The sequence below is a fragment of the Gorilla gorilla genome, chromosome 19 (genome assembly GCF_029281585.2).
Source record: "Gorilla gorilla gorilla isolate KB3781 chromosome 19, NHGRI_mGorGor1-v2.1_pri, whole genome shotgun sequence".
Lineage (NCBI taxonomy): Eukaryota > Metazoa > Chordata > Mammalia > Primates > Hominidae > Gorilla > Gorilla gorilla.
The window spans coordinates 44,401,772-44,645,564 of record NC_073243.2 but is presented as its reverse complement, the minus strand read 5'-3'; the positions used below and the strand labels follow the sequence as shown (position 1 = coordinate 44,645,564).

Genomic DNA, 243,793 nt, shown 5'->3' with positions numbered 1-243,793 from the left:
TTAAAGTTAGACATGAAAATGACTTTTCAATGTGACATTTACTGTTTCTAATTTTAGTTGTTTAGTCTTACCTACCTGGGTTTATTCATTCCTAAAAATTTAATCTAAATTTTTGGTAATATTGCCACCAAGTGGTGATGATGCCTCATTCCCCAACAAATACATTTATTTTGCTTTGAGTGAAAACCATATTTGACTAATGAATTTTTCGATTAATATCAAAAACTTAATCGGCAGACCTAAAAACATACATTGCCCATGTCTTTTTAAAAGCATGTTTTAAGTTATCAGGATATAATTTCATTCTTATTCATGAGTCCTTTTCATCCTTTATTCTTTTAGGGAAGAATACAGCTGTCTTCTTCTTTGTTACCACTTTGCCAATTGAGAAGTATCCCAGTGTTACATAAAAAGCCTTTCTCTTAGCAGTATTAGTTCTTGAGCTACCACTAAGTTTTGCAAGCCATTTTCTAAAATGGTCATTTAAAATACTATGTTTTCTTATGAAACAAGTTTACATTTAAAATTTAAAAGGCAGTAACAAAGTTTCACTTTGTTCAATGTAAAACTTTAGCTCCGCCTTCAAAACACTATGGTTATATTACTTATTTAAATGTGGCCTGCACATCACTTCTCGGCCTTTTGGCTAAGATCAGGTGTAGTTAAGATCAAGTTTAGTATCTGTTCTCATCAGTAAATGTGGCCTATGTTGCAAATTCAAAACGTTATTTCTAAAATTTTGCTGTATCAAATAAACTACATCTCAAATTTGACAGGCATGCCAACCCATACCCATTTTGTTTTATTTTCTCTCCTAACCACAGCACAAATAATGACTTCTTAAATTGGTTACGACTAGCAATAATATTAGGTAGATGGTTCAAAAAAGAGACTTTCAAGAATAATGATGGGACTTCTTAAAAATGATCTTAACATTTTATTGCTGTCTATACTTATCATATATGTAGTGCAAATAATGGCTTCTGATGGTTATAAAGCATTCCTGAATTATAGACTACAGCTATACACTTGACATACCTGCTTTATATAACATACAGTAATATTTAGACCTAATACAGAAATTCAGCTACTAGGAAAATTCTAATATACTGTATATAAAAAAGCTCTCTTCTTAGTTTCCCAGGGAAGACTAGCACAGTCTTAACTAATGATTAGTGAAATAATACAACCACAAATAGTAATAGGAGCTTGAGAAAAATATTTCTTTAAAAATGAATCACACACAAACACCTACCATTATACATACATTATAATCAGGCACAATTTTTAAATTGTGTTCAGTTATATGCTAAGAATGTGCATTACAAAGTTTAGCAAAATTAGTGAAAAGGGAAGCAAGTTCACCTTAGTGTTACACTTTTTCTTCAGTTAACTAGTAAACAGTTCAAGTTCTCACAAGCAATACAACACCTTTTTTATTTTTCACAGTTATTGAAATCAGTCAAATATTAAATAATTTAATTCAGAAGTATTATTTATGCACACAAACTACACCTGTAACAGCATGACCTTTTACCTGAAAAATAAAGGATGAAATATTACATTTACTTATTTACATATTGCCCATAATACTGATAGGCTTTTTTTTAATGCTTTGTTTTCTAAAAGTTGTATTGTTTTTAAACAAAAATAGATTTGAAAAGAATGAACCACAACAGTGCTACCAAAAAGTCACATCTTGTTACCAGACATCACTGTCCTTACAACAATTCAACTAATAAGATTTAAGATTTAACTTCATCCTAATGTATCAGAACATTAAAAAAAAACACAGTCTCAATGTACCTATTTAAATAAATCGTGCTTCCATAATAAGAGAGTATTCTTTAAAAATGAAAAACAGTAAAGAGCACACATTTTTACTCACAACACTGAATAATTAATGTAAACTTTTTGAATTTTTTTTCTTTAGACATTTTTCCTCTAGAGTAACTTTTCAAGGCCTTCTCATGAAGAGCCTTAAGTTTTATTGTCAAAATAAATGCACTTATTTTGGGAAACAGTTTGAAGTAAGTAATAAGCATTTGCCACTGTACTAACAACTTCTCTTGAAGTTCGCTTTCTATTTAGGTCACTAGCTTTTAAATAAAGCCAACCCTGGTTCTGCGTAACTTACTACATTTTACCTATAGTTATTCCCACAAAGGATGCAATATTATATTAGAAAGAAATATTACTTTAAATTTGTTGAAAAATAGAAGGACCAATTTAGAGCTCTGACCTAGGTTCAGTCCTGGAAATGGGTCTTTCATAAATTCAGATCCAATTACTTCCACAGTTTTATTATTGTTCAGTTTATTACTAACCTGACAAGCCTAATTAGGTAACATTTCACTCCCTCATTGTGTTTTATACAAAATGCTGTAGGAGAAAGTTAATAAAACACTATATAAAATATTAATTTTCTGTACCTTATAGTTCTTAGCATTAAAGGTGTTCTGTTAACTCTGAACATAAACATAAAGTAATCCTATTATCCAAATATGTAGTTTGGATTCTATTTCATTAAGCAACTGTCATTTCTACTACTAAATGCTGCCAACATTCAGTGAAAAGGCAGATTAAAAGAAGAAGCTATACTTCACTTGCTTCACACAGAAGTCTCATTAGGCACTCAATTGGCTATTCTTTTTTCACTGAAAGAATAAACCTTCACTTACCCTTTCTCTGTGACTACCTCTTTCCCAGTATATTGGTCACATATTATCTGAAAAACTTAAATAACAAATATACTTTTTAAAAGAATGTATATTCAATAAGTTTATATTTAATTCAATCTAATCTGCTCAATTAGAAATTTAATTCTGCCACAAAATTTTTTTAAAGCAATGTACTGAATTCCCAATCCAAGATTCCTTTATATATATATATATATATGCATCCTAAATTACCATCTTTTGAGATGTATAATTTCTTACAACATACTATGTGCAAAGTTACTTTTAACCACAAAACTTCAAACAACTGCTGCCTTTAAAATCAAGCAACATCCAATACTCCAGCAGCTACAAGTTGCCGTGAGAGCCAGTCCAACCCTTCATACAGTCCCATACCACTTCGAGCATCACAGCCCTGAATATACCAGCTACGGCCACAGCATAATTTATGGAGACTGAGTAGTTCAGTGATTTCTTCTACTGACAGTGCTCCAGCAACATCCTGAAAGATATATACACATATTTTTTATCGGTCCATCCAAATTATAATTTTTCTAATTATCACCATTTATAGAGAAATTTGTTGACAGTGTTCTAACAGAAGCCTGAACAAAAAACCTAGATTCATCTTTCAGTAATTATTCTGAGATTAATAAGAATAGAAAAAATTAGTTTGGTTTAACTAATTTATATGTGTGTGTATGTATATATTTTGTAAGGCTAGCTTAACAATGAAATCAATAAAGGCCTTGCAACCTAAAAGGAAACATACTGCCTAAGTAATTTTTTTATCTTTTGAGACAGAGTCTCACTCTGTCACCCAGACTGGAGTGCAGTGACATGATCTTGGCTCACTGCAACCTCTGCCTCCTGGTTCAAGCGATTCTCCTGCTTTGGCCTCCCAAGTAGCTGGGATTACAGGCATGTGCTAACATGCCCGGCTAATTTTTTTGTATTTTTAGTAGAGACGAGGTTTCACCATGTTAGTCAGGCTGGTCTCGAACTCCTGACCTCAAGTGATCCACCAACCTCAGCCTCCCAAAATGCAAGGATTGCAGGCATGAGCCACTGCGCCTGGCCTGCCTAAGTGTAAGGCATCAACTTAAAAAAAAAAAATTAACACATAGAAACCTTAATAAATGGTTTATATATAGGGTTATATATTGAAGAGTTCACTACATTCCCACTCTGAACACCCATTGCCCCAACTTCCCAGGAGCAACCACCAGTTACAACATATTTTTCCAGAAAATTTCCATGCACACTCATGCAAAGAGACACAAACAGGAACATAGTTTAGACTTTCTATAACTTGCAGGGTTTTCTGTTTGTTTTTTACGTAAACATGTTGAAGATGAGTATCTTTCCATTATCAGCACAGATGGTCTGCATTATTTTTAATATCAGAATTCCCTTCCATTGTGTGGCTGCAACATAATTTAACCAGTCCTATACTGAATGTTCAGATTGAAGTTTTGTGCTTATGTGCTATTATAAATCCATATATATACACATACATACATAAAGATACATAAACAAAAATAAGTTGACATACATTTATGTATATTTGCAAAATTATCTGTAGGATAACCTTTGGATATCTGTCTACCAGATATATAAAGGTAGAATTGCAGGGTAAAGGACTTTGATGAGTATTGCCAAATTGTCCTCCAAGAAAATGTCTCAGTTTAATAACCCACGAACAGTGTTGACCAGGCGCAGTGACTCACACCTGTAATCCCAGCACTCTGGGAGGATGAGGCGGGCAGATCACTTGAGGTCAGGAGTTTGAGACCAGCCTGACCAACACGATGAAACCCCGAATCTACTAAAAATACAAAAGTTAGCCGGGTGTGGTAGCAAGCACCTGTAATCCCAGCTACTTGGGAGGCTGAGGCAGGAGAATCGCTTGAACCTAGGAGGGGGAGGTTGCAGTGAGCAGAGGTTGTGCCACTGCACTCCAGCCTGGTGACAGAGCAAGACTCAGTCTCAAAATAATAATAGTAACAGTTGTATATAAGTCTGAGGATTATAAAACACTTTCATCTTTAACTATCTGATGAGCAGAAAACGGTATTTCACTGACTTATTTGCATGTCTTAACTATACCAGTTCTTAATAGTTTGCCTTTTTTATTAAGGGGAAAATTCTTTATTCTTCATCCTACTCTTCCCCTCCCATGACATCTCCTCTGCTCCACTTCTACTCTCCTTCTGCCTCTACTTAAAAGCATCTCATCCTCATAGAAAGGCTCAAGGTCTAGGAATCTTCAGCTACTCCCATTCCTTCATCCTCCCCATTCAGTCACCAGTTCTGCCTCAAAGTCTTTTCCATCTGCCTCTGCCTTTCTATTCCTCTAATTCAGACTCTTGTTAATGCTCACTTGAATTATTTAAGCAATTTACTGCATCTCCCTGTCTCCAGTCCTTTGCCCTGATTCATTCTACCCCTAGAATTACAGTATTGAAACACTGATATGATCTTATTACCCACTAATCCAACATTTTGATGACTCCTCCTTGCTCATAGAATAAAACCTAAATTTCTCAGTCTAGCACTGTCAGACCTTTACAGCATGGCCTTGTCTGTTATTCTAAATTCTCTTCATCCTCTACTGAGACCTGACATATAGATCTGCTTGATGTTCCCTAAACTAAAAACATTCATGCTATTATCTTCTCTGTCTATAATGTTCTTCCTTTCACATACTGACTCAGCCTCATGCATAATTTCAACTCAAATCCTACATTTTACAATCTTACAACATGCCACATTTAGAACTACTTTCCTAATTCCCGTAACACTGTGTTACTGAAGTTACTTATCAGTCTTCTTTGTATTCAGATCTCTTATGTGTTCATATGCATACACAGGAGTTTCTGGTGAGCATTAACTACCTTATTTCTATTTTGTATACTCCCAGGTACCCAGCACAGCATTTTCACATAGATTGTACTCAAAATACACAGAAGAAACTATAAATATCTATTGAACTGATTGTCTTCTGAAATATTTCCAGTTGCCTTTTGACATGCACAAAACTACTAAAATAAATATTCCAATATAAAAATGCATTACCTGTTTGTTAGCAAAAATCAGGAGCAGAGCATCTCGGAGTTCTTTTTCCGTTAACAACTTTGCAAGTTCGCTGTGTGCTTCACTAATTCTGTCTCTATGACTGCTATCTACAACAAACACAACAGCTACCCCCAAAAAAAACAAAAAACAAAAATAGTCACTTGCTAAAGTTCAGTAAATGAACCAAATATTTAATGATATCATTATTATGTTATGGTTAGAGTTTGTCTACCATCATTATTTTCACACAGAGGGTGCCTAGTATGGCAGGGGCACCTACAAATAATTAACGGTATGATTTCAAGTAGTTTACATACTTCTCAGGTTTAGTTTCCCCATCTAGGAAAGGATTTACAACACTTGCTCTATCAAATTCAAATTGGTCTGTATATCAAATAACTTTTTACATAACGAATTTCAAAATATGCCTCATGATCCTCTACCTACTGATGCTACTTGTTCTTCGAATACTACTTTTGTAATATTTAGTCTTTGAATAAAAGACTAAAAGATAAAAACCATCACCATTTTTATTTCTCCAAAGTATTATGTCTAAGTTAACTATCTCCAGACTTTCAACCATTCCTCATATTCAAAATTTCATTTTTGTAGGGCACAGTGGCTCACACCTATAATCCCAGCACTTTGGGAGGCTGAGGTGAGAAGATCACTTGAGCCCAGGAGTTCGAGACCCCTGGGCAATATAGTGAGATCTTATCTCTATAAAAAAAAAAATTAAAAATTAGCTGAATGTGGCCGGGCGCAGTGGCTCGTGCCTCTAATCCCAGCACTTTGGGAGGCCAAGACGGGCGGATCACGAGGTCAGGAGATCGAGACCATCCTGGCTAACATGGTGAAACCCCGTCTCTACTAAAAATACAAAAAAATTAGCCAGGCATGGTGGTGGGCGCCTGTAGTCCCAGCTACTCAGGAGGCTGAGGCAGGAGAATGGCGTGAACCTGGGAGGCGGAGCTTGCAGTGAGCCGAGATCACACCACTGCACTCCAGCCTGGGTGACAGAGCAAGACTCCATCTCAAAAAAAAAAAAAAAAAAATTAGCTGAATGTGGTGGCATACATCTAGTCCTAGCTACTTGGGAAGCTAAGGTGGGAAGATTGCTTGAGCCCAGGAGACAAAGGTGACAATGAAATGCAATCATGCCACTGTACTCCTGCCTGGGCAACAAAGCAAGATTCTGTCTCAAAAAAAAAAAAATACATTTTTTTCTATTAATTATGGTTCATAATAATATCAAAAATCTCAAAGTAAAAATAATTATTCAGTCTCTCATCTTGGTGGAAAGCAGAATAACATACAGAATAAGCGGCATGAGTGTAAGCATTATGTTGGGGTCTATGAGGCAGAAGTGTAGAGTAAGACCCAAATGTGACTAAAACCTATGTAGAGTATAGATATGATATAATACGGTTTGGTCAAAAGCAAGCTACTGTAAGTTCTTCTGCAGGTAATAACTATTTGTGAAAGAAATGTGGGAGTGGGGCTATAGTGAGATTATAATGGGATAAATGTTGAGTTTAACTGAATTCAGCAGAATCATACAACATAAATTCAACTCTATACCACTACGCTACCAGCAGTCACACCCATATAATACTGGTAATATACATTCTCTGTTAAGAGAAGCAAGAGTACTCTTAACTGACTATGTATCTAAGCTACGTATGGTTTTTATTCTGTAATAATGGTATATCAGGAATAAACTAAAAGTATATATCCTAATCTTTCTACTTTCATTTTTTACAAGTTAAGAAACTGGCCACAGGTACTTAAGTATACAGTCAACGACTTAATCATAAGTATCAGCTTTGCTAGTTAAATCAGTACACTGAAAACTGTCATCCTAAAAATGTGAAAAATTAAATGTCATTTTTAACTCTCACCTTGAGTATTGAGGTAATAATGTTTCCACAATGGTCTTAATTTGTGTTTTCCACCTACATCCCAAATAGTGAATTTTAGATTTTTATATTCTACAGTTTCCACGTTAAAACCTGTTTTTTAAAAAAAAGTTACTTTTATACTATATTTGTATTTACAATGAATGACACATCAAACACAGACAACCCCCAGTTTATAACTGTGACTTATCAATTATCTACATGCAGCAATATCTACTGAAGCCTAATCAACCCCATTCCTACTCCTACATGGTGAATGTATACCTGTAACAGCTCCTAGCCCTCTAAACCTCCACCAAGGTCCTTAGGACCTTGGGATCCATGTACCTTCCAGCTCTGTTCCACTACTACCCCCCACCCCACACCCTCAGCCAGGATCACCAATCCTCTATTCCTTCCAACTGTCCCACCAATACTCTGTTTCTTCTTTTTATCCCCATCCACATTTCAATCCCATAGTCATACAATCTTGCATTTTTTTCTCTGATATGCTGATATCTTAGAGCCAGAAAAGAGCCCACCACCATGACAGATCAGTATCAAATAAGACCCCAAGAACTTGGCTGTAAGCTAGGGTTTGTCTATTAAGGTAAAAACCAATATTCATACTTACCAATTGTTGGAATGGGCTGCATGAATTCATCCTGTTTTAACTTAAACAAGATAGTAGTTTTTCCAGCACCATCCAATCCTAACGTAACGACCCGAATTTCCATTTTTGGTCCAATGTGAACTCGATTATCCTATAATTTAAATATTTTTAAATATGTTTGACATGCAGTTAGAAAGTAATAGCATTTAGCACCTTTATTATTTCTACATCTCCTATTCATTCCTCAACCATTGCAATCTGAATTGTATTCCTCAAAATACTGAGTCTGATCTCAAGAATATGAACTCCTTCCCCATGGCTAAATCTTGCCTTAGTAAAACTGACCACTTTGTCTTTGTATAACAGAATACACATACCCACTTAATTTTCTCAGATTTTCTAACTCAAATGAATCCTCTAAATCTTAAACATGTTTTTATGCTATACTAAAAAAATCACAATAAGGCTAAATTAATTAAAATGAAAAAGTGCTGCTCAACTCCCAGAAATTTCTACTATGAATCTGATGTATATCCCTCCAGACACTTTCCCATGCACATACTGGCCAACATACACAAACAAAACAAATTTTTTTTTAAAAAAGTATTACCCACACATTGAAACTAATGTGTTTCACTCAACAGCGTATTATGGAATCCTGTCAATACATATTGACCAACCTTTTTCTTTTAATGGCTTCTTTACATTTCATAAACCACAATTTAACTAAACCCCCAACTGATAGATTTTAGGTAATTTCTGATTTTATGATATTACAAATAATGCTATAATGAACATTTTTATATATTACTAGCTGCATGATTTCTCTGCTTCACTTCTTTCATCTCATAAAAGGAGGATTAAAATAGTACAAAATTTACATAGGATTCTTGAAAGGATTAATTTTTAAGAATACATATAAAAGTCCTTACAACAGTTCCCAAAATATATGTGTTATTTTTGCTTACTCCTTTGAGCACTCTTTGCTTGGATTTTATGATACAAACTTTTCCTGGTTTGGTTTTATCCCATTTTTGGATGTTCCTTCTAATTTTTCTTTAATCCAGCTCTTAAATGTTGGTATTCTTGAGGGTCTATATGAGGCCTCCTTCTCATTCTACGTATTTTCATTCTCTTCATGAGCTTTAATTACCATGTATATTATGGCTCCAAATCTATACTTAAGTCCAGTTATACACCTCAGAAATAAAACAATATATGGAACAGAACTACTTCTGTGAGAACTCTAGAGAACAGTTAAGAAACTACAGCACCCAGGCCATAAAACCAAGAAGGCATTCCAGTGAAAGGGGTAATAAAATTCGGGGCATTCTGTGCACTCATCCCTGCCCTTCCCCATATCTGACATAGTGAGCATGAGGTACAACCAGGAGGAAACTACAAAATACTAGCAAACTGAATTCAACAACACATTAGGCCGGGCGCGGTGGCTCATGCCTGTAATCCCAGCACTTTGGGAGGCCGAGGTGGGGGGTGGATCACCTGAGGTTAGGAGTTCGAGACCAGCCTGACCAACATAGAGAAACCCCGTCTCTACTAAAAATACAAAATTACCCAGGCATGGTGGCGCATGCCTGTAATCTCAGCTACAAGGAGGCTGAGGCAGAAGAATCGCTTGAACCCGGAAGGTGGAGATTGCAGTGAGCCGAGATCGCGCCATTGCACTCCAGCCTGGGCAACAAGAGCGAAACTCCGCCTCAAAAAAAAAAAAAAACACACATTAAAGGGATTGTACGCCATGACCAAATGGGCTTTATACCTGGAAGGCAAGAATTATTCATCATCAATCAGCATAATACACAGAATGACAGAAAAAAAGCATGTAATCATCTCAATAGTTGCAGAAAAAGCATTTAACAAAATTCAATACCCTTTCATAATAAAAACATTCAACAAACTAGGAATAGCAGGAAACTGCCTCAGTTAACATACACCATATATGAAATGCCCACGGCTAACATCATACTCAAAAAACTGAAAGCTTTTTCTCTAATATAAAGAACAAGAAGATGCCCACAGAGCAATTAGGCAAGAAAAATAATAAAAGACATCCAAATTGTAAACGAAGATGTAAAATTATATCTCTTCACAGATGACATGATCTTGTATGTAGAAAACCCTGAAGAGTCCACACAAAAAGACCTATTAGAAAGAATAAAGTCAACAAAGTTTCAGGATATAAAATCAACATGAAAATCAGTTGCATTTCTATACATTAACGATAAAAATCCCAAAAGGAAATTAAGGAAACAATTCTACTTAAAATAGCATCAAAATTATACTTTCAGGGATCATTTTTATAGCTTATGACTAAAGAAGTTTCTCTGAACATGTACAGAAAAAAAAGTTTAAGAAACTTAGGAATAAACTCAACCAAGATGGTGAAAGACTTAAGATACTATGTTGGTGCAAAAGTAACTGCGGCTTTTGCCAGAACTTTTAATGGCAAAAACCACTATTACTTTTGCACCAACCTAATATGTAGGCATACACCTAACCAAGATGGTGAAAGACTTGTACACTAAAAACTACAAATATTGCTAAAATAAATTAAGACATAAATAGACATTCCATGTCCATGGATTGAAAGACATAAAATATTAAGATATGAATAACAGCCCAGGTAATTTATATAGATTCAATGCAATCCCTATCAAAATCCCAATCATGTTTTTTGTGGAGATAGAAAAAATTAAGCTAAAATTTATAAGGAAGCTCAAGTGACCCTGAATAGCCAAAACAATTTCGAAAAAGAAAAAAGTGGGAGGACTCACACTTCCTTACTTCAAAATATATTACAAAGCTAATGTATTGTTCTGTTTTTGCACTGCTATAAAGAAATACCTGAGACTGGGTAATTTATAAAGAAAAGTTTAATTGGCTCACAGTTCCACAGGCAGTACAGGAAGCATGATGCTGGCATCGGCTTGGCTTCAGGGAAAGCCTCAGGAAACTTACAATCATGGTGGAAAGCAAAGAGGGAGTGAGGCATTTCACATGGCAGGAGCAGAAGCAAGAGAGAGGGTGGGGGAGGTGCCACACACTTTTAAAAGACCAGATCTCATGAGAACTCACCTATTATGGCAAACACAGTACCAAGGGGGATGATACTAAACCATTCATGAGAAACTGCCCCCATGATCCAGTCACCTCCAACCAGGCCCCATTTCAACATTGGGGATTACAACTGGAAATGAGATTTGGGCAGGAACATAGATCCAAGCCATATCAGCTACAATAATGAAAACTATGTGGTACTGGCATAAAGATGAGACATACAAACCAACAGAATAGAAGAGAGAGCCCAGAAATAAACTCTCAGGAATAGGGTCACATGATCTTCAACAAGGGTGCCAGGACCACTCAATGAAAAGACAGTCTCTTCAATAAATGATGCTGGGGAAACTGGATATCTACATGCAAAAGGATGTTGTGTATCTTACACCATCTACAAAAATTAACTCAAAATGGCCATAAACTTAAGACCCCAAACCATGAAACTCCTAGAAGAAAAAACAGAGGAAAAGCCTCATGACACTGCATTTGAGAGTGACTTCATGGATACATGAAAAGCACAGTAAAAAAAAAAAAAAAAAAAAAAAAAAGCAAAAATAGACTACATCAAATTTACAATTTTTGTGCATAAAATGAAAAAATCAACAGAGTGAAAAATTGACCTATGAAATGGGAGAAAATATTTGAAAGTCACAGATCTGATAGGGAATTAATATCCAGAATATACAAAGAACTCCTACAATTCAACAACAAAAATAGTCAACCCAATCAAAAAGTGAGCGAAGGGCTGAAATAGACATATTCAAGGCAATATACAGATGGCCAACAATTATATGAAAAGATGGTTAACGGCACTAGTCATCAGAGACATGGATATCGAAACAAATAAGGTATCATTTCAAGCCAATCAGGATGGCTACTATCCAAAAACAGAAAATAACAAGTGTTGGTGAAAATGTGGAGAAACTGCACCCTTGTGCACCACTGGTGGAACTGTAATATGGTGCAACCATTATGGAAAACAGTATGGTGATTCCTCAAAAAATTAAAAACAGAACTACTATATGATCTACCAACTTCACTTCTGGGTATATATCCAAAAGACCATGAAAGCAGGGTCTTGAAGAGATATTTGCACACTCACGTGCACAGCAGCACTATTCCCAGTAAACCAAGAAGTGGAAGCTACCCAAGTTTCCATCAACAGATGAATGAACAAACAAAATGTGTTATACACATTGTATTAGTCCATTTTCATGCTGCTGATAAAGACATACCCGAGACTGGGAAGAAAAAGAGGTTTAATTAGACTTACAGTTCCACATGGCTGGGGAAGCCTCAGAATCATGACAGGAGGCAAAAAGCACTTCTTACATGGCAGCGGCAAGAGAAAAATGAGGAAGAAGCAAAAGCGGAAACCCCTGATAAACCCATCAGATCTCGTGAGACTTAATCACTATCACAAGAATAGCACAGGAAAGACCAGCTCCCATGATTCAATTACCTCACCCTGGGTCCCTCCCTAACACATGGGAATTCTGAGACATACAATTCAAGTTGAGATTTGGGTGGGGGCACACCCAAAATCTCAAGCATATCATTCTTCCCCTGGCCCCTCCAAACCCTGCCCCTACAGCAAACTTCTGCCTAGGCTTCCAGGTGTTTCCATACATCTTCTGAAATCTAAGCAGAGGTTCCCAAACCTCTATTCTTGACTTCTGTGTACCCACAGGCTCAACACCACATGGAAGCTGCCCAGGCTTGGGGATTCCACCCTCTGAAGCCACAGCCCGAGCTCTACATTGGCCCCTTTCAGCCACAGCTGGAGCAGCTGGGACTCAGGGCATCAAGTCCCCAGGCTGCACACAGCATGGGGACCCTGGGACCAGCCCATGAAACCACTTTTTCCTCCTGGACCTCCAGGCCTGTGATGGGAGGGGCTGCCATGAAGGTCTCTGACATGGCCTGGAGACATTTTCCCCTTGGTCTTAGGTATTAACATTAGGTTCCTTGCTACTTATGCAAATTTCTGCAGCCGGCTTGAATTTTTCCCCAGAAAATGGGTTTTTCTTCTCCATTGCACAATCAGGACGCAAATTTTCCAAACTTTTACGCTCTGCTTCCCTTATAAAACTGAAGGCCTTTAACAGAACCCAAGTCACCTCTTGAATGCTTTGCTGCTTAGAAATTTCTTCCACCAGATACCCTAAATCACCTCTCTCAAGTTCAAAGTTCCACAAATGTCTAGGCAAATGCCACCAGTCTCTTTGCTAAAACAGTAACAAGAGTCACCTTCGTTCCAGTTCCCAAAAAGTTCCTCGTCTCCCTCTGAGACCACCTCAGCCTGGATTTCGCCGTCCATATCATTATCAGTATTTTTGTCAAAGTCATTCAACAAGTCTCTAGGAAGTTCCAAACTTTCTCACACTTTCCTGTCTTCTTCTTAGCCCTCCAAACTGTTCCACCCGCTACCTGTTACCCAGTTCCAAAGTTGCCTGCACATTTTTGGGTATCCTTTCAGCAACGCATCACTCTACTGGTACCAATTTACTGTATTAGTCCATTTTCACGCTGCTGATAAGGACATACCCGAAACTGGGAACAAAAAGAGGTTTAATTGGACTTACAGTTCCACATGGCTCGGGAGGCCTCAGAATTATGGCAGGGGGCAAAAGGTACTTCTTACATGGTGGTGGCAAGAGAAAAATGAGGAAGAAGCAAAAGCAGAAACCCCTAATAAGCCCATCACCTCTCATAAGACTTATTCACTATCACAAGAATAGCATGGGACAGACTGGCCCCCATTATTCAATTACCTCCCCCTGGGTCCCTCCCAAAACGTGGGAATTCTGGGAGATACAATTCAAATTGAGATTTGGGTGGGGACACAGCCAAACCATATCACACATGCAATGGAATATTACTCAGCTTTAAAATGGAAGAAAATCCTTTCACATGCTACAATATGGATAAATTTTGATGACAGGCCAAGTGGAATAAGCCAGCCACAAAAAGGCAAATACTGTATGATTCCACTTATATGAGGTATCTAGTCAAATTCATAAGGGAAAAATACAATAGTGGTTACCAGGGACCAATGAGAGGGGGCAGAGGGGAACTGTTTAAAGGGTATAGAGTTTCAGTTCTACAAAATGAAAACTTTCTGGATATCTGTTTAACAATGTGAATATACTTAACAGTACTGAACTGTACATTTTTAAATGGTTGAGATAGATAGCAAATTTTTTATTATGTGTTTTTTACTACGATAAATAAATGTGGCATATCCTCACAATGAAGTACCTTGCAGCTGGAAAAAGGAACAAAAAATGTCACTTTATACTGCTACAGAGTGATGTTTAGGATGTACAGCTAAGTAAAAAGAGCAGGAAAAAAAAGTGTGTAAGGTATTCCACCTTTTAAATCCAAGTGGTGTGCATACAAATATATAAACATATGTCTCTATACTTTTTAAAATGATGACTAAAACTAAGAAAAAATTCTAAATGATTTTCTATGGGGAATGAAGTAAAAAGGGTAGAAGGACCAGGCATAAAAGCTAGATTTCTCTGAATAAACCTTGCTTTGAACATTTGACTCTGGATCACATGAACATTTCACATAATTGTGAAAACATAATTAAATTAAAAAAAAACCAGCCCCTAAAAATGGAAAGCAAAATGGTACACATGAACACTTTTTAATCAGGGAGAACCCACTTTAAAAGAGGTTTAAATATATCAACCAAATCCCAAGTATGAAACTTTGCTTGGATTGTATCTAAAATAAAGCAACCATTAAAAAAATTGTTTTGAAAACAATCTGAGAAATTTGAATACTAACAAGTTGATAATATTAGTGAAAATATCAGAGATTCATTATTAAACTTTTTTGTGTGTAATAATGATATTTTGGCTTTTTTTTTTAAGTGACGGGAATTTCACTGTATTTCCCAGGCTGGTCTTGAAGTCTTGGGCTCAAGCCATCCTCTCACCTCAGCCTCCTGAGTAACTTGGACTATAAGGTATGCCACCATGCCCAATTATGTTTGTTTTGTTTTGTTTTTGAGGCGGGGTTTTGCTCTTGTTACCCAGGCTGAAGTGCAGTGGCGTGATCTCAGCTCACTGTAACCTCTGCCTCCTGGTTTCAAGTGATTATCCTGCCTCAGCCTCCCAAGTAGCTGGGATTACAGGCATGCACCACTATGCCAAAAATTTTTGTACTTTTAGTAGAGATGGGGTTTCTCCATGTTGGTCAGGCTGGTCTCAAACTCCTGAACTCAGGTGATCCACCCGCCTCGGCCTCCCAAAGTGCTGTTATTACAGGTGTGAGCCACCGCACCCGGCCCCAATTATGTTTTTAAAAAGAGTCCTTATCTTTTGGAGATACACCCTAAAATATTTCATAGATGAAATAAGATATTGGGATGAAATAATATGATATTAGGATTTGCTTCAAAATACCCTGGGAGATTGCAGGTACGAAAAGGAGTAGGTAAAAGGGGAGATGAAATAAGTTTATAATTGCTCAAGTGGGTGATGGATACAGGAAGATTCATTATATATACCATATATATACCATTTATATTTTCTTATTTTTACTTTTTTAAATTTAAAAATATGGCACACTTCACAAATTTGTGTGTCATCCTTGCACAGGGGCCATGCTAATCTTCTTATTCCAATTTTAGTATATGTGCTGCCAAAGTGAGCACACCATTTCTATTTTCCACTGATAAAAGTTTTCTTAAAAAGCCCCTAATTCATGAATTTCATGGTTGTCTCTTTAAGGTGATTATCATGAAATGTAAATCAATTATGATTTGTCAGAAAAAATACCTAAAAATAAAGTACAGTACATTACCTTTGTAAAAGTGACAGGGATGCTGGCATCCAACTGAATGTGATCTGCAACTTCTGTAAACTGCTGCTGCTGTTTCTGCAATGTTTCCAGTAACCTTGTAATTTCCTGTTTTGCCAAGACAACTCTACAATCATCCTGTAAGAGGCAAAACAATATTTCTTATAAACTTTTTATAAGAAATAAGGAAAAGAGACTTATATTACCAACTCACAATAAAAGCAGTTTTAACATTATAGTAGTCGAAGTTAAATGTAAATTTGACAGGAATAATAATTTAGCATTAATAAATAATTTAAGGACTTAGCAACAAAAGAACGGATAAATTGTAGCATATAGATAAATGGAACACTACATCACAGTGAGAATAAACCATAGCTACACGTGATGATAGAAATTTCACAAACATAATGTGGAGTATAAGAAGACATGGCATGGAGAATTCATACTGTATGATTTCATTTAATTACCAAAACAACCAAAATTAAGATATACATTAGAAGTCAAGATAGTGGTTTATCATGGTGGGAAAGGCAGGTAGCGGCCAGAAGTGAGTATGAGGGAACTACTGGGGTACTGACAATGTTCTGGTACTTGATCTGAGTGCTAGTTACACATTAATGATCAGTCTGAAAATTCAGCCACCCCTCCCCCTCCCCCTCCCCCTCCCTCTCCCCACGGTCTCCCTCTGCCTCTCTTTCCACGGTCTCCCTCTGATGCCGAGCCAAAGCTGGACTGTACCGCTGCCATCTCGGCTCACTGCAACCTCCCTGCCTGATTCTCCCGCCTCGGCCTGCCAAGTGCCTGCGATTGCAGGTGCGCGCCGCCACGCCTGACTGGTTTTCGTATTTTTTTGGTGGAGACAGGGTTTCGCTGTGTTGGCCGGGCTGGTCTCCAGCTCCTAACCGCCAGTGATCCGCCAGCCTCGGCCTCCCGAGGTGCCGGGATTGCAGACGGAGTCTCATTCACTCAGTGCTCAATGGTGCCCAGGCTGGAGTGCAGTGGCGTGATCTCGGGATGCTACAACCTCCACCTCCCAGCCGCCTGCCTTGGCCTTCCAAAATGCCGAGATTGCAGCCTCTGCCCGGCCGCCACCCCGTCTGGGAAGTGAGGAGCGTCTCTGCCTGGCCGCCCATCGTCTGGGATGTGAGGAGCCCCTCTGCCTGGCTGCCCAGTCTGGAAAGTGAGGAGCGTCTCTGCCCGGCCACCATCCCATCTAGGAAGTGAGGAGCGTCTCTGCCCGGCCGCCCATCGTCTGAGATGTGGGGAGCGCCTCTGCCCCACCGCCCCTTATGAGAGGTGAGGAGCGTCTCTGCCCGGCCTCCCCGTCTGAGAAGTGAGGAGACAATCCACCCAGCAGCCGCCCTGTCTGAGAAGTGAGGAGCCCCTCCGCCTGGCAGCCGCCCCGTCTGAGAAGTGAGGAGCCCCTCCGCCCGGCAGCCGCCCCGTCTGGGAAGTGAGGAGCATCTCCGCCCGGCAGCCACCCCATCCGGGAGGGAGGTGGGGGGTCAGCCCCACGCCCGGCCAGCCGCCCCGTCCGGGAGGGAGGTGGGGAGGTCAGCCCCCAGCCCGGCCAGCCGCCCCGTCCGGGAGGTGAGGGGCGCCTCTGCCCGGCCACCCCTACTGGGAAGTGAGGAGCCCCTCTGCCCGGCCACCACCCCGTCTGGGAGGTGTACCCAACAGCTCATTGAGAACGGGCCATGACGACGATGGCGGTTTTGTGGAATAGAAAAGGGGGAAAGGTGGGGAAAAGATTGAGAAATCGGATGGTTGCTGTGTCTGTGTGGAAAGAAGTAGACATGGGAGACTTTTCATTTTGTTCTGTACTAAGAAAAATTCTTCTGCCTTGGGATCCTATTGATCCATGACCTTACTACCCCCAACCCTGTGCTCTCTGAAACATGTGCTGTGTCCACTCAGGGTTGAATGGATTAAGGGCAGTGCAAGATTGCTTTGTTAAACAGATGCTTGAAGGCAGCATGCTCGTTAAGAGTCGTCACCACTCCCTAATCTCAAGTACCCAGGGACACAAACACTGCGGAAGGCCACAGGGTCCTCTGCCTAGGAAAACCAGAGACCATTGTTCACTTGTTTATCTGCTGACCTTCCCTCCACTATTGTCCTATGACCCTGCCAAATCCCCCTCTGTGAGAAACACCCAAGAATGATCAATTAAAAAATAAAATAAAATAAAATAAAAAAATATATATATATAAATTAGTTCCAAAAAAAAAGAAAATTCAGCCAACTGAATACTTATGCATACATTTCTATATCTATGTTCTACGTCTATAAAAAGTTTAAAAAATAATTTCAGATATACATGTATTTGTTAAAAAAAATAAAGAATACAGGTCCACTCCTCAAAGTCAAGAACTTTCCAGTTTCTTGAATATTATTCCAGACTATCTATACATATACCAACATAGTCTTTATATGAAAGAGATCTCCCAATAATATGCAAGCTCCATAAGAACGGTAGTATTATCTGTTTTTGCTCACTGTTAGATACTCATGTTAGTTGACAGCAATTCCACTGTTTCAGTTGTTCAGGACAAACGCTGACGTCATTATTGCTTTCTCTTTCCTGCATGCCCTACGTACAATCTGTTAACAAATCCTTTTGAACATCCAGAATCTGGGCACTTCTAATCCCCATTATCCAAGCCACTATTACCTCTCACCTGGAATTCTACAACTGCTGCTTAACTGTTGAATTCCTTCCTTCCATTTTTGCCTTCTTTCAATCTATTTTAGACACATAGGCCAGAAAAATCCTTTTAACACAGAAGATTAAGTCACTCTTCTACTCAAAACTCTGCAATGGTCCTATCCCAATCAGTAAAAGTTGAAGTCCACCCAAGGATGGTGGCTCACACCTGTAGTCCCAGCACTTTGGGACGCCAAGGCAGATGGATCACTCGAGCCCAGGAGTTTTAGACCAGTCTGGGCAACATGGCGAAACTCTGTCTCTACGAAAAATACAAAAGAAGCAGCTGGATGTGGTGGCTTGCCCCTGTAGTCCAGGCTACTCAGGAGGCTGAAGCAGGAGGATCACTTGAGCCCAGGAGGCAGAAGGTATAGTGAGACGAGACTGTATCACTGCACTCTAGCTAGCCTGGGAGCAAGACCCTGTCCCCAGCCCACTCCTCCCGCCCCCGGCCAAAAAAAAAAAAAACAATTGAAGTCCTTATAATGCCTCACAGGGCCTTCCTTACATGTAATTCTCTATTAACCTCTGATTTCAGCTCCTATTACTCTGTCCTTCGCTTACTCTACTCCAGTCAAGAGGCCTATTTTCCTGTTCCTCAAACATACCAGGCATGTTGCCCTAGGGTTTTTGCTATAAACATTTCCTCAACTAGAAGGTTCTTCTCCCAGTTACGGCCTGAACGAATTCCTTCAACTTTTTACTTGAATCTTTGCTCAAATCTCACCTTCCCTCAATAATGCTTACCCTGACTACTCTACTTATTAATGCAATCTGCTGTACAAACACAAACATGTAGTTGCAGAATTCTTTTTTGATTAGCTCTCAGAACTTTCTAACATATAGTATAATTAACTTACTTAGATATGGTTATGGTTTATTGCCTGTCTTCTTGCTAGAATGCAAATTTCACAAGATTATGGCTTTTTGCTTATTGTGTCCACTGATATATTTTAAATACATGGCATATGTTAGGTACTCAATACATATTTGCTAAATGAATAAATATTCAGCATCCAGTATCATGCCAAGAACTTTAGATGATGCATAATTTGTTTAGAGTGGATGGATGATTAAATTATGTTCTCAGAAGTGAAGATCAATTTGTGATGTTCCATCCATTCCTCTGTTCAATTTTCTCTGTAGTGGGAACTTTAAAGAACATTGGTTAGTATTCTGTAGTTATAAAATAGAACAAAACTAATAGGTCCATATGAAAAATGAATCCAAGACCTTGATTTTTTTTGCATTAACATAGATAATACTGTATCATTAAAAATTACCAGTTGATATGGTTTCGCTCCGTGTCCTCACCCAAATCTCATCTCGAATTGTAATCCCCACATGTCAAGGGAGGGGCATGGTTGGATTATGGGGGCAGTTTCCCTCATGCTGTTCTCATGATAGTGATTAATCATGACATCTGATGGTTTTAAAGTGTGGCACCTCCCCTTTGCTCTCTCTCTCTCTCTCCTGCCGTCCTGTAAACAAGGTGCTTGCTTCCCCCTCACCTTCCCCCATGATTGTCTAACTTTCCTGAAGCCTCCCCAGCCATGCAAACCTGTAAATTAAACCCCTTTCCTTTATAAATTACCCAGTCTCAGGTAGTATCTGTAAAGCAGCGTGAAAATGGACTAATATACCAGTCATTTTGGCACAACACTTCAGAAACTCTAAAATACTTAAATATTTCAGTAACTATGAACAAACTTTTTCATAAAATAAATATGAAAATACTTTTAAGTGTTCAAGTACATATGATTTAGGACACGACTCCACTCTGATTTTGCTGTGTAGCTTCATTATCCGCCATGAGTTAAACATGTATTTATTAAGCTCTTTCTATCTAGATGCAAAGAATTTAGTGACACAAAGATGAACAAGATGCATCAAAGATGAACAAGGTCAGCATCTAAAACACATAGGCATATTGTGTCATTCAAGGTCAAATCAGAAGACACAAATCACACCATTATTTGAATAGAAAGAACTTAAAATAAAAACTGTTAACTAGGTGTAGTTATTAACTAGGTAGCTAAAAGGTTAAAAGGAACTCTGAGGTATTAAGGAGGTAGCAATTGTATGAAATAACATAGCTACCACTTCCAGTGCTAAAGGAATAAAAGGAAGAAGTTAGAGTTATTAAAACTTAGAAACTTGCAGGAGTGGCTCATGGAGCTGAAACTCAAACCTCCGAGAAGGGTGGTCTCCTCACATGAGTAACTATGCCCCCTCTTGACAGTACCTAACATGGGCCCAGCTGGCAACACAATTATGAGGTCTGTAGAGTTCTAGCCCTGGTATCACAAAATAGAGGATAGAAGAGTAGGTTTGGAGCTGAAAATCAATTTAATAAATAGCATACATATCAACTGTTACAATTCAGTGTGGTAAGGACTAAACGATAACCCAAGACTGATGAGACTATAGACTGACCACTCTCATGTAAGTGTAATCACATATTTAAGAGAAAAAGCTCTACAATGGTAAAAGGCTTAGCCTACAATGATTTGAAATCAACACAATTATTAGCAATATATCAGTGAAGATAACACAGACTGCAGCTTTTCTGAAATTCCTAGGGCAATAGTTATTCTTATACCTCACACTTACGAAAACAGATCCAAAACACAAATGGGTAAAGCTGACATTTGTGTTAGAATAACTGAATCTCATTTATTTAAAAAAGTAAGTCATCTGCAAACTGGGTAACAAATTTCTTATGGTATCTCAACCATCACAAAACATACGTTTGCTCTAACAGTGAAGAACCACTGAATTACAGCAGAGGTAGGCAGTACATGCTAGAGAGGCACTCAAAAAAAGACCAACAAATAGACAGCTTCAAAGAAAGGCAAATATTTAAGCTGGACCTTGAAGGAGAAGGAAGATTTCCACTATTAGAAAAGAGAGATATATGCACTCCAAGCAGAAAAAAAAAAAAAAAACTACATATATGCTTGGCAAAGAAGAGTAAAAGGATTTGGCATAACTGAAGAATGGCAAGAAGTTAGAAGGCCTCAAGAACCCATGGCTTATGGTGGGGAGGGCACATGAACGACACTGATAATTCCATACTAGTGAAATAATTCAAGGTTGCAGACCATTTCCTAAGCACAAAGTTACTGCATACAGCAGACACAAAATATCAATAAAACACACTAATGTACACCTCTGGTAATTATCTACTTAAACTTACAACTAAGTCCCTAACCACATTTAAACTACCTACCTGCTGCAAAGTCTTTTCACAGTGGAGGCAGGCTGCAGAAACCTCTGACAACAAAATAGTCATATCTTCTTGTTGCTGCCTGAGCCAAATCAATTTTTCACGAACATGAGCATCAACAACACTTAGAGCCATTTCTTCTTGACGACACAGAGTTTCATGTAGATCATAAAAATAAGCTCGAATACATGACCGGGCATTCTCTGCAGTCCCTGGTACCTAAGAAAATGAAAATAAATTTTAAGCAACTGTAATGTTAATAAAGATTTTACTTGTGAAATATTTAAAATTTCAGCCTAGGCAACATGGCAAAACCCTGTCTCTACAAAAAATGGAAAAAATTAGCCAGCCGTGGTGGCATGTGCCTGTAGTCCCAGCTACTCAGGAGGCTGAGGCGGGAGGATTGATTGAGCCCCAGAAGTCAAGGCTGCAGTGAGTGGTGATTACAACACTGCATGCCAGCCTGGGTGACCGAGCGAGACATTGTTTAAATACCATCTATATTAAATTCCAAAATATAAATCTCCATGCTAGATCTTTCCCCTAATGCACAGACATTGGAAATTCAACTGTTTATAAATGACATCTCAAGCAAAATGGAATGCCTAATCTCCAGTCTCCCCTATTCCCAAACCTAATTGCCTCTGTCTTGGTAAATGGCAACTCCATCCTTCAGGATGTTGAAGCAAAAACAACCGGAGTCATCATTATCACCTCTCTTTCATAGCCCACTAGTCCCTCAGCAAATTCTGCTGACTTCAAAATACACCCAAAATCTGATCATGCCTCATCATCTCCAAGTTACCTATCCAATCAATATTAACAATTAATCACTAAGACCTATCTATTCTACTTATTTAAAATCTCAAATCCATTGACTTGTGTCCACTCTCACTACCCTAGTGTATTAAAGGCCATAAACATCTCTAGTATTTTAACTAGAAAACTTTAACAACATCTTAATAGGTCTACCTGCTTCCAATTTTGTTGCTCCTCCAATTCATTTTCTACATTTAAAACAACCTTTCTTGAGGAAAATCTGATTATATCATTCCTATGTCAATTCTTCAATGGTTCATCACTGTCCTTAAACTAAGTTCTGAACTCTTTAACATGGCTGACAAGATCCTGCATGATTTGGCTTTGAACTCTCCATATCCTCTTTTCTTGTCATGTCCCATTCAATACTTAAAGCTCTAACTACAGTGAGCTTCTTTAAGTCTCTACAATATATACAATCCTCACTTACAAACATTTTAACATATTGTTCCCTTCTTGGGACAACTCATTCCCCGTTCTGCTCTTTTCCCTGACTGAAATTCTTCAAATCTCAGTTTAAACACCATTTCTTCTATAAGGACTTCTCTGACCTCCATAAATCATTGTCCCTGTTTTGTGATGCCAAAGCACCCTGTACTTCTCCTCCATAAAATAGTTACGATATTTCAAACTCTCTCTTTTCCATGATGAATGAGTTCCTGACAGACAGAGACTTTTAAAAAACTTTCTAATGATTGGTGCAATACTGGCAAATTGTAATTGCCCATTAAATACTTAGTAGAAGGTGAAAATATGAAAAATAAAAAAGAATGAGAAAGTGAAGAAGAAAAAAAATCCATACATGTTCTGTGTGAGCCATTCCAATTCCATCTTCCACGATTTGTTCTCCTCCTTCAATGTGCTGCACAATTCCAACTAATTTTCTGGAATAATCTGAGATTTCCTCTGTGAAGGTCCGTATGCAGTGAGCCATATCTAAAATTGATGCTCGGATCTGATTAGCTTCTGGTTCCAATACTGAATGCTATAAAATGTACCATAATTAGAGAAAATAACTCATAGTATTGACTAATAATATAAAAAACTATTTAAATCCCTATTAATACAAAAAAGCATCAGCCACAAGTGACTTTTATGACACAGAAAAATACTAATTTACTTTCACTCCTTTATAAGAAAACTGTACTGCAAAGAAATAATTTAAAATTTGGAAGTCCATTTATTGCTAAACAAAAAACCAAGAGACTATCTCTAAAATCATATCCTAAGTAAGAGCTAACAGACATAAATATTGTCAAAACAATCTGGTGCATTATGAAAACATGCAAGCAAACAGAATGTTTGTTTCCTGCTCAAAAGCTATTTTTTTGTGAAGAATCATGATGCCTCTTTGAAGTTTTTTTTTTATAACATTCAGAAATTAAATCTCTCATTTATTTTCATGCTACCAAACCCAATCATTCATCACTCAACTCTTCTTCAATCCCTACTTTCAGAATAAAGAACCAGGTCAGTGAAAACGAATACTGAGCTGGTAAAGTAGCTACAGTGATCCAACTGATTAATAATTAAATTCATACCTTGTGACCTTGGTGTTTTCCATATTCTTTGCAGACACAGCACATGAGTGGGCTAGTTTGACAACCTTCTTCCAAGCAAACAAACTCAATGGCATGCACCTGGTGCTGAGAGCACATGGTTTTCTCATGAGGTTTATCAGCTAGAGGAACTCGCCTGTGCTTTGCTAATGTCTTTGTAGAATGAGTAACTTGAGAACACTCAGAGCACAAATGAGTTGCACACACAGTGCAATATACAGAGGCAAGGTGAGCTTCATCTTCATCACAACGAATGATGCTCTGATAAACAAAAAATTAATGCCTTAAAATTGAACCCAATCAGTATAACATGACGAATTTTTAAATATAGAATCCCATAATCCTTTTTGCTTAACTGAACAATATTTACATATGAAAATATATTGGTCATTAAGAACAAAGGTCATTCAATACTCATCTGAGAAGCATTCATTTCTACGGGTAAGAAGCTATTTCCAAGATTAACTGGCCAATATATGTTATGAATTTGAAGCCAAAAATAGAACTATTCTCATAGATTCATATTCGGTGCAAAGATCTCTTCCACCAAATCCCCTCACTTTACACAAAAGAAACTAAACCATAGAGAAGTCAAAAGTCTTTTTGTAAAACTACAAAAATCTGATATTAAATACATCCCCATAGCTTTAAATATTAGTTGTCATGATGATGTATAGGAAGGACAGAAGCACAAATGCTATTTAGAAAATGTAGGAGTATGCATCAGAATTAGCTGTAAGCTTTTAAAAACATAGCTGTCTGGAAGAGAAATTTTTATTTCAACAGGTTGTGGATGAACCCTAGACTTGTATATATTTTTCTAATTATACGCCATGTTATTTTAATAGCTCCACAGGTGAGTCTATTGCACAATCACGGCAGAAAACCACTGATTTAAGCAAATAAAAAAAAAAATAGGCCAGGCTCAGTGGCTAACATCTGTAATCCCAGCACTTTAAGAAGGCTGAGGCAGGTGATCACTTCAGGCCAGGAGTAAGAGACCAGCCTGGCCAACATGGGGAAAGTCCATCTCTACTAAACATCCAAAAATTAGTCAGGTGTGGTGGTGCATGCCTCTAATACCAGCTACTCAGGTAGCTGAGGCACGAGAATCACTTGAAGCCAGGAAGTGGAGGCTGCAGGGAACTGAGATCACGCCACTGCACTCCAGCAAGGGTAACAGAGTGAGACTCTGTCTTAAAAAATAACAATAAACAAATAAATAAAACCTATATGTAAGCATGTAAATATTATTTCTAGTTTTCAGGAATTACAAAAAATAACTAATTATGAAATAATTACTCTTATTTCAAGTAGATAAAAAATTACATGTCAGATAATCAAGAATGTTCTGAACACTTTTACTCAATATTAAAAGGCCATAATTGGAAGGGGAGAAATTTAGTATAAATTTTTTCAAAAATAAAAATGTTTAAATACATCAATGGTGTCATTCTTTATCACATTAAATAAAAAATGAATCCAAAGTGGAAGAGTTTTGTTTGCAATTATGAGAAATGAACATATGTACCATAAAAATTCAGGTCTTCTGTTTCCCAGACCTGACAAATAAATAAATTATAAACTATAATGTCAACATTAGCTAACAGTAATGTCTTTTGAAATAAAGATTAAAGATTTAGCACAGAAAGAACTGCATAACTTTTAGAAAACAGAGTGTTGCAGTTTGAAATTCATTTCACTGATTCACTTTAGTATAAAGAAATCATCATCTAATGAAAGAGAAGTGAAAGCAATCCGACATTTTTTTTCCTTCACACAAAATATGTGGTTTGCAAGTTGATCACCAAAATCATTAACTGATATTTACTCCAAATATATTTTTACCCATAACAGCCTACGAAAGCCATGTCCTATAGTACATATGTGCAGCTATGCAAATAATATGTTAAGTGCTAAAAATATACTTTTACATTATTAAAATCCAGTGTTCATGGATTCTGATATTTACTAGACATCTACCTGTATGGATAAAGACAGTACATCTATACAAAGTTTAACCTTTTCTTGAAGCTATAACAGTAACAATTCCCTCAGAAGTTACTGCTATCTTTAAGGCATTTTCCCCTCTGTATTAAATGGCCTCTTACATCGAGTTTTTCTTTCTCTCATTGAGTTTTACTGTTGACTACTTTTGCATCCTCTGCTCTACTGTTGCTTACATATCTTTCTTACTGTTCCATAATCTTCTTCCTCTTTTCACTTTATTCTTGGTAGAACTGAATTATGATAAGGAAAAAAAAGTTCACACATAAAGCATAGTTTAGGCATAGGATTTTCAAATAATTCTAGTTTTTTCTCTTGGGAATAGTGTTGGCCTTCAGAACTGTAATGTAATGAAAAGTTGTGTTTCTAGAAATTTACCTGCTGAAATAAATGAAGTAATATTGTGCTAATAATGGCATCTATTAAAAGAAAAATTCATGCTCGTAACAAATATTTCACCAAGTATGATCAATACCTCTCCAGATATCCCAATGGATTCTTCTGCAGCTCCATACTGACCAATAGGCCCATTCTGCAGTCGTTCCAAAAGCTCCAATAAAGCAAAATTTTTTTTCAATCCCCAGACACCTGAATCGCCTAGAATAAATATAAAAACAAAAACTAAATCTAACAAAATGGACTATTAATCATTTTACCCATACCTCAAAAGTAATTTCTAATACATATAGTTCAGTAGTTAATAATGTCTAAATTTTTAAAATTCAAATTTTCCCCATTTTTAATACCAAAATAATTGCTTTGTTAATACTCTCTTTTAAAAAACAGAAGAATCCTTAAGCCTTCCAAGTAGAAACACACTTTAAAATTTATTATTTTTCGGCCAGGTGCTTTGGCTCACGCCTGTAATCCCAGCAGTTTGGGAGGCTGAGGCGGACAGATCACTTAAGGCCAGGAGTTCAAGACCAGCCCGGTCAACATGGTGAAATCCCATCTCTACTAAAAATACAAAAATTAGCCAGGTGTGGCGTCAGGCGCCCATAATCCCAGCCACTCAGGAGGCTGAGGGACGAGAATTGCTTGAACTCGGGAGGTGGAGGTTGCAGTGAGCCAAGATCACACCACTGCACTCCAATCTGGATGACAGAGCAAGACTCTATCTCAAAAAAAAAAAAAAAAATCTAAATACACATAAAAAAATTATGGTGGTAAAGGCTGCACAACAATATGAATGTACTTAATGTCCCTAAACTTAGAAATGGTTAAAACGGCAAATTTTATGTTATACATATATTTTGCCACAGTTTAAAAAAATTATTTAAATCTCTTTTACTTTTTTTTTGAGACAGAGTCTTGCTATGTTGCCCGGGCTGGTGTGCAGTAGCGTGATCTCTGCTCATTGCAATCTCCACCTTCCGGGTTCAAGCGATCCTCGTGCCCCAGCCTCCCAAGTGGCTGGGACTACAGGTGTGTGCCACTACGCCCAGCTGATTTTTTTGTATATTTTGGTAGAGATGGGGTTTCGCCATGCTGGTCAGGCTGGTCTCAAAACTCCTGGCCTAAAGTGATCTGACTGCCTCAGCCTCCCAAAGTGCTGGGATTACAGGTGTGAGCCACCGTGCCCAGCCTATTACTCTATCATTTAATTTTACAAGTCCTATTTTGTCATTGACTTTTACTATATATGCTAAAACAAGCATTTTCAAATACTTTTTGCACCAACCTACCTTAAGAAATACATATAACATTGTAACCCAGGACAACACACACACTCTTCCTGAACCTATGAATAAAAGTCAGATCCTTTAGCAGAAGGAATATTTGTTATGGTAAACTCCTATGCAACAAATAACATCTGATACAGCTGCCACCTAATATATATTCATTAAATGAATAAATATATAAAAGGTTGATGGAGTCATTGCCTGCAGGGCCCCCCTTCCTCCTGGCTCTTAAAAAAAAAAAAAAAAGCCATTCTGTGTTGTGGTTCTCCCAAAACAACTGGACTGAACAAATCTATCCTCAGCCTTGCCCCTAGAAGGCTTTCTCCTTAATTTTTAACACATATTCTACAACAAGCTGAGTTCTATCTATTTACATAAAGGTTAAGAAGTACACTAAGTGATCATTTAAAAATATAGTCTTGACAATTTTCTAAATATCCAGTCACTATATAATGAATATATACAAATAAACTTCCAGCATTATTACTAGGTAGTGCCTAATATTTCTATCACTTAATTCTGTGTCAAAACAACTCTATAATCTCAATGGCTTAACACAACAAAGATTTATTTTTTGCTCATGCAACATCTCAGGGATTAGGGAAGACAAGAGAGACTCTGTTCCCCACTGACCACAAACAGGGACACAGGCTACCGAGCCTCCAACCATCTGGACCACCTCACTGCAGCAAGGAGAAGAATTTACTTTGAAAATCATAAACCTTCTCTTATTAACTTCTACCTGGATGCTAACACTTCACTTCCGCTTACATTTCACTGATCAATGAACATCACACAGTGATGCGTAAGAGGGAAAGGAAGTGTAATTTCACCATATGAGCAAAAGAAAATCAGGAATATTGCTGAACAGTATTAATAACTACTCATATTCTTCTTGGACTAGAGAGAAATTCTGATTCAGGATTCAGAGAAGTCAGAGAGGAGGATGGATGTATTCAGTCTAGTTCCCTGTCATAAATTTCTAGTTTTGTTAAACATTGAGGATAGTAACTCTTCACACTGTGGTATTAATGTACAGAAGGTAAAGTGCTCTTCAAAAAGGTAGAAGAGCCAGGTGTGGTGGCTCATGCCTGTAATCCCAGCACTCTGGGAGGCTGAGGTGGATCACTTGAGGTCAGGAGTTCGAGACCAGCCAGGCCAACATGGTGAAACCCCATCTCTACTAAAAATACACAAATTAGTCAGGCGTGGTGGCAGGTGCCTCTAATCCCAGTTACTCAGGAGGCTGAGGCAGGAGAATCGCTTGAACCCCAGAGGTGAAGGCTGCAGGGAGCTGAGATCACGCCACAGCACTCCAGCCTGGGTGACGGAGTAACACTCTGCTTTAAAAAAAAAAAAAGTAGAAGAAAGGTTCTATTCTCTATTTGAAAAACATTACTATTTCTTTAAGCATAGTTTTTTTGTTTGTTTGTCTGAGACCAAGTTTTGCTCTTGTTGCCCAGGCTGGAGGGCAATGGCGTGATCTAGGCTCACTGCAACCTCCATCTCCCAGGTTCAAGCGATTCTCCTGCCTCAGCCTCCCGAGTAGCTGGGATTACAGGCATCCACCACCATGCCTAGCTAATTTTTACATTTTTAGAAGAAAAGGGGTCTCACCATTTTGGCCAGGCTGGCCTTGAACTCCTGACTTCAGGTGATCCACCCACCTTAGCCTTGCAAAGTTCTGGATTACAGGTATGAGCCACCTCACCTGGCCTAAGTATAGTTTTATATAAAGAAATAGTATGATATATGCATATTTCACATAATAAAAGACCAAACAAAAGTACAGAGACTTTCCCAATCCCTATTATTTCTTGGCTACTGGTAAGTTAATGCTATCTATAATGTTATTATTGTCCTACATTAGTTGTCAGGCAAATAGACTATTTATATACATCAAAGATCATCAAAACCTTAAAAATCCTTTTCTTTCTCCAGAAAATATTTTAAAACCATGTTTCTTAGCATTTCAAAGTCTTCCAGCCTAAAATTATAGGTACTCTTGCTTCCTTTTTTGGTGGATGAATTATTTTGAATGTGTTCCACTTGAAAAATAGTATGAATATATTAAAACTGTCTTAGATAGTGCAACTGACCTGGAAAAAAAAAGGCAACCTTAAACTCTTTTGGAGAAAACTCCCTTATCAAAAAGAGTAAACTTACAGAACTTATGTTTGTAAAATAACTGTTCAAATGTTAGTAAATGCTATTATTTCCAAATCTGGTACCTGAAAATAACTTAGTTTGAAATACATAAAGAAAAGTTTTAAAAGTATACAGAAAACTGCAAAAAAAATCCACAAACCCTTCAAACTCATTTTAACAGAAAATAAAGAGTAATTATCACAAGCTACAAACACTTCTGTCCTTGATATTAGTAAATAAAAACATGGTGAGACTCAAATGACTTATCTGTATTTTCATTATTGGCTTATTTATTTGTAAACAAAACATTGTTCTATTGGGTTTATGGCTTCAGGCACACGATTCACTCGGTGATACACATTCTTATTTATTTGAATCAGGGTAGCACGGTTTTCTCAGGTGTCTTAAAGCTCTTTACAGATAAGTATTGAATATAAACATCTCAGAAGATAAAATAAAACTAGTAACTAAGAGTGAGATAGTTTATAGCTTGAAGATTATTGACCTTAATAGAAACTTAGGCTTTCTGAAACTTTCTGGGAATTTCATCATTCTAAAAATCAAGTGGAAGGACATTGTTTCCTATGACATTTGCATTACATGAACAATTTTCAATCTTAAATCCATACAAATACTTTTCCTACCTAGGTCTGTTACTTGTCGATCAAATGGGCAACGGATTGCTCTTCCATGAAGAGGTAGGCGAGTGAGACAGTCATGACAGACGGTATGACCACAAAGCAAAAGACGGGGAACTTTGTCGCCTTGCAAAGAAAAGACGTCTTCACAAACTCCACACTCTAGCACCTAACATTTGAAAAGGAAGGATGTGCTCTTTAAACAATTTTAAAAGCATACATATTTTAGGTATATAAGAAAATTCACCTAATATATTGATTCAACATTGTTACTTTATTCCTCTATGAAAAGAAAACTATGTAGGTTGTAAAATCTTAAATCACTTTTAAGTCATTCCATTTGACCGATCCTGTCAAAATTATATCATAATGAAATATCTTTGAAATACTAAGTGTTGGGGCAAAGATGCTGTAAATTAACATCTTTGTTATCTTTTGAAAATTATGATTTCAGTCATTACATCTGAATCTGTACAAACAATATGTAATTCTACTGAAGGTGGGTTCTTAAGCAATTTCTCTGCAACTACCTAACCCATCATTAATTTCAACACAAATAAACTATCATTAATTTCAACAAAAATAATCTAAAATATGTGCTGAGATAACAATTACCCCTGTAAATGATAAGGAACTTGTTAAGAAAAGACTACAAGTAACTTTCAAGTATCTTCTACTATCTAATGTACATTAAATAATACAAAGGCAAAAAAAGCAATCATCTTAAACTTAAATTCCTGTTCTCTATCAATAAATATAGCTCTGAATTGAAACTAGTTTGTCTTTCTAGCTCTAGTTACAGACACATGACTTGCACAAGGCTACACAGTCAGTCAGAAGAAAGGCCATTTATCAGCATATTCTGATTCTCAAGTCCATAAGTTTATGTTTTACAAATAGTCAACAAATTGTATTTATAGCAATAAAGCATTTTCAGCACTTATTTCTATTTGTAGTGTTTCATACCTTGCATTAATTTTTTAAAAATACCCACACTGTACTATTCAATCATACCTCAAACTCCTGTCATTCAAGACCTGCTACAATCTGGTCCCTGTCCTATTACTTCACTGCCATACTCTTCTGACCCTATGCTCCAACTATATCCAACAGCTTATAGTTCTCAGAACATGAGAAACTGTTTCATGTCTCTTCATGCTAACACTGAGGAAAGGACTATACTTGTCCTTTGGGCCCCGATGTACTCTGTATAAGCGTCTACCGTAACACCCAAAACACTTTAATACCTTGGTCTTTTAGCCCGTCTTTCCCTGTTGGACCAAAGAACCCTCAGGAACTGGGTATTTTAAATACCAAGTACCTACTGCTTACATAAAGTCCAGTAAAATAATTTAAAAACAATTAAGCTCACCATCATCAAACACACAACACAAGGTAAAAAACAGAAAACCCAAGGCAGAAATCAGACTAAATCTACTATGATTTTAAACCTAACTCTACAATTAACTTGGACTTAGTGCTTGAGATGCAAATATCTTTCACCATACAGTGATAATTCATAATTGCTTTGCATCTTATCATGGTTCAAAAGAAATTTAAATTTAGTCCTTCAATGTAAATAAGGGTTTGGGAAGAGAAAAATGAATAAAAATAAGAAACATAACATTGTTCAGAGAAAAGAAGATGAAAATTCTTTACGTGAAAAGATGTTCAATCTAACTCATAATAAGAAAAATGCAAATCAAAGCCAGGCATGGTGGCTCATGCCTGTAATCCCAACACTTTGAGAGGCCGAGGCGAGTGGATCATCTGAGGTCAGGAGTTCAAGACCAGCCTGGACAACATGGTGAAATCCCATCTCTACTAAAAATACAAAAAAATTAGCCAGGCATAGTGGTGGGCGCCTGTAAGCCCAGTTTACTCAGGAGGCTGAGGCAGGATAATTGCTTGAGCCTGGGAGGCGGAGGTTGCAGTGAGCCAAGATCACGCCACCGCACTCCAGCCTAGGTGACAAAGTGACACTCGGTCTCAAAAAAATAAAGAAAGAAAAATGCAAATTAAAGCTACATCAAAATACTTTTTTCAGATTAGATCAAAAATGTTGGTAACATTTTGTTAGTGAAGGTGTGGGAAAGCAGACATTCTCATACATTACTAATTGCTATGAAATGTTTATTGAGCAATACAGCTTCTATGGAGGGCAACTTGTCAATACTTACCAAATTTAAATAACTCAGTAATTCTAGTTGCAGGAATTTATCCTACAAGCATACTAGACACGTGTGACAAAATCTGTATATTACTCCTTAAAGCATCATTTGCATTAGCAAAAATTTGGAAACAAAGTAAATATACATCAATATCAGCTTGGAAAATAAATTGTGGCACATTCATAATACTATAAAACTATAGAGGATAGTGAGAAAGATGAAGTTTTTCATATATACACAGAATGATTTCATATGATTAAAACAAAAAGAAAAATAATAGAATATATTCATTTTTGCATAAAGGTGGGGAAAGAGCAAATTTTTTTTTATATTGTTGTATAAGCGTACTGTCTTCCTGGAAGGATACATAGGACACCAGTAACATTGGAACACTGGTTCCCCATGAGAAAGGCAAACAACTGGGGAACAGCTATCCATGTATAATTCTATCTATTATTCATATATACACATACTTCAATTTATCCTACATTTTTTAAAAAGGGGAAAGTTTCACGTTATCAAATTCATTTAGGCCAGGCACCATGGCTCACACCCGTAATCACAGCACTTTGGGACACCAAGGCAAGAGGACTGCTTGAGGCCAGGAGTTCAAGACCAGCCTGGGCAACACAGCGAGACCCTGTCTCTACAAAAAAAATCAAAAACTGAGGTGGGAGGATCATTTGAGCCCAGGAGGTTGAGGTTGCTATGAGCCATGATCGTGCCATTGCACTCCCACCTGGGTGACAGAGTGAGAACCTGCCTCAAAAAAAAAAATTCAATTAAATATAGAAAAAATATTCATAGGCTGGGTGCGGTGGCTCACGCCTGTAATCTCAGCACTTTGGGAGGCCAAGGCGGGCAGATCACGAGGTCAGGAGATCGAGACCATCCTGGCTAACATGGTGAAATCCCATCTCCACCAAAAATACAAAAAATTAGCCAGGTGCGGTGGCGGGCACCTGTAGTCCCAGCTACTCGGGAGGCTGAGGCAGGAGAATGGTATGAACCTAAGAGGCGGAGCTTGCAGTGAGCTGAGATTGTGCCACTGCCCTCCAGCCTGGGCGACAGAGTGAGGCTCTATCTCAAAAATTCACAATAGAATTTGATATAAAATAAATGCAACATTTTATAAATGCTGTTATTATGATACTCTAATAAATTAAATTTGTTTATGACAATAAACTCCAAAGAACCATATTAAAATTGTTTAGTTCATTTCAATCCTGTATCTCTGATCCCACCACTATACAAGATTTAAAAGAATTTTCTTATGCTGTTAATGTATTTTTCAAAAAGCACTAATAAAATTCCATTGATTAGCAAGCCAAACACAGGTCCAAAAATAAAGTTACTAGACTATTTTGCAGCAACTCGGTAAATTATACAGCAAGAAAATATTTCCTCAGTATCTGTAAATAGGAATTGTGGTTAACAGCAAAAAGCCCTAGATAGGAAAAAGCTCTTAATTTTACACTTCAAAAAATGCCAAAAAAGCTTCAAACTTATTACTTGTAAATCAAACTGTAATCAATCAGATTATATTTTATTTTATATTGTTATTTATTATTATTATTTTTTTTTTTTTTGAGAAAGGGTCTCACTCTGTCAGCCAGGCTGGAGTGTAGTGGCCTGAGCATGGTTCACTGCAGCCTTGACCTCCCAAGCTCAGACAACCCTCTTGCCTCAGACTCCCAAGTAGCTGGTACCACAGGCATGTGCCACTACGCCTGGCTAATTTTTTTAATTATTATTTGTAGAGATAGGGTCTCACCATGTTGCCCAGGCTGGTCTCAAACTCTGGGGCTCAAGCAATCCTCCCACCTCAGCCTCCCAAAGTGCTCAGATTAAAGGTGTGAAACTTTCTGTGATATATTTTTAAATGTCAGTTATTTCACAATATCAGATTTTTTATCTTTTATTTTTCAGATGGAGTCTCACTCTGTCGCCCAGGCTGGAATGCAGTGGCACAAACTCAGCTCACTGCAACCTCCGCCTCCTGGGTTCAAGTGATTCTCCTGCCTCAGCCTCCTGAGTAACTGGGATTAACAGGTCCACACCACAATGCCTGGCTACGTTTTGTATTATTAGTAGAGACGGGGTTTCGCCATGTTGGCCAGGCTAGTCTCGAACTCCTGATCTCAAGTGATCCGCCCACTTTGGCCTCCCAAAGTGCTTCCCAGGCACTTTGTGCTTTACAGGCGTGTGCCACCGCGCCTAGCCACAATATCAGATTTTTACGTTACTGTTTTCTCTAATGATAAAAACCATGTCATTATCAACTAGATCACAATCAAAAGGCCATTTTACACAGTATTAGCATTATATACTTCAACTTTTACCTTCCAATAAATACTTCTTGCTTTCATCTATAGAAATGACAGTGAGATTTTTTTAGTTTATGCTACTATACCTACTACAAATTATGGCATGAAGATTTTGTCAGAAAGGACTATTTCATTGCACAGTTCAGGAATATTTTACACGTTAAGATGAAAATGAACAAGGTGAGCCTCCAATGTATCAAATTCTGTGCTGTAAGAAACTGGAGTTACATCAGGCTTTGGTACACTTTTGAGACTGTAAGGCAAACAGGGTAACAAAAAAATAGATACTGCAATGATACCCATTCCAATTACGAAATAAAACTTAAACTTCAAGTTAATTCACAAAGTACTCTTCAAGTATTCTCTACTTAGCAAAAGCACAATTCAATAAATAAAATCTCAATCACACAACATGCCTAATAATGAGGGCTCTTCTGCAAATCAGATATGCTGTGTACCTGTAGAATAACTTCATTAGTACCTAAAGGTCATCTGAATCAACAACCACCAATATTCACTGATACTAAATTGTGGGAAGAAATGTCTCATTTGCTGTCATATAAAACCAACATTACCTGAATAATCATAGGTGTCTACTTTTCAAGATGTGAAAAAAACTTCATATATTACCTTGATCAGTAATTCATAACCCTGGTTGCACATTAAAATAACTTCTGGTAATTCCTAAAATATACTGATGTCAACCTCATCAGAACTGGAGGAGGAGTGCATCAGTAGTGTACTAAAACTCCTCAGTGATCCTAATATGTAGCCAGGAATGAGAATTATCAGTCTCTTAGGTTAGAGATGCTCCTGAAGGTTACTCTATAAACCAATGAGATCAGTTCTCCCCTCCAGATCTTTCCGTGCACAACAGTGGAAGGGAAAAATGAGTGCCACATATTTCAAATGATTTTTTAGCAAATTGATTCTGGAGCATGTATACATGGTAGAATCTCAAACTTCAAGCATAAGAAAATTCATAAACTCTATCGTTAATGCCCAGCTATGACGATGTTGCAGACTTGTGCAAAGAGTTAATAGACTGTACTACTAACAGGGGAGAGGGTAGCTCAGCCAATAACAGATGTCTGATTACAGACGCAGTACAAGAGCGAAAAGCACAGACTTTAAAGCCGGTCAACCCGGGGTTCTGCCACACACTGTTTACCTAAACCTGGGTTTCCTCCCTGTAAAATGGGAGTTAACATCTACTTCATAAGTAGATATTAACAAGCTAAAACACGTAACTTAGTACGTAGTTACGATGATGATGACTCAATTTATAATACTAAGCTAATTAATGTCTGTTGAGTTTAACTAAAAGCAGAGGACCTGGAGAAAAGACCGGTCTAGGTCACTGCCACTGGCCCGCAAGCTCCTTTCCACAAATCTCCCGATGATGACATGTCATGAGCAGAAGACCAGGCAATTTCAGGCCATAGGAGAGAAAGGATGCAGAGGAGAGGACGAGACTTGTAATGCCTAAAGGGGCCCAGAGGCCGCGCATCCCACCTATCGAAGCCTGGGCCGCGGCGATGCCGCCAGGTCTCCAGGATGAACCGAAGGGAGGCCGATGGTGGAGAATAGAGCACGCAAGGTCCCTCACCTTCACTACAGCTGTCCCCCGGCTGCCCTGCCGGCCACTGTCTACTCCCGCTCCAAGCTTGTTTACAACCAGGGTAGCCATCCTCACAAGGGCAGCGCCACAGAAACAGCCTTCAGAGTCCTCAACTGAGAGGCGGGGTTGAGCCACCTACCCAGAGGCCTCTGCGCACGCCACCGGCGCACAGGCGCAGTAGGACACTGGGCGCCGCTTAGCCGACTCTTACTCCTCCTCCCCGCAGTCGTCGGGTGGTTAGTTGCGCAGCCTCGCGCATGGGCACTTTTGTTATTTTTCATTATGTAGTCTGCAGCTGCTGGAGAAAAGACAAGAAAAAAAAAGAAGGGATAAAACAATTAAAGTTTTGGGGTGAAACTCCAGATCCTTTAATGATTTTTTCTCTCGAATCGCAAACCAGCCAGGGCGTAAACTGAGGGCGGTGAGGGGGTACGGGCATCTCCCTGCAGGCAACGCGGTTTTTGTATAAACTACAAATCCCAGCATGCCTCTCTCTCTCTCTCTCTTTTTTTTTTTTTTTTTTTTTTTTTAAAAAAAAAAAAACTCCGGCAACGTTGGCCTTTGGGAGGCAGCGTATTGTTACCTAGGGGTGGTTTCTTTTCCTGCAGTCGCGATGTGTGATTGCAGATGGAAAACAAAGTATTTTATGCCTACGTTTCTAAGATAGAAGAAATGGACTTGTTGAAAAGAAGCCAGTTTGTAAAGGACACAGTAGGAGAATTTAAGGTACCACCACCGGAGAGAGGTTGAGAGTGCGTTTGACTTTTGGTTTTGCCAAACGCGAGGTTTTCCGTTTCCTTCCGGGGCAAGTTGAACCTGTCCAGCCCCCGTAGGCCGTGGGTCAAAAGTGCCGGTCAAAATGGAAGTGAATCCCCCTAAACAGGAGCACCTGCTGGCGCTAAAAGGTAAACTTTTGCGAACCTGATTCCCCCTTTTCTGTTTCCTTGCATTCCCTACTTATCGAAGCCTTTGCCATGTAGGCCTCATTCTTCTTAAACACTCAGTGCTCGCCATCCTGCTCTGTCCTTTGCCGCCAAGCGGGAGGAAGTGATTTCTCCTGGATGCTTTTTAGGTTTATGGGCCCCTTTCTAGAATGAAATAGATACCTGGTAAATCATTCTTTCTGAATCTGTGCTGCTTCACTCACGAGATTTTAGCCGCAGAAGCTGACGTCCCGCTCCTACCGTGGAGATCTCTGTGAATTACAGCGGGCATCCAAAGTGCTTTTTCCTTCTGTCTCTTGTTTCTTCCTGTGGCACTGACGAATTTAATCAGGCTCAGCTTCCCCTGTAAAATTAGTATTGCATGACAGCAGTGCAGAGAATTTAGCAATACATAGTAATACAGCATATAACTTAGATTTATTCAAAACAAACTGCAGTTTACTTCAAATCACTGTGTATGTGGGAAATATGTCCGAGATCTAATGTCAACTCTCATTTTTTGCACACAGCCATTTTGAGTAAGTTTGGTGATTTAATTAGATCATTATTTAGGAAAAAACAGCAGCACTTTTTTTTTAAGGACAATTTTTTTAATGCCTATTTTCTGGAAACCTTTTATTTGAAATCTTTTCAGCTTTATTTTATTTGTTTTTTACTACAACAAATGCGCTTTTTGTTTCTTGGATGCCTTAATATATGGTTAACAATGACTTCTTGAATGAGCTGAGGAAATGCTCAATAAACATTCGGGTTCAATTGAATTGCACTTACTTTACTTATGGCATCCATTTTGAGGAACGCCTTATCCTTCCCATTATGATGTAGTCATCAGACTTTCTAGAAGCTCATCAGTCTCATATAATGATGCCTGTGTTAGCGAGATTGTCTCTTACTGTGGAACTTTGTAATGTTTAGTGATACAGTGATGGGACCTGTAAGCTTAACCTGAGCAAATGATCTAGACTAAAATGGAGATTAAAATGGATTGTTACTCGTGGAGAAGAGGGAAAAGAAGAAAAGCAACTAATTGTCATGTTCTTTATCTCACAATCTCACTTCAAGTATGTGGAGTAACTATTAATTCTCGGAGTTTAAGTAACTTTTCCAAGATCACATAGCTAGTGATTGAGGCAGTGTTTCAACGCAAGGCCTGCCTCTCTTTCCAAGAGTCCGTGTTGCCTCCTAAAGAATGAAGCAGCATTCTCAGAGATAATTCCTCTACCAGCTACTCCGATGGGAATTGGGAACAGTTCTATTAGCTGCTACGTGTGATTTATACAAATTAGAAGCTATTAAAAACAGTTAAATTCCAGCCGCACGTGGTGGCTCACCCCTGTAATCCCAGCACTTTGGGAGGCCAAGGCGGGTGATCACGAGGTCAAGAGATCGAGACCATCCTGGCTAACATAGTGAAACCCCGTATCTATAAAAATACAAAAAGTTAGCCAGGCGTGGTGGCGGGCGCCTGTAGTCCCAGTTACTCAGGAGGCTGAGGCAGGAGAATGGCGTGAACCCGGGAGGCAGAGCTTGCAGTGATCCGAGATCACGCCACTGCACGCCATCCTAGGCAACAGAGCGAGACTCCGTCTCAAAAAACAAACAAACAAAAAATTAAATTCCAGTGATACAGAGACTGCCACTGGGAATTTTTAGTTTTCTGTTATTCTTTTTTTTCCAAAACCAAGGATACCTAAGAAAGAATATTTAAGCAGCCTAAGCCAGGCGTGGTGGCTCACGCCTGTCATAGCACTTTGGGAGGCCGAGGCTGGCAGATCACTTCAGATCAGGAGTTGACACCAGCCTGGCCAACATGGCGAAAACCCGTCTATACCAAAAATACAAAAATTAGCCAGGTGTGGTGGTGTAATCCCAGCTACTCGGGAGACTGAGGCAGGAGAATCGCTTGAACCTCGGAGGCAGAGGCTGCAGTGAGCTGAGATTGCGCCACTGCACTCCAGCCTGGGTGACAGAGTGAGACCCTGTCTCAAAAAAAAAAAAAAACAATAAGCAGCCTAAACGGACAAGTGCTTTAAAATTGACTGATAGTTTCAACTTTATTAAACCTCTTTGGTACCATCTTATAGTTAACCCATTGTTCTAGTTAATCAACAATTTTCACACATTTCAATGTGCTGATGCTGAATGCCAAATGTATTAATTTAAGTGGTCATTTAAGTTCACTTTATCTTTTAGTATGTAAAATGTTAAAGATAATATCTTGTTATTCTTGGTTGGGTGAGGTGGCTGATCACTTGAGATCAGGAGTTCGAGACCAGCCTAGCCAACATTATGAAACCCCGTCTCTACTGAAAATACAAAAATTAGCCAGGCGTGATGCTGTGCACCAGTGGTCCCAGCTACTCAGGAGGCTGAGGCACAAGAATCACTTGACCCTGGGAGGCGAAGGTTGCTGTAAGCCGAGATTGTGCCACTGCACTCTAACCTGGGCAACAAAGACTCTGTCTCAAAAAAAAAAAAAAAGTTGTCCCTTGAGTATAACACTGATTGACTTTAGACAACAAGAGAATTTCTCAGTGCCATATTTTACAATGTGAAAGTATAAGGAACAGGGAAGAAAAACATTAGTGCATCATTAGTTCTTGAAAGAATATATAACATTTAGATCCATATTTAAAATTATGGATGTTAAAGATCACAATTATTTATGAATTTGAGAGTTGTCAGATCTGTTAGTGGGCAGTATCAGTAGGTAAAAAGAATCATGAAATTATTTCTTCTAACTCTTCAGAATCAGACAGTGATTCTATTGTGATATGATGACAAGAATCCATACTCATGGTTACCCTAGCAGTGGGAGAACCCTCATCAAGTAATTCTCTAATGATTTTTGGGGAGAAGGGATTCAACTTATTTTTTTCTGCTGTTGTTAGGATGTGAAAAAGCCTGTTTTATGGCTCTTACAGCTTTGGGCCTGATTAGCAAGCCTAACTTGCAGATATTGGAAGGCTTCATTCTTGAGCCTATGCACCATATGCTGGAATTTATTATCAGTGACTTAATTTGGGGCAACTTGAGGACTTCTGTGCTCTAAGAGAAAAAAATAGGAGTCTATACTTCTTGTTCTCTTCCAAACTGGAATTCAAAAGCCATGGTATTAGGGTCTCCATACTGTTTAATCGTCTGGATTATGAGGAGAAGACAGTGTCACAAAACTGGTTCTTAGCCTGGTTAAACCATATTAGCAAAGTTAAACCATATTAATGGTTTTAGTTTTTACTACAGAGAATGACGTGAAATCATCAAATATTCTATCTATATATTTGTTTGGTGGAATCCATATAATTTTTTTTTTTTTTTTTTTTTTGAGACGGAGTCTTGCCCTGTCACCCAGGCTGGAGTGCAATGGGAGTACGATGACGTGATCTCAGTTCACTGCAAACCTCAACCTCCCGGGTTCAAGCGATTCTCCTCCCTCAGCCTCCTGAGTAGCTGGGATTACAGGCACACGCCACCACAGCCGGCTATTTTTTTGTATCTTTAGTAGAGACGGAGTTTCACCATGTTGGCCAGGCTGGTCTCGAGCTCCTGACCTCGTGATCTGCCCGCCTTGGCCCCCATAAAGTTCTGGGATTACAGGCATGAGCCACCACACCTGGCAAATCTACATAATTTTAAGTATAAAATGATTAATTTTCTTCCAGACAGATTAGAATTTTTTTTTTTTTTAATGAGATGAAGTCTTGCTCTGTCGCCCAGGCTGAGTGGCATGATCTTGGCTCACTGCAACCTCTGGCTCCCAGGTTCAAGCTATTCTCCTGCCTCAGCTTCCCTAGTAGCTGGGACTACAGGCATGCGCCACCACACCCAGCTAATTTTTTTTTGTATTTTGAGTAGAGACGGGTTTTCACCATGTTGGATTAGAATTTACAGTGATTTCATTGTCCTCAATTTAGTTGCCTCAAATTTTTAAATATTACATTTTTTGTTAATTCATATGAAAACAATATTTTAAGAATCATTCATTTACTCTTTGTTTCTGCTAAAGTTTTAAGACTATTATTACTTAATATATTAATATTGATACTTCCAAGTCCTTTATATCTATTGAGTTAAATATGTTGACTACTAGCATTTTTAGGCAGGAAGTGATTTTATAGGGCATCTAGTTCAGATCCCTTATTTTCGTAAGAGAAAGAATTTTCAGGTTTGTAGATTACATTCACATTTACCAATAGCACTTTGGTAAAATACCACATTGGGATTGGTTTTTGGTTTTTGTTTTTCCTTTTCTCCCTGCCTATTGGTAGGCAGGGTATCCCTACCATATCTTATTCTTTGCAATACTTCTACTTTAGGTCCTGTTTCCCTCTGATTTGGCAAGAGAGACAATCTTGCAATAATAAATTAACATTCTAGCTCTGAGGAGTTCAGCTAAGAAATTTTCTCATCACTAAGAGTAACTGGATTACTGCAGAATGACTACAGAAGTAATATTACATTATCGACCATATGAGAGTGATCCCACACAACTGCCAAAAATTGCAGAAAAAGCAATTCAAGACTTTCCTACTCGTCCGCTATCAAGATTTATACCTTGGTTTCCATATGATGGGTCCAAGCTTCCACTCAGACCTAAAAGATCACCACCTGTGATTTCTGAAGAGGCAGCTGAAGATGTGAAACAGTACTTAACCATTTCAGAACATGATGCTGAGTCACACAGTTATGATTGCACAGTAGATCTATTGGAGTTTCAACCTAGCTTGAAAAAGCAGCATTTAACCTGGTCACACACACTGAAGGAACAGACTAATTCTGGAAATCTGGGTAAACAATCAGAAAAGGGAAAACAGCACAAGAGGAGATCTTGGAGTATTTCCCTTCCCAGCAATAATTGTACTAAAAACGTTTCTCCTTTGTCTAAAAAATTGCAAGATAGTTTAAAGGCACTAAATTTACACTCACTTTATAGAGCAAGATGGACAATAGAACACACTATTTGTAACAGCCAAACTCTGGAAGACATTTGGACAAAACTCAATCAAATTATTAGGCACAATGAACTTCCATCTTGTAATGCTACAATTCAGAGGCATTTAGGCCAAATATGGGTGTTCTGTGATATTATGTATTGTGAATATGTGGGAAGTCTTCTTAAAGGAAGATTAGCTCTTACTGGAAAAATTAATTTATTTGTGCATAAATATGGTGTTATTTTTAGTATGTAATGAATTCCACTGATTGTCAAAAAGAATATTCTGAATGAAATGAATATGGATTGAAATAGATAAAATAATTTTTACAGGTTTTAAAATTTTTAATGACTTTTTAGAATTCCTAGGCTTGTCAATTAAGTCAAGAAATTTCTGAGTTCTACTTATTGGCAGCCTTCTTTTAAATGTGATAAATTATTGTTTACACTGAATTTGAAGGTAAAAATGTTCTGTTCCTTTTGTTACAAACTGTGATTGAATTAGTTATGAATTAAGTTGTATAGTTTGGATTTTGGTTAATCTCTAAAATCTAATTTTACTGTATTTTTTTCCTTACCTCAAGTGTAATTTTTTAAAAAATAAAACTCGAAACAGTTCTCTTTGGAGTGCTATTTATGTGGCATGAATGTAGTTCAAAGTGGGAGACTAGTCTAGATTTATAATGATGTTTCCAAAGATATGTAATAACAATTGATAGGCTGTTTTCAAACAACGATACAAAATGTATACTTTGCCTAAAACGATAATGTATCCTGTTTTGAAGGAAAGTATCAAATGTTGAATTATTGTTTATTTCTTCTAATACAGATAATTCAATATTAATGATAGTTAGTGCTAATTATTACTTGGCTGATGATTGGAGGCATTGTAGGTTCCCCTTAAGCATAATCTTGTAATTGGTTTTACACATCACCTCATAAAAATGCTCAAAGGGATTAAAACAGTAAAAGTTTTGTAGAAGCATGTATGTTTGTTTAACATATTTAAATGCCTACTTTGCACTAGGTGCTAGGATATACTAGGGAAGGAGACAGACATGGACCTTGCCCTCACACAGCTTACATGTCATTACTACTATTAAACACACCAGCTCCCTAAGAAAAATAAGACTGCACTTAACTAGGAATATAGACATGTTTACCTTGAAGCACAGTGCCTGTCATGGTAGGAGCTTGATAATGCATGGTAAACATTCCCTTCAGAGGGATTCTTCATAGCCTGAGATGGCTGAGGTTGCTTAAAATGGAAGCCCACTAATTTTTTTTTCTTTCTAACTTTTATTTTAGGTTCAAGGGGTACATGTGCAGATTTGTGATATGGGTAAATTGTGTGCCACAGGGGTTTGGTGTACAAATAGTTTTGTCACCCATGTAATCAGGATAATACCCAATAGGTAGTTTTTTAGTCCTCACCCCCTGCCACCTTCTACCCTCAAATAGGCCTCAGTGTCTATTGTTCTGTTTTTTGTGTCCATGTATACTCATTGTTTATCTCTCACTTATGAGAATATGTGGTATTTGATTTTCTGTTCCTGCATAAATTGGCTTAGGATAATGGCCTCCAGTTGCATCTACGTTGCTGCAAAGGCCATAATCTGAAAATATGAAGAAAAAAGTTGCTTTTAATACGAAGTTGGGATCACTTTATTTTTAATGGAGGATCATTTTTTACCCACCATCTCATCCCCTGCTAAACCACAGGAATCATGAAAAACTAAGCTTTATACGACTTTTCTTAGAATAGAAATTGGAACCTATAATAAGCAAATATGTTAGCTACACGTTTGGGTGAACTCCAGGACACTAAAAAAAAAAAAAAAAAAAAGGAATGTTTCAGGATTCCCTTGAGACTGTATTTTCTCTTTATTCAGATTTGTTTTCTAATGAAATGAAAAAAATAATAGGGAAGAAATAGAAAACACCAACTGGTACTAAAAGTGAACTTACCAGCCTGGGCAACATGGTGAAACTCCGTCTCTACAAAAAATACAAAAATTAACCGGGCATGGTGGCATGCGACAGTAGTCGCAGCCTCTTGGTGGGCGGGGGTAGGGGGTGGGTCTGAGGCAGGAGGATCACTTGAGCTCAGGAGGTCAAGGCTGCAGTCAGCCATGATTGTGCCACTGTAGTCCAACCTGGGTAACAAAATGAGACCCTGTCTAGTGATTTTAGCTGTTTAAATTGGGAGAAACTGCCTCCTGTGTATCACTTTCAGGGCACCTTTTTATCTGTTTTCGGGGCACCTTTTTCTCTGTTTTCGTAGTTAAAAATAAGAGTGAAGGTTGGAAACGCCTCCCCATATTCATCTGTAGCTGATTAATACTCTTTGGAATACGTTCCTACTTTGAATTCCCATGGGGTGTTTCTGGTAAGGCATGACATTCCAGGTTTATGGCTCCAGGCTTATAATTAATAATTATTATATAAATTATTTTTGAACAGAGTGAAATCACCAGGGTTCAAATCTAGAGTCTACCATTTATCTACTAATATAATCCTTTGTATGCAAATTACCCTCTGCAGGCATTGTCAATGCCCTATCTGTATATTGGGGTTAATGTAATACCAACTTAGAGAGTACTCATGAGAATTAAATGTGTTCAGCTTGTAAAATATTTAGCATAATGCCTGGCGCTAGTAAATGCTCAGTAAATGCTAGCTATACAGAGTAACTTCAGAAATTTTAAGGGTAGCATTTGTTGACTATTTCACAAGCCAGCTGCTTAATATAGCAGGTTGTTAATTGCCTTCAGTTTCTGAAACTTACACTTTCAAAATAATGTCAGTTATTTAGGGACTTTCATGAAGTGCTAATTATTTTATTCAGGGAAGATCTGAATAGCAGAACCTACACCAAATATGGATGCTACAAAACTGAACGTAGTACATAAGAGCCTAGACCTCATGGAGTTTGGAAAGGAGTCCTATAAACAAATAAATATACTGCATGATAAATACAAGGTACCATGAGTGAAACAGAATGACCTGTTACTTTTTTTCTGAAAAAGATGACATTTAAGCTGAAACCAGAATGAGAAAGCCACTAAATTTGATATGAATGCCATAGTTGGTTAATTAGTAGTTGGGTGGTACATTTTTACATATGCTAGAACATTACTTATATTCTGAATTGACCATGTAGGTCTATAGTCTTTATAGTATTTTGGCTTTGATTTGAAGGATTTTTTTTTTTTTTTTTTGAGGCGGGGTCTCACTCTGTTGCCCTGGAGTGCAGTGGGCGATCTCGGCTCACTGCAAGCTCCGCCTCCCGGGTTCACGCCATTCTCCTGCCTCAGCCTCTGCGAGTAGCTGGGACTACAGGCGCCCGCCACCATGCCAGGCTAATTTTTTTTATTTTTAGTAGAGACGGAGTTTCACCATGGTCTCGATCTCCTGACCTCGTGATCCGCCCGCCTCGGCCTCCCAAAGTGCTGGGATTACAGGCATGAGCCACTGCGCCCAGCCAGATTTGAAGGAATACTTTTAATAATGAACTAGCCCTCTGTGATTCATTTTCTGAAAAATTTTACAAGTTTTTATGACTTTTTAATTTTATGTTTTTGTTTTTATTTTGATGTGGTCAAACGACAGTCTTTAGAAGTAACTGAAAAAGATTTTTTAAAAAATTATAGAGTTTACTTATTAGACTATAATAAATATTCAATTTCATTTTTTTTTTACTTTTCTGTGGTTTAATTTTTGTCTATTTATATTTAAAGTCAATTTTTTAGTTAAATTTTATTTTTCCAGATAGCTAACCATGTCTTTGCACCTTATAATGAATAATCCTTTTGCTAATTGATTTTTTTAACTTCTAATCCTTTAATTGATTTTTTTTTTGTCAAGAGGTTGTTTTTTAAAATATCTCTCCCAGCTTTTTTTTTTTTTTTTTTTTTTTTTTTTTCGAGACGGAGTCTTGCTCTGTCGCCCAGGCTGGAGTACAGTGCCGCAATCTCGGCTCACTGCAACCTCCGCTTCCCGGGTTCATGCCATTCTCCTGCCTCAGCCTGCCGAGTAACTGGGACTACAGGCGCCCGCCACCACGCCCAGCTAATTTTTTGTATTTTTAGTAGAGACGGGGTTTCACCGTGTTAGCCAGGATAGTCTCAATCTCTTGACCTCGTGATCCGCCCGCCTTGGCCTCCCAAAGTGCTGGGATTACAGGCGTGAGCCACCATGCCTGGCCACTCCCAGCTATTTCTTTATATAAGTATATCCTATCTTTTTTTTGAAAAACTAATATATCGGTATGGTCTTATATTAATAAGTCAATTAGTTGATTATGGACTTAAATATGTTATGTAGTAAATTCAGTTCTTCCTCTTTTTTTCTCCGTTAATTTCCTTAGCTTATTTTCATTTATTTGTTTCTCTAAATAAACTTTAGACACATTCTGTCATGTTCCAAAAATAATATCTTACTTTTGATTGGAATTATATAAACGTATATGTTTTCTGACATTTTTGTAATTTCTACACAGAATTAATATTACTTGAAGAAACACTTGGCCGGGCATGGTGGCTCATGCTTGTAATCCCAGCACTTTGGGAGGCCAAGGTAGGCAGATCACTCGAGGTCAGGAGTTAGGGACCAGCCTGGCCAACATGGTGAAACCCCGTCTCTACTAAAAATACAAAAAACAAAAAAAAATAACCAGGCATGGTGGTGCATTCCAGTAATCCCAACTACTCAGGAGGCTGAGGCAGGAGAATCTCTTGAACCTGGGAGATAGAGGTTGCAGTGAGCCGAGATCGCACCACTACACTCCAGCCTGGGTAACAGAGTAAGCCTGTCTCAAAAAAAAAAAAAAAACACTGAGTTTCCAATGTTAATATTTTGTTGATATTGTTTACGGTGAAATCACTTAGAATTTTTTTAAAGCCTTATGCTCCTAATACTCTTTAAGCTTTAAAAATTATATTTTCCAGTTTTTCTATAATGAATGTATATTGTATTTACATTTAATTTTTATAATTCATAGGTTGTAAATAAATGGTGCTTATATAAAATTCTTTTTGTAACATTACAATTCTTAATAAATCACTGATGTGTGATAACCTTAGGAAGTATGTAGCATTATATTTAGGAAGTATTTAGGTTATATTTTATGTTAGTATAAAATGGATGAATGTCATACACTAGACTTGAGAATATTAACTCTAAGCAGTATTAATGTTTTGTTTTCTTTTACTTTTTTACTTCACAGTGATGCGGCTGACTAAGCCTACTTTATTCACCAACATCCCAGTAACATGTGAAGAGAAAGACTTACCTGGTATGGCACATGCTTTCCTCTATTTGCACCTAGGGAAAGGTTGAAAGCTGAATTGCCTGCATTACCTTGGACTAAGCCTAGCCCTGTAAATTTTATGCTAACCATTTGCTGGATTCTTTGTTGCCTATTTTTGTATCATGTGAAAGGTGGCCATCTGAGTAACAGGCCTTACTTATACTCTACAAGTCCAAATTATGTTGATACCCTATGGCAGTATGAGACAGTTTAAGATACATTCATATTCATAATACTATTAAAATTGCGTTCATCCTCAAATGTTGCATCAATGTATGTATTAGCATTCCCTTTTTTTTTAGAATTATTGGGGCTTTCTCTAGTATATTTTCTATCTCATGACGTACATTTTTCTTTGTTTCTAAAGTTTCCATTCCCTGTGAGATCAGAATTTTTTTGACATGCTTTGTTGTATTAAAATCTAGAAGTTAGACTTTTTAAATATCATCTTTGTCAGGAGGTTGTTTTTTAAAATATCGCTCCCAGCTATTTCTTTATATAAGTAAAAGTTATTTAAAGGGTAGATGTTAGAATTTTATGTTTTTCTCTTCATTCAGGAGATCTCTTTAACCAACTGATGAGAGATGATCCTTCAACTGTTAATGGTGCAGAAGTTTTAATGTTGGGAGAAATGCTGACTTTACCACAAAATTTTGGGTAAGAATGACATATTCACATAATAAACCTTGTAAAGCTATTACAAATTATGTTTTCAAAACAGAACCATGGGATGGGGAAATGCTCATGATACATTTACCTTTTTTTTTTTTTTCTGAGATGGAGTCTCACTCTATTGCCCAGGCTGGAGTACAGTGGTGCCATTTCAGCTCAGTGCAACCTCCACCTCCTGGGTTCAAGCAATTCTCGTGCCTCAGCCTCCCGAGTAGCTGGGATTACAGGCGTGTGCACTGCTCTGGCTAATTTTTGTGTTTTTATTGGAGACCGTGTTTCGCTATGTTAGCCAGGCTGACCTTGAACTCCTGACATCAGGTGATCCACCCGCCTCAGCCTCCCAAAGTGCTTGGATTGCAGGCGTGAGCCACCACGCCTAGGACATGATACATTTGAGGGGCAAAAATATTATTAAAAAATCATACTATGTGATTATGGATTTCTGTTATTAAAAAAAAAAGATATATACCAAAATAAAATGTTAATAGTGGTTCCTAGCATAATAGAATTTTAACTTTCTTCTTTAGATCTTACTATATTTTTTAATGGCCACATAGTCTTTTAACTACTAATGTAAACATCTTTTTCAGAAGCCACTCTTTGTTTTTTTGCATCATAGTCCTCTCCCAAAATGAGTTATCAGACTTGTCAGCTAATTAGGAACTCTGAATTTATTTCTTCTGTTATTCTTAGCTGTATTATTATTCTAGATTAATAATAAGGTAGAAGCCCCTGGTTCCACTCTGTTTGCAACAGACAGAATTTGAGACAAAAAGAAATTTTACAGATTGTTCTTATAGTTTTACAGAATGTGGTCATTGACTAGTGTCTTGAAAAACTGGGAAATATATTCATGTAAAAAGTATAAAACTATCTAAAATAAAACCACTGGTGATTTTTATTCAAGTAACCTAGGAAATAAAATAAATTGGTAAAAATACCCCAATATCAGTAACTTAGATCTCTTCTAGATTCAGGGAATAAGTTATTTCAAGAATGGAAACTTGGCTTTCTCTAACCTATTCAGATACAAATCCTAAGACTTTAGCATAGATCTAATTTCAATGAGTCTTATCTCTAGTGAGGTTGGCATTTTGTACAGTAGTCAAAGGCCAAGATATATCATGTTTTATAGATTACGTCTGTATTTTGAATTGCACTAGGTAATGAATGAGTGGCCTAGTGTGAACAAAGGAATGTTGAAGCAGTATTTCACCAGATTTCTATCCTTTAGTAAATGTTTCTCCATTTGAAGTTCTTAGTGATTCTCAAACAGATTATTTAATGTAAAACCTGATGGGCACGGTGGCTCATGCCTGTAATCCCAGCACTTTGAGAGACCGAGGCAGGTGGATCATGAGATCAGGAGATCGAGACCATCATGGCTAACATGGTGAAACCCCGTCTCTACTAAAAATACAAAAAATTAGCTAGGCGTGGTGGTGGGCGCCTGTAGTCTCAGCTACTCGGGAGGCTGAGGCAGGAGAATGGGGTGAACATGGGAGGCAGAGTTTGCAGTGAGCCTAGATCGTGCCACTGCACTCCAGCCCGGGTGACAGAGCGAGACTCTGTCTCAAAAAAAAAAAAAAGAAAAAAAACCTGAATGGATTTCTGCCTAAATACTTATTTTATTTTACAGGAATATATTTTTGGGAGAGACCTTTTCCAGTTATATCAGCGTTCATAATGATAGCAATCAAGTTGTAAAAGACATATTAGTAAAAGTAAGTAACATTCTTACTTGGGATGTATTTTAGTCTTTAACAAAGGTTTTTTTTTAGGCCGGGCATGGTGGCTCATGCCTGTAATCCCAGCACTTTAGGAGGCTGAAGCAGGTGGATCACCTGAGGTCAGGAGTTCAAGACCAGCCTGGCCAACATGGTGAAACCCCATCTCTACTAAAAATACAAAAATTAGCCAGGTGTGGTGGTGCACACCTGTAGTCCCAGCTGCTCGGGAGGCTAAGGCAGGAGAGGCTAAGGCTTGAACCTGGGAGGTGAAGGTTGCAGTGAGCCAAGATCACACCACTGCACTCCAGCCTGGGTGACAGAGTTAGACTCCATCTCAAAAAAAAAGAAAAAAAAAAAAAGGTTTTTTTATATCTATTATGTTTTTGGCGCTTCATTAAATGCATGTTTGATACAATAATTTTTAATTGTCATTAACAAGCACTAATGAATGCCTAAAGTTATAAAGTATTATGCTAGGCATGAAAACATTTTTCCTATTCCACAAGATTTGTGATTGCTTGGGTGAGAAAATGTACTAGTCAAAGCTAAATAGCAGTTTAGTATTTGTTAATGTATGTCATTAACATGGAAGATGAAAGATCACTGGAGATTATGTCAATCAGGAAGGTTTCTTGGGGGAGAGGGAATGCGAAGAGGATCTTGAAAGAATGGGAGGATACAGATAACAAGGCAAGGGAGATATGGTAATCAGAGGCAGAGACATAGTGGTACACATGTATTCTTTTAACAGTGAACAAATTTCACTTGGTAAGAGTCGGTAAGGTGGTACAGAGGAATAGTAGCTGTATTAGTCCATTTTCATGCTGCTGATAAAGTCATACCCAAGACTGGGCAATTTACCAAAGAAAGAGTTTTAATGGACTTATAGTTCCACGTAGCTGGGGACAATCATGGCGGAAGGCAAGGAGGAGCAAGTCATGTCTCACGTGGATGGCAGTAGGCAAAGAGAGAGAGCTTGTGCGGGGAAACTCCCATTTTTAAAACCATCGGATCTCAGCCAGGCGTAGTGGCTCATGCCTGTAATCCTAGCACTTTGGGAGGCCAAGGCGGGTGGATCACTTGAGGTCAGGAGTTTGAGACCATCCTGCCCAACATGGTGAAATACCATCTCTACTGAAAATACAGAAATTAGCCAGGAGTGGTGGCGTGTGCTTGTAATCCCAGCTACCTGGGAAGCTGAGGCAGGAGAATCACTTGAACCTGGGAAGCTGAGGTTGCAGTGAGCCAAGACTGTGCCACTGCACTCCAGGCTGCCTGGGTGACAGAGTAATACTCCATCCCCCAAAAAATAAAAATAAAACCATCAGATCTCATGAGACTTATTCACCGTCATGAGAACAGCACAGGAAAGACCCACCCCCATGATTCAATTATCTCCCACCAGGCCCCTCCCACAACACATGGGAATTACGGGAGCTACAAGATGAGATTTGGGTGGGGACACAGAGTCAAACCATATCAGTAGCCATACAATAGAGCATCTTGAAAGCCAGGCTAAGGTTTTATTTAAACTTTTTTGAAAAATTATTTTTTTAAATGGACAAAAAAATTAATTAAGAAAAAAAAAAAAACAGGCCTGGCACAGTGGCTCATACCCGGAATCCCAACACTTTGGGAGGCTGTGACAGAAGGTTTACTTGAGGCCAGGAGTTCAAGACCAGCCTGGGAAACATAACGAAGACTCCCATCTCTAAAAACAATTTAAAAAGTAGTTGAGCATGCTGGCACACACCTGTAGTCCCAGCTACTCATGAAGCTGAAACTGGAGGATTGTTTAAGCCCAGGAGTTTGAGGCTGCATTGAGTTTTGCCTGGGAACTCCAGCATGGGCTACAGAACAAGACCTGTCTCTGAAAAAAATTAAATAAAAAACAGCAGGCAGTTGGCTTTTGAGCACTCTTTGTGTTAGAAAGACTGATATGAGCACATTGTGTGGGATGCTTTGTAGAAAATGGAACAGTTAGAAGACCTTTGAAGTAGTGTAGAAATTAAAAGATAGAATATGCTAACTCCGCTAATGACCTGAAATTTCTTCAAAAGAAAAAGAGCAAAAAGAAGGTAAGAATTCACAGTATGTGGGGGAGAAGTTTTTGTAAAACCTGTCTTAGAGTGATGAGTTCGGGTAATTGGAGTATTCCAAAAAGGACCTCTAATTAGAATGAGTTTGAAAATGATCATAGAGTTTTAAAGTTAACAAGGACGTTAGAGAGCAAATAGACCCAACTTCCAGAAACTGGATGCAAATTTGTGCATACACGTACATATGTTTGTCATATATGGATGGGGTCTCTGCCTTTCATTAAATTAGGGGTTGACAAACTACAGCCCAAAGACCAAATTTGGTCCATTGTCTGTTTTTATAAGGCTTTTGAACTAAGAATGGTTTTCACATTTTCAAATTATTGAAAAGAATATTTTGTGACTTGTGAAAATTACATGAAATTCAAATTTCAGGCCAGGTGTGGTGGCTCCTGCCTATAATCCCAGTGCTTTGGGAGCCAAGGCAGGAAGATTGCTTCAGGCTACGAGTTTGAGACCAGCCTACACAACATAGCAAGGCACCGCCTCTACAAACAAACAAAAAAGAAATTCAAATGTCAGTGTCCATAAATAAAGTTTTATTGACACACAGCCATACTCATTTGTTTATGTATTATCTGTGGCTGATTTCCAGCTACCACAGCAGAGTTGTATATAGTTGAAACGGAGATTGTATGGCCTCTAAAATCTAAAATATTTGCTAATGACTTCAGAGAAAAAGCTTGCCAACCTCTACATTCGATTGTGAAAAGATCTGATTTTCAAAAGTTTGAGAACATATATTTTTGTCTTTCTATGTTGTAAATATTGAATTTCTTGGCAATTCAGTAAATACTGGCAATTCAGTAAATATTGAATTTTTATAAGATAGATTAATAAAATAGCAAAGGCGTATACTTTAAGATGTCAGTACTATAAAGATCAAAGAATACAGTAGTATGCATGTTCTAAAACATGATTTTATATTTCATGCCTTTATTCACTTTTATAATAATAATTATAAGCAGTGTAGTACTCACTAGGGGTCTTCTTAGGCTCAACTAGACATTCAGACTCGTGATATATAATAATGCTATTTTTCTTTTTCTTTCTTTTTTTTTAGAGAGGATCTAGCTCTGTCACCCAGGCTGGAGTGCAGTAGCATGATCATAGCTCACTGTAACCTCAAACTCATGGGCTCAAGGGATCCTACTGCCTTAGCCTCCTGAGTAGCTGGGACTGCAGGGGTGTGACACTATCCCTGTCCAATTTTTTAATATTTTTTAGAGACAAGGTCTTGCTATGTTGCTCAAGCAGGTCTTGAACTCCTGAACTCAAGCAAGCCTCCTGCATCAGCCTCCCAAAGTGCTGGAATTACACATGTGAGCCACCGTATCTGGCCAGATAAGCCAATTGTGACATCAGAATCACTTAAGAGGATATAGGTCATGAAGCACAGCTTGATATTGACCTGTATTTGTGTGAGTGTTGTCTTTTGGTCAGGTTTTAGGTGTCAGTATTATGGTGGCTTAATAAAAGATTTTGGATGTTTTTCCAGTATTTTCAGTGCTTTGGAACAATATGTGCATCAGGCTAGACTCAGTGGCTCATGGCTGTAATCCAGCACTTTGGGAGACCAAGGCAGGAGGAGCCCTTGAATCCAGGAGGATCCCCAGGACTCGCCTGGGGAATATAATGATCGATGTCCCTACAAAAAAGAAATTTAAAAATTCTCTGGCCATGGTGGCGCATACTTGTAGTCCTAGCTACTTGGGAGGCTGACGCAGGAGGATCACTTGAACTCATGAATTTGAGGCTGCAGTGAGCTATAATTGCCACTGCATTCTAGCCTGGATGACAGGGCAATACCCTGTCTGAGAAAAAAAAAAAAAAAAAACAAGACAAAACAAATACAGAGAACTGTGGATCATTTAGATTACCTATTCTTTGAACGATTCATAGAATTCCCTGCAAAATCATATGAGCTAGTTCTTTTCTTTTTTAAAATGGGGAAGCTCCCTGATAAGATTTTTTCTTTTTTTTTTTTTTTCCTATGAATATAGTATATTTAAGCAGTTTATCTCTAAGGGTGTCAATTTTGTTAAGCTGTTTTTTTCTAGGAAATAATCCATTTCATTTCATGTAGATTTTCACATTTATCTGCATAGAGGTCTGTAAAGTAGGCTCTTAAAATTTTCTTCTGTTGGCCGGGTGCAGTGGCTCATGCCTGTAATCCCAGCACTTTGGGAGGCCGAGGCAGGTGGATCACCTGAGGTCAGAAGTTCGAGACCAGCCTGGCCAACATGGTGAAACCTCATCTCTACTAAAAATACAAAAATTAGCTGGGCGTGCTGGCGAGTGCCTGTAATCCCAGCTACTCAGGAGGCTGAGGCAGGAGAATCGCTTGAACTTAGGAGGCGGAGGTTGCGGTGAGCCGAGATTGCACCACTGCACTCTAGCCTGGGCAACACTGTGAGACTCCATCTAAAAAAAAAAAAAAAATTTCTTGTATTGCAACATTTTCCCCTGGTCATTTCTTAGGTTTGGTTTTTTTCTTGATTAAGTTAGCTAGCTCTTGGTTTGTGTATTTTAACTTCAAAAAAAATCCAAGACTTAAAAAATTACTTATATCCCATGTGTTTCTATTCTCTTTAATTTGTGCTTCTATTTCTTTTATTATGCTTCTGTTTATTTACTTTATTCTTTTTCTACCATTTTTTAGCTAGGAATTTTATTCTTTTATTTTGATTCTTTGATTTATGTTGATAAAAGTTAATTTTCCTCTGATTCACTGCTTTTTATATCCTGAAGATTCAAATGCATAGCATTTTTATTCTCATTACTTTTGATTTTAAGAGGTGAGGTTTCACTCTGTTGCCCAGGTTGGTGTGATCATAGCTCACTGTAGCCTCCACCTCCAAGGTTCAAGCAATCCTCCCATCTTAGCCTTGCGAGTTGCTGTAACTGCAGTTGCATACCACCACACCTGGCTAATTATTTTTTATTTTTTGGAGACAGCATCTCGCTCTGTTGCCCAATGTAGTGAGACCAAATTAAAAAATAAATTAAAAATTAAAAATTGATGGTGGAAGGAAGAGCTGATGCCTACTGTACAACAGTAAAGAGGTAGTAGCATTGTTGAACATCCCAAACACCGTATCTTACGTTAAGACAATATAATAAATGTGAACATACTTTGCAGAATTGCCCAAATTAAAAACTTTTTTTATATTTTTATCATTACTTTTTAAAGAATTCTGTAATTTCATTGTATTTCACCTTCTACCCAAGGGTTGTTTAATGAAAAAGCTTTTTAGGGGGAAAGGCTTATTTTTTTTCTATTTTAATTGTTGTTAATAATGTATAGTTTTATTACATTCCAATCAGTGTTGTTCTTGTAATATTTCAGCTTATGGAACTTACTGATGATGTCTTATGACCCAATATTGATTTTTTATGAATTTTCCATGTGTACTTGAGAAGAATGTGTATGTTTTATTATTGGCTGTAAAGCTACAGAGATATATATATATTCATAAGAGCTATTTTATCAATTGTGTTGTTTAGGGCTAGATTCTGTATCTTTATTTATTGTTAACTTCATCCATCTTATACTAAGAGTGGCATGTTTGTCTCATATTACTAGTGTATTTCTATATATATATTCTAAAATCTCATATATTTTGCTTTATAAAGACTGCTGTTTCGGCTGGGTGCGGTGGCTCATGCCTGTAATCCCAGCACTTTGGGAGGCTGAGGCGAGCGGATCACAAGGTCAGGAGATCAAGACCATCCTGGCTAACATGGTGAAACCCTGTGTCTACTAAAAATACAAAAATTAGCCGGGTGTGATGGCGGGCGCCTGTAGTCCCAGCTACTCGGGAGGCTGAGGCAGGAGAATGGCATGAACCCAGGAGGCAGAGCTTTCAGTGAGCCGAGATCGTGCCACTGCACTCCAGCCTGGGCGACAGAGTGAGACTCCGTCTCAGAAAAAAGAAAAAAAAAAAAAGACTATGCTGTTTCATGCATATTTATAATTATTGTTAGTCATTGTGAATTGTGGCTTTTAATATTAAAAATATTCAAGTAGATTGCTCGGGAAGTTCTTGTGGGTACAATATTCTCTGAGCCCTTGTTCAAAGGTGTTTTTCAATACTTCAAGTTTAGTTTGGCTAGATTTAAAATCTTCTGTTTACATTTTTATTTCCTTATGTTTTTTGAAAATGCTACTCCTTTATTGCTCAGCTCTGTATGTTATTTTTGAGAGGATTGAGGCCAGTCTAATTCTCTTGCCTTGTAAGTTATTTCATAATTTTTCCTGGAGGTCCTGGTGATTTTTTTTCTTTATGTTTCAAAATTGGTCTTTGGGTGTGATTTCCCTGATTCCAAGTAGACCCTTTCAATATGGGTCTGCAACCTCCACCTCCTGGTTTCAAGTGATTCTCCTGCCTCAGCCTCCCGAGTAGCTGGGATTACAGGAAACTGCCACAATGCCTGGCCAATTATACCAAACTCTTAGTGTCCTCTGAAGACATCTTGAGCTTTCACACTTGTGGTATTTTGCTAGCTCTGTTCAACTTACTTGGAATAAGCTCCCCCAACCCCTTTCCTCTCTGTCTTTTCAAATCCTACTTATCAAAAAACTGCAGTTATGATTAAAATGACGCATAGGACACATAGGAAAACATATTCAACAGAAAGCCAATGGGTTCAATTATTTCTTTTTTTCTCTAATTTCAAAAATGTTTAAGAATTTATATCTGGGCACAGTGGCTAACACCTGTAATCCCAGCACTTTGGGAGCCCGAGGCGGCAGATCACTTGAGGCCAGAAGTTTGAGACCAGCCTGGCCAACATGGTGTAACCCCGTTTCTGCTAAAAATACAAAATTTAGCCAGGCTTAGTGCTGCTTGCCTGTAATCCCAGCTACTGGGGAGGCTGAGGCAGGACAATCACTTGAACCTGGGAGGTAGAGGTTGCAGTGAGCCAAGATGGTGCCACTGCACTCCAACCTGGGTGACAGAGCGAGACTCCGTCTCCAAAAAAAAAAAAAAAAATGTTTAAGAACTTTTAGGGCTGGGCACGGTGGCTCATACCTGTAATCTCAGCACTTTGGGAGGCCAAGGCGGGCAGATCACCTGAGGCCAGGAGTTCAAGACCAGCCTGGCAAACATGGTGAAACCCCATCTCTACTAAAAATACAAAAAATTAGCTGGATGTGGTGATGGGCGCCTGTAATCCCAGCTACTCCGGAGGCTGAGGCAGGAGAATCGCCTGAACCTGGTAGGCAGAGGTTGCAGTCAGCCGAGATCATGCCATTGCACTCCAGCCTGGGCAACAAGAGTGAAACTCTGTCTCAAAAAAAAAAAAAAAAAAAAGAATTTTGAATCTCAGCTTTATTATTTATGAATTGTATAACGTTGGGAAAGTTGTTACTTTTCCGTGCCTTGGTTTCATTGTCTGTGGTCTGTGAAATGGGGATAATACTAATACCTACTTCAGGATATGGGGATTAAATGAATAATATGCTTAAAACAGGGCCTTGCACATAATAGGTACCAAATAAATGTGAGCTACTATTGTTTTATAACTGAGTATAACAAAAGACACAGCACTAATAAATATCCCATTTCAAAGTGTCTAACATAAGATTGTTGGGTTAGAATTAACTGCAAAACTGTTTTTTAGCAGGGCACGGTGGCTCACGCCTGTAATCCCAGCACTTTGGGAGGCCGAGAGGGCGGATCACGAGGTCAGGAGATCAAGACCATCCTGGCTAACACGGTGAAACCCCGTCTCTACTAAAAATACAAAAAATTAGCCGGGCGTGGTGGCGCATGCCTGTAATCCCAGCTACTCGGGAGGCTGAGGCAGGAGAATGGTGTGAACCTGGGAGATGGAGCTTGCAGTGAGCCGAGATGGTGCCACTGCACTCCAGCCTGGGTGACAGAGCAAGACTCTGTCTCAAAACAAACAAACAAACAAACAAAAAACTGTTTTATGAAAGAAACAAAAACTTAAAAGAATCCTAACTCTCATGTAAAAACCTCCACTAATTCCCATGACCTAATGTGATCTTTGCTTTCCCTCAATTTTTTTTTTTGCCTTGGAAGTTTTATCATAAATTCATCCATTCATTATTCAACAAATATTGATTAATTGCCTACTATGTGCCAGGCACCATGCTATAGTGGTGAGCAAGAGAAGACGAGGTTCCTGCCTCCATAGACTTTTCTGGTAGGGGAGACAGAAAGAAACAGGTAAACAAAATCATACATAAGGTAATTATAGATTGTGATAAATGTTACAAAGGAAGCAAAAGTTGAATGTGGTAGAAAGTAATTGAGATAAGGGAGAGGGTAGTTTTGAGACAGAGTGATAAATGTTCAGAAAGAGAAAAAAGAAATATAATGGAGCATCATCGGGTGGAGGGAAAGTGCTACTTTAGACGAGGTAGTGCTTTCTTAGTTGGTGGCTTTAATGTCATTTTCTAGTTCTCTGATAAACGAATTGATCTCTGACATCTAATTTTGTTTTGGACAATTACTTATCTTTTAGTGTTATATACTAGCACATACATACATATCTATTTGTTTCAGTGAAGTCCATCTGAATATATATTTAAAAACCATGTGTTCATACTGATGCCTCAAATTCCAGCCCAACACCATTGTAGCTTCCCCCCTTTCCTTATTTGTACCTTTTTTTTTCTCTGAAGGTAAGAAACCTGTCTCGTTATCCACAATGTATTATTTTGTTTTGTCCTGGTATACACATAAAATGGTGAAAAAACACATGTGTCGTAGCTAGAGTATATTTGTGTACCATTCTTTTTGTCTTTAGCCATAGATTACAGTTAATATTTTGTTTTCCAAACGTACTTAGGTTAGTTCCACTTTTACCCTTCCCTCTGCTGTAGCCTGATTGTATTCTTCATTTGTAATACAGTTAGGTTCATTTGTTACTGTTTGTATTCCATTTTGAATTCTCCCTAATTCCTGCTTGATTTTATTTATTTATTTTTTTGGGTTGGGGGGGTGTGCCATTGCCATGGTTCTAAGCATCAGAGCTATACAGAAAGGTTTACACATAAAAGTGTTGCTCCCCCTTTCATCCTTCTTTCCTAATTCTTATTCCCCTATTCTTTCCACTCATAGCCATGCACACCCTGTAGGTAACCAGTCTCATTTGGACTTTTTTTTTTTTTTTTAACTTTCTTTCAAGGCTGATCTTCAGACAAGTTCTCAGCGTTTAAATCTTTCAGCCTCCAATGCTGCAGTGGCTGAACTTAAACCGGATTGTTGTATTGATGATGTCATACATCATGAAGTCAAAGAAATTGGAACACACATGTAAGGATTAATTTTATTAGTTCTCAAAGGTTTTTACTTATATATGCCTTTGTTTGAAATTTTTGCTTTCTTTTCATTCACCATGAAGCATAGGAACCTACTTCAAAAGGAATTTTATGTTCTATGTTGGCATGTTTACCAGAAATAAAGTTTAAACCAAATGTTTGTTTTGTAGGGAGAAAATCCAGTTTATCATCATTTATCTCTAGTTTTATTTTTTTACATCTACAATCTCTAAAAAATGAAAAGCTGTGCAAAATGTTTAAAACCCAGGTAGCACTCTAAAAGTAAATTTATTGTGTTTTGAAATGCTAGTAACTGATGTTCATAGTGTTTATTTTTAAATTCAGTCTTTCAGTTTTGTATTTAACCAGGTATATACACTCTGTCCTGAGAACTCAGAAATGTAGGACCAAAATAAGGCACACTGTGAAAAAAAAATCAAATTCTGTATTCCTGCCTTGTATGTATCTGAATGTGAACGCTCTATTTTTCTTTCAGTCTGAGAGGCAATATGAAAATTTTAGCCATCTGAAGTAATTTTAGACTTCTTCATCTCCTTTAGAAATCCTGCATCCAGTCAGTTCACAAAATCCTATTAATTCTCCTGAATATTTTTCATTTATCTCTTCTTCATCTCTACTTTACCACTTTTGCCTCTCTTTGTGCCCATTGAAGTATATAATATTAGCTGTTATCTAATCAGTTAATTTTGGTGACAAGCTCTATTTTAGGGACTTTTTCATGTATATTCTTTGGGCTTTGGAGTCAGACTTCCCAGAATTCAAATTTCAGCTTCATCATTTGTTATGTGATCTTGTATAAGTCACTTAATTCTTCAGTGATTGCCCATTGTCCTTAGGAAATTCTGACTTTGCAAATGTTTTACAAAGCTCTCTGCAACCTAATTCTTACAAACCACAGTAGTTCTTACCATCACCACCCATCCCTCCCTCTCCACCCTGCAGTCATTATTTGACTTCTTTTATCTCCAGACTCCATGGATTGAAATGCATTCTTCCCTTACAAAGGAATACCTATGGCATTTTATTTAGTTTACTTCTACTTCTCTTTCAAATCTCAGATTCAGCACTACTTCCTCAAGAAGTTTTCCTAACCTGCTAGACTAGATTAAATCCCACTTTTTGTATCTTCTATAGCACCCACCATTTATCATTTTTTAAAATGTTTCATATTTACTTATTGAGTGCCTGCCTTTCCCATTAAAGTAGGAGATGCATGAAGTCTGCTGTAGTCCAAGGATCTAGCAGAGAACAGAAGTCAGTATTTATTGAAATGGTAATAAATGTGTAAAATCTCCATTTTACAGAAAATGAGACTTGTACAATTAAGCAGCTAGTTTAGAAGACATAGAACTCAAATCCAAACCTAGTTGTAGATCCTCTACCTTGCTATACTATTCTTACTGTGAGCACTTAGAAGGCATGCATTGTGCTTTGATCAGTCCTCTTCCTAGCCCCTGCCTTACTTAGTCAGTACTAGGCAGCACAAGTATAAAGGAGAAATTAAATTACCTGCTAATGTTACCACCCCATATAACCAACTACTATTAAAATATTAATATATTTCTTTCCAGTCTTATTGCATATATATATAAAATAAATGTGTATAAATAATTTAATATTTTACAAAATTTTGGCCATATTGCTCATAGTTTTATTTTTTTAAATACAGTGTGAACATTTTCACACACAATAGACAGTATTTTTTGGAAACACAGTTTTTGGGCCGGGTGTGGTGGCTCATGCCTGTAATCCCTAATAATTTGGGAGGCTAAGGTGGGCAGATCGCTTGAGCTCAGGAGCTCAAGACTAGCCTGGGAAACATGATGAAATCCCATCTTTACAAAAAATACAAAAATTAGCCAGACATGGTAGAGCATGCCTGTAGTCTCAGCTAGTAAGGAGACTGAGGTGGGAGGATTGCTTGAGCCCAGGAGGTCAAGGCTTCAGTGATCCATGATCACGCCACTGCTCTTCAGCCTGGGTGACACAGTGGGACCCTGCCTCAAAAAAAGAAACTTTTTTTTTTTACATGACTCCATCTAACACAATTGTACAGTGTTTTTTGTTTACTGTAATGTTGGATGTTTATTTTCGGTTTTTCACTGTTAAAAGTAACATAGAGATGAACACCTTAATGTTTCCTTATGTGGAATATTTGAAGTGGTTTTACTATGAGAACACATTAAGCGTTTTTAAGGCTCTTTCACTAAAAGATTGTTAAATTTCTTCCAACCACTAGCAGGGTAGAAAGACAGTTTCTCTAAACCCTCACCAACTCTGATATCACTTATAAAGAATTTTTTTCAAATCTTGATAAACGGAAAAATATTACCTCATTATTTTAATGTGTTTCTCTGACTACTTGTGAGGCTGAACATTTTCACATTTTTGTTAGCCAGTTATGGTACTGTGATTTAACTGTGTATTCCTTTTCTCATGTTTTGAGTGACCTATTGGTGTTTTGCTTATTAACTTATGGGAACCCTTTGTCATATTAAGTATTAAAGTGTAACCACTTTCTCGTATTGTTACAAGTATTTTATCCTAGTTTGTTTCTGCTTTGTAATTGTTTTAGTGTTTTTGATTCAACTTAAAATTTTTTACATAACAGTATTTCTCATTGCATTTATGTTAAGAAATCTATCTGTATTTTTTTTTTTTTTTTGAGATGGAGTCTTGCTCTGTCGCCCAGACTGGAGTGCAGTGGCACAATCTCAGCTCACTGCAAGCTCTGCCTCCCGGGTTCATGCCATTCTCCTGCCTCAGACTCCCGAGTAGCTGGGACTACAGGTGCCCGCCACCATGCCCAGCTAATTTTTTGTATTTTTTTAGTAGAGACAGGGTTTCATCGTGTTAGCCAGGATGGTCTCGATCTCCTGACCTCGTGATCTGCCCACCTCGGCCTCCCAAGGTGCTGGGATTACAGGCATGAGCCACCGCACCTGGCCTTTTTTTTTTTTTTTTTTTTGAGATGGAGTTTTGCTGTTGTTGCTCAGGCTGGAGTGCAATGGCGCAATCTCAGCTCACCACAACCTCCACCTCCTGGGTTGAAGCGATTCTCCTGCCTCAGCCTCCTGAGTAGCTGGGATTACAGGCGCCCGCCACCACACCCAGCTAATTTTTGTAATTTTAGTAGAGACAGGGTTTCACCATGTTTGCCAGGCTGCTCTTGAACTCCTGACCTCAAGTGATCCGCCCGCCTTGACCTCCCAAAGTGCTAGGATTACAGGCATGAACAACCGTGCCCAGCTGGAATTTTTTTAATCCATATTTTTTTCTAGTTTATATGAACTTGTTTTATATATTCAAATATTTGATTATTCTGAGAATTATTTTGGAATATATTTCGCCTTTCAGGTGAAGTCAGGAAGTTTCTGATTTTGTGCTCCAAAAATGTTATACCTCATTTTACTAATCAGAGCTTTCTTGTTCATGTAATTATGTCCATATCTATTCTGACTTTTTCCCCTGCTCTAATCTCACACATCCACAGCATAGATATAAGTGTTTTCCAAATTTCTTAGTAGAATTGAGGTGTGTTTGATTTACTGTTAAAATTAAAAATGACTCAATCGTTAAGACATCTTTCTGTTTCAGCTTGGTATGTGCTGTGAGTTATACAACTCAGGCTGGAGAAAAAATGTATTTCAGAAAATTCTTCAAATTTCAGGTATTGAATATGACAATGGTAAATAGTTTTTATATGCCTTTTTCTTCTTGGTAGTATACAGTTATTCCCATTTATCTGCAGGGAAAACAAGCTCCAAATAAAGCAAATAGCTCAATATTTTTGAATTTGTCATATGACTAGCAGTCTAAACTCAGACTAAATTAAGGTGAATAAAAGCAGAAGAATTATCATTGCCAATATGTTTTTGTAATAAAACTTGAAGGTGTTTATTCAAAATAAAAGAAAAAAATAGCTGAGTCTGGCACAGTGGCTCACACCTATAATCCCAGTGCTTTGGGAAGCAAAGTGGGGAGGATCACTTGAGGCCAGTTCAAGATAGCCCAGACAACATGACCTAGGACTACAGGTAGCACAAGCCTATAATCCTAGCTAGCTGGGAGGCTGAGGCAGAAGGATCGCTTGACCCCAGGCTTCAAGGCTTCAGTGAGCTGTGATCACGCCACTGCACTCCAACTTGGTCAACAGAACTAGACTCTGTCTCCAAAAAGTAAATAACTTGTTTTTATGGCCTGACAAAACACACAATGTAGACAAGGGATAAAATGAGTGTAAAGTCCAGATAAAATGAGAGTAAATAATATCAAATTTCTAAAGAAATTTAAAGGAGAGACAATTGACTTAGAGTAGACTGAGCTTCCTTCAAAGACTCCAGGAATCACTGGAACTTTAAGTTGAGTTTTGTATTAATATACGGTTTTCAGCTTCCATCAAAAATAGTTTCAAAACACTGGTTTAGCACATTTATGTGGGGGGGGTGAGGAAATGTGAATACCACGTATGTCTATTATAAATATAGATCTAAATATGATACTGTATATGGTTTTTTTTCATTCCTTTGTAAGTGGAAGAAAAAATACTATTCATAGGGAAAAAAATCTGCCATTCTTTTGCTGAATCATTCATTTGTATGCTTTTTGAAAGAAAATAAAACGTGCTTCAGTTTTTTGTTTTGTTTTTTGTTTTGTTTTTTTTTTTTTTTTGAGATGGCGTTTCACTCTTGTTGCCCAGGCTGGAGTGCAATGACGCGATCTCAGCTCACTGCAGCCTCCGCCTCCTGGGTGCAAGCGATTCTCCTGCCTCAGCCTCCCGAGTAGCTGGGATTACAGGCACCCGCCACCACGCCCAGTTAATTTTTGTATTTTTAGTACAGACGGGGTTTTGCCATGTTGGCCAGGCTTGTCTCGACTCCTGACCTCAGGTGATCCGCCTGCCTTGGCCTCTAAAAGTGCTGGGATTACAGGAGTGAGCCACTGCACCCAGCTCAGTTGCTTTTTTTTGCAAACAGTTTTTGTGAATATACATATAGAAAAATACATAAAATATATGTGTTTTGTTTAACAAAATATTATGGAGCAAAAACCCATGTAATGTAATTATCACCCAGTCAAGAAATAATGGTAGCCTTTCAAAAAATACATGTGGAATTCTTTTTTCTTTTCTTTTCTTTTTTTGGAAGAATATTGCATACCTATTAGAAAAGTCTTTTAACAATTAAAATTGGAAAATGACTGACAAACTTACACTATTTGGTTTAAATAAATAAATAAATGGTCACATGATAACAATCTCCTGATTGATATGCTTTATTTAACCAGGTTCTCAAACCATTGGATGTGAAAACCAAATTTTACAATGCAGAGGTAAGTGTTGAGTGTTTAATGGGATTTCATATTAAATATTAAGATCTTATTTGACTAAAAATCTCTTATATACATTTCTAATACTGAAGCAAATCGCCAGCGTGACTGTAAATTATTTGAAAAAATCACAAATTTCAGTTAAAATTGAATAATTTTATTATAGGTCTCATAATCTTTTTCAACTTACATGGAATCAACGTGTCTTGATTTTTATTCTCGTTAATTTTATAAGGCTTTCATCTCCTTTCGTTAAATGATTGCCCTCTCATTCCATTTAATGGTGGTTGTTACACTAGCAATCTGTTGAATATTTACATGTGGTTCGGGATTTTACAAAAATTGAATTAGTAGATCTAATGCTACAAAATAGATTTAATATTCACATGGAAAAATACTGACAAGTGAAGCTTAGCACATTAAATTATTTCCAGGGTAGTCAGTTTGCCAGCCAGAATTAGCTTTAAAAGCTCCTTGGGAAAAACAAATTTGGCAAAAAGAGAAGTAACTTATAATAGAAGATACTCTATCTTTTATCCTAAAAAAAAAGAGATAAAATAGAACTTGCCCAAAAAAAAGAAAAAAAAAGAGCTTGCCATAGGAGAAAGGATTTATTGCTTGGATTTCTTTTCTAAGATTCTGTTTTATCTTGGCTTCTAGAGCTGCAGAAAAATCAGATCTCTTGCTAGCCCTCTTATGCCCCAAAATCATGTGTTTCATACCAGTGATAAATTCAAAGATATCCAAATACAGTATTTTGAAATGAAGATTATATCTCTACTACTCTAAAACCAGATAATGATCAGACATTTTTAATCACATGGCAAATTCGATATTTATTTTTACCATCCACAATCTGAATTTTTACTCAGTAAAATTTATACTATAACTAGGATTTCTAAGATGTCAAAGTTAAGGAACCTAACCTGCAGCAAAGACCTATTAGGAGAAAAGAAAAAATGCATATAATAACAAAACTACCTAGAATGGAATACAGTGAGAATGATACGAAAAGATGTGCTGCAAGAGCTCTCGGGAATGTGATCTTGGAGTAGTTTAAAGAAGCTTTATGGAAGAGAAGGAAAACTGGATTGGAGTCTTAAAGGAATGCAGGCTGGAAACAAGTGTCAGAGCAGTGAAGGCATTCAAGCAGGGTTACAAATGGACATGAAGTATCAAGTACATAGGAAAGAGCATACCTATTTGACGAGAGGGAAAAGCATCATCAAGAAGATTACTAGATGTTTACAAAGTTGATGTTTCTTTTGTGGGGGATAGGTGAGTTGGAGTAATACGCATTTATTCCCTCTTTTTTGTTATTAATAGCATACTGTTGATTAATTACAGTATAGCTAGTCAGCATGGTGAGATTTAAATAGTCTAATTTTTGCTGGAAAAGATTTCATTTATAGTATGAGGGGAAAATGTTAACTATTCTGTTAGAAAATTAATTTAAAATAGGGCAATAGGTGGGTTATTTTCTGTAACTGGCTCCTAGGAGTCACATATTCAGCTATTTTAGGTTTTCTTCATTAAAAATATGGTAGTACACTAAGATACCTGTAAATTAGTTTTATAACGCTAATATTCAGAGTGATTTGTGAATAATTTTAAAAATTGCTAGTTTTTCTGTAAACATTATAGAAGTGACATGCTCTCCATAAAGAAATAAAAATTCACAATTCCACCACACCAATTGATTTTTCATTATACATACTCTTTTGCAGTCTTTATTCACTTATATATAATATTCTATTTTTATAATCACGACAATTTTGTTTGCTTCCTTTGTCAGTTAACATTATATGTTGACATAATCTTTAAATCTTGCTAACAAACTTCAATCAAAATAATTTCAGTAATATTCTGAACTTTTGAAAATAGATCTCACTTTAAAAATCAGGAGTGAACAAATAGCATTTTGGGTCTCTCTAAGATACTTAATATCACCTATTAGACAAACAAATACTGTTCAGCCACTAGCATGAGGCAGATTATGTTGACCTCAACCAGGAATTTCAGGTAGATTGTAGGAGTTAATAAACCACAGTAATATCAGTAAGTGATGCTTATTGCTCTGTGCTGTAGTCCTTTTACAGTTAATATTATTGGCCCCACATCTGTCTCGAACATATATTTTGATACTGTTTCTAATAATGCTGTAATATGTGAATCACCTAAAGGAAAACAAGTTCATGAGAAACTTTGTTATAGTCTTCTAAGATAGAAAAGCCTTGCAGGCAGCTTGGTGAGACTAGAAGCTAGGATTCAAACATTTGGTCACCTGCCAGGTACCGAAGAGAAATATAAACAGAACATCTTCCCAATTCTCAAGGGACCTGCATCCAGTAGAGGAGACTGACATGATGCAACTATAATGTAAGCCCCTCCCACTCATATAACCCAAATCGTGAAGTAACATATCCTGGGTACCTAGAGAGGTGAAAAATGATTTCCAGCTATGCATTTGATGGAGGTGACATTTGAGATTGCTCTTAATAAAACATTGAAGAAATATATAAGAAAAAAAGGCTAACTATGAAATCTACTAAGAAGAAGAGAATTCTCAATTTTTTCAAGTGGTTCAGCCCTACATTCCCTGAAGTGATCAACGGAACTCTAATTGCCCAAGATATTCCTTAAAAAGAGGATTCCATTATTACATAAATTTAAGAGAAGGTATACGGTGTATATCTATTGTGAATGTGGAGGATAGTATATATTCATCCTAAATTATCTATGAAGAATTGCAATGTTGGTAAAGAATTATAGAACTATAAAGTCATGGGGTATACCTCTCTGCTCCAAAATGTGCCCTTAACAGTTTGCTACTGTTGAGTATTCAGCCATAGGGTTCTTCTCTATTCCATTGTCATTTAACCTTAGCAGTTTCACCTTTTTAGAAAAATGGTTTGTCATATTTCTTTATGTTGCTTCCTGTTTACTTTCTTATTTACTAATGCTGTCTTGTTTAGTAATTTAAAAAATGCAGAAATGCATTTTATTTTAAAGTAATTCTTTTTTCTTTAACATTTAACTCTGATTTTTCTAATTATTCTTTTTTATTTTTCCATTAGAGTGACCTCAGTTCTGTGGTAATTTGATTTTTTATTATAAATTTTTATACTTTTCTTACTCACCACTTTTTGACTCTGCCTAATTAATCTCTCTTTACAAAACATAGTGGAAAAACAGTTAGTTGTGAATACCACCTATGTGACTTCAGAAAGATTATATATAATTTTATGTACTTTTTAATTATATCAATTTTCTATTCCGTGGGGGAAAATTAGCTCAAAAGTTAAATTGTCATACTGAAACAATTCTCATTTTCAGTGTTTCTTCTTTAGATTTTTTTTTTAAAGAGGTATGTTACCTTGTGTCAAATGGCCTTGTGATTTTCATCATCTTACTGTAAAATACCCGATTATCCTAGCCTTCAGTTCTTTGAGTAGACTGTATAATCGAAATTCATTTTCAGATGCACAGTGGTTTTAGTTTTAAGTCTGGGTCAGGTAATGATGGCCGCTTGACAAAATGAAACAGAAGAAAAGCAAATTTTCCCAACTTGGCTAAAATTTTATTTTCAAAGTTATATTTACAATAAGCAGCATTTGCTTATATCACATTACATATGTAATAACATCAATGCCTTAGCACTGAATTCTTAATTTTTAAAATATCAAATTGCTTTACACTAACTGTTCAAACTAACTTGATTTTCCATTATGCTGCTTGTTTTTCTTTCGTTTTATCTAAGCTCTTCCTAAATTTATGCAGAAAATTGCAGTTTTTAAATTGAAATGCGGGTCTGTGGTTATTTTTTTAAAAGCAATGGATTGATGGGATATATGTACTTTTTTTTAGAACCAGTAACCAAAAAATGCCATTAAATGATGCATTTTTTTAAACTGATAAATCATTTTATTTCTATTTTCATTTGAACACATGTCCCAAAAACTAAATAATCTGTTTTATTTTAGATAATAGTACATTATATTATAACTTAATCATTATATTTTTGCAAATGATTTTCATTTTCTTGGTGTTAGTGTTTAAAAAGCTCAGCCAGGCGCGGTGGCTCATGCCTGTAATCTCAGCACTTTGGGAGGCCGAGGCGAGCGGATCATGAGGTCAGGAGTTTGAGACCAGCCTGGCCAACATGGTGAAACCTCATCTCTATAAAAAATACAAAAATTAGCCAGGCATGGTGGCACTTGCCCGTAATCCCAGTTACTTGAGAGGCTGAGGCAGGAGAATCACTTGAACTCAGGAGGCAGAGGTTGCAGTGAGCTGAGATCACACAACTGCACTCCAGCCTGGGTGACAGAGTGAAACTTCGTCTCAAAATAAATAAAAATACAAAAATTTAGCTGGGCATGGTGGCACTGCCTGTAGTCCCAGCTACTAGGGAGGCTGAGGCAGGAGAATCGCTTGAACCTGGGAGGTGGAGGTTGCAGTGAGAGGAGATCTTGCCACTGCACTCTACTCTGGGCAACAGAGCAAGACTCCATCTTGTGGGGGTGGGGGGAAGCTCATAGGCCAGGCACAGTGGCTCACACCTCTAATCCCAGCACTTTGGGAGGCCGAGGTGGGTGGATCACTTGAGGTCAGGAGTTCTAGACCAGCCTGGCCAACATGGTGAAACCCTGTCTCTACTAAAAATACAAAAATTAGCTCAGTATGATATTGCGTGCCTATAATCCCAGCTACTCGGGAGGCTGAGGCAGGAGAATCCCTTGAACCCGGGAGGCGGAGGTTGCAGTGTATCAAGATCACGCCACCATGCTCCAGCCTGGGTGACAGAATGAGACTCTGTCTCAAAAAAATAAAAAGCTCTTAAGTGGCAAATTTTTCTGGTCATAGTTGATTTTATGTTGTTTATGTGTAGTAAACATATTACTATGAAACTTTTGAAAAAAATTATTGAATACCCTTAGTGTATCATTTTTTATGTAGGTTTGTTTCAAAGATAAATCAAGTTAGTCTGTTATCCTTCAATTACATGAAGGAAAATAATAACCAAATAGCATAAAATAATGTTTAGCATAATTAGGGGAATTAATTTATCTAAATTTATCTAATTATCTAATTTATCTAATTATTAAAATTACCTACTGGCAAATATTGCTGAATAGCATCAGCTTTAAAATCTGTCACTGAGGCTACAAAATACCTTTTGCCTGATTTAAAAGCTCTGTGATGGTGAAGTATAATCCACATATTCTTTTTTTAGCCCTCAATATACATTTAAAATGAACTAAGAAATCACTAATGACCACTCGCAAATTGCTGTAATTTAAAAAGTTAAATCCTTCAAGATTACAAAATAGATTATTCATAGTATTAGTGGTCACTACACTATCTAAATTGACATTAATATGACAATCAAAGTTATACTGCCATATTATAATGAAGACTTAATTATCAACGTAATACTGAAATTATAGGAGCATAGGTATATTCATCATACTAAAGCACATTTTAATATTTTAATACCTAAGGAAAAGAAAGAGTATTTGTAAATGAAATTCCAGTTAAGTATTTTGGGATGTTAAGACAAAATATAGTTATCCTCCATCCATTGTTTGACAAGGTCTCAGTTGACTAACACTTGACTTTGCCCCTGTTAATTATGATAGGGTGAAGATTTCTTTTCTTGCATTAATTGTGGTAACTTTGATTTGCAGGCATGAACTAATCACATTTGTGGTTAATATTTTTTCTTCATATAGATAAGATATTTTTGTTGAGATAAATATTTTAAATGCCGCCACACTTTGGTGGATATTTTTTTCATATCCTCAGACTGATGAAGTATTTCTGGAAGCCCAGATTCAGAATATGACAACCTCACCTATGTTTATGGAGAAAGTTTCACTGGAGCCATCTATTATGTACAATGTAACAGAATTAAATTCAGTCAGCCAAGCTGGAGAATGGTAAATATTAATTATGAAGTCTTTATCCTTGTTTTGAAAGATACATGCTTTTCTAAACATCCATTGCTCTTCAGTGGGTTTTTTTAATTAATAGACTTTTTTTAAAGAATTTGAGGTTCATAGAAAAATTCATGAGAAAGTAGAGTTTCCACATACCCTCTTCCACTCCTCACAGTTTCTCTTGTTATTTACATCTTGTTTTTTATTTTATTTTTATTTTTATTTATTTATTTATTTATTTTTTGAAAGAGTCCAGCTCTATGCAGTGGCATGATCTTGATCTAGGCTCACTGTAACCTCCACCTCCCAGGTTCAAGCAATTTTGGTGCATCAGCCTCCCAAGCTGCTGGGATTACAGGTGCATGCCACCACGCTTGGTTAATTTTTTATTTTTAGTAGAGATGGGGTTTCACCACATTGGCCAGGCTGGTCTTCAGCTTCTGACCTCAAGCGATCTGCCCGCCTTATCCTCCCAAAGTGCTGTCCTTACAGGCGTGAGCCACTGTGCCTGGCCTACATCTTGTTTTAATGTGGTACATTTACTACAATTGATGAAACGATACTGACACTGATTACTAATTAATGTCTATAATTTACATTAGAATTCACACTTTTTGTTGTATGTTTTATTGTTTTTGGTTTTTGGTTTGTTTTGTTTTAAGAGACAGGTCTCATTAATGTTGCCCAGGCTGAAGTCAAATTTCTGGACTCAAACGATCTCCCAAGTATCTGGGACTATAGGCAAGCACTGTAGGTTTTGACAAATATATAACATATATCCACCATTACTATATTATGCAAAATAGTTTCACTTTCCAAAAACTCTCCTGTGCTCCATCTTCATCCCTCCATTACATAAAAATAAAGATCCTAGCCCTTTTAATTTCATGTTTTACTATTCAAAGCATTTGGTCTTTTAAGTATCATAAAAATCCAGTGAGGTAAATATGAATCCTATCATTGCTATCCTGCAAATGATAAAATGGAGGAATGTGAAGGAATGGTAGAGAAGTTAAAAAGAGTAAGGGTGAATGTGGGTTTAAAAAAAGAAATACTCTCTCAACATCAAAAGAAAAGGACATAGGAATAGATGGTTTAATATTTTGTGAAAAGGAAATACATACACCTTTCCACAGCTAATTTAAAAGAGGAAGAATAAATGTAAGGTTGACAATAATACAGATAAGAAAGTAATAGGCTGGGTGTGGTGGCTCATGCCTGTAATCCTAACCCTTTGGAAGGCTGAGGCCAGAGGATCGCTTGAAGCCGTGAGTTCTAGACCAACCTGGGCAACTTGGCATTTTTTTTATTTAGCTGGGCATGGTGGTACACTCCTGCATTCCTAGCTCCTTGGGAGAGAGGCAGGAAAATCGCTTGAGTCCACAAGTTCAAGGCTGCAGTGAGCCATGATTGCACCACTGTACTCCAGCCTGGTGACAGCGAGAGACCCTGTATTTTAAACAAAAAAAAAAAAAAAAAAAAGAAGAAGAAGAAGGTAATAGCTTGGGATAGCATCTGAATTTCTTAATTAGGAATGAAAAGTTTGCTTTTATATTCTTAGGTTGGTTACACACAGAAAAGTTCATGGCCTCTTTCATCCTCACTGAGGAAAACAATTTTCCATTCTTTTCTAGATGTTTTAGTTCATTTTGAAAATTAGTTTAGAATGGTATGTCTCTTATTATTCTAAACTCTTATCTTTGATAATTTTAGAGAAAAGAGACAGGATACTTAAGGTTCTGGTTTCTGTTGCACTTTTCAGTTAATTGATACATGTTCAATTTTATAAGTAATATATTACATTCTATTATAAAGAACCTCCTTGAACCCAGAAGTTAGAAGTTACAGTGAGCTATGATCATACCACTGTACTCCAGCCTGGGTGACAGAGCAAGACCCTGTCTCTTAAAATTATTTAAAAAAAAAAAAAAAGGGACCCCCACCTTTCGGGGTCCAATTACTATAAAGAACCTCAAGATTTTCGATATCAACTAAAAAAATGAAGGAAAAATGAATCATTGCAGTATACGTTCTTTTTATTTGTATTGAAATCGCTAACATGTTCTGTTGTTGATCTTTGGAGGGTACATCATCCAGTTCCTATCCAAAGGAACAATCACAGCCATGGTTTTTCTTTTAAAAGATGATAGAGAATTTTCTCCATCTCTGTCTCCACCCCTCTCAGTGTGTCTACGTTTGGGTCAAGAGCATATTTGCAACCAATGGATACACGCCAGTACTTATACTGCCTAAAGCCAAAGAATGAATTTGCAGAAAAAGCAGGCATCATTAAGGGAGTAACAGTAATTGGAAAATTGGATATAGTATGGAAAACAAATCTAGGTGAAAGGGGAAGGTTACAGACCAGCCAACTTCAAAGAATGGTGAGTCTGGAAAAAACTTCGCTGGGGTTTTGGTGTGTGAGAGACAGGTAGTTAGAACAACTTAATTTTTTCTACATCCAGCAGTAAAAAATTGGAGCACTATAAAAGGCATTACTACTACTGGAGAAGAAAAGATTAATAGTTTCACTGATAGGTAGGTCGAAGACTGGTGTTGCCATGAATGAAAAATGGTCAAATGTTAATTTATCCTTAATACATGTGTTCTTTATCAAACAGAAATTAAAATAACTGTTTATTAAGTGTCTCTCCTTTGGTAACACATGCTCACTCTTCTTCTGATTTCCAAACACATTAAGGTTTTCTATTTTGCAATGTCCTGAAACTCTTGGACTTACTTCATTCACCTACTCAGTTCCTACCATTTTTAAGATGTTAAAAATCTGAGGCATCTCCTCAGAAGGTGAGTTCTACTAAAGTTATCTTATAAGCATTGGTTGCATATTTTACCTAATTTCTTCTCTGAGAGTAGGGATAGCTACCAGGCTTCTTTTTCTTATGCTTGTAAGAATATACGACAGGATTCTCCTCCCTTTATGCTGAATATTACCTGTTTTGACATATTCCAAATTTTACTTTTCTTTCCACTGTTTGAGGCAATAATTTTAAAAAAATGATGATGATGGTTCCTGGGCCCACTTAAATATAGCCGTTAGTTATTTTTCTGCCATGGCCTGTTCCAAGCCTTCGTGTTGTTATAATCCATCCTCATCTGTGCATCTCGTAAAAAGTCATGATTTTCTTCCTGGCTCCTTTCAACATCATCCCCCTCTTTCTTTAGAAAATAACTTTACCTATTTAGAGTTACAGACATAGAAGCTACAGCATCTGGAAAGTGTCCCTTCAACTCCCTGAAATTTCTTTACTGACTACTTACCTGTGAGATTCATCTTAACTCTACTGAACATGGAATAATTATATAACAAAAACAGTCCAGGTCTGCCGGGCTATTCCACAGGCAGTAGCTGCAAAAGAACTTAAAATGAGAGACAAGTAAAGTGAATCAGAAGTATTTTCTTAGAACATCAGCTTGGAAACCCAACAGCTCTTGAGTAAATGTGCTGCTGTGGTGCCTTCATTAAAATGGAAAGGTTTTGTGATAGATATACATTAACTGTGTTGCTTGTTTTCTTAGGCTCCAGGTTATGGAGATGTTAGGTTGTCTTTGGAGGCAATACCAGATACCGTAAACCTTGAAGAACCTTTTCATATTACCTGTAAAATAACAAACTGCAGGTAATGCCACTGTTTGTAGATGGATGTCCTTTCTACCTCACCTGCCTAGAAGATAATTTTAAAATCTTTTTGTTACTATCTCCTTTTAAGTTTTCTTGACATACAGCCTTCTCTGATGTTGATATTGAGTACTGTAAAATTCTTCATCTGGTAGCAGTATAATTACATATTTTAAGGGCCTATTGTATTATGCATCTTCTGTATTTTATTTCATTCATTTGTCACACCCTATGAGGTAGGTATTCATTGTTTATACTTCCTTCACCAAAACATGAACTAATAGGTTCTTATGTATTAATATATTATGAATTGAAGTAGCAAGATTTTTTGAGGCATGCTTGTACTTGAGCTGTATCTTGAGTATTAAGAAACCAAACATTGCTTATGGATTTAATGTAAGGGGAAATCATTGATTCGAAAGCTGGGTTTTGACAGTAAAAAGAGAGCATAATCTGAACTGTCAGGAAGCAAAGAGCACAGGGCTTTGAAACCAGAAAAAAATAGAATTAAGTTCCAGTCCTATGCCCTCTGCTCCTACTTGTATTACCACTTGGTTTGTATTATTATTTGGGGTATTTTGATAATATTGCAGTGATGAATCCCAGTCCTCTTAGTGTGAATGTATAATCCTTTTAATTCCATATTTATTCTTTTTGGTATTAGAAAGATAGGAAATATTTATCCTTCAAAATTACAGAAATACCCACTTCCTCTATGAAGCTACCTAGACTTTCCAAAGCACAGGTATTCATGCCTTCTCTATCATAGAAAATTTTAACTTAGTTTTTTAGTGACACTCATATATTGTGTATTTAGTGACACTCATATATTACTGTAAGTATTAGTCTCTTTCTCACTGGACTGGAATTATTCAAGAGAAGGGACATGGCCTTACTCAGTGTCTGCCACATCGTGAGCTCAGTAAACAACAATACAGGGCGAAGACCCTGTGCTTATAGGGTGTTACAGGGTGTTGGGGAATTTTTGGGTTTTTTTTTTAAGTTTTTTCAGCAAATCAGTTTATTGACCAGCTCACAAGTGTTATTTTTTTCAAAAGTTAACTTCTCTTGGTGTTCACTTTAACTTTTGGTGATTCAAACAAGTTTTCTAAAAAGCACATGTCTCTTAGATCTTTAGTTTCCTCTCTGTATAAATGTCATTCCCTGCCCCTACACACCAGGGACATGCACAGACACATGCACACAACATATATAAGTCTTACTGGATTTTTGTGAAATTAACAGTATTCATGTAGTGCATCTACCTTGGTCTCTGGCACATAGTAGCCATCTCAAATGCTTGTTAGGGAGATTCAGGCATATGCAAGTTAATATTATAAAGTCAATATGTCTAAAAAAAATAAAATTTAAATAAGCAATTTAAAATTTGGAGCCAAGTATAAGAATAAACAGCTAAAAGCCATAAGTAGCTGTGAATGGTGGTAGGAGACTATTTTTCATTATGAGCCTTTTGGTTATTTAAAGAAGAACAATGTGCATACTTTCATTAAAAGTTTTTTTAACTTATTTAAGCTGAACTGGTGATATCTATTATAAGCAGAAGTAGTCTTTTCTTGGTAAATAATCCAGTTAGCAAACCTGAATAGTATTTATGTCTTATGAATCCTGCCAGTTGTTTCCCAAGTTATGGTAAAGTAACATAGATTAGATATCAAAAGGACTAGACCAGAATCAGTTGTTTTCTTCTTTTCCTGTAGAGTACCTAACAGAAATAGTGAGAATATATGGCAACAAGATTAGACACAAATGTGTGGAAGTCTCCCAGAAAAATGGCAGCACCAGATCAGCACCAGGAGGGCAGTGTTGAGTAATAGAACCAGAAGGCCAACATCCAGACAGGCAGATTGGTCTGAGGCCATTTTAAGTGCTAGAAGGTGTGACTTCCTTTCATCTTCCTGGTTCTATCTTAAGTGACATAAAAAATGTTATAATAGCTTTTCTCTTTCTGGTTTTTATTCTCCTGGATATGGAGAAAACAAGTTTACCGTCACTAGTAGAAATATTGCAGTACCTCTTTGTGAAATGAACAAGATTTATTCCTATTATTCTGATTCCTCCAGCAGTGAAAGGACTATGGATCTGGTTTTGGAAATGTGCAATACCAATTCCATCCACTGGTGTGGAATTTCAGGAAGACAGCTGGGAAAGCTGCATCCAAGTTCTTCGCTCTGTCTTGCCCTTACTCTGCTTTCTTCAGTACAGGGACTGCAGGTATGCTGTCTTTTCAAAAATTCCAATATTTGGGTGCTGTTAACTTACAAGTCATTTGTGATGTCTGTATTTCCTCTGAATGAATGAAAACTTAGACTCATCTCTCTCTCTCTCTCAATAGAGCATCTCTGGCTTAAGACTAACAGACACATTCTTAAAGAGAACGTATGAATATGATGACATCGCACAAGTCTGTGTGGTATCTTCTGCCATTAAAGTGGAAAGCTGAAGGAAACTTCCAATGTTAGGCTTTTCATTTAGTTTCACAGAACTGCTCTTTTTGTCACCTTTGTAAAATGATGACGTCAACAACGAAGTAAATGTTACTTAAATTTTCTTTCCTGTAAAATGGTTAAAATATTAAATATTAGTTTTGAAGAGATCTGATTTTATCTTGTAATTTATGTTTGAAATGAACATGTGTATATTTTCTACACCTATTATTTAATTTCATTTCATTTTAGATGACCATTGGACTTTGTTCTCCAAAAGCTGTGTATCTGAGACCATTTGTCCCTAGCAAGTATCTAGAACACGAGTCAGCACACTTTTTATGTAAGGTACAAGATACTAAATATTTTAGGCTTTGCAGGCCGTAAGGTTTCTGTCACAAATACTGAACTCTGCCATTGTACTTCAAGAGCAGCCAGTAGGCAAAAAAAGTACAGTGGTGTACACAAAAAGAAGCAGTTGGACTCGGGAAGCTGAGGCAGGAGAATCACTTGAACCGGGGAGGCAGAAGTTGCAGTTAAGCCGAGATCATGCTACTGCACTCTAGCCTGAGCGACAGAGTGAGACTCTGTCTCAAAAAAAAAGAGGCAGCTGGGCAGATTTGGCCTGCAGGGTATAGTTGGCTGACCTCAATCTAGAAGATATAGAGTTGTTTCTTAGAACTTTGTAATATTTTGGTTAGAAATATTTCAGTTAACTCCAGTTTTTTTCCTAGCTATTCGGTCAGCAGAAAAAGTTTGCTTAAAACAAAGGGGGTAGTCCTCTTATAACCTGATACTTGTTAACACAGTATAAGCTTTCTAGTTGTTTTCAAAATTACTGTAATGGTTTGTGTCTGTATTTGTATATTATACCTACAAACATACATATCTTTCAGCTACTGAACACATCAGAATTGGTTTTACTTTTTAGGTTGTTGATTTTTTTAAATTAACTATTAACTAAGAATAATACTTATTTTCTAATTATAAGCCAAAAACTCCTGGGTTTTTTTCTCATTGATTAAGCCACTTATTTTTATAAGGTATATTTAAATAATTCCCATCTTCTGATATGATTTTAAACTCTAAATCATGTGTTACTGTTACAAAACTTTCTCTCTCCATGTAATCACACTTAGTTATGAGCAAAGCAGTGAGAAAGTTGAGGTGATAAACAACTTTGCAGCATTAATGTAACAAAAAGTTTCAGTATTTGTCAGGAAAACAAAAGCTTAGGCTGTTAAATAAAAGCTATTCTATTTTGGTAAGTTGAAATTCAAGAATGTATATATAATTTCTTAAATGTAAGAGTGCATTAAATCAAATACAAAAATTGGTTTTTCAATGCATCATTATTTATTGCCATAACAAATTGTTTGGTCCAAAATGAAAGCTATATTCAGAAGGTTTGCACCTCAAAATTGAGTACTAATTAATGAAATGTCTGTACAAAATAAAGTGCAAGCAGTGTAAAATTGAAGTCTGTCTTTGTTTCAAAATGATTAAGATTGATTAAATGATGAAATAATATTTTATAGCCACTGCATTGGATACTTGGATTGTTTTTCAAGCATCTTCTTATGACTGAATCTTCTGTTTCATTCTGTTTTAAATCTAAAAAGTAACATGATGGTCACTTGGAATCTGCTCTATATTTTAATTATAGTCTCTTCTGTTTATAAACAATAACTTAGACACATATTTTTCATAGTTTTAAGTAAAGATTAAATAATGCCATCTTAGAAAGGATCTGTTTAACCTATATTATAAAAGTTAGATACACAATTTGGTACATTAAATGAAAATGTCATTTGCATATATAGAACCTGTTCTGTTTTACACAGTATCATAATAGCTACAGCTACTACAAGAAATATGGTTAATGGAAGTCAAACATTTAGTACGATGCTTAAAGAGTTGCTTTAATAATGCCCTCTTATTTTTCTAGTTAGATAGCAACTATATTTCCCAGACAAGCAAGAAAATATATGGGGCATTTTTTATAAATTTAAAAGTAGCTAGCACAATCCAACCACGCAAAATTTTTTTGAAATAGCTTGCAATGCTATGATTCCAAAGTGATCAAGGTACTTGAAGAGCAAAAATGGCTTGAATAGAATGGAAATGTAGGTAAGTGGACAGATAGCATCTATATTGAATTTGTTACAGGTGGTATATTAGCAAAGAAATAGAAAAATGAAATGGAAGAAATATACCAATTCCCATTATTTCATGTAAAAAGAATGGCTAATTTAACTACAGATGATAGCACATGAAGACACTGTTTTAAAGTTTTTTTTCTTATAGTATCTTTGTCTGGGTAATACTGGTCAAATAAAATGAGTTGGGAAGTATTTCCTCCTCTTCTGTTTCCTGGAAGAGATTGTTTAGAATTGATATTATTTCTCCCTTAAGTGTTTGGTAAAATTCATCACGGAAGTTATCTGGGCCTGTAGTTTTCTTTACTGTAAGGTTTTTAACTTAACAACAAACTCAATTTCCTTAATAAATATGGTTCTGTTTAGGTTATCTGTTTCTACAGTGAGCTTTCTAGTTTGTATCCTATAGGGAATCTGTTTCATCTAAGTTGTTAAATATACAATCCTTGAGTTGGTCATGGTGTTTTCTAGTTAGCCTTTTAATACCTATAGTGTCTGTAGTGTATTCCCTCTTTCATTTCTGACACTGAATTTGTATCTTCTGTTTTTCTAGGCAGTCAGCTAGAAGCTTATCTTATTGCTCTAAAAGCATTTTTAATGCACTCAAGATAGTTATGCTAGAAACTTTAACTTCTTATTCAACACTGAATATGAGTGACTAATTTTTAATTAAGGATCTATTTTGCTTTTTATATCACAGTAGTGACTTCTATGTGTTAGTAGTAGTACTTCGTTCTGTGTAATACTGGAATACTAGGAGTTCATTCTAACTTAATGAAAATCAAAGTTGGCTTAGATGGAATATGAATTTAACTTCTGAGGGCCGAAGACTTAAATTGTGCTCTTTTTAAATTCTGCAGAACTATATATCTTCATACAGATCTTCGTTGTAGCTTTAGCCCAGGTGCTTAGGTGTTTGCAGGTCTGAGAAACCTCTAACCTAGTGTTCCTCTAAATTAGAGTCCTTGGATCCGTATCAAAACCACCTAGTGTACTGTTTAAAAAATGGCCATTCCTAGGCCTTATTACAGGACCTACTGTATCAGAATTGAACACGTGGCCCTGAATCTGCATCTTTAATGAATTATCCAGGTGATTCTTACAATGAAGTTATAGAACTACTGTTCTAATGTCACAAAGGAGAAAGAGAAAAGTTGGATTTTAAACTTCAAGATACAAAATAATCAGTCTCTTAGTCTCTTTTTCTTTTCTTTTTTTCTTTTTTTTTGAGATGGAGTCTTGCTCTGTCACCCAGGCTGGAGTGCAGTGGCGTAATCTTGGCTCACTGCAACCTCTGCCTCTCAGGTTCGAGCAATTCTCATGCTTCAGCCTCCCAAGTAGCTGGGACTACGGGTGCCCGCGACCAAGCCAGGCTAATTTTTGTATTTTCAGTAGAGGTGGGTTTCACCATGTTGGCCAGGCTGGTCTCAAACTCCTGACCTCAGGTGATCCCCCCTGCCTTGGCCTCCCAAAGTGCTGGGATTACAGGCATGAGCCACAGCGCCCGGCCAATTAGTCTTTTGATAAGGGTTCTATAAGGCCTAATCATCTGCATTATTACTCATTTAATTGTATATTACTTCCTGGCCAGGCACAGTGGCTCACACCTCTAATCCCAGCACTTTGAGGGGCCAAGATGGGCAGATCACTTGAGGTCAGGAGTTCGAGACCAGCCTGGCCAATACGGTGGAACTCTCTCCATTAAAAACAAAAATTAGCGGCCAGGCACGGTGGCTCACGCCTGTAATCCCAGCATTTGGGAGGCCAAGGCAGGCGGATCACAAGGTCAAGAGATTGAGACAATCCTGGCCAACATGGTGAAACCCCGTCTCTACTAAAAATACAAAAATTAGCTGGGCATGGTGACACGTGCCTGTAATCCCAGCTACTCGGGAGGCTGAGGCAGGAGAATCACTTGAACCCGGGAGGCAGAGGTTGCAGTGAGCCGAGATTGCGCCACTGCACTCCAGCCTGGCGACAGAGAGAGACTCCATCTCAAGAAAAAAAAAAAAAAAATTAGCTGGGCATGGTGGTGGGCACCTGTAATCCCAGCTACTTGGGAGCTTAAGGCTCGAGAATCACTTGAATCCAGGAGGTGGAGGTTGCAGTGAGCTGACACTGCAACACCACTCCAGCCTGGCAAAAGAGTAAGACTCCATCTCAAAAAAACCCCACAAAATTTATATTACTTCCTTTTTCAGTTTTCCCTCGTAAAACTTGTGAAGTCATTACATGTCAGCACCAATTTCATTATTAATAAACAAAAAATATACTCTAGTTGGAATTAAACTCTCATCATCAATGTAGTTAGACCCATGCAATTAATACCTAATGCCCCTTTTCTCCACTAACTAATATGGCATCTAATTTATAATAAAATATTTTAAGTCTCCTGTTATATTTAAATTGCATCAAATTTAAATTATGTTAATTATAAGACTGGCATGCCAAGCCAAATTATCACAGAAGATTACATGAACAAGCAATGTTAGTGATAGATGCTTTTTGTTATCCATCAAATAATTACTAAGTTTTCTTTTTAAAAAAAATCAGTGTTTATGGGCACACAATTAAATACCATTTAGAAAATCCTTAACTTAGGACCAGGTCACTGGCGTAGTTAAAGTATATTTATATTTGATAGTTTCCAAGGTAAGGTTACCATTGGGGAAATTGTGATAATTAAGTCAAACAGTTGTACCACTGACCTAACCAGTACATTAAGGATTTCTAAATGTATCTTATTGTGTATTTAGCATAAGTGGCCATGCTAATGTTATCAATACCAAACTGCAGACAAGATTAGTTAAGAACTATGCAGAAAACCTGAGCATCCTACCTTTACTTTCTATATATTCGCATTACCAATTTTTTCTTTTCAAAACATCCCTTGCATCAAGTGCTACTTTCTAACAGCTCTTAAGATTCTCTGTTCACCAGAACAAGCAACATTAAAGATAACATTGGTTCCCATGTTATATATTCATTACTGATAGCACTTATCAAAGCTAAACCTAGATAATATTCCTTCTTTCCTGACATACTGCTCAGTGGCAAGTACACTTCTTCTCAACCAGCATAGGAAACCTTTCCTTTGGGTCATTTCCCTTCTCAAAAAACTTTGCTTAAGGGAAATTGGAGCTAAAGAGCTTACCAACAAATAGCCCTACTAGAGTTCAATAAATATACTTTGCTATTAAGTCTAATATACAAATATGATAGAAGTTTGAAAATGGAACCTTATCCCAGTGCTATATTGGCACTTAACATGGCTAGTGATCATTTCAAAAGGAGTCATGTTATGTTTTGAGTTTGTTTGTGATAAACCTATTGTCTAAACAGATTTATTCTTTAAGAATATACACAAGAGGTTTTCCTCCATTATTTTCACACATCAGATATGGTGTTTGGTTTTTTGAAGGAGGGAGGGGGTACTATCTACAACAAATACTTCATTCATAGCCATAAACCATTTGTATCTTGGGCTTGAGCCCCTGGTTAAATCAGGAATGCTCTTCAGCGCTGCTGCTGAATGATCTGCTCCGGATGTGATTTCTCAGTTGCTCTATAAGTTCAGGATTTTGTTGCTGTATCTGCTGAGCAAACTGCTGTCCCCTGTAATAAAGAGGCAATGTGGTTTGAATAGGGAATTGCCAGTCACATTTACCCATGCAAAAAGAACTGCAGAAAATGTGGGAGCTACCTAAAGGGGCTTTTTTCTATAAAAACAAGTTTTAGAGCCATGACTTTAGAATCTACAAGTTTACCAATGCCTCCATATAGCATTATTACAATGCAGTGTTCTTTATAAGAAACAAAACACCCATGCTAAAAAAAATAAGTACCTCAACTGGGTGAAATCTACTTCTCTAGTGCTAATGACAAAGAAGCAAAGGGTAAGAAGTATATGTTTTTATTGTATGTGCTCAAATATAATGCTTTTATACGCAAGTCTTAATAGTCTCATATAACACCCAGTTTGGGATGCTTTTGGAGGTCACCTAACCAGTAATTTTAAAAACACTAAGAAGTTTAACACAAATTGTAGTATGTGACCCTCTATTGCCAGTGTTAGATGTCATTATATGCCATTTAAAGGTCATTCTAAAAATGCAATATTCTAAGTGGATACACAGTTGTGCTGACAAACAACAAGTGGTACTGTGGCTTCATATAAAGTGTCCAGCGAGAGCATCAGACACAGATTCAAAAAGCAAAGTTGTCTTCGCCAATTTGATATAAGTGAAGGCAATGTGCTCAAGTAATGAGAAGATGCAAGTAGTTCCTCTAAGTGTTGACAGGCACTGAAAAAGTTTGAATAAAAATTTCCTGAATTGCCTGAACATTAAAGTATGTAACAAGTGATTTTAAACTATGTATGTGTACCTAAATTGATATATATTTTAAGAGGATATTTGACCTTCATCTGTGTCCCTGAGTAGTTTGAAGTCTGCTGAAAAACTTCCTGGATCTTCACTGGGAAAAAATGGGGGATTAATAGCTTTATATATACATGAGATCACAATTTATTTGGACATATGATTTTTACTGTTTGTCTCCATACCCTCAAAGTACCAGGTCACCAATCCTTGGGACACTCTGTAAGCAGAGATACAGTATTGATACCCCCACTTAAAAACCAAGGACCCTAATTTCATGCTGACAACACAATCAAGTAAAATTAGGCTGCAAATGAAAAGACTGAATGTGCTATGGGTTCCTTAGTAAGTCACTAACCTATACCTCAGTTTCTCTAGCCATTGGGTAGGGATATAAATTATCTACTTTTCTAATATCTGTCCCTCACCTGCCTTATTGAGATGGTGCCAAAAAAGAAAAGAAGAAAAAGATTCTGCTGGTACTTGAAAGTCCCAAAAAATAAAGCATAATGAACCGGGGGTGGGGGGCGGGGGGGGAAGCATAATAAACATGGTTCTTTTTCTCAACAGACAGGGCTGGCCAGACTATCTAGGTATGGATTCCTGCCCTGCAGTCTAAAAAGTGGTTGTAATTCATGAACTTCTTTCAGATTTAGTAACATTAAGGAGGCTAAAGTTACTAACGGTAAAAGATAAACATTTAAAAAGAAAGCCCTGACCCGTCACCATAGAGATAGGCTGTAAAACATAAAATACATCTTCACTATTTCTGTTTTAAATAATACTTACGCTTGGATGAGGCTTGACAGGTCAGTTAGGCCCCCAACTCCAGCAGCAGGTCCCCCAATGGCATTTGTCATCATTCCTGACATTCTAGAGTACACAAGAAATACATCACTGGGATTGGTATATATTCTTAACAAATAGGACAACTGGACGAGGAAAAGTTAATAAAATATACCCATGTTATACCAGAGGCTAGGCCAAATGTGTGTGGCTTTAAGCTCCAACTGACTGTCATTCAGAACAGTTTCATCATTTCTGAGCTGATGTGCTCAAATTAGGAGCCTGGCAAGTGGAAGGGTTGGGGAAGTGTAATAAGCTCTTTCTATATACTTACAGCTGTTGAACTTGAGGGTTCTGCATTAAACTTGCCGCCTGGAATTGAAAAACAGCACCTCCCATTAAAGGCAGTTAATATATAGGGATCTTTAACAAAGATTTTTTTTTAGAAGAATGAAAGCTAAATCATGTATGCACTAACATTTTGTAGAGTTTCAGTGTGCTATGCAAAGTAAAGGGGAATGTAAAAAGAGAGGAGGTACTAGAAAAAGTGGCATTAAGAAGACATGGTGAGGATAAAGAGATTACAAACAACACTATAAACTGAGGATGTTGACAGCAGTTTACTTACTACTGCTATCAGACCAATTAAGCCAAAAGGAAAAATAGGAACTTTAAAAGTATAGTTAAGGGATCTCCTACACTTGAGAAGGTCCATTCCAAATGAGCTTTTAAGAGATGTGACTTTGCTCCATGGGGCCCAGCAATTTCAATCCTTCCCATGCTTACAGTGGCACAAGGAATTATATTTACGTGCACACATACTTTTAAAACATTCTATTTTGAAAGCATCACATTTTTTCCCTCAAATTGGTAATGTCAACAATATTTATGTAAAATTTGAATTTAGTCTAAATCTTTGTAGACAATAGATTATATTCACAGACTCTCTATGAGGTGTTGGGAAAAGCCACCACTTGCTTATATTACCAGAAAGATCACTGACTGATTCGTAAGTAATTCAAAACTTTCCTCAAGTCCCAGTCAGGATTGGTGCCTCTGAGCCAACCCATAAGTGCTAAAGGCATTACACAGGAAAAGCAGGATGTATGAGCTATAAACATGAAATGCTGTGTTTTGCAATCCCTTTAAACTAGTTCTGCAACAGTAGTTCTTCCCCTTCTCCCAGAATCTAGGACCTAGAGGAAATTTAGAACAGATCTATGCTTTTCCAGTCACTTTTCAGTAAGCAATCCTCCTGTCACTTTAAGTTCTATAAAATGACCTCCAGCTCAGCAATTAATGTCTCAGTGTAACAATCAAATACATAAAGCTTCATTTATAGGTAAAACTTCTCCCTTCCTAGCATGGGCCTGCTACAGATTGACCGGTTGTAGTAGAAAAGAGGCACCATTGACTGCTCTGTTTCCTATATTAGCGGTCCCCGACCCCTGGGCCACAGACTGTTAGGAACCAGGCTGCACAGCAGCAGGTTAGTTTCCTATAGTAGTGGTCCCCAACCCCTGGGCCACAGACTGTTAGGAACCAGGCTGCACAGCAGCAGGTTAGCGGTGGGCGAGCAAGCATTACTGCCTGAGCTCTACCTCCCGTCAGATCAGCTGCAGCATTAGATTCTCATAGGAGCAAGAACCCTATTGTGAACTGCGCATGTGAAGGATCTAGGCTGAGTGCTCCTCAAGAGAATCTAACGCTTCTCTCCCCATCCTGCCCCTACCCCCTACACCCGGTATGGTCCATGGAAAAACTGTCTTCCATGGAACCAGTCCCTGTTACAAAAAGGTTGGGGACCGCTGTCCTATAGGGCTATTTTTTTTTTTTTTTTTTTGAGATGAAGTCTCACTCTGTCACCCAGGCTGGAGTACAATGGCATGACCTCAGCTCACTGCAACCTCTGCCTCCTGGAGTCAAGTGATTCTCCTGCCTCAGCCACCCAAGTAGCTGGGATTACAGGCATGCACCACCATGCCCAGCTAATTTTTGTATTTTTAGTAGAGACGGGGTTTCGCCAGTTTGGCCAGGCTGGTCTGGAACTCCTGACCTCAAGTGATCCACCCATCTTAGCCTCCCAAAGTGCTGGGATTACAGGTGTGAGCCACCACACCAAGGCCTATAGTGCTTCTTTATCCTGTAGTGCTTCCAGTCCTCTTCCCTCAGCTTGCTGATTTAGAGTTGTGGCCCTCCAGGTTGAGGGTTAAATGGAGGGAAAGGTGAAAGGAGCAGCAAAGTTCTTATTTGATGACTGGTATTATCTTACTAGTTTTGCATTGGTGCTTTTTGAGTTTGCAAGGTATTCAAAAACTACTGTGGTTCTCTTATGGGGTACTTTCTCGTGTTCTTCAGACACTTCTCCTTTCCCTAGGCCCCTGGAGATTTCTTATCTATTCTTTGAAAAGGGTAATTTACCCTCTGGATGGATGCTATGACTTTCCCTTCAGTCTTAGGTTCTTGGCAGTCCTCCAGAGATTCTCTGTGTTGGGATCCTGTCACACTTCCAGGAAAGCCTCTTGAACATATTCAGACACACTCTCTCACAATTGTGTGTGCTCACCTTGGTCCACAGGAAACACCTCTGCTCCACTCTCATCAGTACAGTAACTGCCCAAACCACACAGCTAATTCTGCCACTGGCTATCCAGTTGAACTATCAGGTAGAAAGTCTCTGTACCAGAAAAGCCCTTTCTCGTGAGGGCTTGAGATGAGAGCAAGCCTCCCTAATTCCTTCATATAGGGAGCCCTAAAACTCTAATAGCTCTCTCCAAAAATCATGTTTTAATTTCCATCAACCTGGCCTTTTTTATGAGTCACAAAACATGTTTTTTATCCCCATCTTTTGCAACTCCTACATGGTGGTCTCACACCTTATTTTGGTACATAGCAGCTTGGAGCCTAAGCCAAATCTGAAACTAAAAGAATTCCATTTTTCACATCTTGTTACAATGCCATAACCTGAGTCCTAGAATGGGTAACCACGCTTAAAAAAAAAAATGAAGTCACAAGATCTACAAAACATGTATTTGCTAGCATGGTAAGAAGGCTGAAATTTGATAAGGGAAAAATAAAAACTACCAGTTGCTAAAAAGACTTATCTCACTGGGAATGAGTCATCTGTGCATTTCAGTTCAACAGAAGATTTAATGGACGCAAGACACATTTTTTGAAGGAAACAAAAGATGAATAAAAACTGATTCCTGCCTTCCAAGGGCATATCATGTGATAGAATAATTCTCGTCCAAAGTATACAGTCACCCCAGGAGCTTGATATGCCCTGGTAACATCCTAAACCCACTAAATCAAAGTTACCACATATTGGACCAGAGCGTGTATGTTCTCAAAAAGGCCCATACATTATTTTGTTGTTTTGTAAGAATAGAGGACAAACACATGAGATATCTATATCTATCTATCTATATCAAATAAACTCTAAAGATAGAAAACAAGGCAGACAATGCTGAGGGGCAAGCCTAGGGAACCACAATGGCCAAATACACAAACTGCCAATGTTAGATATCTTCCTAGGACCACTTTTATGTAAGAGAGTAGTTTTTAACCTTTCATATATTGGCAGATTCCTGTGCCAATCTCATGAAAAATATGATGCTCTCCCTGGAAAAATGGACACATACACACGTACACAGATATTTATATATAATTTTGGGAAAATCCATGAGCTTCCTAAAGTCCATCCATGGCTTTCCCACAGGAGGTACATGGACACGTTAAGAACCCCGCCATTCAGCCGGAGAGAAAGGCCAGGCCACCTACAAAGGGAAGCCCATCAGACTAACAGCAGATCTCTCAGCAGAAACCCTATAAGCCAGAAGAGTTTGGGGGCCAATATTCAACATTCTTAAAAGAATTTCCAACCCAGAATTTCATATCTGGTCAAACTAAGCTTCATAAGCAAAGGAGAAATAATATCCTTTTCAGACAAGCAAATGCCGAGGGAATTCATTACTACCAGACCTGCCTTACAAGAGTTCCTGAAGGAAGCACTAAATATGGAAAGGAAAAACTGTTACCAGCCACTACAAAAACACACTGAAGTATACAGACCAGTGACACTGTGAAGCAACCACATAAGTTTGCAAAATAACCAGCTAGCATCATGATGACAGGATCAAATTTACACATAACAATACTAACCTTTAATGTAAATGGGCTAAATGCCCCAATTAAAAGACACAGAATGGCAAACCAGATAAAAAAACAAGACCCATCAGTGAGCTGTATTCAAGAGACCCACTATACATACAAAGACACACATAGGCTCAAAATACAGCGATGAAGGAAAATTTACCAAGCAAATGGAAAACAGAAAAAAGCAGTGGTCGTAATCCTAGTTTCTGACAAAACAGACTCTAAACCAAAGAAGATCAAAAAAGACAAAGAAGGAAGCAGAGGTTGCAGTGAGCCGAGATTGCACCACTGTACTCCAGCCTGGGTGACAGAGCAAGACTCTGTCTCAAGAAAAAAAAAAAAGACAAAGAAGGGCATTACATAATGGTAAAGGGTTCAATTCAACAAGAAGAGCTAACTATCTTAAATATATATGCACCCAATACAGGAACACCCAGATTCACAAAGCAAGTACTTCGAGAGCTTCAAAGAGACTAGACTCCCACACAATAATAGTGGGAGACTTTAACACTCTGCTGACAATAGTAGACAGATCATCAAGACAGAAAACTAACGAAGATATTCAAACCTGACCTCAGCTCTGGATCAAGTGGACCTGATATCTACAGAACTCTCCACCCAAAAACAACAGAATATACATTCTTCTCATCACCACACGGCACTCAATTCACTTAAAACCACACAACTACATGGAAATTGAACAACCTGCTCCTGAATGACTTTTGGGTAAATAATAAAATTAAGGCAGAACTTCTTGAATGAGAAGAATGAACTTCTTTGAATGAGAACAAAGATACAACATACCAGAATCTCGGACACAGCTAAAATTTCTTTCTTGTTAAGAAAGAAATTTATAGCACTAAATGCCCAAATCAAAAAGCTAGAAAGATCTCCAGTTGACAACCTAACATCACAACTAAAAGAACTAGAGAAACAAGAGCAAACAAACCCCGAAGCTAGCAGAAGACAAGAAATAACCAAGATCAGAGCTGAACTGAAGGAGACAGAGAGATGAAAAACCCTTCAAAAAAAAAAAATGAATACAGGAGCTAGTTTTTTGAAAAAATTAATAAAATAGACCGCTAGCTATACTAATGAAGAAGAAAAGAGAGAAGATTCAAACAAATACAATCAAAAATGATATTACCACTGACCCCACAGAAATACAAACAACCATCAAAGAATACTACAAACAGTCCTGTGCGCATAAACTAGAAATTTTACTAATGAATTTGTAGAAGAACTTGATAAATTCCTGGACACATACATCCTCCCAAGACTGAACCAGGAAGAAATTGAATCCCTGAATAAACCAATAATGAGTTCTGAAATTGAGGCACTAATAAATAGCCTACCAACCAAAAAAAAAAAAAAAAGCCCGGGAACAGACGAATTCACAGCTGAATTCTACCAGAGGTACAAAGAAGAGCTGGTACCATTCCTACAGAAACTATTCTAAAAAATTGAAAAGGAGGATCTCCTCCCTAATTCATTCTATGAGGCCAACATCATCCTGATACCAAAACCTGGCAGAGATACAACAACAAAAAAGAAAACTTCAGGCCAATATCCTTGATGAACATTGATACAAAAATCCTCAGCAAAATACTGGCAAACTGAATCCAAGCAGCACATCAAAAAGCTTACCCATCACAATCAAGGAGGCTTCATCCCCAAGATGCAAGGCTGTTTCTACATATGCAAATCAATAAATGTGATTCATCTCATAAACAGAACTAAAGACAAAAACCCCATGATTATCTCAATAGATGCTGAAGAGGCCTTCAAGAAAATTCAACATCCTTTCATATAAAAAACTCTTAATAAACTAGATATTGAACGAACATACCTCAAAATAATAAAAGCCATATATGACAGACCTACAGCCAATATCATACTGAATGGGCAAAAGCTGGAAGTGTTCCCCTTGAAAACCAGCACAAGACAAAATACCCTCTCTCATCACTCCTATTCAACAAATTAATAGTATTGGAAGTTTTGGCCAGGGAAATGAAGCACAATAAAGAAATAAAGCGTATTCAAATAGGAAGAGAGGAAGTCAAATTATCCCTATATGCAGATGACAGGATCCTATATCTAGAAAACCCTATTGTCTCAGTCGAGAAGTTTATTAAGCTGATAAGCAACTTCAGCACAGTCTCAGGATACAAAATCAATGTGCAAAAATCGCTAGCATTCCTACATACCAACAACAGGCAAGTCGAAAGTCAAATCACAAATGAACTCGCATTCACAATTGCCATAAAAAGAATAAAATATCTAGAAATACAGCTAACAGGCAAAGTGAAGGAACTCTTCAAGGAGAACTACAAACCACTGCTCAAGGAAATGAGAGGACAGAAACAAGTGGAAAAACACTCCATGCTCATGGATAGGAAGAAGCAAAATCGTGAAAATGGCCATATTGCCTAAAGCAATTTATAGATTCAATGCTATTCCCATTAAACTACCATTGACATTCTTCACAGAATTAGAAAAAACTATTTTAAAATTCATATGGAACCAAAAAACAGCCCAAACATCCAAGGCAATCCTAAACAAAAAGAACAAAGCTGAGGCATCATGCTACCCAATTTCAAACTGTACTACAGGGCTACAATAACCAAAACAGCATGGTACTGGTACAAGAACAGACACATAGACCAGTGGAACAGAACAGAGAACCCAGAAATAAGACTGCACACTCACAACCATCTGATCTTTGACAAACCTGGCAAAAGCAATGGGGAAAGGATTCCCTATTTAATAAGTGTTGCTGAGAGAATTGGCTAACCATATGGAGAAAATTGAAACTGGACCCCTTCGTTATACCATATATATACAAAAATCAACTCAAGATGGATTAAAGACTTAAATGTGCAACTCAAAACTATAAGAACTCTATAAACCTAGGCAATATCATTCAGGACATAGACACAGGCAAAGATTTCATGATGAAGATGCCAAAAGCAATTGCAACAAAAGAAAAAATTGACAAATGGGATCTAATTAAACTAAATAGTTTCTTTTCCACACCAAAAGAAACAATCAACAGAGTAAACAGACAACCTACAGAATGGGAGAACATTTTTGCAATCTCTCTATCTGACAAAGGTCTAATATCCTGCATCTATAAGAACTTGAACAAATTTACAAGAAAAAAACAATCCCATTATAAAGTGGGCAAAGGAAATGAACAAACAATTCTCAAAAGAAGACATATATGTGGCCAACAAACATATGAAAAAACAGCTCAACATCATTGATCATTAGAGAAATGCAAATCAAAACCACAATGAGATACCATCTCACACAAGTCAGAACAACTATAATTAAAAACTCAAAAACAGGCCAGGTGTGGTGGCTCATGCCCGTAATCCCAGCACTTTGGGAGGCTGAGGCAGGCGGATCACCAGAGGTCATTTGACTAGCCTGGTCAGCATGGTGAAACCCCATCTCTACTGACAATACAATAATTAGCCAGGCATGGTTGTGGGTGCCTATAATCCCAGCTACTCAGGAGGCTGAGGCAGGAGATTCGCTTGAACCCAGGAGGTGGAGGTTGCAGTGAGCCAAGATCACACCATTGCACTCCAGACTGGGTGACAAGAGTGAAACTCTGTCTCAAAACAACAACAACAACAACAACAAAAAAACGAAAACCAACAGATGCTGGCGGAGTTGTGGAGAAAAAGGAATGCTTTTAACACTGTTGGTGGAAATGTAAATTAGTTCAACCATTGTGGAAGACGGTGTGGTGATTCCTCAAAGACCTAGAAGCAGAAATACCATTCGACCCAGCAATCCCATTACTGGGTATATACCCGAAGGAATAGAAATCTTTCTACTGTAAATACATATTCGTACGTATGTTCACTGCAGCACTATTCACAATAGCAAAGACATGGAATCAATGCAAATGCCTATCAATGATAGACTGGATAAAGAAAATGCGGTACATATAGACCATGGAATGCTATGCAGCCAAAACAAGAAATAAGATTATGTCCCTCGCAGGGACATGGATGGAGCTGGAGGCCATTTTACCATTTTACTTAACAAACTAACGCAGGAAAAGAAAACCAAATAACACGTGTTCTCACTTACAAGTGGGAGCCAAATGATGAGAACACAATGACACATGTAGGGGAACAACACACACTGGGGCCTGTTGGAGGGCAGAGGATGGGAGGAGAGGAAGGATCACGAAGAATAGCTAATGGATGCTGGGCTTAATACCTGGGTAATGGGAGGATCTGTGTAGCAAACTACCATGGCAGACATTTTACCTATATAACAAACCTGCACGTCCTGCACATGTACCCCTGCACTTGAAATAAAAGTTGGAAATAAAAAAACAGAACCCTGCTATAGCCTTATATCAATACTCCACTACAACCACCACCACAAAAACTCACTTATTTGTTTCTAAAAAAAATTGCATAGCTACACAGGTCTATGGAAAACATAGCCAGTAGAGGCAGAAAAGAAAGTATACTCACCATACTAATGAAGGCTGGATTATTTATCAAGCTAGCCATGTCAAAGCTCAGTCCAGTTCCTGTCTGTAAAACAATTATATCTGAGAAATCAGTCCAGTAACTACAATTACAATAAATTGTGAATGACAGAAAATACTTCACTCATTTGGCATTAACAACTTACAGGACTGGATACCTCTCTTAACTTCTGTTCTGCTATTTTCAGATTTGACTTATAAGAATCATTTTCAGGGTCAAGATCTAATGCCTTTTGATAACTTGTAACTGCTTCTTCAAATTTATTCAAGGCAGTGAGGGCCAGCCTGAAGGGAATAGAATATAAGAATATCAGATATATGATTAAAGAACATCAGGACATCACAAACATCGTCAAACATCTGTCTGTCTTGGTATTCAGTTCTAATCCAGATTACACTTAATTTATTCACTGTACTATGGCTCACGGGAGCAAAATTCCCTCCAACTTGAGATTCTATACATCTGAACTCACTCCATTCTGCTTGCTGATAACCTGGTTGTCCTATAGATCATGAATTTAATGCTTAGAGATTATCTTACTTACTCTACCATTTTTAAGCTTAATATGTAAAAGAATTTGCTTTATAAATGCCTAGACTAAGTTCCAAAAGATGTGAGTTGACAATCACGTGGTCACATAAATCCATGATGCTAACACCATTTTTAAGGAATCTAAACTGTATTTGTGCTTCAAAATGGCCTACATGCTTTCTTCTTCCTAACAGAGGAACAATTAATATCAATTTGCCATTAAGAAAACAGGCTGTAGTTATTAGATAACTATTCCTGATCAAAAGAGGTAGATAAAATTAGCATCCTTTACAACTCAAATAACAAATTATACCAGGCACAAGTCAAAGAGGTATTAAATTTTAATGTTCATATTTACCTAGTTATAATTTACTTATTGAAAAATTACTATAGAACTAAACAATAACTGTATATATGGTGACATAGTATTAGGGGTTTCTGTTTGTTTTAGGTTTGTTTTAAACAAATTACTATTTTCTTTTCTCTTTTTCTCTTTATCGGAACCTAATTCATTTTCTACCAGTCAACCATGTATGATACTTTATCAGAGTCCCCAGTTAATCAAGAGTCAAGTCAGTAACTATTTACTGAAACTCTATGGTGTATAAGAATATTATTAAAATAGTATCTAAAGATACTGAGGATCCTGGCTGGGCGCAGTGGCCCACGTCTCTAATCCTAGCAGCACTTTGGGAGGCCGGGGTGGGTGGATCACTTGAGGTCAGGAGTTTGAGACCAGTCTGGCCAACATGGTGAAACCCTGTCTCTACTAAAAATACAAAAATTAGCCAAGCATGGTGGCAGACACCTGTAATCCCAGCTACTAGGGAGGCTGAGGCATGAGAATTGCTTGAATCCAGGAGGCGGAGGTTGCAGTGGGCCGAGATTGTGCCATTGCACTCCAGCCTGGAAAACAAGAGCGAAACTCCATCTCAAAAAAAAAAAAAAAGATAAAGTTTTCTGTCTTTGAGAAAATTTCATTCTACCTGGGGAAGACAGGCAACAAGCATGCCAATAAAAAGGGCAATATTAAAGGAATGAATAGGAGAGCTGCTCAAAAAGTAGCCACATTGGAAAGATCTGAGTGATGTAAAGAAAGCAGTCATGAAAATGAGGGAGGAGCATTGTAGTGGAAATAGCAGTAAACAGAAAGGTCCCAAGAAAGATGCAAGCTTGGTATTCTTAAGGAACAGGACAAGGGCTGATGAGGAGGGAACACAGAAAACAAAGCATGGAGAGATGATGTCAGAGAACAGTTGGGTGCCAGATGATAGAGGACCATTGCTTGGAGTTTGAACTTCATTCTGGTTGCAATGGAGTCACATGATACAATTTGTGCTTTTGAAAGCTCACTCAGGCTTCTACGTAGAGGATCTACGTGGGCAGAAGGGTAGAATGGAGGCAGGGAGATCGGTCAGGAAGCTATTGCAGTAGCTTAGGTAAGAGATGTAGTTTGGACTAGGGCTATATGTAAGATAGCGATCAACACTTGGATTCAAGATATATACAGAAACTAGAATTGACAGGACTTGATGACAGAGTATCAGTACTTATGTCAGGCATAATAACAATGAAGGATGACTCTTAGGCTTCTGACCTGTGCATGGGATAGATAACTAATTGTACAATGTATTGAGATTGGAAAGATTTTGGAAGGGAACATGAGTTCTGTCTGGGACATGTTAAGTTTAAAATACCTATTAAACATCCAAACATAGAGTTGAAGAGTAGTAGAATATATGAGTATGGAGTTCAAACATATAAATTAGATCCAATAATATATATAGTTGATTCTTATTCACAGTAGTCCTGTTCTATAAAGTCACCATGAACAATGAATTAGCAAATACTGAACAATTGTTCCTAGGGAAAATACAGAGTTAGGTTCCTGCAACTGTTGTAAATAGTCATATTTTCATCAACTGATCAATATATAATCTTGTTTTTATGTGTGTTTCTGATTAAAGAAACTTTATTTAATATATATATTTTATTCATTAGCATTGAACTCATAGCCAACGGCACTAACTCATGCCTGAATGAAGCTTGTCTCATAAATGTATTTTCTCCACAAGGCACATTACAGTCCTCTTGCACTTAGGAATACTAGATAACACTTCAGCCTATAGTTGGGGGCCACTGTAAACAGCAAAATCACAAATAAAAGGCACAAAAATACAAAAAAAAAAATGTAGCACTAAATAGACTGTTTCAGCATGAGAGCTGAAACAAAAAGGTAGAGCATCACCTTATTCACCCTCAGCTGAGATCGAGAGCATCAGAAGACACATTTTCACTAATTGTGCATGTACATGAATGACCACAGAAGCAGTCTAAATATTGATTTGGGGATTACAAATTAATTTAGCAAGTCGGCAAATTCATAAATACAGAATCTGCAAATAATGAGTATCAACTGTAGATGAATTTTAAAAGCATGGAGCAGGATAAACTGAGCAGAGAGAAGACAAAGAAACAGCAGCAGCAGAGGATGCAACCCTAAAATACAGCATTGTTTAGAGATGGTAGAGAGGAAGAACAAGCAAGGGAGACTGGAAAAGAGCATCCAGTAAAGTGGAAGGGGAAACAGGGCAAGTGTAGTGTCAGGATCCTAGAGAGTGATGTATTTTGACAATAAGTTAATAGTGGCTGGGTGCAGTGGCTCACGCCTGTAATCCCAGCACTTTGGGAGGCCGAGGTGGGCGGATCGTGAGGTCAGGAGATCGAGACCATCCTGGCTAATGCGATGAAACCGCATCTCTACTAAAAATACAAAAAATTAGCCGGGCATGGTGGCGGGTGCCTGTAGTCCCAGCTACTCGGGAGGCTGAGACAGAAGAACGGTGTGAACCCAGGAGGCGGAGCTTGCAGTAAGCTGAGATCGCACCACTGCACTCCAGCCTGGGTGACAGAGCGAGACTCTGTCTCAAAAAAAAAAAGAAAAAAAAGAAAAAAAGAGACGACAAAGATGAAACAGCAAGTACAGATAACCATCAGGGGCAGAGAACGAGGAACTGAGAAGTGGGATGGTGGCTAGAGGGGAACGCTGGGTAAAGGGATGGGTCCAACTAATGATTTTTTTTCTTTTTTTTGAGACAGGATCTCACTCTGTCACTCAGGCTGGAGTGCAGTGACACGATCACGGCTCACCGCAGCCTCGACTTCCCAGACTCAAGCAATCCTCTCACCTCAGCCTCCCAAGTAGCTGGGACTACAGGTGTACACCACCACTCCTGGATAATTTTTGTATTTTTATAGAGATGGGGTCCTGCTATGTTGCCCAGGCTGGTCTTGAACTCCTGGGCTCAAGCATTTCTCCCACCTTGGCCTCCCAAAATGCTGGGATTACAGGTGTTAGCCACCGTATCTGGCTCAGTGAATGACTTTTTATGACCTCATCACATGCCAACCATTATCATCTATTAGAGATGGAAGATCTAATGTTGTAGAAAATGAAGGGGATTGTAATAGTTGCAAAGTTGTGGAGAAGGTACAAGGGAATGGGATCTTAAAGCATGAGTGGAAGCAATGGTCTTAGGTAAGAATGCTTCTTTTTTTTTGAGACAGAGTCTCAATCTGTCACCCAGACTGGAGTGCAGTGGCTCTATCTCAGCTCACTGCAACCTCTGCCTCCCAGGTTCAAGTGATTCTCCTGCCTTAGCCTCCTGAGTAGCTGGGTCTGCAGGTGCTCATCACCATGCCTGGCTAATTTTTGTATTTTTAGTAGAGACGGGGTTTCACCATGTTGGCCAGGCTGGTCTTAAACTCCTGACCTCAAGTGATCTGCCCACCTTGGCCTTCCAAAGTGCTGGGATTACAGGCGTGAGTCACCACGCCCAGCCAGAATGCTTCCATTTTAACAAGAAAAAAGGGCATTCTGTGTAGATACAAATGTAGGCAGACTGATGGATTTGCAAGGAGGAAAATGAGTTGTTTTCCTTCAAAAAGCATCTAGCTTCTCAATTAAGTGTAAGGCAATAGCATCAGTTGAGAGTCACCAGAGAGGGGGTAGTGGAAATTTGAAGGGAGAGGAAGAGGTATGAAATCGTCACATCAGAGAGTGGAAAGGTGACTATAGAAGGAAAAATAATAGAATTGTCTGCAATATTGAGTGCTCATCTGAGATTTGTGGTACGGTTATATAATTTTCTCCAACAATCAAATCAGTCATCAATCATCTCACTTCCTAGTCACAGAAATTGTAGTCATTTCCTCCCTTATGTTTTATTTATCCTCTTATTAGTTCAGAGGGTAAAACATTAAGCAGGAAATTCAAAACCAAGCCATTAAGAACAGCATACCTGATGCTACATGGTACTACTTGGAACCTTCTCCCAGAACTTACCCCATTCTCCCATAGGCCTTGCTGTACTTTGAATCAATTGCTATTGCTTTTTCACAATCCTTTATCGCATCTGTATAGTGACCTAATTTGCTCTGAGCAGCAGCCCTAAGAGAAAGAAAACAGAATTTTATTAAAGGCAGTTTTCAAGGCACTAATTTAGATTTTCAGGTACTAATAATACTACCTTTTTCTTGTTCCAATTTGTAGATCACTCCCACTAAATTTCTAAGTCAAACTGTCTAAGATAATTATGTAATAAAATGAAAAAAAAAAGCTCAGAAACTTCTGTGCAGAAAAAAGTATGCAGGCTGCCTTTCACTGCTTTGCTATAGAAAGGACAAATATGTAAGTCATACAACTGGTCTATCTATTTATACCCTTTCTAGTTTGTCCAAACAGAAAAGTGAAAAAGCTAGGACATCTTGGCTACTATGGAGGCACAAAGAGTGAGTGATTGCTGTGAATGGCTACACAGAGGGTTGTGCTATTATCACTTTAATGGTAGGGTTAAACTACAAGTAAAAGTGATATCCCAGTCCCCTGGCACTTTCTCTCATTCACTCATTTCTAAGGCCAACTGTATTTTATTTCTTTCAGTCTCCCAGAAGTTCTCATAATCTTGTCCCTCATCAAAAGGTTGAAGAGCCAACTTTGGAAAAAGAACACTTGCCTAGATCAAAATCCCTGCAGTTGTGAACTCTCCTCAATAACGTTGCCAAATAGGAAGAAATAGCTCAGAGGAGAAACAGGAAAGAAGAGAAGCTCTAAGACGGATGCTCGGAAGTCAAAGTGGGGCACCAGCAACCAAGAAACAGAAGTTTCTTGGACCAAGGAGGGCCAGGGTGTGGTGACCACTTCTTCAATTTCTCACAACTGCAAAGGAGAATGCTATGCTGCACAGCACCTCTGCCTCCAACACTGTAACTCCAAGACCTGGTACCCTTTGCATTAATAAAGGTAAAGAAGCACTCCCTGAAAATTTTGCTTGCAAGCCCAGAAATGAACTTAGGCTCCTTCATGTTCTTCAGTCTACAGACAAGAGTCTCACGCTAACCCAAGTCTCTGACCTCATGTTCCTCTCCCACTGCAATCTAAGAAGCACTACTCTTGTTTTTGCTACCTCTATTCTCTCTTTACCCACATTTGTTTTTGTTTTTTTTCCCTTTTTGTAGCAAACAGGGTCTCGCTATATTGCCCAGGCAAGTCTCGAACTCCTGGGCTCATGCTATCCTCCCGCCTCTGCCTCCCTAAGAGCTGGGATTACAGGCATGAGCCACCGCACCTGGCCCCATATTTGTTGTTTTAATTGTCCTTAAAAACAATCTTTTTGCTTAACCACCCAGTAAACCATCTCTCTTCCTTGAAATTAGTCAAAGGTCATGTCTTTCAAGGACCTAGCTGGAATCTAATAAGCACACACGAAAACAATAAAGCTGATTAAAACACCACCTAGCTCCAAGTATCAGTGAGGATTCTTGCTAATCCTCAATATTTCTTAAGTATGTTCTAATCTCCTCCTGTCAATCAAACTATAGATGAGGGTTATCTAATACTACTTCTATATCACATCCAGCTTATTATTATACTCTACAAATACTGGATGTACATAGTAATAAATCAATTATTTGCTAGGTATCCATGAACAGATGTGTTACGTAAAACCAATCCTGGATAGAAGAAGCTAAAAGAAATACTGCCAATTCTGGAAGCTGAACCTGGGAATATAAACCTACTAAATTTTCACTAAAAATTCAGCACATTTAGTGGGAAGAAAAGGAGAAGAAATAGGAGTTTAGTTCTAATTAACAGGAAGATGATGAGAAATTCCCATCATAGCCTGGCTTCCACAAAGCAGATTAACAACATGTGAGTCTGGATCACTGACTTTTCCCCATCCAATGTGAGGATTCCAGGTCAATAAGCATTCATTAAAGTTATACTGTATAAGGAACACAACCTTCCAGACAAGTGCAGATCTTCCTTTTAGAGTAGCTTAACTCAGAGAAAATTTTAAGAGACCAACCTTGAAAAGTTTATATACTTCAATGGGTGACACATAGATACATACGTAACCAGAAAGGAGATTTCAAGAAAACTCATATTTATGCTTGGCATTCTAAGCCACAGTACTTTCAGGACAAAAACTTTGTGTCACAATAACAACAAGGGAGGAATGAGACATTGTCTCAGAGCAAGCTCCTTTTTCTACCACTATAGAAAGCTCTTGTCGACAGGTGATTTTAGTCCATAGAGCCAGGAAGGTCCCTCAGAGGCCTCAAATGTTCTGGTCTATTCTGCCTGGTTGCTTGAAGGAGAACAGTTCAGAGAGTGAAGTAATGCAAGGAATTAACTGAATGACAGTGGAATCCTACCAACTCAGGGAGTTTTTTGTTGTTGTTGTTGTTGTGTTTGTGTTTTTGAGACGGAGTCTTGCTTTGTCGCCCAGGCTGGACTGCAGTGGCACGATCTCGGCTCACTGCAACCTCCGTCTCCCAGGTTCAAGTGATTCTCCTGCCTCAACCCCCCAAGTAGCTGGGATTACAGGTGTGTGCCACCATACCCGGCTAATTTTTGTATTTTTAGTAGAGACAGGGTTTCGCCATGTTGGCCAGGCTGATCTTGAACTCCTGACCTCAAGTGATCCGCCCACCTCGGCCTCCCCAAGTGCTGGGATTACAGGTGTGAGCCACTGCACCTGGCCAGGAAGTTGAATCTGGGATTACAAAACTGCTAAACCAAATTTCATCTAAGAATCCACAACATTTATTGAGAGAAAAGGAGTTAATGGACTTCTTGAGACAGATTTTTAAAATAATTTTATTATATATAATAAGCAGAGCCACTGGAAGAAAAAAAATCTTGTCCAGAAATGGAGCATGAGATATATACAAGTCCAGGTCTTATATCTAATTCATTAGGCAAGGCAATACTATCTGCAAATTCACAGGCCTACTGTCTGATCTATCACTGACATCTGATTCTGGAAATCTGCTAACGGTGATTTTGTAGAACAGCAAATGCCTCAATCTCATCTCTTTTCTGCCAAGAGTCTCACTTTCTAAACAGTTTATTTGTCCGCACATATGCACAGAAACATGCAAGAAGGGTAAAAGGGCTCATGGGAGGATGGAGAGAGAAAGTTTTGAAAAGGGAATTCAGAGAAAGAACTATGTGGTTTTGAAAAAACAACAAATCTGTTCCTAAACACTTGCTAAACACCTTCAGGAAACTGAAAGGCAATACTTGCCTTTAGATATCTGATTTGCGATTTTTAAAATACAATCAGAAAATGACTCCTCTATACATAATACATAGGACTTAGCATACTCTGAGCATCTGGAATGTTACCTAGCAAAAGTTTTCAAAGAGAACAATAATACCATGTGGATTGCATTTTAAGTGGTTAATATATGGCTACATTCAGGATTTAATGTTAACTATTTTTAATTTTTTTTTTTTTTGAGGCAGAGTCTTGCTCTGTCGCCCAGGCTGGAGTGCAATGGCGTGATCTTGGCTCACTGCAAGCTCCGCCTCCTGGGTTCAAGCCATTCTCCTGCCTCAGCCTCCCAAGTAGCTGGGATTACAGGCGCCCGCCACCACGCCCAGCTAATTTTTTGTATTTTTAGTAGAGACGGGGGTTTCACCGTGTTAGCCAGGATGGTCTCGATCTCCTGACCTCGTGATCTGCCTGCCTCAGCCTCCCAAAGTGCTGGGATTACAGGCATGAGCCACCATGCCTGGCCTTTTAATTGTATTTCTTTGTTTAGTTAAAATTTATCTTTAATAAATGCATATTCATGCCTTCCCAAAACACTAGTCATTCTACAGGTACACATAATATTACAATATATTAAGATTATCTAGCAAATCTAAAGTAAAAACACTTATCTTTGTACCTAAATCTGGCTGTAAATTAAGGATCACAACTATTACATCTACTTTGCACAGAATCTCAGAGCAATCAAGGACCATTTATCTGATTTGTTAACACTTGCTATATCACATCTACCAAAAAAACTCCTCTAAAATGACTGGGAACAATACAAAACAAGTATAATTATTGTCTGACATGCAAATCTTTCAACTCAAAGTTTCCATAATGTCTCCTGCCCTCATAATTATAAAGCAATATAATTGTAATTTATAATTATAAACCAATATAATTGGTTTATAATAACAACTGAAGGATACTGAAAGATACAGCGAAGGAGTAAAGCTACACCACTCCATTTGTTCTTCTCTAAATATTTCTACTTGATTCATTCAACTAATATATCTATTGAGGGCCAGTGAATGCACACTTTTCTAAGAATAATGGATACAGCAATAAGCAAAATAATATTCCTGTCCTCAATAGCACTTAGATTCTAGTGGGGGCATGGAGGGGGAGGAGAAGTCTGGCAGACTATAGAGAAAAGGTGGTTTTAGGTCTAGTTTTCTGCCAGTCTTTCTTCATACAGCATGACTGAGGCCCTTACTTTTCAGACTAATTATAAAAATGTTAATATTTATTTAAAAATAAACACATAGTCCTTTGCTTCAATTTAAAAAAAATTAAGACTTGAAAGCATAGGGTTCAACAAACCAGTTCTGGTAGTTCATGTGAAAAAGTGGTATGGGTTTCTCCAACTTACTACTCAATACAAAGTAACAGCAGGACAAGAATAACCATTAGAAGAAGAGATATAGGATGTGTAACTTCCAAATAATTAGAAAGAAAGAAAAAAAATCAATCGAATAGAAGGGGGGGGATGTGGGGGAGGGAAGAAGCAGCCAAGAAAAAGGATGCTTAAAAAGAGCCAGGTGCAGTGGCTCATGCCTGTAATCCCAACACTTTGGGAGGTCAAGGCCAAGAGGATCACTTGAGTCCAGGAGTTTGAGAACACCTTGGGCAATACAGTGTGACCCTGTGTCTATGAAAAATTTAAAAATTACCCAGGTGTACTGGTGTACGCCTGTAGTCTCAGCTACTCGGGAGGCTGAGACAGGAGGATCACTTGAGCCCAGGAGGTCGAGGCTGCAGTGAGCCATGTTCATGCCACTGTACTTTAGCCTGGGTTACAAAGCAAGAGTCTGTCCTCCTCACCCCCCTAAAAAAGGTAGCAGAAAACAACTCAAATTTATCACACAAAACTCAGATTCTCCACTTGGATACAAAATATATCACTTAAACCATAATCATACACAGGTTGAAGTTAAAAGGACAGCAAAAGACAAACAGGAGACCTGAAACAACAAAAAAGAAAGCTGATGTAGAAACACTAATATTAAACACAAGGCAAATCAGATCATTAAGGATAGAGAGAGGTATTATTTTTACTAATCATCCTTTTAAATTTAATTTTATGTAAAAAACGTACAAAGTTCAGAAGTTAAACCTACATTAGAAGTCTCACTCTCATCCTATAGGTGACGGGTGAGAATGGGGTAGATGGGATAGAAATGGGAGTAAGACTTCAGAAACATGAAAAAGCAAACCTTCAAACTGAATAAAACAAACGATTGATCCTAATTGTATATCAAAAACAATTCAAATCACTTTTGAGCACAGTATTCTCAGTATATATGCTTAGTGAGATGCATTCAAAGACAAATGAAAAACTGCAAAGAAATCCTGAAGTTTACATAGCAGGCCTGCTAGTGGTGTAATATTGGCTTATAATACCAACTGAAGGATACTGAAATGAGTAAATGAGTAAAGCTACTGGTGGTAATGGAAGAAGGGTTTTCACCGTGGGAGAAGGAAGATACAAATATAAAATGGGGGAAGATAAGGGAGGATTCTGTGATGCTAGTGAATTGAAGGTATCTGTATAAACTGATACTTTTCAAAAAATCAATTTCCTAGCTCTGTCCACTGAAAGGACCTAGAAGCAATAAGACCTTAGTAGCAATGATCATGTCCTGCAACCCAATCTTGGTTTCTAAATACATCCTCCACTGAAAAGGACAGAGCTTCCTTGGAGAAATAGTTGAGCTCAGGGCTACAACAGGGAAAGTACAAAGGAAATATGGAATGTCTTATTATCTCAGAAAGCAAGAAAGTGGTTGGTTTTTTTATTTTTTTATTTTTTATTTTTTTTGAGACAGTCTTGCTCTGTCTCCCAGGCTGGAGTGCAGTGGCACGCCCAGCTGTTTTTTGTATTTTTAGTAGAGACGGGTGTTTCACCAGAGTGGCCAGGCTGGTCTCAAACTCCTGACCTCAAGTGATCCACTGGCCTCAGCCTCCCAAAGTGCTGGGCCTACAGGCGGTGAGCCACTGTGCCTGGCTAAGAAAGTGTTTTTTAAAAATGAAGTTACAGGCCGGGCGCAGTCCCTCACGCCTGTAATCCCAGCACTTTGGGAGGCCGAGGAAGGCGGATCACGAGGTCAGGAGATCGAGACCATCCTGGCTAACACAGTGAAACTAAAAATACAAAAAAAATTAGCCGGGCGTGGTGGCGGGTGCCTGTAGTCCCAGCTACTCGGGAGGCCGAGGCAGGAGAATGGCGTGAACCCGGGAGGCGGAGCTTTCAGTGAGCCGAGATCGCGCCACTGCACCCCAGCCTGGGTGACAGACCGAGACTTCGTCTCAAAAAAAAAAAAAAAAAAATGAAGTTACATAAGAGGATACACGACCAGTTTAAAGGGGCTCTCATTAGCCAAATGTGGGATAATTTAAGAACCAAAAATAACTATTAAGGTAACTGATTATAACATATTGAATAGTGAATTTTTAAAAAATTAACGAGTCCAAATGAATATTCAAATGACACTCAAAAAAGCTGCAGTGAGGAAGAGGGAGAAAGCCGAAAAAGGAAGAGAGGAAAGCTCTTCTTTATAGAAATATGTGAGGAAATATATGTAAAGGAAATGATAAAATTAGAAAAATCACCATTTTGCGACTATCAACGTATGTGATAAGGAGAAAGATCATGAATAGATGATAAAATAGTTAATAAAAGTTTGTTAGGGAATAATTTTTTATTCACATCACCAAACCCTACAGATTACTTATAAATTACAAAAGGAACAATAGATCTGATGGTCATCACCTTAAGATATCAAACTTAGAGTCACCAGTAATGGGACGGTCTGAAAATATGTACCTCCTAACACAATGCAATAAGTGGTACACATAATTATTTTTGTAGGCTTCATAACAAAATTTAACTTAAATTTAATCATGAGGAAGCACCACATAAATCCAGAATATGGCTCATTCTATAAGACGATTGGCCTGAACTCTTCAAAAATGTCTATCTCATGAAAAACAATCAATCAAAAAAGTCAGGGATACTTTTTAGATTAAAAGAGACTAAAGTGGCATAACAAAATACAATGCAAGAAACTTGGTTGGATTCTGTATAAAAAACATAGCTATAAAAGATGTTCTGGGGACAAATGGAAAGATTTCAGTATCAATACTAATTTTCTTACATGTAAATGGTATGATAGTTATATGAAGTATATCCCTATTCTTGGGAGATATAGCTGAAGTATTTGGGATCAGCAAGAAAATTTTATGTATTTGTATATAGGCATATACACACCCCCCCACCCCATATACCCCAATAGAAAGACAAAGAGAGGCCAGGTGCGGTGGCTCATGCCTGTAATCCCAGCACTTTGGGAGGCCGAGGTGGGTGAATCACTTCAGGTCAGGAGTTTGAGAAAGGCTGCCCAACATGATGAAATCCTGTCCATACTAAAAATACAAAAATTAGCTGGGTGTCCCGTGGTCCCTGCTACTCAGGAGACTGAGGCATGAGACTTGCTTGAACCTGGAAGGCAGAGGTTACAGTGAGCTGAGATCATGCCATTGCACTCCAGGCTGGGTGACAGAGTGAGAGAAGGACAGGACACGATGGGATGGGAAGGGAAGGGAAGGGAAGGAAGGGAAAGAGAGAAAGAGAGAGAGGAAGGAAGGAAGGAAGGAAGGAAGGAAGGAGAGAGAGCAAGGAAGGAAGGGATGAATCAAGAAAGAAAGAAAGAGAGAAAGAAAGAGGGGAGGGGAGGGAAGGAAGGAAGGAGAAAAAGAAAGAAAGAGAGAGGGAGGGAGGGAAAGAAGGAAGGAAGGAAGGAGAGAGAGAGAGAGAGGGAAGGAAGGAAGGAAAAGAGTGAGGAAGTAAACATGGCAAAATGTTAACTACCATTGATTCTATGATGAACATACATATAGAGAGAGATGTTCATCATACTATTCTCAAGAAGTTTAAATAGGTTTAAATTTTTTTTTTTAAATAGACACACATACACGCTGTCATGTCACTGTTTCATCATTAGAAGTCATCAGGTAGAGACAACTTTCCCTTCTAAAATTCACTGAACCAATTCAGCTGACTTTTGTGGAATACCTATAATATCCTAGACACTGAACTCGAAATCACTGTACAAAGATGAAGAGAATATCTCCCTGCCCTTCAACCTTTCCTAGTCTAATAGGGAAATAGATATGCAAATAAACAAATACTATAATAAATTGCAAAAATGGAAGTATAAAAGGAAGAGGCAACACAGAGAAAGGTGTGGCTAACCCTATGCCAAGCTGTCTAACAGAACTTTCTGCAACAGAAAAGTTCTGTATCTGTACTATCCAATACAGTAGCACCTAGCCACATGTGACTAATGAGCATTTGAAATATGCTAATGCAACTTAGGAATTGCTAATGCAATATTTAATTGTATTACATTTTAATTAATTTATATTTAAATCACCACATGTGGCTGGGAGCTACCATATTGGACAGCACCACTCCACAGGACACGGAGGGGAAGGGCATAGGGGCATGGTCAGGAGGTTGGGAGGAAAAGACATTAAGAAGACCAGGCGCAGTGGCTCACACCTGTAATCCCAGCATTTTGGGAGGCCAAGGCGGGTGGATCACCGGGGGTCAGGAGTTTGAGACCAGCCTGGCCAACATAGTGAAACCCCGTCTCTACTAAAACTACAAAAAAATTAGCTGGGTGTAGTGGCGGGAGCCTGTAGTCCCAGCTACTCAGGAGGCTGAGGCAGAAGAATTGCTTGAACCTGGGAGGCAGAGGGTGCAGTGAGCCAAGATCGTGCCACTGCACTCCAGCCTGGGTGACAAGGAAAAAAAAGAAAAGAAATTAAGAAAGTTGTCCCAAAAGAAGCAACACCTAACAGGGTTTTTTGTCTTTTGTTTTTTGAGACAGAGTTTCGCTCTTGTAGCTCAGGCTGGAGTGTAGTGACGTGACCTCGGCTCACTGCAACCTCTGCCTCCCGGATTCAAGCAATTCTCCTGCCTCAGCCTCCAGAGTAGCTGGGAATACAGGTGCGCACCACCACACCCAGCTAATTTTTTGTATTTTTAGTGGAGACGGGGGTTTCACCATGTTGGCCAGGCTGGTCTCGAACTCCTGACCTCAGGTGATCCACCCACCTCGGCCTCCCAAAGCCTAATGGGTTTTGAAGGATGACTAGTAGTTGACCAATTAGATAAGGTAGGAAATATTCTAGGCATAGGGGGAAGCACATACAAAGCATGGAGAGATGTCCCAACATGGTATTTTTAAGAAATCAGTAAGTTTCGTATGACATGTGCATATGTAGTAGAGAGAAGAGGAATAGGGTAGGAGGAAAAGTGAAGATAATGAAGTTAAGAGAAAAGAAAGAGCCTAGATTAGAAAAGATCTTATGCGTCATGTTGACGAGCTTAAATTGGATCCTGTAGGTATTTTGGAACTACTGAACAGAAAGCAAGCATTAGATGATCAATTTCACATCTTAGAAAAAAACGTTTTGGCAGAAGACAGGAGTGGGGAGTGCAAGTAGAAATGGAAAGCCATTTTGATGTCCCTATTGCACTAGTTCAACCAAAGTTAAGAACCTGGACTAAGGGAGTAGGAAATAAATTAGCTATTTGGGAGGTGTATGGAAAAGGGAAACAGAAAGACACCCTGAAATCTGGCTTCACATTCTGACAATAAGATAAGAAATAAGCAGGGAGGATCAGACTCAGAGAGAAGAGTGGGTGTAAGGAAGGAGGGGGACTGTGTTTCAATCTTAACAGCTTTGGATCACAAACTGCAAGTTAGGGTGAAAGCAGATTTATGCAGCTCACAAAAGGAACAGGAGAGGCGTCTGAGCCTCAGAGGCCAGGAAAGGAAAGAGAAGACAGGCTATATTTGAATCTTCTGGAAGATGAAGCGAAACATGCCAATGTTTGAACTGAATAACAACATGGTCTGCACTCTCTGCCTCTGTTGTCTGGTTATCAGGGCATAACTAATGAAATTTCAGTGGAACAGTACAGTCAGAGTCACATGTTTCCAGGCACCCTTGCTTTCTTCACCTTATTAGAAACAAAAGCACAAATATGATTTATGTTCTATTTTTACAGAAAGACGGAAAAAAATCAAGCTACTTCACATTTCTCACATCATGCATAAATAAATTATGGCAAAAATCTATTCCTACAATTAAAGAAGCCTTACCTTGTTTTTGAAAGAAACAAATGTTGCAAGTCTAGGACTATGCTGGGGACTTTGTACATATTATCACTCCTTACAACTACCCTTTGAAGTGGATAATATCCTTATTTTACAAGTGAGGAAACTGAGGCTTAAAAAGATACAGTAACTGCCCAAGGTCATGTAGTTAGTAAGTGCAGAACAGAGATTCAACAACAAGCTCAAATCCCAGTGGACTGACTGACCACATGGGGCTCACAGAAGAGGAGGAAACAAAATGCAAAATAATGAGGCCTCTGTTCCCATCTTTCTCAGAGCTCACACGGCTACGTGCTGTCACTAGCATTCTTATTACAATGTCCTGAGGCTTCTTGATTGTGCCTTTTATACTAAGCTCTCCAATCTGAAATGCCTTCCCCTCTCCTCTGCCTATCCAAGTTCTACCGGTCCTTCAAATCCGACTCCAGTTCTTCATCACCTAAGAGGCCTTCCAAATTCCCTCCATCATGCTCTCTCTCTCTCTCCTGTCTTTTATTGCCTTAAGTCATTCAACTATCCATCCACCCCTGAAGCATGAGCTGACTATGGGTAAAGTACTCAGCACTGAAGTACAAAAGAAATAAGAACATTGTGTTTGTGTAGGGACAGAAGACATCCAAAACTGTTGTTCATTTCATATCATGGAGAACTTGGTGGTGTTTTAGACCTATACTCAATCAGTTGTTGTTTTATGTACACAAGTGTTAATGCGAATGGCTGGTTGCTTCAGTATCTTTTATACACTTCATCCTACAAAAATTGGCTGAACTCCTACAAGGCACAGTATAAGGTGCTATAGGGGATACAAATAGATACAAGTGCCAATCTCTGCCCTTCACCTGAAGAAATAAAACAAATATGCATATACGATAAGGCAGAACATAAGATAAGCATACGATAAAACATATGACAAACCTACATAAATGTTACACATTGTGGCAAGTGCTAGAAGTATATTCAAAAAGCAAAACTACATGGTATGTTTACAAGGAAGGATTCAGGTTTTCCTTTTATCAAAGTGGAGCCTAAAGCATCAGTAGGATCCTAAAAGGCCAAAATAGAAGACAAGTACCAGAAAAGAAAGAGTCATGCTTAAGAAATGTGCCAGATGATCATTTTCTAACAAATTAAAAAGTCAGTTCTATAAAAAGTAAACATTAGTTCATCCTAGTGAGTTATGTAAAAAATATTTTGATTAGTAATAAAATTGTGAAAATGAATTTAAAATGAAGATTTAGATTGGCTATTCTGAGCTTTCAATTCTTGGCAGCCAGCTGGAAAAGAAAAATGGCAGAGGTAGTTGGCAAGATTACAGGCTACTGAGATATTTATAGCTACTAGAGTCTCAAAAAAACCAAAGTGATCCTAAAGCTTTGTTTAGTACTTATATTAAATGTATAAAGTTTTCTGATTATTTAATATTAAATAGCATGCTCTTTTACTGCACTTTTCAGGGAAAAAGATACAATTTAAGTGCCAAAGAGAAGCATAATTATTGATTTCAGTTTTACAAAAATTAAATAAAAAGCAAGCATAGGTATTGCCAAAAATTTCTTCTAATACAGTACTGGTGGATATAAGACTATTCTCATCAAAAATAAACTTTGTAGGCTCACATTTTCCATATTTATACTTAAAAGTACATGGCTTATTGTGCTGTACAAATAAGAAATTTTGTGATAATATTTGTATCTGGTTACAACATTTCATGACACTCAAGTATTTATTTCAAGACTGCATATGTTAAAACATTAAAACATTATATAAATTAATCTGATTACACAGAATAAAACTTAACCATCAAACCACAGCTAAGAGGATTCATTCTCCACAAATTATTTGGATTTTCTATTTTGGGGAGTTACATTGATGATTAATAAAGGAATTTTTGTGTATGTGAAGAAGAAAATGAAGTTCTCTAGTGAGGCCAACTAAACTTCTTAAGGATATGACCTCCCACAAATAATAACTATAAAATCTGGACAACATTTAAAAAAAATTGTTTTAACTAGAAGCAGCCCAGGTGGCCATAGATACAAAAATAGCTAAGCAAACTGATATATTCAAACAATAGAATATTATTGATCAATAAAAAAGAATGAACGAATACATGCCACAACATGGTTGAATCTCAAAACCATTACGCTGAGCAAATAAAGTCTTGCACAGAAAATATGTATGATTTCTTTCATATGAAACTCTAGAGGAAATGAATCTAATCTATCAAAACAGTGGTTACCTCTGGTGAGTGTTGTAGGCAACAGACTGTGAAGGGGTTTAAGGAACTTCCTGGACATCTGATGGTAGCTGGGATTACAGGCACTCTCCACCATGCCTGGCTAGGATGGTAATTTTCAATATCTTGATAGAATTTTAGGTTATACGGGTGTATGTATTTGTCAAAACTCCATGAAAGTACAGTTAAGATTTATGCATTTTTTGCATGCAAATTTTACCCCCAAAAAAGTAAATACTAAACTCTAGTTAATGATATGCATGCTAAGTATTTAGGGAGGATGTATATTGATGGCTGCAAGTTGACTTGAAATGCATCAAATGTACTATACTGCTTGATCTCCATAACAACCCTACAAGGTAAATACTAGTATTACCCACATTTTACAGATAGGGAAACCAAGGCATAGATGCACTAGGAAATTTGCTCAAGGTCCCATAGGTAGTAAGTGTCAGAGCCAGAAATTAGACTCCACAGAGTCTGGACCCATCAAAAATAAATAAGTGAGACCTAATTAAACTAAAAGCCTTCTGTACAGCAAAAGAAATAATCATCAGGGTAAACAGACAACCCACAGAATTGGAGAAAATATTTGCAAACTGTGCATCCAACAAAGGACTAATACCCAGAATCTACAAGAAACTCAAACAAATCAGCAAGAAAAAAACAAATTATCCCATCAAAAAGTGGGCAAATGACATGAATAGACATTTCTCAAAGTATACAAATGGCCAACAAACATACGAAAAAATGCTCAACATCACTAATTATCAGGGAAATGCAAATTGAAACCACAATGAGATACCACCTTACTCTTGCAAGAATGGCCGTTATTAGAAAGTCAAAAAACAACAGATGTTGGCATGGAGGTGGTGAAAAGGGAATGCTTATACACTGCTAGTGGAAATGTAAATTAATACAACCTATATGGAAAACAGTATGGAGATTTCTTAAAGAACTAAAAGTAGAATTACCATTCGATCCAGGAATCCCATTACTGGGTACCCACCCAAAGAAAAAAAAAATCATTATATCCAAAAGACACCTGCACACATGTGTTTATTGCAGGACAATTCACAAGTGCAAAGATGTAGAACCAACTAAGGGCTCATCGGCCAATGAGTGGATAAAGAAAATGTGGTATATATGTATATACTATGGAATACTACTCAGCCACAAAAAAGAACAAGATAATGTCTTTTGCAGCAAGTTGGATGGAGCTGGAGATCATAACTCTAAGTGAAATAACTCAGGAATGGAAAACCAAATGTTGTGTATTCTCACTTATAAGTAGGAGCTAAGCTATTGGTACACAAAGGCATACAGAGTAGTATAATGTACTTTGGAGACTCAGAAGAGGGAGGATGGGAGGGAGAAGAGAGATAAAAAACTACATGTTGGGTACAATGTACACTACTCGGGTGATAGTTTCACTAAAATCTCAGACTTCACCACTATACAATTCATCCGTGTAACCAAAAACCACATGTACCCCCAAAGCTACTGAAATACATATATATTTTTAAAAGAGTCTGGGTTCAGAACCCCTGCTCTTAACCACTTCTCTATTATAGTTCCAGTAGTTGACTGGTTTGTTTGGTTTTTGTTTTTGCTTTTTAGTAGAGACAGGATTTCATCACATTGGCCAGGAACTGCGAACCTCAAGTGATCCATCCGCCTCAGCCTTCCAAAGTGCTGGGATTATAGGCGTAAGCCACTGCACCCAGCCAACTTGTTATTGATATAAGATAAGATATGGTACTCTTCTCAAGTTTGTGGATAACATGAAAATGGGAGTAAGAGCAAATTCATTACTTTACAGATTACTTATCAAAAAAGCTTTAAAAGACAAATAAATAGAAGATTATAACAAGATAGAATTTGATAGGGGCAAAACTTAAGAGCCTGCATTTGAGTATAAGCAACCAATTGTTCCTCCAGTGGCAGTGCTAGTGCATAGCAGGTATTTGGTAAAAACCTGTCAAATATATATACGATTGAGTTATATGATAGAATCTATGAAAAAAGAGGGGTATAATATACCAAAAGCAAAATATGAACTTAACAAATAATGCTAGAATATGCTGATATATAGTTATGCTATCTAGAAAGTAGGTTAAATGAGAGTCTTACAAGACTGTTGGTCTAGTTGGACTAATGCCAGGTATACTGTCTTATCTTCTGGGAACTATATCTAACAGACAGAGGTAAACTGGAACAAGTTTCAAGTGAAGGTACAGGACTTAAAGCTGTACTATCTGAAGTATAACAGAAGAAATTTCAAACATGGAATGTGGAGAAAAGAAAAGTGAACATGGTAGCAAATTTTAAAATGTAAGGTACTGTCATGAAAAAGAAGAATGAGCCAGGTGCGGTGGCTCATGCCTGTAATCCCAGCACTTTGGGAGGCCGAGGCGGGTGGATCACGAGGTCAGGAGATCGAGACCATCCTGGCTAACGCGGTGAAACCCCATTTCTACTAAAAAAAATACAAAAACATTAGCCGCGCGTGGTGGTGGGCGCCTGTAGTCCCAGCTACTTGGGAGGCTGAGGCAGGAGAATGGCGTGAACCCGGGAGGCGGAGCTTGCAGTGAGCCAAGATCGCGCCACTGCACTCCAGCCTGGGCGACAGAGTGAGACTCTGTCTCCCAAAAAAAAAAAAAAAAAGAAAGAAAGAAAGAAAAGAAAAGAAAAAGAAGAATCATGGCTGGGTGTGGTTGCTCAGACCTCTAATCCCAGCACTTTGGGAGGCTGAGGCAGGTAGATCACTTGAGGTCAGGAGTTCAACTCTGGCCTGCCCAAGATGGTGAAACCCCAACTCTACTAAAAATACAAAAATTAGCCTGGAGTGGTGGCACATGCCTGTAGTCCCAGCTACCTGGGAAACTGAGACAGGAGAATCACTTGAACCTGGGAGGCAGAGGTTGCAGTGAGCCAATATCCTGCCACTGCACTCCAGCCTGGGCAACAGAGCAAGACTCCGTCTCAAAAAAAAAAAAGAATCATAATTATTCCGGAATTACCCTTAACTAAAACCAACCGACAGAAGCTACAGGAGCTATAGGAAAACAAATTCAGTGTCAATATAAGGAAGACCTTTCTAACAGATATAACCTAACCACAAAAGAAAAGGTAGGGGAAGAGAGTGCTATCTCAGAAAGGTGTGACTACCCTAAATATGATACTAATGAGTTTATGAAATATTGGACCAAGTTAACTTAAAGATCTCTTTCAAACCTAAGAACCTACTATAAAATAAAAGGTGATAAGGCCGTCATAACAAGTTTCGAATGGGTTAAAATAGTAATGCCCGTAACCAAAACAGACTTGAGATGATAAAATTTAAATGAAAGGAAAAATAAGAAAATAGAAGTTATTTGTCAAGTCTGTAAATGGGGAGAGCTTTAAGTCTAAAAGCACTGGAATAAAATTCAAAGGAAAAGAAAAATTGGACTACGTAAATTTTTAAAACTTTTACATATGAAAAACATTAAAAGGCAAATAAGACACACGGATTTTTGTTCTATATCTTTAATATAGGGCTCTGCTGTCTGATATAGCAGCCATAAGCCATATGTGGCTATTTAAATTAAATTTTTTTTTTTTAATTATACTTTAAGTTTTAGGGTACATGTGCACATTGTGCAGGATAGTTACATATGTATACATGTGCCATGCTGGTACGCTGCACCCACTAACTCGTCATCTAGCATTAGGTATATCTCCCAGTGCTATCCCTCCCCCCTCCCCCCACCCCACAACAGTCCCCAGAGTGTGATATTCCCCTTCCTGTGTCCATGTGATCTCATTGTTCAATCCCCACCTATGAGTGAGAATATGCGGTGTTTGGTTTTTTGTTCTTGCGATAGTTTACTGAGAATGATGGTTTCCAATTTCATCCATGTCCCTACAAAGGACATGAACTCATCATTTTTTATGGCTGCATAGTATTCCATGGTGTATATGTGCCACATTTTCTTAATACAGTCTATCATTGTTGGACATTTGGGTTGGTTCCAAGTCTTTGCTATTGTGAATAATGCCGCAATAAACATACGTGTGCATGTGTCTTTATAGCAGCATGATTTATAGTCCTTTGGGTATATACCCAGTAATGGGATGGCTGGGTCAAATGGTATTTCTAGTTCTAGATCCCTGAGGAATCGCCACACTGACTTCCACAATGGCTGAACTAGTTTACAGTCCCACCAACAGTGTAAAAGTGTTCCTATTTCTCCACATCCTCTCCAGCACCTGTTGTTTCCTCACTTTTTAATGATTGCCATTCTAACTGGTGTGAGATGATATCTCATAGTGGTTTTGATTTGCATTTCTCTGATGGCCAGTGATGATGAGCATTTTTTTTTTTTTTTTGAGACAGAGTCTCGCTCTGTCGCCCAGGCTGGAGTGCAGTGGTGCCATCTTGGCTTTCTACAAGCTCCGCCTCCGGGGTTCACACCATTCTCCTGCCTCAGCCTCCTGAGTAGCTGGGACTACAGGCGCCTGCCACCATGCCCGGCTAATTCCTTTGAATTTTTAGTAGAGACAAGGTTTCACTGTGTTAGCCAGGATGGTCTCGATCTCCTGACCTCGTGATCCGCCCGCGTCGGCGTCCCAAAGTGCTGGGATTACAGGCGTGGGCCACTGCGCCCGGCCTAAATTAATTTTAAATTGATTTAGACATTAAAAATTTAGTTCCTCAATTGCTCTCTAGCCACATTTCAAGTGCTCAACAGCCACTGTGGCTAGTGGCACCTGAGTTGGACAGTACAGATATAGAACATTTCAATCACTGTAGAAAGTTCTACTGGAACTTCAAAATTTAAAACAGAATAATTTAATTCAGAGACTTTATTACATAAGGTAGCAGAAGAGCTGAGAGGCCAAACAGGGTTGTACAGCAATCCAGAAATTCACAACAGGAAGCCACTACCATCCCTAAGACTGAAGGACAAAGTACAAAGTCCAATACCGAAGGTCCCCTGACAAAGACCAAAACAACAGTATGTGTCTCGGGTGGAAGTAGGAAGACAAGGATGAGAAGCAGCCCCTGCTGAATATACACCATGATGTTAAAAAATTAAATTAAATTAAAAAGCAGAAAGAAATACCTAGACTTCTCTCTTCTTTCTACCCTCCAAATCTCCTGCCAGTACCTCCATGGCTGAACCCATACAAAAGCCAGATGGTAAAAGAGACTGGGAAATGCAGCCTATAGGGGTCAGACCCGTGTTAAAAAGGACAGAGCCAAGAAAGAGGAAGAAAGAAGTCTGGGGTCAAACAAGCTAAGAACTGGTGGGGGTACTCCTCCTGCTGTGTCCTCACATGGCAAGAGGGACAGGGGAGCTCTCCAGAGTCTCTTTCATAAAGGTACTAATCCTCGCCTCGTAACCTAATCACCTTCCAAAGGTTCCAACTCCAAATACCATCACATTGGAGATTGGGCATAAAATTCACATTAGTATATGAATTTTAAGGGGATAGAAACATTCAGTCTATAGAAGGTATAAATAGAATTTAGGAAAAAACAAATAAAAATGGCCAACATTTGAAAAATATCCAACCTCACCAGTATTTAAATATAAATTAGAACAATATGAAAACAAAATTAAATTAGCAATAATTAATCATTTGCATACTTAGTGCTGATCAAGGGTGTAGCCAAAACAGATATACATTCCTAGGGAGAGAATTTTCAAAATATTTTCAAAGAAGGTGGGACAGTTTTGTAATTTGCATCAACAATTTTAAAAATAATTTGCACTTCTAGATCTACTAAGTGCATTTCCAGGGATAAATCCAAAGTCCAGAAAATCTAAAGCATGAAAAATATTTTAGAAACAACGGATGTTCATTGCAGCTTTATATGATAATATTGAAAAAAAATGGAAGCAACCTCCATGTCCACCAGTAGGTCAATAGGTAAGTAAACTAAGGTATGTCTATCTCCTTATTCAAAAATAACCCTTGCTGAGGCCGGGCGCGGTGGCTCACGCCTGTAATCCCAGCACTTTGGGAGGCCGAGGCGGGCGGATCACGAGGTCAGGAGATCGAGACCATCCTGACTAACACGGTGAAACCCCGTCTCTACTAAAAATACAAAAAATTAGCCAGGCGTGGTAGTGGGCGCCTGTAGTCCCAGCTACTCGGGAGGCTGAGGCAGGAGAATGGCGTGAACCCGGGAGGTGGAGCTTGCAGTGAGCCGAGATCGTGCCACTGCACTCCAGCCTGGGCGACAAAGCAAGACTCTGTCTCAAAAAAAAAAATAAAAATAAAAAAATAACCCTTGCTGAGTACTTCTTTGCTAGCCACAATGATAGGTGCTGGAAATATAAAAAAGAATAAGCAGTAGTAATAGAAATTAATTTGTAACCATTTAAATAATGCTTATGAAAGACTGCAATAAAATAAGGACATATTTTTGGTAAGACCAGTGAACAAAGGTGAATCTAAAAATGAATAAACTGGCCGAGTGTGGTGGCTCATGCTTGTAATTCCAGCACTTTGGGAGGCCAAGGCAGGTGGATCACTTGAAGTCAGGAGTTCAGGACCAGCCTGGCCAACTTGAACAGTGAAACTCCATCTCTACCAAAAAAAAAAAAATACAAAAATTAGCCAGGCGTGGTGGTGTGCACCTGTAGTCCACCTGGTGTCCCAGCAGAGGCTGAGGTGGGAGAATGACTTGAACTCAGGAGGCAGAGGTTGCAGTGAGCTGAGATCATGCCACTGCACTCCAGCCTGGGTGACAGAGTGAGACCACGTCTCAAAAAAAATAAAAATAAAAATGAATAAATTTAGGCCGGGCGTGGTGGCTCACACCTGTAATCCCAGCACTTTGGGAGGCTGAGGCAGGCAGATCACGAGGTCAGGGAATCGAGACCATCCTGGCTAACACGGTGAAACCCCATCTCTACTAAAAATACAAAAAAATTAGCCGGGTGTGGTGACAGGCGCCTGTAGTCCCAGCTACTTCGGAGGCTGAGGCAGGAGAAGGGCATGAACCCGGGAAGCGGAGCTTGCAGTGAGCCGAGATCATGCCACTGCACTCCAGCCTGGGTGACAGTGAGACTCCGTCTCAAAAAAAAAAAAAAAACAAACAAATAAATAAATAAATTTATGTAAGACAAAATATGCTAACAGATTAATAACAGTGGTTGCCTCTGAGTGGTATGTTGGTTAAGTTTATTTTTTCTTCCTTCTTTATATTTTTCTGAACTTTCAAAATTTTCTAAATAATTAAGATTTGCATTTTCCTTCAGAGCTATTAATCTAAATGTTTAAGAATTGCAAACCTGCCACAATAGTGCTAGTTTACCTGTTGCAATAGTAAACTGCATTATTGGGATCCAATTCTATTGCCTGTGTGTAACAATCCACTGCAGCAGCATAATTTTCTTCTTTCATGTGGTTATTGCCTAAAATAAAGTAACCAGTATGTACAGTAAGTATAATATACATTAAAAACATATACTCTTATAGACACATTTTAATCGTGGAAACTATAATTATATGAAAGTCGGCCTCATGATTTTTCAGTCACACTGGAAAAAGCTTTACATTGTACTATAGAGTTGATATTATTTAGCTTTCAGTGTGTTTGAATCATTTTAACAATGCAAAGTCTTTTAAAAAATTAATGTTTATATACCTTATAAAATCCAGACTTAAAAGAGTAAATGCAACAATTATGACTATCTCATGGCAAAAGTGAATCTCTTCTCACCTTCCTTATCTTCATCTCTCTCCTCCCTTTTAGAGCTGCCCCAGCCCGTTCCAGATGCAACACCCTCCCTAATCACCATCTCAATCTGGACCTGGTCTTCCACTCTTTCCCTGTTAAAACACACATCTGCTGATAATCAAGTTCTCAGAACACTGCTGAGGATAAGCTGATAAAACTAATCATGCTATCATGATAGTGGCAGATAATATTTTTATGTGCTATCCCTTCCAGATTTAGACTCTTTTAAAAAGGGGATTTAAAGAGATTAATTTCTAGAAAGAGAATTTCAGATACCATGGCTAGCCTGCAAAGTACTGATTTTCAGGAAGGGCATCTGCAGCTACATCTGGCAGTAATTTAGCTAAGTTAATAAAATGTCAGCAAAATAAGAGATTTCCTATGGGTATTTTTTGTATACCATTAAATGAAAAAGTAGTGTCCTCTGCACTTGTAAGAACCAATGTTCAAAATATGTCTGGGCATGGTGGCTCATGCCTGTAATCCCAACACTTTGGGAAGTGAAGGTGGGAGGATCACTTAAGGCCAGGAGTTCGAGTCCAGCCTGGGCAATATAGTGGGATCCACCCCCCCCCCTCCATCTCAACAAAATGAATAATTAAAAAAATTAGCCAGGCGCAGTGGTGCACACTTGTAGTCCCAGCTACTTGGAGGCTGAAGCAGGAATATCACATAAACTCAGGAGGTTGAAGCTGCAGTGAGCCATGATTGTGCCACTGCATTACAGCATGGGTGACAGAGTGAAACCCTGTCTTTAAAAAAAAAGAAAAAGAAAAAGAAAATATTAGAAACAGTGGAGATTAGGAGGAATGATTTACATCTCAAAGGTATCTGTGATTCTTTCCAGTTTTCTTAAACCAGAAACTCTCACATTAGCCTTGTTCTTAATAGATCATTAGCTGCTTAACAGGAAGAGTGGGGCATAAATTTCCAAGGAACAAAAACAGAATATTCAAATTACTGTAAATTAGGAATCAAAAATGAATATAAAGGGTGACTGCTAATAAGCACATGGTTTTTGTTTGGGGGGTTATAAAAATGTTCTGTAGGCCGGGTATGATGGCTCATCCTTGTAATCCCAGCACTTTGGGAGGGCAAGGCAGGAGTATGGCTTGAGCCCAGGAATTAGAAACCAGCCTGGGCAACATGGTGAAACCCTATCTCTACAAAAAACAAAACAAAACAAAACAAAAAAATTAGCTGGGGTGGTGGTGTGTGCCTGTAGTCCCAGCTACTCAGGAGGCTGAAGTGGGAGGATTGCTTGAGCCCAGGAGGTTGAGGCTGCAGTGATCTGTACTGTTGCCACTGCAATCCACCCTGGTTGAAAGAGTGAGACCCTGTCTCAAGAAAAAAAAAAAATTCTATAATTGATTATGGTAATGGCTGCACAACTCTGTGAATATACGAGAAACTAATGCACTGTACCCTTTAAAGAAGTAAATTGTATGACATATGAATTATATCGCAACAAATATCTTTTCAAGTTAAAAAAATTAATTTGGATCTTCCCCAAAAAAGAAATCAATAGAAAGCCTCTAAGGAAACTGAGAGGTTAACATCATTTTTTATGAAGAAACAAAAAGTTTATATTAGCAAAGATAGTTTGATTTCCATGTCAAACATTTTAATTTTCTGGGTTATTGAGACTTTGATGTTGCTGTTGGGCTCTTTGTCTTGATGGCATTTTATGATTACATTATAAAACTGTACTGTATGTCTTTTCCTGTGTCACCTCAAAGGTGTAGATATCATAATGTATATATACATACCACAAATATTATACACATATATACTATAAGTTAATGATAAAAGGCTTAACATATTTAACATATAAAATATTTAACATATAAAATACTTAACATATAAAAATTCAGGGTTGGGTGTGGTGGCGCACATCTGTAATCCTGGCACTTTGGGAGGCCGAGGTGGGTGGATCACCTGAGGTCAGGAGTTTGAGACCAGGCTGGCCAACATAGTGAAACTCCATCTCTATTAAAAATACAAAAATTAGCTGGGCGTGGTGGCACATGCCTGTAGTCCCAGCTACTCGGGAGGCTGAGGCAGGAGAATCACTTGAACCTGGGAGGCAGAGGTTGCAGTGAGCCAAGATTGCACCACTGCACTCCAGCCTGGGCGACAGAGCCAGACTCCATCTCAAAAAAGGAACAAAGTAGCAAAAATAAATATTGACAAAAATATCAAAGACAGTGTTATTTAGGATTACAAAATTATCTGTCTAGGTAAGTAAGACATGCTCAAACAGTATCATGTAACACTACACAGCCATTAAAAACAGTGATATAGGCCAGGCGTGGTGGCTCAAGCCTGTAATCTCAGCACTTTGGGAAGCTGAGGTGGGCAGATCACATGAGGTCAGTAGTTCAAAACCAGCCTGGCCAACATGGTGAAACCTCATCTCTACTAAAAATACAAAAAAATTCACCAGGCGTGGTGGCACGCGCCTATGATCCCAGCTACTCGGGAGGCTGAGGCAGGAGAATTGCATGAACCCAGGAAGCAGAGGTTGCAGTGAGCCGAGATCCTGCCACTGCACTCCAGCCGAGGCGGCAGAGAGAGACTCTGTCTCAAAAAAAACAAAACAAAAACAAAAACCACAGTAATATAGGTATATATTTACAGACCTAGAGAAATGACCATGCCCAAGGAATAGGAACAGTATAATTGTTTCATATCCACCTTTTTAGATACCAGCTGATTTTATACACACACACACACACACACACACACACACACACACACATATATATATATATATATTTTTGAGATGGAGTCTCCCTCTGTTGCCAGGTTGGAGTGCAGTGGCGTGATCTTGGCTCACTGCAACCTCCGCCTGCCGGGTTGAAGCAATTCTCCTGCCTCATCCTCCTGAGTAGCTGGGATTACAGGCACACACCACCATGCCCAGCTAATTTTTGTATTTTTAGTAGAGACGGGGTTTCACCGTGTTGGCCAGGATGGTCTTGATCTCCTGACCTTGTGATCCACCCACCTCGGCCTCCCAAAGTGCTGGGATTACAGGTGTAGACCACCGTGCCCGGCCGTGATATATATTTTTTTAACTCAACTGCCTTCTTCAAGGTATGAAATAAAGAAAAGGCTAGAAAATGTTTCTGAACATAGCACATTCCCTAGTAACCCTCTGTCTATATATAGAACAGAGGATTTATTGGCTGTCACTCACTGCTAAAGATAAGGACTATACCCTACAGCTTTGTAGTACAAATCTTACAGGCCTGACCTGGCTCCCGTCTATAGCTTAACATAGCTGACATAATGGAAAAACGGAACACAAATCCTCAACAGTGACCTATTTCTTAAAACCAAGAATGCTTCAATAGCCAACTAGTATAAAATTTAATAATGTAGTAATCAAAAGTGCTAGCTAATAAACAAGTACCATGTGCCTACCTTAACAAATTTCAAAGAACTCAAAAACACTAAACATATGAAAGATAAAATAATGCTGAAAACTATTTTCCTCTTTTTAAGTTAAAGAAGAATTTGAGATCCTACAGTATAAGTAGCAAAAACAGAAGCAATTCGCCCTTAAGTTATGTGTTCTGCAACTTTTACAGCAGATCTGCTTCTCTTGAAGCAAGCCGTAACTGTACTGCCCACAAGCCATTCTGTACTTCCAGGCTTCTTACCCATCACATTCATTTCTGTTTCGTAATTGCCATGTGCACTTATGACAATCTAGTCTTGGTGGTGTAATAAGAACTATATCAATTGACAGTAATTTCCTCCAGTTTCAGAAAGCTTTACTAAGTAAGTCATTTTTGTATGAAATATTCACCTTCATCTTTTAATTGGTCAGCTTTTCCCACATCTTCAGGCACTGAGTTTGAAAGGGGCAGAACGTCATTCTGAAATTAAATAAAAATCAATGCACTTCCCTTTAGCTACATAAAGAATCATCCTAGAGTACTATAAATAAATAATAAATTACCCACATTTTAAATCATCTGTAACTCCACATCATGAAAACAAATTCCTAAATAATAGTATTAACAAAAATAGGGGAAAAGTCCTCTCATATATTTTTTATTAGAAATATGAATATCTGTGACTGGGCGTGGTGGCTCATGCCTTAATCCCAGCACTTTGGGAGATCAAGGTGGGTGGACAGCTTGAGCTCAGGAGTTCGAGACCAGCCTGGGCAATATGGTGAAACCCCGTCTCTATAGAAAACACAAAAATTAACAAGGTGTGGTGGCATGTGCCTGTAGTCCCAGCTACTTGGGAGGCTGAGGTAGGAGGATGGCTTGAGCCCAGGAGGCAGAGGTTGCAGTGAGCTGAGATCATGGCACTGTACTCCAGCCTGGGCAACAGAGCCAGACCCTGTCTCAAAAAAAAAATAAGAATATGAAGAATATGTGAATCAAAGTTTTAAAAAATGTGCATTTCCCATACCTGGCAATCCTGCTTCATAAAAAAAAAAATGGAATTAGTATGTAAAGAATAGGAATAGAAATGTGATCAAGGGATTGTTTATATTAGTGAAAATTTTGGAACAAAATGTCTAATATCCTATCTAAGATATACCCTACTAAGTCAAAATCACAATCGACAAAAAATCATTTATAATATGATATTATATAAATATGTTCACACACACATTAAAAACAGCCTGGAAAGATGTGTATCAGAAGTAAAATTTTAATTTCTTCTATCTTTGCATATTGTCCAATTTTTTTTTTTTTTTTGAGATGGAGTCTCGCTCTTTTGCCAGGCTGAAGTGCAATGGCATGATCTCGGCTCACTGCAATCTCTGCCTCCCAGGTTCAAGAAATTCTCATGCCTCAGCCTCACAAGTAGCTGGGACTACAGGTGCGTGCCACCACACCCAGCTAATTTTTGTATTTTTCGTAAAGATGGGGTTTTACTATGTTGGCCACAATGGTCTAGATCTCTTGACCTCGTGATCCACCCACCTCGGCCTCCTAAAGTGCTGGGATTACAGGCGTGAGCCACTGCGCCCGGCCGTGTTTTCTTATACTGTAGTAAAATTAATATATGTTCATTGCTTTAAAAAAGTTGGGGCTAGTGTGGTGAGCAGCCACCACACCTGGGTAATTTTTTTATTTTGTATAGAAACAGGGTCTCCCTATGTTGCTCAGGATGGTCTCAAACTCCTAGCTTAAGCAATCCTCCCACATTGGCTTCCCAAAGTGTTGGGATTATAGGCATGAGCCACCATGCCCAGCCCTATGTACTGTAGTATATATCCATCATTACCTTTGTCTTGATTAGAGTTTCTACAAAATTGATAGCTCTACATCAGAAATATATTTTGCAAATTAGACATAAAGATTCACAAATAAAAAAAATTACTGACAAAGTATATGGGTCTTGTCCTTATTTTTTTTTAAATCATTATCTACTAATCAGTTTTCCCAAGCATAAAATATTGGAATAAAAATATAGAAACAACATGAGAACCTTCCTAAGTAGAGGTCACTGCTTAAAACTGACTGTAGTTACTCAGGATCTAAATATAATTCAAAGACACATTATTGTCCTACAGCACTTGGCTTTAGGGTTCCTTGTATTTTAAATTTTCCGATAAGCCTAGGCACTTTATACATGGGAAAAAGTGATTTGGGGGTCAGAAAAACAGCATATTAAAAAATAGATTATAATCTCTTCTGTCTTCCCAATCCTTCTGAATTATTTGCGAAAATTGCCACTGTTTTATACTTTGAAAACTAATTATCATATTCATTGCATAAATTTGAGCAGTTCACCATGTGGGGGCAAGAGCTACCTATTCTAAATAAAGGGAATGAATCCACTTGATATATAAACATAATTGGAGAAAAAAATAGAAAAGCAGTATCCTAAAGATAAAATGACCAATATAACAACCAAGTACACTTGGTGAGACAAATAATTTCTTTAATTACAACAATCTTCATGCTATTTCAGGTGAATTTACACTTTCTCTGCCATATTCTGTTAATAAACATATATGGAATGAAGCCATAGCTGTAAAATAGGACTACTAAAGAATTATGAGACCAGGCATGGTGGCTCACGCCTGTAATCCCAGCACTTTGGGAGCCAAGGCGGGCGGATCATGAGGTCAGGAGTTCAACACCAGCCTGCCCAAGATGGGGAAACCCCGTCTCTACTAAAAATACAAAAATTAGCCAGGGCCGGGTGCAGTGGCGGGTGCCTGTAATCCCAGCTACTCGGGAGGCTGAGGCAGGAGAATCACTTGAACCTGGCAGGCAGAAGTTGCAGTCAGCTGAGATCGTGCCACTGCATTCTAGCCTGGGTAACAGGGCAAGACTCTGTCTCAAAAAAAAAAAAAAAAAAAATAGCCAGGTGTGATGGCACGTGCCTGGAGTCCCAGCTACTCGGGAGGCTAAGGCAGAAGAATCGCTTGAACCCAGGAGGCGGAGGCTGCAGTGAGCTGAGATCGCACCACTGCATTCCAGCCTGGGCGACAGGGCAAGACTTCGTCTCAAAAAAAAAGAAATATGATACCACATATAACACAACTGAAGATATACTAGGCAGCCAGTTTCAATAAACTGTATTTTAACGATAGTGAGCAACAAATTTCTTATAATTAAATGCAGTCAGGGAGATACAGCAAAAGAAAGAAAAAGCTTTATTCAAACAGAGGGTAAAAGTCAATTAGAGTTTCCTGAGAAGGAAAAAAAAAAAAGTAGTTTTAATACCTTCAGTATTAAGTCAATGGTGACAGTAGCTAAAGAGTGAGCAAATCTAAGAACTGTGTCAAGCACAGGCCTCACCTATCTGACAGCAAAGAAGGTCTGCTTTAGCCATAACCATATCTAGCCACTGAAACAGGGTTCCCTGAGGGGGCCACAGGCTCAGACAATGAAAGAACCACAGCCCACCATCACCAAAGGGAAGAAAAAGGGAGCTCCCTGATGAGGAACAGAGATAAACATCACTATCTCCTTATATCTTGTCATACAATAAGAATTCATCCGTTTGATGAATTAATGTATAACTGCATTATTTTTCTCCCAAGTGTAATAAAAGGGGATGATTTACTGCCAAGTTGCCATCTTCATTGCAACTCTAACAACCTCTTCCCAAGAAGTTCTAGAAACAGAGCCTGGAAGATCCAGTCAAGTGTGGTATTGTCAGCAATGTCCACTCCAGACTGAAGTGTGCAAGATATGTTTCAGCTTCACTCCAGAATTCTTCATTATATACTAAAGCTCAAGTACGGAGTTAGAAAAACAAAAGGAGCCCATGAGGCACCACAATGTCATAAAGAAACATGTGGGCCAGGTGTGGTGGTTCACGGCTATAATCCGAGCACTTTTTGGAGGCCAAGGCAGGACGATGGTTTGAGCCCAGGAGTTCTAGACCAAACTAGGCAACAAAACAAACAAAGACCCCGTCGCTACTAAAAAACAAAAACAAACAAACAAAAATTAACTGGGTGTAGTGGTGTGTGATTGTAGTCCCAGCTACTCGCGAGTCTAAGGTGGGAGAATTGAGGACTGCTTGAGCCCAGGTGGTTGAGGCTGCAATAAGCCATGATCACACCACTAGACTGCAGGCTGGGTGACAGAGAGAGGCCTGCCTCAGAAAAAAAGAAAAGAAAGAAACAAGTGGGAGTTCACCCACATGTGGGAGCCCTAAACTCCCTAAACTTAGCATTTTTCAGACAGTCTTATGGTCTGTTTCCTGAAAAGGCCAGAAACCCAAGACCATGTATAAATAGTCCCCAGGAGCAGGGATCAGAAAACTTGGATTTCAGTCTTAGTTTTGCACAGTGACCCTTAACCCTTCCCTGTTTTAAAGAGCCCCATCAATGGGCAAATTTGATGAATTCTGCTTCAGAAATGATGATTCAATTCCAGAGGAATCTATTTCTGCATGGCTACTTCCTAGACATTAAAACTTTTTAAACCTGTATTCCACGTTTTAGGGAAACATCAATTCAGATGCTGGAAACCAAAAAATACTCAGATTCATTGAAATGACATTCAAGAAAAAAAAAATTCTCAGATACTGTAAAGAACTTAAAAGTCGACTAATACATACCATTAAATATAAAAGGTGAGAGGATGAAAATAGTTATCAATATGAAAATCTAAAGCACATTAAATGAGTTATATTTTAGATACCCAATTATATCCATATAGACAGACTATTTACCTTATATACAAGATGAAGTTAATTACTCATATACCTGGCCCCTCAGCTATTAACAATCTATTAACATAAAATTGTAGTCATACTTATATCAGTTAATAATGAGAAAATAATGACAACATACCTTACAGAAGGAATTGGTAAACATTTCTGTCAAAGGCTGTGAAACTGCTAGGTGTGTATCTTCTGGGCTGATCTTAAAAACTGTCTCCAAGCACTGAATTGCAACTTGAAATAAATTTTAATAGTAAAAAACAATTAGCAATTTTAAAAAAGAAACAAGTTTTTTTTTTTTCTGATAGAACTGCAATGTATGGAAATTCAGGATTTATGATCACAGAACATAAGGAAAACATTGGTTCAGCTGCAAAGGAATTTCTGTTTATAGACTAGCTATCCAAGGAAAACACACTGATTTTCCTTCTTCCTTCCTCCCCCTGACACTCTCCCTTCCCCTTCTCCTTCCCCTTCCCTCCCTTTCTTTCTTTCTTCCCAGTTTTTTTTTTAGAGACAAGGTTTCACTTTGTGGCCAGGCTGGAGTGCAGTGGCACAATTATAGCTCACTGTTGCCTTGACTTCCTGGGCTCAAGGGATCCCCCTGCCTCAGCTCCCTTAGTAATTGAGACTACAGGCATGAGCCACATGCTAACTGTTTAAATTTTTTTGCAGAGACAGGGTCTTGCCAGGTTGCCCAGGCTGGTCTCAAACTCCTGGGCTCAAGTGATCCTCCTACCTCGGCCTCCCAAAGTGCTGGGATTATAGGCATGAGCCACCACACCTAGCAACGACTGGATTTCTTATCCCTCACTTAAGGAAAAATGTTGTCTAGAATATAATTTCTCAATATATGTATTACATCATATTCTTGTTGAAGGCTACCAGACAGAGCAAGTCATTAATAACAACTTACTCGGCCAAGTGTGGTGGGTTACGCCTGTAATCTCAGCACTTTGGGAGGCCAAGGAGAGTGGATTGCCTGAACTCAGGAGTTCAAGGCCAGCCCGGGTAACATGACGAAACCCCATCTTTACCAAAAATACAAAAAATTGGCCAGGCGTGGTGGCGCGCACCTATGGTCCCAGCTACTTGGGAGGCTGAGGTGGGAGGATTGCTTGAGCCTGGGAGGAGGAGGATAGCTTGAGCCTGGGAGGAGGAGGTTGCAGTGAGCCAAGATCTCACTACTGCACTCCAGTACAGGTTGAGACCCCATCTCGAAAAAACAAAAACAAAAACAAAACAAAAAAAATACTCTCACTACAAACCTAAAATATTATTTTTTAAAAAAATGTGAGAAACAGAATTCTCCATTAATTAAAAACATTAATAGTAACAGAACATAGCCCCCAGCACATAGGAAGAAGCACTAAATATTAATCTTGGTGTACTTATGTGAAGATAGATTTTAAAAATTCATTCATCCATGCAAATTTGCCAAGTGCCTACTATCTGTAAGGCACTGGTCTAAGGTGGCAGAGAAACAGTAATAAACCTAACAGAAAAAAATCACTGTCTACATGATAAAGCTTATATTTTAATAAAGGAAGACAACAAATATAATAAGCAAAATATAAAGCATGTTAAATGCTGATGGGGCCTTGTCTATTTTTATTGTATGGCAAAATAAGTGGTTGGTATGGCTAGGGTATACAGTGGGTGGAAAGACATGGTGAGGGATTATGTTTGAAGTCTGTCGTTGGAGGCCAGGTTCGGTGGCTCACGCCTATAATCCCAGCACTTTGGGAGGCTGAGGCAGGCAGATCACCCAAGGTCAGGAGTTCAAGACCAGCCTGGCCAACATGGTGAAACCCCATCTCCGCTAAAAAAGTAAAAATTAGCCGGATGTGATTGCATGCCCCTGTAATCCCAGCTACTCGGGAAGCTGAGGCATGGGAACTGCTTGAACCCAGGAGGCAGTGGTTGCAGTGAGCCGAGATCACCCCACTGCACTCTAGCCTGGGCGACAGAGCGAGACTCTGTCTTCAAAAACCAAAAGAAGTCTGTCATTAGATGACAAGGCACCTGAAATGGCATTTTTAAAAAGATTTAGACTTCAAGGAATGAGCAAATGGAGAGCCATTAAAGAATTTAGTGAGGGAGAATAACGTAACTAAATTATGTTTAGAACTAAAAGTCTGGCAGGAACATTGAGAATGAATTAGAGAGAAAAGTTGGGATTTGAGAAATCGATTGGGATTAGTGAAGTTGGGATTAGTGAACAAAGCTAACCACAGCCTTGGAACTCAGGCCTGTCTCGTTATCCTTATTAATCCAGGCTGAAAAAATTAAATAACCTGGGTACAATAATTTAACTTACATTTACCTCAAGATTGTCATTTATCAAACAGAGATTATTACATTTGATCTTCCTTTTAGAAGAATCTATTCCTATTTATTCCTAATGAAAATAATAGACATTCAGGAATAAGTCACAAAATCTAAACAAATACTCTATATACTTATTGTTTCACTGGAACACCGAACAAAAATAGTCTGGTACTGATAGAGAAAGATGAGTGAAGAATTCTATTCAGTAATACCACATCCTATCTGTATAACACTTAATTCAAAAGTTTTCACATGCTATGTACCTGCCATTCGCTGATTCAGATTCTCTTCACAAATATATTGGCTGCAAGGAAGGCAAGTATCTCTACCAAATAGACTTAGAAACTAAGATCCAAACCAACTAAGGGAAATGCCCGAGGCCATTGGATTCAATTCAACAAATATTTATTAAGCACCTACTATGTGTCAAGCACTTTTCTAGACACTTTCGACATATCAGTGAATAAAACAGAAAAGATCCCTAACCTCTTGGGATTTCCTTCCTAGTAGGAGATGGAGAGGTGGACCATAAACAATAAACAGGTAGTAAAGGGTAAGGAGGATGGAGAGTGTGGGCAGCTGAGCAGAAAAGCAGCTGCAGGGTTTTTGTTGTTGTTGTTGTTGTTGTTGTTGTTTTTGAGACGGAGTCTCGCTCTATTGCCCAGGCTGGAGTGCAGTGGCGTAATCTTGGCTCACTGTAACCTGTGCCTCCCGAGTTTAAGCTATTCTCCTGCCTCAGCCTCCTGAGTAGCTGGGATTACAGACGTGTGCCACCATGCCTGGCTAATTTTTGTATTTTTAGTAGAGAGGGAGTTTCACCATGTTGGCCAGGCTGGTCTCAAACTCCCGACCTCAAGTGATCCGCCCGCCTCGGCCTCCCGAAGTACTGGGATTACAGGTGTGAGCCACCGCACCCGGCCCACAGCTGCAGGTTTAACAGAGAGTTCAGGGTAGGCCTTACTGAGAAAAGAGATTTGACAAAGACTTGAAGGAGACGGGGGTGTTAGCATTATCTGTGAAGACCATTCCAGGCAGAGGAACCAGCCAGAGCAAAAGCCCTTAGGCAAGAGGATATGGTACATTTATAAAGAGAAAGCTAATAATGGCTGAAGCCAAATGAGAAAGGGGAGGAGTAGGTGAACAATATGTCACAGAAGTCAAATTATATAGATCCTTTAAACAATGTTTTGAGTAGATAAATGATAGAAACTCACATACTCTGTTTGTAAAGATCACTGGTGCCTGTGTTTGGAACAGCCAATGGAGGGGCAAGAATAGAAGCAGAGAGACCAGTTAGAGGCTATCACACTAAAACAGTCAAGAAATAGTTCAATCCAGAGGTGGTATAAGAGATGTCAAATCTAGACATATTTTGAAAGTGTAGCCAACAGGATTTATTGAATGATTAGTTACAGGGTATTTGAGAAAGAGAAGAGTCCAGAATGATACCCAAGTTTCTGGCCTGAGCAACAGAAAAGATGACGCTGACATAAACAGAGATAGGGAAATTGCATACAGAACAGATTTTGGGTGGGGGAATCAGAAGTTCGGTTTTGGCCATGTTCAATTTGGGATGCCTATTAGACATGCAAGTGGAGATATCTAGTAGGTACTTGGATATATAAGACCTTCAGAAGAAAGGTCTGGGCTGAGGGCATAAATTTGGGAAATAGCATACAAATAAGGGGTATTTAAGGCTAAGAAGCCGAATGATATCACCAAAGAAATGGGTATAGATAATGAAAAGAAGAGGATCAAGCAGTGGACCCTGGGTACACCAGGTCAGGGAAAAGAAGAGGAACCAGAAAAGGGGACAGAAAAGAAGCAAACAATGAGATAAGAAAGCCAAGAAAGTATGAGGTATCCTGGAAACTAAATAAAATATACTGGGGGTGGCAGGGGGAGTCATGAGGAAATGACCATCGACATTATCAATGACAGCTAATAACTCAGATGAAAGCTGAGAACTGACCATTAAATTAAACAACACAGAAATCACTAATGTCCTTGATGAGAGCGGTATAGATTGAGAGATTGAGGCAAAGGCTTAATCAGAATGGGTTTAAGAAGAATAGAAGGAGAGGAGCTGGAGAAAGCAAGTATAGACCATTCTTTCAAATGGTTTTGCTGCAAAGGGAGACATACAATTAAGCAGTAATTATTTGCTGTTTGTTTTTGCTTTTTTGAAGAAGGGAGAATAATGGTAAGTTTATATGATGATGGAAATGATCCAGTAGGGTATGAAAATTTTATGATATAAGATTAAAAAAATAAAATAACTAAAGTGATATCCTGGAGTAGGTGAGACAGGATGGGATCTAGTATACCAGTAGAGGGGTTCCATTTAGAAAGGAACATGAATAGTCCATCTATGGTAATAGCTAGCCAAACAGGCAGGCAGGCCAAGTATGTGGGTGCCATCATATCCAGCTATTTTCTTATTATTTCAGCTTTCTTGGTGGAGGAGAAAGCAAGGTAACCAACTAAAAGTGAGGACAGTGAAGGAGGTTTGAGGGTTTGAGAAGATATGAGAAAGTGTTAAAATGGTCATCTAGGAAAATAAATGTATGAATGAACTTAGAACAGATACTGTGATTGCCTGACAGCATTAAAGGTCTACTTGAAGTTCACAGTCATGAATTTAAAGTGGGACTAGTCAGGAAAGTTGTGTGTTTTGCTCCATTTATTTACGGCTACATGAGTGGGTGTGAGTAGTTGGGCACAGAGTAGGTGGAGAGTTGGATTTAAACAAAGTTGCGCTTTGCAAGAAAGGGAAGGAGATACAAGGGAATAATTATAATTATCAACCATGGAATTTAAGATGAGTAAGAAGAGGTGTGGGGAAAGGTGAGGGATGAACAGATTGGAGGTACTGGTTGGGTCAAAGAATAGCTGGAGTAGGGATTCTAGAGGGAGTAATCTTGGAAAGACAGGCAATAGTGGTCAGGAAGTGAAATGTTTGGGATAGAGATTAGGGAAGGAATGCAATTCTGGTAATGATTAAGTCTAGGGAAGGCTTTCTCAATCTCCGCATACTGACATTTTGGATCAGGTAATTTCTTCTTGTCAGGGGCTGTCCTGTGCATTAGCAGCATCCATGGCCTCTACCTACTCACTAGATGCCAATAATACCAGCCACCCGCCTCACCCAGTTGTGACAATCAGAATGTATCCAGATATTGCAAAATCACCCCCAAGTTGAGAACCACTGATCTAGAATATGATCAAGTGTTTGAGATCACTGGATGAGGTCAATAACTGAGAGCCAGGGAACTAAAATAATCATCAGTCAGTATATTGCAATTGCCAAGAACTAAATAGGAGTACTGCTAGAGAGAGTGACAGTGAGCAGGAACCACAATTAGTCAAGGAATGAAGCAAATGTCAGTAGATGACAATAATTAAGAGGAGTGGGTGACATAATCTGATGGCAAGACAAAGCTGATGATATACCAGCTTCACAGTAGTGGTAAAGCTGGTATTAGAACTGAGGCTTCTTTCCTAGGGCTTTTAAAAATGTCTAGAAGGTGGGCAGACACCTCCACATGATTTCATGTTCAATTAAATTAGACTCACAGAGTCAAAAATAGGGGTCAGTCAAAAACAATTGGCACCCTTTCTGACTGCCATATATAACAAACAGCTGAAGGCACATATTTTTGGCTGAATACCATCCTAAAAATAGGACATAACATCTTGGTTTAAAAAAAAAAACCCTCAATTTTCTTTCTGGCCCTTAAAACTTTTATGCTGCCTTTGATTAGAAAAGAAACATCTTTTCTTAAATGACTGCATTTATCTGTTTGCTACAGAGCAATCATAACTAACATTCTCCTTAGATAACCAATCAACTTTATCTTCACGTAGTCTAATCATCAAGGAGAACAAAAAGACCTTAATATTAAATGGACTGATTGCAATGTTCTCCAACTGTGCATCACCTGCTCCTCTCACTGCCACCTGGAAAGACATCAACTAACCAGACTGCAAGCAGGTTTAGAGCAAATGCCCAATTTTCATCTCCACCTCCTAAAAGCATATTCACAGGGAAATGCTTGTTGAAATTATAGAAGCAGTTTCAAGATGGGATTTAAACTATACTGTCATTTATTAAGTTCTTCCAAATGCACTCTCACTGCAATAATTAAGACTTTGGGGCTGGGAGGGGTGGCTCATGCCTGTAATCTCAGTACTTTGGGAGGCCAAGGCGAGTGGATCACTTGAGCCCAGGAGTTTGAGACCAGCCTGGGCAACATGGCGAAACTCTGTCTCTACAAAAAAAAATACAAAACTTAGCCGGGCGTGGTAGTGTACTCCTGCAGTCCCAGCTACTCGGGAGGCTGAGGTGGGAGGATCAATTGAGCCCAGGAGGTGGAGGTTGCAGTGAGCCGAGATTGTGCCACTACACTCCAGCCTGGGTGACAGAGCCAGACAGACCCTGTCTCAAAAAATAAATAAATAAATAAAAGACTTTAGGCCACAGGGACACCAGATTCACTGAACCTCCACAAGCCCATCTGCAGAATTCTACCTTGTTATGGTTGTACTGAATTTAAATTTTATAACACATAAACATGAAGAACAAAGACGGTGTCGAGGAAACACATGATGCTGTCACCCACATCCTGTTCAACTTTACAGATTACCGAATCCAATATTAAAGTTAACATAAAACACAGGTGAAATGCTCCCATTTCAAGTTCCAAATTAGGCACTGGTCAGATCTCACTAGTGGTATAATTATTAGACTTTTACATAGTGCTATTAAAATGACTCAGGTATTTTTATATATTATTTCTAAACTGGATGCTTTCCTATTAGGAAATGGAGACAACAAGATCTTCAGAGTATTAACCAGGATTTAAATCTCAGCTTTATCACATATCAGCTGTGTTATCTGGTTACGCTATTTGGTTTCATTTTCTTTTTCTTTTTTTTTTTTTTTTTTTTTTTTTTGAGACAGGGTCTCGCTCATGGCCCAGGCTGGAGTGCAGTGGTGTGATCTCAGCTCACTGCAACCTCCACCTCCTGGGTTCAAGCCACCTTCCTGTCTCAGCCTCCTGAGTAGCTGGGACTACAGGCAAGTGCCACCACACCTGGCTACTTTTTGTATTTTTAGTAGAGACAGGGTTTTGCCATGTTGCCCAGCCTGGTCTTGAACTCCTGACCTCAAATGATCTACCTGCCTCGGCCTCCCAGAGTGCTGGGATTACAGGCATGAGCCACCAAGCCTGGCCCTGGTTTTATTTTCTCACTTGTTAAATGGGGATAATACTAACATAACAGTTGCTGTGAAGAAAAAATTGCCTATAATATGAACAGCATACTTCTGACATATAGTATTTGTTCAATAAATGAACAATAGTCCTCTTAATTTGCTGTTAAAACAAAACAAGCTTCAGAAAATGGAAATACGATAACCTTATAGTCAGGCCTCTCTTCTTGAAAGATCAAAAAAAATTCTGATTATGTTACAATAGATGATCAAGTTGGGCTTACAGCTATTTTAGTCTTCGTTTATAATTATAATATAAATGAACACAAAGAGCAGATGCATACCTTCCAAACTTTCTTGTTCATCCGAGGTGTAAGTGTCCATCTGACTTTGTTCCCGTAAGAAACGAATAACTGCATAAACCAGGTGCTTGATAGATGACATTTTAGAAGCTTAAACACTTTTCCTTGATAAGAAAAATGAAAACACTGAACTAAGTTATTTTAAAGAATCAGTCAGGAAAGTCATAAATTACAAAGATGATATGGGTTATAAACTGTATTAAAGGTAAAAACAAAACACAAAACTGTATGACCTTTCATCTTTTCTCTTTGTAAAGAGTCAGGAGAGCACAAAGTATTGTGAAGGTAATTTATTACATATTTTCATTAATACCCAGTGGTATACGAGTATGTTAAATCTTGGAATAAGTAAAAATGTCTTCAAAACATGTACAGCATAAGCTTAGACTGTCACTGCATATCTCACCATACAGAAATCCCCTAAAGGCCTCAGTACTAAGTTGAGAGGCATTTCATACTGCTGACTAAAAGCTGATCTATACCAAGCATCTTCCTCTCTTTCATGGGATCTAAAAAAAGTATTAATAATGTACACTCTACCCACTTTTGTAGGTTGAGAGTTATTTGATGAGGAAACACATTCGCGAAAGGTTATTCAACTGGTGAGTGTCGTTCTTAATAAAAATGGCATTTCTATTTAATCAGCAGACATGTCAGGAAATCGCTGCCCAAGTCGATGGATACTACAAGCCGACCGGCGCTCCCTGCAGAGGCTGTGCTCTCGTGGACAAGCTGGAAGCTCCCGGTCATGTTCATTCACATGGAATACTATCGCATCCAAACAGTGGCGCAGGGCCAGGCGGCATTCATGACTGATTTCCACCAAATCGCATCATCCATCTGCTCCCCAGGTTCCCTAATTCAAAGCCAGGGTGTGGTACCCGCCGCTAAAATGTTTATTATTTGTGTAGTTATTTTAAAGGCGATGTCAGCCTCTAGGCCACGGGGTCATAAGCACTAAATAAGGCTCCAGGGCAGAAGGTAAAAACAGAATGGGGGGGAAAAGGGGTGAGAAGAGGGAAAGAGATGCCCAGCCTAGTCCAAGCTTCTCCCCCTTCCTCTCCCCAGAGCGCATCGAGCTCCCCCTCCCTTCCGTCCTCCCTCGGGTACCCGGCCTCGCCTCGGCCCTGCCCGGTGTGCAGCGGGTGCCGGTGCGGGCCTCGGTCCGGAGCGGCGGGAGGCGCACCCTTGCCAGACAGAAGCCCCCTTACCAAGCAGGAGGACGCGAGACGACTGCTGCTGGCCCGCGGGGTTCCGTAGGCAGGCCCGCCCGACCCCTGGTCCTCGGGGCTGGAGCCCGGCTCGGGATCGCAGCACTGGTCGCGGCGGCGCAAACTTCCCCGGCCCCCAGGCCGTCGACCCCAGAACCTACCAGGCTGTGCTCTCTCTCAGGCGGCGGGGTCTGGCCAGCACCGCCCCTGGGGCGGGGCCGGACGCGAGGGCTGGGGCGGGGCCAGACGCGCGGGCTGGGGCGGGGCACGGCGCGGGGCGGGGCTGGTAGGCGCCGGCGTGGAGCTGCCACACGTGGGAGGGCGCTGGCCAGGCCTCTACTGTGGCCTCTGCGGCTAGGCCGGCTCGAGACTCCCGGGCGCCCAGGCGCTGCTGCCCGCCTCGCCGCCCCACGCCGAAGGACCACGCGCCCGCCGCCGCCAGCCTCTCAGCGCTCCCATGATCGCCTGGTGCCTTTTGGCTGTGCGAAGCCTCCGCAGGTACCTCCAGCGCGCGGGTTAACCTTGGCTGTGGGCAGGGCGGGGTCTTTCACCGTGTGGTGCCTGGAGCCCGGACCCAGCCCTTCCCGACCGCACCTCTCCGACGCTCCTGGGACGCACCCTCCCCGCGGCTTGCAAGGTGGACCCCTGGGGGACACCTGGCGCGGCCACCTGGGGCCACCTTTCCCGCCTCCGCTCCCTCGGGAGGACGTCCATTCCTCTTTGTTTGGGACTGCCTCAGCCGCAGTCAGCGAGGCTGCTCACAGACGCGGCCCAAAATGAATGCAAATAGTTTGGATAAGAAAATCATTTCACGTTCAATCCCAGTGCAGAACTACAGACCTGTCATTAAAAGTGCCGCAGCTGTGGACTCAGAACAATTGTGTTTGCTCCTCGTGCCCATTATTAGCATTCCAATCGTTTAACATCCACCCGAGATGAAACCTCTTTGGTGGTGTTGCTTGTTTCCGTCCATGCTCTCTGACTTCCTTTTTTATTTTCCTCCTCCCCATAAAACAAACATTCTGCCTCTTGCCGGTGCAAATTGACTTGGCCCAAAATGGAGAAAATGATCGCTTGGACACGGCTTTGGGCAGCCTGAGCTGCTGTTTTGGATTGCTTCCTAGCCCTCTAACCACACCCCACTGCAACAGACCAGTAGCAAGATGGTGAGGGAATTAAATTCTTTGCACGGATGCGCTGGTTTTCGGAAACAATGCCGCCACCATCCCCGTTTCCAAATCTGCCCAGAACTGTAAATCCAAATGAAGATTCAACAGAATAAAGAAAATGTGTGCTTCTTGCTAGCTATCAACAAAACTACTTTGTAACATGTCAGCATTTAAGGTTTCTACATTCCCTTTTGCACATTGCCACTCGTCTGTGTGGATGGAGCTTTGTGTTGCTCAGTCCGTAGAGTTAGGGAGCAGGCAGGCGACAGTGGTTAATTACAAAGAGTTAATGTGGTGATTGGTGACCATATTTCAGCCTGTCGTTTTTTGCTAGTCTCCAGGCTGCAATCGATATAGCTGTCAAATGAAGTTATACCAAGAAATGAAGACTTCACATAATGCAGGGGTGAGAGGAGGGAATAAATCTTCATATAAGAGCAATTCTCGGCCGGGCGCTGTGGCTCACGCCTGTAATCCCAGCACTTTGGGAGGCCGAGGCGGGTGGATCACGAGGTCAGGAGATCGAGACCATCCTGGCTAACACGGTGAACCCCGTCTCTACTAAAAAATACAAAAAATTAGCCGGGCGTGGTGGCGGGCGCCTGTAGTCCCAGCTCTTCGGGAGGCTGAGGCAGGAGAATGGCATGAACCCGGGAGGCGAAGCTTGCAGTGAGCCGAGATCGCACCACTGTCTAGCCTGGGCGAAAGAGCAAGACTCCGTCTCAAAAAAAAAAAAAAAAAAAAGAACAATTCTCAAACTTTTTATTCTCAGGACCCCTTTACCTTTCAAAAATTATCGTGGACCTAAGAGCTTCTGTTTGTATGGTATATCTGTCTATATTTACCATATTAGACTTTAATTAAAGCTGAAAAAATTAAAAGTAGTTGTTAATTTACAAAACTAATAAATAGGCTACGTGCATAAATAATGATTTTAATGAAAAATAACTATTTTCCAAACCAACCCCCCCGCCCCCCAATCAGTGAGAAGATTAACATTGTGGGGTTTTTTTCCTTTTTTTAAAATTGTGGTAAGATATAACAAAATTTACCATTTTGATAATTTTTAAGTGTACAATTGAGAGGTACAGCCAACACCACTGTCCATCTCCAGAACTTGTCATCATCCCAAACTGAAACCCTGTACCTATTACACAATAACTGCCCATTACTTCCTCCCCCAATCCCTGGTTAACCATTATTTTTTCTCTATGAATTTGAGTATTTCAGGTCCCTTATATAAGTGGAATTAGACAATATTTGTCCTTTTGCGTCTGGTTTATTTAGTATAGCGTTTTTAAGGTTTATTCGTTTTGAAGCATGTGTCGGGATTTCCTTTTTAAAACTGGATAATATTTCATTGTATGTATATACCACATTTTGTTTATCCATTTGTCAGTGGACATTTGGGTTGCTTCCACCTTTTGGCTATTGTGAATACTACTACTATGATCATTAATGTGCACATGTCTGTTTGAATCCCTGCTTTTAATTCTTTGGGATACTGTATGTACCTAGAAGTGAAAATTGCTGAGTCATAGGATAGTACTATGTTTAGTTTTTGAAACCATACTGTTTTCTTTGGTGGCTGTACCATTTTTACATTCCCATTGGCAGTACCAAAGGATTCCAATTTCTCCACATCATCATCAGCACTTATTTCCTGGTTTTGATAACAGTTATCCTAGGAATGGCATTGTTTCTTTTTTTTTTTTTGAGACAGAGTCTCGCTCTGTCGCCCAGGCTGGAGTGCAGTGGCGCTATCTCGGCTCACTGCAAGCGCCGCCTCCCGGGTTCGCGCCGTTCTCCTGTCTCAGCCTCCCAAGTAGCTGGGACTACAGGCGCCCGCAACCACGCCCAGCTAATTTTTTTTTTATTTTTAGTAGAGACGGGGTTTCATCGTGTTAGCCAGGATGGTCTCGATCTCCTGACCTCGTGATCCGCCCGTCTCGGCCTCCCAAAGTGCTGGGATTACAGGCGTGTGCCACTGGCCCCGGCCGAAGTGGCATTGTTTCTCATTTTTGCAAAACTAATGTGTGACATAATAGAAGGTAACTGGATTCTTATGTCTGCCTCTGCATTTAAGCTGCTGCACTGTTTCATTTTGGTTTAAGATGAAGAAAATCCCACCTCACAGTCATATGAAGTTGGAAAGAAGAATATTTTAATAGCTTTTTAAAGATAATCATGGATGTTCTTTGATATCACATCAAAGTTTGACGAATCATGGCTTTTTAAAGGTTAGTTACAAAGTGGAATTTGAAACTATATCAATGTACTTTTTTTACACTGTTACATTAATATCCAATGGTGTACCTTACACTTTGAATGGATGTTGAATCCATGCCTGTTTTTTTAAACATTAAGCATAAGTCCTTCGGAAATTTTAGTGGTTCACTGTGTTATACAGTTCTTCCTAATGTTGACATATTTCATTATACAGTATCAAACAATCACTTTCCTTAATGTCTTCCTATTTAGTTGGAAAAGTCTTCGAGTATTGGGAAGCTGTCAAGCTCACAGTGGCAGATAGGATTTTCCAAAATTCTAGTTTTCACTTGAAAGCTAGAATTTTATCATTGGTAACACAAACTGTCAGTTGTTTTACTTGAAGTGACAATCTCACTTTGTTACATTTTTGACAGAATTTCTGCCACATACTTAAGTCTGAATAACCCTGGTTTGTCTGTCAGTAGTTTTTTTCTGGTAAAAATGGTGTTCCATGGGCTGGGCACGGTGGCTCACGCCTGTAATCCCAGCACTTTGGGAGGCCGTGGCAGGTGGATCACGAGGTCAGGAGATCGAGACCATCCTGGCTAACACGGTGAAACCCTGTCTCTACTGAAAATACAAAAAATTAGCCGGGCGTGGTGGCGGGCGCCTGTAGTCCCAACTACTCGGGAGGCTGAGGCAGGAGAATGGCGTGAACCCCGGAGGCGGAGTTTGCAGTGAGCCGAGATTGTGCCACTGCACTCCAGCCTGGGCGACAGAGCGAGACTCCGTCTCGAAAAAAAAAAAAAATGGTTTTCCATGAAAAAAATCTATTTCAACTCACAGTTCAACCAATTGCAAAAGTGCTTTTGATTTGGGCAACCAAATCCTCAGGACAACCCTTATACTCAGGTACACAGCAGAAATGCTTTGTGTGTACTTGGTCACATATAACTCAAGGGTAGAGATTTAATAAAAATTCATACTTTTTACCATTTCATTAAGGATATTCTAAAATGAAATTGACATTATTTTTAGCCTGAGAGCATGGCAATGAAAAATATAGCTACTAGTACAGTTTGGTGTCATTGCCTCAATTTGTGCTGAAGTACCAACAGTATTATCCACCATTCCTTTTCACCATCAGTGCAAATGTTCATAAAGTAAAAAGGATAAATAATGTCTTAGTATTGTTATGAAAGATTTTTAACCTCACAGACTCCTTGAAAGGGTCTCAGGAACCCCTCCCCATACCTCTACCTTTAAGGTTTGTGGACTACATTTTGAGAGCTGCCGATATGTGGTATTAGATTCTTTGTTTATGCATGGAAGAAAATAAATATACTAATAGCCAAAAAATTATTACCTTGTTAGAAGCTACCATAAATATATTAACTATTTTGTTACATAAGGGCATATCTTACAGTTAATCATCATATATGGTAGTCCTTAACCCAGGGCTTCCTTGACTTAATCACAGAATCTGCTCTGTTTCAAAATCAGTATCTTCCAAAAGAGTTCATATTAGACAACATGGAGGACCCCCTGTGTTCTCCTGTTTTTCCTGTTTCCTCTGACACTTGGGAGTTCGTTTTAGTGTTATGGAGTAACTAGGCTTTTGCCTAACTGACTTATAGTTTCCATTGGGTTTTCTTGTTGGAGAGCTGCTATATCCCCTTCCCAAGGCCAGCTTGGCAGCTAGGATCATTGATGGGGGTGTTCAGCCAACTTCTTGGGAATAAGTGGACTGAGAATCTGGAGTTTGGATTATAGTTGCTGTTCAATTCACTTTGTGACCTTAAAAAAATCACTCACTCTCTTGGACCTCTTTCAAGTTATGTACCTATGTATGTATGTATTTTAGAGACAAGGTCTCACTCTGTCATCCAGGCTGAAGTGCAGTGGGGCATGATCATGGCTCACTGCGGTCTCAAACTCTGGTTTCAAACAATCCTCCCTGCCTCAGCCTTCTGAGTAGCTGGGACTACAGGCGCTCACCACCATGACCAGCTAATTTTAAAAAATTGTTTGTAGAGATAGGATCTTGCTATGTTGCCGAGGCTGGTCTAGAATTCCTGGCCACAAATGATCCTCCCATCTCAACCTCTAAAAGTGCTGGGATTACAGGAGTGTACTATCATGCCTGGCCCAGGTTCCTTATATTGTAAAATGAAAAGAACTAGACTAAATAATAGCTAAGGCTTTAAAAAAAAACAAAAAACAAAAAACCTCTATATTGCCATAGCAAACCTCCTACCTCAGTCAGATTGTACAGCATGTGACCCAAGCAAAGCCTAATGTATATTATAGAATAAGAGGGATGAGTGACATGGTCAAAGAAACAAACGAGAAGGTTGACTCAACAATATTTAGCCGAAACAATAGCTGTAATAGCCTAGCTTCCTCTTTCAATTAGAAAAGACAGCTTGGTTTGTTTTTTGGTTTTTGTTTTTTTGAGACAGCCTCGCTCTGTTGCCCAGGCTGGAATACAGTGGCATGATCTCGGCTCACTGCAACCTCTGCCTTCTGGGTTCAAGCAATTATCCTGCCTCAGGCTCCTGAGTGGCTGGGATTACAGGTGCCCACAACCACGCCTGGCTAATTTTTTGTATTTTTAGTAGAGCTGGGGTTTCACTATGTGGGCCTGGCTGGTCTTGAACTCCTGACCTCAAGTGATCTGTCCACCTCAGCTTCCTAAAGTGCTGGGATTATAGGCGTGAGCCACTGCACCTGGCCTAAAAATCACAGCTTGGTTTTTTAAAATGATGACAGCAATACGTGTTCATTATTGAAAACTTAGCAAGTAATGACAAGCAAAAGAAAATATTAAATATATATATAATCCAACCACCTGGAACAGCCAATTCTTAACAGCTTTCAAAATTTCCTCTATGAACAGACTTTCTTTTTATAAATATGATATTGTTATTCTTTTATAATTTTTAATATTATACAAACATCCCCTAAAATATAAATAGCTATAATATATTCCTTTTGGGGATGTATGCAATTTGATTAATATATGCCTTTAGAAATGTCAACTATTCCCAACTTCCTGCAATGAGTAATAGTGCTTGGATAAACATTCCTATTTTCCTTTTCCAAATCTTTAATTATTTTCTTAGTATAAATTCTTACAAATGGAATTTGTACATCAAAGGGCATGCATACCTTTCAGGTCTTTGGTACTTATCATCTTATTCTATTCTAAAAACTTTCTCCCAAATTATAATCTTACCAGGTGAGTAAGTAAATGCTGGTTTCCTATACTGTTACCAACATTGAGCATTTTAATTTTTTTTTATCCTTACCAGTTTGATAAGTGGAAATTTCTCTTATTATAATTTGCATTTTCATACATTTTTGGAAGGTTTATTCAGTGAGTATAATTCCTAAACAAAAATTCAGGAGTTGTGGTCTGGAAACCAAAAAGTTATTCATTGTCTGATGTGAATATTTATATGGAAAATCTTAGAAAGTCAGACAAATTCAATTACAGTTTTCTTGGTGTTTTTGTTTGTTTGTTTGAGACAGGGTCTCACTTGGTTGCCCAGGCTAGAGTGCAGTGGCATGATCATGGCTCACTGCAGCCTTGACCTCCCGGGCTCAAACGATCCTCCCACTTCAGCCTCCCGAGTAGCTGGGACTACAGGTGTTTGCCACCACACCCGGCTAATCTTTGTATTTCTTGTAGAGACAGGGCTTCGCCATGTTGCCCAAGCTGGTCTCTAATTCCTGGGCTCGAGTGATCTGCCCGCCTCAACCTTCCAGAGTGCTGGGATTACAGGCATGAGCTACTGGGCCCAGCCTAAATTACAGTTATTAATAAACTTAACAATATTTACAGGTCTAAGTGTAATTAAATAAAATTGAGATTATTCCTCTAAAACCAGTAGGCATAATCTCCAAAATGTTAAGAGAACAGTATTGGGGAAAAAAATCTAATAAAGAAAGGGTTTTTTAAGTTAAAGTATCAAGAGCTAGGTTGACATTATTTGTACAAATGGATTTGGTTATAAAATAGGTTTTCTTTTTTTTTCTTTTTTTTTTTTTAAGATGGAGTCTTGCTTGCACAGTTGCCCGGGCTGGAGTGCAGTGGCATGATCTTGGATCACTGCAACCTCCGCCTCCCGGGTTCAAGCGATTCTCCTGCCTCAGCCTCTGGAGTAGCTGGGATTACAGGCACCTGCCACCACGCCCAGCTAATATTTTGTATTTTTAGCAGAGACGGGGTTTTACCATGTTGGCTAGGCTGGTCTCGAACTCCTGATCTCATGATTCACCCGCGTCGGCCTCCCAAAGTGCTGGGATTACAGGCGTGAGCCACCGTGCTCCGCCGAGGATTGATTTCTTTCTCTTTTGTTTGTCCTTTAACCCTGGTTTTGGTCAGAAGCAACCTGGTTCTTTCTCAGAGTTAAACATTATCACCTCTTTGGTTAAGACAAAGCACAGGACTTACTTGGGAAGAATCCCCTGAATTAAAGATATGAAGAACCAAGGAAACTGATGTGTATTGAGTACATATGTAAATGCCAAGCTGCCGCATTACAAAGTGCATGTAGCATCATAGAGTCGACTATATAAATCTAGAAACAGCTCGCCTGAGTTTGAATGCTGGTTTTGCCACTGACTAGCATTGTGATCTTAGGCAAGAATACTTAAGTTCTCCGTATCTGTTTCCTCCTCAGTAAATTGGTAATTGATTGGCTGATTTCTTCATTCACCAAATATTTATTGTCTATTATATGCGAAATAGTATTCTTGGTCTGGGGATATAGCAATGAACAAAGCAGATAAAAATCTTTGCATTAATGGAACTTACATTCCAGTGGGAGAGACAACTAAGGAAAATATAAAGTAAGTTAGATGGGAAAATGTGCTGCAGAGCAAAAGTAAAATGGGAAAGGGGAATGCTCAGTACCGATAGGAAGGAAATTGTAGAGTCAACAGGAAAGGCTACCAAGAAAGTGATATTAATACTTGAGTAATGATCTAAGAGAAATGAGCAGTTGTGCTATGTGAATACCTGAGGCAGGTCATTCTAAGCAGGAGAAACAGCACACACCAAGGCTCTGAAAGCAGGGCTATGCCTGGTGTTTTTGAGAAAGTAAAGAGACCATTGTGACTAGCATGGAATAAATGTCAGGCAAGTAAGTAGGAGATGAGAGAGGGAAAAATTGGACTCATCCTTTTTTTTCTATTTTCTTCTTTTTTTTGTTTTTTTTTTTTTGTTTGTTTGTTTGTTTGTTTTTAGATGGAGTCTCACTCTATTGCTCGGGCTAGAGTGCAATGGCGCAATCTCAGCTCACTGCAACCTCCTCCTCCTGGGTTCAAGCGATTCTCCCACCTCAGCCTCCCGAGTAGCTGGGATTACAGGCACCCGCCATCATGCCCAGCTAATTTTTGTATTTTTTGTAGAAACAGGGGTTCACCATGTTGGCCAGGCTGGAACTCTTGACCTCAAGTGACCCACCTGCCTCTGCCTCCCAAAGTGCTGGGATTACAGGCGTGAGCCACCGTGCCTGGCCTGTACTCACCTTTTAAGATTGAAACAAATATAGAACACTTTGAACATTGCCTGGTTATATCCATTCCTATTACCACAAAAATGCTGTATAACAAACTGAATTTCAGTGGAGTACAATGATCAATGTTTGTTTTTGCTGACAAATCTAGATTTTGGCTGGGCAGTTTTTCTGATCTTAACTCATTCATGCTCCTTCAGTCAGCCATGGGTTGTGTAGGCAGCTCTGCTGATCTCTGCTATCCTCTCTCACGTGTTTGGTGATGTAGGATGGCCACAGCTGGGGCTATTTGGCCCTCTTTCCTGTGACCTCTTGTCCTCCAAGAAGCTACCTCTGGCTTGTTCTCATGTCAGTGGCAGGGTTCCATGAGAGAGTGGAAGGCAGTTGGAACTGGAACCTCATCAGCTCTGCCACATTCTACTGGTCAAAGCAAGTCACAAGGCTAGCCCAGATTCAAGAAGTGGGGAAACAGACTCTATCTCTTGATGGGTAGAACAGCAAACTCACATTGTTAAGAGACATAGACTCATAGCAGGTGGAAAATTGAGGCCATGTTATCAGTCTACCACATCGGCACATAATAAAATCTCGAGAAATATTAGTTACTGTTTTTACTTGTGTGAATTGCCTAGTTTTATTTTGGGATTTTTAAAATTAGGATTATTACTTTGTAAGAGCCCCTCTTAGAGGTTTCAGTTGTTTTTGATCTTTGAACTTTTGGGGTAGATTATTGTTGCTTTTTGCTTTTTTGCTTTATCCCTACAAAAGTTTAAATTTTTATACAATCAGAAATATCAGTCTTTTCCTTTATGATTTCTGCCTTTGATCTCATTCCTAGAAAGTCCTTCTCCACCCCAAGATTATGTATTTTAAAAATCACCTACATTTTCTTTTTTTTTTTTTTTTTTTTTAGACAGAGTCTAGCTCTGTCACCCAGGCTGGAGTATAGGAGAACAATCTCATCTCTCTGTAACCTCTGCCTCCCAGTCTCAAGCAGTCCTCCCACGTCAGCCTTCCAAGTAGTTGGGACTACAGGTGTGAGCCACCACACCTGGCTAATTTTTGTATTATTTGTAGAGACAAGGTTTCACCATGTTGCCCAGGCTGGTCTCAAACTCCTGGGCTCAAGCAATCCTTCCACCTCAGCCTCCCAAAGTGCTATGATTACAGGCATGAGCCACCACACCCAGCATCTACATTTTCTTCTAGTACTTTTATGTTTCATTTTTCACACTTAAACCCTTTATCTATCATGAGGGCTGACTTTTTTAAAAAGACTTCTTCAAATTATTGAGTGAAACAAAAAGGAAATCAACACCGAAACTGCAAAACTGCAAGAAGTATAAAAGGAAGTCCAGCTTATGAAATCTGGGTTTCCCGTTCACCATAGCTTACATTAGAAAGACTCTGCCCCATTCTGCCCACCCTGAGATTGTCTATGCTTCCTGTTTGGCATTCAAGAGGAAGTCCTCATATTTCCCAGCCATACTTTGCTGGTATCTTTAATATTTAATCCCACTTGTGGTCAACACCGAAAGGAAAATTCTATTTCTGCCTCACATCTCAGGTGGAGTTGTAGTGACTGAAATAATCACAGGTTGATGAAGCCTGCTTGCTACAATGTATAATGTCCATACTGTCAGGGCTACATAGATCTAACTATTCTAACACTGAGATTTATACATCTATACATTATTTTTATTCTCATAGGAATTCTTTTTAAGGTTTCGTAGCTTTCTTCTCTGCCAAGATACAAAATAGGGAACCACAAATTATTTATTTAAAAAAGAAATAGATGAATGATATTAGATTCCAACTACCAATTGGACAGCTCCTGAGGTCTCACAGTCAGCCACTTTTTTATCTTATAAGTGATATGGTTTGGCTGTGTCCCCACCCAAATTGAATCATGAGGCAGTTACCCCCATGCTGTTCTCATGATACTGAGTTCTCACAAGATCTGATGGTTTTATAAGGGGCTTTTTCCTCTTTGCTCAGCACTTCTCCTTCCTGCCACCACATGAATAAGGAGGTGTTTGCTTCCCCGTCTGCCATGATTCTAAGTTTCATGAGGTCGCCCCAGCCGTGCTGAACTGTGAATCAATTAAACCTGTTTAGTTTATAAGTTACCCAGTCTTGGGCATTTCTTCATAGCAGCATGAGAATGGACTAATACAATAAATACTTATTGAACACCTATTATGTTGTTGAATCTCAATAACACCTTTTCCTAAATTGACAGAATTCCCCTGGCTTGCTTTTTTGCCATTGTTCTTTGCCTCAGTGTCACCATTTACCTAAGTCCAAAGCCTAGGAGCCATTCCTTGCTTTTTTCTCTATTTCCTTTACCTTTTCCACCAACACCAAGTCCTGGATAGTCTTCACATTCTTTCTCCTTTCTTTGTTCCTGGTATCACCATCATAATCCAAATCTTCCTCATCATGAGTCCCAGCATCAATTTTTGCTTCCCACTAATATATTTTCCTTATGAAAATAGAGATCTTTAGGAACTACAAATGTGACATGTCATACTTCAGTTTGCAATTTTTCTTTACTTGTCATTAAACAATCAAAACTCTCATGTGGTTTAGAAATCCCTATACAGTCTGACCCCTGTGTAGCTCTCCCAGCTTCTCCTCTCACTCAGTGAACTCAATGCTTCAGCCAGAGAGTTTATGTCCTTATCTCCTGGCCTTAAATTAACATAAGCTGATCTCTTATTTGGAACATTCTTTTCTTTCTCTCCCATTTCCAGAGCCTAATACTTATTCATTTATCTTAAGAGTTATGAAATATTATACACAAAAAATGTAATGCATATACGTATATACATGTGACTAAAAGGATGAAAAATGTGTCAATATATAAAATGATATTTCTAGTATGAAAAATATATCTACATGTAAAATGATATTTCTAGTACCATTGAAGTTCCTTGAGTGCCCCTCCAACCATGTCCCTTTCCTCATACCAGAGATAACCACAGTCTTGAATTTTGTAATCGCTGTCCTCTTGCTTTTCTTTATAAACATTACAACAAATGTATATTTCCCTAGACAACATACGATTTAGTTTTGCATAATGAAACTAGTTTCACATGGATATGGTTCATTTTTACTGTTGTAAGATATTTCATTGTGTGACTATTCCAAAAATTTACTATTTATTTTGTCAATGAATATTTGGGCTTCCGTTTTCTTGATATTACAAGCAATATTGCTATGAATATTCTTATAATGTCTCCTGATACATATGTGTAAGAGTATGAATTTAAGAGAACAATTACTAGGTTGTAGGATGTACATTCTCAACTTTACCAAATAATGCCCAATTCTTTTTCCAAAGTGGTTATACTAATTTACTTCCTTCTCTCCATATAGTATTCATGAGTAGCCATTGATCCACTGTCCTTAGCAACTCTTGTTGTTGTCAAGCCTTTTGCCAATCCAATGGTTGTAATAGTATTACTTGGCTTTTATATATATTGCTGTGTTACTAATGAGTTTGAACATGGTTTCATGTTTCTTTGCCATTTGTATTTTGTGCCTGTTTATGTCTTTTGCCCATTTTCCTGAGTTATCTTTTTCATATTGAATTTACACTCTACAGTATTTATACATTTTAGATATTGTTCACTTGTTTTCCAGTATTCAAAAAACATGACTAGTCATGGTGGCTCACGCCTGTAATCTCAACACTTTGGGAGGCTGAGGCAAGAGCATTACTTAAGCCCAGAAGTTTGACACCTGCCTGGGCTATATAGGAACACCCTGTATCTACAAAACATTAAAAAAAAATTAGCTGGGCATAGTGGCATTCATCTATGGTCCCAGCTACTCGGAAGGCTAAGGTGGGAGGATTGCTTGAGCCTGGGAGGTCGAAGCTGCAGCGAGCCATGATCATGCTGCTGCACTCCACCCTATGCGACGAAGGGAGACTCTGTCCAGCCTATGCGACAGAGGGAGACTGTCTCCAAAAAAATATGTATATTTAATCTGTGTTTAATCTGTACGAGCCACTGAGCTAAACTCTAAGAGTACAGCTGTGGATAAGACAGAAACTAGTCCTGCCCTCATGGGTTTATCCCCTCACTTAAAGGGGGTCAAAAAGTAAACTAATAAATCTCTAAATAGTAACATCATCTTAGCTTTGTACTTTCTGAGGGTGAAGTTACCAGACCCCTACTAAATTCTTTCCCCCTGAATCCTGTATTAATACTTCCATAATACAAACATTATTATTAATAATGTTTTTCTTCACCACTAGTTGACAAGTTTTCTGAAATCAGCAGCCTATTTTTTTGTTTTTCATTTCTGTACCTCCACTACTTAACATGGTCATTACATAAGGGATGCAAAATAAATATATTCATTGAATGGATGAATGAAAATATGTCATTACTAATAATAACTGAAAATTCAGTGTTCACTATTGATATCTAGGGGAGTATAGGCCTAGATTTGGCATTTTGATACTGACAATTACAGGTATAACTTTCAGTAGAAAGTAGATATTTCAAGCCCTATATAAAGTAGCTGGGTGCAGATTTCTTAATACAAAAACCCGGTTGCCTGTGTCTACATGTTAGGTAAGCCAATTTAGATTTAGTCATTTTATACCGAAGTTATTTACAGAAAAAAAAGTAGACCTAGTTGTATTATCAAAAAATTAGAGTTGACTGGGCACAGTGGTTCACTCCTGTAATCCCGGCACTTTGGGAGGCTGAGGTGGGTGGATCACTTTAGCTCAGGAGCCCAAGACCAGCTTGGGCAACATGGCAAAGCCGTATCTCTACAAAAATTACAAAAATTAGGGCATGGTAGCATGTGCCTGTAGTCTCAGCTACTTGGGAGGCTGAGGTAGGAGGATCGCTTGCACCTCGGGAGGCGGAGGTTGCAGTGAGCCAAGATTGCACCATGGCACTCCAGCCTGGGTGACAGAGCTAGACCTTGTCTCACAAAAGAAAAAAAAAAAAGCCAAGGCAATACAACCTAGTAAGAGTGATAAGGCACATACTAATAAATAATTAGAATACAAGGCAGAAGGTGATAAGTACCATAGAGTGGAGAGATTGATATGGAAGATCAGGGAAAAGAGATTACTTCCAGGATAAAAAGGAGGGGGAAAGGCCAGGTGTGGTGCCTCATGCCATAATCCCAGCACTCCTAGGAGGATGAAGCAGGAGGATTGCAGGAGCCCAGGAGTTCAAGACCAGCCTGAGTAATATAGTGAGACCCCGTTTCTACAAAAAATGTAAAAAGCCAGATGTAGTGGCACACTTCAGTGGTCTCAGGAGGCTGAGGTGAGAGGATCGCTTGAGCCCAGGAGGCAAAGGTTGCAGTGAGCCGTGATTGCGCCACTGTACTCTAGCCTGGGCGACAGAGCAAGATCCTGTTTCAAAAAAAATAAAATAAAACAAAGAAAAAAGAATACAATATATTGTTAACTATAATCATCATGTAGTACAATAGATCTTTTGAACTTATTCTTCCTAAGTGAAATTTTGTATCCTTTGACCAGCATCTCTCCAACTCCCTCCTTTCACCAGCAGTCACCTCAGCTGCTGGTAACTACCTTTCTACATTTTTTCTTTTTTAAGACAGAGACTTGCTCTGTTGCCCAGGCAGGAGTGCAGTGATGTGATCTCAGCTCACTGCAACCTCTGCCTCCCAAGTTCAAGTGATTCTCCTGCTCCAGCCTCCTGAGTAGCTGGGATCACAGGTGTGTGCCACCTGTGATATATGTGTGTATATATAAATATATATTATATAATATATGTATAAATATATATTATATATAAATATATAATATATATATAATATATATATAAATTAGCCTGGCTAAATTTTGTATTTTTAGTAGAGATGGGGTTTCACCATGTTGGCCAGGCTGGTTTTGAACTTCTGACCTCAGCTGATCTGACCACCTATGCCTCCCAAAGTGCTGGGATTACAGACATGAGCCACCAAGCCTGGCCAATTCTACTTTCTATAGTACTTCTATGAGATCAACTTTTTTACATTCCACATATGAGTGAGATCATGCAGTATGTGTCTTTCTGTTGCTGGCTTATTTCAGTTAACACTTTCCACCAGGTTCATCCATGTTGTCACAAATGACAGAATTTCCTTTTTTATGGCTGAATAATATTTCATTGTGTATGTATACCACATTTTCTATATCCATTTGTCAGCTGATGGACACAAGTTGATTCTATATCTTGTCTATTGTGAATAATATATAGCAAACATGAGAGTGCGGATATCTCTTCCATATTGATTTCATTTTTTAAAGATATATTCCCAGTAGTGGGATTGTTGGATTGTATAGTAGTTCTATGTTTAATATTTTGAGAAACCTCCATACTGTTTTCCATAATGGCTGTATGAATTCATATTCCTACTAACAGTGTGTGCGGGTTCCCTTTTCTCCACCAAAGACTTGCTATCTTTGGTCTTTTCCATAATAGCTATTTTAACGGGTGTGAGATGATGTCTCATTGTGGTTTTAATTTGCATTTCCTTAATGTTGATGTTGAGCATTTTTTTCATATACCTGTTTGCCATTTATATGTTGCTTTTGAGAAATGTCTATTTGAGTCCTTTGCCCATTTTTTATTGGGGTTGTTTTCTTGCTATTGAATTTATTGAGTTACTTATATATTTTGGATATTAATCCCTTATGAGATGTATATTTTGCAAATATTTCCTCCCATTCTATAGGTTGTCTCTTCATTCTGTTTATTGTTTCCTTTGCTGTGCTTATTAGTTTGATGTAATCCCATTTGTCTACTTTTGCTTTTGTTGACTCTGCTTGTGGGGTCATATCCAAAAAATCATCGCCCACACTAGTGTTATGGAGCTTTTCCCATATATTTTCTGTCTTAGTTCATTTTCTGTTGCCATAATTGAATGCCTGAGGCTAGGTAATTTATAAAGAAAAGAAATTTATTATTTACGGTCCTGGAAGCTGGGAAGTGCAAGGTCGAGGGTCTTCTGCATCTGGTGAGGGCCTTCTCGGTGTGTCATAACATGGTGGAGAACATAACGCGGTGAGTGGGGCACACTGAGAACAAAACTGGCTCCTATGACAGATCTACTCTTCTGATAACTAACCCACTCCTGTTCTTCCCCGTTAATTCACCCACTAATTCATGAATGGATTAATCCACTTATGAAGGCAAAGCCCTCATGACCCAATCATCTCTTAACAGCTCCACCTCTTAATACTGTTAAACTGAGGATTCAGTTTCAAAATGTGTTTCAAAGGGAACAAGCATTCAAACCATAACCGTTTTCTGCTAGTAGTTTCACAGTTTAAGATCTTACATTTATGTCTTTAATCCATTTTCAGTTGATTTTTGTATATGGGATGAGATGAGGGTCTAATTTCATTCGACTGCATGTGAATCTCCAGTTTTCCCGACACCGTTCCCTGAAGAGACTGTCTTTTCGTGTGTTCCTGGCATCTTCGTCCAAAATCAGTTGGCCATAAATGTGTGGATTTATTTCTGGGCTTTCTAGGCTGTTCCATCAGCTATGTGTCTGTTTTATGCCAGTACCATGCTGTGTGGTTACTATAGCTTTGTTATATATATATTTTATATATACGTATATTATATATATATATATATATAATGTATACGTAATTTTTTTTTTTCTTGAGATGGAGTCTCGCTCTGTTGCCTAGGCTGGTGTGCAGTGGCGTGATCTTGGCTCACTGCAGCCTTTGCCTCCCTGGTTCAAGCGATTCTCCTGCTTCAGCCACCTGAGTAAGTAACTGGGATTACAGGTGTACACCAGCACACCCAGCTAATTTTGTATTTTTAGTACAGGGTTTCACCAGTTGGCCAGGTTGGTCTCAAACTCCTGACCTCAAGTGATCCGCCTGCCTTGGCCTTCCAAAGTGCCTGGATTACAGGTGTGAGCCACCATGCCTGGCCTTTGTAATAAGTTTTGAAGTCAGGTAGTATGATACCTCCAGCTTTATTCTTTTTACTCAAAATTGCTTTGGTTATTTGGAACCTTTTGTGGTTTCATACAAGTTTTGAGATTGTTTTTCTATTTCTGTGAAGAATATCATTGGTATTTTGATAGGGATTGCATTCAATCTGTAGATCACTTTGTGAAATTTTTTTTTCAAAAACATAATCATAATACCATTGTCACACGTAAAAATAATTAACACTTATTTTTGACTGAACCAGTCTTAACAAGAAGCATACTAGCTATTAGCCAGGCCTCAGATGAGAGGATCTTGGCATCATCATTCACACAACAAAATATTTATGTGTAAATGACACACACTAACAAGCCTAAGTATTAAATAATGTACTGAAAGAGGAGAGTCTCTCTCCTGAGTAATTTACTAAGGACTTCAATTGCAAAAAGTATGCCCCAAACACCAATTAAGTGTGCCAAAAGCAATTTATTCATGTTTCTAGAGAAAAATAAAAGGGGAATATCTGAGTTGTGGTTTTCCATGTATGTGGATAGTCACATTAGTAATGAATCAAGGAACACTTTATTTCATTTGTGAAGCAGCACTTGATTTTATATGCTCTGTGGTCTCAGTTGGCTTTACATAAGCCAGGGATAGGATTTAAGAAAAGAAATCTCTTAAAGTTCATGTATAATCAATTTATTTAGAACCTATAATCATTAAGCTAGCTGTGTCATATACAAAATTAGAAGAAAATTAACCAATTATCTTTTGTTACTTATTTTTTAGAACCTGAGATTTTTGTTCAACTTTGTAATATGAACCTTTTCTGAAAGCTCTATTTGTCAGTGGCAGAAATATTACAAATATTTCTAGCATCATACAGTTTTTCATATGCCCTTAAGTAGTTTCTAACATTTTAAAATTTTTATTCATATCTCTTAAAAAAGAAAATTTTGAAGAGTTCCTTTTCATTTATTTACAATGAAATTTGGAAACAAAAACTTATTACATTACAAAATCTAAAATAAAATTACCTTTTTTAAAAAAATGGATCATAAACATTTTGTAAAAAGAGTTGAAAATAAATCATTGTTCTTAAGTCTTACTGCTAGAGGAAGTTGTACACATTAAGGATGTATGTGGCACTGTTTCCAAAATAAGTGTATATTTATGCTACATAAGACCAAGATTAGACCATTGAAGTTGTAATGATCATTCTAGTTCTCAAATTTAAATGCAGTTTTTTTCAATACAAAAAAGAGACTGTACAATGAAGGAAAACTCATAATGCTTTTGACTTTACCAGATGCTAGAGGCTACTCAAAATAAAGGCCGGAATGTCTCCATATTTAGGGTAGTTCTTCTCTATACTCAAAATACTTATAGCTGAGTTCATGGTGTACATTTTTCGTGAATGGTTGTTTATAGGATGTTTATATATTATCTTGGCAAGATAACTTTGAAAGCCCACTGTTTTCCTAGCATTTTTCTATGGTTGCTAAACAATTTCTGCCCAATCTAAAAAATTACTTTCCTATACCAGCAGGTGGAGGCAAGAGCAGTCGAATTGTAGCACTTTGCTTTTCAAGTGTACTGGCATGTATTGTAGATTATCTATCCATGACTCAAAGTCTCTTTATGACGTGTCTCTCACATAATTACTTTTCTTCAACAACTCTGTCGTTGTTTTAGCATCTTCTTTTGATTGCTTTATTATTTGCTTTATTTACTTGGTGTCTGGGACTGAACTTAGTGGTCATTTTAGGACAGACTAATTTAGATTTTCATCACTTTCCTCTACTCATTGATTGAACAGTTAAAACATATATGTTATATGCTGAACACATTCTTCCACATTTGCCAAGAAATACAAAAATGACTAAGACATGGACCACATTCCCAAAGAGCTTACATTCTAGTAGAATTACAAGGAAAAATGTGTTCAATTCCTCTCCTGACTTGGGGAAGCAGATCAGTCAGCCTTGCTGGTATAGCTATGGCTAGCATTGGGTAGTAATAAAGCTCAGTATTCACGTGGATTTTAATTCCATCAACAAATATTTACTAAGCACCAGGGACTACATTGGGGATTAATTTATAAACATAGGCTTTTTGTCTTACAGATAAAAAAGGCCAAAACAATATTCAAAAGAAGTATCATTTGTTTTTAAACTTTTTAATACAGATTATATAGAACAAATAATTAACCGACATATAGATCCTGATGCATTGCATTTAAGGAACTTTCAGTTAGAAGTAACTGTGCGTAACATTTTCTAGAATATACTTAGAAAACTTTCCACAAATCCTGGTTGAAATAAAATAAAAGTATGATACTCTACATCAATTCCATTAGCTGTTTATTTGTAGCCAATAATGATAAAAAATATATACAAACAGTATGAAAGAGGAGAACTGAGTTCTAAGGTTGTGTCTGTATGTGCAGAATGAGAGATGGAGAAGAAACTCATAGTTATGGAAAACAGAAAAGAATGGCCCCAGAATTTCTTGCAAGACTTAGCAGCCACCAATATTCAGAACTGTCTTTAAGCCCCAACCTGTCCATCATCTTAATACATTGTGCATCAGAAATTTCCAACCCAATTAAAGCATTTTTGTTTCGTTCATTGGTTTATTTATGAAAGTCACTAAAAAGACACAAATCTGGTCTAACCTATTTTAGCCTTACCTCTTATCCCTCCACATCCCATTAAACCCATGTACCCACCTTACCTCATAGAGCTATCTTGAAAGACTCAGCCAGTTTAGAAGTTACATCCTCATTGAAGTCTTTCCTAGATTCTCCAAGGCAGAGTCACACACACTGTCCTCTTCATTCTCCATTGCTTTATTTATATAGAATTTGTTACCTGATATTCTTTTATTTCATTATTATTTTTAGAGACAGGGTCTTACTCTGTTACCCAGGCTGGAGTGCAGTGACACAATTGTGGCTCACTGTAGCCTTGACCTCCTGGGATCAAGTGAGCCTCCCAAGTAGCTGGGACTATAGATGAGGTCTCACCACGTTGCCTAGGCTGGTCTTGAACTTCTGGGTTCAAGTGATCCTTTCTCTTTGGCTTCCCAAATTGCTGGGATTACAGGCGTGAGCCACCACACCCGGCCTGCTACCTGATACTCTAATGTCTCTTTCCGTATTTCTTCCTCACAAGTCTGTACTCTCCTGAAAGGTAATAACTTTGTCTTATTCATCTTTGTAACCTCAGTAAATATTTGCTGAAGGAATAACTGAATCAACTATTTCTTGGGAAGTCCTTTTATAATAAGCCTCTCTCTCCCCCTTTTTTTTTTGCTGCTGTCTGAATTATAGTCATAATTCTAGATGATAGATGATAGTAACAAGTCAATAAATCCTATCAATAGGGAATAAAGAACCAGCATTTATTGCATAGAGTATTTTCTTAGGATACCTCAGCTGAGGCTGGGCACAGTGGCTCATGCCTGTAATCCCAGCACTTTGGGAGGCCGAGGTGGGTGGATCACCTGAAGTCAGGCGTTCAAGACCAGCCTGGCCAACATGGTGAAACCTTGTCTCGACTAAAAATACAAAAATTTGTATTCCAGCTACTCAAGGGGCCAAGGCGGGAGAATCACTTGAACCTGGGAGGTGGAGGTTACAGTGAGCCAAAATCATGCCATTGCACTCCAGTCTGGGTGAGAGAGCAAGACTTCGTTTCAAAAAAAAGAGAAAAGAAAAGAAAAGAATGCCGCAGCTGAACCTTATCAATAAAAGATGTAGATTATTTGTTTGAGTACTTTAAGGAAGAATTTGCCATTTCCTGGGAGTACACTGTTTCCAAGTGATTTATTGATTACCTATGAACAGTTCATTAAAGGGCTCTGGAAAAAAATGAGACCTGGGTGCAGAGGGCAGCCATCCAGGTCTTCCAGGTTTGAGTGGTTTTACTCTTTGAGAACAGGTGACTAAAAAGCTGCCCAAGTCTATGTGACCTGTTTTTCAGAGCTGGATGGAAGCTAAAGTGGGGCACTCCTCCACAGCCCCTGCAGCAATCTCTCAGGGAGTGGTATAGATAACAAGTCAGACATGTGATGTAAGCATGTATGCTTTAAGTCACCTTATTCTCTCCCCATTAAAAGCAAAGTACAAAATCAGAGAAGTGCAATTGGTGAGAAATTTGATGATTTCCTTTTCTGGGATGGGAGTTGCATCATCAGTATAGGATAATAAAGAATAAGGGCCCTCAGATACTTTTCAGTTTATAAATAAAAATACAAAAGAATATGGGCTCTGGAGTCAGGCTTGGGTTTGAATCCCAGCTGCACAAATGCTATGTGACCTTGAGCAAGCTACTTCTCTGTAGCCAGTAAATTGGTTGATAATATCTTCCTCTTGGCTTATTGGGAGGATTAAATAAGAACATGCATGTAAACTCTTCGTGTAGTGTCTTGCAAAGGCCTGAGGAGAGCTTAACAGTTTGAGGGAGATGTGAAAGTAGTTCATTATGTCTGGAGCATAGATATGAGAGCAAAAGGATGGCACTGAGAAAGCCAGCATGGTAGTTAGGGCAGATTCAGAAGTAGTAGCTTGAACTTGATCCTGAAGTCACTGGGGAACCATGCCATTGAAAGGGAGTGTCATGATCAGATTTATGTTTTAGGATGATTACTCTGCAGGCAATCTGGAGAACAGATTAGAAAGTATCCAGAACCTCCCGGGTTTCTGATTTGGACAACTGAGTACATACTGGTGATCGTCCTTGAGATAAGGAATAAAGAAGGAGGACAGTTTTGGTTCTGGGGGCAAGGAAGATGAGCAATTTGATTTTACACATACTGTATTAAGGTGACCATTGACATCCAAGTGGAGCTACCCAACAGGCAGTTGGTCATATGGATCTAGAATTCAGGAGATTTGTGCTGGAGGTACAGATCTGGAAGTCTTTAGCTATAGGTGACATGTGTAGCCATACAAATGGAACAGGCATGGTGTGCAAGATGAAAAGAAAAGAGGCCGTAGAACTGAATCCTGAAGAGCTCTAAGGAATCCTGAGAAGGGGCTAAAAACAAAAACAAAACCTAAAAAAAGACAACTGATGATAAAAATCACAAGGGAACAGCCAGAGACATCAAATGAAAAGAGGAATCATTATCACAAAAGCCCAAAGAAGGAAAAGTTCCCAAAAAAGAGGGAGTTAAAAACAGGAAAGAGTGGAAAACACTGTCATGTATCACAAAAAGTCAAGATGTAAATAGTGAAGAATGTCTGTTGCATTTAGTAGAAATCACTGGGGACCTTGGTGAGAGCAGTTTCCATTTTTTTATGAGACCAGGACCCAGATTGAAGTAGGGTGAAGAGTGTTTGGGACATAAGAACAAAAAGATAGTAGGGCTGGCCGGACCACTTTGAAAAGTCTTGAGGATGAAGGGAAAGGAAGAAATAGTGGTGTCTAGTGGGGGACCCAGGATCAAGGAAGTTTTTGTTTTTTTACTTAAGGTGGAGAAATGTAAGTACTCCAGCACATGTGTGTATAAAGAGGCAGTACAAATGAGACATTTAAGATTTTGCTGAGCCGGGCGCGGTGGCTCACGCCTGTAATCCCAGCACTTTGGGAGGCCGAGGCAGGCGGATCACAAGGTCAGGAGATCGAGACCATCCTGGCTAACACAGTGAAACCCCTTCTCTACTAAAAGTACAAAAAATTAGCCGGGCGTGGTGGCGGGCGCCTGTAATCCCAGCTACTTGGGAGGCTGAGGCAGGAGAATGGCGTGAACCCAAGAGGCAGAGCTTGCAGTGAGCTGAGATCGTGCCACTGCACTCCAGCCTGGGTGACTGAGCGAGATTCTGTCTCAGAAAAAAAAAAAAAGATTTTGCTGAGAGAGATGATGTTTCATGGGGTGATGTCTCTGGAAGAGATTGGATAGGACCCAAGCACAGAGCAAGAAATTGGCTTTAGGCAAGTCAGATTTGTCTTATACTAGTTAGGAGTAAAGAGAAATGGATGATACAGATGCAGCTATGTTCGTAGGAGGGAAGTGGAGGGAATTTCTGTGTGATAGCTTTAGTAATGTAGGCAGCAAGGTCAACTACTGACAGTGAGAGGAGAAATTCGGGGAGGCTGGTCACAGTTTGAAGTAATAGGTCATGGGAGGCAGATGTTCGTGGGTGGATTTTCCTGAAGGCTTGGGAGTCCAACTCAAATCAGAGGCCATGATATAATAGTATCAAAACCCATGGCTCTGTTCAGAACCTGCTATGAGAATAGAGAAGGTAGCTGGTTAAAATGGTCCTGAGCAGAGGTTTTTAAGATTGATATAGCAGAAGGACTGGAAGTTGGGGTTTTGGTGAGAGATGGTTGACCTGATAGATGAAGTTCACTTCTAACAGTTGTGCAACCTGAGGTGAAACTACAATTGGAAGCCCACCCCTGGCCCCCTCCTGTACCATGAGGGGCCTCACATGTGTATGGATGCCCCCACCTATATGTCCAAACTCTGACCACACTCCCTGCTCTTAATGGCCACACCTCAGTGCAAGATATGTACAAACCAATGGTACAGTTCACCCTCAGGAAAATGGACCCTGGGAAGGGGCCCACACAGATTCTGGGAGCCATTTGAGCAAGGAATTCTGGAGTCTTGTCACCCAAAGCACAGTTGCAGGATGTTAGTGGCAAGCTTTGCATGAGCACATCCCCTTACCTCACCTGAGCTGAGTGCAGACACAGGAGGGCCAGAGTGGAGCCTGCCAAAGTACAGCAGTCAGCCAGGCGCAGTGGCTCACACCTGTAATCCTAGCACTTTGGGAGGCCAAGACGGGTGGATCACCTGAGGTCAGGAGTTCAATACCAGCCTGGTCAACATGGTGAAACCCTGTCTCTACTAAAAATACAAAAATTAGCTGGGCGTAGTGGCACACACCTGTAATCCCAGCTACTTGGGAGGCTGAGGCAGGAGAATTGCTTGAATCTGGGAGGCAGAGGTTGCAGTGAGCCAAGATCATGCCACTGCACTCCAGCCTGGGCAACAGAGCAAGAGTCTGTCTCAAAAACAAAAACAAAGTACAGCAGTCATCCAGGTCGAAGGGTTGAGCTGTGGGAGAAGTCTGTTAGAGTGAGAAAATAGAGGGATTAAAGGACTGGAGTTCTAAGGGAGATGGAAAACTAAGAATCATGGGAGTAGATAAATGGAAGCTGAAAACATAGAAGGTTGTGATTACAGTGGAATAGCTGACTTTATCATTTCTGAGGAGCATCTCCAAGTGGTGGTAAGAAGAATAAATACAAAGGTTCTTGGAGTGAAATAGGTTAAGGAAGTGATGTTGGCTGGGCACAGTGGCTCATGCCTGTAATCCCAGCACTTTGGGAGGCCAAGGTGGGAGAATTGTTGAGCCCAGGAATTTGAGACCAGCCTGGGCAACATAGGGAAACCCCATCTCTACAGGAATTAAATTAGCCAGGCATGATGGTGCATGCCTATAGTCCCAGCTATTAGGGAAATGGGAGGATCAAGTGCTTAAGCCCAGGAAGTTGAGGCTGCAATGAGTTATAATCACACCACTGCACTCCAGCCTGGGCAACAGAACGAGACCCTGTCCCAAAAAGAAAAGAGAGAGAAAAAAGAAACTGAAGTTAAGGGAGTGGTAAGCCTTGTCCACCCATCCTTAGAGTCTCCCTGGGATGATTATGGAACTTTAGACAGGGACTGATATGGTTTGGCTGTGTCCCTACCCAAATCTCATCTTGAATTATAGCTCCCATAATCCTCATGTGTCATGGGAGGAACCCAATGGGAGGTCATTGAATCTGGGGGCAGATTTTTCCTGTGCTTTTCTCGTGATAGTGAATAAGTCTCACGAGATCTGATGGTTTCATAAAGGGCAGCTCCCTGCACACGCTCTCTTGCCTGCTGCCATGTAAGATGTGACTTTGCTCCTCCTTCTCCTTCTGCTATGATTTCGAGGCCTCCCAGCCATGTGGAACTGTGAGTCCATTATACCTCTTTTTCCTTATAAATTATCCAGTCTTGGGTATTTCTTCATAGCAGTGTGAAAATAGACTAATACAGGGACTGTAGAGCTAATTCTTTGGTGAATATGAGAAAATGGCAAAGAGTTTAGTTGATGACAGCAACAAAGAGAGTTAGTAAGGGATGTAGCAGGAAGCCAGTAGCCTCAGAGGATTAGAATTGTAGTGCAGTAATGATTTGGACAGCCCTTTGAGGATCAAGGAGAGGTTTACCCTGTGTCAAGGCCTCCTAGTGTGAGGAGCCTGAGAGAATGTGAGTGCACTTCATGGGAGAGGCAGTGCATTCACCAGGAATCCGGGTTACAGTGAAGACAAAGTGGAAAAGCCAGTGCCCTGTGACAGGGTTGAGGATGTAGGGCAGGGGGTTGAATCTCCAAGAAAGAGACTGGCATGATGGGAGAGCTTCACCAACTGGTGATGCTGAACTTTTGGGACAGTGGCAGAATGTATGCTGTGAAAGGACACAGAGCAGAGAGAAAACAGTAAGTTCACAAATATTTGCTGTGTTGAAGGTCTCGTTCTAGAAACCGTTAGGTAAACTTTTGTGACTTCTATCTTAGTAAGCTCAGTCAGTGAATAAGATTAATTCTCACTTGTAAAATAATAAGGACATGAAATTTAAACAGTCTTGTGGAAAAACCATTTTTATATTCTAATCATATTATCAATACCCTTGGCCCTGCTCCCTATGGAAAGAACTGAAAGTCTTTTCTGCCACACTGTGCTCTTGAAAGTAGTGCTTACTCCTTATTTCTGCATGTTGTGAGGATTAGATGAGTGTTTTAACACTCCTGCACACATGAGCTCCTCGGTAAATGAGTTCTCCCTTCCTCTGTTTCTCTGTCCTTTTCTTCCTTCCAGAGAAGACACCTAGGAACCTAGTTTGCGAGTGGAAAGGAGAAAGGGTACCCAAGGAAGGGCACAGGCAGGGCTGCTTGGCATACATGTGCTGTCACGTGGAATCTCAGGAATGGGGTCATCCAGTCAGTGCTGTCCATTCGAACTTTCTGCAGTGGCGAAAACATTCTCTATCCGTGCTGTCTAGTGTGGTACCCACTTACTACAAGTGGCTATTGAATATTTGAAATGTGCCTGGTACAACTGAGAAACTGAATTTTTTATTTTATTTACTCATAATTCATTTAAATAACCACATGTACCTGCTGTGTTGGACTGCACAGGTCTAGTGGATAATGTGCTGCTTGGCTGAAGGCTTCAAGAAAGAAATGGACTAAGTACCTGAGGAAATAGATAAGTTGGCCTGGCGCAATGGCCCATGCCTGTAATCTCAGCACTTTGGGAGGCCAAAGCGGGTGGATTGCTTGAGCCCAGGAATTGCTCGCTATGGGCAACATAGCAAGACTCCATCTCTACTAAAAATTTTTAGATTAGCTGGGTGTGCTGGCACATGCCTGTAATCCCAGCTACTTGGGAGGCTAAAGCAGGAGGATTGCTTGAGTCCAGGAGGTCTAGTTTACAGTGAGCTATGACTGTACCACTGCACTCCAGCCTGGGCAACAGAGTGAGACCTTGTCTTTTAAAAAAGTAAAGAGAAAGAGAGAGAGAGAGAAATAAAGAAAAAAAGAGAAATAAGGAAAGAAGAAAAAAAAGAAGGAAGGAGAAAGGAAAAGAGAAACAGGTAAACCTCAGTGAGGTGTATAGCTGGGATCTGGCATTGCAGAAATCAGAAATAAAGGAGTCCTATATGGTCTGATGAAAGGACCCTGGACTTGAGCTATGGCCTGAGAAGTTGTGAGGAGAGGGGTGATTTAGTCAAAACAATGGCTAGAAAGACAACTTTGTAAATAGTAGAAATCAGGATTAGAGTGTTTCTGATGTAATAGCCACACAAGAGAAATAATTAAACTTATACAGGAATTCCGGTCTTGTGGGGGGATTGATTTAATGCAGACCTCAAGAGCAGCTTGTAGAGAAACATTAATTGCCAAGCAAATACTAGGAATATTTGCCAAGTGTTTCAAAGAATTGGGACAAATTTCTGGAAATATCGTGCAAACCATGTAGTACAACACAGTGACATGGTGACAGGGAAAGGGATGGAAAAAATGTAAATTGGTAGGAGGTAGAAGTTGTAAAATTTTACATAATATAGTTTCACTATAGCCCTGGCTCTAATAAAACGTGTTTCCCTGTATGAATGTTTACTTGTGATGATGAGGGAAGATGGTGTTGCTTTAATGTTTTTGTCATATTTGTCCCATCTTGTTTCAAGTATATAATGAACATCTGTCTGCTCATCAGTGTGCAGTGCATTGGGGTGGGGGTTTGTGATGAAAGAAATGTACAGTGGCCATTGTGCTTGAGAAAGTCCTAGTTTCATTTAGAATATAAAACAAACTAATTGAATAGGTGATGACAGTAATTTAAATGTCTAAAATGAATGGCACAGATGAAAGGTGATGGAAGCTCAGATCTGGGTGAACTGGAATGGTGAAAGCTTTGATGAGAGGAAGCAGAGGACTTTAAACTATGCTTCAAAAGAAAATGAACCCCATAAATCAACATTTCTGAAAGTACATTCCATAAAATACTTTACAAAAGTCTCAAGGCGATAATTAACTCAGAATAACTATGGCATACTTATTTGTCCAAATGAAATTCTGTAACCTGATGATTTCTGTCAAAATTTATCCAGCTTTCTTCCTTTGCCTAAACACTATTATTATTATTTATTATGATATTATTTTGGACACAGGAGATTACAGTGCTAGCAAATGCACCTTCCTGTCAATTCCAGTATGGTATTCTGTATTATTTCTTGGTTAGAAATTTCACAGGGTTGGCCTGGTGCAATGGCTTATGCTTGTCATCCCAACACTTTGGGAAGCTGAAGTGGAAGGATCACTTGAGCTTAGGAGTTCAAGACCATCCTGGGCAACATGGGAAAACCACATCTCTACAAAAAGTACAAAAAATTAGCCAGGTGTCATGCACACCTATAGTCCCAGCTACTTGGAAGGCTCAGGTAAGAGGATCACCTGAGCTGGAAGGTTGAGGCTACAGTGAGCCATGATCATGCCACCTGGACTGTAGCCTGGCTGAGAGAGTGAGACCCTGTTTCAAAAAAAAAAATTTCACAAAGGTCATGTTTTGAAAAGTGCTTTGAAAACAGAGGAGACGATGAAGAAGGTATGATTGAGACAGAAATAATAAAGAGCCTGGAATTTTGTAGTAGGAAAAAGAAATCTAGTGTTTAATTAGACAACTGGAATCTCAGATTTGATCTACTTTTTCATTTTCAAATTATTAGACATAATAACTGCTGTAGGAAAAGACAGGCTCATGCCGTTTGTCTGCTTTTGACTTATGTAGCTCTCACTTGCAAAAAGTCAGAGAAAAATCTTCACCAGATTCTCAAGAATACAAGTGCAGCTGCTGGAATGACTACAGGTGCACTGGTTTTCCCACCCGGGTGCAGTTCTTTCCAGGGCTGCAGAGGCACGGAAGGGGAAGACGAGATCAATGTACCAGCATCCAAAGCATTGGGTGAGCCTGAAAATGTAACAAAGGGGAAGAGGAGGGATCCTCCGCAAAATGAAGATGGGAGAGGAAAAGCAGAGATAATGCAGAAAGAAAGTACTCAGTAGATCAAAATGTTTTAGTTAGAAGTATAAGGCATTCCGCTGTCACCATTCCTTTTCTTTGGTAACAAGAACTGTGAATCCTGAAAAGAATTAAGGTAAAATCTCAGAAGGTGAGAAAAAAAATATTAAGATAAAAATTTTAATGTATTTAGTTGACTCATGACATCATGATTTCTAGCTTTTGTTTCTGTCTTTTTAGCCCTTCCAGGTTCAGGGAATAGTATTACATTAAGGGAGAAATAGCTTTTCACTAGTTGCCTTGGAAACTATAAAACATATATGTGTCCGGCCGAGGTGGAGGTATTGACATCCTTATCAGTTTAACTTTCCCACTACAAATAAATGACAAGTGTTTGAGGTGATAGTTATGCTAATTAACCTGGTTTGATCATTGCACAATGTATACATGTATTGAAACATCGCACTGTATCCTATAAAGATGTGCAATTATTGTGTCAATTAAAAACAAAATAAGACTTAACAAACAATCAGATATGCTGTGACCACTCAGCCTTCCAGTAAATGTTAGGAAATAGATGAAAACCAATGAAGGTCATCTTACCAGTGAAATGCTTGAAGTAATTTTCTTTTAAAGCTGAATAATAGGCGGGGCACGGTGGCTCATGCCTGTAAGTAATCTCAACACATTGGAAGGCCAAGGCGGGCGGATCACTTCCGGTTAGGAGTTTGAGACCAGCCTGGCCAAGATGGTGAAACCCCGTCTCTAATAAAAATACAGAAAACTAGTCAGGCATGGTGGCACAAGCTTGTAATCCCAGTTACTCGGAAGGCTGAGGCACGAGAATCGCTTTAACCTGGGAGGCGGAGGTTGCAATGAGCTGAGATTGAGCCACTATACTCCAGCCTAGGGGATAGAGTGAGACTCTATCTCCAAAAAAAAAAAAAAAAACAAAAAAAAAAACACATGAATATTAATGATATTAATGGAAACTTGTCTATAGTCATTGGTTTATACTAAGAGGAGTGGTGAAAAGAACAGGGTGTTAAGATGGATACGTCCTATGTTTTAGTCGTTGTTCTTCTCTTTCATATTCATGTAACTCAGTCATCTCAGGGCCAGCCTTTTTACCTATACTGGGACTTCCTTGAAGTACAGCCTGTCGTGGCCATGACTGACTCTTTCTTAGTGGCCTCTGTTGGCAGAAATAATTATTTTGGAAATTTTCAGCCAACTGTATAAATCCTGAACTGAACATCTTTATTATTTTGCACCAACACCAAGTATGTGAGACCCTCTACTCATCTGCCATTTCTTGTACTCTGACCTCCATACTGTTGGTTTCTCCCTATACTTATTGCTTTATCAGTAGGATCCTATATGAGGCAAATAATATAAAACCCCATTCTAACTGATTTCATCATAGAGGGGACTTACTGACTCATAACTGGAATGGTCAGGCTTTACAATTAGTTGATCTATTATATCTTTAAATATTTGGTTTCCTTCCTTTATTCTGCCATTCAAAGTGTCTGTTTTATCATAAATCAGATTCTGCTCATTCTCATAGGATGGCTGCCAGCTGCAATCAAGGACGTAAGTGTACTCACACATAGTGGGAATGAGACCCCCTTCTCTCACAGCATTCCAAGCAAGAGTACTGAGGGTAGGGACAGCTACCTTCAAAGAACATGAACTGTGTTGGGGGTGTATGAGTGTTGAGAGAAAGATGTGCATATAATTAGATAGGGGAAGAGGTTAATGGCTAGACAACCAATGTATATCTAACCATCTACTGCACTGACTTCTCCATTGTTATTTCTGGAACCCTTGTCCTATGGTAAATAAACTCCTCCACTTTTTCATACTATTCCCTGGATCTTCCCTTCTCTTTCTGACCTTTTCTAAAATCCACTGAACCCTGACAAAAATGTTTCCCATGCATCCCTCTTCCTCCCACACCCCATACCACAAAGTAAGGAGGAAAGATCAGTATCTTCTTTTCCCCTAGAGGCCCCTCCAACCACTGTGATGTCCTGCACTTCTTCACCATTGTGTAAAAACACCTTTGAGGCTCATCATCTGGTTTTCCCATTTTATATCCTGCTCATGTCTCTCCCAGTCAGCTGAGAGTTCCTTCTTCAGATACTCGGGTTCCTGGTTCAGTCTTCCTTTCTACTCCCGGGATCCACCATCAACCTGCTGACTCCAGTGTTCACGTAGGCAATTTATCCAAACTAGACTCTTGTTTCTTTACACTCTTGCAAAGAAACTGCCTAACCCTTGAAGTCTTAAATTCAGATATCTCACATTTTTACTACAACCTGACTACTCCCATTTTACTGTTTTATTGATTTTACTGAGACTGTAGTTTTTCTGTCTAAAACATTGCTCATGTTTTATATTCCATTTCTTCCTATCTCTGTAGGGAGCTCAGTCTCTCTAAATATCTTAATAATGTAATTGAAAAAAAGTGGTTTCAAGTAGAATCATAACTATGATAAATTTCTTACATATTTTGTGCAAATTTAAAACATATTTATTCCCAAATCTTTTGATCTAAAACCAAGGCCTTTTGCTAACTGTAAATGATTTGATTGGCATTTCTCACTATCCTTCTTGTATAAACTACACCTATAATGCATCATCTTTGATTTCCAGTTTCAGCTTCTCGAAAGTGGAACATGCGTATAAGGAAACATATAAGTAGTATGAATTCAGAAGCCTTCTGAATTGTCACAATTCCTTTCCCAATCTTTCATAAGGACAAGTTTTTTGTGGGAGTTGATTTTTCTGTAACTCTCTTTTTAAAAATATTTCTGAAACCTTTTACCTATCCCAGAAATAAGTTTTTAAATGTTGTATACATTTAATCAGTCAAATATTTAAATTACATGAAAATAAGCATAACAGGCATAAACAGGTTTTGGAAGAACAGGCTTAACCATTAGTTAGTATATAACTCAACTGGTGGAAGAAGAAATGTGAAAATGTATTAGAAAATAGCCTGGCAGCCTGGAGTTGTAAGCATCAACTAGTATGTGGACATGAGTTCTTGTGGAGAGTAAGTTGAAGAGGTCAGTATTTAGGTCTCTCCTATGTGAAAAATGTATCTATTCTGTGCCTCAGCCTCTTTTAGCTACACTGCGTTAGCTCTCCTTATTTCCACGGCCAGATCCACAGAGAATTGCCTAGGTGCACACTCTCTCCAGTTCTTCACCTCTTCCTTATTCCTCCATCATAGTAGTCTGACCTGTACCCCTGCTGCTCCCCTGACACTGGTTTTGCCAGAGTCATGAATGGCATTCTGCTGCTGTATTCAACAAAGACTTTTCCGTTTTTCTCAACATCTGTACGTTTGCTGCTGTTTTCACTGCTTGCTTGTCACAATTTCCTAGAACCCATCTTGGCCTAATATTCCTTCTCCCTCAGTGATCATATTAGAGTTAGGGCCCCAGTGCTTTTCTCTTCTCACTCTGCAAACTCCCTTGAGTACTCCTATAAGTACAATTACCACTTAATATTAATTCCTCTTACATATTCTGTAGCCACTTCAAACTTGGCATGTCCAAAATCGAGTTTCTCTTTTTTCCCCCAAAAAGCCTCCTTTCCCTTGACTCTCTTGACTCTCTCACCTCCACCACCTCCATCCATTCAGTACCAAGTCCTTTTGAGTCAAACTCCTGAATATATTTTAAATCATTCTGATTCCTCCTATTTCCTAGTTTTATATACTTTAATCATGAGCCCCAATAGCTCTAAGAAAAACTTCTCTCTTGAATGATCTCTTTTACAAACCTTTCAACTCATTATAATTTGAGTGATTTCTCTAAAACACAAATCTGGTATCTCTCACCTGATTAAAACCTTTCTATGGCTCTCGAATTGCCTTCAGAATAAGATTGGATGTTTGGGGGAGTTTTTTATTGTTGTCGTTGTTGTTTTAACGTTTCGTAGAGACAATGTTTCACTATTTTGCCCAGGCTGGTCTCGAACCCTGGACCTTAAGCAGTCTGCCTGCCTCACCCTCTCAAAATGTTGGGATTATAGACATGAGCCACGGTGCCTGGCCAAGGTTGGATGTTCTGATGATTCCCAAGGCTCTTCATTTGCTAAATGACCTTACTTACCCTTTCAGCCTTCTCTCCCCTTATGGCATTACCTTTGGATAATTCCTACACATTGTTCAAATGTTGGTTTGCTAGTTGCTCTTTCTAGAAAATCTTTCTTGACACATTCCCCCTGCCCCAAGACCAGAATGGGGTTCCCTTCGTTTGGAGTTCTCTCTGCTTACACTTGTCATAACACTCATCTCAGTGTAGTATAATTGCATATTTATCCATTTGTCCTTTCTACTGTATTAGAATGTCAGGGTCTAAGACAATCTGCCATTTATCCACATTGCCTGTCACGTAACTAGATATAGTACATGCTCATAAATATTAGCTGGGTGAATGACTTTAAACAAGTCACTTAGTCTTTCTGAGGCTTCAATTGCTTTATTAGAAGAGAATACAGTAATGCCCTACCTACCTTATAAGGTTGTTTTGGGGTCCTGTAAGATAATAGAAATGAAGCTTAGCATAGTGGTTAAGAGTATGGGTTCTGGATCCATACTGCTTAGCTTTTAATCCTACCTGTGACCCTACAACTAGCTGCGTGGCTTTAGGCAAGTTACTTAACTTCTCTGTGTTTTAGTTTTCTCTTCAGTAAAATGAGACTAACCACAGTATATAACTTAGAGGGTTGTTGGAGGACTGAGTGAGTTACTACATGGGAAGTATTTCAAACCATGCCTAAACAGACAATAAATGTTAGCTACTAAATATAATATTTTTATTTGTAAGCCCTAAAATTATATGTACTTATATATATGCATATGTATATAGACAGAGAGAAAAACATGGCATCAGTATTACTAGTTTGAATGTTTTAAGGGAGTAAAGACTGGTATCATTATTCTTAACAATTTCTTTTTTCTTTTTTTCTTTTGGGATAATGGCATAGCTATCCCAGAGTTTATTTTCCAAGTCTTAAATTCAAATTGTCATTCTTAATTTACATGAAATTTTGGTTAAAAAAAAATTGGTGTTCAGTATAAGAAGTTTTTAAATGTTTCCTTGCTAAACTTGCAAGATTTTTTCGAGTCTATGTACATAGTAGGTGGAAGTTAGCATTGGAAAAATATTAAATTAAAAAAGATACTGGCCGGGTGCAGTGGCTCACACCTGTAATCCCAGTACTTTGTGAGGCCAAGGCAGGAGGATTGCTTGAGCTCAGGAGTTCAAGACCAGCCTGGGCAATATGGGGAGACTTCATCTCTACAAATAATTTTTAAAAATTAGCTCGGCATGGTGGTATGTCCCCTGTAGTTTCAGCTACTTGGGAGGTTGGGGTGGGAGAAACACTTGAGTCCATGAGGTCAAGGCTGCAATGAGCTATGATCACATCACTGCACCCCAGCGTGGGCAACAGAATGAGACCCTGTCTTAAAAAAAGAGGAAGGGAAGATTACTGATTTAATTTATAAAGGAGAATTATTATAGCTCCAACACCTGACTTTATTTATCTATATGATTTAATTACACAAACAATTCAGTGTTTGAATTATACAAATTTCATTAAAACTATGTAATTATGCAAGAAAAATAGGAAATACAGGGGCACTTAGTTTTGTGCATATGTGTTCACCTGAGAGTATTTGCTTGTTTTTTTAAAAAGGTTCTTTTTAATTTAAAATTTAATTTTATAATGCACATTCGTATGTTGACTTTGGACCAACAGAAATCCCTAATTCTTATTCTTTTTCTGATTCTTTTTAGAGTTGGTGGTTCCAGGATTTTACTCAGAATGACGTTAGGAAGAGAAGTGGTGTCTCCTCTTCAGGCAGTGTCTTCCTATACTGTGGCTGGCAGAAATGTTTTAAGATGGGATCTTTCACCAGAGCAAATTAAAACAAGAACTGAGGAGCTCATTGTGCAGACCAAACAGGTGTACGATGCTGTTGGAATGCTCGGTATTGAGGAAGTAACTTACGAGAACTGTCTGCAGGCACTGGCAGATGTAGAAGTAAAGTATATAGGTGGGTCAGATGCAGAAGCATATAAGTGTTTCACTTTGTGGACATCTTAAATCATTTCATGCTTTCTGTCTTTCAGTTTTCCAGTTTTACAAGCATTGATTTTTACATTATAATTAATTGCTTATAATTATCTAAGATTTTAAAATTGTTTATGTTGGCAAAGGTGCTATAAAATGTACACTCTGATTACACTGCTCTCTGGAGAGCATTTTGACAATGTGTCAGAACTTTTAAGACATTCATACCCTTGCTCATTAATTCCACACCTAGACGTTTATTCTAAGAAAATAATCATATATATGGAAAATTCATGTATCAATTTATGTATAAATAGGTATTCTTGTCATATCATAGGCTTAGAAACAATTCCCAAACGTCAACTAATAGATTAGATAAATAAATTATGAAACATCCATCCTCTGTAATGCTGTATAACCATTAAAATCATGGATTACAAGCAGTATTTAATGACATGGGGAAAAGGACACAGAAGAACTGGAAGAAAATAAATTTTATCAATGGTTTTGTTAGGATTCTCTAGAGAAATTGAACCTATAGGGTGTGTGTGTGTCTGTGTGTGTGTATGTGTAAGTATATATATATATATATATATATAAACATATATATGTGTGGGGAGAGAGAGATTGATTGATAGTTTGATTATAGGGAATTGGCTTACATGATTAAGGAGTCTGGAAAGTCCAGAATCTCAGTGGGGGCTGGTAGGCTTGAGACCCAAGAGAGCTGATGTTCCAGCTCCAGTCCGAAGGCCAGTAGCCTAGAGGCCCAGAAGAGCCAGTAGTGCAGAAGTCTGGAGACTGCAGGAGGATTCTCCGTTGTTCAGGGAGTCTTTTAGGCCCTAAACTGATTGGATGTTGGCTACCACATTATAGAGGGCAGTCTGCTTTACTTCAGGCTCATCACTCTAACATTAATATCATCAAAAACACCCTCCAAGTTAACACATAAGATTAATCATCAGAATGTTTAATATATCAGGTGATGGGTTTATAGCTAATTTTTACTTTCCTCTTTATGTATTTCTCTATTTTCTGTATTTTCTGCCCTTACGTACATTATTTTTATAACATATTAGATCCTTCAAGTTATAAGGAGTGAAGATTCCCTTTGGTTACCTCTAAGGGTTGGACATACTTTGTAGAATAATTATGACAGACAACTTTGGCTGTGTATCCAGGCTTCATACAAGAATATAAGATAGCTGCAGAACTGGATATTGTAAACATTCGTGGGCATTTTGGAATTTGAAAGATCATCAGAATCCAGCATAGCCCTAGTGACCTGGTCATCTCCTTGCCCCCACTATCCCTTCATCACCAAGAGTTCTCTACTCTATGTTTCACTGTAAAAAGGACTTGGCTGTTTTCTCTTATCTCAGCGTTTGTTGGCTATTTTCTCTTATCTCAGCATTTGTTTCAGTTTCTGCTCCTACTACCAACTGCTTCACTTTCATTAATGGCTTCTCAATCTTATTACACGTCTTGAATTTAAACTCGTGAATAAAAAGATCTGGTTGTCTTCATTAGTCAAAGTCAAAGGGATAGAGTTAGTCCCTATTCAGTAGAGCTTTTCTAGCTGGCAACTTCATGTGCGTGTACCATCCTGGATGTGGTTTGTCCTTGGTTCAGGTGCTCACTTCTTCAGTCACTTGTGGCCAAGATGGTATACCAACCCATAACTTAGGCATTTGAGACAAAGTCTCACTCTGTCACCCAGGCTGGAGTGCTATGGCACAATCTTAGCTCACTGCAGCCTCGAACTCTTGGGTTCAAGAGATCCTTCTGCCTCAGCTTCCTGAGTAGCTGGGACTGCAGGCATGTGCCACCATGCCCAGCTAATTTTTACATTTTGTGTGGAGATGGGATCTCACTATGTTGCCCAGGCTGGTCTCATGTATGTTGCCCACTCCTTGTCTCAAGTGATCCTTCTGCCTTGGCCTCCCAAAGCACTGGGCTTACAGATGTGAGCCACCATGGCTGGCTCAAACAAAATCTTTATAAAATAATTACTTTAAATTGTTTTTCTCTCAATGGTAGATCTTTTCAGCATACTTTCAAGTTTGTGATGTTTGTTCTTGCTCCTCTATAAATTTATTTTTGTGGGTTAATTATCAAAATTTTTGAGTTTAGGAATAGATTTCTTAAAAACTAACTTTCTCTTATCTGGGCATATTCTCTGAGTCCATTATGCCTCTCACAGTAGCCGTTGAAACCTTGTTTGTCTAGTGTCAGGCACTGGGCATCAGCATAGTCTATGGTTTGGCAGTGAGAGCATAAATCTGGTTCCAGGTCTTTGTGGCAAAGTAAGGAAGGAAATGGCTTTCAGCACCTTTGTTTGTTTAAGAATGTTTCTAATTTTAGGCTCCTGCATTTGATGTTGCTTATATAAGTTTATGAGCAATTTTTATTCCTTCTTAATATATTTCATAGCTAATTTATTTTATTTTATTATTATTATTATTATTTTTTGAGATGGAGTTTCACTCTTGTTGCCCAGGTTGGAGTGCAGTCATGTAATCTTGGCTCACTGCAACCTCTGCCTCCCGGGTTCAATCAATTCTCCTGCCTCAGCCTCCTGAGTAGCTGGGATTACAGGCATGCACCACCATGCTCAGCTAATTTTGTACTTTTAGTAGAGACAGGATTTCACCATGTTGGCCAGGCTGGTCTCAAACTCCTGACCTCAGATGATCTACCCGCCTCAGCCTCCCAGAATGCTGAGATTATGGGCGTGAGCCACCGTTTTATAGCTAATTTTTAAAAGTAAACATATTGCAACCATATAGTTAACCAGTATCACTTAAATAAGTGCTGTATTAAATTTCAAAATTTTCTATTCCATTCTTTCCTTAACCGACAGACATAAAATTATATATTAAATCCTAAAAGCATAATTTCATAATTTGATATTTCAAAAATATACCTTATGGATTTATTCTGATATTTGTGGCAGGTATTTCTAATAGCTTTATTTGTAACAATGTTTTAGGAGGACTGATACGAGTGTTTAACTGTATAATTTCTTGCTGTATAAAGGATAGCTCTACTGTCTACTATATATCATATGGAAATTTTACTGTTTATAATACCTTCACAATACTGAAGTTAATCAAATAAAAATTTACTTATTTTCACAGCATAACACAACCATCACTATAAACCATACTTATTTTTGTTCTATAGTATTGGTTATTTCACTGACATCAGAGATTTTTACCCAATTAAAGTCAAAATACAAATTGATGAAAAACCCAAGAACCACCTTTAATATGTGAAGATTAAACCAAACTAAATTATCATTATTATTTAACGGACTGTCTCCAATGTCTGGCTACTTGTTGGATGTGTCCACTTAGATTTCTGGGAATCCTTTGAAATTATCTGGAATTTTGAATGTTTTTATGTATGTGTGCATTTGGGGTAGGGTCCGTTGCTTTGATTAGATTTTCTATGGAGTCTTTATCTTTTTATGTACCCTTTTCCCATCCCAGATCCTAAGATGCCTCAGTATAGGAACTGTGTCTTTCTCTTCCTGCATTGCCAGTTGATAAATTACACCCTCAGGCCAGATGCAGTGATTCATGCCTGTAATCCTAATACTTTAGGAGGCTGAGGTGGGAGGATCACTTTAGCCCAGGAGTTTGAGACCAGCCTGGGAAATATGGCAAAACTCCATCTCTACAAAAAAATATAAAAATTAGCTGAGTGTGGTGGTGCATGCCTGTGGTTCCAGATACTCAGTGGTGTTGGGGAAGTGGGGTGCTGAGGCAGGAGGATTGCTTGAGCCTGGGAAGTTGAGGCTGTAGTGAGCTGTGATTGCACCACTGCACTCCAGCCTGGGTGACAAAGCAAGACCGTGTCTCAAAAAAAAAAAAAAATTGTACCCCAGTATACTTTGATAAGTGTTCAGCTCACATCCTTACCGTTCATAATGATGCCAGCTGGAACAGCCAAATCCTATATTAGATGCTTTTTCTTGGTAGCCTTAGGAGGCTTTACAGAAAGTATAAAATAAAACAAACTTTTATTGGCATGATCATTCATCTGGGTATGAGGTATTTGGCTTAATACTGATTTGACAAGTCCTGTTGTGTGGTGATAGTTTTTTTCTCCATCTGCAGTGGAAAGGACCATGCTAGACTTTCCCCAGCATGTATCCTCTGACAAAGAAGTACGAGCAGCAAGTACAGAAGCAGACAAAAGACTTTCTCGTTTTGATATTGAGATGAGCATGAGAGGAGATATATTTGAGAGAATTGTTCGTTTACAGGTAAGTGGTGTTATAAATCCCTTTAAAGAGGGGAAAACTCTACAACAAAAAAGAACCTTCAGTCATAAATAAAACATACTGACTGGATTTTCTTAGCTTTTGTTTCCAATGATTATAATACCATAATGGGCATTATATAGTATTACATAATGTTAATTATATCGTTGAGGTTATGTTGAGCTGCTAATTCCATTCACTTAAAGACCAAATGTAGAAGAGTGAACATCTGTAAAGTTAAGGCTTTTTAATAACATTATGAACTTGATGGTTACATGTAAGGGTTATCTTAGACCAAATCAATTAGAAGCAAATGGAATCAAGTTGTTTATCTGTAAATATCTTGTGGTTTTGGAACCATAATATTGATGACATACTGTTGATGCTGTATGCCAGAGTCATTCCTGTCTGTCATCCTTACATTTTTCAAGACTTGGGGAAATTATGGATAATAAATGTTCTAGGTGGGTCTGTCCACGTGTTTTTGATCTTTTTACCAATGTTGATTTGCCTCCTAGCAGCTTTCAATTTTTATTTTCATGACACTTCAGCAATTTTTTTGGGGAAAAAAACAGTTTTAAAATTCCAGGCATTTTTTTTGTTTAATTTTGCATGTTTCTTTCTGCAGAATCCTAATTTTTTTTCCTTTTTAGCAGACCGTGACAAGAGTTAGAATATTTAATATTTTAAATTAAATAGCATTTTAATTTGTAACTCATTATACAATGTGTCATCAAGATTTAGACATGTAAGATGTATATCCTATTTTCTCATATCAGACAAGCATTTTTCATCCTATAATTGATAATCATATAATTCATGATAATTCACATTTGGTCTATAAACTTCATGGTGAAAGTAACTTATGAAAATAACTTTATGATTATTCTTCATTAGCTAAATTGTTCTTCTTGCTCCTTTTGACCACAATTATTTGATGCGATTTGAATCATGGCCTTTATAGTCTCCTCATTTTATTTCATCCCCAAATTATATTTCTTTCTTGTTCTATTTTTTTTATGTAATTTGGAATTTTTCCTAGAATTTCTAGTTTCCTTTGATTAATCCTATTTTCATCATGATTTCTAAGTTCTTATTTGGAATAATGTTTTTGTTTTTATTTCACATTCTGTGATTCTTATGAATGTTATCAAGATATGAAAGTTTTGTCGCTTTAGATTTCTTTGTCATAGAGTACTTTTTAATTTTGTGTATTTGAGACCAGCCTGGCCAACATGGTGAAACTCCATTTATACTAAAAATACAAAAATTAGCCAGGCATGGTGGCAAGCACCTGTATTCCCAGCTACTCAGGAGGCTGAGGCAGGAGAATCACTTGAACCCGGGAGGCAGAGGTTGCAGTGAGCTGAGATCATGCGACTGCACTCCAGCCTGGGCAACAGAGTGAGGCTCCTTCTCAAAAATTAAAATAAAATAAATTTTCTATAGTTTTGGGATTGATCCCACTAAACTTGGGAACAAATTGCTGACTCTAGAGTAGACTGGCACACTATAGTGACCTGACGGACACCAATGCGTTCATCAGATTTGTGTCTTTATTTGAGCTGGTTCATTTCGGGCCTTTATTTTAACAATTTAAGGTAATTTCAGATTTGGTTCTGTAATTCTGGTTTCTTTAATTTTTATTGTGTGAACATTTTTTAGGGGCTTCTACAACATTTACTAACTCTACATCAGGATAATAAAAAATAACTATTGTGCTTGTTTTTGCGTTGAAGGTCATTAGGTGAATTTACCTACCTTTAAACATCTTCCATGACAAATGGTTATGTTTATTTAGGCAATTTTTTTTAAAACCTAGAATTACCAGTATTAGTTCTCTGCTGGAGTTGGACACTTTAATAAATGGTAAAACTTATCCCATTCGTACCTAAAGGGCAAAATCAGATATCCAAATATTTTATTTATTTTCTCTATGATACTGTAAGCTAAATAGGATAGCCATGATATAGCATATAAAGCCTTCATTAATGGCTGGGCATGGTGGCTCACGCCTGTAATCCCAGCACTTTGTGAGGCTGAGGCAGGCAGATCACTTGAGCTCGGGAGTTCAAGACCAGCTTGGGCAATATGGCAAAAACCCATCTCTACAAAAATAAAAAATAGTGGCCAGGTGCAGTGGCTCACGCCTGTAATCCCAGCACTTTGGGAGGCCAAGGCGGGTGGATCACGGGAGGTCAGAAGTTCAAGACCAGCCTGGTCAACATGGTGAAACCCCGTCTCTACTAAATATACAAAAATTAGCCAGGTGTGGTGGCAGGCGCCTGTAATCCCAGCTATTCAGGAGGCTGAGGCATGAGAATTGCTTGAACCCGGGAGGTGGAAGTTGCAGTGAGTCAAGACTGTGCCATTGGGCTCCAGCCTGGGCAACAAGAGCAAAACTTCATCTCAAAAAAATAAAAAATAAATTAATTAATTAAAAATAGAAAAATTAGCTGAGCATGGTGGTGAGTGCCTGTAGTCCCAGCTACTCGGGGGGCTGAGGTGGGAGGATTGCTTGTGCCCAGGAGGTTGAGACTGCACTGAGCAGTGGTTGTGCCACTGTACTCCAGCCTGAGTCACAGAGTGAGACCATGTCTCAGAAAGAAAAAAAAAATCCACACATAAAGCCCTCATTAAGCTGGATAAATAAGATCTTAAATTTATATGATGTCAGCAATTTCAGGCCTGCTCTACTTATATTAGGATGCTCTGAATAATATTCCCAAGACACCAGTAATATATGTAATAATCAAATATATTATCCCAATTGGATATAAAATGTTATTTTAGCTCTTTTTATTTTCCACTTAAAATTAATACATAGAAAAGTGAAATTACTTTTCATAATTCTTCATGCAGTATGGGCTCCAGTTATCTATTGATGCATAACATATTACCCCAAATCTTAGTGGCCTGAAATAGCAACCGTCATTTTCTTTTCTCTCACAGTTTCTATGGATCAAGAATTCAGAAAGGAATTAGTTGGACAGTTCTGACTTGGGGTCTGACATGTGGTTTCAGGCAGTGGTGGCTTGGGTTGAAGCAGGTAGGAACTAATCAGGCATCTGTCTTTATTCATGTAGTCTCAAGGTGTCTGTATTTGTCCATTTTCACACTGCTATAAAGAGTACCTGAGACTGGGTAATTTATAAAGAAAGAGGTTTAATTGACTCACAGTTCCACATGGCTGGGAGGCCTTAGGAACTTACAGTCATGGCATAAGGTAAAGAGGAAGCAAGGCATGTCTTACATGGTGTCAGGAGAGAGAGCACAGGGGAAGCACCAGACACTTATCAAACAATCAGATCTTGTAAGAACTCACTCACCATCACGAGAACAGCGTGGGGGAAACCACCCCATGATCCATTCACTTCCCACCAGCTCCCTCCCTTGACATGCGGAAATTACAATTTGGATTACAATTTGACATGAGATTTGGGTAGGGACACAGCCAAACTATCATCACACCCCTGGCCCCTCACAAATCTCATGTCCTTTTCACATTTCAAAACCAATCATGCCTCCCCAACAGTCCCCCATAGTCTTAATTCATTCCAGCATTAACTCAAAAGTCCAAGTCCAAAGTTTCCTCTGAGACAAGGCAAGTCTCTTCCGCCTATGAGTCTGTAAAATCAAAGACAAGTTAGTTACTTCTAAGACACAGTGTGGGTACAGGCATTGGGTAAATGTTCACATTCCAAATGGGAGAAATTGGCCAAAACAAAGGGGCCACAGGCCCTATGCAAGTCCAAAACCTGGCCAGGCAGTCATTAAATCTTAAAACTCCAAAATCTCCTTTGACTCCATGTCTCACATCCAGGGCACACTGATCCAAGGGGTGGGCCCCCATGGCCTTGGGTGGCTCTGCCTCTGTGGTTCTCAGGTTACAACCCCTGTAGCTGCTTTCACAGGCTGATGTTGAGTGCCTGCAGCTTTTTCAGGTGCAGGGTGCAAGCTGTCATGTGGATCTACCATTCTGGAGTCTGGAGGGCAGTAGCCCTCTTCTCACAACTCCACTAGGCAGTGCCCTAGTGGGGACTCTGTTTGGGGACTCCTGTGCCACATTTCCCTTCCCCACTGCCCTAACAGAGGTTCTCTGTGAGGTCTCTGCCCCCACAGCAGACTTCTGCCTGGATATCCAGGCATTTCCATACATCCTCTGAAATCTAGGAGGTTCACAAAGCTCAGTTTTTGTCTTCTGCACACCTACAGGCCCAATACCATGTGGAAACCACCAAGGCTTGGGGCTTGCGTCCTGTGAAGCAATGGCCTGAGCTGTACCTTGGCCCCTTTTAGCCCAGCTGGAGCTGGAGCAACTGGGATGCAGGGCACTATGTCCTGAGGCTGCAGAGAGCAGGGGGAGGAGGGGGGAGCACAAAACCATTTTTTTCTCCTAGGCCTCCAGGCCTGTGATGGGAGGGGCTGTTGTGAAGACCTCTGACATGCCCTGGGGACATTTTCCCCATTGTCTTGGGCACTAACATTTGGCTCTTGTTACTTATGCAAATTTCTACAGCTGGCTTGAACTTCTCCCCAGAAAATGGGTTTTTCTTTTCTACCACATGGTCAGGCTGCAAATTTTTCAAATGTTTATGCTCTGTGTTTCCTTTAAACATAAGTCCCGATTTCAAACCATCTCTTTGTGTACACACATGGCTGTCTGCTGTTAGGAGCACCCAGGCCACCTCTTGAATACTTTGCTTAGAAATTTCTTCTGCCAGATACCCTAAATCATCTCTCTCAAGTTCAAAGTTCCACACATCTCTAGGGCAGGTGCAAAGTGCCCAGTATCTTTGGTAAAGCATAGCATGGGTGACCTTTACTCCAGTTTCCAATAAGTTCCTCATCTTCATCTGAGACCACCTCAGCCTGGACTTCATTGTCCATATCACTATCAGCATTTTTGGTCACAACCATTCAATAAGTCTAGGAAGTTCCAAACTTTCCCACATCTTTCTCTCTTCTTCTGAGCCCTCCAAACTGTTCCAACCTCTGCCCTTGACCCAGTTTCAAAGTCGCTTCTACATTTTCAGTTTGTCTTTATAGCAGTACCCTACTATCCTAGTACCAATTCTCTGTATCAGTCCATTCTCACACTGCTATAAAGAATACCTGAGACTAGGTAATTTATAAAGAAAGAGGTTTAATTGACTCACAATTCCTCTGGGTGGGAGGCCTTAGGAACTTACAATCATGGCAGAAGGAAGCAAGGTACATCTTACATGGTGGCAGGAGAGAGAGTGAGCTTAGGGGAAGCATTAGACACTTATAAAACAACCAGATCTTGTGAGAACTCACTCACCATCATGAGAACAGCATGAGGGAAACTGACCACATGATCCAATCACCTCCTACCATGTCCCTCCCTCAATACGTGGGGATTAAAATTCAGATTACAATTCAAGATGAGATTTGGTTGGGCCACAGCCAAATGATATCAGTGTCTTAGTTAGACTGGGCTGCCATAACAAAATACCATAGACTGAATCCTTTAAATGACAGAAATTAACTTTTTCACAGTTGTAGAGGCTGCAAGTCCGAGATCAGTGTGCCAGCATGGTTGGGTTCTGGTGAGAGCCCTCTTCCTGGCTTGCAAATGGCCCCTTCCCTTCCCTGCTGGCCTTTCCTCAGTGTGTGCACACGGCACAGGTTGGGAGGTGGGGGACAGGAAGGCGAGGGGAGAGAGACAGGGAGAACTCTCCTTCTCTTCCTAAAAGGCCACAATCCTGTCAGATTAAGAACCGCCCTTCTGACCTCATTTAACCTTAATTACCTGCCAAAAGCCTATTTACAAATACAGCCACATTGGGGATAGGGCTTCTACAAAAGAACTTGAAAGGGCACAGTTCAGTCCATAGCGCGGAGCGTCTCCATGTGGTTCATCTGTGTGGGTTAATTTGGGCTTCCTTACAGTGTGGTGGTATCAGGATGGTAGGACTTCTTTCATGAGACTCAGTGCTCCAACATGAGTGTTCCGGCAAGGCACATAGAAGCTGCTTTGCACTTATGTGCTGTCACAGAAGTCACATGACATCGCTTCTGCCATACCATATTGGTTGACAAGTCACTGCATTCTGCCCAGATTCAAGGGACACCACATCTCAGTCTGGGGAGTATCATTTAATTGGCAGTCATGTTTCAAAACCTTCAAAATAGGGGAGGAGGTGGGGATGGTTAATGGGAACCAAAAGAAAAAACAATAGAATGAATAAGACCTGCTACTTGATAGCACAACAGGGTGACTGTAGTCAATAATGACTTAATTGTACATTTGGAAATAACAAAGTATAACTGGATTGTTTGTAACACAAAAGATAAATGCTTGAGGGAAGGGGATACCCCATTCTCTGTAATGTGATTATTACATATTGCTTGCCTGTCTCAAAACATTTCATGTGCCCCATAAATGTATACACCTACCATATACCCACAAAAAATTTTTTTAAAACTTTCAAAACAAATAATTTGTTGACTAAATGGATGGAAGAAATTACAGTAGAGGATAAGACTAACCAGTGTGTTGTGGTCCTCTCCCTCCCAGTGTATGACTACTTAGACTGCCTTACATTTGTATAGCAATATGACTCATATAACCTTGATTCCAATCTTATGAGGTAGGCTTTTTTATAATATAAGTGGAGAAACTGAAGCTCAGAAACAATAACTTTCCAAGAGCCACATCACTGGTGGGTAAGTGCTTGCCAAAAACCATGTAGACTGTTTGTTAAACCCTTCAAGGGAGGGAGGTATCATGTTTGATTCTATTTTGCACCTCTGGCGGAGTGCCTGATAAAAAGCAAGCATTCAGTAAATGTTCATCAAACTAAAGTGAGAAACCAGTTAGTGGCAGATCCAGAAAATAGGCCTTCGGTAATTGCTGGGACATAAGTTACCCATTTGGAAAAATAAAATAAAATTGAATGTCTTCCTGACAACCAACTGAAAAGCAGTTCCTAATGGATTAAAGTCATAAAAGACTAGAGCTTAAAGCTTCTAGATGTCTGTACAGGAAGATATCTTTATGACATCTGGGCAGGGATATATTTATTAAGATGCAAAAAGTGCTAACTATGAAATATAAGGCTAATAAACTTGACTATGTTAATATAACTTCTATTCATAAGGAAAAGTGAAAAGAGTTCAAATACTGAGAAAATAAATTTACCAAACATGAAACCAGTGATGCATTCTAGGATATATAAAGAACTACTACAATCAATAACAAAGAAACATCCCAGTAGAAAAATGGGCAAATGATATGAAGAAATATTTCAACAGAAACGCACATAGCAATCAAATGTATGAAAAGATGTTCAACTTTATTAGTAATCAGAGAAATGCAAATGAAGACCATAATAAGTTACCATTCTTCACTCACAAGATTGGCGAAGATTAAGAAGACCAGCAATGCCAAGTTATCTTTGTGGATATGGACCAACAAGAATGTTTGTGCACTGCTTCTAAGAGTATAACTGATTCATCACCAAGTTGGAGAAAAACTTAGTATTAGAAAGTTGGAGCTTACATTCTCCACAACCTAGCACATCCTCCCACTCCCACCTCAGTATTTACCTAGAGATACCTTTGCATTTGTGCAAGGTAATATTGAACAAGCGTTCATAGCAACCCAGATTCCCATCAGCAAGAAAATGGATCTATAAATTGTGGCACATTTATGCAGTGGAATATTTTATGGCATTAAAATAAATAAGTATAACAACATGGAACAATATAGTTGAATTTTAGTAAAAGTGAAGGAAAGAAACTGCAGAATACTGCATACAATATGATACTTTATAAAGCTCAAAAAGAAGCAAAACTATACAATATATGTGGTAAAACTGGAAAAAATGTTTGTCACAAAATTCAAGAGAGTAGTTATTTTTTGCACAGGTTACCTGTTGCATAAGTAAATGCAACGGTATTATTAATGTCCTATTTTATAAGTTGAAGGGTGGATTTAATTTGTCCTCACTACATATATATAGTTATATTCATTTGCAGATATCAGGTTACACATAAAAATTTAACATATATTAAATGTATCCTTAATTCCACTAAGAAAAAAAAAGAGAAAAAGCAGTGAAAACAAGGACTTCCTCATCCTTTTAAGCTAAAAAAATGGCCAAGTGTCAGACGCCAGCAATTATGGCTGCAGGCATTAGTATTTCCCAATTCTGACAAGGGCTTCTCAATTGTTGGCTTTTAAAAAGCCAACAAACATCCAAGAAGATTTCATACCTGCTCTTTCCAGCCATTTTGGCGAGAAAAACGTACAGTGTCTTCATGTCAAAACAATCAGGCATATTCTATTCCAGTGGCCTGCTAAGGAATAAATGCACAAGAGGAATTCTTTCATGAAATAGAGGCTGAATTATGCAAGCTAAATTTGAGAAGTACAGTGATCTATTGTAATATTGTTTATTTATTTTTTTTAGAGCGGCAGGCTTTGATCTTGCCAATTCATCTTAGCCAATTAGTGATTTAAATAGGAAAGCTTTAATGTTACAGTGCAGATGAATAGGTCATGAGATTAAGTATATGATTTTAAACATTATGTAATCTCTCCTACTTGACCAGCCATGGAGACCCAGCTCCAAATTAAAATACAAGAACCAGAACCGACCGGGTATAGTGGCTCATGCCTGAAATCCCAGCACTTTGGGAGGCCAAGGTGAGCGGATGGCCTAAGCCCAGAAGTTCCAAACCAGCCTGGGCAACATGGCAAAACTCCGTCTCTACCAAAAATACAGAAATTAGCCAGTCTCATAACCCAGTCTCAAAATAAATAAATAAAGAGATAAAAATTTTAAAATTAAGTTTAAAAAGAACCACTACCTTAAAACAATGACAAAAACCAAAAAAAAAAAAAAAAAAGATATCCCAAATTCATTTACAATTTAATTCCCTTTATTTTCCATGTCTTCTTGATTTTTGAAATATGTAAGTGTAGTCATTGGTCATAATCAATATTACTAAACTTACAATTTTGTTGGGGTCTTAAAAGCCTAGGGATCCAGATATAAAGCATCAATTACCTTGGCTTAGTTTCCCCATTGGCTAGGCACCCTTCTTTTGTGCCCCTCTTTTTTCAAAGTACTTACCTATTTTTTAACATGCTGTGTGATATTGATGTTATCTATTAATATGTCTTTCTTTTCCTTCATGTGACTTAAAGCTCTTCAAGAATATTCCTTTTTGTTTCCTTAGTGCCAGGAATAATTAGGAGCTCAGTAAATGTAAATGTGTGTTGAACTGAACTAGCCCCAATGAAAATGTATCTTCATGCAGTGTGATGCCTCACTTCAGCAACCTTACACTGTGGCTCACACAGAAGCAGTGAATCTTGTGACGGCATATTGAATTAGTAGTCAGCAAGCAGTGCTGGCTGTATCCCCCTAGCCCAGGAGTGCAGACAACTACCTAAGAATATCCTCTTCACCGTGTAGTAAGATAGCAACTTTATAGTAAATGTCATGGACTGGGGCAGGGGCAAGAGGGAGCAGAAGAACTAAATTACAAATATAATACAATTAGTTATTTCTCTATTTTAGTTTAATTTTTTTGGTTTGGGTTTTTGTTTTTTTGGTTTTGGGGTTTTTGTTTTGTTTTTTGTTTGTTTGTTTGTTTTTTGGTTTTTTTTTTTTTAGAAACAGGGTCTGGCTCTGTCACCCAGGCTGGACCGTAGTGACGTGATCTCAGCTGACTTCAACCTCTGCCTCCCAGGCTCAAGTGATTCTCCCACGTCAGCCTCCCAAGTAGCTGGGACTACAGGCACACGCCACCAGACCCGGCTATACTCTGTTATCCTATTATAATTCCTTAGCAAATTCAAAGTTCCTAATTCTTTTTGGTTTTTGTTTTTTTTTAAATGAGGCAGGGTCTCACTCTGTCACCTTGGCCAGAATACAGTGGCGCAGTCACGGCTCACTGCAGCCTGAACCACCTGGGCTCAAGTGATCCTCCCGCCTTGTCCTCCCAAACTGCTGGGATTACAGGCATAAGCCACCACACCCAGCCCTGAATTCTATTTTTTTTTTTTTTTTTCTGCAACAGGTTCTCACTCTGTTGCCCAGGCTGGAGTACAGTAGCTCAATCTTGGCTCACTGCAACCTCTGCCTCCTGGGCCCAAGCAATCCTCCCACCTCAGCCTCCCAGGTAGCTAAGACTACAAGCACGCACCACCACCTCCAGCTAATTTTTGTATTTTTTAGTTGTTGTAGAGATGAGGTTTCGCCATGTTTCTCAGGCTGGTGAACTGAGCTCAATTGATCCACCCACCTCATCTTCCCACAGTGTTGGGATTATAGGTGTGAGCCACTGTGCCCAGCCCTGAATTCATTTTTTAAATGATATTCAGAGAAATATACTATCTTAATCTCCATAGTTCTTTTAACGGCATTGTAATTTCTCCTTTGTATAATACAGAAAATCCCACTGGAATTATTTTTTATTTATATATTTTAGAAACAGAAAATATAAAGTTCTTGTGAAGAAAAAGACAAAGTCATGAGACGGAAGGTGGGGAGGGTTTGGGGGAAATTAAGAAACTCAGTATTTGGCCAGGCACAGTGGCTCATGTCTATAATCCCAGCAGGTTGGGAAGCCAAGGCAGGTGGATCACTTGAGCTCAGGAGTTTTAGAACAGCCTGGGCAACATGATTAAACCCCTTCTCTACAAAATATACAAAAATTAGCCAGATGTGGTGGCATGTGCCTGTAATCCGAGCTACTTGGGAGGCTGAGATGCGAAGATCTATTGAGCCTAGGAGTTCAAGGCTGCAATGAGCCATGATCACACCACTGTACTCCAGCCCAGGTGACAGAGTGAGACCCTGTCTCAAAAATAATAATAATAATAAGCTCAATTTTTGTGATAAAATTTTAAAGAATGGTTAAGGATGGTAATATAGTAGTATGGTACATTGGGAAAAACATTAAACTAGAATTCAAAGTTTTTTTGTTTTTTTTTTTTTTGCTGTTTTTAACCATTAGATAGCTATATGATCTTGGGAAAATCACTTAACCTCAGTTTTATTGTCTGTAATATGAGTATATAATCATACTTGAGAGAGATGCAGACAGGGAGAGAGAATACACATTCATATTAAAACTCTTTGTTACAGGAGGAAGTTAGGGGAAAATTAAATCTTGTCACCACAGAGACTAAAATAAGGTTCCATACTGTCAGATCATATAAATTTAAAAATGACTTCTAAGAACTTTAGCCCTCTACTCTTTAACCAGAAAAACTTCACCTAAAGAGGCCCATGGCCTGGCTGAGATTCAAGGGGAGAAATTTTTGTTAGGAAGGAAGGTGCAGTTACAGCAAGACAGTCTAGAAGTGTTGGTTGATTCCCTCTTAGAAAATCCTTGGGCAGTAATTCTGACCTTGCCTGAGATTGTAAGAGAATATTACTATGATCAGCTCTGGCATAGGAATGTGCTTAAGTAGCACATTTTAGAAGTGCCTTACTCCTACCAGAGAACTCTGGGGATTTCCCAAGACCTGTGTCTGCCTAGCAAGGAGTGTCTGGTTATAATAGTCAGATTTCTGTTGTGTCATTTTTGTGGTAAGTTAAAGATTTCATTACAGTTAATTAGTCATACATATATAAATTATATATATATATATTTTTTTTTTTTTTGAGACAGTTTTACTCCATCACCTGCGCCAGAATGCAGTGGCACGATCTCAGCTGACTACAGCTTCCACTTCCCGGGTTCAAGTGATTCTCCTGCCTCAGCCTCCCAAGTAGCTGGAATTACACACACATGCCACCACACCCAGCTGATTTTGTATTTTTAGTAGAGACGGGGTTTTGCTATGTTGGCCATGCTGGTCTCGAACCCCTCACCTCAAGTAATCTGCCCAATTCGGCCTCCCAATGCTGGGATTACAGGCATGAGCCACTACTCCCAGCCTAATTAGTCATATTTTAATTAGACCTAATTCAGGGCTAATTTTTCTCAGAATATCCTTCTACCTGTTTGCACCTGTGTCATTTATTTTGGGAATAAGTAGTTTTAACTTTAACATAGACTATGAGTTTTGAGTTCATATCCTGAATGTATTTTAGGCTTTCTGAAAGACCAGCCCTGCTACATGCTGTTATGGCAGGTTGCAGTCTACCTAGTATGAGAGCCCATCCTCATCAAGCATAGCCATAGGGTAGGAATTCTGCATTCTTCAGCTGTTGAGGCTTTGTCATGAGTCTGTGTCCTGAGCTCATGGCCAAATGTGGCCCAGGAACCCAAGTACACACACGGCTGTCCCCCTGTAGCCTTAGCTTCTCGCTGGCTCCTTTCCTTGCTGGGATGGCCTTCTGCTCTGGACCTTAGCCTGTTCGCCTGGGTCATTAACAACTTACCCAGCTCTTGCCAGGCCCTTCTCACCAGGGATTCCTCCCAAGTCCCCTGCACATAACTACAGCCTGGATTCTCCCCAGCTCTACAGCTTGCAGTATTGCACTGTCTAGAGACTCCTGTTGCTGTGCTTCACACTACAGGACAGACTTCCTGGCGCTACTAAAGGCAGCCTAGATCAACCCAAGTTAATCACATCCACAGGAACACTGTGATTGGATCTGCTGGCCACCCCTGAGGGAAGCAGCCCATAGCCTAGTTATCTCCCTGGCCATTGTGGGTTTCCTCCCTTTGCAGGCACCTGCTGCTAGCATCCCATTGTGCACTGATACTAGCTAGGGAGGGTTCCAACTCCAGTCATGCCAGCATGCACAAATTCTCCAGGGATACAAAGGGAGCTTGCTGTGGAAAAAGGAGCCTAACTGTTTTCTGCCTCCACTGAGGATAACCTCAGAGTAAATATATGCACAACAAATGCCTTAATACTGTAACATAAAATTATTTGTTAGCCAGGCATGGTCACTCAAACCTGCAATCCCAGGACTTTGGGAGGCCGAGGCAGGTGGATCACTTGAGGCCAGGAGTTTGAGACCATCCTGGCCAACATGGCAAAACCCCGTCTCTACTAAAAATGCAAAAATTAGCTGGACGTGGTGGCACATGCCTGTAATCCTAGCTACCTGGGAGGCCGAGGCATGAGAATTGCTTGAACCTGGGAAGCGGAGGTTGCAGTGAGCTGATAATCGCACCACTGCACTCCAGCCTGGGTGACAGAGCAAGACTGTCTCCAAAATAATAAAATAATTTTTTAGCAGGCAAAGTGAGATACAGTTGGCTGTATTAAGTAGTATTTAGTTAAAATACAACTCTGTTACCTGCTGCAACAAAAGATATACAATTACAGAATTATTGCAGCACAGATCTAGCAGCAACAATCTAAAATGCAGTCTCTAAGCTAAACACAGTCCTTTTACAGATTTAATTAGTTGGGAAATTAGGGATGCTCAGGGTTGAACAGCCTGGGTCTGTCATGGAGAGAATCTTTAACCAATAGAAGGCCTATAAGGCTTTAGAAACAAGTCCCTCATTGGCTTTCAACCAAACTGAATCCATTACACCTGCTGAATCTGTCCAGAGTCCATTTCTTCTTAGGAACCACTAACTACCCAGCCATCCAGATGTGCCATGTGTATTCTGCCACCTGCTTTAGAGAAACATCTGGTGTCTTTATTACCTTGCTGTGGCTGGGGGAATTTTCCATTCCCCTCCATGGCCCTCTGTTCTTTTGAGTGAGTGTTGTTTGTGCTGCTGCATATAGATTCAAATTTACTGTCCAGCTTTCCTCCTCTTTGTGCAGTGCTGACTCATTTTCCCCAGATACTTGTTCCTATGCGGCTTGCTGTAGTCCCTTGATCTCTCTTGGCAAATGACAGTAAGGCATTTTTGAAGTGTTGGAAGGCTTTTGCTCGGGCTTTATCCAGCTCTCCCTGTTTGGTATATTGGCAAAAGAGTCCCACTCTGCATTTGTGTAGAATTTACCCGTTATTTCTATTCCTGCCTTTCAGGTAGGAACCAGGTTAGCAAATGATAGAAAATTAAATCCAGATGATTTGTGATAAGAAATATGTTTTGTGAAAAAGACCACTCAGTCATAAAGAATGCTCAGAATTAGATTATGCAAATGCTCTGTTATCACACTTTCAAGTGGTACAGGCACTGCTGATTTTGATTCAAGGCAAGGAAATTCTAGTTAGCTTTTTATTTATTTAATGTTTCTGTTTTAAATGAGCAGGAGCTCACTAAAGTATAAAAGAAATTAGGTCTTCAATAGGGCCTGCCTCGTAATCACCTATGTGCTTCATAACCCAACAGAGATGATGAATAAATTTGCTGTGGCCTTATAGTTTATAATTTACCTATACACTGTTTCAACAGAAATGGTTTTCATGCTCTTTAATTTCAGGAAACCTGTGATCTGGGGAAGATAAAACCTGAGGCCAGACGATACTTGGAAAAGTCAATTAAAATGGGGAAAAGAAATGGGCTCCATCTTCCTGAACAAGTACAGAATGTGAGTTTATGTTTCCTTTTCTTATCAGAAAAAAAAATGAATAAATAAAACAAAATACTGGTTGAACATCCCTAATCCAGAAATCCAAAATGCTCCACAGTCTGCAACTTTTGGGTGCCAACATGATGCTCAGAGGAAATGCTCATTGGAGCATTTCAGGTTTTGTGGGTTAGGCGTGCTCTACTGGTAATAATGGGAATATTCCAAACTCCAGAAAACTCCAAAATCTGAAACGTTTCAAGCCCCAAGCATTTCGGATAAGGGATACCCAATTTGTGCAACAAAAAACAGAAAATAGGGAAACAGATGGGTTATAATAGAATAACCCGTAATACAATGTATTTTGTATTTAGTGGTTTTAAATTCTACAACTCCTGTTAACCTCATGGTGACAGACAAACAACTGATAACTTAAAATTGTTCTTTAACCTTGTACAAGTTTTATTTGTTTCATGTGTGTTGAGCTGATTTTCGCTACCCTGTTTTACATTCTTTAAGAGCTGTTCTCAGGTCTTAGTAGTTGATTTGTCTTTTCACTCCCTTGGTCGTACAGAGATGGGGCACTGATTATAAAATCCTTACCGATGGAGAGTTTTAAAACCAGCACCTTGGAATGGAGTATCCTATGTTTAACACATGCCCCTTAAAAGATGAGAGATTAGCTGCTGAAAGATGCCTCTCAAACTTTTTCCTTTGTCTGATGCCAGTCAAGTCTTCCAAGTTCAAAAATAAACTTGGCTCCAGAATTAACCTTTTTCTTCTTGGAAAGGAAATATACTCCATGATTTATTTCCAGGTCATTCTTCTAGCCAGCAGGACTGGAAATAAGTTTGGAAGAAATCCAAATCAAGTGTTGTCAGCATGTTAGCTGTAACCACAGGCACCACTGAGATATGGGTACCTTTCTCCCACATAAAGCCCTTTGATCACCTTGTATCCTCTTGCTTCACTGAGTTAGAGGAGAAATGTGATTGATCTCACTTACCTGACCCCTTGTCTTCCTGGTCAATTCTTAATTCTGTTTGGAGCATGAACACTGTATTAGTTAAGATATGTTTGGTTGCAGCTAACAAAACCCTGTTTAAATGAGAGATTTATTTGCTTGTATAACTGGAAGGTCGAGGGGTCGGTGAGCTGCATGGGTTGGTTTGATCCTGATGCACAGTGGAGTCATTGGCCAACTGATTTTTCTATTTCTCTACTGTGTCTTCCTCAGTGTTAGTTTTATCTAAAGGGTGGCTTCCTTTCATTCCTAAAATGGCTATAAATCTAAAAACTCCACCATCCAGAAAGACATAGAGAAGCCACCAGTAAACCTCTCCTCATGTCTTAATGGCCCAGAGTGGATCCTATGGTTAATCCTGAATTCCCTTTTAGTCAATGGAATACCAGGCCTGGGTTATCTGAACAGTCCTGAGGGCAATGGGGGTGGAAGGTTGGCCCAACTGGTGTAGAAGTCACACACCTAGAGTTGCAGATAGGATCAGGTCCTATGTGAACTACATGGGCGCTGCAAAGTGGGACAGAGGTAGAAAGGGGGTTGAGGGAGAGTATCGGAAAACACCACTGAACAGTGTGTTAGGTCAGTAGTCTCAAATTTAGTGTGCATCAAAATTACACGGAGGGCTTATTAAAACTCTGATTATAGGACTCGACTTTTAAGAGTTTGCACTTTAGTAGGTTTAGTGTGGGGGTCCCAAGAATTTGCGTTTCTAACAACTTCCCTGGTGATGCTGATGCTCCTAGCCAGGGCCACACTTTGAGAAGCAGTAAATTTCATTATGTAACATTGTTAGAAGAATGGGACAGATTAATAAAATTGTATCTTTTTTTTTTTCTGGTGGTTTCCTTCTTATTGCTTCATTTCATCTCCCACCTAATACTTTTTATGCAAATCTTAGAGTCTATAAATCATCTTTGTTTACAAAAGCTCTATAAAACTAAAACATCACCTTTTCCCCGAAGCAACAATAGAATGAATTATTCAGCTCTTATCTCTTGGTTTACTTCATAACCAGATGCTGATTACTGAATTAAAATTTTGAATTGGAAACGATTAGAAATTTGCTAATTGGTAATGCACTGCTAGATTTATTCATTCACTCAGAAACTATTTATTGTGTATGTACTATGTGCAATATATTGTGTTTACTGTACCTCCTAAATTTATTCTTCAAATTCACAACTAATTTCCAAGACACCACCAGGCTTGCCTTTCTATAAGTGCTACACACAGATACACATGGACATGACATAGTGGACTGCAGAAACCTGTTTTATCAAGCACATCTCTACAGAAGTACTTCCTGGAGTTTGGGCACAGAAGTCAATCTTCATATGAAAGTGAAACTTACTCAATTGGTGGTGATAAAAATGAGTTGTTTTTTTCAAACAATTCTCCTGCCTCAGCCTCCTGAGTAGCTGGGATTATAAGCACACGCCACCACATCCAGCTAATTTTTGTATTTTTAGTAGAGACTGGCTTTCACCATGTTGGCCAGGCTGGTCTTGGACTCTTGACCTCAAATGATCCACCCACCTCAGCCTCCCAAATTGCTGGGATTACAGGCGTGGGCCACCGTGCCTGGCAAAAAATGAGTTTCTTTTTATTGCTAATGCCGTGTATTTTTATCTTCCTTTCAGGAAATCAAATCAATGAAGAAAAGAATGAGTGAGCTATGTATTGATTTTAACAAAAACCTCAATGAGGATGATACCTTCCTTGTATTTTCCAAGGCTGAACTTGGTAAGTTTTATTATTTTTCTAGATTAAATCATATAATTTAGGCAAATAGTGTTACCTCACAGTTTGTTTTACTTTCCAGATACAAAATTTCTAAATCATAGTTCAAATAATTATTTAAAAAATGATCCAGTACCTAAGCCCACCACCCCTTCTACAGAAGAGACAATCAAACCAACCAAAATTAGATTTTAGGCTAATGAGAGTATATAAAATTTCTAGAGACAGTCCAGAGGGGACTTAATAATCTTTTTTTTTTTTCATAATTTTTCTTGGTAGTTTATAGTTGTGTTTAACAGCCTTCAGTGCCTTAAAATTTTTTTTTGACTTGCATTGTTTCCTGCATTGTATCTTAAACTAGTCTCTTCTTACTCAGTCCTGGGTCTTTTTTCTTTTCTTTTCTTTTTTTGAGACGGAGTCTCACTCTGTTGCCAGGCTGGAGTGCAGTGGCGCAATCTCGGCTCACTGCAACCTCCACCTCCCTGGTTCAAGCAATTCTCTTGCCTCAGCCTCCCAAGTAGCTGAGACTACAGGCATGTGCCACCACGCCCAGCTAATTTTTGTACTTTTAATAGAGACAGGGTTTCACCATGTTGGCCAGAATGGTCTCGATTTCTTGACCTCATGATCCACCCACCTCAGCCTCCCAAAGTGCTGGGATTACACGCATGAGCCACTGTGCCCAGCCTTCTTGGGTCTTTCTTCGCTTAATTTTGCCTGTTCTCCACTGAAACATCATTTGCGCAAGTTTACTGAAACCTGTTCATATTTTGAATTGCCGTCTCCCAAGGCACCTGGCCTCTAACAGCCACCCCAATTCCAGCAACATCAAAATGATATTTAAAGGATTGTCATTATTTTACTTGAATTTCAATTACTACACAAAATTCCTAGAGCTACTAAAAGGCACCATGCCAATACTAAATAAACCAGCAATGAGTGGAAAATTTGATATATGAGAAAATGATTTTTTGCAGGTGCTCTTCCTGATGATTTCATTGACAGTTTAGAAAAGACAGATGATGACAAGTATAAAATTACCTTAAAATATCCACACTATTTCCCTGTCATGAAGAAATGTTGTATCCCTGAAACCAGAAGAAGGATGGAAATGGCTTTTAATACAAGGTGCAAAGAGGTATTATAAATGTTTGTCTTTCTTTTGTTTTTAATGGAATATTTTAAGAAAAGGGTTTACTTTGTTCACCAGTGTCAAAGTCAGCTCAGAGACTGATATTCCTGTGTGTGCACTGTATCTCTAATTCCTCAGACTTACAAGACTTTTAGCTTTTTCATTGCTCATTGACAACCTGCTTGGTGTGGTCACAGGATAAGCTGTTCTAATAAAAATAGAATAGATTAAATAAATTAGAAGTTGCTCCTCTCCTAAATCAACAATCCAGCCCTGGTAAGTCCTGCTTTAATATGAAAAAGAAAAAAGGAAGAAGTAGACAGGGATTCTCAGTCATCTAGCCAGTTCTACCGTGATCTGCCTCTCTAGCTATCCAAGTAACCATGAGGACCCTTTTTTCCTTACATAGGACCCATTCACCATTTGTTAATTCCCAGTTACTGCCTGAAGCTCAAAGACCAGGATCTCTGGGTGATACAGTTCTTCCTGGTTGTAGCTTCTCATAATCCAGCAAACTATAAAAGGAAGACAAGTTATCAGCTCCTCACCCCCACACCCTCCCCCAACACTCCCAGTGATGGCATAGGAAAAGAATAACCGCACTGAAAAGTCCCATTTGGAAAAAGAAAGACTGGGAAACATAGCAAGCTCATAGCAATTTTCTAAAACTTTCAAATTCCTCAGGAACTGGGAAGATTCTGTACTATGGTGACGTTTCTTGGTTAGCTTGTTGGACTAAACTTGGGTCTGCTTTCTCATAAGAATTCTTTTATCAATTATACTCCATGGCCCCCAGTTTTGCCCACAGGGAATTGTTTTTGTCCATTATCCTTGATGACCATATCTTGGGGGACTGCTGGTCCTGCTAATGTCAGGTAGAATCCCAAGGGTTGCTTTAGGGATCAAATAATCCAAACTTTTGTAGGCCAGACTTACGATATCTTTGGTAATACAGCCTCCTCAAAAATGTAGGTTTGTTGTCTGTTTGCTGCTAATCAGATGCATGTCAAAATAACTATACCCAAATATCACTTTTGGTCATAGTTCTTAAACTTGCCAAATCTTATATACTGGCTTCTGAATTTATCCGTCTCACTCTTCCTCCATTTAATGAAGTCTGCTTTCAGGCCCTCTGAACATAGTGAGCTTGTGGAGGAAGGCAGCATTCTCAAACTCATGTCTGCAGTTCAGTAACTCGGAGTGACAGCCTTTTCTCTGGACACTAGGAACACAGAGCAATTGGCTTTTCCAACCATCTGAAGATTGTAGGCCATAGGCAGAACCTCCCTGAGCAGAATTCTTTTCCTTCCATCTTTAGAAACTGGCCAATTCTCACCCAAGCTTATCTCTCCCATGTAATCTTTCAAAAAGCAACAAATGCAAAAAAAACACCTCCCAACAGTATTAGCTTTCCCAAACAGTTCCTCTAGACTAAGACTCAGTAGGTACATGGCCTGCCGTCTGAGTTATGGCAAGCAACAGTTTTCACAAATGCCCATGGTATAATGAGAACCTGCTTCCCAGCCTGCAATGTCTGGGTCCTTACCTTCCATTCCTGTACATTTTTCATTTTTATTGTTTCTGGTATTAATCTCTACATATGTTAGGGTCCAGGCTAAGGGACTTGACAGAAGTCAAAAGCACAGTTAACTCAAATAAGATAAAAGTTTTATCTTTCCAGAAAGTAGATTAGAGGTTACCAGGGAATGGGGAGAGGGAAGACTGGGGAGTTAATGGTTACAGAGTTTCTGTTTGGAGTAATGGATAAGTTTTAGAAACAGATAATGGTAGTGGTTGCACAATAGAATGAGTATTATTGCCATTGAATTTTACATGGCTAAAATGGCAGATTTTACCACAATTTTTTTTTTTAAAAGATTTGTCTTGTAACTGTAAGTCAAGAGGTGAGTGGTCCAGAGGTGGAAGACAGCTCTACCATCCTCAGGGTGTGGCTTTCAGGGTCATTGAGGTCATCTTCAGTTCACAGCCAGCAAGGCAAAGATCTATCAGACATGACCCAGAAATTTCACTCATCACTTCATTCACATCCCATTGTCCCATTGAGTATCACATGGCCACAGCTGGCTTTGAGGAAGGCTGGGAAACATAATTAGGTAACCAAGTGTCCGGCAAAAATTCAGAGTTCATCCAGGCACAGTGGCTCACACTTGTAATCCCAACGCTTTGGGAGGCCAAGGCAAGAGGATTGCTTGAGGCCAGGAGTTCAAGACCAGCCTCAGCAATATGGCAAGACCTCACCTCTATGAAAATTAAAAAAAAAAAAAAAAATTCAGAGTTCTATTACTAAAAGAAAAAATGAGAGAACAGATATTGGGAGAAAATTGGCAGTCTAGAGAGAAGATCTGGAGAAACTGCAAAAAATGAAAGAAAAATCTAATTAAACTATTTAATTTTAGAACTTGGAGAATTACATTATGTATGTTTCTCTTCTATGCTTTCCATTTTAGTTTTAAAATAATAATAATTATAACAGATAATTATATAGTGTTTGGTTATGTGCCAGGCATTTGTCTAAGCACTTTACATATGTTTTCATTTGAATCTTCATGATTACTCTCCAGTGTAGGTATTTTTATTTTCCACATCTTGCAAATGAGAAAACTGAGGGTCAGAAAGCTCCAGAATTTGCCCAAGATCAGGTAACTAGTAAATGGTGGAACCAAATTTTGAATGCAGGTAGTGTGACCTCAGTGTGTGATTTTCCTTAGAAACCAGTCTATAAATAATTTGCTGATTTGATTATTGGAATTAGTTTTTTCTTTTACTTTAACATTTACTTACTTCCTCTAGGAGAATTACTTTTATTTCATTCTTAAGAAAATAATAAAATAATATCAATTTTTGTATTTTTAATACAAATAAAATATAAAAGATATTTGTAATGTTAACTTGGGAAAAATCCCTGAAACATTTTTAAAAGCAGAATTTTATGGTGCCTTAGTTCATTTGTGCTGCTATAACAAAATACCACAGACGAAGTAATTTATGAACAATAGAAATTTTTCACAGTTCTGAAGGCTGAGAAATTCAAGATCAAGGGGCATCAGCATTCAGTGTCTAGAAAGGGCCTTTTTTCTGTATCCTCACATGGCAGAAGGGGGAAGGGCAGAAAAGGCCCAAGTTCTTTAGCTGTAGCCCTTTTATAAGGCACTAATTCACTGGTCACTTCCCAAAAGGCCCTGCCATTTAACACTACCTCAAAAGGGATTATGTTTCAACACATGAATTTTGGAGAACATTCAGACCATAGCATGTGGCATTAAGTATATTCACATTGAGAATATGTTTATATTTTTCTGCAGCCATCACCTGTATCCACCTGCAGAGTTTTTTCATCTTCCTTAACTGAAACTCTACCCATTAAGCATTAACTCCCCATTATCCCCTATCCCCAGGCCCTGGCAATTACTATTCTATTCTGTGTCTCTGTGAATTTCACTACTCTAGGAACTTCATATAAGTGGAATAATAAAATATTTGTCTTTTTGTATCTGGCGTATTTCACTTAGCATACCTTAAAGGGTCATCCATGTTGTAGCATGTGTCAGAATTTCCTTCCTTGTAAAGGCAGAGTTATATTCCATTGTATATATATACCACATTTTGTTTACCTGTATATCTGTCCATGGACACTTGGGTTGCTTCCATCTTTTGGCTGTTATAAATAATGCTGCTGTGAACATGGGTGTATAGATCTCTCTTTGAGTCTCTGCTTTCAATTATCTTTGTTATTTACTGAGATGTAAAATTGCTGGATCATATGGTTTAATTTTTTTAGGAATCACCGCACCGTTTTCTACAGCAGCTAAACTACTTTACATTCTCATCGGCAATGTGCAAGGGTTCCAATTTCTCCATTTCCTCACCAGCACATTTTCTATGTTTTTAAAAATAGTAGCCATACAACCGGGTATGAAATTAAAAAGATAAATTTTACGTTATGTGTATTTTACCACAATAAAAATGTCCAAAGGAACTGAAAGTACCAATATTTGGTGCAGTTCTGTCAGTAGAAGTAAATATGGATTCGCTATATTCCTTAAAAATATATTTTCACTCTAAGTTTATAGCACCTACAATTTTATTAAGACCTCATAGTTATCTCCTGAAGTTTAAAAAGTCATAAATTGTTTCAGAAATAAAACGAAATCATGAATCCAAAAAAAAAAAGCCTATAACACCAAAATGGAATCAGAAGTTTAAATGGTCTAAAAATATTTGATAATTTTACAAACCTAAAAATACATACAGTAATTCTTCCTTTTAGTGCTTTGGATCAAATTATTGATTAGCCTTTATTTTGTTGCTGTTGTTTATTACTAGGAAAACACCATAATTTTGCAGCAGCTACTCCCACTGCGGGCCAAGGTGGCCAAACTACTCGGTTATAGCACACATGCTGACTTCGTCCTTGAAATGAACACTGCAAAGAGCACAAGCCGCGTAACAGCCTTTCTAGGTTAGTTCTTTTTTTTTTTTTCTATGACTGTTTTGCTATACCATGTCAACCAGACTGTTTTGCTATACCATGTCAACCAGACAGAAGGCCTCAGAACATAATATGCCTTTGAGGACATCCTACTTTTCCTTCATTCGAGAGAAGTATATTGATCACCTATTAAGTGTTAGATAGTATGCTTAGTTCTAGGGACTGCTTATTGTTTATATTGCTAGTATAGGCCTGGCTTCACTGTATCTTATATCTTCTTTAGGCTTTTTATACTAATTCCTAACGTGACATGTAGGTTCTAACAGAGAGTTACTAAAGTTACTGGCTTTATTCTCTTCACTAGGGATTTAGTAGTCATAGCATGGCTGCTTATGAATTTGTATAAAATAAGCTGACAAATATGACGTACATAAAAATAAAACATACATAAACAAAAAACATTTAATATTCCAGAAACCACTTGTTAATATACAAAACTAATATAAAATAATATACAAAAAACTATTATCTAATAACTGTAATATAAAATAATATACATAAAAACTATTATCTAATAACTATAACGTTAAACTCCATAAATGGTACATATTTGTTATTGTATAATTCACTCATTCATTCATGAGACGTTTATGAAATAACTATTCAGCCTTAGGCAGTATGCTAAATAGTAGGATTACAGAAAGGAGTAAAACAAGGTCCTTTTGGCTGGGCATGGCAATTCATGCCTGTAATCCCAGCACTTCGGGAGGCCGAGGTGGGAGGACTACTTGAGACCCAGAGTCCAAGACCAGCTTGGGAAACAAAGAGACCCCAACCCTGTCTCTACAGAAAAATTTAAAAAGTAGCCAGGCATGGTAGCACGTGCCTGTAATTCTAGCTACTTGGGAGGCTGAGGTGGGAGGATCCCTTGAGCCCAGGAGTTCAAGGCTGCAGTGAGCCATGATCATGCCACTGTGCTCCAGCCTGGGTGACAGAGCAAAACCCTGTCTCTAAAAATAAAAATAATTTTTTAAAAAGAGACAAAGTCTTTTTCTCAATGGATTTGTCACTTACTAGAAACAACAGAAGTGTGAACAGGTAATTACTCTACAGTCTGATGCATGGTATACAAGAGGATGGCTCAGAGAGTTAACAGGTTTGTAAAGAATGTTTCCTTCAGTGGTGATTGCATACACTGAAATTTTCCTTAGTAACCACCTGATTAACTTAATTCATTTAAAGGAGTTTTCCTTCTAATTTGAGATTGGCATATTCCTATGCAAAGTGTCCTCTTGAGAGGCTAAAGTGCAAGGATCCCTTGAATCTGAGAGTTGGAGTCCAGCCTGGGCAACATAGCAAAACTCACTCACTCTCTCTCTGTCTCTTTATATATATATATGTATGTGTGTGTGTGTGTGTGTATACATACATGTGCACACACAGACACATGCACGCACACACGCACACAAATATATATATGGAAAACTATATCTTTGTATCCTTCATGAGTTTCCTCACTTCTCTTCACGGTATTCCTCGGGCTGCTCCTCCATCTCTCACATTGTGAGGTTGCCTTCTGAACTGCCATGTCCTTTGCAGAGCCAGACATGTTTTTATCGTAACATATGTAACAAAATGTAAAAAATAAATACATAAGACCATACTCATTTATCCAAATACAGTAAAGTGAAAAATTGACCACAGCAATATAATTTGTGGTTCTCAGAAGTTTCTCCAGCTAAAAACTGGAATTGCTGTGTCCAGATAAACCTTCACAGAAATGGGGTAATGAGAAACTAAACCCAGTGATAGGAATTTCTAGATAACATTGACCACAGGTCACATCTGATGTGTTTTCCCTAGCTTTCTTAGGAGTCTGACTAACTTCATTGAAGAATAATCATGTACATGACTTTAGTTTCACTAGTGCTTTGTTCCCTGAATAACATTCTTCAGTCAGCGTTCTCTGAGATAAACTTGAGCTTTGGTAATGAATTGAGGAACTCATGGCCCAGTTCTGGGGGTGTTAAAAGAAAAAGGGGCTAGGACCATAAAATCAATAACCCCGAAGAGCAAAGTGTGCTTCCATAATACAGCCTGCTTTCCTCCCTCACTTTTTTCCTCCTCCTTTCACTCTTTCCACCTGATTTATCTGTATTGAGTACTGCAAAGGAGGAAGCACCGTGCTAAAACACAGGTGGTATTTATGAGTATGCTTGCTTCCAAAAGCAAGTAGATCACTAACTTTTCCTTTTCCTTACAGATGATTTAAGCCAGAAGTTAAAACCCTTGGGTGAAGCAGAACGAGAGTTTATTTTGAATTTGAAGAAAAAGGAATGCAAAGACAGGGGTTTTGAATATGATGGGAAAATCAATGCCTGGGATCTATATTACTACATGACTCAGACAGAGGAACTCAAGTATTCCATAGACCAAGAGTTCCTCAAGGAATACTTCCCAATTGAGGTGGTCACTGAAGGCTTGCTGAACACCTACCAGGAGTTGTTGGGACTTTCATTTGAACAAATGACAGATGCTCATGTTTGGAACAAGAGTGTTACACTTTATACTGTGAAGGATAAAGCTACAGGAGAAGTATTGGGACAGTTCTATTTGGACCTCTATCCAAGGTACTGAGGATCACGTTGTTGGAAGGGACCTTAGGGATTCAGCTACTGCCTACTTTAAGACTCTACTCTTGGCCAGGCACAGTGGCTCATGCCTATAATCCCAACACTTTGGGAGGCCAAGGTGAGAGGATTGCTTGAGGCTAGGAGTTCGAGACCAGCCTGGGCAACATAGTGAGGCCCTGTCTCTACAAAAAATTTAAAAATTAGGTCAAGTGTGGTGGCTCATGCCTGTAGTCCCAGCACTTTGGGAGGCCGAGGCAGGTGGATTGCTTGAGTCTAGGACTTCAAGACCAGCCTGGGCAACATGACAAAACTCTGTTGCTACAAAAAATACAAAAATTAGCCAGGTGTAGTGGTACACGCCTATATTCCCAGGTACTCGAGAGGCTGAGGTGGGAGGATCACTTGAGCCTCAGAGGTGGAGGCTGCAGTGAGCCAAGATTGCAACACTGCACTCCAGCCTGGGTGACAGAGTGAGACCCTGTCTCAAAAAAAAAAAAAAAAAAAATTAAAAATTAGCCAGGTGTGGTAATGCACACCTGTAGTCCTAGCTGTGCTGAAGCAGGAGGATCACTTAAGTCCAGGAGTTTAAGGTTACAGTGAGCTATTATCACACTGCTGCATTCTAGCCTAGGTGACAGAGCTAGACCCTATCTCTAAAAAAATTAATTTTAAAAAAGACTCTACTCTTTCATATTTCTCACATGGGCTTCTTAGTATAGAGATTTAAAATGTGTGTCTGAAGCCAGAATGTCTGGCATCATCATTTACTAGGTAGGTTACTTAATTTTTCTGTGCCCCAGTTTTCTTACCTATATTATAGGTCCTATTAACTGGGAATATTAGTAGTACCTGCTTTGTATGGTCATTGTAAGGATTAAATTGGTTGAATACATGCAAAGCATTTAGAAGACTGCTCAGCACATAGCAAAGGCTTAATCAGAGTTGGCTGCTACCATTGTCATTATCATCATCATCTATTTTGTGCACTACATTTACTTAATTGAATATTGACCACCACCCAGGCATGGTGGCTCACACCTGTAATCCCAGCATTTTGGAAGGCTGAGGTGGGCAGATCACTTGAGATCAGGAGTTCAAGATCAGCCTGGCCAATATGGTGAAACCCTGTCTCTACTAAAAATACAAAAATTAAACAGGCATCTGTAGTCTCAGCTACTCGGGAGGCCAAGGTATGAGAATAGCTTGAACCCTGGAACTGAGATCACGCCACTACACTCCAGCCAGGGCGACAGAGCAAGACTCTAACTCAAAAAATATAAATAAATAAAATTGAGCACCAAAATATTTATTAGGTAATCTGTCTGCCAATAATCTATGGCCACTCCCTTCAGTCTGGCTGAGAGGCAGCACAGTTTAGTAGAAGTAGCAAAACCTTTGCAGTCAGTCAGATTTGAGTTTGAATGCTTGAGTGGCATAACCTCTTTGAGATTCTGTTTCTTCCTCTGTAATATGGGACTGGAAATCCTTTTACAGGATTGTTTTATGCATTAAAGACTATATATGCAAATCATCTTGCCCAGATATCAGTGGTAACAATTGTAAAAATGTTATAATTGTGTCTATAGCATGTAGTAACTATAGATTCCATAGTGTTTCATCAGACACAAAAGGATTTGGATCTCTTTCTCCCCAGGCTACTTTCTAAAGCAAAGTCAACCTCTTACAATTACTAATCATTTAAATAGATCAAAGGAGAGTATAGTATCCCCCTCATTCAGTAATACACACAAGTTTGTAATCCACTGACTTTGAGTGCTGAAAAGTAGGTTGAGTAACTGTCATCTAGTTGGTGGGCAGAAGTGTCTTTTAGCACCTAAGTGATTATCCTGGTGTATTAGTCCTTTCTCACAATGCTGTAAAGAACTGACTGAGACTGGGTAATTTATAAAGGAAAGAAGTTTCATTGACTTACAGTTCTGCAGGGCTGGGAGACCTCAGGAAACTTACAATCATGGCAGAAGGGGAAGCAAACACATCCTTCTTCACGTGGTGGCAGGAAGGGGAAGTGCCAAGCAAACAGGGGAAAGCCCCTTATGAAACCATCAGCTCTTGTGAGAACTCACTCACTATCATGAGACTGGCTACCCCATGAATCAATTACTTCCCACTGAGTCCCTCCCACGACACGTGGGGATTATGAGAACTACAATTCAAGATGAGCTTTGGGTGGAGACACAGCCAAATCACATCACCTGCTGCTTTATGGACTTACTTTCACTTATATTATGACCTAAAAGTAAAACCCTGCCAAATATAGATGAGTCTTATTTTTAAATAAAAAGTGTCAGGATATAGTTTTAACCGAAGAACTCTTTCAGGAGTAATCCTTTAATATTGGAGTCTCCTATAACTGTCCTCAGATTTTCTTTCCAGGGTCAAAGAACAATTCTTGCTACCTCATTCTGCTGTCTCACTGCCAGGATATAATTAATTTCTTTTGTACTCAGAGATCTGGTCATTGCTACCAGCACCCTGGTGTGGGTAACAGAGAGTAATCTTTGTGAAAGTAGTGACCTAGTTAATACTTACTTCCTGTCATCTTAGATGTTCTCTTCATAAAGGTAAAAGGGATTAACTTGTTTTATTTGTCTAACTGACTTTTTAAAAGCGTATTCAGAATAGGTTTTAAAAAGACCGGGTACTGTCTGGGTGCAGTGGCTGTAATCCCAGCACTCTGGGAGGCTGAGGCAGGTGGATCACTTGAGGCCAGGAGTTCAAGACCAGCTTGGTCAACATGGTGAAACCCCATCTCTACTAAAAATACAAAAATTAGGCTGGGCACAGTGACTCACACCTATAGTCCCAGCACTTTGGGAGGCCAAGGAGGGCAGATCACCTGAGGTCAGGAGTTTGAGACCAGCTTGGCCAACGTGGCAAAACCCCATCTCTACTAAAAATACAAAAATTAGCTGGGTGTGGTGGCAGGCATTTGTAGTCCCAGCTACTCTAGAGGCTGAGGCAGGAGAATCGTTTGAACCCAGGAGGTGGACGTTATAGTGAGCCAGTATCTTGCCACCGCACCCCAGCCTGGGCAACAGAGCGAGACTCCGTCTCAAAACAACAGAACAAAATTAACCAGCGTGGTGTTGCATACCTGTAATACCAGCTACTCAGGAGGCAGAGGCAGGAGAATTGCTTGAACCTGGGAGGCAGAGGTTGCAGTGAGCTGAGATCATGCCACTGCACTCCAGCCTGGATGACAGAGCAAGACTCTGTCTCAAAAAAAAAAAAAAAAAAAGACCAGGTACTATTAGTCTTCTGAGCAAAAGAAAAGGGGGAAAGGACACACGTACTCCCAAAATGAAGTCTGATAGCTTTTGGAGAATGAAGTCTAATAGCTTTTGGAAAGACCACACAGATACAACACTGTACAAGAATAGTCTAATTGATAGTATAATTTATGCATTTTCCCAGGCTAACTAAAAGCATTCTGTTTCAAAAAGGCCTGTCTAGTTTATAAAAGAAGCTTATTTAATTGTGATTACTGATTCTTTCCTCCTCAAATAAAAGGAAAAACCTTATCGTCAGAAATTCAGTTTTTTATTCCGATTTTAATGAAAAGGCTGCCTAGTGAGTCAAACTGTATCTTTTATTTCAAATGTGTGTTTCAGCATTGTTTAGTGTTTAATAATCCCATCTTTGAAAAAGAAAAGTAGAACCTCATTAAAATAAATTGGACATTCAGCTGTCGGTGTGACATGCATTCTTCATTCTTACCTCGAGATTTTTCAATAAAAGAAACTTCAGAGCTCACACAGAATGTTAGTGGGGTTATTGTTTGTTTAGCTTTAGTTTTTCCATTTTAGCAAAATAACCTACTTTCTAAAAGGTAAATTAATGTTTAAAAGCATCTCTGGTAACAGATATGGCTTAATGACTGGAAGAGGCCATGCCAGTGTAGTTACTAGAGGAGAATTTTCCTATGTTGCCAACGCGTGTTTCTGGCTCCTAGGGAAGGAAAATACAATCATGCGGCCTGCTTCGGTCTCCAGCCTGGCTGCCTTCTGCCTGATGGAAGCCGGATGATGGCAGTGGCTGCCCTCGTGGTGAACTTCTCACAGCCAGTGGCAGGTCGTCCCTCTCTCCTGAGACACGACGAGGTGAGGACTTACTTCCATGAGTTTGGTCATGTGATGCATCAGATTTGTGCACAGGTGAGTTTTTTTTTTCCCCAGTAAACCTGCCAATTAGTTTTTTTAGAAAACTTTTTGACTGCTGTCAGGTTTCTGCTCCTAACAGGTTTTTTCAGAAGCTGAATGTGTTCAAGAATTTTATAGGCCTTCTGCAAAACCAAAATTTTCCTTATCCTGTCCTCTTTCACAACATATTTTTACTTGGAGGTTCATCTACCAGTGAAAGAGGTTTGTTAAATAACAGCCTATGGAAAAAGAATAAGACTATCTGTAAGGAAAGGTTACAAATACTTTGCTTTTTCCTTTTAATCCTTTTCTATAGGAATTTGATATAAATTTCTCAGAAAAACTGTGCTGTAATCTGTCTCTTCTGCTTATCAATGCTTTGTTTAGTGGTTTTTCAATCCTCTTAGACCCTTTAGTCATTTTTAAATAATAATTTTGTAACATTTCCCTTTACTAACTTCAAATTAAAATCATAGATAATATAGTCTAACCATGCAAAGAATTTGCCAGAGTGGAGGTGTATGTGTGCAGTAGATTAAAACCGATTTTTTTATTTCTGAAAATAAAAAGTACATTTTTTCTCAACTTTGTAATACAATCCATTTAATTAGGCCCAGACTATTCTAGCATGAACCATATGAACTTGCTAACATTTAACCATTATTAACATATGAAAATGTCTAGTTCAGCAATTCACCATAATAGTTGAAATATACTGTTATTGGCTGGGCATGGTGGCTCATGCCTGTAATCCCAGCACTTTGGGAGGCCAAGGTGGAAGGATCGCTTGAGTCTAGGAGTTTGAGAACAGCCTGGGCAACGTGGTAAAACAAACAAAAATTATCCAGGCATGGTGGTATGTGCCTGTGGTCCCAGCTACTCGGGAGGCTGAGGTGGGAGGATCACTTGAGTTCAGGAGGTTGAGGTTGTAGTGAGCCATGATTGTGCCACTGCACTCCAGCCTGGGTGACAGAGCAGACCTTGACTTAAAAAAAAAAAAGAAAACCACCCAAAAAACTGATAGTAACAGAAATGAAGGTACAGTTTTCCAAATTTGAAATCTCTGTATCTCTAAAGGTAGACTTAAAAAACAACAACAACAAAAACAAAAACATTTTTATTAGGGTACTTTTAGATTCATAGAAAACTTGCAAAGATGATATAAGGATTGCCTGTATACCCCTCAGCCTCTCACCCCTACTTCTAACATCTTCCATTCCAATAGCACATTTGTCATAGCTAAGAAGCCAGCATTGATACAGTACTCCAGACTGAACACCACAGTTTATTTGGATTTTACTAGTTTTCCTTAATGGTCTTTATACAGAGAATCTTTTTAAATCCATACGGTGTCCTCACTGAATATAAATGCAGAAATTTTTGTATTTTTCAAATGATAATGCTTGGATATGACTATGCAGTAAGACATAATGAAGTACACTGGAGGTTTGCACTGTATGGAAGTAACCCTGAATGGAGCAGCAGCAAGTGCAAACTGATGGAAGTGGTTTATGTTGTCAGCTCAAGTCCTAGAACAGTGCTGACAATGGTGGCATGAGGTTCCAAAATGATGAACACCTCCTGGGAAACTTCAAAAGAAAGTAATCTCACTTCATCTTACACAGTAGATCCTAGTACTTGTAGTCTTAGAAATTAAAATGGTGTAAAAAATGCTTCGCAAGGCTAGGCATGGCAGCTCACACCTACAACCCCAGCACTTTGGGAGGCCAAGGCCGGCAGATCTCCTGAGCTCAGGAGTTCAAGACCAGCAACATTGTGAAACCCAGTCTCTACAAAAGATACAAAAATTAGCCAGGTATGATGGCACACACCTGTAGTCCCAGCTACTCGGAAGGCTGAGGCAGGAGGATTGCCTGAGCCCAGGAGGTCGAGGCTGCAGTGAGCTGTGATCGCACCACTGCTCTCCAGCCTGGGTGAAAAAGTAAGACCCGGTCTCAAAAGAAAAAAAAAATGCTTTGCAAAAATATGTACAGTGGGGTTAGTTTCTCGGTTTAGTTACTGCTAGTTTTTTTGATTTATGTGAATAGTCCAGCAGGGGGTATGAATGACAAGCAGGATATGGAACAGTCTTTTTGTTGTCCCGACATGTGCAGAATCAGTCCTGTGCATCCAGCATCCCTATATCCCAGAGTAGCCCTAATCATTGTAATAATCCAAAATGTACCCATTCATTTCCAAAATACTCCTGTCACCTTTGTTTAAAAACTGTTTGGTTCTTTCAACATTTTATCTTTAACCTGGTGCTTCCATCTTTTGTTTTAAAAAGCAGAGGGGAATAGTATATGAGTATGTCCAGAGAAATGTCCTGATAGGGCCATTTTTAATCTCTCTCTAATCCAAGGAAAATAAATCTTTCAGAATAATCTAACCTTTCTTTCTTAGGTGTTTTTAAAAATTTATTATCATAGCACTGACTGGACATGGTGGTTCATGCCTGTAATCCCAGCACTTTGGGAGGCCGAGGCAGGAAGATTGCTTGACCCTAGGGGTTCAAGACCAGGCTGGGCAACATGGTGAAAACCCATCTCTACCAAAAATACAAAAAATTAGCTGGGTGTGGTAGTGTGGCTAGGCTTTGCAAGGCTAGGCATGGCAGCTCACACCCGTAACCCCAGCATTTTGGGAGGCCTACTTGGGAGGCTGAAGGGGGAGGATGGTTTGAGCCTGGAAGGTGGAAGTTGCAGTGAGCTGAGAGTGTGCCATTGCACTCCAGCCTGGGCAATAGGGCCAGAGCCTGTCTCAAAAAATAAATAAGATAGGCCAGGCATGGTGGCTCACACCTGTAATCCAAGCACTCTGGGAGGCCCAGGCAAGTGGGTCACCTGAGGGCAGGAGTTTGAGACTAGCCTGGCCAACATGGCAAAACCCCGTCTCAACTAAAAATACAAAAATTAGCCGGGCGTAGTGGCACATGCCTGTAATCCCAGCTACTCAGGAGGCTGAGGCAAGAGAATCGCTTGAACCCTGGAGGCAGAAACTGCAGTGAACCAAGATCATGCCACTGCACTCCAGCCAGGGTGACAGAGTGAGACTCTGTCTCAAAATAAATAAATAAATAAAGTCTATTATCATAGCACTAGGATTCCTGAAATATTTATCGTGTGGACCTTCTATCAATGTCCACACTGTGGTTGACATTTCCTTTAATTAGGATAACTCCAGTTTACATTTAAAAAATTTTTTTGTAATTTAGAAGTCAAAAATATTTTTCTTAATTTTAGACTTATGGTATATTACTTATCCAAAATCCAGTTATATGTTTGTACATAGATTAATAATGACCTGCTTTTAAAATAGTGGTTGCTCACATTTTTGGATCTGAGGACCCTATGAAAATCTGATTTATGCTGTGGGTACCTCTTGTAGAAAAATACACCTACAAATATGCATGAAATTCCAAAAGGCTCACAGACCACTCGAAGCCCTCACCATAATGAATCTCAAGTTAAGAACTCCTGAGTTATAGCAGTTTCCTTCTTATTTGGTGATTTCACAAGGAAGCATTTTGGTCTTTTAATCACATTTATTAAGATAATAGTGATCTTCAAATAGGGTTTTCAGTGCTCTTGATGCATGTTTGTTTTTCAGGCACAGTCCTCTTATGAACTTATTATCATATGCTTACCATGTATTCTATCAATTCTCCACAACTCATTCCATTGTTCCCATTATTTCTTACATTAATTGTGATCTTTTGAGATAGTCACTTTAGTACTAGAAAGATCTTTTCTTGGTACTCTGACATTTTAGAGCTGTCTGACTCGTGACTGAACTATTAATATATATATTGCATTCACCAGCTTAGTGTTTCTCTCTTGAAACAGTAGACACATTCAGTTCTTAAAGTTTTGCCTAACCTCATCCATGAGCACAAATGTGTCATACTGATGAATAATGTGTTGGTACAATTCTTTACTTGGTCATATCTTCATGAGATGATCTTTGAAAAATCTCTTCTTGTCTATTAATCCTTTCAGATAGCCTGTAATATTTTAAGAACTTTTAAGGTCATCACGAGTGATCAGTACTTTTGTTTTTCATAGGCACCGATCCATATAGTTGCAAATTTATAATTTCAAAGCCTTTTGTACTGACCTAAAATGGATGATAGTGAAAACAGAGATTGACAACTTCTATGTCCACTAATACTTCCAGCTTACCTAAGAAACATATAGTGAATTAAAAATTTGCCATATGTATTCAGTACATTGGTTTTAAGAAATGGCAGCTCAGTGTTTGAGCTCTCCACTGTGGCAGTTGGCAGGTTTCATGACTAGAAGGACTCGTTTGAGCTTGTCATCGTAATATTTAAACATGTTGGCAAGAACATCCCGTTTTCAAACATGTAGATGCACTAGTTCAATATGTCTACTATCTCATCATTCAGGATGTGAGTTTCACTCGTATTACATTTACAGGGTAGGTAGGTAATTTTGAAGATAGCAATCAAGAGGTGATATCTGTAGTATCTGTTCCTGTTGCATGGCTTTATTGTGGTTTGAGCTGTCAGTAATCACTAGCCTTTGAACTTCTGTAGAATAGTAATGCCTCTTAGCCTCCATTGTGATGTCTGTGTTGTGTTGTACATTAAGAGCGGTGATGAATTTTGAACTGTAAAGATGTCGTTATTCTAAGGAAACACATAAGAATTACGCTAAAGTCTTCTTAATTAAACGTGAAAGGGATGGGCAGAAGAACTTCAAATTGTGTGACTTGAAATCATTAATTTGGTTGAAAACTAATAAATAAAGCAGCTTGTCTGCTCTAAATATTTGGATTAGATTCTGCTGTAGATAAATGTACCCTGTATTAGTCAGGAAGGCACCCTGGTGTTATGACAAGAGCACTGGATCAAACATCATTTGTGTATCTGTGGACCTGGCTGTATGACTTGGGGAAAGTTATTTAAACTCTTTGAACCATCTCATTTTTCTTATTCAGAAAATGGGGACAACAGCAATTCTATGTACTTCCCTGGACGGTTGGGAGAATTAAACCAAGCAGTATGTGAAAAGGCATTTGGAAAAGCATAAGGAGCCATATGTACGTGAAGTATTCTTGAAACTATGCTTCTGTATAATTCAACTCTTTTGAGATCAATATACAACTCAAAACTAGAAAGGGGGTAAAAAAGACCATCTGCCCTGAGACAATTTACTGCCACTTGAGGTTCAACAGAATTCACAAATGCTTACCTTCAGTGGGTTTTGAGTGAAGATCTGTGGAAGGTGATTGGAAACCCTCACGTTTGTATTTGGTTCTGTTTTGTTTTCATGATTGCTGCCTACTTAGAATTTGATACCTGAAACAATAACAGAAAGAGCAACTTGGAGTACTGGGAGTGATGGAGGATTAGCTGAAGAGCAATGTGGGTATGTTTATCTCCAGTATTAACCCCCAGGAAGCGAAAGACAAGCGAAAGACAAGGTTAGACCAGCCAAGACCATACCTAGTCAGGCAGAATATGCAGGCTCAGAAGAAGATAGGCAGCTGAGACTTACTGAACATGTACCAGGTGCCAGGAAATATACACACTGCTTTACATTCATTCATTTTTATCTTCACAGTACTCTCTGAAGTAGATGGGTACTGTTATTGTCCCCATTTTCCAAATGAAAAATCTGAGACATAGAAGGACCTGCCCAGGGTCCAATAGTCATGACCTAACTGCTCTACTTTATTGCATATTTGCGTTCCCATTCCATGCACTGGAGACAGTACTATTATTCATGGTCTGAATTTGGTCTTCCAAATGTGTTGGATGGACTTCCTTCTCCTAAGTTTATTAAATGACACTCTAATAATGTAGAATGAATGCAAATGTGCAATGAATGCATTTATTTATTTCTAGGTTTCCCTCTGTGTGAGTTGACTGTTGAGGTTTCAGTCCTAAAATGCAGTGAACTCCCTATCATCAACTTTGTGGCCTCTGCTCTCACCCTGTCTCCCTAGCCCCAACTCCTGCACACTGTTTTAGTTTGTGACTTTAACATCAGATGTAATTTCTTTCAAGATCTTCTTTTTGTTATTTTGTTTGCTTATACATATACAAACAATACATACATGTGTAAATAAAATAAATGAAGTCATAAACCAAAATATGAATGTATTAATGCATAATGTTTATTTGGGAATGTGCTTGTTTCTTTCATTTGCTTAGTGCATTTTCTACATGTATTATTTTTTAAAAATCAAAATATTTTTTAAAGAGAGGGATGTTTAGTTTTTTGTTTGTTTGTTTTTGGAGACAGGGTCTCACTCTGTCACTCAGGCTGGAGTGCAGTGGCACAATCATGGCTCACTGTAGCCTCCACCTCTCCAGGCTCAGTTGATCCTCCCACCTCAGCTTCCTAAGTAGCTGGGACCACAGGCATGTACCACTACACCAGGGTAATTTTTGTATTTTTTGTAGAGATAGGGTTTCACCATGTTGCCCAGGCTGATCTTGAATTCCTGGGCTCAAGCAATCTGCCCACGTCAGCCTCCCAAAATGCTGGGATTACAGGTTTGAGCCACCATGCCCAGCCTATATAGTTATTTTAAGAAACAGAATTATTGACTATGTGTCTGACATGTCATGTTACCTATGGTAGGATGGGGTTCAAAAGAAAGAAAAGTTATAGTATCTTGAATGTTTAGAATTTAGCTTGAGGACATGAAGTGCAACAAATAAAAAATTAAAAGCATAATATTAAGTAAAATAATAAAAGCAGAATTTTAAGTATTGAAAAAAAGTAGAGAGGTGAGAGGTTGAGGTCGAGAATGATAACAAGGGAAAATATCTTTGAGTTGTTTAAGTTTGAATCTTCATACAGAAATATTCTCCCCAGGGCTTCATCCATTTCACAGATATTTATTGGACATCCTCTACTTTCTGTGCTGGATTTTGGAAATACAGTGGTGAATAAAGCATACTCTCTAGCATTTGAGTTTGAATAGTACCTTTATTTGTTTTCATCTTAAAAAGAAGCAGTTTAAATAAGATGTACCTGATCAGGAAGGTACAGCTACTTTGGGAGCAAGCCTGTGAACTTAATATGCAGTATTCAAAACTTCTCCAAATTATGTTATTTCCTGGGTCCTTTAAAGGATGATGGTGATACTGAACTGTTGAACTATAGGGCAGTTGTGAAGATAAAGAAGGATGTCAACACATTCTCTTTATTACTATTATTTCCAGTGATCACTCGGTATGTGTGAAGTTAAAACTATGGCCTTTTAATCATCTGTTTATGGCAAAGTCTAGTAGATAGTGGTCACTTAAAAAAAAAAAAATACCTTGCCTTGTTATATAAACTTCTCCATCATCCCTGGATTTAGGGATAGATTAGACAGGCCAGGATGTGGAATGACTGCTATGAAATCAGTACTGGATCACCTTAGACAGCCAATGTCAGGTCTCCTGAGGCCTGGCCTTTTTCATGAGCACAGTACACTTATTGATTTCAGCAACTGCCTTTTCTTTGAGTTGGGATTTGCTATCATGGAAATAACACTTAGTTGTAGCCATTAAAAGCAACTGTTCTCTTAATTAGAACAGTCACATGTAAGATTTAGGCCTTTAAATACAGCAAAAGCTCATAGGACTTCCGAAGCTTCAATTTATATGATTCTGTTCCTGTTCTTACTGCACTGTAGGAATTGCAAAGTTAATCTCTATAGCATCAAGTTATCTGTTGTAAAAATCTGAAACAGAGTACATTTTAGACATCCTATTGTTTGTTTAAAAGATAGTAAATACAGCCAGGCATGGTGGCTCATGCCTATAATCCCAGCACTTTGGGAGGCAGAGGCGGGCAGATCACGAGGTCAGGAGATCGAGACCATCCTGGCTAACACGGTGAAACCCCATCTCTACTAAAAATACAAAAAATTAGCTGGACACGGTGGCGGGCGCCTGTAGTCCCAGCTACTCAGGAGGCAGGAGAATGGCGTGAACCCAGGAGGCAGAGCTTGCAGTGAGCTGAGATTCTGCCACTGCACTCTAGCCTGGATAGTGAAGAAAACTCTCTTATTTATTTATTTATTTATTTATTTATTTATTTATTTTGAGGCAGGGTCTCACTCTGTTGCCCAGGCTGGAGTGCAGTGGCGTGATCATGGCTCACTGCAGCCTCAGCCTCCACCTTCCAGGCTCAAGCAATCCTCCCATCTCAGACTCCTGAGTAGCTGAGACTACAGGAATGTGCCACCATGCCCAGCTAATTTTTTTATAGTTTTTGTAGAGATGGGGTTTCACAGTGTTGCCCAGGCTGATCTTGAACTCCTGAGCTCAAGCAATTCTCCTGCTTCTACCTCTCAAAGTGCTGGAATTATAGGCATGAGCCACTGTGCCTGGCCAAAATTGTGTATTTAGACAACTGTCTTCCTCTCAAGAACTTCTAACCAAACAGGAATCTAAGTTTACATTGTTTTCTAGGCTTTTGTTATCTAAATATTTCCTGCAGCAAAAAAAATGCCCTAAAACTCTTTGAAGTGTCAGCTACAAAAAATATTTGTTAATTGGATTATTTTGTGTGTTTTTTAATGCTTTATCTGGGAAATACATTAGCATCAATAGTTATCATGGCCCATAAGCAACTATTACCAACACCTTCAAATTGTTTGCATTGGTAACTATATGAAGTACTTTTTTAGGGTTCTTTGGATTATAGTTTAAAAACTGGGGAATGGTATTTGTTGGCTGGTCAACAGTGAGTAATGGTTCAGCACCCATGCTGTTTTGTATAAGATCCATTAGGCTGCTAGATTGTGAGTCTTACCCATGGTTTCTGTGTGGACATACACAGTGGCTGACTGCATTCCTTTCTCTTGAGAATTCGGTTGTTTGCTGCAAATTGAGCTTTCAAATTTTGTAGGTTCTTTGTCCTCCTTTTTTGAAAAATATTTAAATGATGTTGCCCAAAGGGCTCACAGAGAAACAGCATGACCAACTTTCGGGAAATTAGTAAGCACTAGGGTTATTTTTAGCTTTTTCTCCTTACAAACATTTCCTTTTGTTCTTTAGAAGACATTGTTGATCTTTCATTCATTTGCTGTGCTCCCTCCCCAGCTACAAAATGGCTTTTGAATAGAATAAGCCCTCTCTTCTCTACTCTGCATGACATTAACTGTGTTCTTATTTTATTCAATTTTTACTCTAGCTCATGAATTATTCATTTGTGTATGTTTTTTCTGGATATTGAATCCTCCCCTACACACACAAACACACATACACACATTTTTGTTGTCATTTGGGGTTGACTTCCTCCCTCATATGCAACTAATGACTGAAAAATCTTCATACAAGCAGGATATACAAAGTCTGTATTTTTGTCAGTATATCATATGGTGGTGGCTGATGGTGTGATTTGGCCTTTATTTGCTGTTAGTACCTATTTAAAAACCATCACCTTGAGAAAATTGTGCAGTAGTGTCACGGGATCCTTGGGGTGTCGCATCACCAGCCAGAAACCTCTGTGACCAGTGGTACCTTTGCCCAAGTTTTGCTTGGGCCCACTGGGCCCACTTAGCCTGGCAGGCTGCACTCAGCTCGCACTACTGGCCTGGATCCCATGCCTGCCAAGGGCAAGTGGAGTGGCAAGGGGTGCATGAGTGAGCAAGCATGGGGTCCAGCCACTGCACACAGCCAGGCATGCTGGCTATGGCGGTGCAAGCAGCTCCAGGTGTCAGCACAGGCGCTGGAGGCAAGGCTGCCTGCAAGGCTGCAGCCGGACCAGGCATACCACAAGCAGCTTTCACAGCTGGCACTGGGGAACACAGTGGCACCCAGAAGCTTAGAGACGCTGGGAACCGCATAGCCCCAAAGAAGGTATCACAGCCCTAGCTCAGGGAGCTCCTAGGTCTGGGTTCCCAGAAGGGCCACAACTCTTCTCTCCTTGTTGCCCACCCACAGCATGGGCGAGCAAGGGGCATGTTTCAGCCCTGTTTGTGTTATAGCCCTTTAGGCCCTACCATTCGGCAGGTCCCGAGTTCCTGTCCCGTGCCCAGGAAGAAGGAGGTATACGAACAAGTGGAGGGTGAGCAAGGCAAAGAGGAGCTTTACTGAGCAATAGAACAGCTTAGAGGAGACGCACAATGGGTAGCTCCTCTCCACAACCAGGGTGTCCCAATGTGAGTGTTCAGCTATCAGCAGAGAGTAGACCCTGGAGTGGGTAGCTCCTCTCCACAGGTAGGTCATCCTGTAGAGGGTTCAGCTCTCAGCAGAGAAGAGACCCTGGGGTGGGTAGCTCCTCTCTGCAGCTGGTTGTCCCACTGTCTTTTCAACTTTCAGTATAGAGGAGACCCTGGGATATGTAGCTCCTCTTTACAGCTGATTGTCCCGATGTCTGCTCAGCTATCAGCAGAGAGGAGACCCTGGAGTGGGTAGCTCCTCTCTGCAGCTGGTTGTCCTGACATCAGCTCAAGTCTGGCTGAGTCCAGTGTTTTTATGGGCTTCAGAGGGGAGAACGTGCAGGCTGATTGGCTTATGGGTGGGCCTGGCAAAAGCACCATAAGTTCCCACTCTGGTCTGCAGGACTGGCAGCCTGGCCCCAGGCTTCAGGCCTTCCCTGGCTTGAAGGTGGGGCTTCACCAGGGACCCACCCCTTTCTGCCCAGGAACCTGTCTGCCTGCTACCACTGTTTATGGTGCCCAGGCTGTTCATGCAGAGGGGCACCTGCAGGCCAGTGCCAATCCACGTTCAGTTCCCCCCTCAGCTTCCCTCCCATGCTCGTCAGTGCCCAAAGTTCAGTAGGGGCTGAGGCAGCAAGGGGCTGGCATGTCAGTGCTGTCCTGAGCATATGGACACCTGGCCAGGTTGTGACAGTGCCTGGGATTGACCTCAGCTTTGCTCCAAGATCAGAGCAGGTGCCGCTAATGGGTGGGGGGAGCTTCCAGGGCCCCTGAGAGTACAGAGATGCCTGGGTCCACAGCCATGGCTGGGTAGCTGTAGCTACACCCAGGAGGGTGGGGCTCCTGCCTTCTCCCAGCCCCTAAGAGTACAGGGATGCCCAGGTCTGCATCTATGGCTTAGGAAACTGCAGCTGTGCCCAGGAGGGTAGGGCTCCTGCCTGCTCCTGGCCCCCAAGAGCACAGGCATACATGGATCAGCAGCCACAGCTTGGGCAGCTGCAGCTATGCCCAGGAGGGTGAGGCTCTAGCCCTGCCAACTCAGAAGGGGGAAGGACTTCTGCCTGTTCCTGGCTCCTGCCAGCTCCATGGAGCGCACAGCCCCAGCCACGCTTCCCCCACTGCAGCCGAGATGGGCCACCACTGCCATCAGTAGTATTGCAGAATTGCAAGTTCGGGATAGATGGTTACAAAGGCTGGTCTTTACACTTCAGCTTCGTGTTTGATCTTTGAAAAATCTTCCAGTATAAAGAAGAAGTCAAATTTCTAAGGAAGCACACTGAAAACTCACTTTAACTCTTCACATAAAGGAGGGTTTGATATAAGACTTTTGTATTTTAGATCCCATCCAAGAGGATTTAGTCATTTTGTAATATCATTTAACCTTTTTTTTCCATTTTACTCTAAGATAACGGAGACACTTAGCATTTGTGGTTAAGATTGTGGGTTATGAAGTCAGACTGCCTGGTTTCAAATTGAAGTTAGATCATTAATCTCTGTATGCCTTAGTTTCCTTATCTCAAAAAGGGAGATAAGAGTTACTTCATACAATTATTTTGGGATTTAAATCAGATAATCCATGTAAAGAGCCCATGATATGAGCACACCTCATTTTATTTTCCTTCACTTATTGTACTTCACAGATACTATGTTTTTTACAAATTGAAGGTTTATGTCAACCATGCTTTAAACAAGTGTGTTAGTGCTGTTTTTCCAACAGCATGTGCTTACTTCTTGTCTCTGTTCACGTTTTGGGATTCTCACAATATTTCACTTTTTTCTTTGTTTTTGATGGAGTCACACCCTGTTGCCCAGGTTGGAGTCCAGTGGTGCAGTCTCAGCTCACTGCAACCTCCACCTCCTGGGTTCAAGCAATCTCCTGTCTCAGCCTCCTAAGTAGCTGGGATTACAGGCACATACCACCACACCCAGCTAATTTTTTTTTTGTATTTTTAGTAGACATGGGTTCACCGTGTGGGCCAGGCTGATCTTGAACTCCTGGCCTCAAATGATCTGCATACCTCGGCCTTCTGAAGTTCTGGGATTACAGGTGTGAGCTACCACACCTGGACAACTTTTTCATTGTTATTGTGTCTGTTATGGTGATCTGTGATCAGTGATTTCCTTTTTTATGAAATAGAGACAGGGTCTTGCCATGTTGCCCAGGCAAGTCTGTCAGTGCTATTTTACCAACAGAATGTGCTCCCTTCATGTCTCTATGTCACATTTTTGTAATTCTCACAGTATTTCAGACTTTTGCATTATTATTATATCTGTTATTGTGACCAGCAATCTTTGATATTACTATTGCAATTGTTTTGAGGCAACACAAATCATGCTGTTTATAAGAGAGCGAACTTAATTGATGAATGTTATATGTATACTGACTGCTCCACCGGCCATTTCCCATTTCTCACCCCCTCTTTTGGCCTCCTATCCTCTGAGACTCAACAATGTTGAAATTAGATTAGTCAATAACCCTACAATGATCTGTAAGTGTTCAAGTGAAAGGAAGAGTCATAAGTCTTTTGCTTTAAATCAAAAGCTAGAAATGATCAAACTTCACGAGGGAGGCATGTCAAAAGATGAGATAGGCCTCTTGTGCCAGTCAGTCAAGTTATGAAACAAAGGAAAAAGTTCTTGAAAGTTATTACAAGTGCTACTCCAATGAACACACAAATAATAAGAAAGCAAAATAGACTTGTTGCTGAGTGGAGAAAGTTTTAGTGGTCTGGGTAGAAGATGAAACCAGCTACAACATTCCCTTAAGACAAAGTCTAATCCAGAGCAAGACCCTAACTCCCATTCTGTGAAGCTGAGAGAAGTGAGGAAGCTGCAGAAGAAAAGTTGGAAGGTAGCAGAGGTTGGTTCATGAGGTTTAAAGAAAGAAGCTGTTTCCATAACATAAAAGTGCAAGGTGAAGCAGCAATTGCTGATTTAGAAGCTGTAGCAAGTTATCCAGAAGATCTAGTTAAGGTCATTGATGAATGTGGCTACACTAAATGACAGATCTTCCATGTAGATGAAATAGCCTTCTGTTGGTAGAAGATGCTGTCTAGGACTTTCAGGAATGCTAGAGAGAAGATGTCAATGCCTGGCTTGAAAGCTTCAAAGGACAGGCTGACTCTCTTCTTAGGAGTTAATGCAGCTGGTGACTTGAAGTTGAAGCCAATGCTTATTTACCATTCTGAAAATTCTAGAGCCCTTAAGAATTATGCTGAATCCACTCTGCCTGTGCCCTATAAATGAAACAACCAAGCCTGGATGACAACACATCTGTTTACAGCATGGTTTACTATTTTAAGCCACTGTTGAGATCTACTACTCAAAAAAAAAAGATTCCTTTCAAAATATTACCGCTCCTTGACAAAGCACCTGGTCAGACAAGAGCTTGGATGGAGATGTTCCAGAAGATTATGTTGTTTTCATGCCTGCTAACACAACAGCCATTCTGCTGTCCATGGATCGAGGAGTAATTTCAACTTTCAAGTCTTATTATTATAAGAAATACATTTCATAAGACTACAGCTGCCATATATAGTAATTTCTCTGAGGGATCTTGGCAAAGTACATTGACAACCTTCTGGAAAAGATTCACCATTCCAAATGCCATTAAGAACATGCATGATTCATGGGAAGAGATCAAAATATCAACATTAACAGAAATTTGTAAGAAATTGATTTCAACCCTCATAGATGACTTTGAGGAAGGGGTTCAAGACCTCAGTGGAGGAAGGAGCTGCAGATATGGTAGAAACAGCAGGACAACTAAAATTAGAAGTGGAGCCTGAAGATGTGACTGAATTGCTGCAATCTCATGATAAAACTTAAAGAGATGAGGAGTTGCTTCTTAAGGATGAGCAACAGAAGTGACTTCTTTATATGCAATCTACTCCTGGTGAAGATGCTATGAATATCGTTGAAATGACTGACCACGAAGGATTTTAGAATATTACATAAACTTAGTTGGTAGAGCAGTGGCAGGTATTGAGATAATTGACTCCAATTTTGAAAGACATTCTGTTGTGGGTGAAATGCTATCTAACAGCATCACATGCTACCAAGAAATCTTTCATGAAAGGAAGAGCCAGTCCATTGATATGGCAAACTGCATCTTTGTCTTATTTTAAGAAATAGCGGCTGGCTGCGGTGTCTCCCACCTGTAATCCCAGCACTCTGGGAGGCCGAGGCGGGTGGATCACCTGCGGTCAGGAGTTCGAGACCAGCCTGGCCAACATGGTGAAACCCCATCTCTACTAAAAATACAAAAAGTAGCCGGGCATGATGGTGCCCACCTGTAGTCCCAGCTACTAGGGAAGGTAAGGCGGGAGGATCGTTTGAACCCGGGAGGCAGAGGTTACAGTGAGCTGAGATCATACCACTGCACTCCAACCTGGGCAACAGAGCAAGACCCTGTCTCAAAAAAAAAAAAAAAGAAAGAAAAGAAAAAAAGAAGGAAATTGCCACAGCCGTGCCAACCTTCCATAATTACACCCTAATCAGTTAGCACCCTGATTATAACTACCACCATGATCAGTCAGCAGCCATCAACATTGATGGAGGCAAGACCCTCCACCAGCAAAAAAGATTATAGCTTGCCAAAGGCTCAGATGATCATTAGCATTTTTTAACATATAAGGTGTATACATTGTCTTTGTGGGTGTTTTCGGTTTTGATTTTTTTTTTTCTTTTTTTGAGACAGAGTCTCACTCTGTTGCCCAGGCTGGAATGCACTGGTGCTATCTTGGCTCACTGCAACCTCCACCTCCCAAGTTCAAGCAATTCTCCTGCCTCAGCCTCCTGAGTAGCTGGGATTATAGGTGCCCGCCACCATGCCTGGCTAATTTTTGTATTTTTAGTAGAGACAGAGTTTCATCATGTTGGCCAGGCTGGCTCGAACTCCTGACCTCAGGTGATCCACCCACCTCCGCCTCCCAGAGTGCTGGGATTACAGGCGTGAGTCACCGCACCAGCCATGTACATTGTTTTTTAGACAATTCTTTTGAACAGTTAATAGACTAGAGTATAATGTAAATTTATAGACTTTTATCTGCACTGGGAAATCAAAAAGTTTGTGTGGCTTACTTTATTGTGATATTCACTTTATTGCAGTGGTCTGGAACTAAACCCACAATATCTCTAAGGTATGCCTGTAATGCCTAACATAGGAAAGTCTCAACGGATGTTAGCTATTATTATTGTATAAGATTGCTTTATTTATGATATAAGATGTAATCTTAGACTATCATATACCATAATGAGATAAAATATTCCATTTCTGGGGACCCTTACCTCTTTCCCTGCAAGATTTTTTTTATTGGGATGTCCTCAATAGAGGTGGCTTAATTCACCATAATGAGATAAAATATTCCATTTCTGGGGACCCTTACGTCTTTCCCTGCAAGATTTTTTTTATTGGGATGTCCTCAATAGAGGTGGCTTAATTCCACAACTAGTGAATTTAGTTATCCTTGCCCCTTTAATATTTGCATCTCTTCATATCTAGAATCGGCACAATTATAATGAGAAATCAAGCAAAACATTTTTTTGCATAAAGAGAGGAAGGCAGAATGTGAGATGGCGTTGACATCTGTGCCTCTGCCCTGGGCCAAAAAGCAGAGTGGGTATTTGCTGCTGATTCGGCACCCCATCTGCTGCCTTCTCTGGTGGTTACATCCCTCTTCCCTTTCCCCTCCTTGTGGAGCCCCAGGGATGATGAAGTCAGAGAGAGAAGGATGGAATGTAATGCATCAGAGGAGAAAAACAGGACAGAGGTTCAGTGAAAGACAACGGAATGAGGAGCCCCATTCTGCAGATGACCCAGTAGGATAAATGCTGTCTTCTCTGCCAATGGCAGTTTTACAAGTGTTTGAAGGACTGTGTGAAGGTTAAAAAACACTAGCCTGTTTTAGTGAATCTCTGTTTTTCTACTTGAGAGCTTTTCTGACGTCTGACTCAAGAATTTACTAAACTTGGTTTCATTAAACTCTTTTTAAACCTCTTTTGTTTTTTTAACTCTTAGCTCAGGCCTTCAGAATAGGTCGTTTGTTTTTACCAGGAGTGCTCCAACTTTTGAATACATCCGTTGTTTCTCTTTTCCTATAGCATATAACTCACTCCACTTGCCAATTAATTTACAAACCTAACTCCTACTAAAGCAGCTTCTTATTTTAAGGTAACATTGTCTACCCAATCTGAGAGGTAGAAATCTGACTTTCTACAACATGGTAATCTTAGAACCACTCATTTAAAGTTTAAAATGCAAAGCATTGCACACTCAAAGTCTATAATGTTGTGATTTAACTCTTTAATTAATTTTGGTTAAGACCTAAGTAGTTAAGACCTAAGCAATAGAGTGATGAGTGCCCCAGAAAGGCATGGATTGAGACCTAAGCAATAGAGTGATGAGTGCCCCAGAAAGGCATGGATTGAGTAAACAAAAGTAAGCAATTGGAAGGAGGAGCTAGGGAGAAATTGCTTGTTTAATGGATCTCTTCATTTTCAATGGAAAATTCTTTAAAAATACTTCTGCTTTCAAAGCTTAAGGCTTGTTTTTAGCTTAGACTGATTGTATTTTTCAGTTCTGATTTTCTGATGATTGTTCCAACTTTGTCTACAATTCAAAGGAATGAAATTACTACTGTAATATAGAGTATTTGGGGGTTATTTTTCACACTGTTCAGCTGCTGTGTTTTATTTTCACTTGACTATGAGGTTATTCTAACCCCACATTCAGAGGGACAGTTGAGTCTGATTCTGCCTTAAGTTTTCGTGACTCTCAATAATTATTCATTGCATATGTACTTTTCATTCAGTTCTTTAAAAAAATTCTCTGTGTTTGCTTTCTAGACTGATTTTGCACGATTTAGTGGAACAAATGTGGAAACTGACTTTGTAGAGGTGCCATCGCAAATGCTTGAAAATTGGGTGTGGGACGTCGATTCCCTCCGAAGATTGTCAAAACATTATAAAGACGGAAGCCCTATCTCAGACGATCTGCTTGAAAAACTTGTTGCTTCTAGGCTGGTCAACACAGGTATGACTTCTAATTTTAAAAAGGAAAATAAATTAGAATCTCTTAATGCAGAATTGCTGTCACCTTCTTCTGTAGAACTTATTTTCATTTTAAATGGTATCCCAACCGTGCTAGCATGAGGAGTGAAGAACATTAAATATATTGGAATAGGAAACCCTGGAATTTTGTCTGAGGCAAAAAACCACATCTCCTTTTAAATCTTAAGTAGAATGAGATGTCCTGCTCCCATTTTGTGAGTACTACTGGAATCTGTTTTTGGAATCTACAATCTTGTGATAATAAAACACACAGTTCTCTCTTCTTCAAAACATGCCCAAACATTCTTATGTTATTAGGTCTTCTGACCCTGCGCCAGATTGTTTTGAGCAAAGTTGATCAGTCTCTTCATACCAACACATCGCTGGATGCTGCAAGTGAATATGCCAAATACTGCTCAGAAATATTAGGAGTTGCAGCTACTCCAGGTATGTAACTACTATGAATTGAGTTCATTTCTCTGTGAAGCACAGGGCGTTCTCCTAACACTGCAGGGGAGATGGAGTTTGTCAGACAGATTACCTAATTGTTTCTGATTTCTGTAATCAGGCCATGACTTTCAGATAAGCATACTATGTCCTTATGAGTTATCCCGTCCAAATGCGCTTGAAGGAAAGGTGGCTCCAGATCTGCAGCATTTTAGTGTAATCAGGCGTGAGCAGTTGGCCTCCGCCCCAGAGCTGGGAGAGCCATTCGTGTTGGCAGCACACTCTCAGCTCCTCCCTCCCTGTATGCATCTTGACTTCCCTGTGATTTTCAGGAAGAAATTGGCAGAAGGGGAACTTTTTAAATTTTTTTTCCTTTGCATATAGTATTTTGTTTATTTTTTCCATCCCCTCAAGCATTTATCCTTTGTGTTACATACAGTCCACTTGCACTCTTTTAGTTATTTTTAAATGTACAATTAAATTATTATTGACTATAGTCATCCTGTTATGCTATCAAGAAGGAGCATTTTTAGGCCTGGCATGGTGGCTCACACCTGTAATCCCAGCACTTTGGGAGGCTGAGGCGGGAAGATCACTTGAGCTCGGGAGTTCGAGACCAGCCTAGGCAACATGGCAAAACCCATCTCTACCAAAATACAAAAATTAGCCAGGTGTGGTGGTGTATACCTACAGTCCTAGCTACCCAGGGGGATGAGTTGAGAGGATCACCTGAGCCTGGGGAGGTTAAGCCTGCAGCGAGCCATGATTGCACCACTGCACTCCAGCCTGGGTGACACAGTGAGACCCTGTCTCAAAAAAAATAAAGGGTATTTGGGGGGAAAAGCATGAACTTCACCTTGTTTCTGATTCTGAGATCAGTTAAAGCATTTGACTAGCAGTTTGTAATCTGAGATTTATGGGACTCATGCATGGGCGTGTTTATATTTATATGTGTATGTTTTAAGCCAATATATAGTTGTGCTTTTGTATGTAGTTGGTAAGGTGGATTTTTTTTCACCAAGGAAATTGTTATTAAAATGAGTCAGCCACATTTATAGAGAGAATAAAGATAAGAATGGTCCGTTGAGTCATTCTAGGCTCCCCACATAGTAAGCCATAGTAAACCTTTGTGTCACAAGCCTTTGTGTCGCAATTACATTTTTAAATGTACAATTAAATTATTATTGACTATAGCCATCCTGTTATGCTATCAAGAAGGGACATTTTTAGGCCTGGCATGGTGGCTCACGCCTGTAATCCAGCATTTTGGGAGGCTGAGGTGGGAAGATCACTTGAGCTCAGGATTTTTGACAAAATCCTATATAAAGTAGCCCTACAGGTAGATTGAATTGGTGAAAAGTTCTTTTTCAGGCAAGGCACGGTGACTCACACCTGTAATCCCAACACTTTGGGAGACCGAGGCAGGCAGATAGATCACTTGAGGTCAGAAGTTTGAGACCAGCCTGACCAAAGTGGTGAAACCCTGTATCTACTAAAAATACGAAAATTAGCCGGCGTAGTGGCATGCCCCTGTAATCCGAGCTACTCAGGAGGCTGAGGCAGGAGAATCCCTTGAACCTGGGATGCTGAGGTTGCATTGAGCCGAGATCTCGCCACTGTACTCCAGCTTGGGCAACAGAGTGAGACTCTGTCTCAAAAAAAAGTTCTTTTTCAGTAATTATCAACCTAAAATAAGTGCAATTCTGAGACATTTTAGATATAAAGAGGTGTGGCAAAGAGTAGGGTTAATATTATTTTTCAAAACACATACATGTTTAAGAGATAAGAAAGGACTGATTTCAGTTCTAAAACACTGAGCTATCTGGTGGGTGTGGACAAAGCCGCTGAAACTATCCTTAGGCATTCCAGAGCTTGGGGCCGAAACCAGCTCTGAGGTTGAGCCATTGATAGATGTTTATAAACATCTTGGCCAAGAGGACACATCAGCCCAAGGAGTACTAGAGGTGAGATCATGTCATTCATTCTCTCCTCCCACAGCTGGGCTCCCCAGAGGGAAACCTTAGCTATCTGTTAACCTGATCATTAACATTTGCTATCACATTGATTGAAATGTATCTTTTTTTAAAGGCACAAATATGCCAGCTACCTTTGGACATTTGGCAGGGGGATACGATGGCCAATATTATGGATATCTTTGGAGTGAAGTATTTTCCATGGATATGTTTTACAGCTGTTTTAAAAAAGAAGGGATAATGAATCCGGAGGTATAGTATTATTTTTCTCCTTTTATTAATTTTGTAGTTGCTCCCTCCCCTTTAACTCCTAGTGTAAAATATTGATCACATCTAGATTTTACTGTAAGAGGCTTGGTAACAGCTTTTACCTCTGAGGCCCTGCATCTTTCAAATCATCATACATCATTAAGTTGCAGTATACAAGTGATTAATTCTATAGCTTAAAAAAAACTAGTATATTTTCTTGCTTATTAACATTCCGATATATTACATAATTAAAAATTCAAAGCTTTGTTTATGGATTTGAGAATCTGTAGCTGCTAGTTTTGACATGTACCATACAACATTTTAGTTTTATAGGAGGTTGGGAAAGAAAGGTAAACTCCTTCCTGATGTAAATGGTTTCCCTGTGTTTTGATATTCTCTACACACTTTGTGCACTTTCTGTGGGAGACGCCCTTTTTCTGTGGCTGGCATGCCCCACCCACTACATAGTTTGTGACCTTTGTCACAAAGTTGCTTCATTAACCTGAGCCATTACTTTCTGTATGCAGTGAATTGACTGCCAGGTAGCTGCCAGACAAACCTTCCTGATTTACAGCCCCCAATCTCCATTCTCATTGAAGTCTCATCCATCAGATTATTTCCAAGGCTGATGCATTTTCCAATGTATGTTTTTAAATTCTTTGATTCAGAAATTAGAAGAACAAATTATCAAAATCAGGCTCTCTGTACTTATTTCAACCAATTGGTTTTTTCTCCAAATGTTTTTTCTAGATTGCATAGTACCTTATACATATGTATTGAAATACATTGATGTGATTTAGATCACCATTCCCTCCCCATCTTCCTCCTGAAATAACACCTCCAAGGTACCCATACTTCACTATTTTGAAGCATTTCATCTCCCATCCCACCCCACCCAATCTGTTAAGTCCTTGTAATTCTTTTTCCATTACCTGGCCAACCCATTTACAAAGGTCAACTGCTGACTATTGTTCTCACAGACATACCTATTCCTGCATGACCTTCAACCAGGACCCATCCCTTAATGCCTCCACCATAGAGATAGTGCCCTTAGGATTCAAAGTGTTCTGGGGAAGATTGTATGACTCCACTGAGATGCCCAACTGCAAAGTCATGCATGTAGCCTGAACTGGACCCCAGTGTTCTCTGTGGTCCAACTCCATTCCCCTTATTGATTTCCCTCCAAGTCCCCACCACCTCTCTCCTCTTTCAGCAGATGATCTCTCCTCTTTATTAAGAAAATTAAGATAATCAAAGCTGGCTGCAGTGGCTCACACCTGTAATCCCAGAACTTTGGGAGGCTGAGGTGGGAGGATCGCTCAAGTCCAGGAATTTGAAACCAACCTATTTGATATAGCAAGACCTCATCTCTACAAAAATAAACACAATTAGCCAGGTGTGGTGGTAGAGGCCTATAGCCCCAGCTACTCTGGAAGCTGATATGGGAGAGTTGCTTGAGCCCAGGAGAGGTGGAAGCTGCAGTGAGCCGAGATCATGCCACTACACTCCAGCCTGAATGACAGAGTGAGACTATCTCAAAAAAAAAAAAAAAAAATCATTGAGAATGAGTACCTTCATCTTTCTTTCTGTGTACTTCAATACTTGTCTTATTTTCTCCTGTCTCAGAGGAGATGTCTCTAGCTCCAAGAGTTCCTGGTAAGAGTTCCTGGTTTGCTGTCTTGGAAAAAAAACTTGCTACTGACTCTGATAACCCCAATCAGTGCTACTACTCTGTTCTTTTCACAGCCTAATTTCTTGGTATAAGAAGTCTTTGCAAACCTCTCCTTCCTTGCTTTTGCCCCAACCAACAGAAATGGAAAGTTACCCTTCCTCCGTAGTTACCACTGATGACCCAGTTACCAACTCCCAAGGCCCTCGTCCTTCTTCTTCACCTCCTGCTTCTTGTTATTCCTCTGTCTGTTCACAGCCCTCAGCTGGGCAATCAAACCCTTCTTTACTTCCCAGTACTCCCTGTGTGTTAGACAAGTTTATGTGTTCCCTTAGGTCTCTCCACCTTCACAAATTTATTCGTTCTATTTCGTTCACCTAAAATATATGCCTCCTTCATCTGTGCATCTCAAAAATTCCAGCAGTCTTAATTAAAGGTCTCACTCACATAACCGCATGTTCAAGAAGTCTTTGAGATTATCCAAAACCAAAAGTGATCTTTACATCCTTTGAACATATGAGTGGACTTGGAGGAATGGACCAAGCCTTCCCCGTCACCTCCTCAGTGCTGCCACTATGTGACCATATACCCAGTACCTTCTCTCATTACCTTTTCTCTTCTCTTTTGGAGAACTGTCCCCAAAACAAATAGAAATTAAAAATCCAAAGATAAAAATAAAAAATGGAAAATAGACTAGTTTTTAAAGAAAAAAAACAAAAAAAAGTGGTCTTGGGCATGGAAGAAGGGCTTCAATAAGCTTTTACTATGTCTGCAATATTTAATGTAACTATTGCCAAGTGAAAAAACATCATATTATAAAACATTTTATACCATACAATACAAATGTTGATTTTAAAGTGTGTTTTAAAAAAAAGCACATCAAAATGTCAATGATTATCTTTGGGGATAAGTTTATGAGTGATTATTAAGTTTTTCTGTATTTTTCCTAGAGCTTTTCCTTATTTTTACATAGTACATAGATTATTTTAGAAGCCAGAAACAATGTTTCAAAGAGAAAAAAGTCTAACTAGGTAAAGGTACAATTATGACGTCTTACTGGCAATCATTGGTGAGGCTTCCTGGCGTAAGTGTACACTGCCTCTCCCAGCCAAGCTTCGCCATCACCTCCTCTGTGCTTGCCCTTATGTGACCATATACCCAGAACCCTCTGTCATTACCTTTTCTCTTCCAGCTGTCAAGGTAGCAGCCAAATTACTGATCCCTGTGGTTCCAAGGAACTTGCAAGTGTAATAGAAGCAATTCCTGCATTGTCTTCTCTATACCTCCTCTTATTCTCAGGCTTCACAGTTTGGCAGGCAGCCATACTACTCTTATTTAGACAAAGGTGCTGGGTTGAACTTAGAGAAAGCATCATCCCAACAACTTGGAGTTAAAACTTGTGATGTTGAAAACAATTTTCAGTGTTACTAAAATTCTGGATTCAGCAGTGCTGTTATTATTAGATGTCTTCTGCCATAAGGCTGGTGTTAATTCCTTCCTTTACACTTTTTCCTTTCCTTTCAAATGCTCTGAGTATCATGGCACTTCCTGATCCTCTGCTGTCACAGCAATAATGGACCTGGCTCCAAAAGCCAAGAAGAATCCCTTGGCCCCTCACCCTCACACCCTTTGCAGATACTAAAAGATGATTTTTAAACAAACATTTTGTTCCCTCATACAATATACTATTTGGGGTTTTTTGTTGGTTGGGGGGGTGTTCTTTAAAAAAAAAACCCACAAATATTTGCTCTAAAATAACACTTGCCTTACAAAATACAGGTACCCAGTTATTAAAAATTAATGCTTTGGGACAACAATCCTAGTCTCCAAAAAACTTAGATCATTATTATAGCTATGTGTGATGAAGAGAAAAAGAAATTCTTTTGTTGTCCCAAAGCATTAATTTTTGGTAACTGGGTACTTGTATTTTGTAAGGTGAGTGTTACTTTAGAGCGAACATTTGTTTTAAAAAGAAAAGAGGAAGAAGAACTCCCCCCACAAAAACAATGTATACCACGGAATACAGTGCAGCCAAGAAAAAGAACAAGATCTGAACCCAGAAGGCAGAGGTTGCAGTCAGCCGAGATTGCACCATTGCACTCCAGCCTGGGCAACAAGAGTGAAACTCATCTCAAAAAATAAAAATAAAAAGAACAAGATCATGTCCTTTGTAGGGACATGGATGGAGCTGGAGGCCATTACCCTTAGCAAACTAACACAGGAATCAAAAACCAAATACCGCATGTTCTCACTTACAAGTGGGAGCTAAATGATGCGAACACATGGACACGTAGAGGAGAACAGCACACACTGGGGCCTTTTGGAGAAGGTGAAGGATGGGAGGAAGGAGAGGATCAAGAAAAATAACTAATTGGTACTAGCTTTAATACCTGGATAATGAAATAATCTGTACAGCAAACCCGTGTGACACAAGTTTACCTATGTAACAAACCTGTACTCGTACCCCGAACGTAAAAGTTAAAAAAAAAAAAAACAGAAAAACACTTCTTCAGACCAGTACACCATACATTACTTATTTTGTGCCACAACCACAGAGTGTTATTAGCCAACACTGAGAAAGATGGCATTATCTTGAGTTGTTCCAAACTCGGTGCATTTGCTTTAGTTTCACATGTCAGTGAGTGGTGGCTTCAGATACATAGACAGGATAAAAATATGAATTTTTATGGTATAAAGGAATACTTCATTTGATCTGAAGTCATGGGAATCAGAGCAATCAAAATATATCCTGCAGACTTTGTTGTCTCACCCTCCCTAATGTGTGTGTGGGTCATTTTGAGAAGATAGTGGGATGGCCCTTCAAAGCGTCAGTGCCTTCTATTGTTAGTCCCCAGGCACTAGAGAGGCTGGGAGCTGAGAAACCACATGTTGTTGATGTTATTGGTTATGCAATAGAGAAGACTGTGTCCAGGCCTTCCTTCTCTCTGTAACCTCCTGCCATCCTACAAACCCCAGGGTCTGCTCTGGGGACCATTTCAGATCTTGGCAAGCAGAACTATAGAAAGTAGCAGTAGAATATTTTAGGGTATAGTTTTCATTCTGTTTTGAGGGCCTCTATCAAAGTATAATAACTGGCTGCTTACCTATAATAGCCTAAAACTTTGCTACCTCTGGTTTTATCTGTAGTTTTTTAAATATTGTTCTTCATAGTAAATAGACATCACATCTTAACTGTTTAATTACTTTGTTATATATTACCTAAAGTACTTTTTTCTCAGTGAACATGAAGTTGTCTCATTGTCAGACATACTTTTCACTTTTCTAACTGTTCTGCTAAATAATTATGGAATGGAACTGCTTGGGATTAATGCTTTTCCAGGAAGCTCTCAAAGGTCTTTAAGGTCACCAAATGTGAATTCAGAATCCAGCAGCTAATCATAGGTTGAAATAATGGGGGCATTTTAACCAAGGCCATTTCTTTTTATAAGGCAACTTCATTGTGGGAAAATTTTCTAAGAGGTAATAGACATTGTGAATTCAAAGGCAATTATATTGTTAAGCTACTATTATCTTCCTCCTCTTTTGCATTTGAAGAAATTGCTAAGCTTTGTTTCTTCCATCAGAGGAGGAGAAATACGAACAAGTATCACTTCTGAAAGAAATACTGAGAAAGTCAAGAGAGTTAAGTGTAACTATATTTCAGTCTGTAATGCCATAAGGAAGGAGCTACATCTTACATACAATAATAACCACAAAAACATGAAGAGTCTTGGTTAAACATGACAAAGAATCACTTGATAGAGAATCTATAATATAAAGCTAAGGATCCCAGTGCTTGAAACAGAATCTTAGGCCCAATTCTTCCTGTAATGTGTTGCTAAAAGAGAATATGAAATTTCTTCTCCAGAAGGTTTTTACAAATGGCTTTAATTCTCTTCTATGTCTCAGCTCTCCTGATGTACCACCCAACAGCTGATTTTTCTTATAACTGAACCTTTTCTAGTAGCCTCAGGTTTCGCCTGACTTGAGGGACAAAGGAAGGAATTCGAATTGATTTCCAACCTACTTCTTGAATATTTACAAGGCCAGGCCTTCTAAATCTTGAATCCCAACCAGCTGGAAGCAGTTCATCTTCCTTTGTGCTCTTACAGCCCTTCTTTGTTTGCTCTTAGTACCCCAAAAATCTGCCTGGTTAGTTGTCTATTTCTTTATCTTCCCTGATAGATCATAAGACTCTTGTAAAAGGAACTATTTTATTCAGCGTTGGGTTCCCTTCTCTGCTTCACAACTATTTAATTTAATTAATGTTTTACATATTTGTGCCTCTTTGGACCTGACGGTTTTCTCCATCCGCTTCCACTTCTCTACCCCCCATACATACTCCTACCCAGTGTGTTTCTTCCTTTGGATCTCCTCCCTCCCCATAAATAAAGGTTTACCTTTCTATCCTCACAAATCAGTAAGGTTTCCAGAAGGCCTCTTCTAATCAGGCAACAATTCCTACTACTATTCTTGTCTCCATCTCTCAGTCAGCACCAGTTTTTTTCTCTCCCTCCTTTGTTGTTGTCAAAGCAATTCTTTTTTTAATTTTTGTCCATTCAAGATCTCCCCACCCTCACAGAAAACAAGGGGTGTGCTCTTGGGAGGGAGTTATGGACTATGGAAGGAGAGGTTTCAAAGTCCAGCTTTAGAGCAGGCTGGTGAGCTTGTCAGGTGCCTGATCGTCATCCCCGTCCTTGGCTGGTCGCTCTCTGCCCTGATGACTGCCGCTCAGTGTAGGAAGGAGACAGCTCTGGCTGCACTCCCCAGAGTCATCCATGCTGGGAAGGATGGAGGAGGGGTGGAAAGTTAGTGAGAGCCTGCATGTGCTGCTGCAGAGATGCCCAAGATAGCAGGAGACCCAATCTGTTTCCCATTTATATATTCTCATTGCTGATAGATGATGGACATCCTTCATTTAGGTAATTATTATTGCTATTAAAATATTACCTGAAAGGGTGCATATTATTGGGTAAAATGAGTGCCTAAGTGCCTTATCTCTCCCACTTAATATTTCTACTGAATTATGTATTCTATTTCTTACTAATAGAGAAAATGAAATTCCTTATGCCTTTCTTTAGCTTTATTAGGAGACAGAACTAATTTTGAGGAAATGCTACACCAGGAATGCATTTGTTTCCCTGAACTGTATATAAGTAACTGAGCTGGGGCAGTGTGAAAGGAAAGAGAGGAGAGGGGAGGAGGAAAGGAGATGGGAGGAGGAGAGGTTTGTAGATTACCACTCTATGCCAGATATTATGCTAGAGAGCGAACAGAATACTGAAATCACCTCCTCCAACTGCCCAGAAACTGAGTGAGGTAGGCATATTCCCATTTGACAGATGAGGAAATCAAGGCCCCAGGTCACATAGCTAAGGATTGAGCCAAGATTCAAACCTGGGCCTGAGTCTAGAGTTCCTGATCTTGCTTCAGAAATTGTCACTGTTAGAGAAGACTTGCATAGCTGCCAAAAGATACATGCTAATCTTCTAGGATTAAAAAAGCCACAGAGGTGGATGACACTGGTTTTCCTCCATAGGAAAGCTCTAGTTTTTACTGTATGCAGATCTTCCTGAAGGATGTTTCTAATATGAAAAATTTTAGCAGTTGTCTTAGAGCTTCTTTTCTTGATTTCCTCACAGTTACAGTTTCTTTATAAACAAAGTATTCATAGAACAACTTAGGGCAAAGACTCCCTTCACCTGTGATATATGTCTCCCAGACCACGTTCTCTCACACAAAAGAGCCTGGTACCCCCCAAAACACAAAAATTCACTTAACTATTTTTTTTCCTAAGAAAAGCAAGATCCTGTTACCAAAATGACTCTTAAACTCTTCTCAAAACTTCATTGCAAAGGAAATGAAACTATTAAAAGACCATTGCTCTGTAATTCAGGAAATTGAATCAACTTGTTTGGAGCCATAGGCAGAGGAAGATTTGAGCTGTACTGAGCCACATATTGTGAGACTAAACAGTGCCCTGCTCTGAAATGATTTTACCATTCATGAGCTGTCTCTTTATAACACCATGGAGCTCCTCAAATGCTTCCTTTTCTTTACTACCTAAAATTACAGTTCTCTGCACAAAATGAAAATACTTTTATCAGATGTTCACATTTGGAGTGATTTTTTTAAAACTCTCATTTCAATTTTCCTTAATGTTTCTATACTTGTCAAATGCGTATGTCTTTTTAATAAATGAAAGATACATGATACATACATCTTGAGCTTGAAGAATTTCTGCAGACGAAATATTGATGATTGAGACTGGATGATAGGTTTGTGAGAGCTCATTATACTGTTGTCTCTACTATTAGTATGTATTTTAAGTTTTTCATAATAAAATGTTTAAAATATTTTTGTAATTCTGCAGAAAAATTTAACTCACATTGTCTGCGTTCTTCCTGTACTGCTCTACCCAGAGAGCACAGTCTTTCCATGCTCCTCCCACTAATTTAACACTAGTCAAATTTTGGCATTTTGAGCAAAGAAAGGAAGGGAAGGGAGGTAAATTGTGGTTGGGCTCAAGAGCCGTGATATGCTCCTTCTTAGCTTAATTAAAATCCATGACAAGCACAGCCATCACTCACATTTTAGATTCTAGATTGCTGCTGTAGTAGTCATGAATTGCTGCAGAACAGGCAAGAAATGACATGTTTTTTTTGTTTGTTTGTTTGTTTTCCCGAAAGCTAATTGAAGGCTGGGCACAGTAGCTCACACCTGTAATCCCAGCACTTTGGGAGGCCGAGGCAGGCAGATCACTTGAGGCCAAGAGTTAGAGACCAGCCTGGCCAACATCGCAAAACCCCATCTTTACTAAAAACACAAAAAATTAGCCGGGTGTGGTGGTGTGCTCCTGTAATCTCACTTACTCGGAGGCTGAGGCATAAGAATCACTTGACCCTGGGAGGCAGAGGTTGCAGTAAGCCTAAACTGTGCCACTGCACTCCACCCTGGGCGACAGAATGAGACTCTGTCTCAAAAAAAAAAAAAAAAAAAAAGAAAGAAAGAAAAGGAAAGGCAGAGGCAGCGGCAGGGGCAGGAATGGGGGGCGGAAAGGGAAGGAAGCTAATTGAATCTAGCTTCAAGCCCTTGTCATCAGTTTTGGGAAGTTCGGTATCAGTGACTGAGTGCCTTCTCTTAAGAAAATTGATTTAAAACTTGTAAATAAGGCAACAAGACTGCTGTGTACCTTTTTAATATCATACTAGAACACTGTGTAACAAACCTTCCTAAAGACTATTTTATGCTCTGGGCCCTAGACCTGTCCAGTATGGTAGCCACGTGTGGCTGTTGAGCGCTTGAAATGAGGCTAAGTACAACTGAAGAACTGAATTGAGATGTACCATAAGTATAAAAAACACGTTGGATTTTGAGCACTTACAACAACAGCAACAAAAGTCTCCATAATGTGTATATTGACACGTGTTGAAATGATACTATTGTGGATATAGTGGTTTAAAATAGTAAAATTAATTTTACCTATTTGTTTCTTTAACTTTAAAAAAATGTGGTTAGTAGAAAGTTTAAAGTTACATATGTGCTTCATATTATGTTTCTGTTGGACAGTGCAGCCCTAGAGTTTCTGAGAAGGTAACTTTGACTAGTTATTTACTCCTGATTAGAGTCCAGACTGTGAAGTTACATGTTGGCCTATAGATGATTAATAAGCTGCAAATGATTTCTATTTATAGCCAAAAGGTAACCCCAAAAGTTTGTGTTCTTATGGCCCTAGGACATAAATCGTTTTGTGTCTGACTTGCTAGATTTCATCCATGTTTTATTTTCCTTAAAAGTTTGACTAAATTTACCTCTGATGGTTGTACCAATCAAAATCTTGTTATACGACAGAGCTGGAAATTCTCTAGCTCTTCTTGTACTAAGTCCTTTTGATCAAGTGATATAATGGATATAAATTTAAGTGTTACTCTGTGAGTTGTTTATTATGTGTATATTTGGAATTATGCTTCTGAATTGTCTTGCCTTGTTTCCTTAAAAGGACAGTGAAAGGGAAGTGAAAATATTGAACAATGCTGATACTGAATAACAACTATTTTCTTTCATTCTATCTGCTCCTGTGTTTGTGTACATAAAAGTAGAGGAACTGTGACGTTTTAAAATTCCAGACCTCCATCCCCAAAGAAAACTTTCCAAAGGTCCTCATTCCCAGCATCGGACCCACAAAAATGTCTTGCCCTCCCCTGCAGGGCACGTGCGGCCCTTCTTCTCTCATCCATAAGGAAGAGGGTTCTGTTGTTGTTGTTTTGAATGAGCCCATCATAAAAGCAGCAGAAACCACTTGACAGTAGCCATGCTACTGTTTCCGAGTACCCAGAAGGCTATTTGTAGCCTTCTTGAACACTTGCTTTCTAACCCTTTTGAAATCACGAGAGATAGCATAGCAAATAGGAACGAACCTGTTGTATATTCCATTTGGCTATATTTTGTTGGTTTGTTCATGTTGTCAGCTCACTGCTTAGAATCTAAGGAGACAAGACCATAATAAAGGACAGTGTAGAAGACCTGAAGTTTTAAGCTCCAAATCTCTTAGCTACCAAAATAAATAAATACTACAGAGCTGTTTGTGAGCAAGAGAAAACATCTAGACAGAGTAAGGCTAAAGTCCTTTTTCCTTCACCCCTACCCTCTCCTCTTTTGCATCTAGAGATTTGGAAAATTGCTAGAAACATGAATTATTAGGTATGATGTTTTATTTTACTAGGTTGGAATGAAATACAGAAACCTAATCCTGAAACCTGGGGGATCTCTGGACGGCATGGACATGCTCCACAATTTCTTGAAACGTGAGCCAAACCAAAAAGCGTTCCTAATGAGTAGAGGCCTGCATGCTTCGTGAACTGGGGATCTTTGGTAGCCGTCCATGTCTGGAGGACAAGTCGACATCACCATGTGTTACTGGCCTGGAAACTGAAGGGAGTTTTGCAAGTGAAAATTTAGATTTCTATTGACATCCTTTTGTTTTCTAATTTTAAAAATTATAAAGATGTAAATGGAATTATAAATACTGTGACCTAAGAAAAGACCCACTAGAAAGTAATTGTACTATAAAATTTCATAAAACTGGATTTGATTTCTTTTTATGAAAGTTTCATATGAATGTAACTTGATTTTTTACTATTATAATCTAGATAATATGATATAAGAGGGCTAAGAATTTTTAAATTGAATCATATACATGGTATAATTTGATCCTTCTTGTATCTTGAAGTTTTGTACTTGGGATTTCTGGACTGATAAATGAATCATCACATTCTTCTGGTAAATATTTTCTTGGAGCTCTGTGTCAACTTTGATCCTTTGTCTCCCAGGAAGGTGTGACCTCTCCTTTGCCTGCATACCTCAAGGCCAGGGGAATATGCCCCAGTGATGCATTTATCTTTGTATATCAGGCCGCATGATTCCCAACTTTCTGCCACACTTAAATTACGTTCCTCCATTTCAGTTTTGTCTTTTCTGTCTAAAGTTCAGTCAAAGAGTATCAAAAAATTATGTTTCAGCTAGACTGGTGTAATGTATAAGTTTTTGTATCTTGTATTAGAGGATTTCGTAGCTTGTATTAGAGGCTCATTTCCACCTCAGCATACAAGATCATTAGTCTTTTGGCATGTGTGCCAATTAGAATACTAAAGCAAGTCCAAGCACATTTTTCTCTTCTCATGTTTCTAATAAGTGTTAGGGACTTTGCCTCTTTTGCTTACCACGTCCCCAAAAGTGTCAGGTAGACATGTCACAAATGGCTCTGTAGAGAGCCATGGGAAGAGAGAGGAGGTGGATGTGGAACATAAAGGGTTCAGAAACTCCAGAAGAGGAGTGGGTTTTGGACAGAAGCATTTGAGGACAGCTGCTCCAAAGCCTTATGTGTATGATGAAACTTAACCACAGGGAAGAGACTCTTCAGTAGCCTGTTCTGTCTGGTGATTTTTATTTTAAGTGAACCTTTGGATCTATCTTTAACTCTCTTTATTGTGAGTCTAAATTCCAATTCTGCAGCAGATCAGTAAACTCACAGTATTTTTCCTGTGGAAATCTATTCAATAAGGAAACCAAGACAGGATAATAAAATTAAAAAAAAAAAAAAAAAACTTTGAATTCCCCTGCCTAGGTCTTCCAGTTGTTTTCCAGTGCATACCTCAGGTATGACTTTGCTAGCCGGGGACAAAATTAGCACCTTCCGATTCTCTAGTCCAAATGAACTTTGTGCTAAATAAAAAATTATTATACTACATAATAAAATTACAGACAGCAGGAAATGCAAGAGCTAGGAGATTCCTAGATTATATCTGCCAAGCAAATACCTTAAACATCCACCTGAAATCCTACTACCCCCTCTTCCGAGATAATTTGCCCAGCCCTTCTCTTCCCCACACTCACTCAATGTCACCCCCCTCTAATCCCCACAACTGTTTTTGTGGTCTTTGTAGCCTATAGTAGTTTTCTCACATCTTTCCCCCTAGACTTTTCTGTTTTCCAGTTTCAGAAAAAAAAAACTCTTCAGCTTTTTCCAGTGTGTCTCCTTAACAGTAACTTTACCACTTGAAATCTTATTTCATAGAAAAACTAAATTGGTGTGGAAAGGCTGCACACAATAAAGTTATATTATTATCCATGAAAATGAACTCATATTTCTTTCATACTTTAACGTTAAAACCGAAATGCATGAGAGCAAAAGCACCATGGTGTTCTTTCTATTTAGGGCCTACCTCTAACATTTAAAATCTACCAAAGAGCAGTCACAAAATTAAAACTCAGCCCGGGCGCAGTGGCTCACGCCTGTAATCCCAGCACTTTGGGAGGCCAAGACAGGAGGATCACCTGAGGTCAGCGTTCAAGACCAGCATGGCCAACATGGTGAAACCCTGTCTCTACAAAAATACAAAAAGCTGGGCATGATGTTGGGTTCCTGTAGTCCCAGCTACTTAGGAGGCTGAGGCAGGAGAATAGCTTGAACCCGGGAGGTGGAGGTTGCAGTGAGCTGAGATCATGCCATTGCACTCCAGCCTGGACAACAGAGTGAGATTCAGTTTCAAAAAAAATTAATACTCAAAGAATTATCTAGCATAATTTAAAAGAAAGGACTTTTTAAAAATTCTCTAGCATAATTCAAAAGAAAGGACTTAACTTTTTTTTTTTAGTGTGGTCACCCGTCTAGTTGTTCTTTTTTTCCAGATCAGAGCAGAGAATATCACTGACATGCTTGAAATGGTGGATAACTATGTAAATTATAATTGGACAAATGTACACTTTAGATTTATGGACTGAGCCACATATAATAAGGTATCTCCTGGTAATTGATCCAGGGGATTTAGGCCTCTTTCGGGTTTTTTGTTTTTTTTTTTAAGGCATTGTTATGTTGTGAAGGATAAAATCTTCAACATCTTATGCTAATGGATAGTAGGCATGATCCTAAAGGTTTAGTTTTACGATGCTGCAGAGAAGAGAAATGTCTTGACGTTTTGCCACCTGATATAGACTTTGTCCCCCTCTAGTATAAATGTTGCATGTTACCTAGATAAACAACTAAAAATTGCCTTGAGTTATCACCTGAGCTACTTATGCCAAGATCTTGCCTTTCTAAAGCTAATAAGGTGAGAGGTGGATATCTGTAGCTCTTCGGATGAAAAATTGCATTGTGGGAGATACCAAAATTGAGGAAATAGCTCTTCAAAGAAAAATTACTGATATGATCATTGTACTTGTAAATGCCTTAAGTAGTAGGCAATGACTCAATTTTCTACTTTACCATTTTACCTTTAGCTTTTATGTATGAATTATAGGTCTGTGGAGATTCTGCCTCCCCACTAGGCCAGTGTGTGTTTACCATTTATTCATTTTCTATCATATACAGGTGGATTAAAGTTTACATTAAAATACCATCTTCAGGCTGCTATAACAAAATATCAGACTGGGTGGCTTCAAAAGCAGACATTTCTTACAGTTCTGGAAGCTGGGAAGTCCCACAATCCACATGCTGGTAAATTTGGTTCGTGGTGAGGCCCCTCTTCCTCTTTTACTGACCACATCCCCAAAAGTGTCAGGTAGACATGTTACAAATAGCTCTGTAGAGAGCCATGGGAAGAGACAGGAGGCAGATGTGGAACATAAAGGGTTCAGAAACTTCTGCAGGCAGCAGTGGCAGGGAGCAAGCCCTAGAGTGTCTCTTTTTACGAGAGCAGGAATCCCATCATGAGAGTTCCTTCCTCATGACTTTATCTAAACCCAGTCACCCCCAACAAAGGCCCCACCCCCTAACCCCATCACATTGGCTGTTACGGCTTCAATGTAGGGGATGGGGCACAAACATTCAGTCCATAACGAATACTGATTCCTCAAATAGGGTTTAAACATAGTTAACTGAGCCCCCAAAGAATGTTAAAAGAGAAAATCCATTTTATTTGAATAGATGCAGTGACCACAGCTTCTTCCCTCAAATCAACACATTACAGTTAGATGTCTCCCATCTGAAATTGGATAGCCCACTGAAATTGAACATGCCTTCTCTTATAAATGTGTGGTGAGAATAAAAGCAACAAATAAATGAATGTGGTGGCTCACACCTGTAATCCTAACACTTTGGAAGGTTGAGGCAGGAGGATCCTTTGTGCTCAAGAGTTTGAGACCAGCCTGAGCAACATAGTGAGACCCTGTCTCTACAAAAACTAAAAAAAATTAGCTAGGAATGGTGGCACATGCCTGTAGTCCCAGCTACTTGGGAGGCTGAGGTGGGAGGATTGCTTGAGCCCAAGAAGGTCAAGGCTGCCATGAGCCATAATCACGCCACTGCACTCCAGCCTGGGTGACAGAGACCCTGTCTTAAAATAAAAAAAAAAAAAAAAAGGAAAGACGTACATACCCTCAGTTCTTCGAAAAACAGTCAACGTCCAAAAAGTTTATTTTTTGAGTCACCTTTAATAGAGAAATTTCCTACTGGAAACAGATCCACCTAAGTGATTATCTAGTATCAGCTGTATCAAGGCAAAAGGTAAAGGTTATAAGATGTAAATATTAGACCAAAATAGCCTTTTTTAACAAACACAATAATGCTGTAAGTCTGTAACAAAACAAAATTTGAAAAATTGAGGTAATGTACACAGTGATGCACACACCCCCACACCACACCGTGAGTGATTCCTGAGTTTTTATTTGGTTGAATTCACCTTGTAGTTCCCTTTCCTGAGAAAATACAGGTTCAACACATCTAGTCCACGATGTACGTACAAGGGGAAGGGGTGAACAGGAAATAGACTCCCTTGTTCTGCTCACATGAGCTGGAACCTGTACTAGCTGCATATTTCATAGACCCCAGAGGCTCACCTCAATTGTACTCCTATGATAAAATGTCTCTAGCATTTGTCATGAGAGAAACTGGCTAGAAATAGTTTGTTCATTGAGTCCAGCAAGACACGCATTGCTGTTGATCTCTTTGTGGCTAAGATGGAGAACGTGACTGGATAATAGTTATCCAGGTGGATTACTAGCTATTGAAACAGTCTGAGATAGTTGCATGATGATTAACGTTAAACTGGGAGTAATTTCAAGTCATTTGGCTAAAAATGAAAAAAAAATCCCATAAAAAGGTATCAAATGTACAGATAATAGGGCTGGAATTATTAAGTATAATGATGTTATTAACATCTAAAATTCTTTTGGCCGGTGAGGTGGGTCACGCCTGTAATCTCAGCACTTTGGGATGCCAAGATGGGTCTGGATCACCTGAGTTCAGGAGTTCAAGACCAGCTTGGCCAACATGGCGAAACCCGTCTCTACTAAAGAATACAAAAATTAGCCGGGTGTTGTGGCACATGCCTGTACTCCCAGCTACTCAGGAGGCTGAGGCAGAAGAATCGTTTGAACCCCAGAGGTGGAGGTTGCAGTGAGCCGACATTGTGCCGCTTCATTCCAGCCTGGGCAACAAAGTGAAACTCTTGTCTCAAAAGTAAAAAAATAATAATGTTTAAAAATATTTCAATGTGGAGACAAACTCAGAATGAAATTAGACACATTCCATTACCCAGGTAAAAGAAGAGTAAGCCTGACTTGATAGTAGTATTCAGGAAAAAAGAGTTGGCAGTTTTATTTGGCCAAATTCCAATATCAGCTCATGGTACAGCACACTGGGGGAGGGGGACGGGAGGCAAGAACTAAGACTTTTTAAGAATGTGTTGATGGAAGTATGTGCCTAGATCAAAAGAATAATCCCCCCGGACTCCAGTGTAAGATCAATTACTGTTGGAATATTGTGTTCCTTTCTAGATATCACATTTTAAGCAGACTTTGGCCAAGTATTACAGTGTTTGCAGGAGCGGTAACAAGATGGTGATAACTTTGAAAATACTTCTCAAAAGAAAAATAAAAAAGAATTAGGGAAGTTAAGTCTGGAGATAATTCAGAAATACAGATGATAATTGTTTTCAAATTCTTGAAGGAAATGGGAGAGAGAATAGGCTAATTCTGTATTGCTTCAGAAACCAAATGGAAACAATTAAATTCCATTAGAGAAATGGTTGGAAAATATGAGGAGGATTTAGTTCAGTACGAGGAAGCTGTTTCTAATAGTTTTTGTTGGTTAAAAATACATTCTGCTGCTGTGAAAAGCCTGTAGCTGCCAGGAGTGTTACAGAGGGCATTTCTCCCTTGAGTTGACATTTGTGCCAAATCGGCTTTGAGGGCTTCTCCAGCTTTTAAGATGCGATAATGATAAGATGATCATCGGGAAAACATCCCTCAGATGAAACGTTCACAGGCTGGCTCTGAAAACTGGCATTCAGATGATTGCGGCTCCCCTATACTGTAGGAATATTGTTTATGGCTTAAGGTTGCCTCGCTCCTCATCTGTAATCAGTGAAAGTTTATCCAGAGGTTAATTACCAGTTTTCTGGTGGGTATCTGGGAACTGAGGATGGGAGATTAACTGTTGTATATGACCATAGTAAAGCAAAAGACTGTTAGAGAATGAGTAAACATTCGTTTTCCTCCCTACAGAATTTACAGTTACTCTCTGTCCATTCCACTCACTGCTGTCTTCATCACACACACAGAGGCAAACATCTGATTCAGATAGCCAGGTGTGCCATGCATGCACTCCACCATATTGTGATCTCTTCGAGGCTTGTTTCTGTCCCCTGTCCTCCACAGTCCTGGATTGTTAATGAATAGTTCATACGTGTTTGTTAAATAAATATACCTTCTTTAAAATTATCTTTTGTTATAAAGATGCCTTTTTCTATGGTAACTGCAAAATACCTAATTTGTAACTAAACCTAAAACTATATGGATAAGTTATTTCTACACCTGCGGGGGGCAGATTTCTACATGAGAGTCCTTTCTTAGTGTACTGAGTGTTTCTGCATGAGGTAGATGAAAGAAACATGTTTTTTGTAAAAAAAAGAAAAGAAAAGAAAAAAGAAAAAAAATTGGCAATGGAGAACGTTCCTAAAGCTTCTCAGCTTCTCCCTATGATTATGTATTGAAACCTAGGAATTTGTTCATCTAGAATCTCTGGTTTTCTTGGGGGGTCTATGAAAAGGGCAGAGCAAGCACATGTCCCATGATTGCCTTGAAATTATATTAGATATGTTCGTGTGCATGGATACATGCATTTTTCTAGGGATAGAGTCCTTAGCTTTAATCAGAAGAAATTAAGAACTACTGTCTTTAAAAATGTGCTTTCAAACATTTGTTTTTTGAATTCATTTCAAAGACTCTAACGTGCCCATTATGTGTCAGGCGCTGTGCTTGGCAATGAGGATACAAAAAGACACCCCAGAACTGGAGCTGCTCACAGTGGAGTGGAGAAGGCAAATGAGTTCATAATTTATTGGGATAAATTATAATAGAAAGGCATGTATCCAAAACTTTTCTGTGTTTTCCCCTCAACCCTGGTTGACTCCACTATACAATTTGACTGTGGTGCCACAGAATTTTACATAGTTACCACGCCACCTGCCACCACAGGCTTCTATTTTTAACAAAATCATTGCTTTTTTCAGCATTTCAGGAGTGGGACCAAATGGTGTTCTATATCTGGTATATCCAGGAGTTTCTTAGATCTGGTAGTTAAAGGGCTTATAAAAAAGAGATGAAAATGTTCACTTTGCCACTTTTGTGCAAGTGGTTATACATTGATAGCCATTAGAAGAATGATGTGGGACCCCTTTTAAGCTGATAGGTATTAGATAGCCAAGAGGCATTGGTACATCCTATATGTCTAGAAAACAGGTTGTTAAAATAATCACTGAGTTGTTTAGAGATGGTCCAGATTAGTCAAGATTTCTTACTTCCTGTTCCCAGCAACTTTTTTTTTGAGATGAGATCTTCCCATGTTGCCCAGGCTGGCCTGAAATTATTGGGCTCAAGAGATTCTTCCGCCTCAGCTTCCCAAAGTGCTGGGATTACTGGTGTGAGCCACTGTGCGCGGCTCCATCAGTGTTAATAATTTCCATTACCACCAGTAAGAGCCAAAAAAAAGCACCCGAGCATTTCAACCTCTTACTGCCTATCTGTGACTTCTTTATGTAGGGATAGAAACTGATTAAACAGATCAATGAAAGACTAAAGAAGCCTCAGGGCTCCAAGGTTCAGACAAAGACTGGGGCTGGACTTTAAACTTACACTCCATTCCCTTCTGTTTCTTTAAATAATCATCTGCTTCTCAGAAATCCTTGTTTTAGTCTATCAGACCTATATATTTTATTTTCTTGTCTTTTACTTATTCATGTAATTATTTAAATTTTTGATGAGATAATACATTTGATGAGAGAAAGTGGTAGGAGTGATTCCAGACAGGAATTTTCTTTCTCTTTTAATGATTGGATGGATAGGTCTTAAAAGGAATGTAAGACTTTATTCCAGAACAAAGCAGTCATCAGTCCCTTTGTATTCAGGGCAAAGTGGGGAAAACCAAAAGATCCATTTTGTCCTCCCTGTTCCAAATCAGATGCCTTTCTGTGGTCTTCAACATTTGTGTGACTGACAAGTGGGACTTCTGTTGTAATTCACAATGCAATCACTGTTCTAAACATGCACATGGCCCACTCTGTCTCAGCTTCAATTATAAAATCTTCAGCCAGAGGCTATTATCCTCTGTTTTGTTCAGTCAGCGAGATAGCCAGTGAATTTCCAACTGAGATCAGGTGGCAGGAGAAAAATTTCTCACACTTCATCTATCAAGCCATTATAGACCCCAGTATATTTCCTCCACTGGGGGGTCCTGATAGGGAAGTTTTTCTGAAGTCATTTGGGAAAGTGTCCTAACATTGCATTTCCATTCCTAATTCCACCTTAGGTGAGGGCAGGGAAATAATAGCTTAAGAAACCGTAAATTCACAGAGCTCAATCCTCCTGTTTCATTATTTTCATGTCACTAATTTTTTAGTAGATAAGCTACATCCTGTGGTCTACCCAGCCATGTGAAGCATTTCTTTCTCTCCTGCCCGCCCTTCCTTTCTCCCCAAAGTCCAATTAAATAAATGAAAGATTCTGGGCAAATCTCTCCAAATCCCAGCAGGAACACAACAGAAGTCTGAGGCAAAAAACATAGTTAGTGAGGCCATGGACAACAAATCTAGGTGCTTTTTAATTTGGGAGTGGGGGATTGGAGGCTTTTCTGTGAAACATCCTAGTTTTAAATTACAGTCAGTGTCCCAGTGCCTGCAGGCTAAATGAGAGGTTTGGAAGGATTAGGGTAAAAGTAGACTATATACAACCACTTCTACAAGTAAATGCCTTTTAATTTTTTTCTAACATAAATATTGCAGGAAGAGTAAATGCCTTTTTTAAATGTCTGTGCAAGCTAGGCACGGTGGTGCATTCCTATAGTCCTAGCTCTTCAGAAGGCTTGAGGCAGGGGGATCGCTTGATCCCAGGAATCAGAGGCTGTAATGAGCTAT

The 243,793-nt window shown here is 39.0% G+C and overlaps 5 protein-coding genes and 1 pseudogene across 17 annotated transcripts; 3 read left to right on the top strand and 3 right to left on the bottom strand.

The window, feature by feature from the left end:
* Positions 1-924: 924 nt before the first annotated feature.
* On the bottom strand, positions 925-37,366 carry TRIM23 (tripartite motif containing 23). Of its 2 annotated transcripts, XM_063700720.1 has the most exons (12): positions 37,063-37,199; positions 30,962-31,124; positions 26,963-27,084; positions 24,463-24,741; positions 23,724-23,906; positions 22,106-22,321; positions 16,167-16,301; positions 8,289-8,418; positions 7,658-7,768; positions 5,757-5,881; positions 3,075-3,180; positions 2,537-2,736 (listed from the first exon to the last, which is right to left on the bottom strand). In XM_063700720.1, the coding sequence occupies exons 1-12, from the start codon at positions 37,141-37,143 to the stop codon at positions 2,678-2,680; spliced, it is 1,710 nt and encodes a 569-aa protein (XP_063556790.1). In that variant the 5' UTR covers positions 37,144-37,199; the 3' UTR covers positions 2,537-2,677. The 2 variants fall into 2 exon arrangements, with proteins under 2 accessions (XP_018868822.1, XP_063556790.1); XM_019013277.4 differs by having other exon boundaries at positions 925-3,180; positions 37,063-37,366.
* Positions 15,917-16,017, bottom strand: LOC115931385 (uncharacterized; annotated as a pseudogene).
* Positions 37,367-37,680: 314 nt separating the features above from the next.
* TRAPPC13 (trafficking protein particle complex subunit 13) lies at positions 37,681-78,912 on the top strand. 4 transcript variants are annotated; one of them, XM_019013271.4, is made up of 13 exons: positions 37,840-37,979; positions 48,179-48,247; positions 48,820-48,919; positions 50,574-50,658; positions 59,928-60,055; positions 63,679-63,751; positions 65,368-65,412; positions 68,487-68,504; positions 71,218-71,351; positions 73,537-73,735; positions 74,889-74,989; positions 77,073-77,220; positions 77,342-78,912. In XM_019013271.4, the coding sequence occupies exons 1-13, from the start codon at positions 37,934-37,936 to the stop codon at positions 77,447-77,449; spliced, it is 1,254 nt and encodes a 417-aa protein (XP_018868816.1). In that variant the 5' UTR covers positions 37,840-37,933; the 3' UTR covers positions 77,450-78,912. The 4 variants fall into 4 exon arrangements, with proteins under 4 accessions (XP_018868818.1, XP_018868816.1, XP_018868815.1 ...); XM_019013270.4 differs by having other exon boundaries at positions 77,070-77,220; XM_019013273.4 differs by lacking the exon at positions 68,487-68,504 and having other exon boundaries at positions 37,681-37,979.
* Positions 37,875-43,569, top strand: SHLD3 (shieldin complex subunit 3). The gene is made up of 2 exons (XM_055367683.2): positions 37,875-37,979; positions 42,335-43,569. The coding sequence occupies exon 2, from the start codon at positions 42,455-42,457 to the stop codon at positions 43,205-43,207; it is 753 nt and encodes a 250-aa protein (XP_055223658.1). The 5' UTR covers positions 37,875-37,979; positions 42,335-42,454; the 3' UTR covers positions 43,208-43,569.
* On the bottom strand, positions 78,766-137,128 carry SGTB (small glutamine rich tetratricopeptide repeat co-chaperone beta). Of its 5 annotated transcripts, none has more exons than XM_019013275.4 (11): positions 136,859-137,128; positions 134,790-134,911; positions 127,030-127,133; positions 122,554-122,623; positions 118,311-118,410; positions 98,308-98,412; positions 93,577-93,715; positions 93,414-93,476; positions 85,091-85,128; positions 84,760-84,843; positions 78,766-83,206 (listed from the first exon to the last, which is right to left on the bottom strand). In XM_019013275.4, exons 2-11 carry the CDS (start codon positions 134,887-134,889, stop codon positions 83,095-83,097), a joined length of 915 nt encoding a protein of 304 aa, XP_018868820.1. In that variant the 5' UTR covers positions 134,890-134,911; positions 136,859-137,128; the 3' UTR covers positions 78,766-83,094. The 5 variants fall into 5 exon arrangements, with proteins under 5 accessions (XP_018868820.1, XP_018868821.1, XP_018868819.1 ...); XM_019013276.3 differs by lacking the exon at positions 136,859-137,128 and adding an exon at positions 136,180-136,261; XM_019013274.3 differs by lacking the exon at positions 136,859-137,128 and adding an exon at positions 136,019-136,245.
* NLN (neurolysin) lies at positions 136,271-236,520 on the top strand. Of its 5 annotated transcripts, none has more exons than XM_063700717.1 (14): positions 136,294-136,516; positions 139,274-139,427; positions 170,261-170,520; positions 174,662-174,810; positions 189,140-189,247; positions 191,891-191,993; positions 192,968-193,128; positions 197,467-197,602; positions 199,836-200,202; positions 204,179-204,380; positions 221,346-221,532; positions 221,868-221,996; positions 224,085-224,221; positions 234,610-236,520. In XM_063700717.1, the coding sequence occupies exons 3-14, from the start codon at positions 170,289-170,291 to the stop codon at positions 234,742-234,744; spliced, it is 2,046 nt and encodes a 681-aa protein (XP_063556787.1). In that variant the 5' UTR covers positions 136,294-136,516; positions 139,274-139,427; positions 170,261-170,288; the 3' UTR covers positions 234,745-236,520. The 5 variants fall into 5 exon arrangements, with proteins under 5 accessions (XP_018868813.3, XP_055223632.2, XP_063556787.1 ...); XM_063700718.1 differs by lacking the exon at positions 136,294-136,516 and adding an exon at positions 137,195-138,012; XM_019013268.4 differs by lacking the exon at positions 139,274-139,427 and having other exon boundaries at positions 136,271-136,516.
* The last annotated feature ends 7,273 nt before the right edge of the window (positions 236,521-243,793 follow it).

What these genes read in the sequence shown, in the direction of transcription:
- SHLD3 (XM_055367683.2), top strand. Translation starts at nt 42,455, where the DNA reads ATGACTACAGAAGTAATATTACATTATCGACCATATGAGAGTGATCCC.
- TRAPPC13 (XM_019013270.4), top strand. Translation starts at nt 37,934, where the DNA reads ATGGAAGTGAATCCCCCTAAACAGGAGCACCTGCTGGCGCTAAAAG. An exon ending in GAAAATTCTTCAAATTTCAG is followed by an intron (nt 63,752 to 65,367) that starts GTATTGAATATG and finishes TTATTTAACCAG; the next exon opens with GTTCTCAAACCATTGGATGT. An exon ending in CTTCAGTACAGGGACTGCAG is followed by an intron (nt 77,221 to 77,341) that starts GTATGCTGTCTT and finishes CTCTCTCAATAG; the next exon opens with AGCATCTCTGGCTTAAGACT.
- NLN (XM_019013268.4), top strand. Translation starts at nt 136,476, where the DNA reads ATGATCGCCTGGTGCCTTTTGGCTGTGCGAAGCCTCCGCAG. An exon ending in TTCCTGAACAAGTACAGAAT is followed by an intron (nt 189,248 to 191,890) that starts GTGAGTTTATGT and finishes TCTTCCTTTCAG; the next exon opens with GAAATCAAATCAATGAAGAA. An exon ending in TTAATACAAGGTGCAAAGAG is followed by an intron (nt 193,129 to 197,466) that starts GTATTATAAATG and finishes GTTTATTACTAG; the next exon opens with GAAAACACCATAATTTTGCA.
- SGTB (XM_019013275.4), bottom strand. Translation starts at nt 134,889, where the DNA reads ATGTCATCTATCAAGCACCTGGTTTATGCAGTTATTCGTTTCTTACGG. An exon ending in TAAGAGAGGTATCCAGTCCT is followed by an intron (nt 93,477 to 93,576) that starts GTAAGTTGTTAA and finishes ATTGTTTTACAG; the next exon opens with ACAGGAACTGGACTGAGCTT. An exon ending in ATCCAGCCTTCATTAGTATG is followed by an intron (nt 85,129 to 93,413) that starts GTGAGTATACTT and finishes TTTCAATTCCAG; the next exon opens with GCGGCAAGTTTAATGCAGAA.
- TRIM23 (XM_019013277.4), bottom strand. Translation starts at nt 37,143, where the DNA reads ATGGCTACCCTGGTTGTAAACAAGCTTGGAGCGGGAGTAGACAGTGGC. An exon ending in TCGACAAGTAACAGACCTAG is followed by an intron (nt 27,085 to 30,961) that starts GTAGGAAAAGTA and finishes TATTTATTCTAG; the next exon opens with GCGATTCAGGTGTCTGGGGA. An exon ending in GAATGGCTCACACAGAACAT is followed by an intron (nt 22,322 to 23,723) that starts GTATGGATTTTT and finishes TCATTTTCTTAG; the next exon opens with GTACCAGGGACTGCAGAGAA.